This window comes from Pinus tabuliformis, chromosome 1_1 (genome assembly GCF_031772625.1).
Source record: "Pinus tabuliformis cultivar Carrire ecotype Pingquan chromosome 1_1, CPIR1, whole genome shotgun sequence".
Classification (NCBI taxonomy): Eukaryota; Viridiplantae; Streptophyta; class Pinopsida; order Pinales; family Pinaceae; genus Pinus; species Pinus tabuliformis.
This window is the reverse complement of record NC_142297.1, coordinates 842,019,681-842,308,038: the sequence shown is the minus strand read 5'-3', so window position 1 is coordinate 842,308,038 and position 288,358 is coordinate 842,019,681. Positions and strand designations below refer to the sequence as shown.

The window sequence follows — 288,358 nt, the reverse complement described above, 5'->3', positions numbered from 1 at the left end:
GGACAAATGGTCAATGACAAAATCCCTGTCAAGGAGGCCTACGAGCACATCACTTTGACCTATCTTCCCCTACCATTCACAGAATGCACCTTGCTCATTTGGAAATGGTGTGCTCCCTTGAAGCTAAAATGGTTCTCTTGGATCGCCATCCATAATAGAGTCTTAAATTAGGACAATCTTCTCAAGAGAGTCTTTTATGACCCTCGATGGTGCCCGCTTTGCAGGTTGGATTCGGAGAATGGCCCACACCTATTCTTACGCTATCATTTTGCCTCTAAAATGTGGGCGGAGGTATCAATTCGTTTTGGAATCCCTGCTATTAGTAATGTACCCTCCATCCATGATTGCATACTCCTTTGGAACTACAGAATGAAGGCCTACAAGACTGTCCCTCTCTATGTTCTATGGGGCATTTGGAGGGCTTGTAATGCCCTTATTTTTTAAGGAAAATATCTGGACATCAAACGAGGTACTATATGTATAGTGGCATTCTTCCAAGAGATTGCCCCGTGGCAACCAAAAATCCCTTGTCGATCTATCACTTATTCTAACGTGGAGAGAATTTATTCAATATGTTTCTTTGATGGGGCTTCCTCCGGTGGTGACTATGGATGTGGGGTTGTTCTTCAATGACATGGTTTTTTTTTAGATCTAGTTCCCTCCCCTATCTTTGGTTTTTTTTGTTTCCATTTTTGCATTGAACTGAATGGCTTTTTGTTGGTTTCCCCTATTTATGATTTCCTTTTTTGTTGTGGTCAGTGATGCATATCTGCTCTCTTTGGATTGATGATTTGACACTACAATAGATTATGTCATGAGACAGATGTTGGTGGAACATACTTACTCTTGTCTGCAATCTATCTCGTAAAGAATCGTGAATACATAAAACTTTCTCTTTATTGAATGGAAGTTCTGTTTTTTCATCTAAAAAAAGAGATCCTTTTGTGCTATAAATTATTTATTCTTGTAGAATTTTTTTATTCATGATGATTACCATAAAATATTTGAGGATTGTATTCAAAATGGTAGATTGATTCAATATCTCTAATACAACTATTTATTTGATTCCCTCAATGTTTAATGACATTAGAAACACTTTCGCGAACTTTTTAAAGTATGATGTAAATGATTCATTATGAATTGTTCATGTATGCAAACAATTGTATCAATATTGACTTTTGTAAAAGTCTTCCAAACTAAATGAAGTTGAAACATGAAAATTTTAAATAAATTTAATACTTGGATCATGAAAAACTATTTTTAATAATTAACACAATCATTATCATTAAATAGGTCAGAGCTTATAAGAAATATATCTTAATGTTATAAATATTCTAGAGAAAAAGAAAACGAATAGTGTTTTAAACATAAAAATTGACAACCATAAGATTTTTATTTTTAGAATGTTGAAAAAGAAAATATTGAATTTTCCCCTTTTAAAATTGAGAAAAACAATAAAAAAATAATGATAACATGACATAGACAATAGACACATTTATAAAAAAATAAATGTAGAAATATCCTCTTTATAAAATTTAGTCCTTAATAATATTCCCATATAAAAAATTAAAAGTTTTGAAATGTATAATTTTAATGAGTTTTTTTTAAATATATAATAAACTATATTTTATATATCTATATTTAAAAAAAAAAAACAAAAAAAATAACCAAACACATAAAAAGTTGTTTATTATTTTTTAATATTTAGATATTTATAAATTATTTTATTATATTATAAAAAAATTATTTTTAATATTATTATAATTTTTTTTAAATAGAAAATAAATTATATGTATAAAAAAAATTAAATACTATTATTATTATTATTATTTAATATAAATTAAATTAATTCTCTTATAAACCTAGAAAATAAAATAAGGTAGTTTAAAAAAAACCATAATTCCGATTGTGTAGCTAAAGGAAGTGAGTTTCGTTGGATTATAAAGTGAAAACAAGAACGGCCTCAATCTCTGTCCACATGAAAGCACATGCATATCTTATGTCTACAGCTCCGCGATTAAGGCAGAAGGACATTACCGCTGTAATACACTTTAAGCGATTGAATCCTCTGCACTCACGGTAGAATTCTACGAAAAGACTACGTATTCACGTTTTCCCATTATTGATGTGAAAAGGGAAGGAACCCATTATTCGTGTTTGCCCATTATTGATGTGAGGCTATACTTTAAAGACCCTGCTTTGGCGTTAGAAATATAAAATGCTTAGTCTAATCAGGTAGAGGAGTTGTTTGGAAAGCTATGGAAATTTGGGTCATGTAAAGAAAATTTGGCAAGGATTTTTGTAAATCCAAGTTATAGTTGTTAAACTTCAAAATTTTAGGTGTTTTAGACTTTTTTGATAGTGCTAAATCCATTTCCACCATCAACAACAAGATTCAAACGCTGCTTGTACAAGATTTTTTAAATTCTTTTTACCGGATTCCGACCATTTTCTAAAGTTGATGTTACCATTATGTTGATTACAATGTAACTAACAAAAATAGGATTGCCATGATTAACTCTCTTCAACTATGGGCAATTATCAATCTTGGATAATTATGTTTAATTATAGCTATCTAACTTGAACCATAGTAAACTATGGCTTGTTAATTTGCCTCATGCATGCGGGTTGTCTACTAGCACAAAAAAATGTGGTTGATATATGTAGATTAGCAATTATCAATATTTTTGCACTTTTATATGTCAATCCATCTAGACCAATCACATTTATTAATACAGAGAAGAAAGTAATAAGGAAACAACCACACAATTTTAAAACACTACTTTTAAGGTCAAAGAAAACTAGAAAAATCAATTCATAAAAGCAACAAAAATATACTGGCATGTTGCACAATATTAAAATGGTGAAATGGTTTTTTTCACGACATTGTTTCTAGTTAATTTTAACGTAAATCTGGCAAATATTTTTAAAGATTTGAGTTTAAGTGGTTTAATATATAGCATTTGAGTGCCAGGTGGTTTTTTCAGGGTGTTGAATGCATTTAAAATGTATTTTAAGGAACAAAAAATCACATTCTTGCTTGAAATTGTGTGCCGAGATTCCAGTGAAAAAGGTTATTTCATCTATAAGTTAGATTAGGGCGTTTTTAAATACCCTCTGGAATTTTCAATACCACGTATCCAATGACACATGTTTATATGATATTTTGTTAAATTTAATAATTTGACATAAAATAATTAAAAGAGAATAACAAAAATAGATCCCTGTTGAGATTTAAAACGTTGACAGAGTATGATAATTACTATGCGTACTCTGAAACTTAACTCAAAAAGGAATAACAAATTTAGAGATAAATTTCAAACCTTGATTTGTGACTACTATGAAAAATATTTCAACCTATTTCTTAGGAGATAAATCTCCACCGTCAATTTAATAATTACTAATAATTAAATTTTAATTCTAAAAAACCTATTTTAAAATAAACACTTCTCTCAACATAAATGGAATATCTTAACAATTTAAAAATATATATTTATATATTAAAAATAAATTTAAACATCTCACAGATTTTTAAAACTATAAAACTTATTTCAATATTAAAAATATTTTTATATCTAAAAAATTTAAAAATTAATTTATACGTGATAAATTAAATTTAAACAACCCAAAATAATAATTTAGAGAAAACATATTGCACCCAATTTAAAAAAAGAAAAAGAAAAGAGAAGAGAATAAAAAACGACACCCAACTAAAACCCCATTTAACCCTTCTCGAGTAATCTCTGAAAGATGATTTTGACTATCCTTTTTCCGTCAATCAAAACGCTAATTCCAACCATCCATTTTTTCCGTCTATCCTCTCTCAATCTTGACATCGTCTCCATTAACACCACATTGGCTACTTGCATGATAATCGACAGATCGTTGCGTTGACAGTGAACTATAAAGCATTTAATGCTATTCGTTGCGTTGACAATGACCTATAAAGCATTTAATGCTATAAGATGCTCTTTTCAAATTCTGATCAAATTTTAAATCACCGTGGTACATGGCAAGAGCTAACCAGCCATACATTGGGTATTAAATGCCCCTATGGAGGCTAGCCCATCTATGTATGTCGAGCGGGTCATGGGGGAGCATCCATCTCCATGGATTGTAACTCCGGCGGCCACCTTTGCGTTTCCGGCAACGAACGCGGGACCCACCAACCGCGAGCCCGCCCCGTCTTGCCTTTGACAACAGCGACCTCGCGCCAAAACGCTATTGACTCCCGTTCGAAAATACTCTGCCTCTGCAACCCGCCTAGACGAAACGCAAGAGCTCTGTTCAACCGCCGATTGCTTCCCCTCGCAGGCTGGTTCCCGGGCTCCTGGTACATTGCATACGAATATGTTCAGAAAAATTTCATTAATATTATTTGTGAAGCCGAAAGTTAACCAGATGAAGCATAAATGATTAACCTAGTTGTGAGATTCCTGATTTCAGTTAACTTTTAGTTTCTGTCAATGGAGAATATTTGAAGAATGGAGAATACGATAAGTCCTTTCTTGTTAATATATTGCATACGAATATGTTCAGCAAAATTTCATTAATATTATTTGTGAAGCCGAAAGTTAACCAGATGAAGCATAAATGATTAACCTAGTTGTGAGATTCCTGATTTCAGTTAACTTTTAGTTTCTGTCAATGGAGAATATTTGAAGAATGGAGAATACGATAAGTCCTTTCTTGTTAATATATTGCATACGAATATGTTCAGCAAAATTTCATTAATATTATTTGTGAAGCCGAAAGTTAACCAGATGAAGCATAAATGATTAACCTAGTTGTGAGATTCCTGATTTCAGTTAACTTTTAGTTTCTGTCAATGGAGAATATTTGAAGAATGGAGAATACGATAAGTCCTTTCTTGTTAATGTATGTCGTTATATAGCCCTGCTTCTCATTCGTAGAGTTGCATCGAATCAATTAGATACACAGATTTTGTTTATCTCTTTCATCCTCGGTTTACGTTAACAGCGTAATCCCTGCGGTTTGTTGGCGGTATTTTGTTGCGGATATTCCACAATTTTGGATTTCTGAGAGGACGACCAGGTATACGTTTATTTTTCATGTATAACAATTCAGATAATTGTTAATTTGATAAATATGTACAGAATGGTTGTCGTGCGATCAATATTGATTATATATAAAGAGCCCTAAGACCCTGTTTTATGATGTTATTGCATCTTATAACTTCTTCGGTAGTTTCTTTCTTATCGGTTTCGGCCCAATTCATGAATTGAAAGAAGTTAAAAAGGGGCTTCGACATGAAAGAACTAGATGAGCGAAGGAGGCAACCATTGGTGTTAGCTCTTGCCATGAGGAACTCTATTATTTGTAATGGATCGTCATTGTGGTAGATTCATCAGAAATCAAGACTCTTATTCAGCTGACTTGGTTTACACCATTATTCTTTGGAGTTTAATCAGAAGAGACTACTTGTGTAAGAGCTGGATGGAAAGCCTCACCCCATTCTAGTGGAAGAAGAGTTAGAGATTAATGTCCTGGGTTAGTGATAGACAAAATACTATTTTCATTGAGAAGGTCTCCGCTCCCATTGTCCTAATGCTCAGATATATGCCTTCTTTGCATAGACAGAAGATTAAAACGTGGATTAGTTTCTAGTTCCACCTATTGTTTAGTCCTAGGCTATTCCACCTCTGCTCAGCCCAGAGCCACATTTTTCAAAGAAGAAAGGTGACCTTGGTCTATTCAGAGTGAAGAAATTGTCTCCAGTCAATATTATTCATGATGCAAGTTGTCTTTCTTCCATTGATCATATATATAGAAGTAAAGTGAGTTTCAGCCATGCAATCAAAACTTTTTGGATAACAATTTTCTGACCATCAATATAAACGTTTTCTGTTTTTTAGATGATGTATCTTATATTTCACTACTGAACAAATATATATCAAGAAATATACAAGTTGTCCCACCTTGTGTAGGCAAAAATAGCCAGCTTAACCACTTTGGCTACAATTTTGAAAGATTCTACATCTTTCCCAAAAATGCCAAGCCCAGCTGTAATCTTAACTGCCAGCCCTTGAATGCAATGCCAGTTAAAGAGTAATCTCCCCTAGGATATTCAATCATAAGCTTCTAAAAAAATAACATGCATATCATATGGACACTTTGTTATGTAATTGTTTTGGACTTCATCTGAGCATAACAAAGTGGAACACACTGATTAAAGTTGTATAACAGTTTTTTCTTTGCAACAGATTTTGCATGTTATTATGTTTCTTTCAGCAATGTATTGATTATACCAAGATGAAGCATTTGAAAGTCTATAATACTGTTTTGTGCATGGGTAGGAAATATTGAAGGGGAGATAGGGAATTATGCTGTAAATGTGTTTATATCTGGTGGGGTCTTCAGTGTAAATTCTACACACTACAAAAAATTGCATTTCAAGTGGTGTTCAATATTCATAGTATGAACTGTTGCTCATATGTTTAGTCAATATTCGTGTTCCCTCATTTGGATAGGGATTTGAAGAATGAGGAAGTGGGAATTGATCAATGAGTTGGAGGTTGAGGACCCAGAAGGGATGATAGAGTTTTCAGCGGAAGATTTGACATGGACAGAAGTAGCAGGAGACCAAGTCGCGATTATTCCATATTGTCGACTTGAGGATTTTATAAGGGGAGAGCAAATGAGGGAAAGTGCACCTACTCAATTTGTTGCTAAAATTCGAAAAATTAAAGATGTGAAGGATATCAAGAGGACAAATTCTTCAACATATCTAGAATATGTTGTGTGAGTCTCTCTCTTTCTCTCTCTCTATCTATATATATATATATATATATATATATATATATATATATATATATAATTTTGATTTTAAGTTCACTATGTCAAACATGCATAAATATTTTATTTAATTTTTGGTGAATTCTTGATCACAGATATAGGTGTGCCTATGGTCCAAATCATGTACAATCCAGCAATGTGGCTGAACCTGGATCCACAACTAAGAAACGTCTTCCACGTCACAGCATCAAAGTTGGTTGTCAGTGTCACTTTATTATGCGACAACTTGCTCTTAGACTAAATGATGTCGTTCTAATATATACAGCATGCAAACATATTGATGACAAAAATGTGGTTTGTCATGGAAATGAGGCAAATGACATGCCTAAGAAATTCAATTTTGCGCCGCATTTAACAGAGCATATACGAACTATTGTTGAAGATTTGGTTCGTGATGGTTTTAATGCTACGATGATCTGGGAAAAATTTATCTTTGATTTAAGGTATGGATCTGGTGAGTTTTTCACAGGGGCACCTCGAGATTCTTTCATGACAAGAAAGGATGTGTCAAACATGTACAATAATATCAAGAGGCTAGAGTATGTGAAGCATGAAAGTGATCCAATGAGTGTGGATTGTTGGGTTAGTGAGTGCCCAGAGAGCTTTTTCTTCTACCAACAACAAGATGTTGTTAAAAACATTCTTTTCATTATAGGCATACAAACTAAGTGGATGCTTTCAATGATGGTGAGATACTCACACAACAACATGTTATCAATGGACTCCACTTTTAGCACTAACAAATATGGGGTAAACATATTTACCAAAACTTCATTTATTCTACTTTATTTCAATGTCGTCCTCTTATATGCTTATAATCTTGTTTTCTTATTGTAATGCAGTATCAACTGTACACCATAATGGCTTTTGATGATCATCACAATGGGATTCCAGTGGCATGGGTAATATCATCACGGAATGGTAGTCCTGATATTTATAAATGGATGTCGCAATTATTTGCAAATGGGAAAAAGGAAAACCCAGATTGGCATGTCCGAGCTGTCATCACAGATGATGCAGCAGCGGAAATCGAGGCATTAAGGTGAACCAGTTTTTTCTTTTTAGAAGAGATAAAAAGCAATAATGTTCAAGGATATTTTCTTATAATGTTATATTATTTCAGGACTTGCACAAACTGTACACTATTATTGTGTGTATGGCATGTCCGTAGAGCCTGGTTGAAAAATGTTGGAACGAAAGTCAGGGGAAAGGAAAATAAAGTCCGTATCTTTCGTGCTCTGGGATTAATCATGCATTCGTGTGAAGATGATGCATCTGTGCAACATGAAATTCAAAGTTTCTTTGATGAATTCAAAGAAGAAACTGTGTTTTTGGATTATTTTGCAACCAACTGGTTAAACAACAACAAGCTATGTAAGCTTCCTAAGGTTGCATTTTATCAATTTATTTTGTAATTGACCATTTTCTATTGTTTTTTTGCATCTAATATATGTTTTTTTTCCAGATATGTGGGCAAAAGCATATAGGGACTTCCCACATTCCAACCAGGATACTAATAATGCTATCGAATCTTATCACCGGTATCTAAAGCAAAGGTATCTCTGTGAGAAGAATAATGCGTCCCATAGAAGGGTGGATTGGCTGTTGCACCTATTATTAAAAAAGGTTGAGTTGTATTACATTCACATGCAACGTCTAAAAAATGCTGGTTTTGTCCGAGCTTCAAAAATTGAGCAACAAATAAATTTAAGTGCAAAGCAAAGAATATCCCAGATGAAGATTGTATGGCTAATGGAAACAAGGAAAGTGAGTATTTGGTTCGTAGCAAAACTACGGCAACTCGTGATACATGGTATCATGTCATCTATAAAGGGCTGAACCTAAACTTTTGTAATTGCAAATGGGCCCTAAATGGCAATATTTGTAAGCATATTCTAAAAGTTGAGATGGTAGTGACTAGCAAGGTTTCAAGGGGCAATGAATTGCCTAATGTCTATAGGTCTATTACAGAAAGACCTGGATATTTACTTGATTTAAATGAATCGTTTGTAATGAGCCCAGAAATTGAAATGAACCTTCCAGCTTCTCCTTCCACTGATTCAACCATTGTAAAGCAAGATAGCGCCCTAACAATCGATGAGGAAATTAAACTTGTGATGTCATCAACTCATAAGAGATTGAGGGGTTTATTACAAATAACACCCACATCTTTGGAGCAGGCATATGCACTAAATCAATTGGTAAAAAATGTAATCCAAGAGTACAATAATAAGAAATTTGATGTTGTAACTCCATCCAAGGTCACTACCAAGACGCGACATAGTTTCTTGAGCCCAACAAAAAAAGGGGGGCAAAGTGTTCTTGCGTTGAAATCAAGAAAATATGGACCACAGTTTCTAAAGGTTGGACGGTGTCGTGGAAGGAAAAGAAGCATGAATGAACAATTGGAGATTTCTTCTACAAAAGAAATCAATCTGGACCACACATCTAGAAGGGTACAAGGTTCTATTTTGCAAAATACTGGTATGGAAATATTAATTGATGTACCATTTAATGTGAAATTCAAAATATCATTATCTTCTTTGCCTTCAATGCGATTGCATAACAACGTGTTTTTTTCTTTTTTGTTACAGCTGAAGAATCCACATCTCATAATACTTCAAGTTGCCAAGTTCGTTTATTTCATGAGAATAATGTGGATCCAAATATGGGGGGTTCATTGATTCATTTTCCATTTGATTCACCACGTCCACCTCTCCCGTTTGATCATCGAACCCCCTGGTTGTTTCCACCAATGGCACCAAATTCATTCATTGGGCAGCCTACTTCAACCCATAACATTTTGGTTCCACACCCTAGGGTGATGCCCCCTATTGTACAACCAGTCGAATTGTATCGCCGCTTGCACTCTATACAGAAAATAGCGGGTGAAGAGAACAATCAAAGTGCCAGCAATCAATGGCAAGATGACAAATATTCGAGCTAATGAGTATTCATGGATATAATATGGGCATAACCCTATAAAGGGATCTCCTAATCCAAGAACATGTTGTGAGCATGACGGGTTGAAAATGTTTTTGGATATGTACAACATTATCTAATTTCAATTTTGTATGGTTATTGTATTGAGCTATTGAAATCTTTTTGTTGAACTCAAAGCATATAAAATCTCAGTGTAAATGTTGGCTGAACTCTAACAAACTCCAGGAAAAGGTTATTTGCCTTTTTGCTACTATAAGCTTGATACATCCTTTTTGGATAACAGTATAGTGTATTGTACATAAAGGGAGAATTGGAACTCTTATATATCAGGCTGGCTCATTATTGTAGATGTTATTTTGGCATGTTGCTTCAATACAAAATGAATTTCAATGAAAATTGGTGAAAATTATTGACATGCTCAAAGTCAGTCCTTTGGTGTCTGGAAATGATTGAAAATTGTGGAGTTCGAACAGCAGCTTGCCCTCAAACTTCACAAGAGGTTTCTTTGTGCTAGTCTGGGAGGATTTACCCCAAAAGCTTTGTTCTTGAAGCAGTTTTTGGTTAAACTGATAGTTTGTGACTGATTTTGGGAAAACCTGGTTTGGGTGTTTCAGTGGGATCAGATTAGTATTTATTTGATCAGATTTGAGCAATATTAGCTTTTTCTTCTGCACTCATAATTTTTGTCAGGTTTAGTGAAAATGATGATCCTTGGTTGACGTGGATGCGTATTTTAGCTCTTTAACAGACTTTGAACAGGTATGGAAGTAGCTTTGTTCTTGACTAGTGCAATCGATTTTATTAGCTGTGAAGCCTCTTTTCCCCAGTGTTACCATTAGTTTCTGTTCAGCAGGAAATTTTCTCGGCTCATGGGAAAATCTATTTTCTGGTAAAATGATTTTCGATCACATGTTCTACTTTATAGCCTGCATATTTGCGTTGCTGGAGCAGTGGTTCAGTGGGAAACCAGTTGGAGTTTTACCTCTACCGGCCCAGGTTTGATTCCAACTTTTTCGGTGTTTGCGCTACCTCTCATGTAGTTGGAATACCCAGAGCAACACGACGCAGGATATTTACCCCAGTCTAGCCAAAAATTGGAGACTCAGGGGTTCCTGTCTAAAAAAATGACCTTTGATCAGCTTTCCAAGGGCGTCACAGGAGATTAACCCCAATCTGGCCAAAAAAATGGGGAGTAGGGAGTCCCTGTGTAAAACAATTACCTTTGATCAACTCTCTAAACTAGACATTCTTTTGCCAATTTCTGGTGTAACTTGTAAGGACCAAAATGGTGATGATTGCTTTTAGTTAGCTTTTGTAAGCCTTTACTGGTCAGCTTTTACAGGTTTTCTGAAAGCAATAATCCCTGCTCACTTGCTAGATTGATGTTCCACTTCAACCGTAGTTTCTGTTATGTTTACGTTAGATAGTCACTGTTCAGCTTTTGGAGATTATTTTAGTTTATTGGAAGTAACTGATTTTCTTTTATTAGAAGGATTAAGAAAAAAGAATCCTTATTGGGGTTTTGAGATGGACTGCATTTTGGTTTTGTAGCATTTTCTGTTAGGTTTAGATAAGAGGGGCTGGAAGGTTGTACTCTGCATCTAGAAATTTCTGTTGTTTGAGTGTGTCATGGGATCTCTGTTATTTGCTGTTACCTTTCAGAAAAATGCTTCGTTAAAGAATTTGCATCATTATGTTTGGGTTTATCTTTTGGGAATTCGTGCTTTTAATCATTAATAGCATGTCTTAGCTTTATAAAATATATTCAATTCTAACTGAAAAAAAGTATTGACAATGCAGAAAATGGGGCTTCAGAGGATGATGACACTGGGAACATTCCTGAATCATTTTACACTAATGGGGGCCTGAAACTGAGAGTGGTTTGGACCATCAGCTCCCTTATTGTAGCCTTTGAAAGGCATTATCTTCTTCAAAATATCATATCTGAGCATCCCACCTTGGAAAATATTATTCTTACTGATTCAGATCAGCAAGGAGTTCTATGCATGAACAGAAGTCAATTGCAAGAATTTTGTGATAAACCTCTTGCAGCCTCTGCTTCATCTAACAGAACCCAAGTTCCTGCACTAAACATGAAGCTTTGGTATGCCCCATGTCTGGAGCTCCCATGTGGAATGGTGTTGAAGGGTGCGACACTGGTCTCAATTCGCCCTTGTGAGTACCCAATATGCAAGGAAACTGATGGATTTTTGGCTGGAGCTTTCGAAGGACCATTCAAGACTGCAGCTAGCCTGCTTTCAAAGCGGAGGACATATCTTCTGGAAATGAATTCATTCTAGGCCTCTGAAGTTTGAACATAGGCAGTTAGCTCAACTGTTACAGGATTCTCTATGATTTATCCCTAGTTTCTATACATTCAAGAAGTCTGTGAATGGAATATCAGTTGATATCAGAGTAATTTGATCCCGCCTTTGAATTTGGTGCTTCCATAAATTGTCCAAATGGGTAAAAGTTGGGCAACCATTCTGATTATCAATGAGTTGGAGTGGGGATGTTGTTACCACTTTCCCTTGCTCGACAATTTGTCCAGATCCACTACAATCTTTTCAAAAGTTCATCAGAGTACTTTTCAGCCCTGCATTTCCTCTTCGTGTCAGTGATATGCCAGTGTAAGAATTCTTGATGACCATTTGATTTGTTGTGAGGATGACAAGAGTCAGGAAATTGTTATTTGTATAGAGACCACCATTTCTAATTTCTGATAAGTTTTATCACATGAAGGCTATGTACAAGTTGGGTTGAAAAATTCCAACATCTCTCATTGCCATGCAAGGATAAAATTATACAGGATAAGTGAAAGAATATGTCCTCAGCAAGCATAGCCATAGTTTACCTTTAATGTTTTGGAGTATTGGAGGACTACTGTTCACTGAGAATCCCTATCTCAATAAGTACCTTCTCTTCATCTCAAAAAGGACTTGTAAATTTCAATAAAAATCTGTAGTTGTAAAGCATAATAAAAAGTTGTCCACTGATTTCAGGTTGTGGGAGCTAAGTTGTTGCTATTCAGCGGTGCCAAGCAATAAATAAATACAAAATACTAACTACAAATTGATAAAACAAATTTGTAGATATCTCTTGTTCTGCTTGTTAGTTTTGTTAGCAGTTTCAATAAAGTTGATCACGTGGAGATCTGTTGCTCTACTTCTTTGTTTCGTATGGGTTTTCTCAATGTTTTACAACAGCACAAACAAATTACAAATATTGATGCAGTACTTAATAGAGTGAGAGCTCTCCTTTGCCATCATGACTCAAACTCAAATCAGATACATCCATATTCATAGCTCCCTTTATGAGCTTATTGTATTTGCACCGAGTATAAATGACTATTCTCAATATAAGGTACTGGTCTTGACATCTTCTCAGACAAGGTCCCAAAAGGGCTTATCTGGGCTCAGATTATGTCCTGGTCTTAACTGAGAAAACTAGCTCTGCTAATTTAAAAGTCCCAAACTTATCTTCCTTTCTCTTGAGGGGAATAACGAAAACCATTATGATGATTGTGAGAGGAGGTCTGCTTCATTTAGCCATGAAGGGCTTTTACGTTCTCCAAGGGTGGGCATCTTGGTCTTGATATCTTCTCAGACAAGGTCCCAAAAGGGGTTATCTGTGCTCACATTATGTCCTGGTCTTAACTGAGAAAACTAGCTCTGCTCATTTAAGGTCCCAAACTTATCTTCCTTTCTCTTGAGAGGAACAATGAAAACCATTATGATCATTGTGAGAGGAGGTCTGCTCCATTTAGCCATGAAGGGCTTTTAGCTCTCCAAGGGTGGGCAAGTGATCACATTTGGATACAAATCCAAATCTCTGTAATTTATATTTAAGTAATTTTATTATTACAAATACGAAAAGGATATATTTTTAATCTCTCTTTCCAGTTATTGAGGTTTAAGACAAAGGTATCAAATCTAACTTTGTGCTTATGCGCATTCTTAACATGGTTGTGATTATGTTGCTTTGGTAGGTAGACATGATTCGGATATGGTTTACAATGGTTGTTTTGGTAGGTACATATGATTAGGTTCTTGGTCAGTATTGGCTATGAAAGAGTGAATATGGGATTGGCTATGAAGTTTCTCCATGCTGTCATCATTCTTAAAGAGAATCAGAACTATGCTTTCATCATTGATGGTTCTATGTTTGTGTCTGTGAGAGAGTTCTTGAACCTCAATATCCAAGTGGGAAAAAAATTAATATATGAGTAACATTGTGTCCATAATGTTTTCTAAAGAGCACGCTTTCATCATTCTTACACAATGATGATTTATGTTTTCATCATAGATGGTTCTATGTTCGTGTCTGTGAGAATATTTATTATCCAAAAGATAGAGAACCCATCACTTGACACTCTAATGAAAAGCAAAGCCTATTACTTGTCACTGTAAATTGGTTCTTGCACGATTGAGTTGATCTTTGGTTGTGTTCTTACCAAGTGTGGTAAGTTACATTCTGAGTGGATCCTAAGTATGATATCATTGAAAACATGAATTCCAGTAAAATATATTTAAGGGTATATATACCATCCAAAAAGATGTAAAACTTACAATACAATGCAATTGAATATATATATATATATATATCACAGAGTGGGTTTATATATTTGTGTGAGAGGCACAATTTTGTTGTGAAGAAATTTGCACTTTTTGGAGTCACTATATGGCGGGGATACATTAATTAAATATCTGTTAATGCATTACATTATGTCACTATATGTGTAACTCGGTTTATAAAAACCTCAACTTTAAAAACTATGTACTTTTCTTGATCCCCGTTTTAGATATATTATTTCACTTGGTCAAATGTAAAGTGATATTCATTTTAAACTTTGAAGTTTTAAGAGAGCTTTGAAGTCATTGTAACGTTTCTTTGTAAAAGACTCTGCTTTACTTACTAGTTTGGATGTGAAAGATGCATGTACATGAGGGTAACGGAATGCTGTAAAGGTTACCTAAATTGCCATTGAGCAGGTAGTGGTGTACAAGTACTTGAGCTCTGAACAGTTTAGGGTTGTTGCTAGTTTTGGGTTGTTACAAGTGGGAACATTGTTTAGTTTTGGCATGCTATTGAAGGGTTCTTGCCATATTGTGTGGATATTGAATGGAGCATTGTTCTAAATGTTTGATAACCTACTCTGTTCCATCAGGATTCTTGTAGTTGTTGTGTATATGTTAATAAGCATGGTATTTTGTTACATCTTTCTTCGTTACACTTTGATGAATATGGATGGTGATGATGTACTTCCCTGTTACGGTTTATGGCATGCTTTTTATGGTCGCACATCACCGTTGATTCTGGTGTAAAGTCAATAGTGAGTGTTCTTGATTAGATGATTAGCTATGGCCATTAGCTGAGTTAGACCTGTGGTAACGAGATGGCCAATATTATGGGGCATTACGCTTTAAATTTGTAGTTGTTATTGTTGGTGTCATTCTTGCAAATTCCAAAGCCTTAGTTTTTGGTTCCGGTGCTGGAAACATGGGACACTAGACTCTAGAGCATTTCTTGTGCTTGTAAGAAAGGTGTCCTAGTTGGAAGATTAGTGTGGGTGTGATGAACAAGCGACATGTCAAGAAAAACAAATGTCAAGAAAATGGGGGATTAAGCTTTTTGAAGCAAAATTTATCATTATGATTTTGACAAAGTTTACGGACTCCATATTTTTAATCTTTTAGGCAATTTTGAAAGATGAGTGTTTCTTCACTTGTGTTCTTTATTTATTAACTTTATTTATTAAGATTATGGCATCTTCAAAGGCATCATGGGCATGTAGGGCTTCAATGATATATGCGTACATTGCATCATTCTAGGGCAAACCATGTACCTAAGAAAATTAACTTCATACTAGGTTAGAGTTTGTCATTATTATGCATCAATGTTCCTAGGAGGGTTTCATGGTATGGAATTCTTCATCTCACATTAGATTACGCATCAACTATTTTTGGCCTGTCATCATATAGATATGGATATAGCTAGGGTTTGCATCAGAAATGACTTATACTTCTTAAATGTTGTGAAAAGCAACAAACCAGATGTAAATAACCTTCTTTTGTTACTTTCATTTATTCCCATGGCATCCATCCAGGTGGAAATCAACACTATTAAAGAGGTAGCATCTGAAACTTGAAATTAAAATTAAATTCATATGAAGCTACAATAATATTCGCTGAACCACTAGTAGGTTAAGAATAATTAGTTCACCTCAAATATAATGTACATAATTGGACACATGAATTCAGTTATAACATGATTGGACATCTAAGGTGAATGATATTACAAAACCAAAAAAAAGTACATTAACGAGTACTTTACTGAAAGAACCACGGTATGAGAATCCCAAGAAAAATGACAACCATGGTGTATACACATAGTCGAGACCTATATTGATGCTGATCAATGTTTGCCAGTGGAATGAACGATGATCCTGAATCATCTTTGGCACCTGCATCTACACTTGAGATTGCTCCAACCATTAGATCAGTAGAGATTTTATGGATCTCCGCAAGGTGCTTTATCGAAAAAGAATTAAATCGAGCACTCCAGATTTTTGCCTCTCTGTAGAGGGGCTTCAAATTGTCTGCGCGAACATTGTAGATGCCTTCCATGTGATTACAGATTAAATCTGAGTTTGTCAGCATTGTTATGTTATTCACCCCATTGTGTTTTGCCTCTTTTAAACCTGCAACAAGTGTAATCTAGTATGCTTCGTTATTGGTTGTCTTTCCCTGCACTTCCCATATTCTATAAATCACATGATTTTTTGCCCCATTGTGAAGGACAATTTTTAAATATGCTGGACCCGGATTGGGGCGGCATGATACTTCAATGCACAGTGTCCACTTTTCCACCATTTCGTGGGCTTAGAAGCACTGCATAGTGACAACAACAAAATAGATTCATGTTAGAATACTTTAACATGACAAAATATCCTGATTGAAATTGATTATTTTTATGCTACCTCAAGTCTGAATGCACATCCTTGAAAAATAACAGAAAATCAAATATCAGTGATAAGACTTTGGGCATATAGAACAAACTTTAACTCGAATGTGTTTAATTTTATATATGGATGGAGAAATCCTATGGGGTAGGAACTTGTCACTTTGTATGTTGGGATGAATGCATGTTAAATGTAGAAATGCCAGTATTCTTCACATAATGTAAAAGCAAGGAAGGTTTCTTAATGACCAAAGCCTGCATATATCAAAATATTTAAGATTCAAAAGATGCAGTTTGCAAACTCTTAATGATGTAAACTTTCAACAGCCAACCAGCCAGATGCATGACATGAACAAAATAATCATGAAGTTACATTTTAGCCCTGAGTAACATTTGAGAATAGTCATTTATACTCGGTGCAAATACAATAAGCTCATAAAGGGAGCTATGAATATGGATGTATCTGATTTGAGTTTGAGTCATGATGGCAAAGGAGAGCTCTCACTCTATTAAGTACCGCATCAATATTTGTAATTTGTTTGTGTTGTTGTAAAACGTTGAGAAAACCCATACGAAACAGAGACGTAGAGCAACAGATCTCCACGTGATCAACTTTATTGAAACTGCTAACAAAAATAACAAGCAGAACAAGAGCCATCTGGTCTTTAGAAGTTTGGATTTTTGAGGAATTTCTGAAGGCGGGAGGTTTCGATCGTTGGTCCGGAATGGCCACTGCAGCGGTTTTTCTCTGCGAAGGAAACGGAGTCACCGAATGGGTGAGTGCTGGAGGCGACGCGGCAGGGATGACCATAGCCCCTGGCCTGCGCAGGTTTTGCTTTCAACGCGTGTTGACGGAGATCCTGAAACCCCTCCGATCAACATGCAAGGAGGTGATTTTTCGGCCCTTTGCCAGGGAAGATCCCGACGTCTGTGCCATAGCAGGTACGATGGAGGGAACGAACAAATCAAAGGTAGATCGGAAGGATAAGATCCGGAAGATGAACGAGGACAGAAACCGGAAGACAAATTTGGTCATTTGGCTCAGAATCCATTTCAGGGGTGGGAAATCGCTGGGGTTTGGGCCGTTTTTTGCAGGTATAGCCGGTTGGGTTTTCTCCAGGCCAATCGCTCCATTGTTGTACCTTGAACGCAAAGAGGGGGGACTGCATGTAGCAGATCCAACCCATCTCTCAAATTTCCACAGATCCAGGCCGGATCTAACAGATTGGGGCAAGTTTCAAGGTTATACGGAACCCAGTCAACAGATCTGCGAGAATAAGCATCGAATGATCAGAAGGCACGCTTTTCTCGTCTTTCAAAAGGCAGATCGACCCAATAAGAGGCAAGAACTGGAAGAGCGCACACAGTCAGACCATCAGGCAACCAGCATTGACACTGTTTCAGGCAGAGCTCAGCCAGACCGCAGACAACAGGTAACTAAAAATAGTTTTCAGATTTTCATTAAAACCCCTGAGAAGAAATCTTTTTTAATATGGGTAAGTGGAGATAGCTCTGTTTCGCTGTTAAAGCAGCAAATTTGTGCTTTGACTGGCTATCCTGGCCAGATCCAACACCTAGTCAGTGGAAGGTGGTCACTCCAGGACCACAGATCTCTGGGGAGCTACAAGATCAGCCCAGGAGAAACCATTGCCTTGAATCTCAGGCTGAGAGGAGGGGCACCAACTCAGGGACAGCCAGGCTGTTCAGGAGGGGAAAAGGGGAAAACAGTACCCCCGCAAAAACCCAAGGGTGCTCCTTCATATAAAAACATTCTTCAAGGCAATAGAGAGTCAGGACCCCTCCCAGATCAAGGTGGATCGACACCTCGGCCATACATAGTAGAACAGCTAGGGCAAACTCCAGCCCTTAATCTTGATTCCACAGGGATGGATGACTATGTTAAGTCATATGAATCGCAGGCCCTAATATGCCGTTTCAACAGTTTTTGGCCTACACCAAAGAACCTTTTTCTCTGGATCTTCAGAAATTGGACCATGGAATGCGATATACACTTATGCTCTAAAGGCTTCTTCATAGTCAGATTTGCATCCATGGAAGCCAGAGATTCAATCATGAATGCTGGGCCTTGGTTCTGGGGAACGGCGGGGCTGTTTATAACCCCATGGTTCACAGACTTCGACCCAAACAAAATGACAGTCACCAAAGTGCCGGTATGGGTTCGTCTTTACAACCTCCCCCTACACTTCTGGAGCGAACAAGTCTTGGAAGGAATTGGGAACAGCATCGGGAAATACATCAAAACAGATATGGAAAGGATTGATGAAAGGATTTTCACTTACGCACGAATCTGTGTGGAAGTGGATTTAAGTAAAGGGTTGCCTGACAATATAAGGCTGATATACAAACAACAGAATTGGCTGCAAGCACTAGACTATGAAAATACAGCCTTCAGGTGTAGGCTCTGCAGACAAACAGGACACCTGCAAAGCACATGTCCAGAAGCCAAAAAAGTAAACAGCAAAAAAAAGCAGAAAGGGAAGCAGAAGAAAGGCTGGTTCTTTTCCCCTCCGGCCTCAGATAATGAAGAATCAGAAGCTGAAGAGGAAGACACTACCACAGAGAAAGCCGAGGCGTCCGAGGAAACGGGGAACCAGAAGGAGACCACAATAGATACCAAGGCTTCACAGTCTCACCCATATCAGGCAGAGAAGTCAAATGATGACCAGAACATGGGAGGGATAAAGCGGCATCACCAATCAGACACATCAGACTCAGACAAGGAACTAGGCACGCAGAATGCAGAAACACAGTTAGTCATTGCCACGATCGAGCCCACTCAAGGAGCATGGCGCAAGGTCGAAAAGAAAAAAGGAAGAAAAACCTGAAGCGTGAGCTTTGCTCACAATTGTAATTCAGCTTTTTCTTTCTTTCTCTCCTCCTCTCATATTTTTTCTCTCTATCTCTCTCTCCACTCTTCTCATCATTTTTGCACGTTAGCCTGTAACGTTGCGAAGGGTGCCATGTCACTCGAGCCCATTGGGCAGCTTATGGAATGCATCATGCATCTGCAATTGTAACTTTTCATTTTTTAATAAAAGGTTACAGCTTTTTTCTTCGGAAAAAAAAAAAAAAAAAAATACAAGCAGAACAAGAGCTATATACAAATTTGTTTTATCAATTTGTAGTTAGTATTTTGTATTTATTTATTGCTTGGCACCGCTGAATAGCAGCAACTTAGCTCCCACAACCTGAAATCAGTGGACAGCTTTTTATTATGCTTTACAACTACAGATTTTTATTGAAATTTACAAGTCCTTTTTGAGATGAAGAGAAGGTACTTATTGAAATAGGGATTCTCAGTGAACAGTAGTCCTCCAATACTCCAAAACATTGAAGGTAAACTATGGCTATGCTTGCTGAGGACATATTCTTTCACTTGTCCTGTATAATTTTATCCTTGCATGGCAATGAGAGATGTTGGAATTTTTCAACCCAACTTGTACATAGCCTTCATGTGATAAAACTTATCAGAAATTAGAAATGGTGGTCTCTATACAAATAACAATTTCCTGACTCTTGTCATCCTCACAACAAATCAAATGGTCATCAAGAATTCTTACACTGGCATATCAGTGACACAAAGAGGAAATGCAGGGCTGAAAAGTACTCTGATGAACTTTTGAAAAGATTGTAGTGGATCTGGACAAATTGTCGAGCAAGGGAAAGTGGTAACAGCATCCCCACTCCAGCTCATTGATAATCAGAATGGTTGCCCAACTTTTACCCATTTGGACAATTTATGGAAGCACCAAATTCAAAGGCGGGATCAAATTACTCTGATAACTTCATGATTATTGTGTTCACTAATGTAAGTATAAGTTACATTACACAAGTAGTCTCTTCTGATTAAACTCCAAAGAATAATGGTGTAAACCAAGTCAGCTGAACAAGAGTCTTGATTTCTGATGAATCTACCACAATGACGATCCATTACAAATAATAGAGTTCCTCATGGCAAGAGCTAACACCAATGGCTGCCTCCTCCGCTCATCTAGTTCTTTCATGTCGAAGCCCCTTTTTAACTTCTTTCAATTCATGAATTGGGCCGAAACCGATAAGAAAGAAACTACCGAAGAAGTTATAAGATGCAATAACATCATAAAACAGGGTCTTAGGGCTCTTTATGTATAATCAATATTGATCGCACGACAACCATTCTGTACATATTTATCAAATTAACAATCATCTGAATTGTTATACATGAAAAATAAACGTATACCTGGTCGTCCTCTCAGAAATCCAAAATTGTGGAATATCCGCAACAAAATACCGCCAACAAACCACAGGGATTACGCTGTTAACGTAAACCGAGGATGAAAGAGATAAACAAAATCTGTGTATCTAATTGATTCGATGCAACGCTACGAATGAGAAGCAGGGCTATATAACGACATACATTAACAAGAAAGGACTTATCGTATTCTCCATTCTTCAAATATTCTCCATTGACAGAAACTAAAAGTTAACTGAAATCAGGAATCTCACAACTAGGTTAATCATTTATGCTTCATCTGGTTAACTTTCGGCTTCACAAATAATATTAATGAAATTTTGCTGAACATATTCGTATGCAATATATTAACAAGAAAGGACTTATCGTATTCTCCATTCTTCAAATATTCTCCATTGACAGAAACTAAAAGTTAACTGAAATCAGGAATCTCACAACTAGGTTAATCATTTATGCTTCATCTGGTTAAATTTCGCCTTCACAAATAATATTAATGAAATTTTGCTGAACATATTCGTATGCAATGTACCTGGAATGTACCAGGAGCCCGGGAACCAGCCTGCGAGGGGAAGCAATCGGCGGTTGAACAGAGCTCTTGCGTTTCGTCCAGGCGGGTTGCAGAGGCAGAGTATTTTTGAACGGGAGTCAATAGCATTTTGGCGCGAGGTCGCTGTTGTCAAAGGCAAGACGGGGCGGGCTCGCGGTTGGTGGGTCCCGCGTTCGTTGCCGAAAATGAAAAGGTGGCCGCCGGAGTTACAATCCATGGAGATGGATGCGCCCCCATGACCCGCTCGACATACATAGATGGGCCAGCCTCCATAGGGGCATTTAATACCCAATGTATGGCTGGTTAGCTCTTGTCGTGGTACATCGTCTTTCATTTTCCCCAAACTAGTGTTAAAGGGACACACTATTCAGTTTAAAGTGATGCAGAGTAATTAATATGCATAGTAATTACGTCGAAAGTTGTTTTTTCTGTGGGGTTGGGGGTAAACAATGTTCATGCCACCCAATCCTCTCTCTATTGAGTTAAAAATTGACAGATCGACGTCTCTCGCCACCCTCTGTCGAGTTAAAAATTGCCACATGCACAGCCTATGTTAGCTCATGGAAAATATGGTCGTCACACACAACAATCCTGACAGATGTTATGGGTTTAGTGCCTCCTTGAGATGTTGATGGCCCTCAATGGCCTCTCTCGAAGAGTTTCACCAAATTTTGTCAGCTAAATTCAAGCAAACAATGGCACTGGACAACGACAACTCATTGCCCGAGATATTAATGGATAGAGACAGGAGTACCAGTGGGCATCATTGGGGTCAGAGTTCAAACAGTGACGAGATTTGTGAAATCCACATGTTGTCGTTGGACGATGTGCTGGACCTTTGCAAGATAGTGAAGCGCATGGTTGCCAAGATAGTGAAGCCCATGGTTTCCAATGGGTGCAGGAGTGAGTGCGTTCAAATCTACAGAAGATCAGGAAGTCTGGAATCACAGGATGTTTCAACAAAATCGGTGTCAAACAATTTAGTACGAGCGAGGTGCAGAAAAAAAGTCAAGTGAATTATCGAAACCATTTATTACCAAGAATCGTGTGGGAACATGAGGACACATGTATCTACTAACTTCTTTCAGCTCAGGGAATCAGCCTCAGAAATAATAATGGCATTCATGAATGCAATCTAGGTAGAGAATTCAAAAAACCTTCCAGATTTATCCATTCTATGGTTGGTAATGGAGGATATAAAAAGCTTGTTAAAAAATACTTCAAGTGAAACGACTAAACTAGTAAGTTTGAATTATGTACCAACATCTATTATGTTCATTTTTTTTTGTAAACTCTCCCATCAAAGAGAAGTTAAAAAGGAACATGAAAGTTCACCTCCATAGGGTGTATGACTATGTGGATAGGGAATTTCTCTCAATGATCCTGTATAAAATTGGTTTTTTGCACAGGCACGTGAAGTGGATAATGTCTTGCTTAACATCAACGTCTATGGTTTTTCTCATCAACGGGGTGCCAACTCATTTCTTCAAAATTTATAGGGGGCTCTGCCAAGGATGTGCACTATCTCTGCTTCTTTTCATTCTGATCATGGATGCCTTCAACAGGGGAGTTAAGGCAAGGTTTGAGGAAACATTGATATATGGATGCAAAATCTCCAGAGGATGAAAAATTTCTCATCTAATGCTTGTTTATGACGTACTGTGTGCTCGTGAAACAATACTCTCTGAGTGGGTCGCTTTTCATAGGATCTTCATGGATTTCGGTAAATCTTCTGGGCTCTACATAAACAAAGACAAAATTGAACTGATAGATGTGGTGGTGGATGACCTAGAAGTACTTGAAATAGTGTCCCTATTTGGAATAAAAATACGCTCTATGATAGATGGTTTTAAATACCTGGGATGTTTTCTAAAGCTCAGCAAGTACTTATTGAATGATTGGGAATGGCTTCTTTCTAAAAAAAAGCAAAACTATCTTGTTGGGACCAAAGATGGTTGACATTGGGTGGAAGAGTCATTATGATAAAGGTTGTCTTGACTAGCATCTCGATCTACTGGATGCATCTCTTTCATCTTCCCCAATCTTTCATTAACAAGATAGACTCAATGGTGGTTAAGTTTGTTTGGTCTGGTTTTTGGTGCAGTAAAGAAGATCTGCCTAATTGGATTAAAGTCCATTGCCAAGTCGATTGTATGTGGAGGCTGAGGCATTATTGACACACGATCCTTTAACCTAGCCCTTTTCGTAGCAAATTTGTGGAGGTTATTTTGTGAGCAAGGGCTTTGATAGAGCATATGAAATACAAATACTCTATTCAATGCATAATCAAGGAATGGATTGTTGAGGGGGCACATTCAGCTGGCCGACATTCCAAGATTTGGGGCAGTATTAGAGTTGTCCTTTCGTGCATAAGCAGTAACCTTCGATGTGTGGTTGGAAATGGACAAAGGATCCACATTGGTTTGGATGCCATCAAGGGTTTCAGTGGATGCCACTCTCTTCCAATACAAATAATCAACTCTCTCTCCTATATGGCGATGAACACCCTTGCTGGCTCGTGGGAGAGATATAGACTTGTCTGTGTTGCTCAGGATTGGTCACATGCATGGCATATTGGTTTATAGGAGGACATGATAGCTGAGTGGGAAGACTATCGCAGTAGTCTATGCATGGTCAATATCCACTTACCACAGAGTCTGGATAAGCTAGTGTGGGGGCGGGGGGGGGCGCAAATGGTCAATGACAGAATCCCTGTCAAGGAGGCTTATGACCACATCACTTCGACGTCTCTTCCCCTACCATTCACAGAATGCACCTTGCTCATTTGGAAATGGAATGCTCCCTTGAAGCTAAAATGCTTCTCTTGGCTTGCCATCCATAATAGAGTTTTAAACTAGGACAATCTTCTCAAGAGAGTCTTTTCTAACCCTCGATGGTGCCCATTTTGCTGGTTGGATTCAGAGAATGGCTCACACATATTCCTGCGTTATCATTTTGCCTCTAAAATGTGGGTGGAGGTATCAATTCATTTTGGAATCCTTGCTATTAGTAATGTACCCTCCATCCATGATTGCATACTCCTTTGGAACTACATAATGAAGGCCTACAAGACTGTCCCTCTCTATGTTCTATGGGGCATCTCGAGGGCTTGTAATGCCCTTATTTTTTAAGGAAAAGCTCTGGACATCAAACAAGGTACTATAGGTATAGTGGCATTCTTCCAAGAGATTGTCCCTTGGCAACCAAAAATCCCTCATCGATCTATCTCTTATTTTGATGTGGAGGGAATTTATCCAATATGTTTCTTTGATGGGGCTTCCTCCGGTGGTGACTATGGATGTGGGGTTGTTCTTCATTTCGACCTAGATGTTCACTTCCATTTCTCCTAGTATGGTGGTGGACGACACAACTGTAGCGCTGAGCTATTAGCTCTTTGGGGCGCCCTACAATGTGCTTCCTGGCTTGGCATTGACAAAATCTTAATCATTGGAAACTCCTTATCTATGATTAACTGGGTGAAAGGAATATCGTCTCTTGATGTCCCTGATCTCTACAACTGGTTGCTATAGATTAGGAATTTCCTACCTCTCATCTCAGAAATCAACTTCAGGCATGTCTATCGGGAACAAAATTTGGAGGCAGATTCTCTTTCCACTCTCGACCTCTCCATTTGCCCTGGGATCATGTTCTTTGAACTCTTTTCTGGTGGTCGGAGTAATGACATGGTTTTTTTTAGATCTAGTTGCCTCCCCTATCTTTGGTTTTTTTTGTTTCCATTTTTGCATTGAACTGAATGGCTTTTTGTTGGTTTCCCCTGTTTATGATTTATTTTTTTGTTGTGGTCAATGATGCATCTCTGCTCTCTTTGGATTGATGATTTGACACTACAAGATTATGTCATGAGACAGGTGCTGGTGGAACATACTTACTCTTGTCTGCAATCTATCTTGTAAAGAATCCTGAATACGTAAAACTTTCTCTTTATTGAATGGAAGTTTTGTTTTTTCTTCTTCAAAAAAAGGACCTTTTTGTGCTATAAATTATTTATTCTTGTATAATTTTTTATTCATGATGATTACCGTAAAATATTTGAGGATTGTATTCAAAATGGTAGATTGATTCAAGATCTCTAATACAACTCTTTCTTTTGATTCCCTCAATGTTTAATGACATTAGAAACACTTTGGCGAACTTTTTAAAGTATGATGTAAATGATTCATTATGAATTGTTCATGTATGCAAACAATTGTAACAATATTGACTTTTGTAAAAGTATTTCAAATTAAAGGAAGTTGAAAAATGAAAATTTTTAATAAATTTAATACTTAGATAAAACTATTTTTAATAATCAACACAATCATTATCATTAAATAGGTCAACACTTATAAGAAATATATCTTAATGTTATAAATATTCTAGAGAAAAAGAAAATGAATAGCCTTTTAAACATAAAAATTGACAACCATAAGATTTTAATTTTTGGAACGTTGAAAAAGAAAATATTAGATTTTCCCCTTTTAAAATTGAGAAAAACAATAAAGAAATAATAATGACATGACATAGGCAATAGACGCATTTGTAAAGAAATAAATGTGGAAATATCCTCTTTATAAAATTTAGTCCTAAATAATGTTCCCACATAAAAAATTAAAAGTTCATATAATTATGAAATGTCTAATTTTAATAAAAAAAATTAAATATATAATAAACTATATTTTATAAATCTATATTTATATTAATAAAAAGGAAAATAATAAAACCAAAAAAAACTTAAAATAATAACCGATCAAATAAAAAGTTGTTTAATATTTTTTTAATATTTAGATATTTATAAATTATTTAATAATATTTTATATATATTTATAAAAATAATTATTATTAATATTTTTTAATATTATTATTAATTTTTTAAATAAAAATAAATTATAGGTATAAACAAAAATAAAATATTTTTTAAATATTATTATTGTTAATATTTTTTTAAATAAAAATTAAATTAGTTAATTTAAAAATAAAATAAAATAAATTCAGATTGTGTAGCTAAAAGAAAGTGAGTTTCATTAAATTATAAAGTAAAAACAAGAACCTCAATCTCCGTCCACGTGAAGACACATACATATCTTATGCCTAGAGCTCCACGATAAAGGCGGAAGGACAATACCGCTGTAATACACTTGAATCCTTCTACACTCACGGTAGAATTCTACGAAAAGACCACGTATTCGCGTTTTCTCATTATTGATGTGAAAAGGGAAGGAACCAATCATTCTCGTTTTCCCATAAAGACGGCTTTGGCGTTGAAATATAAAATGGGTAGTTTAAGGAGGCGGAGGAGTTGTTTGGAAAGTTATGGAAATTTCGATTATATTTATAGAAAATTTGACAAAGATTTTTGTAAATCTAAATTATAATTGTTAAATTTCAAAATTTAGATGTTTTAGACGTTTTTGATGGTGTTGAATCCGTTTTTATCATCAAAAACATGATTCAAACACTGCCTCTACAAGATTTTTTGAAAATTTTTAATCAGATTCAACCACTTTTGGCCATCCAAACAATTCCTTTAATTACCTCGTTAAACGACTTCAATATAAAAAAATCCAAGACCCCACGTGACCGTGTTTTCATGTTATTTATGTGAAAAGGGAACGAACATTAACAACATCGCCCCCCACTTTTTTGCGAAAAGACTGTTTCTCGTTAATAATATAATAGGGGAAGCAACCAAACAACTTCAGACCGCCACTTTCCAGGTCAAGCATGCCTCCACATGGAAAATAAAGAAAATCTCGAAAATCAACTATTAAATGAATAAAAGTTGATGTTACCATTATGTTGATTACAATGTAACTAACAAAAAATAATGTTGCATTTTGATGAATAAAAATAGGATTGCAATGCACAACCCATGATAAATTCAATCACATTAGTTTCAGTTCAACTTTGGTTAATTATAGTGAATCTTAATTATTCTTTTCGACTTCAATTAATTTGATCAATTCAGTCAACTATTAAGAACTCTGTGTAGCCATGGTCAATTTTTGACAACTATTTTTAATTATAGTTATCTAACTTGAACCATAGTAAATTATGGATTGCTAGTTTGTCCCATGTATGCAAATTGTCTACTAACACAAAAAAATGTGGTTGATATATGCCCCCCATATTTACATGGCTGTACATTCATGTTTTGGTTAATATAATATAACTATATAGTTTTTTGGTGCTGAAAAAAAAATAATAATAATAATAATAATTAATTAAAAAATTGTAAATTAGCAATTACCAATATTTTTGGCCTTTTATATGTCAATCCACCTATACCAATCACATTTATTAATACGGATAAGAAAGTAATAAGGGAAACAACCACACAATTTTAAAACACCACTTTTAAGGTCAAAGAAAACTAGAAAAATCAATTCATGGAAGAAACAAAAATATACGGCATATTGCACAATATTAAAATGGTGAAATGATTTTTTTGGCGACATTTTTTCTAGTTAATTTTAAAGTAAATCTCGCAAATATTTTTAAAGATTTGAGTTTAAGCGGATTAATATATAGCATAGCATTTGAGTGCCAGGTGGTTTTTTCAGGGTGTTGAATGCATTTAAAATGTATTTTAAGCAACAAAAAATCACATTTTTGCTTGAAATTGTATGTTGAGATTCCAGTGAAAAAGGTTATTTCATCTATAAGTTAGATTAGGCTGTTTTTAAATACCATCTGAAATTTTCAATACCACGTATCCAATAACACATGTTTATATGATATTTTGTTAAATTTAATAATTTGACATAAAATAATTAAAAGAAAATAACAAAAATGGATCCCTATTGGGATTTGAAACGTTGACACAATATGATTATTACTATGGGTACTCTGAAACTTAACTCAAAAGGAAATAACAAATTTAGAAATAAATTTCAAACCTTAATCTGTGACTACTATGAAAAATATTTCAACATATTTCATGAGAGATAAATCTCCACCGTCAATTTAATAATTACTAATAATTAAATTCAAATTTTAAAAATCTATTTTAAAAGAAACACTTCTCTCAACATAAATAGAATATCTTAAAAATTTAAAAATATATATTTATATAATAAAAATAAATTTAAACATCTCACAGATTTTTAAAATTATAAAATTTATTTCAATATTAAAAATAATTTTTATATTTAAAAAAATTTAAAATTAGTTTATACGTGATAAACTAAATTTAAACCGCTCAAAATTATAATTTAGAGAAAACATATTACACCAAATTATTAAAAAAAAAAAACTAAATAAAAAAAATGAAACGACACCCAACTAAAACCCCATTTAACGCTTCTCGAGTAATGTCTGAAAGATGATTTTGACTATCCGTTTTCCGTCAATCCAAACGGTAATTCCAACCATCCATTTTTTCCGTCTATCCTCTCAAGCTTGACATCGTCTCCATTAACACCACACAGGCTACCTGCATGATACGGACAAATCGTTGCGTTGACAATGAACTATAACGCATTTAATGCTATTCGTTGCGTTGACAGTTGAACTATAAAGCATTTAATGCTATTCGTTCCGTTGACAGTGACCTATAAAGCATTTAATGCTAAAAGATGCTCCTTTTTCAAATTCCGATCAAATTTTAGATCACCGTGGTCCATCGTCTTTTTCTCTGTGGGGTTGGGTGGGTAAACAATGTTCATGCCACCCAATCCTCTCTATTTTCATCTCTCTATCGAGTTAAAAATGGACAGATCGACGTCTCTCTCGCCTCTGTCTGTCGAGTTAAAAATTGCCACATGTACAGCCTATGTTAGCTCATGGAAAATATGGTCGTCACACACAACAATCCTGACAGATGTTATGGGTTTAGTGCCTCCTTGAGATGTCGATGGCCCTCGATGGCCTCTCTGGAAGAGTTTCACCAAATTTTGTCAGCTAAATTCAAGTAAACAATGGCACTGGACAACGACAACTCATTGCCCGAGATGTTAATGGATAGAGACAGGAGTATCAGTGGGCATCATTGGGTCAGAATTCAAACACTGACGACATTTGTGAAATCGACATGTTGTCGTTGGACGATGTGTTGGACTTTTGCCAGATAGTGAAGTGTATGGTTTGGTTTTCTTTGAATAATAGTGATGAGTCAGTTCGGATAACAACTAAAGATGGTTGTCACTACTAGTTTGACCACTGAGTTATGATATATTTACCCAAGTGTAAATATATATGATCAATATTACACTTTTAAATAAATATAAATTTAAATTTAAAATATATAATAAAATTTAAAATGAATATTTTGAAATATACCTTTTTTTATTTTTGTGTTCAAAAGTACTCTATAGTCCAGTGTATTCTATAGTTAGTATGGGAAGAGATATGATAGTAACCATAAAATAAAGCATTAAATAAAAAAATAATAAGCATCAAACATAGTACTATCTCAACAAATTGTTCATCAAATCATTGGACCAAAAACCCTTTAATATTTCATAACATACAATTAAGGAGTTGTCCTTAGTGTCACTTTTTGGACTTTCCGGTGCTCGAGTGTAAAAATTTGAGGTGAAATCTTGATTTGTGTTATTTAAACTAGTTTTTGATTGTATATATGGATTCAACACCCTGGAAAACCCCTAGGGCACTTCAATTGTACAGGATTACCCATCAAGCTTGTGATTTCAATAAATTCCTACCGTATTTCAGAGAAATTTGATCCGAAAAAAGCCCACCTTAAAAACTTCCAAAAAATCGCACTAAAGACAACTCCTATAATTAATAAAATGTGAAAGCTTAATATATTTAAATAATAAACATATAATTAAAAATAACAATATTTTCATATGTAGAAATGTGAAACACATATAAAATATAAATAATACTATAAATTGAATCCATTCTATGATATAAATTAAAATAATGATTCATATTGATCTCCTTTATATTTAAATTTAATTAATAAATATATAAAATCTCTATATATATATATATATATATATATTTGAACATTTAAAAATAAAAATATTTTTTTATAGAGATTTGAAATTTATATTATATATATATATATATATATTTTTAAGAATTAATATAGATTTACTTTAATTTTGGATTAAAAAAATTGATATTTATATATATATAGGAAACTTTTATCATTTTTCTATTAAATCAATTTGGTTTGAACGCCATAACCTTTTATATCTTTGAAAAAACTTCTTCCACAACATTCAAAAGATTCCAAAAAAAATTACATTTTATTTCGTCTTGTGTGTAACATACTTTAAGACTAAGCTAGTGTTGGAATCACAAACTGGAAAATGAATTCAACTATATATTAAGAATGATGCAAAATGTGCACGTATAAATACAACAACTAAATCGTTGGATTCAATTTCTAGGTTTCTTGGACATGCATTAATTGTCCACCAGAACCCTAATGGATAAGGTGGCTAACAGTCCACCCCTTGCTCATTTGGAAATGGGATGCTCCCTTGAAGCTAAAATGCTTCTCTTGGGTCGCCATCCATAATAGAGTCTTAAACTAGGACAATCTTATCAAGAGAGTCTTTTCTAACCCTCGATGGTGCCCACTTTGCAGGTTGGATTCATAGAATGGCCCACACCTATTCCTGTGCTATCATTTTGCCTCTAAAATGTGGTTGGACGTATCAATTCGTTTTGGAATCCCTGCTATTAGTAATGTACCCTCCAACCATGATTGCATATTCCTTTGGAACTACATAATGAAGGCCTACAATACTATCCCTCTCTATGTTCTATGGGGCATCTGGAGGGCTTGTAATGCCCTTATTTTTTAAGGCAAAGCTCTGGACATCAAACGAGGTACTACATGTATAGTGGCATTTTTCCAAGAGATCTATCTCTTATTCTGTTGTGGAGAGAATTTATCTTATATGTTTCTTTGATGGGGCTTCCTCCGGTGGTGACTATGGATGTGGGGTTGTTCTTCAATTTGACCTAGAAGTTCACTTCCATTTCTCCTGGTATGGTGGTAGAGGACATAACTGTAGGGCTGAGCTATTAGCTCTTTGGGGCGCCCTGCTATGTGCTTTCTGGCTTGGCATTGACAAAATCTTAATCATTGGAAACTCCTTATTTATGATTAACTGGGTGAAAGGAATATCGTCTCTTGATGTCCCTGATCTCTACAACTGGTTGCTACAGATTAGGAATTTCTTGCCTCTCATCCCGGAAATCAACTTCAGGCATGTCTATCAGGAACAAAATTTGGAGGCATATTCTCTTTCCACTCTCAGCCTCTCCATCTGCCCTAGGATCATATTCTTTGAACTCTTTTCCTGTGGTCAGAGCAATGACATGGTTTTTTTTTAGATCTAGATCCCTCCCCTATCTTTGGTTTTTTTTGTTTCCATTTTTGCATTGAACTGAATGGATTTTTGTTGGTTTCCCCTGTTTATGATTTCCTTTTTTGTTGTAGTCAATGATGCATCTCTGCTCTCTTTGGATTGATGATTTGACACTACAAGATTATGTCATGAGACAGGTGTTGGTGGAACATACTTACTCTTGTTTGTAATCTATGTTGTAAAGAATCGTGAATGCATAGAACTTTCTCTTTATTGAATGGAAGTTTTGTTTTTTCTTCTTAAAAAAGAGATCCTTTTGTGCTATAAATTATCTACTCTTGTAGAATTTTTTATTCATGATTATTACCATAAAATATTTGAGGATTGTATTCAAAATGGTAGATTGATTCAAGATCTCTAATCTAGCTCTTTCTTTTGATTCCCTCAATGTTTAATGACATTAGAAACACTTTGGCAAAGTATGATGTAAATGATTCATTATGAAGTGTTCATGTATGCAAACAATTGTATCAATATTGACTTTTGTAAAAGTCTTCCAAATTAAATGAAGTTGAAACATGAAAATTTTAAATAGATTTAATACGGATCAGAAAAACTATTTTTAATAATTATCACAAATATTATCATTAAATAGGTCAGCACTTATAAGAAATATATCTTAATGTTATAAATATTCTAGAGAAAAAGAAAATGAATAGTCTTTTAAACATAAAAATTGACGACCATAAGATTTTTATTTTTGGAATGTTGAAAAAGAAAATATTGGATTTTCCCCTTTTAAAATGGAGTAGTCTACCTAGGCGGTAGAATGGCCCGTTTTCCGTCATCGGTCGGAAAATCGTCCGGCTCCGGCCACCGGGAATGTCTCCGCCCTCCGCCACCCTCCCCTATCTTTGCCACCCTCCTTCTCCGCTTCTCCGCCACCCTCCCCTGGCAATCCTGACATTCCCTGCCCCGACCTGACAAAAAATCAGATTCGGATCGCAGGGAATGGGGCCTAACATCCCCTGACAGACTACTCCGATCGGGGACGAGCTATTGCAGCCGCGGTGTATTGTTCCGGGGAGCTCCTTATTCCGGTTCCAATTCGAATTGTCACCCGCGCGCTGCAATGCATAATCATAACCCTGTTGCAATTGTATGAAAGACCCTGACCAAGATTGCAATGCATAATCGCTGAGTTGGAGAATCAGCGATATACCTTAACTGAATTGAACAACCAGACCTTAGCCGGTCAATTCTTCTGGTCATAAATTCTACAACAGCTAAAGTCTAGTTTCTGCATTTGCTGCACTATTTTGGCTTTGTTTCGACTGAGTTCAGACAGTCTCAGAATCCTCTGGTTCTTTGTGTTGAAATGGAAGGAAAAGAAGAAGATGTTAAGCTCGGGGCGAACAAGTATTCCGAGAGGCAGCCGCTGGGGACTGCGGCACAGACGAGGGAAATGGATTACAAGGAGTCGGATCCCGCGCCATTGTTCGAACCCGGGGAGTTGGCGTCATGGTCCTTCTGGAGGGCAGGTATTGCAGAGTTCATGGCGACTTTCTTGTTTCTTTACATCACGATCCTCACGGTCATGGGTGTCAAGAGGGCCGACAATGTTTGCACTGGATCTGTTGGAATTCAGGGGATTGCATGGGCCTTTGGGGGAATGATCTTCTATCTCGTCTATTGCACAGCCGGTATTTCAGGTGGTCACATTAACCCAGCAGTGACCTTTGGGCTGTTCTTGGCCAAAAAGTTGTCTCTGCCCCGGGCTGTGTTCTACATGATATGTCAGTGCTTGGGAGCCATCTGTGGCGCTGGTGTTGTGAAGGGCTTCATGGAAGGCGAGTACCAAGCGGACGGTGGAGGTGCTAACTCTGTGGCTCATGGCTACACCAAGGGAGATGGCTTGGGTGCTGAGATTGTGGGAACCTTCGTTCTGGTCTACACCGTTTTCTCTGCTACTGATGCCAAATGAAGCGCCCGGGATTCTCACGTTCCTCTGCTAGCACCACTTCCAATAGGGTTTGCAGTTTTTCTGGTTCACCTTGCCACAATTCCCATCACTGGAACTGGCATCAACCCTGCCCAAAGCTTGGGAGCTGCCATCATCTACAACAAGTCTCATGTTTGGGATGACCATTGGATTTTCTGGGTCGGTCCATTCTTGGGCGCTGGCTTGGAAGCTATTTACCACCAGATGATCATTCGTGCCATTCCCTTCAAAACTCGCTCCTAGAAACAGCCCAGCATATTGGAGAGGGGGCTTAAACTTTAAGGCTGAGAGGTCTGTTAACGCATGTGTATTGTCGTCTGATAAATAACAGCACATACAGTTTTCCATTGAAGTTAGTAGGAGCCATATTGTACCAGTCCTAAACCAAATAAGGTAACATCCTCTCAACAAACCTTGAGATAATGGTGTAGAATAGGCCCACTGTTAAGAAAAGTCAAAGATTGAAAACCTATCAACAGATCAACCGACTCATTTAGCACATGTCTAGCACACAATATCAAGGAGACGCCATCTCTTGTCTATAGCACACAATATCAAGGGGACAACATCTCTTATATATAAACTTAAAGTACCAATATCAGTGATCTCTTCGGCATCATTTATAATATCAAACTTGGTCCAAAAGCAACAGGTTCAGAAAATGATCAACTTTACAGAGAAATAAATCTACTAGCTTTAAGGAATGAAATCCTAACAATAAACTAAAAATAAAACAATCACTGGCATGTTACAGGAAATCTGGAAATGATGAAATGGAATGCTTCAAATCTGAATTAGATCCACAGTTGATTGCTGACCCAATGCCTTGAAATCTGATATATACTCCACAGTTGTTGATTATTCTCCATAAAATCTGAGACATGAAGTTGTTCCCTGAAAATCCGTCAGATATCCTTTAAACAACGCAAATTTTGCCACCTATCTGTTGTCACACAACACCTTTTTCTTTTACCAGGAGGAGTATTCTCCCTTGAGGAAGAGTAACTCAAATTAAATCTCGAGCATTTTGCTTGTCTTGAGCATCAGGTGGTTTTGAAACATGAACTACAAAATGAGTGCCCAAAGGAGCAGATTCAAAATACATAGAGGCGCCACTGGTTTGTGTGTCTAGCTTTCGACTGCTCCCCTCTGGCTCACATAGCTTTGCTTTTCACTTAATACATTCCAAAACACTGTTGGTTCATCCGCAGACTTTATCAAATCCTTTGACAGTCTATTACCCACTACAACACTGTTTGTTCCTCTACAGACTTTATCAAATCCTTTGACATTTATCTCATGTCCCCTTAAGTTCTTTTGAGCAATAGTTAGATCCAAGATTTGTTTATACCGTGTTTGTAACAGCTCTGATTAATTGAAGACATCATGTTGGGTTTATTCAAGTGGTTTAATTGCTAAAAATTCCCTTGTAGGATATTCTCTGTAACTGAAACTTTTAGATTTAATATTCATAAATCAGCAAGATTCGATTCACAACTCCCTTATTGATTTTCTCTTTCCTACCCTCTTTTCTCACTCACAAGGACAAGGCCCCGGTCAATCACATAAATAGATACCCTTGACTGCTGATTTCGAAGATTCATTTGCAGATTTCAAGAATATGTTCACTTCCATTCCTGCCCTTCCATACTGTATACACTGTCAATTGTTTTCTTAACCCATCCCCAAAACCTAATCTGGCTTTGAATGCTCTTCTTAGTTGCTTGGTATGTCTCGTTAACCTTTAAAGGATTTATACTCACTGCAGACTACTTTTATTTACAAATCGGTTTTTGTTAAGTTGTCACCAGATTTCAGATCATTGAATGATTGCCCACAAGGATACTTCTGCAACCGTATATACATAGAGCTCGGTATCTTTGAATTTTGCTTTGGTTATGCATGCTGGAATTGTGATTTTTCCTACAGACTCTATATCAGTTCATTGCCACGCATGGTATCACTGAAATATACTCCAATTCGATTTTCTGAGTGTATTAAACCCCAGTGATGTTCAACCATAGCTCCATCCTTTTTACCCCTTATCAAGTAACATGAATAGTTTCTTGAACTCGAGATAGATTTACAGACATCTTAAAACATCTACTAGATCAGTGTAACGTTATGATTAAAGCATGGATCACAGTGCATCATATATACCTTTTATTTATCCCCAAGACTATGATATGATATGACTGAGAAAATAGAATAGAAACTATTTGCTTTTGATTATTAGAACTTACAGCCAAATTTTTCTTCCCTAAAATTGTTTTTTGTCATTTGTTTGTAGCATAAGTTATAAAGCCACTAATGCCCTAAACTCTGCATATACAGTGCTTGTATACTCTGCATATACAGTGCCTGCATATACAGTACTTGTATACATCAGTTCCTCATTTTCCGAAGAAGTTAGATAAAAATGTCATAGTGCACAATGAAGCAGTGTCAAGTTAGTGGTTCAAGTCATTAATTGACAAGAGGATGGATCATCTACAGCACAAATGACAGGAGGAAGGCATCAAAAGCATGGACAACACCATGATTTCTTATGTAAAGGAGACAAATGTGTTGGTTGGTATGGACATATTTTTTATTTGTGTACTTTATAAAACTACAAACTTGTATTTATGTAAGCATTGAAGGTTATAGAGTATGGACAGGATGCATAATGTATTGGTTGGTATGGATGTAAGGGTTTATTTGTTTACAAGGAGAAAAAAGAAATTGTAGCCTCTAGAAGTGATTCATTATGTCCATCTAAACAAAGATATGATATGCAGATCCATGATGGAAAGATAATAAATTCACACAAGCACCAATGTATCAAACATTGACACTTGAATATGCAATACCAAGCTTTCAAGTGGTATCAAACCTGGGCATGGGCAAGTTTGTAATCTTCTTCAAAAGTACCAAATCAGGCTTCAAAATTCCAAATAAGGGGTTTGATTTGTGTCTTGTTTGCTTCATGTTTTTAGAACTCATGGAAAAGTTGGTTGTGCAGTTGGTAACAGAGTTCATAATTGAAGCATTAGAATAAATAAGAATGCACGTTTCAGGTTGACTTGGTTCAAAAGCAACAAGTTCAGAAAACTGCACGTCAAGATGCTATGAACCCAAGAGCTTCTTTCTTAAATATGAACACCGTAAATAAAATTAGATTTGTTTTGATCATATAACAGATCTAACATTTGAGAATATATTTGAAGAACAATTTAGATTGATGTCCAAAACACTAATTCATTCCCAAATTGTGGTGTGTATACAACATTGTTACAGCTTAGTCTGCAGTATTAGACCAATTACGTGAGAAAATACAGAAACATTGCAATAAAAAGAACCAACAATTCAATTTGTCGAACAATTACAGATTCATGTGAATTAACTCGACATTCCATGTCAAAGTTCAAAATTTCATGAAACTTCAGGAGAGTAGTGGCATATAATTGAACTTTTACTTTTGCATGATGAGGGCTCAAACATTCCTCGGTGCTCATCAGGCACCCATATTTTTAATATTGCACTGATGAAGGCTCAAACTTTCCTCCAATTTTGCAAGCACCCATGTTCTCAATGTACCTAGAGCCTTCTGAAACAACCCAACATTCCATGTCAAAACACAAAGTTTCATGAACTTTAAGAGAACAGATTATGTCCATGAACAGATTATGAAAAAGGTATTTTTATAACAACATAACAATGGGAAAACATAAATGTACTTATCATATGATAAAGGGCCACCTGACGACGCCCTTAATCTCGTTAACTGAGTTTCTTTGAATAAACAACTGTTAGTTTATTTTATCAGTTTACATGGAATGTTAAATTAAACAAAGCCATAGTAGCTTTAAACAAGTGCATTTTTCATTATTCATATACATTCTTTGGAAAACACCACTTTGAAATCAATCTTTGTTTGTGTTAGATATGGATAATGACCTAGATGAAGAAATTCCCTTAATGACCTAGATGAAGCATATCTATGCCCTCTTAATTCTGACGTCATGGAATCTAGCTATATCTGAGCTCAGATAAATTTATTAGTCGTACAAGAAGACTTCATTAATAAATCTAGGGACTTCAAGTTCTGATGTGTAGTGATTTCACATCTGCTTAATAGGGAACTATTTCAACAGCTCTTTGAAGTTTACAGAGATTTGGTGTCTTTATCAATCAATAATACTTGATAGCCCAATTGGGTTTGATACATGTATGCTTTATGATTATTATTGCCAGGTCTGAAGGCTTAAGTTATGAAATCATTCATTTTAACTGTCATCCGAGTTGGAATCTAAACATGAGTGGAGAGGTTCACTGCCCTACTCAGATTTTGTGGCAATTCCTGTTACTTTATGCTCATCCTTCAATAGTACCTATTCTGCAGATGAGCTACTTTCACACATATATTATAGCTGTTATCAATCAAATTGTGCACCCTGTTTAAGTTAAGACAAGACAATCAGTTAATCACTTTGAAGTTTGGAGATATCAGAAAATGTGATTTCTATAAAACACTCACAACAATAAATAGGATACCCTTCATGGGGTTCATATTAAAAATTGCATCCTGAAAATTTCACTTAGCATCTCTAGTCAAGTTAATAAATCATGTCAACCACATAAAAACAAGGTGGCCAGTAATCCCTTGATAATTCGTGAAGGTCTAAATGTTCTAAGTCCATCAGATTGTAATTACATTAAAGCATTTAGCCATTATCAATGAAAAGGCTAATGGGGTTGTGGTTCAGCGGTGAAGAATGTGGCATGCCAGACCACACACCAAGGTTCAACGGCAAAGACAGCGACATGTCACAATGACTTTTTGGATGTGCTAACGTGAATCTTGATACTTTGAAGATTCAAGAACTATTGAGTCAAGAACTAATTGTTATTCTTGCGCAAAGCCATTAAGTACCATGTGGATCAACTAAAATAGGAGTAAATGACGAGTTAATGGCAAATAAGGGCATTGGTTGCATCTCATTTTTTAGAATCACTAGAGGTAAGTACGTAATTGACTAGATGAGGGCTAGTTGCTAGCAGCAATGCCATAGGTAGTGTTCATCCACGGCCTTCTAGTAGCCAGCAAGCAGAATGCCAGTTATCGACAACATTGGTTGCCTTAGCCTCATTAGCTGCTAGAAGCAGAGTACTAATAGCCATCAAGGTGTGGGGGGATCTGTAAGAATGCTATTGACATTAAATAGAATCTCTTTATGATTTGAGTTCAATTTTGAGCTCATAAGCCAAGGGCTCAAATGTAGCTCCATTCTTATCAAGCACCGACATTCTCACCTTGGCTTTGGAGGTCAGTACTAGCCATTTATGAATTTGTCATCGCAGTTCACTCGCTCAAGCTTTTGCTCATAGTAGTCCTAAATGACCTGGGGTCATTCTCTAAATCAATTGACTTGGCAAAGACCATAATAGGAAACATTATTGGTGGATATGATTCCACTGAAGACATGTTGATTCATAATGAAAAGGAGTAGTGATGAATAAAACCCACGATAGCCTGACCTAATCCCTCTTATATCCCTTACTCCATACCGAAACCAGAGACCAATTACAAGCTCTCTGATGACTACGTTAACGCCAGGTGATAACCTCCCACATGTAACAATGGCAGCATGGACTTCATCAGGGCTAAAACGTATCTCAGACCGAGGCCCTGCTCTGTGATATAGTACTTGTGTTTCCCTTGACATTGTCTGGATATCCACAACAATGTCCTCCATTACCATATCGTTCTCAGTCACAAAAAACCCTTCAATGGGGCGAAAATACTGGTTATGCATAAGAGGATTTCCAAAAGTGGGTACCTCCTGTAAATATTCTCTCAAGTGGGGAGTACCCTGAATCCTCTTCTGCGCATGACATTTGATGACAGCCCCTGCTGTTGATGGCTCCCTTACTTTTCTTTTGCATTGCAGATATCAGGAAAGAATGCAATGAAGACAGAAACAGAAGATTTTATAAAATTCAAATATGATGATAACGATGAAAACTATTAAATCACTCACAGATGGTAAGGAATGAACACACTATATCATTCAGGCACGATAATAACAATAACAATGTATGTTATATAAATGAAAAGAAACCAGAGAAGATGGTATTCCTAACTGAAGTCACGCTTGCTGTTCGTTAAACTCGTTTTAGAAACCAGAATTAGCTGTTCCAGAAACTAGACTTTTTTTTCAACCACACTGGCTATAACTTCCATTAAAAAAGAAGATAAAGACGAAATTTACAGACAGACCCACTGAGTGCAACAACCAAAGTGTCCATTATTTTACAGTGAGAGGAATAATACACTCCACTGAAGCCCACGAGAGCAGAATCTTCCAGTGGCTTCCGCTGGCCTAAATCACACTTAAACATAATATATGGATATCATCCATCCTGTAAAACCATTTATCAGACGATAGTACACATGCGTTAACAGACCTCTCAGCCTTAAGTTTAAGCCCCCTCTCCAATATGTTGGGCTAGGCTGGGCTGTTTCTAGGAGCGAGTTTTGAAGGGAATGGCACGAATGATCATCTGGTGGTAAATAGCTGCCAAGCCAGCGCCAAGAATGGACCGACCCAGAAAATCCAATGGTCATCCCAAACATGAGACTTGTTGTAGATGATGGAAGCTCCCAAGCTTCGGGCAGGGTTGATGCCAGTTCCAGTGATGGGAATTGTGGCAAGGTGAACCAGAAAAACTGCAAACCCTATTGGAAGTGGTGCTAGCAGAGGAACGTGAGAATCTCGAGCGCTTCGTTTGGCATCGGTAGCAGAGAAAACGGTGTAGACCAGAACGAAGGTTCCCACAATCTCAGCACCCAAGCCATCTCCCTTGGTGTAGCCATGAGCCACAGAGTTAGCACCTCCACCGTCCGCTTGGTACTCGCCTTCCATGAAGCCCTTCACAACACCAGCGCCACAGATGGCTCCCAAGCACTGACATATCATGTAGAACACAGCCCGGGGCAGAGACAGCTTTCTGGCCAAGAACAGCCCAAAGGTCACTACTGGGTTAATGTGACCACCTGAAATACCGGCTGTGCAATAGACGAGATAGAAGATCATTCCTCCAAAGGCCCATGCAATCCCCTGAATTCCAACAGATCCAGTGCAAACATTGTCGACCCTCTTGACACCCATGACCGTGAGGATCGTGATGTAAAGAAACAAGAAAGTTGCCATGAACTCTACAATACCCGCCCTCCAGAAGGACCATGACACCAACTCCCCGGGTTCGAACAGTGGCGCGAGATCCGGCTCCTTGTAATCCTTTTCCCTCGTCTGTGCCGCAGTCCCCAGCGGCTGCCTCTCGGAATACTTGTTCGCCCCGAGCTTAACGTCTTCTTCTTTTCCTTCCATTTCAACACAAAGAACCAGAGGATTCTGAGACTGTCTGAACTCAGTCGAAACAAAGCCAAAATAGTGCAGCAAATGCAGAAACTAGACTATAGCTGTTGTAGAATTTATGACCAGAAGAATTGACCGGCTAAGGTCTGGTTGTTCAATTCAGTTAAGGTATATCGCTGATTCTCCGGGTCAGCGATTATGCATTGCAATCTTGGTCAGGGTCTTTCATACAATTGCAACAGGGTTATGATTATGCATTGCAGCGCGCGGGTGACAATTCGAATTGGAACCGGAATAAGGAGCTCCCCGGAACAATACACCGCGGCTGCAATAGCTCGTCCCTGATCGGAGTAGTCTGTCAGGGGATGTTAGGCCCCATTCCCTGCGATCCGAATTCGATTTTTTGTCAGGCCGGGGGCAAGGAATGTCAGGATTGCCAGGGTAGGGTGGCGGAGAAGCGGAGAAGGAGGGTGGCGGAGATAGGGGAGGGTGGCGGAGGGCGGAGACATTCCCGGTGGCCAGAGCCGGACAATTTTCCGGCCGGTGACGGAAAAAAGGCCATTCTACCGCCTAGGTAGACTACTCCTTTTAAAATTGAGAAAGACAATAAAGAAATAATAATGACAATGACATAGACAATAGACACATTTGTAAAGAAATAAATGTGGAATATCCTCTTTATAAAATTTAGTCCTAAATAATGTTCCCACGTAAAAAATAAAAATAAAAGTTTTGAAATGTATAATTTTAATAAGTTATTTTTAAGTATATAATAAACTATATTTTATATATCTATATTTATAGTAATAAAAGGCAAAATAATAAAAACAGAAAAACTTAAAATAATAACCAATCAAATAAAAAGTTGTTTAATATTTATAAATTATTAAATAATGTTTTATATATATTTATAAAAAAAATATTATTAATATTTTTATAATATTATTATTAATTTTTTTAAATAAAAAAATAAATTAGATGTATAAAAAAAAACAAAATATTTTTTTAAATACTATTGTTATTAATATTTTTTTAAATAAAAATTAAATTAGTTTTCTTATGAACCAAAAAATAAAATAAATTAGTTTAGAAAAAATCATAATTCCCATTATGTAGCTAAGGGGAGTGAGTTTCATTAAATTATAAAGTGAAAACAAGAACCGCCGCAATCTCTGTCCACGTGAAGGCACATGCATATCATATGCCTAGAGCTCCACGATAAAGGCGGAAGGACAATACCGCTGTAATACACCTTAAGCAATTGAATCCTTCTACACTCACGGTAGAATTCTACGAAAAGACCACGTATTCACGTATGTGAAAAGGGAAGGAACCCATTATTCGCGTTTTCCCATTATTGATGTGAAGGCGATACTTTGATGCGTAAAGACCCTGTTTTGGCGTTGAAATATAAAATGTGTAGTTTAACGAGGGGAGGAGTTGTTTGGAGAGTTATGGAAATTTTGGTTATATTTAGAAAAAAAAATGGGAAGGATTTTTGCAAATCCAAGCTATAGTGGTTAAATTTCAAAAATGTTAAGTGTTTTAGACATTTTTGATGGTGCTGAATTTATTTTCACCATCAAAAACATGATTCAAACACTGCCTTCACAAGATTTTTTGAAATTTTTTTACCCAAATTCTAACCACTTTTAATTATCCGAATAATTCCTCCGTCCTCATTAGCAATTACCAATATTTTTGGACTTTTATATGTCAATCTATTTATACCAATCACGTTCATTAATACGAATAAGAAAGTAATAAGGGAAACAACCACACAATTTTAAAACACTACTTTTATGGTCAAAGAAAACTAGAAAAATCAATTCATGGAAGAAACAAAAATACATTGGCATGTTGCATGATATTAAAATGGTGAAATGGTTTTTTCCACGACATTTTTTCTAGTTAATTTTAATGTAAATCTGGCAAATATTTTTAAAAATTTGAGTTTAAGTGGTTTAATATATAGCATTTGAGTGCCACCTGACTTCTTCAGGGTGTTGAATGCATTTAAAATGTATTTTAAGCAACAAAAAATCACATTCTTGCTCAAAATTGTGTGCCGAGATTCCAGTGAAAAAAGTTATTTCGTCTATAAGTTAGATTAGGCCGTTTTTAAATACCATCTGGAATTTTCAATACCATGTATCCAATGACACATGTTTATATGATATTTTCTTAAATTTAATAATTTGACATAAAATAATTAAAATGTTTATATGATAGTTTCTTAATTTTAATAATTTGACATAAAATAATTAAAAGAGAATAACAAAAATGGATCCGTGTTGGGCTTTGAAACGTTGACAGAATATCATTATTATTGTGGTACTTTCAAACTCAACTCAAAAAAGAATAACAAATTTAGAAATAAATTTCAAACCTTGATTTGTGACTACTATGAAAAATATTTCAACATATTTCATGGGAGATAAATCTCCATAATCAAATTAATAATTACTAATAATTAAATTCAAATTCCAAAAAACCTATTTTAAATAACAATTTAAAAATATATATTTACATATGAAAAATAAATTTAAACATCTCACAGATTTTTAAAATTATAAAATTTATTTCAATATTAAAAATAATTTTTATATTTAAAAATTAATTTATACGTGATAAATTAAATTTAAACAACTCAGAATTATAATTTAGAGAAAACACATTGCACCAAATTATTAAAAAAAAAAAAAAACTAAATAAAAAAGAATTAAACGACACCCAACTAAAACCCCATTTAACCCTTCTCGAGCAATGTCTGAAAGATGATTTTGACTATCCGTTTTCCGTCAATCCAAACGCTAATTCCAACCATCCATTTTTTCCGTCTATCGTCTCAAGCTTGACATCGTCTCCATTAACACCACACAGGCTACCTGCATGATATGTACAGATCGTTGCGTTGACAATATAAAGCATTTAATGCTATTCGTTGCGTTGACAGTGAACTATGAAGCATTTAATGCTATTCGTTGCGTTGACAGTGACCTAGAAAGCATTTAATGCTATAAGATGCTCCTTTTCAAATTCCGATCAAATTTTAAACCACCGTGGTCCATGGTCTTTCATTTTCCCCAAACTAGTGTTAAAAATACACACTTTTCAGTTTAAAGTGATGCAGAGTAATTAATATGCATCTGCCAATAGAGTAATTACGTGGAAAGTTGTTTTCTCTATGGGGTTGGGTGGGTAAACAATGTTCATGCCACCCAATCCTCTCTCTACTAAAAATCGACAGATCGACGTGTCTCTCGCCTCTATCTGTCGAGTTAAAAATTGCCACATGTACAGCCTATGTTAGCTCATGGAAAATATGGTCGTCACACACAACAATCCTGACAGATGTTATGGGTTTAGTGCCTCCTTGAGATGTCGATGGCCCTCAATGGCCTCTCTCGAAGAGTTTCACCCAATTTTGTCAGCTAAATTCAAGCAAACAATGGCACTGGACAACGACAACTCATTGCCCGAGATGTTAATGGATAGAGACAGGAGTATCAGTGGGCATCATTGGGGTCAGAATTCAAACACTGACGACATTTGTGAAATGAGATCGACATGTTGTCGTTGGACGATGTGTTGGACTTTTGCAAGATAGTGAAGTGTACGGTTTGGTTTTCTTTGGTTTTCTTTGAATAATAGTGATGAGTCAGTTTGGATAACAACTAAAGATGGTTGTCACTACTAGTTTGACCACTGAGTTATGATATATTTACCCAAGTGTAAATATATATGATCAATATTACACTTTTAAATAAATATAAATTTAAATTTAAAATAAATAAAATATATAATAAAATTTAAAATGAATATTTTGAAATATACCTTTTTTTATTTTTGTGTTCAAAAGTACTCTATAGTCCAGAGTATTCTATAGTTAGTATGGGAAGAGATATGATAGTAACCATAAAATAAAGCATTAAATCAAAAAATAATAAGCATCAAACATAATGTTATCTCAACAAATTGTTCATCAAATCATTGGACCAAAAACACTTTAATATTTCATAACATATAATTAAGGAGTTGTCCTTAGTGTCACTTTTTGGACTTTCCGGTGCTGGAATCTGGTGTAAAAATTTGAGGTGAAATCTTGATTTGTGTTATTTAAACTAGTTTTTGATTGTATATATGGATTCAACACCCTAGAAAACCCCTAGGGCAGGATTACCCATCAAACTTGTGATTTCAATAAATTCCTACCGTATTTCAGAGAAATTTGATCCGAAAAAACCCCACCTTAAAAACTTCCAAAAAATCGCACTAAAGACAACTCCTATAATTAATAAACATGTGAAGGCTTAATATATTTAAATAATAAACATATAATTAAAAATAACAATATTTTCATATGTGGAAATGTGAAACACATATAAAATATAAATACTACTATAAATTGAATCCATTTTATGATATAAATTAAAATAATGATTCATATTGATCTCCTTTATATTTAAATTTAATTAATAAATATATAAAATCTTATATATATATATATATATATGAACATTTTAAAAAAATAAAATATTTTTTTTTATAGAGATTTGAAATTTATATTAATATAAATATATTTTTAAGAATTAATATAGATTTACTTTAATTTTGGATTAAAAAAATTGATATCTATATATATATATAGGAAACGTTTATCGTTTTTCTATTAAATCAATTTGGTTTGAACGCCATAACCTTTTACATCTTTGAAAAAACTTCTTCCACAACATTCAAAAGATTCCAAAAAAAATTACATTTTATTTCGTCTTGTGTGTAACATACTTTAAGACTAAGCTAGTGTTGGAATCACAAACTGGAAAATGAATTCAACTATATATTAAGAATGATGCAAATTGTGCATGTATAAATACAACAACGAAACCGTTGGATTCAATTTCTAGGTTTCTTGGACATGCATTAATTGTCCATCAGAACCCTAATGGATAAGGTGGCTAACAATCCACCCCTTGCTCATTTGGAAATGGGATGCTCCCTTGAAGCTAAAATGCTTCTCTTGGGTCACCATCCATAATAGAGTCTTAAACTAGGACAATCTTATCAAGAGAGTCTTTTCTAACCCTCGATGGTACCCACTTTGCAGGTTGGATTCATAGAATGACCCACACCTATTCCTGTGCTATCATTTTGCCTCTAAAACGTGGGTGGAGGTATCAATTCGTTTTGGAATCCCTGCTATTAGTAATGTACCCTCCAACCATGATTGCATATTCCTCTGGAACTACATAATGAAGGCCTACAATACTATCCCTCTCTATGTTCTATGGGGCATCTGGAGGGCTTGTAATGCCCTTATTTTTTAAGGCAAAGCTCTAGACATCAAACGAGGTACTACATGTATAGTGGCATTTTTCCAAGAGATCTATCTCTTATTCTGATGTGGAGAGAATTTATCCTATATGTTTCTTTGATGGGGCTTCCTCCGGTGGTGACTATGGATGTGGGGTTGTTCTTCAATTTGACCTAGAAGTTCACTTCCATTTCTCCTGGTATGGTGGTAGAGGACATAACTGTAGGGCTGAGCTATCAGCTCTTTGGGGCGCCCTGCTATGTGCTTTCTGGCTTGGCATTGACAAAATCTTAATCATTGGAAACTCCTTATCTATGATTAACTGGGTGAAAGGAATAACGTCTCTTGATGTCCCTGATCTCTACAACTGGTTGCTACAGATTAGGAATTTCTTGCCTCTCATCCCGGAAATCAACTTCAGGCATGTCTATCAGGAACAAAATTTGGAGGCATATTCTCTTTCCACTCTCGACCTCTCCATCTGCCCTAGGATCATATTCTTTGAACTCTTTTCTGGTGGTCAGAGCAATGACATGGTTTTTTTTTAGATCTAGTTCCCTCCCCTATCTTTGGTTTTTTTTGTTTCCATTTTTGCATTGAACTGAATGGATTTTTGTTGGTTTCCCCTGTTTATGATTTCCTTTTTTGTTGTAGTCAATGATGCATCTCTGCTCTCTTTGGATTGATGATTTGACACTACAAGATTATGTCATGAGACAGGTGTTGGTGGAACATACTTACTCTTGTTTGTAATCTATGTTGTAAAGAATCGTGAATGCATAGAACTTTCTCTTTATTGAATGGAAGTTTTGTTTTTTCTTCTTAAAAAAGAGATACTTTTGTGCTATAAATTATTTACTCTTGTAGAATTTTTTATTCATGATTATTACCATAAAATATTTGAGGATTGTATTCAAAATGGTAGATTGATTCAAGATCTCTAATCCAGCTCTTTCTTTTGATTCCATCAATGTTTAATGACATTAGAAACAGTTTGGCAAAGTATGATGTAAATGATTCATTATGAAGTGTTCATGTATGCAAACAATTGTATCAATATTGACTTTTGTAAAAGTCTTCCAAAATAAATGAAGTTGAAACATGAGAATTTTAAATAGATTTAATACTTGGATCGGAAAAACTATTTTTAATAATTATCACAATCATTATCATTAAATAGGTCAGCACTTATAAGAAATATATCTTAATGTTATAAATATTCTAGAGAAAAAGAAAATGAATAGTCTTTTAAACATAAGAATTGACGACCATAAGATTTTTATTTTTGGAATGTTGAAAAAGAAAATATTGTATTTTCCCCTTTTAAAATGGAGTAGTCTACCTAGGCGGTAGAATGGCCTGTTTTCCGTCATCGGCCGGAAAATCGTCCGGCTCCGGCCACCGGGAATGTCTCCGCCCTGCGCCACCCTCCCTTATCTTCGCCACCCTCCTTCTCCGCTTCTCCACCACCCTCCCCTGGCAATCCTGACATTCCCTGCCCCCGGCCTGACAAAAAATCGGATTCAGATCGCAGGGAATGGGGCCTGACATCCCCTGACAGACTACTCCGATTGGGGACGAGCTATTGCAGCCGCGGTGTATTGTTCCGGGGAGCTCCTTATTCTGGTTCCAATTCGAATTGTCACCTGCGCGCTGCAATGCATAATCATAACCCTCTTGCAATTGTATGAAAGACCCTGACCAAGATTGCAATGCATAATCGTTGACCCGGAGAATCAGCGATATACCTTAACTGAATTGAACAACCAGACCTTAGCCGGTCAATTCTTCTGGTCATAAATTCTACAACAGCTAAAGTCTAGTTTCTGCATTTGCTGCACTATTTTGGCTTTGTTTCGACTGAGTTCAGACAGTCTCAGAATCCTCTAGTTCTTTGTGTTGAAATGGAAGGAAAAGAAGAAGATGTTAAGCTCGGGGTGAACAAGTATTCCGAGAGGCAGCCGCTGGGGACTGTGGCACAGACGAGGGAAAAGGATTACAAGGAGCCGGATCCCGCGCCACTGTTCGAACCCAGGAAGTTGGCGTCATGGTCCTTCTGGAGGGCGGGTATTGCAGAGTTCATGGCGACTTTCTTGTTTCTTTACATCACGATCCTCACAGTCATGGGTGTCAAGAGGGCCGACAATGTTTGCACTGGATCTGTTGGAATTCAGGGGATTGCATGGGCCTTTGGGGGAATGATCTTCTATCTCGTCTATTGCACAGCCGGTATTTCAGGTGGTCACATTAACCCAGCAGTGACCTTTGGGCTGTTCTTGGCCAGAAAGTTGTCTCTGCCCCGGGCTGTGTTCTACATGATATGTCAGTGCTTGGGAGCCATCTATGGTGCTGGTGTTGTGAAGGGCTTCATGGAAGGCGAGTACCAAGCGGACGGTGGAGGTGCTAACTCTGTGGCTCATGGCTACACCAAGGGAGATGGCTTGGGTGTTGAGATTGTGGGAACCTTCGTTCTGGTCTACACCGTTTTCTCTGCTACCAATGCCAAACGAAGCGCCCGGGATTCTCACGTTCCTCTGCTAGCACCACTTCCAATAGGGTTTGCAGTTTTTCTGGTTCACCTTGCCACAATTCCCATCACTGGAACTGGCATCAACCCTGCCCGAATCTTGGGAGCTGCCATCATCTATAACAAGTCTCATGTTTGGGATAACCATTGGATTTTCTGGGTCGGTCCATTCTTGGGCGCTGGCTTGGCAGCTATTTACCACCAGATGATCATTCGTGCCATTCCCTTCAAAACTCGCTCCTAGAAACAGCCCAGCCTAGCCCAGCATATTGGAGAGGGAGCTTAAACTTTAAGGTTGAGAGGTCTGTTAACGCATGTGTATTTTCGTCTGATAAATAACAGCACATACAGTTTTCCATTGAAGTTAGTAGGAGCCATATTGTACCAATCCTAAACCAAATAAGGTAACATCCTCTCAACAAACCTTGAGATAATGGTGTAGAATAGGCCCACTGTTAAGAAAAGACAAAGACTAAAAACCTATCAACAGATCAACCGACTCATTTAGCACATGTCTAGCACACAATATCAAGGAGACGCCATCTCTTGTCTATAGCTCACAATATCAAGGGGACAACATCTCTTATATATAAACTTAAAGTACCAATATCAGTGATCTCTTCAGCATCATTTATAATATCAAACTTGGTTCAAAAGCAACAGGTTCAGAAAATGATCAACTTTACAGAGAAATAAATCTACTAGCTTTAAGGAATGAAATCCTAACAATAAACTAAAAATAAAACAATCTCTGGCATGTTACAGGAAATCTGGAAATGATGAAATGGAATGCTTCAAATCTGGATTAGATCCACAGTTGATTGTTGACCCAATGCCTTGAAATCTGATATATACTCCACAGTTGCTGATTATTCTCCATAAAATCTGAGACATGAAGCTGTTCCCTGAAAATCTGTCAGATATCCTTTAAACAACGCAAATTTTGCCACCTATCTGTTGTCACACAACACCTTTTTCTTTTACCAGGAGGAGTATTCTCCCTTGAGGAAGAGTAACTCAAATTAAATCTCGAGCATTTTGCTTGTCTTCAACATCAGGTGGTTTTGAAACATGAACTACAAAATGAGTGCCCAAAGGAGCAAATTCAAAATACATAGAGGCGCCACTGGTTAGTGTGTCTAGCTTTCGACTGCTCCCCTCTGGCTCACATAGCTTTGCTTTTCACTTAATACATTCCAAAACACTGTTGGTTCCTCCGCAGATTTTATCAAATCCTTTGACAGTCTATTACCCACTACAACATTGTTTGTTCCTCTACAGACTTTATCAAATCCTTTGACATTTATCTCATGTCCCCTTAAGTTCTTTTGAGCAATAGTTAGATCCAAGATTTGTTCATACCGTGTTTGTAACAGCTCTGATTAATTGAAGACATGTTGTTGGGTTTATTCAAGTGGTTTAATTGCTAAAAATTCCCTTGTAGGATATTCTCTGTAACTGAAACTTTTAGATTTAATATTCATAAATCAGCAAGATTCGATTCACAACTCCCTTATTGATTTTCTCTTTCCTACCCTCTTTTCACACTCACAAGGACAAGGCCCCGGTCAATCACATAAATAGATACCCTTGACTGCTGATTTCGAAGATTCATTTGCAGATTTCAAGAATCTGTTCACTTCCATTCCTGCCCTTCCATACTTTATACACTGTCAATTGTTTGCTTAACCCATCCCCACAACCTAATCTGGCTTTGAATTCTCTTCTTAGTTGCTTGGTATGTCTCGTTAACCTTTAAAGGATTTATACTCACTGCAGACTACTTTTATTTACAAATCGTTTTTTGTTAAGTTGTCACCAGATTTCAGATCATTGAATGATTGCCCACAAGGATACTTCTGCAACCGTATATACATAGAGCTCGGTATCTTCGAAGTTTGCTTTGGTTATGCATGCTGGAATTGTGATTTTTCCTACAGACTCTATATCAGTTCATTGCCACGCATGGTATCACTGAAATATACTCCAATTCGATTTTCTGAGTGTATTAAACCCCAATGATGTTCAACCATAGCTGCATCCTTTTTACCTCTTATCAAGTAACGTGAATAGTTTCTTGAACTTGAGATAGATTTACAGACATCTTAAAACATCTACTAGATCAGTGTAACATTATGATTAAAGCATGGATCATAGTGCATCATATATACCTTTTATTTATCCCCAAGACTATGATATGATATGACTGAGAAAATAGAATAGAAACTATTTGCTTTTGATTATTAGAACTTACAGCCAAATTTTTCTTCCCTAAAATTGTTTTTTGTCATTTGTTTGTAGCATAAGTTATAAAGCCACTAATGCCCTAAACTCTGCATATACAATGCTTGTATACTCTGCATATACAGTGCTTGTATACATCAGTTCCTCATTTTCCGAAGAAGTTAGATAAAAATGTCATAGTGCACAATGAAGCAGTGTCAAGTTAGTGGTTCAAGTCATTAATTGACAAGAGGATGGATCATCTACAGCACAAATGACAGGAGGAAGGCATCAAAAGCATGGACAACACCATGATTTCTTATGTTAAGGAGACAAATGTGTTGGTTGGTATGGACATATTTTTTATTTTTGTACTTTATAAAACTACAAACTTGTATTTATGTAAGCATTGAAGGTTATAGAGTATGGACAGGATGCATAATGTATTGGTTGGTATGGATGTAAGGGTTTATTTGTTTACAAGGAGAAAAAAGAAACTGTAGCCTCTAGAAGTGATTCATTATGTCCATCTAAACAAAGATATGATATGCATATCCATGATGGAAAGATAATAAATTCACACAAGCATCCAATGTATCAAACATTAACACTTGAATATGCAATACCAAGCTTTCAAGTGGTATCAGACGTGGGCATGGGCAAGTTTGTAATCTTCTTCAAAAGTACCAAATCAGGCTTCAAAATTCCAAATAAGGGGTTTGATTTGTGTCTTGTTTGCTTCATGTTTTTAGAACTCATGGAAAAGTTGGTTGTGCAGTTGGTAACAGAGTTCATAATTGAAGCATTAGAATAAATAAGAATGCACATTTCAGGTTGACTTGGTTCAAAAGCAACAGGGTCAGAAAACTGCACGTAAAGATGCTATGAACCCAAGAGCTTCTTTCTTAAATATGAACACCGTAAATAAAATTAGATTTGTTTTGATCATATAACAGATCTAACATTTGAGAATATATTTGAAGAACAATTTAGATTGATGTCCAAAACACTAATTCATTCCCAAATTGTGGTGTGTATACAACATTATTACAACTTAGTCTGCAGTATTAGACCAATTACGTGAGAAAATACAGAAACATTGCAATAAAAAGAACCAACAATTCAATTTGTCGAACAATTACAGATTCATGTGAATTAACTCGACATTCCATGTCAAAGTTCAAAATTTCATGAAACTTCAGGAGAGTAGTGGCATATAATTGAACTTTTACTTTTGCATTGATGAGGGCTCAAACATTCCTCGGTGCTCATCAGGCACCCATATTTTTAATATTGCACTGATGAAGGCTCAAACTTTCCTCCAATTTTGCAAGCACCCATGTTCTCAATGTACCTAGAGCCTTCTGAAACAACCCAACATTCCATGTCAAAACACAAAGTTTCATGAACTTCAAGAGAACAGATTATGTCCATGAACAGATTATGAAAAAGGTATTTTTATAACAACATAACAATGGGAAAACATAAATATACTTATCATATGATAAAGGGCCACCTGACGACGCCCTTAATCTCGTTAACTGAGTTTCTTTGAATAAACAACTGTTAGTTTATTTTATCAGTTTACATGGAATGTTAAATTAAACAAAGCCATAGTAGCTTTAAACAAGTGCATTTTTCATTATTCATATACATTCTTGGAAAGCACCACTTTGAAATCAATCTTTGCTTGTGTTAGATATGGATAATGACCTAGATGAAGCAATTCCCTTAATGACCTAGATGAAGCGTATCTATGCCCTCTTAATTCTGACATCATGGAATCTAGCTATATCTGAGCTCAAATAAATTTATTAGTCGTACAAGAAGACTTCATTAATAAATCTAGGGACTTCAAGTTCTGATGTGTAGTGATTTCACATCTGCTTAATAGGGAACTATTTCAACAGCTCTTTGAAGTTTACAGAGATTTGGTGTCTTTATCAATCAATAATACTTGATAGCCCAATTGGGTTTGATACATGTATGCTTTATGATTATTATTGCCAGGTCTGAAGGCTTAAGTTATGAAATCATTCATTTTAATTATCATCCGAGTTGGAATCTAAACATGAGTGGAGAGGTTCACTGCCCTACTCAGATTTTGTGGCAATTCCTGTTACTTTATGCTCATCCTTCAATAGTACCTATTCTGCAGATGAGCTACTTTCACACATATATTATAGCTGTTATCAATCAAATTGTGCACCCTGTTTAAGTTAAGACAAGACAATCAGTTAATCACTTTGAAGTTTGGAGATATCAGAAAATGTGATTTCTATAAAACACTCACAACAATAAATAGGATACCCTTCATGGGGTTCATATTAAAAATTGCATCCTGAAAATTTCACTTAGCATCTCCAGTCAAGTTAATAAATCATGTCAACCACATAAAAACAGGTTGGCCGGTAATCCCTTGATAATCCATGAAGGTCTAAAGGTTCTAGGTCCATCATATTGTAATTACATTAAAGCATTTAGCCATTATCTATGAAAAGGCTAATGGGGTTGTGGTTCAGCGGTGAAGAATGTGGCATGCCAGACCACACACCAAGGTTCAACGGCAAAGACAACGACATGTCACAATGACTTTTTGGATGTGCTAACGTGAATCTTGATACTTTGAAGATTCAAGAACTATTGAGTCAAGAACTAATTGTTATTTTTGTGCAAAGCCATTAAGTACCATGTGGATCAACTAAAATAGGAGTAAATGACGAGTTAATGGTAAATAAGGGCATTGGTTGCATCTCATTTTTTAGAATCACTAGAGGTAAGTACGTAATTGACTAGATGAGGGCTAGTTGCTAGCAGCAATGCCATAGGTAGTGTTCATCCACGGCCTTCTAGTAGCCAGCAAGAAGAATGCCAGTTATCGACAACATTGGTTGCCTTAGCCTCATTAGCAGCTAGAAGCAAAGTACTAATAGCCATCAAGGTGTGGGGGGATCTGTAAGAATGCTATTGACATTAAATAGAATCTCTTTATGATTTGAGTTCAATTTTGAGCTCATAAGCCAAGGGCTCAAATGTAGCTCCATTCTTATCAAGCACTGACATTCTCACCTTGGCTTTGGAGGTCAGTACTAGCCATTTATGAATTTGTCATCGCAGTTCACTCGCTCAAGCTTTTGCTCATAGTAGTCCTAAATGACCTGGGGTCATTCTCTAAATCAATTGACTTGGCAAAGACCGTAATAGGAAACATTATTGGTGGATATGATTCCACTGAAGACATGTTGATTCATAATGAAAAGGAGTAGTGATGAATAAAACCCACGATAGCCTGACCTAATCCCTCTTATATCCCTTACTCCATACCGAAACCAGAGACCAATTACAAGCTCTCTGATGACTGCGTTAAGGCCAGGTGATAACCTCTCACATGTAACAATGGCAGCAAGGACTTCATCGGGGCTAAAACGTATCTCAGACCGAGGCCCTGCTCTGTGATATAGTACTTGTGTTTCCCTTGACATTGTCTGGATATCCACAACAATGTCCTCCATTACCATATCGTTCTCAGTCACAAAATACCCTTCAATGGGGCGAAAATACTGGTTATGCATAAGAGGATTTCCAAAAGTGGGTACATCCTGTAAATATTCTCTCAAGTGGGGAGTACCCTGCATCCTCTTATGCGCATGACATTTGATGACAACCCCTGCTGTTGATGGCTCCCTTACTTTTCTTTTGCATTGCAGATATCAGGAAAGAATGCAATGAAGACAGAAACAGAAGATTTTATAAAATTCAAAGATGATGATAACGATGAAAACTATTAAATCACTCACAGATGGTAAGGAATGAACACACTATATCATTCAGGCACGATAATAACAATAACAATGTATGTTATATAAATGAAAAGAAACCAGAGAAGATGGTATTCCTAACTGAAGTCACGCCTGCTGTTCGTTAAACTCGTTTCAGAAACCAGAATTAGCTGTTCCAGAAACTAGACTTTTTTTTCAACCACACTAGCTATAACTTCCATTAAAAAAGAAGATAAAGACGAAATTTACAGACAGGCCCACTGAGTGCAACAACCAAAGTGTCCATTATTTTACAGTGAGAGGAATAATACACTCCAGTGAAGCCCACGAGAGCAGAATCTGCTAGTGGCTTCCGCTGGCCTAAATCACACTTAAAACATAATATATGGATATCATCCATCCTGTAAAACCATTTATCAGACGACAATACACATGCGTTAACAGACCTCTCAGCCTTAAATTTTAAACCCCCTCTCCAATATGCTGGGCTAGGCTGGGCTGTTTCTAGGAGCGAGTTTTGAAGGGAATGGCACGAATGATCATCTGGTGGTAAATAGCTGCCAAGCCAGCACCCAAGAATGGACCGACCCAGAAAATCCAATGGTCATCCCAAACATGAGACTTGTTGTAGATGATGGCAGCTCCCAAGCTTCGGGCAGGGTTGATGCCAGTTCCAGTGATGGGAATTGTGGCAAGGTGAACCAGAAAAACTGCAAACCCTATTGGAAGTGGTGCTAGCAGAGGAACGTGAGAATCCCGGGCGCTTCGTTTGGCATTGGTAGCAGAGAAAACGGTGTAGACCAGAACGAAGGTTCCCACAATCTCAGCACCCAAGCCATCTCCCTTGGTGTAGCCATGAGCCACTGAGTTAGCACCTCCACCGTCCGCTTGGTACTCGCCTTCCATGAAGCCCTTCACAACACCAGCGCCACAGATGGCTCCCAAGCACTGACATATCATGTAGAACACAGCCCGGGGCAGAGACAGCTTTCTGGCCAAGAACAGCCCAAAGGTCACTGTTGGGTTAATGTGACCACCTGAAATACCGGCTGTGCAATAGAAGAGACAGAATATCATTCCCCCAAAGGCCCATGCAATCCCCTGAATTCCAACAAATCCAGTGCAAACATTGTCGACCCTCTTGACACCCATGACCGTGAGGATCGTGATGTAAAGAAACAAGAAAGTCGCCATGAACTCTGCAATACCCGCCCTCTAGAAGGACCATGACGCCAACTCCCCGGGTTCGAACAGTGGCGCGGGATCCGGCTCCTTGCAATCCTTTTCCCTCGTCTGTGCCGCAGTCCCCAGCGGCTGCCTCTCGGAATACTTATTCGCCCCGAGCTTAACGTCTTCTTCTTTTCCTTCCATTTCAACACAAAGAACCAGAGGATTCTGAGACTGTCTAAACTCAGTCGAAACAAAGCCAAAATAGTGCAGCAAATGCAGAAATTATACTTTAGCTGTTGTAGAATTTATGACCAGAAGAATTGACCGGCTAAGGTCTGGTTCTTCAATTCAGTTAAGGTATATCTCTGATTCGTCGGGTCAGCGATTATGCATTGCAATCTTGGTCAGGGTCTTTCATACAATTGCAACAGGGTTATGATTATGCATTGCAGCGCGCGGGTGACAATTCGAATTGGAACCGGAATAAGGAGCTCCCCGGAACAATACACCGCGGCTGCAATAGCTCGTCCCTGATCGGAGTAGTCTGTCAGGGGATGTCAGGCCCCATTCCCTGCGATCCGAATCCGATTTTTTGTCAGGCCGGGGGCAGGGAATGTCAGGATTGCCAGGGGAGGGTGGCGGAGAAGCGGAGAAGGAGGGTGGCGGAGATAGGGGAGGGTGGCGGAGGGCGGAGACATTCCCGGTGGCCAGAGCCGGACAATTTTCCGGCCGGTGACGGAAAACGGGCCATTCTATGGAGGATTTCCAAAAGTGGGTACATCCTGTAAATATTCTCTCAAGTGGGGAGTACCCTGAATCCTCTTCTGCGCATGACATTTGATGACAGCCCCTGCTGTTGATGGCTCCCTTACTTTTCTTTTGCATTGCAGATATCAAGAAAGAATGCAATGAAGACAGAAACAGAAGATTTTGTAAAATTCAAAGATGATGATAACGATGAAAACTATTAAATCACTCACAGATGGTAAGGAATGAACACACTATATCATTCAGGCACGATAATAACAATAACAATGTATGTTATATAAATGAAAAGAAACCAGAGAAGATGGTATTCCTAACTGAAGTCACGCATGCTGTTCGTTAAACTCGTTTCAGAAACCAGAATTAGCTGTTCCAGAAACTAGACTTTTTTTTCAACCACACTGGCTATAACTTCCATTAAAAAAGAAGATAAAGACGAAATTTACAGACAGACCCACTGAGTGCAACAACCAAAGTGTCCATTATTTTACAGTGAGAGGAATAATACACTCCACTGAAGCCCACGAGAGCAGAATCTGCCAGTGGCTTCCGCTGGCCTAAATCACACTTAAAACATAATATATGGATATCATCCATCCTGTAAAACCATTTATCAGACGACAATACACATGCGTTAACAGACCTCTCAGCCTTAAAGTTTAAGCCCCCTCTCCAATATGCTGGGCTAGGCTGGGCTGTTTCTAGGAGCGAGTTTTGAAGGGAATGGCACGAATGATCATCTGGTGGTAAATAGCTGCCAAGCCAGCGCCCAAGAATGGACCGACCCAGAAAATACAATGGTCATCCCAAACATGAGACTTGTTGTAGATGATGGCAACTCCCAAGCTTCGGGCAGGGTTGATGCCAGTTCCAGTGATGGGAATTGTGGCAAGGTGAACCAGAAAAACTGCAAACCCTATTGGAAATGGTGCTAGCAGAGGAACGTGAGAATCCCGGGCGCTTCGTTTGGCATCGGTAGCAGAGAAAACGGTTTAGACCAGAACGAAGGTTCCCACAATCTCAGCACCCAAGCCATCTCCCTTGGTGTAGCCATGAGCCACAGAGTTAGCACCTCCACCGTCCGCTTGGTACTCGCCTTCCATGAAGCCCTTCACAACACCAGCGCCACAGATGGCTCCCAAGCACTGACATATCATGTAGAACACAGCCCGGGGCAGAGACACCTTTCTGGCCAAGAACAGCCCAAAGGTCACTACTGGGTTAATGTGACCACCTGAAATACCGGCTGTGCAATAGACGAGATAGAAGATCATTCCTCCAAAGGCCCATGCAATCCCCTGAATTCCAACAGATCCAGTGCAAACATTGTCGACCCTCTTGACACCCATGACCGTGAGGATCGTGATGTAAAGAAACAAGAAAGTCGCCATGAACTCTACAATACCCGCCCTCCAGAAGGACCATGACGCCAACTCCCCGGGTTCGAACAGTGGCGCGGGATCCAGCTCCTTGTAATCCTTTTCCCTCGTCTGTGCCGCATTCCCCAGCGGCTGCCTCTCGGAATACTTGTTCGCCCCGAGCTTAACGTCTTCTTCTTTTCCTTCCATTTCAACACAAAGAACCAGAGGATTCTGAGACTGTCTGAACTCAGTCAAAACAAAGCCAAAATAGCGCAACAAATGCAGAAACTAGACTATAGCTATTGTAGAATTTATGACCAGAAGAATTGACCGGCTAAGGTCTGGTTGTTCAATTCAGTTAAGGTATATCGCTGATTCTCTGGGTCAGCAATTATGCATTGCAATCTTGGTCAGGGTCTTTCATACAATTGCAACAGGGTTATGATTATGCATTGCAGCGCGCGGGTGACAATTCGAATTGCAACCGGAATAAGGAGCTCCCCGGAACAATACACCGCGGCTGCAATAGCTCGTCCCTGATCGGAGTAGTCTGTCAAGGGATGTCAGGCCCCATTCCCTGCGATCCGAATCCGATTTTTTGTCAGGTCGGGGGCAGGGAATGTCAGGATTGCCAGGGGAGGGTGGCGGAGAAGCGGAGAAGGAGGGTGGCGGAGATAGGGGAGGGTGGCGGAGGGCGGAGACATTCCCGGTGGCCAGAGCCGGACAATTTTCCGACCGGTGACGGAAAACGGGCCATTCTACCGCCTAGGTAGACTACTCCTTTTAAAATTGAGAAAGACAATAAAGAAATAATAATGACAATGACATAGACAATAGACACATTTGTAAAGAAATAAATGTGGAATATCCTCTTTATAAAATTTAGTCCTAAATAATGTTCCCACGTAAAAAATAAAAATAAAAGTTTTGAAATGTATAATTTTAATAAGTTATTTTTAAGTATATAATAAACTATATTTTATATATCTATATTTATAGTAATAAAAAGCAAAATAATAAAAACAGAAAAACTTAAAATAATAACTAATCAAATAAAAACTCGTTTAATATTTATAAATTATTAAATAATGTTTTATATATATTTATAAAAAAAATATTATTAATATTTTTGTAATATTATTATTAATTTTTTTAAATAAAAAATAAATTATATGTATAAAAAAAACAAAATATTTTTTCTATGGTTATTAATATTTTTTTAAATAAAAATTAAATTAGTTTTATAAATAAAAAATAAAATAAATTAGTTTAGAAAAAATCATAATTCCCATTATGTAGCTAAGGGGAGTGAGTTTCATTAAATTATAAAGTGAAAACAAGAACCGCCGCAATCTCTGTCCACGTGAAGGCAGATGCATATCATATGCCTAGAGCTCCACGATAAAGGCGGAAGGACAATACCGCTGTAATACACCTTAAGCAATTGAATCCTTCTACACTCACGGTAGAATTCTACGAAAAGACCACGTATTCACGTATGTGAAAAGGGAAGGAACCCATTATTCGCGTTTTCCCATTATTGATGTGAAGGCCATACTTTGATGCGTAAAGAACCCTGCTTTGGCGTTGAAATATAAAATGTGTGGTTTAACAAGGGGAGGAGTTATTAGAAAAAAATTGGGAAGGATTTTTGTAAATCCAAGCTATAGTTGTTAAATTTCAAAAATGTGAGGTGTTTTAGACATTTTTGATGGTGCTGAATTTATTTTCACCATCAAAAACATGATTCAAACACTGCCTCTACAAGATTTTTTGAAAATTTTTTACCCAAATTCTAACCACTTTTAATTATCCAAACAATTCCTCAGTCCTCATTAGCAATTACCAATATTTTTGGACTTTTATATGTCAATCTATTTATACCAATCACATTTATTAATACGAATAAGAAAGTAATAAGGGAAACAACCAAACAATTTTAAAACACTACTTTTAAGGTCAAAGAAAACTAGAAAAATCAATTCATGAAAGAAACAAAAATACACAGGCATGTTGCACAATATTAAAATGGTGAAATGGTTTTTTTCAAGGCATTTTTTCTAGTTAATTTTAACTTAAATCTGGCAAATATTTTTAAAGATTTGAGTTTAAGTGGTTTAATATATAGCATTTGAGTGCCAGGTGTTTTTTTCAGGGTGTTGAATGCATTTAAAATGTATTTTAAGCAACAAAAAATCACATTCTTGCTCGAAATTGTGTGCCGAGATTCCAGTGAAAAAATTATTTCATCTATAAGTTAGATTAGGCCGTTTTTAAATACCATCTGTAATTTTCAATACCACGTATCCAATGGCACATGTTTATATGATATTTTCTTAAATTTAATAATTTGACATAAAATAATTAAAAGAGAATAACAAAAATGGATCCCTGTTGGGCTTTGAAACGTTGACGAAATATGATTATTATTGTGGTACTTTCAAACTCAACTCAAAAAAGATTAACAAATTTAGAAATAAATTTCAAACCTTGATTTGTGAACATATTTAATGGGAGATAAATCTCCATAATCAAATTAATAATTACTAATAATTAAATTCAGATTGTAAAAAACTATTTTAAATAACAATTTAAAAATATATATTTATATATTAAAAATAAATTTAAACATTTCACACATTTTTAAAATTATAAAATTTATTTCAATATTAAAAATAATTTTTATATTTAAAAATTTTAAAAATTAATTTATACGTGATAAATTAAATTTAAACAACTCAGAATTATAATTTAGAGAAAACACATTGCACCAAATTATTAAAAAAAAAAAAAAAAAAAAAAAAACTAAATAAAAAGAATTAAACGACACCCAACTAAGACCCCATTTAACCCTTCTCGAGCAATGTCTGAAAGATGATTTTGACTATCCGTTTTCCGTCAATCCAAACGCTAATTCCAACCATCCATTTTTTCCGTCTATCCTCTCAAGCTTGACATCGTCTCCATTAACACCACACAGGCTACTTGCATGATATGGACAGATCGTTGCGTTGACAATGAACTCTAAAGCATTTAATGCTATTCGTTGCGTTGACAGTGAACTATAAAGCATTTAATGCTATTCTTTCCGTTGACAGTGACCTATAAAGCATTTAATGCTAAAAGATGCTCCTTTTTCAAATTCCGATCAAATTTTAGATCACCGTGGTCCATCGTCTTTTTCTCTGTGGGGTTGGGTGGGTAAACAATGTTCATGCCACCCAATCCTCTCTCTATTAAAAATTGACAGATCGACGTGTCTCTCGCCTCTATCTGTCGAGTTAAAAATTGCCACATGTACAGCCTATGTTAGCTCATGGAAAATATGGTCGTCACACACAACAATCCTGACAGATGTTATGGGTTTAGTGCCTCCTTGAGATGTCGATGGCCCTCAATGGCCTCTCTGGAAGAGTTTCACCAAATTTTGTCAGCTAAATTCAAGCAAACAATGGCACTGGACAACGACAACTCACTGCCCGAGATGTTAATGGATAGAGACAGGAGTATCAGTGGGCATCATTGGGGTCAGAGTTCAAACACTAACGACATTTGTGAAATCGACATGTTGTCGTTGGACGATGTGCTGGACCTTTGCAAGATAGTGAAGCGCAGGCACGCCTAACCAGCCATCCCCAGGGTATTTAATGCCTGGGATATGTACGCTGGTTAACGCGATAACACAGTAGCGAGGACTCAGGAGTTTCGGCATTATTTTGGCTTTTGCGTGTTATCGGGCTAAGCTGCGTGCATATTCTCAGGCATTAAATACCCTAAGGATGGCTGGTTAAGCGTTGCCGTGAAGCGCATGGTTGCCAAGATAGTGAAGCGCATGGTTGCCAATGGGTGCAGGAGTGAGTGCGTTCAAATCTACGGAAGGTCAGGAAGTCTGGAATCACAGGTTGTTTCAACAAAATCGGTGTCAAACAATTTAGTACGAGCGAGGTGCAGCAAAAAAGTCAAGCGAATTATCGAAACCATTTATTACCAAGAATTGTGTGGGAACATGAGGACACATGTATCTACGAACTTCTTTCAGCTCGGGGAATCAGCGTCAGAAATAATAATGGCATTCATGAATGCAATATAGGTAGAGAATTCAAAAAACCTTCCCGATTCATCCATTTACGGTGGATATATACAGTCCCTGCTTAATACAACCGGATAACATAAGATTTTTTTGTGCCATAAAAATGAACCTAACTTTATACAGCCAACTGCCCATTCAAGATGGAACCAACCAACTTTTACAGTGGAATTTAGAATATGGGAACAAATTTGAACTTTTGAATTACTCTGCAGCTTTTTAAGCACAAAAGAATTTGCCCTTGGGATTTTCTTTTTACCGTTGACTAATTTTAACCACAAAATAATTTGGGTTGGGATTTTTTTTTCATGTGTTTGGATGGACATACAAATTTCAAACCATAAAATTATCTGCAACGACTTTTTTGGTTTTGTTGTTGTTTTGAAGTATATGATTGATTAAAATAGATACTTGGGATTTTCCTTTTCACCGTTGACTAATTTTAGCCACAAAATAATTTATGTTGGGATTTTTTTTCGTCTGTTTGCATTGAGATAACAATCTTAAATCATAAAAATATCTGCAGATAAATTTGTTGGTTTGTTTTTTTTTTCTTCAAACATTTGAGTGATTTAGATAGATCTAGATGTGAATGCCATATATTTTATTTGACAATAATAATATGAATTCGATAATATGTTATTTGCAAAACTGAATTGGGATTTTGATTGAAATAAATGTGTATAGTGATAATATACATTTAATGACAATAATAATATGAATTCGATAATATGTTATTTGCAAAACTGAATTGGGATTTTGATTAAAATAAATGTGTATAGTGATAATATACATTTTATTAATCATGATGTAATCATATACACACAATAATATATATGTATGTGTTAAACTTAAATTTGGATAGAGATGATAATAATTATTTATTTTAATTATAAAAAATAAATCAAATAATTATAAAATTATAATATATATTTATTAAATTAACATATTATATATAAAGTATAATAGCATTGGAGTATATGTGATTAATTGGCTTTGGAGTATGCTCTAAAATTGTTTTTGCTTGACTAAGAGTTCTTTTTTCTTGGATACAAGGAAACACGTTAACGAGTAAGACTTATTTGGAAGGAGTGAAAGTCTACCCCCTTATGGACCACGAGAGTGGGTTATTCCAGGGAGCTTGGTTTTCCTTGAATAATAGTGATGAGTCAGTCTACATTCGTGGATAACAACTAGAGATTGTTGTCCCCGCTGGTTTGACCACTGAGTTATGATATGTTTTCCCAAGTGTAAACAAAAAAAAGTATATCTCATCAATAATACACTTTTAAATAAATATAAATATAAATTTAAAATAAATAAAATATATAATAAAATTTAAAATGAATATTTTGAAATATACCTTTTTTTATTTTTGTGTTCAAAAGTACTCTATAGTCCAGGGTATTCTATAGTTAGTATGGGAAGAGATATGATAGTAACCATAAAATAAAGCATTAAATCAAAAAATAATAAGCATCAAACATAATGCTATCTCAACAAATTGTTCATCAAATCATTGGACCAAAAACCATTTAATATTTCATAACATATAATTAAGGAGTTGTCCTTTAGTGCGACTTTTTGGACTTTCCAGTGCCGGTGTAAAAATTTGAGGTGAAATCTTGATTTGTGTTATTTAAACTAGTTTTTGATTGTACCCCTAGGACACTTCAATTGTACAGGATTACCCATCAGGCTTGTGATTTCAATAAATTCCTGCCGTATTTTAGAGAAATTTAATCAGAAAAAACCCACCTTAAAAACTTCCAAAAAATCGCACTAAAAACAACTCCTATAATTAATAAACATATGAAAGCTTAATATATTTAAATAATAAACATATAATTAAAAATAACAATATTTTCATATGTGGAAATGTGAAACACATATAAAATATAAATAATACTATAAATTGAATCCATTTTATGATATAAATTAAAATAATGATTCATATTCATATCCTTTATATTTAAATTTAATATATATATATATATAATTAAAAATATTTTTATATAGAGATTTGAAATTTTTATTAATATAAATATATTTTTAAGAATTAATATAGATTACTTCCTCCACAACTTTCAAAAGATTCCAAAAAAAATTACATTTTATTTCTTCTTGTGTGTAACATTCTTTAAGACTAAGCTAGTGTTGGAATCACAAATTGGAAAATGAATTCAATTGTATATTAAGAATGATGCAAATTGTGCATGTATAGATACAACAATGAAACCGTTAGAGATAATTTCTAGGTTTCTTGGACATGCATTAATTGTCCACCAGAACCCTAATGGATTCGGTGGCTAACAATCCACCCCTTAATCCAAAGGGGTGTATACAAGAGTCGAAGAAGAGAGCTAAAATGCAAAAATACACGATAACCAATAGCTGAATATGCTCTCTAAAATGATGGCTTTTAAGAGAAAACCATAAACAAATCAAAAGGTGAGAGAACTCGAGGTCTCATCCAGTGGTGAATTAAGGTTGACCACCAACTTTGGAACTATTAAAGCATTTCCTGGAACAATTCCTAATCTAGCTAGAAGTTGAATTCTTATGCTAGTGGAAGTTCTCCCTAACACAAATTGTAGCAGAAACCAAAATCTTTTGTGGGTGGTGGTTTCAGAAAGGCCACCAACCAAACCAACCAAAGACATGCTCATTGGACATTTCTCCATCTCTAGCTACAACTCTGAATTTGGCTACGGCAATCTCTGGTTGTACACTCAGACAATAGGCTCAGGATGTGGCTCAAGCTCACTTGACAAATCTTCAAAAGATGAATCTTCGAAGTTGCTAAATGACCATCAATTCCCCCCTTGTCAGATACAAGATGAGAAGACGATGAAGTCTTCATTCCAAGATTAGCCAATACTCGAGAACAAATAATGTGGTATGACTGATATATCTTCTTATTTATTGAAGACCATTCCCAAGAAGTGATCCATCCAAGGGAATTTTTGTTCTTAAAGGAGTTTTGTTTCTAGAACATCTATCTAAATGATGAGTGTGCTTATCACAATGCTCACAAAGATGAAGATCAAAGCATTGATCTTTCATATGGCCAAGCAAGCAAAGATAGAACATCCTTAAGAAATCCAGCATTGCAAAACTGGATGGCTTGGAATATTTTGGAATATGAAAGGACACATCCTTGTCATATCTGAGATTAGTTCTATTCTTGTTGTTCACAAATTCTTCCCAAGTTCTAATGAAGGTATTGGGAAGTGTAGGCTGAACCATCACATTTACATGAAAATTTTCTCTTGAAATAGTTCCATTATTCTAATTAATTGGTGATTGTTGATGGGAGTCAAGCTCAAACATGGAGTTGTTCTGAACAAGAACTAGTTCAGAATCATGACCCTTTTGTTGTAGTTCTTCTCATTGTAGCTAAGACTCAAGCTCCAAAAACTCTGTCTTGTCTTGAACATTTTGTGAACATGTTTGAATGCTAGAGAGAGTGTCCTTGCTGATTTGGACATTGTTATGAACAATAAACAACATTAGAGTGCTTAATAACTCTAACAAATCATTGAGCCACATCATTTTATCCAACTTCCTATCAGAAAAAAAAACTTTCAATGAACTTTGAAAAGAGTGTCAGATTCAACAGAAAATGCACCCAGCTAAAATGGAATTTAAGAAATAAATATAAATGACACCTAAATGTCAGATAAAAGAGGACTCTCAATCTTGTTTTAGATTGTAATCAAATTTGGCAAATAAAACCTTCATATATGGTACCTTCTTCAAACCAATTAAGTCAAAATTTTCTTTAAGAAAAAAGTCAAGGGAAGAGACTAGAGTGTCCTTCACAAGTAATTGATTCCCTAGGTTACTAGTATATCTTACTTGGAGCTCTTAGAGGAACACAAAAAAAAACTTTGACATGTGGAAGTTGTCCTAAAGGAGGATGACCACTTTTCTCAGTATATGGAATCCTTGAAAAGAGTATAATGTGAAAACCGAAATAAAATTCTCTTACCATCATGTAAATGTAATTTCGTTGGCTCTTAAATGTTGATGCAAGGTTCATAAAGCAAAGGGTTGTCAGTTGCCAATCTCGAGCTTCTGGGAAGAAACCTTAAGCTTCTACTCCCAACTATAAACACTTATTATTATTATTGATCTATCCTAACGTCGCCAAGGCCATAGAGGCTATGTGGTTGGTCACTTGTGGTAGTACTTCAAACTTATCAAGACTAGAAAGAGCCTTTTTACTTCTATATATAGTTGGTCGCTCTAGTTAGAAAAAGGAGCACAAAGCCTCTGCCCACACAACCTTGGTAATGCAATCTTTCATTTGATTTGTCTATTAATATTTCATTTGTCTACGAATTGGAAAATGAATTCCACTGTATGTTAAGAATGATGCAAATTGTACATGTATAAATACAACAAAGAAACCTTTGGATTTAATTTCTAGGTTTCTTGGACATGCATTAATTGTCCACCAGAACCCTAATAGATTAGGTGGCTAACAATCCCCCCCTTAATTGAAGGGGTGTATACAAGAGTCCAAGAAGAGAGCTAAAATGCAAAAATACATGATAACCAATAGTTGAATATGCTCTCTACAATGGTGGTTTTTAAGAGAAAACCATAAACAACTCAAAAGGTGAGAGAACTCGAGGTCTCATCCAGTGGTGATTTAAAGTTGACCACCAACTTTGGAATTTTTAAAGCATTTCCTGGAACAGTTCCTAATCTAGCTAGAAGTTGAAGTCTTATGCTAGTGGAAGTTCTCCCTAACACAAATTGTAGTAGAAACCAAAATCTTCTACGGGTGGTGGTTTCAGAAAGGCCACCAACCAAACCAACCAAAGACATGCTCATTGGGCATTGCTCTGTCTCTGGCTACAACTCTGAATTTGGCTACGGAAATCTCTTGTTGTACACTCAGACAACAGGCTCAGGATGTGGCTCAAGCTCACTTGACAAATCTTTAAAAGATGAATCTTCGAAGTTGCTAAATGGCCATCAATTCCCCCCTTGTCAGATACAAGATGAGAAGACGATGAAGTCTTCATTCCAAGGTTAGTGAATACTCGAGAACAAATAATGTGGCATGACTGATATATCTTCTTGTTTGTTGAAGACCATTCCCAAGAAGCGATCCATCCAAGGGAATTTTCGTTCTTAAAGGAGTTTTGTTTCTAGAATATCTATCTAAATGATGAGTGTGCTTATCACAATGCTCACAAGGATGAATATCAAAGCATTGATCTTTCATATGGCCAAGTAAGCGAAGATAGAACATCCTTAAGAAATCCAACATTGCAAAACTGGACGGCTTGGAATATTCTGGAATATGAAAGGACACATCCTTGTCATATCTGAGACTAGTTCTATTCTTCTTGTTCACAACTTCTTCCCAAGTTCTAATGAAGGTATTGGGAAGTGTAGGCTGAACCATCACATCTACATGCAAATTTGCTCCTAAAATAGTTCCATTATTCTGATTAATTTGTGATTGTTGATGGGAGTCAAGCTCAAACATGGAGTTGTTCTGAACAAGAATGCCAAGGCAGGAATGTTGTGCAGATGGGCTTGCTGATGTGACATGGAGACTTATTACTTGTGAGCCGATGGAGAGGTTGTGCACTTTGGTACAACAAGACCATGGACTTGGATGGATTTGTGAGCTGATTATGGAACATTCCTACTACATGGAGATGTTGGTTGGAGATGGCTCATGAAGCTCATGATGACATGAGATTGTTGTGACTTTTAGGGACTTCATACATGGTGGACTTAGAGGATTTGATGCATTGAGGAACTGAGGTCAGATGACTTTGATGCAGTATGGGATGCATACTTTCAAAGTACATGTATGGGCATGGCTTGGAAGAGTGACTTAATGTGGAGGATCGTTATGAGACACTTTGAGGTGATGGAGTTACAATGATGATGATGATGCTTTGGTGATACACTTGAGCATGGGTTGAGCCGAGATTCAACTACTTTATACACATGGGAGCTGATTTGATCGAGGATCATGGACAACACATGGATAGGTGAGACAAGTGCATACTTGTTTCTACGGAGACTTGAGGATGGCACATTACAGATGATGAAGAGGCTTCATGGACCTGAATGGGGCACATCGAGAGTTGGTTTAAGGAGATGGTCTCTTCACATGGAGGAGAGACACATATAGACAACATGTTGCAGATGAGATGGATGGAGTTTCCATGGACCTGAGCATGGATTATGGAGATACATACTTTGGTATAGTGAGCTTGGTGGCAGTTTGTCACTAGGCCGAGACATGGTGGAGACAGTTGTTCTACATATGTTGCAGTGATGTTTGCCTTATGTGGAGGAGTCAACATCATGGATGATGGTATGTTGTCGAGGACGACAACGATTTCAGGTGGAGGAGAATGTAAGGCCTCCGGGTGATTGTGCGACGGGCACCAGGCACGAGCGCACGATGGGCGCGCGACAACCAGGTTTGCGACGAGCTGCGGTAGGAGTGCGACACAATTGCGACAAAACTTGCGACGTTATGGAGCACACGAAAATTGGCTAAGTATCATCACGCCTTGAACGCATATGTTATGAGGGCGTGCGAAGAGTTTATATGCGTGGAACGATGGGCAACAACACATACCCAAGCCGACATGTTAAAGTAAACTTGGGGGCGTTCATAATAGAAATTAGAAGGTCGGCCAAGGAACTACGCATAAGGAGATATGCGTATAAATAAAAGGTGGCTGCACCTCATTTACACCAAGTATCTTCGCACAAGGATTGTACACTCATACGCACAAGAGGTAAACTGCGCAGGGGTAAAGGAAGACTACGCATATCTCATGCGTAGTACTTCTAAGGTGCAGTTTTGGACTGTTAAGTACCGGTTTGGGTGAGGCAAGCATGCTAAGGTGGAAACTATATGCAAACATTGTGTGCAGGACTTGATAAAGAGAGATAGGTGGCTCGGGTGTGCACTCCTCTTTGTGCAAGGGTGCACATGGTTGTAAAAGGCTATTCTATGCCTTGATTGTAAAATATTCTAAGTATAGACTTGGAGTTTTGGCAAGTATACTTGCTGGTTGTATTATTGAAGAAACTGATATTCTTAATAAATTGTTGGGCAGACTTTTCGGGAGTTGCCCCTCCCTTTATACTCGTTGCAATTGTTGTTCTCGGTTTAATTGCATATGGATAATGAATGAGTATGGGCTTCATTAAGTATAAAGGATAAATAAGTTTACTTGGTTGCGAAACACAAACTAAGTATGTTAATGTTGGAGTAGGCGTAGTCCACGAATGTTAGTATTGTTAAAAAGAAAGCGTTCGGTGGTGCCGCACCTCGCTACAAGCGGTTGGAAGACTACCGCAGGTGTAGGGGCGTGACACCTTGGGTGCCCTTGTCTTCACATTAGCTACGGATACATCGAACATCGACCATCGACCATTCCGTTATTGGATGGGAACAAAACCTTGAAAATCCCAAACGCACAGATGCTTGATATGCTGATATAAAATGGGTTTTGATAGTTATTAGTGGCAATGTTAGACTGGCATAAAAGCAACGATCAGAATGGTAAAACTGACATCCAGAGAAAGGCCACAAAACAGGTGGCTATAGGGAAGGTCACAAAACTAGTGACTCAAGGTATTTGGCAAGCCAGATAAACCACTACTATGATACCACCGTTTGATTCACAATTTGGAAAATGAATTCAGCTATTTATTAAGAATGATGTAAATTGTACATGTATAAATACAATAACAAAACCATTAAATTTAGTTTCTAGGTTGCTTGGACATGCATTAACTATCCACTAGAACCCTGGCAAATTAAGGAGTTGGAATCTTTTATAAAACTTCTGAAAAACTCTTAAGATCGATACATGTTTACATAACATATTCTAAACTATAGAAAAGATCTAGCCTACAACATTTACTCCATTAGCAAAATTCACGTCATTTTTAGTATTTTCAGGCCCTGTCTAAGTATGGGAAGAGATAGAGCCTCCATTTTCCTCATCAACTGCCCCTTCCTATAGATCTAGTGTCTCGGGCTGCTGCACCACTTAATCCTCGGACTCTTCAAAATTCGTCAGATGAAATATCCAAATATCCCATCCTAAAGCAAGCAACATGTCCATTGCCACCTGCAACCTCTCCAACTTGGTTTCCAACCAATTGAGCTTATGAGAAAGTAGGGCGAAATGAGCGCACGAATCAGTCAACACCATTAGTCAAGACCATTTCTCCATGCCTTCGAGATCAAATTCATGATGAAATCCATAGATACCATCAACTGGGCCATGTGAAAGGAGGCTTCCTGATTCCCATTGCTAGATCCATTAAGGGATTCACGCCATAATCTATTTCTCCTACAAAGCGAAATGAACACCAGACCTATATCCTTGAGTTGTCAAACTGACCCATCATATTTTTAAGTATTTTAATAAAATTAAAAATAGGAATATGACCATATAAAGATATATGCAATTTGTATAAATATAAATATATTATTAAAAATAATATATATTTATTTTAATATTGGATGTACAGGAGGATTACCTGTGCTTGCAATAATTCAATTGGCAATGGTCGCGGAAATGAAGTAAGTCTCACCGAACTGGAAGTCTTGGGTTCAAATCTTGTGCTATCCCTGGATCGGGGTGACGTACTAGAGGATTACACCCTGGTCATTGAGTGGTCACTACGGGGTGATGTACTAGAGGATTACACCGTGGTCAGTGAGTGGTCGCTACGGGGTGACGTACTAGAGGATTACACCCTGGTCAATGAGTGGTCACGTACTAGAGGATTACACCCTGGTCAGTCAGTGAGTGGTCACGTACTAGAGGATTACACCCTGGTCAGTGAGTGGTCGCTACGTCCATGGAAAAATCTGGGCTAATCGCACCTCGCCCTACTTGCAATACATAACCCCAAGGGCTTCGGGGAGAATCGACCCTGTGACCTCCCGATGGCCAGGCACTGATTTTGACCAACTGAGCTAACCCTTGAGGCTATATATATATATATATATATATAACAAACATTTTATTAAAAATAAGAATATTTTTATATATAAATATGTGAAATTTATAGAAATATAAATATATTATTAAAAATTAATATAGATTTATTTTAATTTTTATGTACAATAGAATTGCATTTTAAACAAGTGTAATATAGTGTTGTTGCTTAGTACCTGCCTCTTATGCATTAAAATTTAGTTTTAAAATACATATTTACTAAATCTTAAAATAGTTTAATTTCAAGATACACAAATCATTTGAAGTATCAAAGTTTAAAATTTAGAAAAATGGAAAATAATGGTCATTATGTTTTTTGTAAATGTAAAGATGTATGTTAAAATACATAATTGAAATTTATTAATTGGTTAATAATAAGTGGATGAATGAATCAAAGTGTGAGATTGTAAATTGGAACTTGATTAGACATCATGTTTTAGAAGTATATCAATCTATATCTATTTTAACTATGAGTTTAATAAAAAAATTAAGGGATTACATCTTTAAGATGTAAATTTATTTTTTATATAAAAATTGAAGAAAGATTTGTGTTATGAGAGATTTGATTCCTCTCAACCCTTAATACATATGAAGTTAAAATAAATATATTCTCATATATATATATATATATATATATATATATATATATATATATATATATATATATATAGATAATACATATATTTTGGACATGTTTTATAATTTTTTTTAATTTAATTTTAAATGTATAATATGGATTACAATTAATTAATTATATAATGTTTGTGGTATGCTTTTATATCTTTATTAATTATACATTATGAAATGTCATGATTATCCTAGAAGACCAAGTTGAATTAAGGAAGAGGTCCAAAACGTAAAAGAGGCAAAAAATGAAGGCAAATGAACGATCATTAGAAGTAGAAAATCTATTATTAGAGATAGAGTCCAAAATAAAAGTGATAAATAGGAATTAAGAACACTTTGGATCCTCTTCTGGAACTGTCGTGGTTTTCCATGGTGCAAAGGTCCTATGTTAAGTTGGATCCTGAGTGATACTAATCTTATTCTCTTAGTCAAAACCTGGGAGCATGATGAATGTAGGGTTCCCCACATTGATGGATTCATTCTTTGGTCTACCTGGAACAAGAGATCCTCGCGTCGAGGGGTGGGTGGTATAGCCTGTTATATAAAAAATAACATTGCTTCCCACATGCGGCTTCATAAGGTTGACCCCCTTAATCAATACGTTTGGATCGAAATCTCTGACTCTAATACCAATAGAATTTTCCTTGCAACTTGTTACTTTGCTCCCATTAACTCTACCTCCTATAAGAAGAACAACCTAGATAAGAATTGTCCCTTCATTAAATTAGAATGTGATATCCATAGCCTAAGGAATGAAGGAAACATCCTCGTGCTTAGGGACTTTAATGCTCAAACTACCACTAACCAAGCCACTCTATTAAGTAATAATTCTAACCCTAACCCCTTATGGCTTGGTGAGGATTATGTTCTAGCTAGTAAATTCCAAAGAAACTCTGAAGACACTACCGAGAACCTTTTCGACACTGATCTAATTAAGCTTTGCAGTTCCCAAGACTTGATTATTTGTAATGGGATCAATAAGTGGCCTTCCTATGGTCGGATGACTTGTATTCATGGGCACGACAACAGGGTTGTGGACTATGCGATATATGATACCCATGTTCTCCACTGTATAGTTAATTTTGATTTGTTAAACGACCATGTGCATGACTCTGACCATATACCTCTCTCCTTAACCCTTAATCTTGATATGTACACCAACCACATGCATAAGAATGACGAGAGTCAAAGACACATGTGTTTTGACAAAAGTAAAATAGATCTCTTCTTAAAATTTTTAACAAAGGAATTAGGTTCCTTAACATATAATGACAACATTGATAACATCTACCACAATTTTACTACTATCCTCTCCACTACCATTAACAACTTCTCTAAGGAGGTATCATATAATAAGAACAATAGGACTTCCAACCCCTAGTATGACAATGATTGTAAATATGCCAGGAAAGTGATTAGAGATGCTCCCAAAGAAACTATTAAGGATGAGAAAATCAAGGTGTACAAAGATCTTATCAAAAGGAAAAAAAAGGACTATATAAACAAGAGGCAAGATCTTCTCCTTCACCTCTCTAAAGTTGAGCTTAGAAATTTTTGGAGGAGCATTCTTGTTTGTAAATCGAAAGAGAACAATTTGATCCCTTTAAAGGAATTTGATGTCTATATTAGGGACCTCTATGACTACCTAAACACCATGGGAAACATCAGAAACACTCTTATAGAGGGAGATACCTTTTCTTTGGAAGATGTCGAGTCTGTGATTAAGAAGCTCGATAGTGGGAAAGCTAGGAATATTGAAGGATACCAAGCTGCAATTCTCAAAACTGGAATGTCCATTCTCACCCTGCACTTACAAAGTCTTCTCAGCTTGGCGGTTAAACATGGCTTCCCCAAGTTGTGGACACAAAGCCTTATCATGCCTATCTCTAAAAGTGGGGATAAAAACATTCCCTCTAACGATAGGACTATCATGATTAGCCACATTTTAGCCAAGTTGTACGAGCTCATTATGGAAAAGAAGATTAGTGCTTGGTTTGAAACCCATGGTAAAAGAGAGGCTGGGAAAGCTAGTTTTAGAAGAAACTACTCTACGATTAACCACGTTGTCACACTTAGGACCATTTCCAAGGATTTTCGTAACAATAAAACTGATCTCTGTTGTTGTTTTGTTGACTTTAGAAAATATTTCAACACTGTTCCTCGAGAGAAGTTATGGCAAAGGCTCGATGAAATAAGGGTTACTCTTGAGTTAGGGTCACTATTATTAGATTATACAAGAATGTTATTGGCAAGCTTAAGATCACCAAAGGTTAGTCTACTGAAATAAAATGCAACATTGGTGTTAAGCAAGGGTGTCCCCTATCCCCTACCCTTTTTGGAATTTACATTGACAAGCTTGAGGAATGCTTAGAAGCTGCTGGTTGTGAAGGACCCAAGCTTGCTGGTATAGTCATTACTCTTCTCCTTTATGTTGATGATATTGTTCTTCTTGCCAGGAGTCCCAATGATCTCGACAAGCAACTTAAAACCCTCCATGATTATTGTATCAAGATGGGTATGACTATTAATACTGACAAGACTAAAGTTATGATTATTAAATCCAAAAAGATCACTTATGACAATTTCATCTATGATAACAATTACTTAGAGAATGTTTCTTCTTACAAATATTTAGGTATTGACATTCACCATCATCTCAACTGGAACTATAACATTGAGAAAAGGATTTTAGGAGGTTGGAAAACTTACTATGAGATTGAAAACAATTGTAAGAAAATTAATCTTTGGGTTTGGAGTAAAAAAGTTCCTCTTCGAGACTCTCGTCACCACTATTATTTTGTATGGGTGTGAGGTGTGGGGTTTTAGTCTATCTAGAGATTCTTGGAGAAAGATTGAAATGATCCAAAAGCAATTCATAACCTACAACCTCAAGATTAAAGGTAATACTCCTTACCCTATTCTCTTGATTGAAGCTAGTTTCCCCCACATTGAATGCGCGATTATGTTTAGGTATCTGATGTATAAGAAGAAGTTGTACAACATGGAAGCCAAGAGGCTCCCAAAAATTGCTTCTAACTCTAGTCAAAACCACCTTCGGCTCAAGCGAGGGTGGCATAAGGATGCCAAGTCCTGGCTCGACCATTGGGAGATAAGGGAGGAGATCCTCTTGGGGAATAAGGATAATATTAAAAACATCATTACTTCCAAATTTAAGGATAAGTTGTGGAGTGATAAGGAGTTAGAGGGGAAAAGAAAGTTAAGATACTATAAGGAGGTAATCAACCCCACACTTGCTAACCAGAATTACCTTTTTGTCTTAACCAATGCTAAGAAGCGAATGAATATTGCAAGGATTAGAACTAATTCTCATGAGCTCCAGAGTGAAACTGGGCATTGGTCTATTCCCAAGATTCCTTGGGACGAAAGAATATGCCTCCTTTGCGATACTAAGAGAGTCGAAGATGAAAAACATTTTCTCTTGGATTGTCCGACCCTTACTCACATCCATTCTCATTTCCATAACATTTGCCCCACTACCAACCTCCTTGACTTGTTCAGTCAAGAAAACTATAGTGACCTCGAAACACTTCTTTCCCTCCTTTTTGATCATAGAAATAAAATCTTAAATAATCTCAATTAACCACTTCTTTCTTAAGGTCCAATAGACCATATTGGTCTTAGTGGATGTTAATCATCATCATCGTTAATAATATGAATTATTGTTGTTTAAATATTTTAATGTGACAAATATATTATTAATTTTTCATAGAAAATATTATTTATAATTTTATTAATAAAAAATGTTTCAATATCACAAATATAATTTTTTATTTTTTTATTCATCCAATATTATAATTTATTTTTTATTTTTTTTATTTAAAATGTAATTATAATATTTCTTCCATATTAACTTATATCAATATTTTTTGAATTTTAAAAATAAATAAATACATATTACCTTATAATAATAATTTTTGAATTAAAATAAATTAAAAAAGAAACGCATTATAATCTAAATAAATAAAATAAAAATTTACAAATTAATAATCATATATTAAAAAACACGTGAAAAAAATACAATTTAAAATAAAAGTTATAAGAAACCAGTCATTTATATTAATTAAAATAAAGAAGATATATACATTTAAAAAATAAAAATGAAAAAATAATAATAAAGTGGGTATTATATTGAGCTACATAAAATTTAATGGTATACATAATTAATGGTTACTATATTTGACTATTATATTAGCCTCACCAACTACATTTAATGGTATACATAATTAATGGTTACTATATTTGACTATTATATTAGTCTCACCTAATATAATTGATTTGAATTCAAAATATATTAGCCTCACCTATATAAAGATTTGATGGTACACAATTTAATGGTTACCATATTTGACTATTATATTAGCCTCACTTACTACTATAATTGATTTGAATTCAAAATATATTAGTCTCACCTATATAAAGATTTGATGGTACACATAACTAATATGTAAAACTTGGTAATAATTGGTTTTTTTTTGCATTTTTTAAATAATTTTAATTTCTACAATTCTATATAAAATCACATAAAAATATTCATGTACATTCTCGATCAAAATAAAATTTTAATTTTAAATTTTAATTATTTCTAAATATTCAATTTAATATTTAAATTTTAAATTACTTTAATAAATAAAATAAAAAAAATTCAAAAATTTAATAACTAATTAAATTCAACTAGCAATCAATTTCAATTATAAAAATGTTAATTGCATTTCAATAACAATTCAAAAATTTAACAACTAATTAAATTCAACTAGCAATCAATTTCAAATATAAAAATGTTAATTGTATTTCAATATATAAATAGTATTTTAATATTTAGTAGATCTTAATTAAAGTAAATTTATACTAATATAATAAATTAATATTTAATACCTTTAATTTAATTTATATTAATTTAATATGTAATACCTTTAATTTAATTTATACTAATTTAATAAATTAATATATAATACCAAAATTATGATTTGATATTATTTTAATTAATAGGAAAGAGAATTTGTTATATATATATTGTTTTATTTTAAATGATAAAAAATATATTAATATACAAAAAGATTATTAATTATTTATTTAGGATATAAATAAAAAGATTATTAATTATTTATTTAGGATATATGGTTAATTAGAATACAATATTTTTTTATATTTTTTTTCAGGGTGGGAAAACGTATTATAATTTAGTTGTCAAACCAGCAGTGAGGACAATCATCTCTCGTTATTATACTCCTCGAATGCACGCTGACTCATCACTCTTGTTAACCAGCAGTGAGGACAATCATCTCTCGTTATTATACTCCTCTAATGCACGCTGACTCATCACTCTTGTTCAAGGAAAACTACGCCACCTGAAATTCCGCTGGTGGTCCGTAAGGGAGTAGGCTTTCACTCTTACTAGATGCCTCTTCACTCCTACCAGATGCCTTGGGTCTTGAGCGATTAAACCAATTTCCTTATGTCCGAAAAGACGAACTCTTAACCAAACAAAAATAATATTAAGACATACTCCAAAGCCACAACATTTTTATATATAGTTAATTTATTATATATATATATATATATAATTTTAATGTAGTAAAGATATTTTATTTTCTATCTATTATTATGATGTAACATTGTTTTAATGGGAAAAACTCCATAAATAGTTGGGACCAGGCCTGGAATTTGACGTCCTGTGGGACGTATTTTTGGTTGAAGAACGTATTTGACAGGAGCTGAAAAAATTTCCACGTCAAATCCGACGTGTGATACACCCCTGCAAACCGTCAAAACGACGTCTATTTCAACAAGTGAAACGTAAAAATTTATAATACCTTATTTGGCTGGGACTGGAAGCCCGCAGTAGTACACAACGCAGTTTAAACTTAAAAGCATTTAAATGCTTCACCGTCCCACTGCCTACTACCTAGTACTTACCATTAATTATCCAGCTACAATCCGCCGCTCAAATTTAATCTGACGAGACTTGTAGTTGCAATTTTCAAATTGTAATCTACTGCTTACAAGTTACGATTTACCTATTCACCCTACGGCTTACGGTTTACCTATTCACCTTGGCTAATTTGGAGAATTGTTGCAGCGTCGCAGAAAAGGTGTCTTCGAGTTCTGCACATTCAACAACTTTTGCACATTCGGCTCTGGTGCAGTGGTGCTCCTCTCTTGCGGAATCTTAGCCAACCCCTTGCAAGTATAAATAGTATATAAATAATCTATATACATGTCTGGAATGTATGCCAATGCTTTTGTTGCAGCCACTCATTGTACAACGTTTTGGGATTGACAGTGCTGAGTTTATATATACTTTTTGATTATTGAAGTTTTTGGTATTGAGTTGGGTTATTCTCTGACCCACATTCTGCATTTTGGCTTTTGCTCAGTGTTAGAATTGCTGACCAAGGATGTGTTTGTCTATGTGGGTGTTTTTTAGGTTTGGTAATGTTATTAACTTAACTACATCCAGCACCTGTTGTTCTGTAAAAAATTGTGTCTGCACATGTTCATTGCAAATTTACAGAATTCATGTATGGTGACTCACTCACGGTCACCTCCGGGTCGGCGCCGTGTTCTTTCCGCGACTTTGAAGAGTTGCCCTGTGTTCAATTCTGCAATAGTTTGCGAGTGGATTATCCAGTCTAAACACGCAGAAGCTCGCAGAAACTATCTTTACTAAGCGTGTTACTGTAAAAACGCAAGCATTATAGCCAATTAGCTTTTTATGCATGTTTATATTGTGATGCATTGTACATGGAGCCTTAAGTTTGCCTTTTTCAAAAAAAATCAGTTTGGGTGTTTTTGTTGGGGTATAGTTCAACAGTAAGTTTGGGATTTAGAACTAATGGCTAAGTTGAATTTTTCATCGTTAGCCTGTAAAAAGCTTTTCTTTTGTTGGGTTTGACTGTTCGGGATTCTTACTAATAGTTGTTGGGCTTATTGTCCACTCGAGGGTTTAACTGACATGAAGTAGCTAGGCTGATATGGCAAGTGGGACTGCAAAAGAGTTGGAATGCTCCTTTACTTGGGTTCCAAAATCATGGGTAGGAATTACCAAGCCAACTACAATAGGTCAATTAGTTCTTGCAGCTTTGTCGACTGTGCAATCCTAAGCTGGAATCTCCTAGGTTCATTTGCTACTGGATTTTGATTGTGGTTTTCATCGTAACCTGCTTACTGGGATTTGAACTCGTGTCTCTTCGTTGCAAATGCTGCTAAATTACAGCCCCTGCTCTCACGAATACATTCATCCCCAGGCTGTGAGTGTCAGTTGGATGGCTTTTGCAGCTCTTGATGTTTATTTTTAGGGGAAATTTTATGTTCGTTGGTATCTTATACTTGTCTAGTGCTAATGATAGTAACCTCCTGGAACTATTGGTTCTGGAAAGCTGGTCTTATAGGGTTGACCCCAATGACCATTCTCAGTCAGATAAGGTCCTGAAAGTTCTTACTAGCTTCAGTTTAGTTATTGCTTTTGTTTATACTTAGTGCTGGAGTCTCTGTTTGGTGTGTTGCATATTTGGGATGCAAATTTTAGCACGCTGAAGTTCATTTTCAGGTATATATACGTTCTGCTTATTTATTCTACAATGTTGTCAATTGTTATATTCACTTTGTTGTTGTGTATTAGTCCAATAACATTTGCCGTGTACTGTTATATCTCTACTTTCCTGCCCTGCATTATTCTTGTTTGCATGTTATACACTTGCTGCATATTTTATTTTTAACTGGTAAGGCATAAAACACTGTGCTTTTCATATACCTACATCATCACTATGTCTTAGGAGGGTCCGCAACTACAAACCGAAAAATAATTTATAGACTGGTGAATCGCAGCGTCGCAGAAAAGGTGTCTTCGAGTTCTGCACATTTGGCGACTTCTGAACATTCGGTTCTGGTGCAGTGGTGCTCCTCTCTTGCAAATTGACCATGTCTGAGTGGAATCTATGAGCAAACTTGGATGCTCAACAACTCAACTCTCCACTTCAAGTTTCACAGGTAACATTCCAATACTTAAAATACAACCAAATTCATATTCCAATACTTTTCTCCTATAAAATAATTTGGTACTTTCGACATACTATTGTTTGATTTCTTCATAACTCAACTGCCTGGTGGGTTAATATTGCAATTTCTATTGGTTTCGTGTCAAAATTTCCTATAATTTTACAATTTCCCAAACAATCTTTCCATGCAAGTTTACAATTTTACAATTTCCCAAACAATTTTTCCATGTAAATTTACAATACTTTTTGGAATCAAACCTCCGTTTAACTCTATGCATTTAATCATTTCGGATGGTGGGTTTAGTTGAACCCAAGACTTCCCTGGTCACTGGCATGGTATTCTGTGATCAGTGCTTGTTGGGTACACTGTCTGCTCTTAGCCAACCCCTTGCGAGTCGGATGCAAAGCATCAAGAATGAGATAGAGAAACAATCAGGGTCTAATTCATACCATTTTAACAAGATCCTCATCTTCTATTATTGGAATCGAACACTGTCCAAACGCCCAAAAGCATAAAAGTGACAGGGCATCAGCCTTCTGCAACATGGGTATGTTATAGACACGGGTACTATTTGAAGTCGGAATAGTGTAATCCTATCTTGTTGTGATAATTGTCTTGTATCCCTCTGCTTCAAACAACAACTATTCCACATTTGATCTTGACCAAACATTGTCCAAAACCACCAAAGTTTTTGGATGTCCTTTTAAACGAATATTATTATTCAGTTGGTTGTGTGCATCCTCTATGCTCTAAAAATCAGGCCTTCTGCCGCTAATTATCTTATCCCACAGAGTCTCTAAAAGGCCCTTTACATTTAGAGAATGTGCAACAGTAATGAAAATTATATTGTTCTGAAAGAAATCTAAAAAACACAGAAAGAAAACGCACTAGAAACGAAAGTGAAGCAATTAAATGGGAGTTTGGAGTGAAAATTCAAAAGGGGATTTGCTCTAACCTTTGACTTGGGGATCGTTGCAAAGGGCTAACGCAAGAGTGGTTTTGCCACTTCCTCCCATACCTTTTACCCCAACTACATTAACCCCATTCTGAAATATTAGGCTTTGCTTGACATCATTCACAAGATTATTCAATCCAACTATGAAATTCGGCATATCTGGGACTTGGGAGTTGGAGCTGCTGGTGGGTTCTTTAGAAATTGTAGTATCATAGGACTCATCAATGGAGGTCTTGAATAACTGGCTTGTACTCATTTGATGAAGCATGAAGGAATTGGAAATGGCATCCTTAGTCATCTTGGCATTAACACTGTCGATTATATGCCGACCCATTTCTTCCATACGCTTCAATTGTTCCTCACAGGCCTTGGAATCCACGTTTAGCTTGTGGACATCGAGTATGCTTTCTAGGGCTTGGGTGAGCAAAAAATCATTGACATTCTTTTCTACTTGTAGGATTTTCTTTCCATATTGATATCTTCTATATAAATTAAAATTGTTGATTCCCTCTAATTTCTTCACAAGGTGAAGGCCATCTTGCAGCTTGTCTTGAATGTCCTTCAACGGCGGGCCTCTGTGAGATGAGGGTTCTGATTCAGAAGAAATCCTAGAGATTTCATCAATGGTAGGCTTGAGGCCTAAAAGCTTTTGCCCAAGTTCCTTGCTCGAAGATTTGCTGGAAATGATGCTATTCATGACGGTTCTAGTTACTATGAACAACTCGCTACTGCAATTCTGATATTCGATTGAGAAATGGAGCCGACTATTTAATCCAAACAAGTTAGACACATTATACAGAAACTTATCCAGAATGAGTCAGCATAGAAACAACAACACAGAAAAATCCGCCGCATATTTATCAAAACAATGTATTTTTATGGGCAAGTGTGCCGCATATTTATCAAAATAGTGTATTTTTATGGACAATTGGTATTCATTGCTGTCGGTTTAGGTGCTCCAACGGCCAATGCATGCAGCATTTGACGTTGTCGGTTTTGGGCCTTCCAATCAACGTGATCTGTTCACAGCTTCAACTAAAACTAATATATTTTTATCCATCATATTTTACAGAAACCAACAAATCACAAGTATCATTATTTTCATGTGATTTAACGTTTTTTTAATAAATGTTTTTATTGGTAATGGTGTTATACAATATTTATATTTCTTTAGGTAATAAATAAATATGCATTATTAGAAAGTATTAATTTGTTTGATTTAATGAATTTTAGTTTTCATATATATATTTTATACAGGTGGTCACAAACCTACAAATGTCTCAAAAGAGAAAGATACAAGTTACAATTGGGGAAATGTATGGATGGACAAAAGGGAAAACTTCTAAGACTCAATGGAATTCAGAAACACTTAAAGAAACCCATAATGCTCATGTGGAACAACAATTGCATGAAATTTTTGGAAGTTCTTCTGAACATGATGTAGATGAAGAAACAAATGAAGTTGAAGAAGAGGTTGGTGATAATTTAGAAATGAAAGTGCAAACAAAAAGACAGTTTCGCATGGAATGGTTAGATAAGTTTGTTTGGTTGAATTATGTGAGGTTTGATGATAAAATAACTATGAAGTGTAACTATTGTGAGAAGTATAGGATGAATGGACCATGGGGTTTAGGGAATGGTTGCACCACATCACAACATGATGCTCTTGTTACTCATGAAAAATCACGGGTGCATAAAGATGCTAAGGAAAGATGGATTAATGCATTAGAGGGAAAGATGAAACCAATTCTAGATCATATTAGACAAGTGAGAGATGCCAATAAGGAAAGAGTGATTTCTACAATGAAAATATCATATTTCATTTGTCAAGAAGATTTATCTCTATCAAAGTATGAGAAGCTTTGCAAATTTCCAATGGATGCAAAAACTCCAAATATGCCAAAGTCTCAAGAGTACTCTTCATACACAAATCGTAAGTCTGCAAATGATTTTATATATTGCATATCAAAACATCTTGAACAAATTCAAATAAAAAATATGTTGGAAAGTCCTTTCTTCTCATTGATGGTTGATGAAAGCACTGATCTAACCTTAGAGCAATACCTTGTTATATATGCAACATATTTAGACTCAAAGGGTCTCGGGCCACCTATCTCGCAGTTTATGAAGCTCAAAGATGTAGTAGATGGAAAAGGAAAAACAATATATGATAGTGTCAATCAATTAATAGATGTTAGAGGCCTTCAATATAAAGATTTGATAGTTGTTTCTACAGATGGAGCTTCAGCAATGATTGGACATGAAAATGGCTTTGTTTCATTTTTGAAGAAGAACAATCCAAACCTTATTATAATTCATTCTGTGGCTCATCGTGAATCTTTAGCAGCAGCAGATGCTTCTAAGAAATTACCTGAGTTATTATTTGTTGAAAAAATTGCAAACAAAGTGTATTCATGGGTTCAAAACTCTCCAAAGAGAAATAACGAACTTAATGATTTGCTCAGAGTCATGCAAATTGATGTTCTTGATGTTCTACAAATACATTAAGTGAGATGGTTATCCAGGGGGGAAGTTATTATAAGGCTTGTGAAGCTTATGCCAACAATTTTAACTTTGTGGAAAAATGAAAAAAAAACTTCATCTTGGTATGATAAGACGAGAATATATTCTATCCAGTTTTGTTTACATATGCTCGCTGATGTGCTAGGGGAATTGAACAAGTTGAATTGACTTTTCAAGAAGAAAATGTAGACATTACAACTACTGGGTTGGCTCTTGAAGTAACTATAAGCACATTATCTAGATGGTTTTTGAGAAAAGAGACATTTGCAGAAGGCACAACTTATCTTTCAAAGTTTTTAAATGATTCTTAAAATGGATACATTGATATTAAAGATAAAGGGAAAGTTGTAGATAGACATGAGTTACGATACATCTCTATCTCAGCCATGGATATTGAATCCAATGAAGCAAAGAAACAATCTATGAAACATTGTATTGAAGGTACACAAGAGAGTTGTCAGCAACTCACTGAAGGTTATATAGAGACTCTCATAGACTCTTTGAATGAAAGATTTCCAGACCTTCATCTTTTTAATGCAGCGAAATTGTTCAGCCCTTGTTATTATTCAGAATAGCGTCGTAGTCGTGAGAAAAATTCAGAGCGTTCGTTTTTAAAGCTTTTTCAACATTTGCAACATACCATATCAAGTGATGTTGGATTTGTAGCTTTATTTGATGTTAAAGCTTGTAAAAGAGAGTTGCACCCTTTTGTTGATTCATTAAATCTGGCTTGTGAGGGGTTTTCTATGAAAGAAGCATGGAAAGTTTTTCGTAACACAAAACAATGGCACAAAACTTATCCTAATATGATGAAATTATGGCACGCTGTCCTCACTATTCCTGCAATTACAATGGATTGTGAAAGAGGATTTTCTAAGCAAAACATCATCAAGGACATTAGAAAATCGAGGCTTGGGTTGGATACACTAGATGCTCTAATGAGAGTATCTTTGAATGGATTTGAATCATCTAATGTTGATTGGTATGCAGTATATGAGATATGGACAGATACAAAGTCAAGAAGGATTCTTGAGCTTTCAAAATTCTTCTAGTTTATGTTTAATAGAGGATCTATGTATTAAGATATTCCTATTGATAAGTTTTTTTATAGTTTCTCCAGAAAGTTTGACTTTTAATGAAGTATAATCACTGTTTATTATTGCATAACTTTTCTGTATTTTCTCTAGATGATTTATTTATAGTCTTACTAGATAATTTATTTATAGTCCATGCATTGTAAGTTTTGCATAGATTTTATTGTTTAAATGGTCCCACCATAAATCTGAGTTATAAATGTGATAGACTTATCAGCCTCCAATTTGATAACTTATGGAAAGAGCTAACCAGCCATATATTGGGTATTTAATGCCCTCAGAGCAGCACGTGACTTAACGCGATAACACGGGAACGGGCAAATTCGGCATTAAATAATATTTGCCCGCTTATCGGACTAAGTTGCGTGCTGCTCTAAGGGCATTAAATACCCAATATATTGCTGATTAGCTCCAGCCATAACTTATGGTGTGTTGTGAAATAAATTTACAAAAATTGTTAAAATAGAGTTTTCAGTCACACTCACATATTTAATTAAAACCTAAAACGAAAAGTGAAAAAAGTGCAAAAACGTTACGATAATCGTCAGTTTTGTCAGTTCCCTGACATTACCACACTTAATATATACGGCTTGAACGCCGCCCTGTGAGCATTATTAAACTGATAGTGTTCAGGATTAGAACACTCGTACGTATATCGTTGATGAGGTCTCGATTTTAGAGGAAACACAGGCCTGGAACTGGATACGAAATTTCAGACAATCCAACAGATTTGAAATGGAGAAATCCGGATATGGGAAAGATGGAATATACAGGTCCCCCAGGCCGCCACTGGATTTTCCAGAGGATGAGAATACCAACATGGTCTCTTTCATGTTCAGAAATTTGGAATCCTATTCTCAGAGATTAGCTCTGGCAGATGCAGATTCCGGGGAGAAACTGAGTTTCAGGGAATTCAAAGACAAGGTAAGCATGGTGGGTAGTGGATTAAACCAGTTGGGTATTAGAAAGGGAGACGTGGTGCTGTTACTTTCTCCTAATTCCATTTATGTACCTGTTTGTTTCTTTGGGATTGTTTCAATTGGGGCTGTGGCAACTACTGTGAATCCATTGTATACTGCCATGGAAGTGGCTAAACAAGTCAGGGATTCAAAACCCAAGCTCATCATTACTGTCACAGAGCTCTGGGATAAAGTTGAGGGTCTGAATTTACCTGCAGTGGTCATTGGGGAGAATCTATGTCACCAGAAATTGCCCAACTCACTCATAATTTCATTTTCTGAGGTCTTAACCATGGGTGCCCAGAAGAACCCACCCGATGTCATTATCAAGCAGACAGACACAGCTGCACTGCTGTTTTCTTCTGGGACTACTGGGGCCAGCAAAGGGGTGGTTTTAACCCATAGGAATTTCATTGCAACTGCTTTGATGGTGACCAGTGACCAGGAAAGGAAGGGTGAGAGGCATACAGTCTTATGTGTCCTTCCCATGTTTCATGTCTTTGGGCTGGCTGTGATAACAAATGCGCAGCTTCAGAGAGGAAATACTGTGGTTTCAGTGGGGAAATTTACTTTGGAGAGGATGCTGAAGGCCATTGAAGAGTACAAGGTGACCTATTTACCTGTAGTGCCACCCATTGCGATTGCCATTGCAAAAGAGAAGATGGTGGCACGATATGATCTGTCTTCTCTGAAGGAGGTTGTCAGTGGAGCAGCGCCCCTGGGAAAGGATATCATGGAGGAGTGCGCCAAAATAATCCCACATGCTGCAATACTCCAGGTACATATCTAGATCCATCTTTTCCCAATTTAAGCAATATTTACTAACCTTCAATGTAGTCATTAGGATTCCATCCATCTTTTTCCAATTTAAATATTGGTTTACTAATCTTCAATGTAATTATGGGGATTCCATCTATCAATTATTAGTGGGATGACATCTATCAATTTCAATGTAATTATTTTGATTCTATCTATCAATTATTATTGGGATTACATCTAAATTATTGATATAAATATTATTGGGATTGCATCTATCAATTTTTATGGTAAACATTTTTTTTCAATGTAATTATTGAGATTTCATCTATCAATTTTTATGGTAAACATTTTTTTTCAATTTCTATAGTAAACATTTTTTTCCAGATTCTATTTTGTGAGCATCTTACTCTTACTCTGTGAATTACTAGACTGTAAATTGTTTGCTATGTCTATCCTATAAACAATGTGTATGACTATTTAGATGTGGAGTTGCTTTACATTGGCAGAGATTTCCCCTCACAAAATCTGGGCTGGGCTGTTAAGCATGTGTGTTTCTTATTATACTTAAAAAAATCTCATCCTTCTTGTTAAAAAATACAAGTTGAAAGAAGAAATTAATGCACTATTGCAATTCGCGAAATTATCCCTCCCCACAATCCAAAGGTATTTCCACCCGTCAAACCCAACTCCTCCCTACACGTATTTTAATATTGTACCCACCTTCCGTCACCCTCTACCCCTTCCTTTCCTCGTCGTTCTGACCTCATTTTTGTTCCTTCCTCACTATTTTGTCATACCTCGTATTAAAGAATGATAGAGTCGGAGGTGGGAAAGCGAGAAGGGATCAGACAATAAGGAAGAGAGGGAAGCATAAGATAGAAAAGAGAGGCAAGGTGAGGCCATAGGTAGAAGAACTAGAGGTGGGATGGGAGGGCATGGAGGCAGGGGTGGGGATACCTCAAGAGTTTGGGAAGGAGTTATTTTAAGAATTTTTTTTTTACCCCATGGGCATGGAGGGAGGGACGGTGATACTTCTAGAGTTTGGGAAGGAGTTATTTTAAGAATTTTTTTTTTACCCCATGGGCATGGAGGGAGGGAGGGTGATACTTCTAGAGTTTGGGAGGAGTTATTTTAAGGAATTATTATATATATATATATATATATATTTAGGTGGAGAGGTTTTTTTTAATCTTATAAATTATGTTTTCTAAAATTTGAAATGTATATTTAAAATTTTTTTATTTTTTTAATCTTGTGAAGGGTGGTTGTAAATTGCATCTAGTTTGTATGGATGAAATTATTCGAGGGCAGAAATTTAGTGTTTAGAGCTTACTGGATCTAAAGGTTTTTGGGCGGGCTTTACTAATCCAGAGTTTATGGAGAGCCCTTAATGGTAAGGGTATCTGGCAGGACATCATCAGAGAAAAGTATTTGAAGGACATATCAACATTGGAGTGGTTTCAAATGCAGGGATGCGACTATAAGGAAACTATCATACATCTTGAATGATTTCTTAAAAATTAGGAATTAGCTTTTTGACAACTTGCAGGGGTTGTTTGGTAATGGGGGTAAGATCTTAGCAAGGATTGACTCTATTCAAGGTATGTGGGGTAACCATATCCTTCCTATGCAGGTTTTAGAAGCCTTGCATGCAAATGGAAATTTCTTCTTGGCATAAACATATGAGGATTTTGATAAAACACTCCCATACATGTCATGGAAAGAGGCAGAGGAGGTTGGTCTTGTTGGGTCCAACGCTTATAGGTGGAATCAATACATTTCAAATTTAAAGATGGCAAACATTTTTATGAGGGGTCGTGAAGATGTCCTTTGCCGGAATGGATCCTTACGTGATGGTAATGTTGTGGTTGCATTGTGCAGAAATATATAAATACATTTGTTGTACTATTCATGGCTTTGTAAATCAATGTCGGTACAAGGGAGTGTGGTGTTGGAACATTCCCTTCAAGATTATTATTTTTGGTTGGTTAGCATGAAGAATCACATCCTTACTTGGGACAATATTTGTAAAAGAGGTATCTATGGTCCAGGTTGGTGTATTTTCTGTAGAGACTCACAGGAGAGTGCCCTTCATTTATTTTTGCAGTGTCCTTTTGTTGTTGCAGCGTGGATTCAAATTTTGGATGGTTTACAACTATCTTCAGTTTGAGTCTTCTTTTCTTTAGAGGCATGTTATAAATGGTGGTTTAGTAAGTGGGGGAAGTATAAAACAATACCTTTGTTCATTTCCTGGGAATTATGGTGAGTAAGGAATGCTATGATTTTTGATGGGTGCCCTATAAACATTGTTTGGATTTGCAATAACATATGGGCTCGAATAGATGAGGGAGTCCGGCGAAAAAAAATAGTTAAGATCCCCAGGATGCTTAAGAACTTCCATCAGATGGAGTATCTAGCAAGATATTTTGATGGTGCTTTGCAACACGAGCGATGTGGCTGCGGGGCTGTGATTTTATTCAACTCAAATTTGCATATTTAGATATTCTGGTTTGGGGGAACGGGCACTAATATAAGAGCAGAGGATCTTGCTCTATGTGTTTTGTTATACTTGGCCAAAAAACTCAATATGGATGGGATCTTTGTTTATGGCGATTCGAGGGTCATTATTGAATGGGCAATGGGAAGAGAAAATGTATTTTCCCCCAATCTGGGAAGTTGGATGCTATGCATTGAGTCTATAAAGAAATCACTTGCAAACATATCTTATCATCATGTGTACATGGAATCAATTATCGTGGAAAATGGGATGTCAAAGAAAGGATTGGATGTTGATCCAGGAGCTTTTTACTTCAGTGTTAGATACAATGAGGAGGAACTAGTAGAAGGATCGACACCTATATGTTGATTTTTTTCTTCAGGCAAGGATTGATTTTTTTTCATTTTCGACATTTTGTTTCCTAGTGAATGGATGGTCTCTATATTTTAGTTGGTATAGGAACTCTTTCTGATTTCGCTGGGTTTTCAGTTAGCAATAGTTTACTATACCTGTTGCAATATCCATTTATATGTTGATATTTTGTGGATGGATTTTTGTTGGACATGATGGACATCTTGATCTACATGTATTGTACTTTTCTTTAATTGAGTTTCTAACGTTTTAATCTTTCCTGAAAAGATTATGTTTTCTAAAATTTATAATGTATATTTAAAAATAAAATAAAATTTATGCTTAGGTTGGAGGCTTTTTTCTTTTTTGATTTTTTTTTTCACATTTTAATGATTATTTCTTTTTTTTTTTGATGATTTTGTTTGCAACAATGTTGGTTTGTAATGTTTCTATCTAAAATTGTATTGGTTGTCAAGCCAAATAAATTGTAAGTTTAAAACTAGAAAATAACTAGCAACACCACTTTCGGATTTGAGGATCAAATTGAGATTTTTGTGCATAACTATATCAATTGTCAAGGGCATGGTTTCAATTGAGTTGTAATTTTAACCCCAAAAAGAATACAAGTTCCATTAGGAGTGTCAATTTATGATTCAAGGGTTGATTTTAAAGTTTCTGTAGAAGACTATATCAATTGTGAAGGCCATGGTTTCAAATAAATTATAATGTTAATCTCCCTTCAAAATAGGGTGCTATTAGTAACACTACTTTTTGATAAGAGATTAAAAACAACCTCTAAATACGACCTGTAAAAAAAAAGAGAACCATGAAGGGTTCTAATGATGTAGCTAACTCCATTGATTTGATAAACTCATTTATCCAAACCGATTATTCTTAATGGCCTCCTAGGCACACCATATGCTTTTAGCTATAAATGTCCCTAAATGATGATGAGGTTAGGGGTGATCAAAAGGTTCTATTCAAGTTATTCCAAATCTTGTGCTCGTAACCAACCTCGAGGTGATACACTTTCTTAGGAGGCTCTTGCAAGTTTCCCTATATCTAATAACACATTTAGCACACAATTCTTGAGCTTGAGTTCAAGCATAAGGACTTCACCTTGTTCACCAATATCTTACCATGTTCATTTATAAATGAGTTTTTAAATTGGGAAAATAGAGTAAATACATTGTAAGTATTGGGTGGGCAAGGTGAGGGGATGGGGGGTAGGGCATGGGTGGGCGTAATTATAGGTATTGAGGGGTATAAAAAGGGGTATTAGGTAAAAGTAGGGGATATCTATTAAAATTAGTGGTATTTTTATTATAAAGATTCAACAAAAAACTTCTAGGAGGTTTTTATCAATATCTAGTGAGATTAAGGGTATTCTTTAATATGCTATGAACGCATGTGTTATGGCATAGGTTAATTAAGTGGACATCCTATGAGTTCAACTAGCAATAATACCCATTCCACCCTTATTCATACAAAATAAGCTCCCATTGACTCTATCCATAGCATCTACTAGAGTTTTCTCACAAAAGTTCTTGATTTTTTTTTAATTGGTAACAACCCTTGGTTTAAGGGACTCGAAGTCAAAAGTGGTAAACATGAATAGCACCTAGTAATTTTATATATATCTAAAACTTGGAAGCAAGATACATAAGTTTGAAAATCCATTTATCAATCTTCTTGGCAACATTATGCAATATTGTGCAACTCCTTGAGAGAGGTGTGGAATGTAAAGTAAGTCCGCTAAATTTAAAGATTTGACTTGAATCCAAGCTCATTCTTGAAACATAGCCACTCAAGTGAATCTCTTCATCTAAGATAGAAGCGCTAAGTCTTTTCCATCTACAACTTTGGGGCCAAAGCATCACAATAGATCTACAAACAATCCTAGTGATGTTCAGGGTCTCTTTCTATTCAAATATGGTTAAAAAGAAATCATATTCAAAGTTCCCATTTATAAGTTGGTCGTTTTTAGTGTCAAGAAGTAGGATGCCTTTGATAAGGCCCTATGCCATCTGATTTTATAACAACTAACCAAGAGCTTCAAACATCGTAACATATGGAGAAAGTGTCAAAGGTTAATCTTGCTAGATTGATCTAAAGAGACCAATTCTTCAAATTTGGATTGATTTATGAAAATGAATGTAGTAAATTTTGAGAAGAAGCTTTAGAAGATTTCAACACCCAAAGTTTTCAAAATATTAAAATCATGAACAACCACTCAACCTAATCAAATGCATTTACATAACCAGATTTAATAAAGATTCTAGTCCTTAGCTTATAGCCCATTCCATGCCATCCTAAATTATAGGTACTTATCCATAATAAAACAACTTCTAAGGAAGTCTACTTAGGCCTAATAATTTTCAATTAAAAATATTTAATGTCAGGATGCTTGCTTGATAGGTAGAATCTATATCACGAAGAGAGAACTTTATTTTCCCTTTACTGGGTTGGTTTGTTTGGTAAATATTTGAAAAGAATAAATGATCAAATATTTTGTATCTTAATGAATTAATGAATTAGATGTGTTGGTTTGTTTGGTAAATATTTGAAAAAAATAAATGATAAAATATTTTTATATCTTAATGAATTAGATGTGATGACTGAACAGGGTTATGCCCTAACTGAATCTTGTGGCATTATAACATTGGGAATTCTCAAAGAAAGAAATAGTCACTTTGGATCGGCAGGACTATTAGCCCCATGCATTGAAGCAAAAGTTGTAAGTCTAGAAACAGGGAGTCCTCTTCCCCCTAATCAACAAGGAGAGTTGTGGTTTCGTGGGCGTAATATTATGCCAGGTAAATGCATTCAAACTTAAATTTACATTGCTTTTATTTCATGGATACAGTGATGGTTCTTGCTTTTCACGTTTCTTATAATTTATAAAACACTTTCTCTCTTTATGTTCTTCTTTATTATTATTTTATGTATTCAACTTTGATACATAGTTCCAATAAGAAATGGTTGGAAGAAATATTGAACTTTTCTTTATCATCAATATGATATGTTGTACATGATAAATTTGTTTAAAAATATTTGTAGTTATGATTATGATTTTATACTATTTTTTTTTAATAAAAAAAATTCAAAAAATATTATTTATTTTTTATTAAGCCGAGAGGCTTATTTTACAACTCAGTATGAGGGATGTGTAAGTTTGTTCCTCAGTCTGTGCTTTTAAAAAAAAAAAAAAAAAATAAATATTTTCTAAATAGAAAAATAATGTCGATTATAATTTAAAAAAAAATGAATATGTTGTAAAGTAATTAGAAGTAAAAAAATGTGTGAATTAGATGTTTTTGTTTTTTTTTAACAGAAATAGTTGAGTTTTATTTATAAGAAGAGGTTGGGCATGGGCCAAACAACCTCTATTATAGTCAATTGAGATATTTTTGGCTTTTTAGAATCCTCATATTCTGGCTTTTATATCAGAGATTCGCTGTTGCTTTTGATTCTTTTGGAATGGTTGAGTGTTCCTTGCTTTGCTCTTGGTTTCTAAATATCGTGTCTTACATTTCTGCTTTTCTTTGATGATTTGAAACTTTCCTGACTTACCCAACTCATTTCCAACAACTCGAATCTGTGTCCTCTAACTTTCTATTCGATCACGTTCGCTGTGGCAAGGCCCGATGCAAGATCGCATTGTGTTATTGGGTCAGCGGTGACTGCATTGAGCAACGTTTTGTGTTGTTGGAGTAGCGCTGAATTTCCAGCAGTGATGATCATGTGGGCTTAGTAGTAATACACTGTTTAATGTCAACGATTCATGCCTTTAACCTGTGACTGTCACGTGAACTGAGCAGGCCATTGCAAAGTTATTTTTGGATTGATGGAGCAACGTTGAGATTGACCTGCGGTGCTTACCTTTCCCATCAGTGATTGTCAGCCTGTGCCAGAGCCTTGGTTCTGCGTATTTCTTTTACATTCAATTGCAGATTTGGTGGATGCTATGATCTCTAAGATTTTCAATTTCATGGAGACAGGACTTATGCATAGGGATTCAGGCCCACTACCTTGTCTAACCTGTCCTTGCTCAACTCTCCTTTTTTGTTAAGGAATTGGGTGCCTTTCAGCTTCTTCATCGTTCTTTGCCAGCATACCTTGAGCTAGAAGACATCATTTGTTAGCCATTATATCAACTTCCTTGTTCAGAGTTCGTAGGACATGGTAGAATGAACAGGAAATGAACTTGTGAGTCATCTTTCTTATTCTTTCAAGGGTCTTGTTTAGAGCAGCGCTATTGAGTTGGTCGCCTGTATTAAGGATTTTAATCAGGATTTCGGAGTCCCCGAAGATTTGAAGGTTTTCCCCTTTGTTCCTTTGAACCAGCTGACACACTTTGAGCAGTTCGAGAATCTCAGCTTGGTTGTTAGTGCTCTGTCCTAGGCCCCAACTGAAGCTGTCCTTTTTGTGCCTGTCTGTGGAGCAAATTGTTCCCCCTGCCCCTGATATCCCCGAGTTTCCTTTGGAGGCTCCGTCAAAGAATATTGTGACTTTGCCCTGATTTTTCCACCACTTTTTAAAGTCCTCCTCAAAGATTCGAAGCCACCACTCTGGATTGTGGCTAGGCAGGGAGATTCTTTTTTATGCTGGCCCGTCTCAAGGTTTCACCTAGCCAGCTGAGCTCTTTAGGGAGAAGGGAATTGTTAGGCTTATGAAGTCTATTTTCAAAAGTTTCCAGCAATAGAGCTTTGGCCTTGGCAATCACTGTGTTGGTGGATTGAAGTCTGTTGTTGAAGATGGCTTCATTCCTTGCCAACCAGATTCCCCAAGAGATATATTTTGGGATTGCATTCTAGATTTTAGTCCATGTTGATTTGCTTTTCAGAGAGTGTGAATCAGAGGTTTAAATCTTATACTTTTCAAAAATATTTCAACAAGAGATTTAAATAAACTATTTAAATATTTATGTTAACTAATTTATGTTGATATCAACTTCATATATATCTCTCTATATATAGAAAATAATATGTTTTTATGGTTAAAAGTTTTATTTGGTCCTATATATATATATATTATTTAGTATTCAAAATTACAATTTAAACAATAAAAAATAACATATTACATTTTACACTAAAAAAATTAAACGTAAAGAAATTTAATCCTCTCTACTCATTAAATTTATACTTGAAATAATCTATATTACTAATATAAAATATAAAAATTATTTTTTTTAAACATTATTATTATAATAATTATTTTTCAAATCTTATTCATATTTGTCATCTACCCTTCTTTCACTAAAACACATTTCCACTTAAACAAGACTCTTCAAGACGTTGGATGCATTTGTCATCTACCTTTCTTTCACTAAAACACATTTCCACTAAACAAGACTCTTTAATTATGTTCATGAATATGATAACATGTTTTGCTTACGAATTATGTTCATCGCATGATGTTTTGCTTAAGGAACATGTTGTTATGGGCACTAATTTATAAGTGTTTTAAAGGATCAAAAGTATTAAAAACCATCTTTTAAATTTCAAAATGATTTTGTTTAAGAAAAAATAATATATATGTGAATGATGATTTATGGTTTAATTTTAATATATTGTTTTATAGGTAGAAGTTAAGAATTAGGGTATAGATTTGATGGTAACTTTTATGTGAATTTTTTTTATGATGAGTTGTCGTTTTTTTTGTTTGTTGTTTAATGAAGTAATTTTTTAATGATATTTTTTTAAAATTGTTTTTAATATTTGAAAATTACTTTTATTTATGTATTATGTGTTTTGTGGTGAATATATATATTTTTATGTGAGTTTTTATTAAGAAATTTATAATTTTAGATTGATCATAAAATATGATTTAATTATAAGAGTGGAAGGGGTTATTTTTCACCTTGATGATCAAATGGAGATTAAATTTTCATGGGATTTAGGCATAGTCATAGATAATCAAGCAAAATATTTAGCTCTATGTCAAGGACTTGAGTTAGCAATAACAAAGTAAATTTGAAAGATTACTGTTATTAGAGATTCAATGGCGATGATTAGGAAAGTGAGAAAGGCATGGGTGGTCACCACCATGAAAATTTTGTCTCCCCTCCAGCACAATCCTTCAAATTCATCAAATTTGAAGAGAGAGAATTTTTCCACGTGTACTAGCATATGAATTAGCTAGATGACTTGGAGGTAAATCACAGAGCCAATTTAGACCAAGGCCTAAGGTATATGGGAAATGGTGTTACGATCCACGTTTTGTTGCCATGAATCCATGCCATATGGGAAACATAAAAAACCACGCTGTTGTGGGTAGATCATGGGGTCCGTTGAAGAAGAGGGCGCGACACACTCTTGACCCTGAACTACGAGAAAATGAGAATGAGGCTGAGGCGCAGAGGAAGCCATTAGAGGACAGAGCACTAACTCCCCAGAACTATAGTTTCCTTTCATATTATCATGGATTATAGATTTGTATTGCTCTTAGGAGTTTTTTCCAAGTTTAAAGCATTAGACTTCTTAGAATAATAGTAAAGAGTTTAATGAGGGATACAAACTTTGAATTTTGGTCTTTCTTGGCATGTAAAGCACTTGAACTGTGAAGAATTTGCAAGGGTTCTGGGCTAGAAACTAGATTTTGATTTAATATAGACTCTCATCCATTTCTTAAGAAAAGAAGAAGATAAAACATATTCAATCATGTTCATTCTTATTGTCACATGCAATTATGTATAGTCATTATTTATGTGATTTCAAAAATTATACATATCATGTTGAATCATTCTAAAAAAATTCTCAAATAATTTGGTCAAATTCATTAACTATAATGTATTTTGAAGATAAATAATAGTCATGAGTTAAAGACTTAATAAACATAAAATGAACTTTGAACCCACTTTTAAATAAGAATTTTTAAAATTTGTAACATTTCAAACCATAATAATATATGAGACATGTATTTTGAAGAAATTCATAATCATTTTATAAGTAAAAACTCTATAACATAAATGTATTAAACATATCATAATTATGATAATCATACATTTTGAGATTTTCCTATCAACCATGAAATATATTCATTTTCTAATTAAACTAATAAATCAATCCATTTCATAACAATTGAAATACTTCTAAAAATCAAATATAAATAATGTAAAAGCACATGATGTAAGTTTTTAACCTAAGTAAAGATCACGTTTTTAACCTATGTAAAGATCCATTGTATGTGAGCCTTCAACTATTTTAGAATTTCAATATTATATATATATGAGATATATATTTTGCGTTGATTTTAAATTCTCATTTTACAATTTTAGTATTGTGGTTACCATATACTTTAATGTTTATCCTAAGAGTCTGGCAGCTAATAACATTAGAATTACTTGAAAACATTTATAATTACTTTTACATTTAAAGTTATAAATATGGGCTATATACCGATAAGTTTTGAACGAACTCATTAAATTGACTTGTTTAAAATTTAAAGCAACGCGCAGCGCAGATTTAAGAATTATATCAGGAAAATACCCATCCCCTTAGGTTGAATAATCTGCGACACGCAGAAGTGCGGCAGAACCCACAGTATTGAGGTTAGATTTTGAAAGGCGAACAATGAAAAAGCGCTTTGCCGTCGACAATGAAAATGTTTACTCTCTTGTATCTTCCAAGCCTGTTTGGAGTCCTCGCAGGGAGACCGATTTATTCCCTTCCATGCCGCAAACAAATTGCCTGCTGGTTGGTATGTTGTGTCTTCTGAGGACGTTTCCAGTCATTACTTTAGATTACTGCCTGCAGATGTTCAATTGCAGGTTGTCATCCAGCAGGGGATTCTGTTATTTCTCCTCGAGATGGCGGACTCAACAATCAAATTTTCAGCTCCGGCGATGTGCCTCTTTATGGACCTGAGTATTCTGTGTTTTGGGGGTTATCGAATCCTGGTTCCACGTTGCCTGAAGTTGTTGCAGTTGCGTCAGGGGTTGGGACTGTGGGCACTGCGGGGTCAGCTCAGCCTTCCGTTGCTTGTCACGCGTTTGGTGGGTAGTGTTTTCCCGGTGTTCAAGCTTCTAGCGCGGTGTCTGCTTTGGTTGGTTTTCACAGTCACATTTTTAACCCGCCCTACGCAGTTGTTGGTTCTGAAAACTTAGGATTACTCTGCCTGCGTCGATTCTAGTTTAGTGCCCTGAATGCCGCTGCAAATGTTCAAGCCCTGCAAGGGTTGTCTGGCGCAAATTCCCTCAATCTTATGCCCAATCTTATCGCTGTGTCTAGTTCTGTTGTGTTAAATGCATAATACTTGGGTGTTGAAGTAAAAGTTGAAAATATTCTTCATAAACACAAATGCAGAGGAATATGGAGAATTATTGGTAGATACGAAGACTCATCGGGACTTCGAAAGATGAAACACCTTGAAAAATAAAACAAGGTCCCCTATACCATTGGTATCAGATCTAGTCTATCTAATTTCATGATTCCCCCTTTGCATGCAGAAATGCTCCTCGTTGAGATATGTCTATTTGCCGTTACCTGCCTATTTCCAGAATCTCTACTAAGCCCTAGCCCTCGGCACTTCTCCGCTTGAGATTCATGCGGCACACCTTTGTCTGCATTCCTACCAGTGGCAGTATGTTGGCAGCATGTTGCCGTTAGGTTGGTATTGATGTGAACCAGCGTTGAACAATGCAGCAATAAATTTTCAATTTGATTTTGTTTTGATTAAATTGTGAAAATTTGAATTTCTACATTAACAGACATTTTGGATGATGTTAACTTGTGTAACATGGCTCGTACCCAATTTACTAAGTTTGAATTAAAGGAATTATCTAATATTCCAAGTGGTAAATTTACAGTGATAACAACACATGCAACACAAAATTTTTACACCAATCATTAGAAAAACAGAAATGCTCCCAAATACGCTAAAAGGGCCAATTTTATTATACTGGTGCTCCCTGTACACACTGTCACTTCCTTTCTCTTTTTTATCAATGTCATCTGAATGATTCATGGAATATAAATATCATTGAACAAGGTCTCATGGATGGAAGAAATTTTCAAATAGGCAAATTTTATATTTTAATTTACATTACGAACTGGAGGTGTGATTATAGACTGAATGTGCATGCCAAACTCTGATTCATAGCAGGAGGATAAGCTTAACAAAAGATAAAACATTTTGGAGTACACTTGCACATACTGATAGGCATCTGAATCATAAGATACTGGCATTTTTGTATATTCCAACCTAAAGCTAATTAATGGCATTTTGAGTAGTTCGAAATTAAAGATTTCGTATGTTAATGGAAAAATAATGATTCCCTGATTGTATTAATATTGTTAAAGGCATAGTTCCAAAGAAGCCCGTTCATATTTTGTTATCATCCGAAGTTGTCCCTTGGAAAACTTCTTCAGCGAAATCAAATGACCACTTAGGAATAGTATGACTGCACTAATACTCTTCTTGCTTCAAAAATAGTGCACACTAGTTTCAGGGTGGTATCCGCGGAAAAGATTAGAACATGAAACTAAGTGTTTTTTGTTTTTTCACAGTAGGGGTATATTTTTCATTAGAAAGTGTTGTGCCTGAACTCTACAGCTGTCTGATATAAAACTTGAAATGGAAGGCCAAGCCATAAATTTAAAAAACTGATTAGATGGATTGGAGAAAGACCATAACTATCTGCCCTAAACAGGCTTATTATTATTTATATGATGGCAGGAGTACTGCGTCACAAGCTGTAGAAGTAAAAATACGGAACAACAAAACATTTAAGTTAAGAGAAATAGAAAAGCGGTGGGTGACAGGATGTTCTGTTAAACCACCCTGTGGTGAAATGCTCACCAGTTCAAAACCCTGTGAGTACAAATTTAATCATATGGACGAGTTGGTGTGGTCCATGCTGAATGCCATTTTCGTCTCTGGAGTGATCTTGATAACTTAAATGCTTTTAGGTCACAATTTCTCAAACCACAAGTTAAACTCACAAGTTTGCTGGCAAACTCATAAATCCACACCGAAAAAGGATAAAAAAGAAAAAGAAAAAGTCAGTGATAATTGGGCCCAGGTTTTATTTCATCTGTGTTGGATACCCCAAATGCCAAACGATTTTTCAACATTAGCAATTTAGCATTCCCTTCTTTTCATTATCTACAGGGATAACCTTGCCTACTTTTAGATCCAGGTCTGGAAACGAAGGATGCCAAAGTCCCTAGTTAACCACCGAGGCAATGGAATGATCAATGTCAGAGGGAATCCCCAAGAGACTTGAACCTGCTGACACAGGTACTGAATTTACTTCCAAAAGGAGCCCAAGATGGGCCATCAACGGACCAACCTGCTTCCAAAGAACCTGTACCTGCAAACTAAGTTCCAATTTCTTTCCTTTATAAACAATCATGAAGGCGTTTACCACCCTTTCCCAATCGCGGGCTTAATGCTGTTTCGTTTTGCATTAATTCTACAACTATCTCAACCTTGTTTTCCTTAAAAGTTTGTTGGGCAAATTCATCCTTCCGATGGTTCCATCTTATGGTCCAATTTATTACACGACACTGTGTCTCTGCGGTTTCCTTTTCACATTGCTTGAAACAGCAATGTAGCTCTTCCATTTCACACAGGACGCAACAACATATACGACAATGATAATGAACCATTTTGACACACCTTCAATAACGCAAACAAAGAATTGACTAGAGTGAAGGGTCACAGCCAACCCACTAACCACTTCATGTAGCAGCAAACAAGAGAAACCAGCATACAAACCTACAACAGACCTAATATCAAGCCAAGCGTGCAAAATACTTGAGAAGAAATAACAAAATTCAAGGATAGAAGAGGAGAGGAAGTTACTAGTTTTATACAAATCATCGCATGCGCCAGAGGCAGCAGAAGCTAAACCCCCTGTATGAGGCTTGAAGCAGCATCCTTCACCCTCTGGGTGCTGTTGCTGTTCTGGGGCCAACTTTCGACAGTTAGACTGGATACACTAGGAGGAGCATCATATCCTCCCGTTTCCAAGAATTTTTGTGCCTTAACCCACATTCAGCTGGCAGAACCACTATCCATGCCACATCATGGCAGAGGCTTGCGAATGGTGGCAAGGATCTGCAAAGTTAGACCATAACATTCTCCCATCCAATCGTATAGATGCATGTTGTGCCAAGCGTGGTATGGATAAGGTCTCATGTACTTGGTATAATTACTATGAGGCGGTGGGCATTCGGAAGCCCCTTCATTTACCAATCTAACATCTTCAGCCAATTGAATCCTGAAGTTGGCTGGTTTGCCCGCTAAAATATTTTGTCCATGCAAGACATGGAAATACTCAATCCTCTCAAAACCCCGTGATTATTGCTGAATCCACTGAACCAGACGACAGAGGTGTAATCTCCTTGGAAGACGATCAAGATAGAGAGACCTAATAAGAATTGTGTAGTCCCCTACTACTGTAACTTTGTAAATGCCCAAGAACAGAGCTAGTGTTTCCGCCCCATTTGCACATGTCGTTCTAACTTGAAATTCAGAGTTTAGACGATTGACCGGTGCCAAATTCAATGGGTGATTAAGACAGCGAAAAGAAGAAATCTAGCAAGGTAATACGGGATGGAGTTTTGCTAGCTAAAAGCCTTAAACATTCAGATCATAAGCAAAGAGAGCCAATATGGAACTCTCAACAGCAAAGGGACTTCACAAATTAGGCGAATATGCTTTCATTAATCAGAGATGCTCGTGCATAATTCTGGTGAAAATCAAGAGAAGCTTTTGCGAAGGAACCGCAGGGAAAGTAGAACAGAATCACTACTCAAGGCCTTGTCAACTTTAGAAACTACCAAGTTGCTACTACAGATTCAGACACTTGGATAAGAAGACATGAAAGTTCAGATGCCGAAGAACTATGAATAATGGCACTGATGGTTTGTTCTTCTTCTCGCTTCCTTTCTTATAACTAAAATTTGATCTATTTTCTGATATAAAACACTAATCTGATATGATTGCCATGCTAAACCATCTTTTCAAACCCTAAAATCATGCAAAAAATAGTCCAAGGAAAGCATTCAATCCTGGGTGGTCTGATCATCACTGATCATGAGATAAACCTCCAAGATAAAAGTGCCCAAAGCTGAGACAGAATGTTGCCAAATCAAGCACACAACCTTCTAAAAATTGCGCCTTCCATTGAGCAGGGAATGACACAAAAGAAGTACTCCAATAGCTGACATAAATCTCCAAGAAAGCATCTTCAAAAAGCAGATCCAAATCTGGAAAAGGATAGTGCCCATTTATCCATTTATGGCTTGAAATGAAAAACTAAAACCATCTATAACAGTGCCTTACTCCAGGTGAAGATTAGTCTTCATAACTGCTGAAAATATCTTTCACAAAAGCAACTAGCTAAGGCCCATAATAACACCACACATGAAACAAGAACATCTCCAAGACAAAGTGCCAGAACCTGCCAAGAATATCCTCCCCAAAAGACCGAAATAAAATCCTCAAAATCTGAATATAGTGACTGCTAACTTAGGTGCATAAACGCCTTAATCATCACATGAGAAGGCTCCAAGAAAATGCATAAGGCAGGAAATAACACCACACATGAAACAAGAACATCTCCAAGACAAAGTGCCAGAACCTGCCATGAATATCCTCCCCAAAAGACCGAAATAAAATCCTCAAAATCTGAATATAGCAACTGCTAACTTAGGTGCATAAATGCCTTAATCATCACATGAGAAGGCTCCAAGAAAATGCGTAAGGCAGGAAAATAATAATCCTTCTCAAGAAGTGACGATCAAATCTTCACAAAGTCACCTTAGTGGTCTCATTAAAGTCACCGAGAAAAACTCTTCTTCTAAAGATAGCACACGAAAAGCACTGGAAGGAGACCACATGAAGGTGCCTTAGATAGCCCAAATATATCACAACAAATGCAATGAATGTAACACCCTCCTCTCTTATTTACCCCAGTTAACCGGTCTGCTGGGGTAAACATGTGACAAGAGGCTACTTGTTAATTTTTCATAGGGCGACATTGTTCTTTGCTTTGATAATTGCATTTCTTCATTAATACATTAAGTTCACCCCATATCATCATTACATTATTCAGATCTACACCATTATTCATCATCATATGCAATTATATAGAAAGAACAAAATCATCATCATCATCAATGTAGCAGAACATAAAGGAACAATAGAAGAAAAGCATGCATACACATAGAGAGACCAGGATTGGTCTGAGAGCAGGGCAAAACCCACTATGGGGAAAACCCTTGCAAATCTTCTTCTTCTTCTTAGATTGTCATCAAATGATTCAGCAAAAGAGAGTACATTGATCCATAACTTCATCTATGCAACAAAACAGGTATGATATCCATGAAACAAATCTAACCATGCTTGAAATCAAAACCCTCATTCTGATGGTTGTAATATGTTGTCATTGACTGTAGTCAAACGCTGGATATTGCTAAACACTGCTATCATTGAGGGGAATATTTAGAATACAGAAATCTCATCCATGAGTCTCGAATGCAGGGAGGAGGAACCATGCGAGCGTCTATAGCAAATCTGGACGCTCTCTGCATAACTGGATGACTGCCTCTGGAACATATCTAGACGCTCTTAGGTGAACTGGATGAGGGCGTCCAGGGTTAAACATACCCAAATCTGCCTCAAGCCCTGAACGCTCTCATAAGTTTGTTGTGTTAGCATATATGGTAGTCAGATGCTCTCAGGAGTCAGGACCACTCTGTGCGAGCGTCCGGGGACTAATACAACCCAATCTATCTTTGAAACCCTGGATGCTCCCATATCTCACTGTGCCAACATCCAAGGCTCCCTGGACGTTGTTAGGACCACTGTGTGCCAGCGTCCAAGGACTAAAATACCCAGTTCTGTGCCAACGTCCAAGGTCTAAAATACCTAGTTTTGTGCTAGCGTTCGAGATCCAGAAAACCCTAGATCAGTGTGAGCTTTGCTCTTGATATTTCAGACCTTTGTGTGAATTTTCCTTCGATAGGCATGTGCGAACCAAGACAATAAGAGAAGAGAAGATGGCTTGATCAATGTGTCCAAATGAGCTTGAGCTCTCTTCTATTTATAGGCTTTCATGAGGGTCCACTTGGGGTTGAGGCCGACCTAAGCAGTTACACATGTGGTTAGGGCCAACCCATTCCATAATACATGTGCGAATAAAATAATTCAAAACTCAACTTTCGCTTGTCCAAATAAGGTGATCTTTAGGTCGATTTTGGTCCTCTCGAAAAGTGGAATCTAATGCAATCATCATCTCAGTCATATGAGCTGTCCAAGGTAGAATTTGACCACGGTTGCAAAAATTAACACTCCCTCTCAACTAGGGAGAAGTCCACCTATCAATATCTGTCCATCGATCAATATGCCATTTTGGAATCTTCAAGTATCATCACGTATCATCCCTAATCATCTCTGTCATGTAGTCATCATGCCATGACTACCTCAAGTATCTCATCATCACAAATCATCAATGTACATCTCAATCTATCCCTTGCTTATTCCTGCTTATCTCTTGATTGTTCCTGCTTGTATGTTGAACATTCTCGAATCTAGAAGAAGAAGAATTTGTTATTGGAGGGGAGCTTAAGGTACCATCCTCAATCCATCAGGTTGCTACCTAGAATCTGTTTCAGTGGGCTACTACCCGAAATATCATCATCAATTGTCATCGGAGAGCATATCATCAAGGAGCACATCTCAACCTGGAATCACATCGGGGAACACATATCGACTCAAAATCTCATTGGGGAGCTATACATCTACAACCCCATATCTAGCAATAGGATATCAAAACACACAGGGGAGCACATCTCGACCCTGGGATCACATCAGGGAGCTCAATCTCAACCTGAAATTTCATAGGGTTATCTCAACCCATCCTATTGCCTACTGATATTCCCATTGATGACCCTGAATAGTCATGTGGTAGAACACCTGCATCATAATCGACTTGGGTTGTACACCCCAAGTACACTCTCAACTCGTTGGCTAAACGAGGAGTGGTATTCCTAACAAGCCCAGCTTGTGGGTATGATGCCAACTGGGGTATACTCTCCAAAGACCAATCAAGGGAGCAACATTCTCCGACCCTATGAAGATAGGGGAGCAACATCTTCAACCCTATGGGTAACTATTGTTGCACAAAGTGTCTAGGCATCGCGACAACGCTCAGAGTAAGGGCTGTCACTCTCGATCCTTAATCACTCCGTTTAGACTCTCTCGTAAGCAAGTCAAGCAAGGTAGTCCCTATGCAAATGGATGAGGATAGCCTGTGAAAACAGGCTCGAGGAGATTTTAATGATGGAAAACTTGACAAAAGTAAACGAATCTCGATTAATTCAGATGAATAGATTAAACGCTAATGTAACCAACACACGACCACAAGATAGGAACAATTATAGACCAGTGCCTTTATGCTCAATTAACCGTAGATTAAGTAAGAATACAAGTTATCTAAAACAATTTTCCAATATGTGACGCACAGTGACAATTATGAATAATTAAATGTAAGATGCCCAAAACTTTATCACACAAGATATTCTAGATTTAAGATGATTTTCGTTAACTACCCAAATCTAGATCCAATTAACCTTCTCCAACAGCCAATATATTTAAAACATTTATCTCATCTTGACCATAGAGAAATATGCATTTAATAACACTTCAAATTCAAATCTTAATTATTCCTTAGGCGATGACTAAAGAAGTAAAACAAATCAACGGGTTAAAAAATCGACAATTTTAATGGGCCATAGCCCACATTAAAATTTTTAATGTTTAAGCGAAAACCCCTTAATTTATTTCATTTTAAATCCTTAGTCACAAACACTAACACCGTAAAAACCTAATTTGGATCATATGACAATACAATATATTAAAAAAAAGAGGAAAGATCGAAATGCTGCTTTGTATTTGGGTTTGCAGGTGAGGTCCGCAGAAGGAAAACTCGACGGAAGGAGCAAGGAGTAGGGACGACGTCAAGGAAATACACAGGTCCGAGGGATACATCAATGGCTGTGTTGGACAGGCCATGATGGATGAGCTTGGGCAATGAATAGGTAGCGCGCAGGTGAGAGAAAGGTGCTGCGTGCTTGAAGAGGTTCGATGGGCTCGAGTGAATGGAGCCAAGGGCTCTTTCTTTGCTTTTGCAGGTGGACGGACAACGGGTAGATAGAAATAAGACAGCAGAAGAACGCTGGGAGAAGGGACTGCGATGAAGGCAGTGAGCTCACGCAGGCAGCCACAATGGATGAAAGTTGGAAAGGACGTGGAGAGCGTTAGGGAGAAAAGGACTGCGGATCATGGAGGAGACTTCAACCCTCTGACAGCGTGGAGAGGCGGAGTTGGCAGATTACGCGGGAGGAGGAACAAGAGCAGAGATTTGGTAGCAAGAAAGGTTGTGGATAGGAGCAGAAACGAGGGTTTGAAGGCCAAGGGAGAAACACGAATCTGCAGGGTTTGATGGCAGCGAAGGAGGAGCTGCGGATCTGGACAGAAAACGCAGGAACAAACCCAAGTTTTTCTATTAAAAAAAAAAAAAATATTCGAAATTTTCTGCTTAGGAAACCCCAGGCAGCAGAGAAATTGCAGCCCAAGAATCGAAGAGAAATTTTCAGATTGAGATCTTATACCTCTGCTTAAGATTTACCAGTAAAACCCTAGCAAAATTATCCAGATCAAAACAATTTTATGGAATCCACTTGCTTCAGATTTGTTAATGAAACCCTTACGAAATTTCCAGATTTGAAAATAAATAAATTTAAACCCCTGGACTGCAAAATCTGGATATGATCCCTGCGAAAAATGATGTTGATGAACCTCAGAGATCAAGATCTTATCCTCCAGGGCCTAGATCTAGACTCTATACAATTTTCTCCTTCAGATTTGTTGCTGCAAGACAACAAGAAACACCCAAACGATATATAGAATGACCTAAAAGACTAAAACCCAGAAAACCCAAGTCAGAAAACTGAAAATAATTTTACAGATCTACGTACATAGATGGCAGATCTATCAGATCTAGGGAATGTGAGTCCGGCTCTGCTCCAAGATCTGATGATCTGAGGCTCTCAATAGCCAGATCTATTGATTTAGCACAAAAAAAATAAAATTAAATCTCTTGAATTTTAAAGGAGGTACTAAGCTCAAAACCCTTCATGCATCACCCATAAAAAATATCTTATGATAAGTCCGAGATCAAATCAAGCTAGGCTCTTCAGAGAACATGGATCGGGAGTTGGCTGGTTCAACCGAAAACTTCCCCAAACGCTCGATGATATAATAATCAAGACTTTCCTGCACAACTCAATTCAACCATCAACATAGAGCGAGAAAACGATAATAAAATTCAGATAAATGGAGATACCTGCTATTATATTCAAAACTTAAATTATCATTAAAACCCCAGCGACTAAGCAAGATACTTGTACTGAAATCGCTCTTCAGAAAGCTATCATTAATGGCTAAAAAGAAATTACGCATAAAAACAATACATCTTACAACATTTCCATGAAGAGTAACACCGACGAAATTTAACCCCAAAGTTTTTCTTTATTGCTCATAAAAAGATTACAAGAGAGCTGTTCGCTTAGTACATGATCCAGAGATCATATTAACTGACTGACAAATGACCTCCCATTTAAAGATAAATCCTCCAACGGCTAGTTCGAGTGATCCTTGTGAAAGCAATCTCGGCCGTTGATGAGGATTAAAATTTCTTTTAATCTCATCAGTCGAAATTTTAAATTATTGAGGAAATTTGAAATTTTCAGTTAAATGCATTTTAATTTAATTCAAAAATTAAAATTTTGAATTAATTCCCTCAAAATTTTGACTCTGACTTAACCTAGGGACCAAAGGCTTAAAATTTAGCAAAATAATTAATTTACCTTAGTCCCTAGACCTCTTAAACTTTAATTTTTTAAGGACCAACAAATATTGCCTTTGGAGAATTTAAATTCACCTAGGACCTAGAATTAATCAAATTTATGGCTTAGGGTTTTAATTAATTTTGGCCAGAAAATTTAATTAATTAACCTATGAGGGGATAAACTATTTTTCTAACCCTCAAGGCACTTTACATCATGATTTTTTACATCTCAAGGGGGAAAACCCATTTGCAAAAGTCCCTCACAGACTACCCAGTTTTGCGACACAAAATATAATCTAACAGATGAAGCAATTTGTAATAAAATAACCTAACTAAATAGTTAGGATTATTCCCAAATCAATTTTACATAGACTCGACCTAGAACACTAGGACTCCCCTAAGATCCTAGTGACAAAATCCATTCCGGCTTTGGGGTAACGCTGAAGGAAAACTCTGCCAACCATCTGAGAATGGATCGGTGAGACAAAAAACCTCCCGGAATGTAGATCGTCACCAAAAAAGTAGTTTTACCTAGGTAATTACATACACGACACAGATCTGCTGAGATTATTTACATTATACACATGCAGACTGGGCTTACATTATAAGATGATGATCAAGCTGATGATGATAGTTGGATGGCACGGACACATTGATTAGGCACTATCCCCTTTTTTGAAAAACAAGGGGGGGTACTGCTATGGGTCGTTGACACGTAGTGGTCAACATCTAGCTTTACTTGGGGACACGTTGTTGCATTGGAGGAATGTGAGAATCCAGAATCTGCATCCACGGAACACACAACATAACATAAGTAGCGTCCATCCAAAAATCATCATGTAATGTTAAGCACATGAAAGATATAAGCTTTTCATTTATTAACTAATCTAATACATGAAAAACACAAATCTAACTACAAAATGAAATATTGAAATAACAGGGCATAAGGTTAGAAATACAATACAAAGATGCCCCATGACATCAGATGCGTTCAATATAGTGCATACTGAGTGTTTGCATGCTTTTAGGCAAATCTGTTGACTGTTTCTCGGATGTGCCATGTCCAATCTTGCATATGGTAGCACTTTTTCCTATCCGAAAATCAAGCTGCTCGTGGCCATCTGATGCATCAAATCGCTTTCTCATTCTCTTTCTCTTGCGCTTTTTCTTTGTGGCAGGCTGTATCACTGATAATGTGGAACATTCTGCTTCAAAACTCTCAGATGAAGTATGTAAGATATGCATGCCATGTCTCTCTTCATTCTGCATTTGCTCTGTCAAGAATGATGGATCAGTCTCACAGGTGTCATGAGTTATAATTTGATCTTCTATGATTGGTGGATTAACCATGTGAGCATCAACTTGATTCTTATCAATTTCAATTTTATTTGAGTCACCTTCAATTAACCACTTTTCAATGGAACAAATGACCTCCTCATAATAAGATGGAGCTTGCTGCAGCAGATAAGGAGGCTTCTGATCTATTGATGTCTCTTTGTTTCTTTCATCCTCTGACCGATGCTGAAATTTTTGTACCTGTATTGTTATGGCATCCATCTGGTTAGAGCGTTCAACCTTCATAGCACTGACTTCCTTGGCATGGTTTTCCTCCATGGTCAATAACTTATTCTGAAGACATATCTGACCGGCTTCCACATCTTTTATTACTTTTTCATTTTTTGCTTTCATGTCCATGAAATAGTTTTGCATATAGTTTATCTCTTTCTTATGATTTGCTTGCATGGTAGCTAACTGATTATTATAATCAAATCTCGTGATGGTCATTTCTCCATCCATAGTTAATAACTTGCTTTGCATAGAATTAATTTCTCTACCATGATTAGCTTTCATGGTTTCCATTTCCTTCTGCATGTCGGTCCTCATATACTCCATATTTTGAGCACGCTTTTCTACTATGGTGGTTACTTGATCGGAGTGTTTAATTTTCATGATTTCCATCTCCTCATCATGTTTTTCCAGTTGAGTGTATAAAGTTCTCATATCCTTGATGTAATCAGTTACAAATTTTTCTTGATTAAGCTCCACATTTTTTACCAGCTGCGCTTGACTGAACTGCATGTCTTTAACCAACTGCTTTAGTTCTTCTATAATTTGCTTATCATTTTCCCTTTCATTGTCAACATTGATTTCACAACTTGTCCCCATTTTTCCACTGTCATGGATTTGACATGCAACGATACAAGTGGATGGCACATTCTAATATGGAGAATTGTCTTGAAATCTTGCATTGACAACTGGATCCTTCACAAGATCATTTCCATTTTGTTGCATAATTTTAGGGGCACAAGGTGAACTACCTTGATAACCATATCTATCTGTAAAAGCATTGACGATGTTTTGTAAAGAAGCAAAAGAATCTTCGGGCAATTATTAAACCAATTCAAAGCATCACCCTCTAAAGAAAAGGCAAATAGACACATTTTGACATCTTCATGATCATACTGGGGAGAACTACAATATTTGAGTATTGTATGAGTAAACTTGCATAGATGCTTTCTAACAGCGCCTGAATCACCACTCGAGAACAAAGACAATTTACGAATGGCCACTTCCGGAATATCATGGAGAAAATTAGTGAAATGACACGGGGCAAACAAGTCATCCATGATGAATTGCCTGAAGGAATAATGAAGGGACCAAATGGATGATAGAGAGAGACCCCTGCTCAAGAAAATCAAGAGATCCACAAGAAGCGAGCTTCTAGTTAGAAATTATTGTAAGAAATGAAAGAAGTGGAGTCACCACTTGAACATTAATCTAACTCTAGGATCCAAAAGGCAAAAAACAACCGGATATAGGGGAGGGCTTCTTGTCTGAGAAATAATAAATGGAAGAAGTGTAGTCGACACCCAAATAAGAAACGAACCGAAATGTCTAGGTGCTAAAGGTGCATATGAAACGATTAATGAGATGACGAAAGATGAGGCGATGAAAAGATCAAATGATGCCAAAAAATGTTGTGCCGCTTGACTGGCTAATGAATGGCGGAAAATATGAGATGATTAAAACGATGTCAAGGAAACCAAGGACAAAAAAACTCTGTCCCCGGCAACGACGCCAAAAAATGTTGGCGTTGTTGGCTAAAAATGAATAGATGAGAAATGAGAAGGATGATGAGGAAATGTCGTTGAAATGCCGAGAATAAAATGTGCTCAGCAACGGTGCCAAAAAATGTTGTTGCACAAAGTGTCTAGGCACCGCGACAATGCTCAGAGTAAGGGCTGTCACTCTCGATCCTTACTCACTCCGTTTAGACTCTCTCCCAGGCAAGTCAAGGGGGGTAGTCCCTAGGCAAATGGATGAGGATAGCTTGTGAAAAAAAGACTCTAGGAGATTTTAATGATGGACAACTTGACGAAAGTAAATGAATCTCGATTACCTCAACCATTGTGCTATGAAAGAGGAGGCCAATACAAAATAATTTTTCCGAATACCAACATAGCATTGATATCAGGGAAAATCAATAATTGTCAAATTAGATCATTAGACATCAGGTCAAGTCCAAATTTTCTATCGTAGAGAGATCTATAGTCAAAGCACATCTCAATCATCAATTCAAAGTTATTGTCAAGCATCATGACAAAAAACTGTTCATCTATATCAATCAACCAAATCATGCCAACCTCTTGTAGCACAAACATAGTGACATATCTATATGTATGTCCTGGTCACCTGCAAACACAAGTTCAGTCTGCATGTTCATGTTATGGAGAACATTCAAGCTTTTCCTGTGCTGTTATTTGCAACACATTTGTGGTACTGACATCTTCCAGGTGACCATCCGATTACATGCACAATACTTCATTTTTATGTGATCAACATTTTAACCCATCAACTTTAGAAATCAGATTATAGTGGCAGGATATGTCAAAAACATCTTGATTCAGAGTTCAGACAGCTTCAGATGATGGTCAACTGTGTCAAACCCCTGGACGCTCTCTTTAGGTTATCATGGGAGTGTCTTTAACTGCTTGGATGTTGTCTAGGCCTTAACATGCATGTGTCCAGGGACGAGATCTCCTGGTTTTGTGACTGTGTCCGGAGTAGAAACCCTAATTTCTGTACAATCTTCAAGTTTGAGACGCTGTTGCAGATCAATAATGTCAAATGCACATCAATCATATTTCAATAGTACAAAATGCAAATAGTAGTTTGAGAAGAGATTCTCCCTCCGACTAGAAATCTATGTCATCAACTTGTTTCTCTTAGAGTCATGCAACAACAAATATGCTAGATCATAAACATATATCTATCATGGCTATCTGCATCATGACAACAATCTTTCATCAAAGGGCAGCAGATAGATGCAACATCATATCTCAAAGAGTATGAAGTCAATAGCTCTTTCTATCAAGTCACTTCATCAAGTTAAGGCAACCATAGTTACTCATCTCATCAAGACATGTCCATAGTTAGTAAGAGATCTAGATATCAATCTTACACTTATACTTCTGACATCAAGGTTACCATGCTCTTCATTATCAATAAGATCAAGTAAGGTCATTTGTCAAAACAATGAGAGTGTCAAGCTCTCTTTCCATATGCTTTCATCATGCTTATAGCAAGCATTACCAGTAGACTCATGTATAGGAGTCAATGAGCTATCCTTCTATGAGAAATCCATCATGACAAGTGCATGACAAGTATCAAAAGTATCATCTACTAGAGCCAAGGTGCTAGCCTTCCTTATAGGATCAGATGTCCAACAGATGGATGTTATCCAAACACCAAGTGTATCAAATTGACATTGGATAGCCTCATAGAATTCAAGAAGATCAAAATGTTCAACACCAGGTGCATCATTTCATCATAAGAAACATAGATCCAAGTTTCTTTCATATGCATGTATGAGCCATCAAAGAAAGTGACATTCTCATCATACCTTAGGGCTTACCTAGCCATCATTGTTATTGCTGAAATACAACATACCAAGCATACCTTGTGGTATTCAAATACCTGTGCACCTTTTCATAGGCAACCAGTAGTGCTTGTCACCTTTTCATCAAGTACCTTTTTACCTCTTTCCAAATCTAGCTTTTCTTTTTTGCATCTCAAATGATCCTCAAGCAGGATCTGCTCATCACATCTGATCAAGAAGGTTAGAATCATCCATATACTCAAATACATATGATGGAAGTATAAGCAATAAACATAATCATTAGATTCATAGGTCTAAACAAAAGTAAGAGGCATCATAAGTCAAGAAATACTTATTTCAACGAGAGGTGATCCTCTCCCTCTTGAACCAATCTTCAAGAGCCATCAATGTCCATAGTCCATATACCAATGTTGCCTTTAGTTATCCAACCAGACCCGCTAGGGATTATCCCATCTAAGGCTTCATCAAGTCTTTGTCAAGTGCTTGAACATCTTCACATTGAACAGCTAGGTTTCATATCTCATATTGTTTCCATAAACTAGGGTTTTCTCTCTAACCCTATCCTCATAGAATCCATCAAACCCTAGTAATCAAGTTGCCTAGGGTTTTCTTCAAACCCTAGAATTCTTTTAGGTATCCACCCTCCTCTTCTTGCTTCCATCTAAGGTGTCATCATCAGGGTGATCTCCATGGCTTTTCTTCAACTCAGCTCTGATACCATGTTAATTTTTCATAGGGCCACATTGTTCTTTGCTTTTGATAATTGCATTTCTTCATTAATACATTAAGTTCACCCCATATCATCATTACATTATTCAGATCTACACCATTTTTTTCCACTGGAAAAATCGTAATCTTTCATTAACTTTGAAAAATTACATATTGTAGATGCATTGTGCATATGCTGTAAGTTCTTCTGCCACATGTGGGCACAGTTATATGTCTATTATGTCTGTTCAAAAGCAAAAATCATCATGCAGGATGTTCCTTGTTGATCTGTTATATATACATATTGCCACGCAGGGCTTCTGGTATGTAATACTATCATCTATGTACAAAATGTTCAAAAAATATCATTTTTCAGATCTGTATTTCATGGGCTGGCTGCCCTGTGATAGTGTGAATCTATGTATGGACGATGGTAGTAGTGGTATGCATTTGTTCCTCGATGCTCCTGAATCATCCACTCTCCTCTGGGAAGTGCCGTGGCCTCCTTGGATAGTTGGTCGGCACTGCTGTTGTGTTCCCTGTAGATATGATTACAAGTGATGTCAATAAATTGTGCCTTCAGTATATTAATATCATCCAAGATGTTGCTGAGAGTGTGTGTGTGGCAAACAGTAATATTGTTGAACCAATCAATGACAATCTTCGAATCTCCATATATATGAATGTGCATGCAGTTGTGCCCCAATGCAAAATGCAAAAGATGACGGAGGGTGATAATCTCAGCGAAATTATTTGTGCCAGTTCCCAGCCCTAGTTTTACTTTGAAGAAGTGATGTTCATTAATGTATAATAGAAAACCTCCCCCACAACCCTGCTGTTGGGCAGCGCCATCGAAGAATGCCCATGGAGTGCTATATTCTATATGCGGAGGGTCACGCGGTCTTCTAGTTCTAGGCTGCGGTGGCTCAGGCAGCTCATTATAGGCCGATATGATGAGAGCGGTTAGATGCGGCCAGTTCACAGGTTTTTCTTCGAAGATCGCCCGATTTCGAGCCAGCCAGAGGTACCAGCTAATAATGATAGGCAGGCTTTGTAGCTTGGAGTTTTTGTGATTATAAAACCAAGTTTCCCAGGTTCGAATTATATCATCTCCTTCCCATTTGCCTGTGTATTGAATAGAGGATGATACAGATTGCCACAAGGACGTTAATGAAGAGCAGTTTATAAACAAATGGATGCTCGATTCGGAGGTACGTTTGCACAGGGTGCACCAGGTCAGTCCATAGACTGCACGACGCATGAGATATTCCCCTGTGGGTACTACTCCCTTTAGGATACACCAAAAGAATAGTTTCTGCCTGGGGGGAGCGGTGAGCTTCCATATTGATTTCCACCAAAATGAAATTGTGTCCGGAACCTTGTGCGATATCAGAGTGAGATAGCCTGTCTTAGGTGTGTAAACTCCGTTCTCAGAATGATACCAGATGAGCTCATCCGGCCCTTGTTTGATCCTGATATGCGATTCTGATAATGCATTGATATATGCAGACCATTCCTGGTGCCAGAGAGGTGGGATATTGATCTGCAATGCGGATTTCCAACGTTGATCTAATATGGAAGAGTTTTGTGGATCAGCAATGTCAGCCAGAACTTTAATCTCTTGTGAGTGTAGATGCCGGATGAGAGCTTCAGGTAGAATATGCCTACCGCCACTACCATTCCATGGGTCCATACCAATACGAGCCAATGATCCGTCATTGATTTTCCATACCAGATTATCCCTGATAAGAGGCATAGAGTTTAGAAGTGCTTTCCATACAGGTGATATACCAGTTTTAGGCCAGGTTGGTAGTCGGATCCATTCCAAGATGTGGAGAGGCCAGATATATTTGTGATATGTTATGCTGGTCCAAAGATTGTTGCCAGTGAGTAAGGTCCACCCCATTTTTGCCGCAAGGGCTTGAGCGAAAGTAGGGAGGTCTTTTAGTCCCCATCCACCCCATTTTTTGGGAGTGGCGATCTTCTTCCATCCAACCCATGCATATATGCGCTTATCCTGATTCCCATTCCACAGGTACCTATTGCAAGTTTGCTGTAATCTAGCCAGGATGCTTCGCGAAATCCAGGCTAGTGCCATCCAAAAAACCGGGGTAGCCTCTAGGACAGCTTTTACCTATACAAGTCTACCTGCTCTAGAGAGATATCGATGGCTCCAGATATTGAGGCGTTTCTCCAATTTTGTGACTAGCTAGACCCAGTTAGTGATCTTTGAGCTGATAGGCTTGATCCAGAAACCCAAATATTTGAGGCCATGGTCTAAGGGATGGATGCTATAAGGAAACAGATGGCGGGCCAGATGGGACTCTTGGATAGAAGTTCTGGAAAGAATAATGGAAGATTTAGTATGGTTGGCAAGCATCCCTGTAGCAGAAGAGAAAAGAGTGATAATGTTCGAGAAGGAGCGGGAATCTCTGATGCTGCCATCAAGGAAGATCATGACGTCGTCCACAAAAAGAAGGTGGGTGAGAAAGCAATCATCGGATATCTTGAGGCCACTAAAATCCCCATTTCTCTTAGCAGAATCGATAAGTCGGCTCAGGCCATCCATGACAATCAGGAAAAGAAGGGGAGACAGAGGACAGCCCTGTCTAAGACCACGTTCAGAGTGAAAAAACTGGGATGCAGACCCATTTATCAGTACACTGAAAGTGGGAGTGGTGATACAGGCCATGATCCAAGTGATGAAGTTATTTGGGAAACCCAGATGGATGAGAAGCATCTTGAGGTAGAGCCAACTGACTCGGTCAAAAGCCTTGGCTAAATCAATCTTTAAGATAATGGCTTTGTGGTGCTTGGTCCAGATAGTGTGAAGGGCTTCTTGAGCCGCTCCAATGGCTTCATGAATCTGACGGTGTTCCAGGAATGCAAATTGATGTGGGGCAATATGACGAGACAGAATAGGACGGATGCGATTAGCTATGATTTTGGAGATGATCTTGTAGAGCACATTGCAAAGGGAGATGGGGCGATAATCGTCAAAGGAGGAAGGGGTATCAGATTTGGGGATCAGAGCTATGAAAGTTGTGTTGATGGCATTGTACAGTGACCCAGATACCCTGCACTCCTCCACTACCCTCAGTAAATCATTGCTGATCAGCTCATAGAAGGTAATGTAAAACTCGATGGTCCACCCGTCCGGCCCCGGGCTTCGATCCTTCTTGAACCACTTTATGGTGTTTTCAAGTTCCTCAGGTGTCACTGGATCAAAAAGATTCTCCGCCTCATCCTCATTTACAAACCTGGGGAAGTGACCAGCGATGTTGATGATATCTGCAATAGTTGAACCCGGGGGTTGCTTGTAGAGGTTTTTGAAGTGGGTTGATCCCAGATGAGAGAGCTTAGAGAAGGTATCTGCTACACCACCATCTGGCAGAGGGAGGCTCCAAATAGTATTTTTTACCTTCTTGCCTTTTGCATAATTGTGAAAGAAACGGGTATTGTCATCACCAGCTTTTAGCCAGGCGGCTCTACTGCGGAGTCGAATGGATTCTTCTCGCTCCCTTAAAATTTTTTGCTTCTAATTTTCAAGTTCCACCAGATGGGATTTGTCTTCAGCTGTAACATACCCCAGGCCTCTTTCATTTGAGAGAGAGGATAGTTCAGATTCAATGTGTAGTAGTGCTGTGTTCTCCTTCTGGTATTTTTCTCTGGCCCATTCGATAGAAAGATGTTTGAGCTGTGATAGGTTGGTGCAGAAACCTTTTGCCAACGAATCTGATCTATCAATTGGGTTGTGGATCCAAAACTCCTTAACCAACTTGATGTATGAGGGATCTTGTAACCAGCCATGGTTGAACTTGAAGGGGGCTTTTGGTTTTTTGTTTGGCCCCGATATCTCCAGGTAAATAGGATAGTGATCAGATATTCCTCCAGAACCGACCCATTGTTTATAATGATGGAGCTGTTGAATCAGAGTACCTTTCATTATGAATCTATCTAATCTGCGAGCCAGAGCAGCTTCTCCAATTCTTCTGTTCCTCCAGGTGGGGAGCGGTTTATTCATGGGAACATCGATCAGGTTATGACGCTCCAGGAGGTCGGTCATAAATCCGGTGATCGAGTCAATCTGTGCCATAGATCCCCAAGATTCGCTATATCCCAGAGAAAAATTTAGGTCACCCCCAAGAATGGTATTCTCAGCTGAGAGGATAGATAAACTCAGTAAGTGATTCCAGAATGATTCTCTTTGTTGACAGGGTCCATATATGTTGATTACCCTGAGATTGATACCCAGGTCAGCCGAGAAGAGGTCTAATCCCAAGAATCCAGGTCCCCCCCAAGTACCATGAGCCCTGATGGATGCTGGGTTAAATCCAATCGCAAGGCCCCCCGATCTACCAGTGGAGTCCATCGCCGTAAATTGCCATCCCGGGATGATGGTGGATAAAGAGGCAGATATGGAGTTGGCCGGGCCAAGGGTTTCCTGGAGGAGGATAATGTCAACTGGAGCTGATTCAATCAGCTTGTGCAGGGCTAGTTTCTTGGAGGCACTAGCCAAGCCTCGGCAATTGAAGGAAAGGCACTTCATGGGGGAGGATTGCCAGGGGTGTTCACTGCTCTAAGAACCCCAACGATGGTGGATTGTCGCCCAGAGGCAACCTCAGCTTCCGCCCTCCTGATAGCTTTTGACAGATGAGATTTTCTCCCTCGGGTAGACAAGGGGGTCAACCCAGATGATGCAATACCCAATCCGGCGATTTTCAGATGAGAACCAAGTGTGTGGGCACGAGGACGCAGGTTGTAGTTGTGTTTTGACCCCCGGGATGATGAGGGTGAGGATGATGGCGAGGGGTGCTTATGTAATGAGGGTGCGGAAGGAGCAAAGACCGGGGAGGAGGGCAAAGTGCAGAATGCAGCAGACATAGCTGGAGAATGCAAAGAGGAAACAGGAGAGTAAATAGACAAAGGAGGGAAGAGTGATGTACCCGGTGCGGAGGCAGATGCTGTGGCTGCCCGAGATCTGGTAACCGGCGGAGATATAGTGCTGTGAGCTGCTCCAGGTGCCTGATGAGGAATGTTGATGGGGGTGCCCGATGCCGGAGTACGCTGAGAGACCGGAGATATAGTCCTCGAGGGCATGTTTGATGGCACAGGGGATTCTTCTTGTTTCTTGTTGAGAGGGCAATCCTTGAAAATATGCCCCACCCTATGGCAGCGACGACATCTGAATGGCACCCCTTCGTAGTCCAGAATCTGAACCCGTGTGTATCTGCCCCAGTGAAGAGTAATCTTTTCCTCCAAGCCTTCGCGTGTGTCCAGATGTACTAGGATGTGAGCAAGCGTTCTGTTCCTAGACTCCACGAAGGTGCGATCATGGTCGAGATATGATCCCAGGGTGTTCCCGATGCGAATGAAGACTTCTTCACTCCAGTACTGGAGGGGAAGCCCAGGCAGGCGAACCCACAGCGGCCCAGCCCCTATCTGTTCTCGCTCCGGATCGAAGAGGGGGCTCCATCTTTTTAGCAGCACCGGCGCCATCTCAATGTGCCAATACCTAGCTAATACCATGTCCGTATAATTCTCCTTAGCGAAGTGTAGGGCGAACCAACCTCTGGGGAGGACTTGCACCTCAGGAAGATCTTTAAGGACCCCTCCCCAAATCTCCTTCACCCAAAGGGTGAGCCGGGTCGCCGAATATGCACGCCCTCGAACATGCCCTACGAGAATGGTGTTCGCCATTCTGGCTGCCTCCCCAATAGCCGATGTATCTCCGAACCGAATAGATATGTCCCTGGAGGTTGCTTTGACACACTTGGTTCTTTTCTTTCCCGAACGCGGAGCTGAAGGGTGATCCACTAATGGATCCGGGGAGCATTCCAGGGGAGTCGCTTTTGATGAGCTGACCCTGACTACAGGGGTCTCAAAACATCCCGAGGGCGAGAGGAGGGAAGCAGAAGGCCTGGCCGCCGACGAAGAGGGGAGTCCAGAAGATGATGCAGCCAGGAACGAAGTGGACGGAGGATGCGGGTCAAAAGATGGCGACGGGGGGATGACAGTCGACAGGAAACGGAGAGTCCCTGACGACAGAGGAGGGAGATCTAAGCAAGGGGCTTGTGAAGGGAGGATCCATCAAGCTGTCGAGTGGGGTGGGGATCCGGGAGAGTTACCACCGGAGAGGGATGCGGCGACGGAAGCGGTGAATGGCTAGGGCCAGCCTCAGACGAAATGAAACTAGGGCGTCCAAAAATTACCTGTGAAGGAAGCGAGTCTTCAGAATAGTCTACCTCCTCTTCCGTTTCCATAACATCACCGACAGTATCCGAGGTCATCTTGAAAACGACAGTTGGGCCTGAATAACCGGGCCGGGTAACAGGCAGATCAGGTGCGCGGTTAAGCTTCAGGTGGTAGAGGGAGGTCTGTCTGAAACCCTAGCCGAAACCCTCGCGGTCAGCTGCAGTGCGTGCCATACCTCCAGTCTATATTCAGATCTACACCATTATTCATCAACATGTACAATTACATATAGAAAGAACAACATATCATCATCATCAATGCAGTGGAACATAAAGGAACAATAGAAGAAAGGCATGCACACACGTAGAGACACGAAGATTGGTCCGAGACTAAGGAAAAACCCACTATGGGGAAAACCCTTGCAAATCTTCTTCTTCTTAGATCATCATCAAATGATTCAACAAAAGAGGGTACAATGATCCATAACTTCATCTATGCAAAAAACAATTATGATATCCATGAAACAGATCTAACCATTCTTGAAATCAAAACCCTCATTCTGATGGTTGTAATTTGTTGTCACTAACTATAGTCCACTGTTGGATACTGTTGAACATCGCTGTCACTGAGTGAAATCTTCAGAATACATAAATTTTATCCATGAGTCCTGGACGCAGGGAGGAGGAGCTGTGCGAGCGTATATAGCAAATCTGGACAATCTCTGCATAAATGGATGATTGTGTTCGAAACAGATCAGGACACTCCCAGGTGAATTGGATGAGGGCGTCTGGGGTCAAACATACCCAGATCTGCCTCAAGCCTTGGATGCTCTCATAAGGCTGCTACGTGAGTGCCTATGGCAGCTCGGACGCTCTCAAGACCACTGTGCGAGCGTCTGGGAACTAATACAACCTGATCTATCTCTGAAAACTTGGACACTCCCATCACTCACTGTGCCAATGTCCAAGGCTCCTTGGACGCTGTCAGAACCACTGTGTGCCAATGTCAAGGGGCTAAAATACCCAGTTCTGTGCCAACGTCCGAGATCCAGAAAACCCTAGATCAGTGCGAGCTTCGCCCTTGAGATTTCAGACCCTTGTGTGAACTTTCCTCGGACAGGCCTGTATGAACTAAGACAATAAGAGAAGAGAAGATGGCTTAAACAATGTGTCCAAATGACCTTGAGGTCTCTTCTATTTGTAGGCTTTCATGAGGGTCCACTTGTAGTTGAGGCCGACCTAAGCAGTTACACATGTGGTTAGGGCCGACCCATTCCATAATACATGTATGAATAAAATAATTCAAAACTCAACTTTTACTTGTCCAAATAAGGTGATATTTAGGTCGATTTTTGTCCTCTCGTAAAGAGGAATCTAATGCAATCATCATCTCGATCATTTGAGCTGTCCAAGGTGGAATTTGACCATAGCTACAAAAATTAAGTCTACTATGATGTGATTCATCTCCCCATGTACAGTTAAGGAAGTGGAACCAACAAAACACAACCAATCTGACCCTCCACACATGCTACACAACCTTCAGGATGAAACCAACCCTTCTAGGTGACCAACCCCTGAGACAACTTGACATTTGACTGATATGGACCCTCAATCGCTCCCATGACAAGCCATGCATGCGACTGAGGCCTTCCAGTCGCTCCCACAAAAAGGCATGCTAACGACTGTGGACTTTTGAGCCAGTTTTAAGCCAGCGACCCTGGATTTTGTGCCACTGTTTCAGGGACAAGACATAGGCCACTGCCCAGAACTTCGTGAAACTTTCAAAAATGAGGAATAACAACAGAATAAGGCTACTAATGCAATCATTGGTACAAGTACTTGATCTGAACCCAACTAGCCATGACAGACATTTCATCAAACATGTCACAAATATGTTATCTACAGGTCATAACAACAAATCTGAGCATAGGGGTCTCATACTTATTTTCGATTCGTAAAGAAGCATTGTTTCTCTATCACAATAACCATATTATCATCTATTAGGTCTTATATTCATTGTTCATTCATTTGCAAATCAAAACATGATGAGAGCCATACATCAAGTTTGTCATAAAACACACTCATAACCAACATATAACTAACAGGGATATAACAACTTTAAGAATCACACATGAACCAATACATTTACACATGAAATACCAAGAAGAAAGAGCTCTTATTAATGAATGCATAAGCCAACCAGGTCTGGGACTTTCACGAAGACCCGACCATAGATTGGCTGAACCAAATATTTCTTTCAACCAATCACCCCCATGCCATATTCCAAGCATGAATGTGGGATCTCATAAAACAATTCAATCAAAACCAATCCAGGGCTTCTAGAGGCCAAACCACCGCAACCCTCAACCAGTGATTCCACCTCATGGTCGGACATTACTAACCATCCCTAGATTGGTCTCTACCCAAGTTGTCGAGGGCTCCAAAGCGTTTGCTCCAACCAGGGCGTCCAGGACTAGTAACTCAACCCACAGCTGCTATTGGGCTTCTAGAGCCTTTGTCCAACCAGGCTTTCCAGGACTAGTAACTCAACCCAAGCTGTTACAGGGATTCTAGAGTGTTTGTCCAACCAAGGGTTCTAGGACTAGTAACTCAACCCAAGTTGTTACAGGGATTCTAGAGTGTTTGTCCAACCAAGGCTTCCAAGAACTAATAACTCAACCCACAGCCAAAGGAACATGAGAACCAACTAGAAAACAAAGACAAAACCCACAACACCATGGCTATCTAGGAAATGGAAAGGCTATGCAAATCCACTGTCAATCCTCCATGCCAATGACAGATCATGACCAAGAAACCACATGCATGTGCCATGCATGCCAAAACTAGCAAGGAAATCATACATGCAATTCGGTAATTGCAAGAAAAACCCGTTGTAGTTGTTGATCCTGATGTCCTCTTGCGCTTTTCTGCTTTTCCTTTGCCTTCTTGATTCAAATCCCAAGCATGCCACATTCCTCCAATAGTGCTCCAAGAAAACTCTAAGCGTCCCAGAGTATGAGAGAGAGAATAAAGAAAGGGCTCCAAAACTGAACTGACAAAAAGCTACAAAACCGATCTTCAGAAGCCTTTTTATTAATGAGGCCTCTATTTTCTTCTATTTTCCATTATTTTCCTTCATTTTCCTCCTCACATGCAACTTGTGACCTTTCACCTCCTTTTTCTCTTAATTTCCATTGTTTTGATAAATAAAATGCCAATTAATGCCACTTTTCCATTCCAAAGCCTTTGCTATTGCCTTTGCCAATTTCCATAGCCATTAATTAATCACAAGTGATCCCCATCACTTATTTTTTTCCCAACATTCATCTTGGAATACATGTCCCATGACCTTGGTTATTATTTTTCCTTTATGAACTTTATTACATGGATTTTTGACCAAGGCTGTTACAAAACCCTCCCCCTTGTGGGGACACCATCTTCAGTGTTCAATAACACCTACAACCAACAAGACTGCTGAAAGCAAAAAATACTGCTCATGGAGCTTTATAACTTAGCTTGTTGCAGTATTTAAAATGATCAACCTGCTGAAAAGCAAATCAACATGACAAACATAACAACATGACAACCATAATTAGTAATTACATGACACCCATACTGCTTCTTGGGGCTTTATAACACAACTCATGGCAATGTTTACATCCATATACATATATATACATATACCGAAACACCACACCAAAACATATACCAAAAACATTCGTTCAACTAGATAATAAAGAAGGATACATAGCTCGCATCTGATCAACCACTCCCATGTAGCTTCATTGGGCTCAAAGTGCTTCCATTGCACTTTAACTTGCACGATTGCTTGATTTTGGAGCATGAGCATATTTTTTTGCAATATACACTGAGGTTCCGGTTGGAATACTCCATCTGGCTCCACCTACAATACAAACCAATCAAGCACATGATCAACATCTTTAACATATTTCTTAAGAAATGACACATGGAAAACATCATGGAATTTCATTGTCGGAGGCAGTGCAAGTCGATAGACTACTGGTCTGATCTTTTCAAGAATCTTGAAAGGTCTACAAAACTGAGGTGCCAGCGTGGCACATGATTCGATCCTCAAGGAGCTCTTCTTGAGCTTGATGCGCAAGTACACGTTCCCCAACCTGAAGCTCCTTAAGCATCTTGTTCTGATTTGCATAACAATTTTGTTTGTCTTGTGCTTCCTATAGATTTTTCTTAATTACCTACATTTCTTGTTCCATCTCTACCAACATGTCCGGTCCTATCAACACACTGTTAACTAGATCACTCCAATTGATGGGAGTATTACAACTCTGCCCAAGTGCCTCAAACAGACTCATCCGTAGATACTCTTGATACCCATTGCTGAAAGCAAACTCAACCAGTGGAAGTTACTCTTCCCACCTCTGCTGCTGATGCATCACATACATCCTCAACATGTCCTCCAATATCCTGTTGACCCTCTTTGTCTGCCCATATTTCTGCTGATGATAAGTTGTATTGAAGGCCAACTCTGTACCAAACTGACAAATAACTCTTTCCAGAATCTAAAAGTGAACTTGGCATCCCTGTTTGACACAATCTTCTTTGGAACACCATGCAACCTCACTACATCTTCGATGAAGACTTGTTCTACATCATTAGTTGAATATGTAGACTTCACTGGAATGAAGTGCACTACCTTTGTCAACTAGTCAACCACAACCATAATATAATAATGTTGTCTAGATGTTCTTGGAAAACTTGTAATGAAGTCCATGGAAATGACCTCCCATTTCCACTCTGGAATCAGAATTAGCTGTAGTAGACTACTTGGATGCTTAGCTTTTACCTGTTGACAATCCGAGCACCTAGCCACAAACTCTGCCTCTTCTTTCTTCAAGTTCGGCCAATAGTAGAACTTCTTCACCGCTGTCATTGTCTTTTGATATCCTGGGTGACCTGAATATGGCTTATCATGAAATTCACTCATGATAAGCTTCTTGAGCTCACTATCGTCTGGCACATATATCCTGTCCCTAAATCTGACCAAGCCATTTGTTGTGAGACGGTAGTCCACATCCTGATTACCTGTACCTTGCTATAACCTGTGCGTAAGCTCCCTATACCTGTCATCCTGTTGACCTTCCTGCAAGATTCGATCTCTAGTAAATCTGTCCCATAAGAGCTCATAGCTGCTATATGATTCACCTGTATCCTCCCGCTAAGAGCATCTGCAATCCTGTTCTCTTTACCCTTAATGTACTTGATCTCAAAGTTGAACTCACTAATCGTGGCCAACCATATAGCTTGCCTGGCATTTAGATTCAATTGGTCATAGATACATCAATTCACTGTGATCACTGATCAAGATGAACCGCCCGCCAAGAAGATAGTGTCTCCACATCTTCAGAGCATGGATGATCGCTGCTAGCTCAAGATCATGTGTCGGATAATTTTGCTCGTGCTCATTTAGATTCCTTGATTCATAGCTTACTCCCTGTTCTTCCTGCATAACGACTCTGCCAAGCCTTCTCTTGCAAGAATCTGTACATACCACAAAATATTTGTTTGGAATTGCAATCTTTAGAACTAGAGCATTTGTCCACAACTACTTCAATTGCTCAAAACTAGTCACACATTCCTCTGTCCATTCAAATTTCTGACATTTCCTTTGCAACGATGTAATATGATAAACAATCTGAGAGAAATCCTTAATGAACCTCCTATAATAACCTGCTAACCCCATAAAGGACCTTACCTCATCCACATTTCTAGGAGCTGCCCATTCCATGATAGCTTTTATCTTCTCTGGATCCATTGCTATGCCTTCCTTGGAAACCACATGTCCCAAGTAATGTACCTCTATTTGAAAGAAAATGCATTTGCTAAGCTTGACATACAACTAATGCTTTCCTAGCAATCTCAATACTGCTGATAAGTGTTCAACATGTTCTTCCTCATTCTTGGAATATACTAGTATGTCATCAATCAATACAATAACAAACTTGTCCAGATAAGGACGTAATACACTATTCATCAAGCACATAAAAGTAGCTGGAGCATTAGTTAGACCAAAAGGAACCACAACAAACTCATAATGCCCATACCTGGCCCAGAAAGTAGTCTTGTAGATGTCCTATTCTTTAATGCGTACCTGATGGTATCCTGATCTTAGATCAATCTTCCAGAACACAGTTGTTCCCTTCAACTAGTCAAATGAGTCATTAATCCTTGGCAACGGATACCTATTCTTGATGGTCACTTTGTTCAACTGCCTGTAATCAATGCATAACCTAAGAGTACCATCCTTCTTCTTCATAAACAACACTGGTGCACCCCAAGGTGACACACTTGGCCTAATGTATCCCTTGTCAAGTATTTCTTTCAACTACAACTTCAACTCTACTAACTCTGGTGTGCTCATCCTGTATGGTGCCTTCGATGTTGGTGTTGCTCTTGGTACCAACTCAATGGAAAAATCCACTTCTCTATGAGGTGACAACTTTGAAATCTTTGCCAGAAACACATCTTGAAACTGCTATAAAATCAGGTACCTGCTTAAGACATCTGCATCCTCAACTTCCTTACCTTTGTCATTGGAAATATACACTGCAAATAACACACCCTTTTCTGTGACTACGCTTGTCCTGCATAATTGTTACCATTCTAACTGATGTTGCCTTCTTCTTACCTTGCAAGATTCTTTGTTCCCCATTTTCATCCAGGAACTCAATAGTCTTGTCATAACAATCCACCTTGGTCTTATGAAGATACAACCAGTCCATACCCAACAACATACTGTATGATACCAATGGAAGCATTCAAATTTGTTGAAGTGGGCATACCATTCAACTCAAATGCACAAGCTCTTACCCAGTGATGAAGTTTTTTCTTTGTACCTGTAGCCAACTGCACTAACCAAGATTCTGCATGCACTTCTTTATTCAAATCACACTTATCCACTAGGTCAAGATTAACATAACTATAATTAGATCCAGGGTCAATCAAAATAGAAACAACTTGATCACAAAGCTTACCGTCCATCTCGATAATAGACGCCTGGTGATCTGCCTGCCTGTTATCCAACGCTGCATAAATCCGAGGAACACTCTGTCCAACATCCCCCACTGTTTGTGCTTCCTGGGCACTGTAAATCTGCGGTCTACCACCCTGATGTTGTGGACAATCTTTCCAATGATGATCCTTGCCACAAATCTAGCATTGTAAAGCCTTCCATCCTGCACCCTTGTTCTGTTGCTTAGACTGAAATTTTGGTCCTTTCTCAGATGCACTAAACTTCTTATGCATTGTTGCATTCTCTTTGTCACCTATGTATTGAGGCCTTGTTCGCTTCTTATCCCATTTTCCTTTATTCTTTGCATTACCGCTCCAATCTTGCGTAGTCTCAGATCTGCGCTTTGATTGCTCATAACGACGCTTTAGCTTCGGGATGGTCGCCTCCAATGATCTAGGCTCATCAAACTCAATCCTGTCTTTGAATGCTACCGACAACCCACTGATGAATCTCTGAATTTTCACTTTCTCCTCCTTCAGGTAAGGCACATACCTCAATAACTTCAAAAATCTGCTAGTGTACTCCTCATCAGTCATGGATCCCATCTTCAACTCATAGAATTCCTTTGCTCTGTCATCATAGTACCTTTCCGATAGATACTTTTTCCTGAATAGTCTCTCGAACTCACTCCAAGGAAAATCCTCTTTATGAATACCTCTGATATTCTTTACATCTTCCCACCAGACATCTGCTTTACCTTTAAGACTGAATGTAGCTATTTTGGCCTTCATGTTTGCTGAGTAATCATGCAATCAAAAAAACTTATTCATCCCAACCAACCATGCTTCTACATCTTTTGACTTCTTCATTTCCCCATCAAATGTAGGTGGCTTTGCTTTCTTGAACTTATCCAACAAAAATCCCCTGCCATTCCCCCTGTAAGGATGATAATGATGATGACCGTGATACCTGTCTGAACTAGAATTAGAGTAAATCCCATGTCCATTGCCTCGCATATCAGGTGTATCCAAGAATCTGCCATCCCTGATTGTGTCATCTTTATCCGACCTGTATCTACCATGTGACCTGCTACCATATGCCGCATTAGTCCTATCCTCCTACCCATGGCTGATCCGAAGTGGTCCCTGTCTCTGCAAGTCCGACAAACTCTGAAGGATAACTGCATGAACTCCTGTGCCTGAATGATCCTATCATTATCTGCTTTGCAACTCCTTATTTCTGCCTTAAAACTTTTCATTGGGTTTGCTATGTCAGAAGAGTGCCCAACACCATGCTTCTCATTTGATCCATAGGGAGAGTCTCGTGAATTGTAGTCTACCATTCTGCTAGTCATCTTTGATCTTCTCTTCCTGCAAGGTATATCATGTCAGCTAAACCAAATCATAAACAAACCAACGTACCTCAGTATAGTTCGAGGATGATATCTCGTTTGCAAGACCAACCAAATTAGCATAATATATGTGTAATCATAATCAAAACAGTATATGAACATCATTTCAACCATTACCCATTATCAATGCATGACCATATCAACCATATACCATGACCATCACCATGCATATGCAACAAACACATAGACCACAAGCATAAATAACACGTATGCAACTGACATGTACGCATGATCAAGACACCACCCATCTAGTCCAAGGGGTGAACCATGCTCTGATACCACTCTGTAACACCCTCCTCCCACATTTACCCAAGTTAATCGGTCCGCTGGGGTAAACATGTGATGAGAGGCTACTATGATGTGATTCAAATCCCCATGTATAGTTAAGGAAGTGGAACCGACAAAACACAACCAATCTAACCCTCCACACATGCTACAGAACCTTCAGGAGCCAACCAACCCTTCCAGGTGACTAACCCCTGAGACAACTTGACATTTGACTAATTTGGACCCTCGGTTGTGTTGATTTCTGGTAGCATCGAATGTGCTCTAGCCTCAAGATTTTGCAGGGAGGCATGCATGGCACTAGACCCTGAGACGCATGCATTCCACAATACCCATAAATTGTTTTGGGAAATTCCGCCAGGAGGAGGTTTAATTAAAATTATTAATTATTTTTAATGGATGCCTAAATCTAAACTTGAGAAATAAAAATAATTAAAGTGTATTAATTAAATTGAGTATGAATCTTCTATAAAAAGATGAGGATCAAGTCAAGATGAACTAAGTCATTGATTAGAATCTAATCTGGGCTGTTGATTGATCAACGAGAAGATTATAAGAAGAGGCTTGATGGGCATTTGGAAAGACACATCGAGTGAGACCAAGAGATCGATTTCTCAAGAGAGCAACGCAGCAGTCGCTGGAGAAGTCATCGAGGAGATTACTTGCAGTGAGGGGCACAGATAGTTTTCTGGTTGGAGAGATTCCTGATTCGGGGATACATTGTAGAGGAGGCAGAGAGAGAATCAGAAGAGATAGCGTAGAGCCACGTTGGGCAGTGTAAAACCATGCTGAGGCAGCGTAGAGCCCTTGAGGAGATTCGCAAATTTGTTGAGGAGTAGATTAGATCCAGTGCCAGGAACCGGGGCGTGAGACCGAAGGGCCAGAGGAACAAGCATCCATCCAGTAGATTGATCAGACAGAAAGAGTGACGCAGTCCCTATCAGTTGTGATGCAGAGAAGCATAGTGACTGCGCAGAGGCAGATTGGGGCTAACCATTCAGTGGCGGATCAGTGTCGAATTGCTAGTGATAGTGTGAGGTATTTCTCACTAATTTCTCTGCCAGTTAAATTCCCTGTATCGGATAGCCAGGAAGGCATCCAACGATTGCATTCAGAAACTACTGCATAATAATTAAAACCCTCAATTGCTGCACTAGACATTGGGTTTTTTCAGGGATGTTGTCCAAAAACAAAGGTTTCGATTGTGTGTGTGTTGTTTCCTTCTTTCTCAGTACTTGTTTCCGTAGTAATTTATGTTGTGAACGCTGTAGTAGATTTTATTTCAATGTTCACTGTGTAACACTATAACTAACTTGATTTAGAAATTAACAAGTATGAGAAATTTAATCAGCTGTTGTAGTAGTGAATCGGGTAATTGATTTCTCACATGATATTAGAGCATAGCTGAAGCAGGAAAGGAAAGTCGGAAGAGCCCAATGCTGAGCTGAAGAGGGAGATCGAAGAGCTGCATAGGCAACAGATCGAATCCCCAGAAGGATTGCGCAGTCCAGTGCCAGGAGGGCAAGATTCTCAAGGAAAAATCTCTCTCTGAGTGAGTCAACAAGGAGAAAGATTTTCCATATCGAGATTTGTTAGCGGTAATGGGAGCATTGCAGCAGCAACTTCAGCGCAGAGCAGTTTTCAGGTGGGACGCAGTTTTTCTGCAGCAGTTGCTGGGGCAGAAAAGGGTTGGGAAAAGAAGGCGACACATATTGAGGGAATTTCTTCCTCAGAGAACTTCTAGCGAAGAAGTTCGAATTTTTCCAAGTAGAGCAACAGTAGTTGTGTGTGGGCTTTCACACTCCATAAGGGAGTGCGAATAGCTGGCAAGCAGTTGCGCAGAGGAGAAGAGGAAGCAGTTCAACTTTTCTTGGAGAGATGGCAACAACGAATTTGAGAGATCAAGATCAGTTGGACGAAGCCTCCAACTATGTGATTTGGAAGGCTAGTATCTCCTGCCTTCTAGATGAGCATGATTTCAAGATGTATGTCAATAGTGTAGTAGCTGTGCCCACCAACGTAGATCCATTCAAGAAGTACAAGGCTGAGATGGAGAAGACTAAGAGGATCATTCTCGATAGGGTTCGAGATCATGTAGTATCCCATATAGCCGACAAGGATACTGCACGACAGATGTGGGAAGCCTTAGCCACGCTATATGAAGGATCTTCCGAGCAGTGGAAGATGTACTTAGAAGAGAAGTTGAGATGCACAAGGATGCAAAAAGGGGAGTGAATAGACCCCTTCCTGAAGTTGCTTTAGGAAGTTTGGGATCAGCAGCTGGCTTCAGTAGGGTCAGGGTCCCAACCTACAAAGTTTTTTCAATTAGCAATGAATAGCGTTTCTGAAGATTGGCAAGTGTGTGTCTAGAGCATCCTGGGCAGAGAACACCTGTCAAATTGGGAAGGTGTATGGGCTGATCTACAATAGGAGGAGATGAGGCATGATTTGGTGAAGGTCATAATCAGTGGTAGTAGAAACAATGGGATGAAGGTCATGAAGGAAGAGGAGGATGTGGCCCTTGCATCAAAGGGGCAGCAGGAACAACGTAGGAGGAAAAAGGACGTTTCAAAGATCAAGTGCTTCAAGTGTTGTGAAATGGGTCAAATTGGGAAGGTGTATGGGCTGATCTACAATAGGAGGAGATGAGGCATGATTTGGTGAAGGTCATAATCAGTGGTAGTAGAAACAATGGGATGAAGGTCATGAAGGAAGAGGAGGATGTGGCCCTTGCATCAAAGGGGCAGCAGGAACAACATAGGAGGAAAAAGGACGTTTCAAAGATCAAGTGCTTCAAGTGTTGTGAAATGGGTCACTACAACACTCAATGTCCTCTCAGAAAGAGGGACAAGGAGGAGATGTAGGATCAGCAAGCTGCATCCGTTGATATTGACAAGCTTTCCTCTAGGCTGGAGGAGGAGTTTTCCATGATTGCGGAGATGCCTCCAGGTCGGAGGTGGGGTGATCTAGAGTTGTAGCCTGAGAGAGCTACAAGATGGGCAAGAACCTTGAGGAATCCACCTCTTGGATCATGACCTTGCTACGGGAGTCCATAGTCACGATGGACCAATGTCAAGTGGTGGAGTCAGGCACCAGAGTGATAGATGTAGTAGCTAGTAGCAATAAGACACTGAGCAGCGCAGAGCAGAGTTGACAGTACTGCAGTTGGCACAAAGCAGAGTCAGCAACAACGTAGAGGCTCCAGTGATAGCGCAGATTCTAACAACAGTCATAACTTGGATGACGGATGCATCATACTGAACACAATTAGTTCAATATTTTGGATGTTTTTCCGTTAAATTTGGTAGCAACAACAGAGTTGTAGTGCAGATGTAGTGGTTGACAACAGTGTCAGTAGCAGCACAGATGCAGTGCAAATCAGAGTTGCGTAGTAGTTGGTGGGCAGTGAGGCCATACTAATGTTGCACGAAGCGGGGACGAAACGGGGACGAAATGGGGACGTTTTTTGGAAGCGGGGATGCGGAAGCGTCATTTTCCAAAAATCTAGGAAGCGAAGCGTCTGCTATATATATATAAATTTTATATTTTTTTTGCATTTATACTCAAAACAAACATCCCAAATACCAAATTAGTTGTAGAAGACATGAAAACATGCATATTTTTGCATAAATCAAGATAGATATAGCATCCATTGTACATTAATGATTAATTATTCGAGCATCAACCATTTAGATGCATCAACCATCTAGAATCTAGATTCTTCTGCTCTTGTCTAGCCTTCGCCTCTACCTTGATTGTCTAGGGATATTAGTCAACATTGCCCAATTTTGAACAAACTACCTAATTCAAGACTTAAAATATGGTAGAAAAAGCTTAACATGCTTGATCGATGATTTTGATTTGATTGAAAGGTAATTTTTTGCTAAGGGCGTGACAAAGGAATTCAACAATTAACACCACCAACACTAGGGTACATATAGGGCTTGGTGCTCTTGATTAAATGCTAATCGCATACCTTCATACTTGATATAATCTAATGAAATGCCACGATCCCATTGATCCTGAATTCCTAAAAACTGTTAAATCTGCTGAATTTTGAATAGGATACGAAATTCTATTTTCTCCATATGAAGTCCAATGAGGCTGGAACCACTCTTAAACATCTTGAGTCATTTCATGGTAATGTTAAAAATTTAAGTAAAAGGATGAAAATGAAAAATAAAGGAGAATGTCACTTTTACTTTAAGAATTTAACATTACCATGAGGGAGCATCTGCTATATTTATATTTTTTTAATATTTTTTTTTGCCTTCATTCCTCACCCTAACCCAAGGTGGACCCACCCCCAATATGCAAACTCACCTAAAATTAAAAAAAAAAAGTTTAATTTTCTAAACAGCGCGGCGCTTTTTTCGGAAGCGTGTACGGAACCGTACTATTCGCCCTCTGAAGCGCCGTACGCTTCTAGAATTTCCAGGAAGCATCCAAAACAGGCAGAACCGCGCTTCCGAATTTTGGAATCGCACTTCCGGGGACGCTTCCTGTACGAATACATACGGGACGCGCTTTGGGCATTAGATCTGGGGGGGGGGGCGTTTCCTACAACATTGGGCCAGACATTAGTAGCGCAAGAGGAGATGATGCAGAAACAGAGTGATGCTTCAGTTGGTTGCAACACTAGAGCACATTCCTCGCTAAGAGGGTGTGTTTATTTTTGGTAGCATCGAGTGTGCTCTAACCTCAACATTTTGCAGGGAGGCTAGAACACATGCATTCTACAATACCCAGAAATCGTTTTGGGAAAGTCCACCCAGAGGAGGTTCAATTAAAATTATTAATTATTTTTAATGGACGCTTAAGTATAAACTTAGGAAATTAAAATAATTAAAGTGTATTAATTAAACTGGGTGTGAATCTTCTAGAGAAAGATGAGGATCAAGTCAAGATGATCTGAGCTATTAATTAGAATCTAATCTGGGCCATTAATTGATCAACGAGAAGATTATATGAAAAGGCTTGATGGGCATTTGGAAAGACACATCGCGTGAGATCAAGAGATCGATTTCTCAAGAGAGCAATGCAACGGTTGTCGAAGAAGTCATCGAGGAGATTTCTTGTGAGGGGCATGGATAGTTTTCCGGTTGGAGAGTTTCCTGATCCAGGGATTCATTGCAGAGGAGGCAGAGGGAGATCTAGAAGAGGCAGCGCATAGCCACGCTGAGCAGCGTAAAGCCACGCTGAGGCAGTGCAAAGCCCTTGAGGAGATACGCAAATTTGCTGAGGAGCTGATCAGATCCAGTGCCAGGAACCGGGGTGTGAGACCGGAGGGCTAGAGGATCGAGCATACATCCAGCAGATCGATCAGTCAGAAGGAGTGACACAGTCCCTATCAGTTGTGATGCAGAGGCAGCTTGGGGCTAGCCATTCAATGGCTAGATCAGTGTCGAATCGCCAGTGATAGTGTGAGGTATTTCTCACTAATTTCTTTGCCATTCTCTATATCAAATAGCCAGTAAGGCATCCAAAGATTGTATTCAAAAGCTACTGCATAATAATTAAAACCCTCAGCTGGTGTACCAGTTTTCCCACATTGGGTTTTTCCAAAGACATTATCCAAAAACAACGGTTTCAATTGTGTGTTTTATTTTCTTCTTGCTCAGTACTTGTTTCCGCAGTATTTTATGTTGTGAAGGCTATAGTAGATTTTATTTCGATGTTTACTGTGTAACACTGTAAATAATTTGATTTAGAATTAACAAGTAGGATAAATTTAATCAATTGTTGTTGTAGGGAATCGGTAACTGATTTCTCACATGGTATCAAAGCACAGGTGAAGCAGGAAAGAAGAGTCGAAAGAGCCTAATGCTGAGCTGAAGAGGGAGATCGAAGAGTTGTGTAGGCAATAGATCAAATCCCTAGAAGGATTGCCTAGTCCAATGCTAGGAAGAAAAGATTCTCAAGGAAAAATCTCTCTCTGAGTGAGTCGATGAGAGAGATTTTCCAGATCAAGATTTGTTAGCAGTAGAGGGAGCATCGCAGTAGCAACTTCAACGTAGAGCAGTCTTCAGGTGTGACGCAGTTTTTCTGTAGCAGTTGCTGGGGCAGAAAAGCGTCGGAAAAAGAAGGCGGCAGATATCGAGGGAATTTCTTCCTCTGAGAACTCCTAGCCAAGAAGTTAGAATTTTTCCAAGCACAACAATAGTAGTTGTGTGTGGGATTTCTCACTCCAGAAGGGAGTGCGAATACTGCACAGAGGAGAAGAGGAAACAGTTCGACTTTTCTTGGAGAGATGGCAACAACTGAATTGAGAGATCAAGATTGGTTGTATGGAGCCTCCAACTATGTGATCTGGAAGGCTTGGATCTCCTGCCTTCTAGATGAGCATGATCTCAAGATGTATGTCAATAGTGTGGTAGCTGTGCCCACTAATGCAGATCCATTCAAGAAGTAGAAGGCTAAGATGGCGAAGACTATGAGGATCATTCTCGACAGGGTTCGAGATCATGTAGTATCCCATATAGCTGACAAGGATACTGCCCAACAGATGTGGGAAGCCTTAGCCACACTGTTAATTTTAGGTATGCTCTATGCTGAGAGAAATTTACTTCAATTTTTCATTTAGCTCAATATCAATTCTAGATTAGCAATCACATCAGCATGATAGTAAAGTGTAGATAGAACATTAAACATAAACATCAGAAAATAAGCCAAGACAAGAGGACACAAGATGTGACGCCAGCCAGGGACAAACCCCAATGTGGGGAAACCCTTGATCAATTCTTCTTATATTCTTCAATAGTTCAGCAGAGAGAGATAGTACATATACATTAGAAGTCAACATTTTGACTTGTCAAAATAAGAGCAGTCATCTTCTCTAATAAGAAGATGACACATGAAGTAGCAGATCTGAACTCAGGTGGAGGCATATTGCTTCAACTAATTCTCCAAGGTGATTCCATCACCATGCTGCACCCATCACTGTGCTGCATCCAACCAAGCTGCATCCAACACCATGCTGCATCCATCCAAGCTGCATCCAACACCATTCTGCATCCATCACTGTGCTGCATCCATCCACGCTGCATCTAACACCATGCTGCACCCATCACTGTGTTGCATCCATCCAAGCTGCATCCAACACCATGCTGTACCCATCACTGTGCTGAATGGCTGATCTGAACAAACTCCAAACAATCCTAAGACAACAGCCCCAAGGTAGACTTAGCTATGGTGCTATAGCTTGAGGCCTAGCACATAGAAACCCTGAAGAGAGTGTCTTCAAAACATCACCAATGCATATGATACTATTTCCTCTCATTGCACACAAACCATGAAGGAGCACAGATACACACACACACATACATACATACATACATACATATATATATAGATATATATATATCGAGACCTGTTGTGATATCATTGATATACATATTAATATAGCAAGGAGGCAGATCCATATACTGTGAGATGAAGCTCTATACATAGAAATGCTAAGATTGATATCACAGAAATTGTGACATGTCAAGAATGAATCTAACCCAGAATTCATATTAATATAGTGCCTCTTTTTTGCTCCGTCCATCCAAGGACTATCTTGACTACGTCTTTAATTTACAGGTATGCTGAGAATGATACAAACAAAAATCTCCTTGTGTCCTTTTGTCATGCGTTGATCACCATGAGACTAACCTGGGTACCCATCCGAGGTAGCAGTCAAACCCTGAATAGAAACCTCTCTGTGGTGCGAATCTGGGTCTTCCTTTTGCTGTGTTTGAGGGTCTCTTGTAACAATGAGTAGACCTCTTCTTAGGATAGCCGATTGAGGACCCTTTGGACAACGTATAAGAGCTAACTTTTCGACTGCGGTTAGGGCTTGTATTAACAGCAGTTAAGGCACATAAAAACCCTCCTTAAACTGCAGGCTAGTTTCTTCAAAGATTGCGGATAGAAGACTGTGTCTAGGGCCAGGATGTTGAAGTTTCTAAGTTTACTTAGTTTAGAAACCCTTCATGCACTTTTTCTGATTTATTCCTACTTACTTGTTATTTTTCTTTAACAAGTTATTTGCAAAGTAAATACTGAAAATAAACCCCAGTGCATGCTCAACATATTACAGATCAACAACTAAAAGAAACAAGAACAAACACACCATATGACACCATTATTTTTGGACCAATGTCCCTGGAAAAACCCAATGCCAGAAAACTGGTGCAACTATCTGAGGGCTTTCTTATTAAGCAATATTAGAGTACAATTTGGGTGCCGAAACTTGCCTACCCAACAGAGAATTTCCGTAGCATCTATACCTCACAGTTTGAGAGAAATCTCTTGGCTGAAACCCCGGAAAACCCTTCTAGCAGCTCCTCAGCACAAAACTGCTCTACAACCCCAGCATCTGCCCAAACTGGATTGTGTCAGCCCCTCTCTGTCTCACGCTGGCCCTACGTCAGCCTTTATAGGCTTGTGTTAGCCCCAGGAGGCCCTGCGTCAGCGTTGGGAGCCTCTGCGTCAGCTGCGCTAGCCCCTCTGGTGCTCTACACAGCACTTGGCCACCTCTGCGTGGCCCTGCGTGAGCTCTTGCTGGCTCTGTGTCACCCTCCTTGACTGTTGCGCTGCGCTCCTGGCACAATCACTGCCTTCTCTGTTCTTTATACTCAATGCCCCTCAACTGCTCTCCCGATAACTGATTCTATCTCTCTTAGCAAACCCCACTCTAGAGAATAGAATGACTGATCACTCTGGTGTGTTCTCCAAGTGACCCTCAAGCCTCTTCTTATACTTTTCCTGTTGACATATCAACGGCTGAGATTAAGTCCCTAATCAATGGCTAAGATTAGATCTGGCTCGATCCATGTCTTTTGGACCATTCTAACATAGATTCATATTAGTACACATTAATATTTTATTTTCCCTAAGTTTAGACTTAGGGACTCCATTAAAAATATTAATTATTTTAATAACTCCTGATCTATTTAGAATCTGCCCAAACCCTTTCAAGGTATTGGAGATCTCATGTGCCCCAACCTCTCCACCAAATTTCGTGGTTAGAGCACATCCGATGCTACCCCAAATCAACACTCCCTCTTAGCGAGGACTGTGCTCTAGCAATACCCTTTACTGAGTATTACTCTGATCATCCGACATCGGTACCTGTGCTGATGCTAGGCCTTCCTGCCCACCATCCATTGCACTGCTGCCTCCTGTACTGTTGCCCATGGTTCTGTCACTTCCACTGTTGCATCTGTACGAAAACTCCCTCTGCATTCGTGTTGTTGCTGGTCCTTCCTCCCAGCACTACAACTCCCTCTACATCTATGCTGTTGCTGGTCCTTCCTCCCAATACTTCATTTGCATTGCACCTCCCCTCATCATGTTGCATCGTGCTGCCCACTGTTGCACTGCAACTCAGTTACTGAGAAGTAAGTAACTGATCTCTCAACTGACCTCCCTGTTGGGCTAGACACCCACTGATGCTGAAGCTCCCTCTATCACTGACAAGTACTCCCTCTCTGATCTCTACGCTGTTGCAACAACTCCCTGCATCTCACACCATTGTACACCTCTCTATGCCTTCCTGCACTGGTGCAACACTCCTGTGCCTCTCGCACTGTTGCAGCCTACTAGCTCTGCGCTGTCTCGAGACTCCTGCACTATAGCTCCCTCTGCCGCTTCATCTGCATCTGTCTCTACCCACTTAGTGAGTCTTGCTACTCGTCAGGGCTCCCGGAGCAAGGTCTAATCCAAGAGGCTAGGTACCTCAAGGATCCTGCCCTTCATCGCCTGTAGTCTGCTTGACTACAGCTCGATGTCTCCCCACTTTCGCTCAAGTGGTGCATGTGCACTCATGGCACAGTCATCGTCTATCAAAACTTCCTTCTCTGCTTGTGCTGGCGCTGCCTTAGTCTCGGAAGACTCTCCCTTGCTCTTCTTCCTTGGGCACTGGGTCGCATAATGACCCATCTCCCCACAGTGGAAGTGCTTGATCTTGGAGAGATCTCTTCTTTTGCTTCTTCTGCTTTCCCTTAGATGCTAGGGCCACATCCTCCTCCTCCTCCTTGACCTTGATTCCTTTGCCGTTGCTACTTGTCTTCGACTGCCGTCTGATCTCTTCTTGGTGAAGAGTTATCCACATATCATCCCAAGGTAGGAGAGTCCCTCTGCCCAGGATACTCTGGACAAACACTTCCCAATCTTCTGAGACAACATTCAGGGTTGTCCTCACCATAAGCTCCTGATCTGGTGTCGCTCCTACAGCAGTCAATTGGTCTCGGATCTCATTCAGTCCTTCGAGGAAGGTGTCAATCGATTGACCCTTCTTCATCTGATACGACCTCATCTGGTTCTCAAGCAGCATTCTTCTCTACATAGAAGTATGCTGGTACAGGTTCTTGAGAGCCTCCCACATCTCAACTGCTGTTTCCTTCTCGGCTATATGTGGTACCACATAATCCTTGACCCCATCAAGGATAATGCACTTGGCCCTCGCCATTGCCTCTTCGTACTTGTCCTCATCATTGGGGTCGACTGGGATAGTTATAACCTTCAAGGCGCAAGTTCTTGACACAATTCTTGTCAAGCATTGATAAGATTCTGGTCTTCCAGACTATGAATTCCGATGCTTCGTCCAGTCTATCCTGATCTCTTACCTCGTGAAGTGCCATGACACTCCTCTACTTCCCTCCTGGAAGTTCTCTGTTCGACTCCTCTGAGTCTCTACTTCCCGTCTAGAAGTTCTCTTCTGGACTCCCTCTGAGTCTTGATTTCCCTCCTGGAAATCCTTCTACTGCTTGTCAAGATGCCCCCTACTCTGATCGTCTTGTGCAATTGCACTTCTGATCCAGGTTCCTCGGCTAGAAACCATCGGTAACAACTCCTTTGGCCCTGCTCTGTCAGGTACTGTTTTGACTACAATACCTCACCAGCTCCACTCTGTAATATTTCTACAGCCTTCTAGATTCCAGCAACTGCCTCTCTGTGAACTATGTCAGCCCCTCTCTGCCTCACGCTGACTCTGCATCAGCCCTATGGTCCTCTACGTCAGCAACACTGGCCTCTCTGAGGCTCTGCGCAACTCCTGGCTTCTTCTGCGTGGCTCTAGCTAGCTCTGCATCACACTTCTTGGCCTCTGCGCTGCTAGAAACAACTTTTGTCACTTCGGGACAGCTGTTTTCTGTTGCTATTGCTCTACTTGGCTGATGTCTCTTAGTCCTCCTGTGATTTGCAATCACGCTCTGATACCATGTTGAAGTTTCTAAGTTCACTTTGTTTAGAAACCCTTCATGCACTTTTTCTGATTTATTCCTACCTACTTGTTATTTTTCTTTAACAAGTTATTTACAAAGTGAATACTGAAAATAAACACCAGTGCATGCTCAACATATTACAAATCAACAACTAAAAGAAACAAGAACAAACACACCAGATGACACCATTATTTTTGGACCAATGTCCCCGTAAAAACCCAATGCGGGGAAAACGGTGCTGCTATCTGAGGGTTTTCTCATTAAGCAATATCAGAGTACAATCTGGGTGCCGAAACTGGCCTACCCAACAGAGAAGTTCCTTAGCAGCTATACCTCATGTGTGAGAGAAATCTGCTGGCTGAAACCCCAGAAAACCCTTTCGGCAGCTCCTCAGCACAAAACTGCTCTACAACCCTAGTGTCTGCCCAAACTGGATTGTGTCAGCCTCTCTTTGTCTCACGCTAGCCTTGCGCCAGCCTTTCTAGGCCTGCGTCAGCTCCAGGAGGCCCTGTGTCAGCTCTAGGAGCCTCTGCGTCAACTGCGCTGGCCTCTCTGGTGCTCTGCGCAGCACTTGGCTCCCTCTGCGTGGCCCTGTGTGAGCTCTTGCTGGCTCTGTGTCACCCTCCTTGGCTGCTGCGTTGCTGTCCTGGCACAATCTCTACCTTCTCTGTTTCTCTGTACTCAATGCCCCTCAGCTACTTTCTCGATCACTTATTCTATCTCTCTTAGCAAACCCTGCTCTAGAGAATAGAATGACTAATCACTCTGGTGTGTTCTCCAAGTGACCCTCAAGCATCTTGTTATACTTTTCCTGTTGACATATCAACGGCCGAGATTAAGTCCCTAATCAACGGCTAAGATTAGATCTGGTTTGATCCATGCCTTTTGGACCATTCTAACAGAGATTCATATTAATACACATTAATATTTTATTTTCCCTACGTTTAGACTTAGGGACTCCATTAAAAATATTAATTATTTTAATATCTCCTGATTTGTTTAGAATCTGCCCAAACCCTTTCAGGATATTGGAGATCTCATGTGCCCCAACCTCTCCACCAAATTTTGTGGCTAGAGCACATCCGATGCTACCCCAAATCAACACAGGATAGTGGCCAGATTTCAGTGGCTAAGACACTTCCTTTCTGTGGCTAGGGTAAGGATATATCCTCCATGACAGCGTTAGGATCTCTCCATGATAATCTAGCATGCTTTATTGACTATGCCTCAATCTCAACAGTTAGGGCATCCCTCATTTAGGACAACGTTTAGGCTTCTACTTAACTGTAAGTAGGGCTTCCTCATCTCAGCGTTTAGGGCTATTGCAACCAACATATAAGTCCTTGTTTTACTGCGTTCTAGTCCCTCGTTTGACTATGTCCTAGTCCCTTTCAGAATTGCGGTTTAGGGCATGGTAGATCTCTTCTTAGGACAGCGTATCCTCTTGGGGACTTCCCCTTCCACTAAAACCCAAAACAGTGGAGAGGAAGAGATCACAAGAGGTGAGTCTAAAATGACTTGCAAGGCACCTCTATTTATACTAAAACGTGGAGGACAAGTGGGGGTAATTTGGTTGTTGGCTAACCTTGACGAAATGTCCCATAACACAAATAAATTCATATCTCCATGAATAAATGTCGGAATCGGATGATCTTTACATCAATCCTACACCTCTCGACGAGAGGAATCCAAGAAAAATATCAGCTGCCATAAATAAGTAGACCCACATGGAGTTTGGCCCTAGTTTCCAATTTTAACATATACGAAGGATCTTCCGAGTAGCGGAAGATGTGCTTGGAAGAGAAGTTGAGATGCACAAGGATGCAGAAAGGGGAGCGAATAGACCTCTTCCTTAAGAGGCTTCAGGAAGTCTGAGATCAACTGGCTTCAGTAGGGTCACGACCCCAACCTACAGTGTTTGTTCAATTAGCGTTGAATAACGTTTCTAAAGATTGGCAAGTGTGTGTGTAGAGAACACCTACCAGATTGGGAATGTGTATGGGCTGATCTATAGCAGGAGGAGATGAGGCATGATTTGGTCAAGGCCACAATCAGTGGCACTAGCAGCAATGGGATGAAGGTCGTGAAGGAAGAGGAGGACGTGGCCTTTGCATCAAAGGGGCAACAAGAGTAGTGCATGAGGAAAAAGGATGTTTCAAACATCAAGTGCTTCATGTCTGGTGAGATGGGCCATTACAACACTCAATGTCCTCTCAGAAAGAGGGACAAGGAGGAGAAGCAGGATCAACAAGCTGCATGCGCTAATATTGACAGGCTTTCCTCTAGGCTGGAGGAAGAGTTTGCCATGATTTCCGAGATGCCTCCAGGTCGAAGGTGGGGTGATCTAGAGTTGTAGCCTTAGAGTGCTACAGGATGGGAAAGAACCTTGAGGAATCCACCTCTTGGATCAAGAACTTGCTACGGGAGCGCATAGTCAGCAGTAGTAGGATGGGCCAGTGTTAGGTGGTGGAGTCAGGTGCCAGAGTGACAGATGTTGTAGCTAGTAGCGGTCAGATACTGAGCAACGCAGAGCAAATTTGGCAGTAGTGTAGTTGGCACAAAGCAGAGTCAGCAACAATGCAGAGGCTTCAATGACAGTGCAAAGTCTAGCAGCAGTCATAACTTGGACGACAGATGCATCACATATTGAACACAGTTAGTTCAATATTTTGGATGTTTTTCTGTTGCAGATGTTGTAGTGGCAGCAACAACAAAGTTGCAGTGTAGATGCAGTAGTTAACAATAGTTTAACAGAGTCAGCAACAGCACGGATGCAATGCAAATCATAGTTGCGCAGTAGTTGGTGGGTAGTGAGGCCAGACATTAATAGCACAATAGGAGATGATGCAGAAACAAAGTGATGCTTCAGTTGGTTGCAGCACTAGAGCACATTCCTCGCTAAGAGGGAGTGTTGATTTTTGGTAGCATCGGATGTGCTCTAGCCTCAAGATTTTGCAGGGAGGCTAGGACACATGCATTCCACAATACCCAGAAATCGTTTTGGGAAATTCCACCCAGAGGAGGTTTAATTAAAATTATTAATTATTTTTAATGGATGCCTAAGTCTAAACTTAGGAAATTAAAATAATTAAAGTGTATTAATTAAACTAGGTGTGAATCTTCTAGAGAAAGACAAGGATCAAGTCAAGATGATCTGAGCCATTGATTAGAATCTAATCTGGGTCGTTGATTGATCAACGAGAAGATTATAAGAAGAGGCTTGATGGGCATTTGGAAAGACACATCGAGTGAGATCAAGAGATTGATTTCTCAAGAGAGCAGCACAACAGTTGCAGGAGAAGTCATCGAGGAGATTTCTTGCAGTGAGGGGCAGGGATAGTTTTCTGGTTGGAGAGTTTCCTGATTCAGGGATACATTGCAGAGGAGGCAAAGAGAGATCCAGAAGAGGCAGCGTATTGGGCAGCGTAAAACCACTCCGAGGCAGCGCAAAGCCCTTGAGGAGATTTGCAAATTTGTTGAGGAGTAGATCAGATCCAGTGCCAGGAACTAGGGTGTGAGACCGGAGGGCCAGAGGATCGAGCATCTAGCTAGTAGATCGATCAACCAGAAGGAGTGACGCGGTCCCTATCAGTTGTGATGCAGAGTAGCGCAGTTGTTAGGGTCCAACCCTAACCCCCTTATTTATGTAATAGGGTCGAGTCATAGTTATAGTTAGTTAAAGAGTCAATAAAGCCCATATTAATAATTGTAAGTGGTTGACCCGCATTTAAAGAAAGGGACCACAGTTAGTTGCAAACGGGCCATGGTATTAGATAGATGGTATTAAGAGAACCATGGTACTGACCCATGGTATTGCATGTATGAATCCTATATAAAGGATAGAGACTCCCCATTGAGGAGTGTTGTGTCTTATTTTGTAATCGAGCCCTGCTCTATTGGAGGTTGCCCCCTTGAAGAGGCAAGTGAACATTGCTTTTATCTCTGAATAATAAAATACATGCTATTATTTCTCGTTTTGTTCTGTGTTCTGGGTTGTGTTTCTTCATATATTTGGTATTCAAGCATCTTCTCGCGGGTAAAGAGCATAACAAGTGGTAGTAGAGTGCTTTCCAGGGCCGTTGGTATCTCCATTCTTATAAAAAAAAAAATTGGCTAGAGACATGTTCCGACGTCTTTAAACCATGGGATCTGTTGTTGAGTGCATAAACCTGCGGATTTGGGGAGGCATGCACGCAGGAAATACAAGAGGTGGTCACGCTTGTTGGACTCCATTGTAACCCTTGTGGGTACCCCTTCGAGTAGTAGCGCATTAGACAGTACCGCGCACGGACTGTCTTCCACGTACCCTTTGAGTATATCGGAAGCCCCCTAGGCTCACCTGAAACCTCGCAGTAGATAAACCGTTGGCCGTCTTGTTGCTACAGTGCACCGAGAACAACACTCTGGGAGATTACTCGCGCATATGATAGGGTAGTCGGGTAGTACGGCTAAGGGTATGGTTGATCCTCCTTAGTTAGTGCCCTGAAATATTACGCTGAGTACTACTATTGGACCCTTATGTATATTGTGATCTGTAGCACCTGACACTCCTTGAGACCATAGTTCCCTCGTCTCTCTGAAGATCGCCCATTATCTTCTTTGCCAGATCAAATCTAGTAGTTGGGGTTCTGTCACCACTGCAACAATTAGATCAACCAGTTCAGGGTCTACCGCCATAGTACCATTCAGATCTAGCAGCTGGGGTTCTATCGCCGCCGTAGTCCAACTCACATTCAGCAGTTGAGGGTTTCGCAAACAGATCTGACCATTTGTGCAGGGAGGCTTGTGGCTCCTATACCTTGGGGCGATTCTCGCAGGACATTGGGCAGGATTAACTTTTCTGGAAATTGGCCACTGTAGTATTGATAAGCGGGGAGTAAAACTCCTCTTAGAGTAAAAAAAAATTGAGGCCCTCCCGGAGCGCTTATAAGAGACATAGCCCATAAGAATCAAGACGACGAGCTAAGCAAGGTGGTACCATTCACTTGTCAGCTTCAATTTTCGAGTGGTCCCAAATTTTTTCAAAGTGACAAGTGACCCGGATCTGTGTATGGTAGAAACCAGAGCTCAAGCCATGGCCAATGAGAAGATCGAGAACATTGAAAAAAATTTGGCTTCTTTAATGGACCAGATAAAGACATTAACAGACACAGTCACAAAGGGCAAGTCGGCATTACAATTGGAGGCATATGGTTTTAATGAAGACCTTGAAGGAGAATCTAGCCATCATCTTCACTTCCATGGAAATCACCAACATTCCCACCCTCAACAACCCAAATTAGACATGTACAAATTTGATGGCTCTAATCCGGCAATATGGGTAGCACAAATGGACCAATATTTCACTCTGAATAACATTGTAGATGATGACACTAAACTACATTTGGGAGGCCTTTACTTGGACCAAGAAAGATGGCAATGGTGGCAGTGGCATCAGAAATGCTATCTAAGGAAAATTACTTGGCAGGTGTTCATAAAATCCATTTGTGACCGCTTTGACCATGAATCTAATTTTTTGGGTCGTCTTACTAAGCTCAGATAGACAGGCACAGTAAACGACTATATTACAGCCTTTGAGACATTGGCCTTCTGCACAGCAAGTCTGGGAGATGAATTCTACTTGGAATGTTTTATAAGTGGTCTCAAAGAAGCTATCCAAGCCCACATCTGGATGCACCACCCATCCACATGGATGGAAGCTTGCACAAAGGCTATCGAAGTGGAACGTGCTTTAGCGGCCCAGTCGCCTCGTCCACATTTCATAGCCAAGGGACACTCCACCTAGGCCCAGGGCACTACCCAAACACTTAAGGTTCAAAAGGTGTCCCCCGTAAGAATGGCTGAAAGAAGAAAGCAAGGATTGTGTTACTACTGTGATGACAAATACTCTCCGGGGCATAAATGCAAGGAACCCAAATTCTTTCAAATTGATGCTACTGATCATAGTTCATCTGAGGAAGCCCCACCCTTTGAGGGATCAGAGGAGGAAGATGAGGAAAACCAACAGGACAATGAGCTCCCAGCTACACCAGAAGAACCAGTGATCTCGCTCCATGCTTTGGCAGGAATTTCTTCTCCCCAAACTCTCAAAATCAAAGGTTTTATTAAACATCGCCCTGTAGTAGTATTAACTGATAGTGGCAGCATGCATAACTTTATCCATCAGCAAGTCACTGAAGCTGTTCATTGTTTTGTCAGAGCAGTCTCTAATTTCCAGGTCTAGATTGTTGATGGGGGGACAATGAAATGTGAAGGTCGCTGTGAAAATATCAAACTTCAGATGGGAGATTACCACCTAAAGACCCACATGTTTGCCATCAACATGGGTGGTTGTGACATTGTCTTGGGTGCTGAATGGCTCCGCACACTAGGTCCAATCACAATGGATTTCCAGGAATTATATATGAGCTTTAAGCAGAATGACCACATGCATACCCTCCACGGACTCTAGGCAGGTACTCCTATCATCAGCTCGCATCAAATGGAAAAGTTGTTGAAAAAGGGCCATCATGGAGTTATCACCCAATTTAATGCCATCTAGGCCATAGAGCCCACTACTCTCCATATTCATCCTGAGATGCAACAGGTCTTAAACAACCACCCATAGGTCTTTGACAAACCTAACGAGCTTCCACCCTCTAGAGGGGAACATGATCATAGCATCACTTTGGTCCCAGGGGCACAACCACCGAATGTGCGCCCATATAGATACCCTTTTGCCCAAAAGAATGAAATTGAAAAAATCATCAAGGAACTCCTGGAAGCCAGTGTCATTCGTCCTAGCATCAGTCCTTATTCATCACCTGTTGTCATGGTACTCAAGAAAGATGGGGAATGGTGCATGTGTCCAAACTTCAGGGCCCTCAACAAGCTCACGATCAAAGATAAATTCCCTATCCCGGTTGTTGATGATTTGCTGGATGAACTAAATGGTGCTCAATTCTTTACCAAGCTAGATCTTCGCTCGGGCTATCACCAAATACGCATGAAAGAAGTAGACATTCCCAAGACTACTTTCCAAACTCATGAAGGCCATTATGAATTCCTAGTCATGCCATTTGGTCTTTGTAACGCCCCATCCACTTTTCAGAGCGTCATCAATCACCTGCTCAAACCATATCTTAGAAAATTTGTCCTCATTTTCTTTGATGACATTCTCATCTACAGCCTCATCTGGGAAAAACATATTCAACATGTAGACCCGCTCTTGCAACTGCTCCTGAAGCATAAAGTATTTGTCAAATATTCCAAGTGCTCTTTTGGCATGGAAGAAGTCGAGTATTTGGGCCACATTGTGGGGCGTGAAGGTGTCAGGGTGGATCCCAAAAAGATCCAGGGAATGTAGGATTTGCCCCAACCAAAGACCTTGAAGAGTTTGAGAGGATTCTTGGGTCTCACCAGCTACTATCGCAAATTTTCCCGCAATTATGGTTGCATTTCTAGATCCCTCACTCACCTACTCAAGAAAAATCCATTCCTCTGGACTGATGAAGCACAACAGGCGTTTATGGCTCTCAAACAGGCCATGTGTTCCACTCCCGTATTGGCACTACCTGACTTCACCAAATCTTTTGTGATTGAATGTGATGCTTCAGGTACGGGTATTGGGGCTGTCTTAATGCAGGAAGATCGACCCTTGGCTTTCACCAGCCAACAACTAAGTGGGAAAAATATGGGACAATATACCTATGAGGAGATGATGGCCCTCTTACATGCAGTGGATACCTGGCGACCATACTTATTGGGGTGGCGTTTCCAAATCTGCACAGACGATCAAAGCCTCAAATATTTTTTGGATCAACGGCTATCCTTGCCACAGAAAAATAAATGGCTAGCCAAAATGTTGGGATATGATTATGAGATAATTTACAAGAAAGGGCACGAAAATGTCGTAGCAAATGCTTTATCACGCCAATTCGAGGAGGACAACACCCTGCTAGCAATCTCTCTTCCAATTCTAGATTGGATTGAAGAAGCCTGGAAGGAGTGGTTTTCACATCATTTGCTCTCCCAACTCATTAATAACTTGCGAGCAGATCCTAATTCCACAGGGGGCTACTCTTGGAAGGATGAGATTATTCGCTACAAGGATAGAGTAGTGATATCACCGACATCCACCCTCAAAACACGCATTTTGGTAGAGTTGCACTCATCTCCTACTCCAAGCCATGCAGGCTTTCAGAAGACTTATGCTCGCACTCGTCGTTCCTTCTTTGGGATAGGCATGAAAACTAACATTCTTACTTTTGTAGCTGAATGTGATGTGTGTCAATGCCACAAAGGAGAAGCAGTCAAGTCCCCAAGCACTCTACAAACATTGCCCATCCTTGCCTCAATCTGGATGGATGTTTCTTGGATTTTACCGAAGTCAAGCAACAAGTCAGTCATCATGGTGGTTGTCGACAGACTTTCTAAGTATGCTCATTTTTGTGCCCTACCGCACCCATTTACCCCACTTTGGTGGCTCAATCTTTCATGGACCAGATCTTCAAACTGCATGGCATGCCCACTTCCATTGTGTCTAATCGTGACCCGATCTTCACCAGTAACTTTTGGCAGGAACTTTTCAAGCTACAAGGCACCCAAATCCAACTAAGTACTTCCTATCATCCCCAAACTGATGGTCAAACTGAAGCAGTCAACAAATGTCTGGAGACCTACCTCAGGTGCTTCACTTTAGAAAAGCAACATTAATGGGTACAGTGGTTACCTCTAGCTGAATGGTGGTATAATACTAACTATCATGCCGCCACCAAGATGACTCCATATGAAGCAGTTTATGGTCAACTCCCCCCTTCACCTACTTCTTATATCCCTAGATGCTTTAAGGTGCAAGCAGTGGATCAACTCTTACAGAACCATGCAACCATGCTAGCCTGTCTCAAAGATAATCTCCATCAAGCTCAGAATCACATGAAGCAACAGGCAGACCAACATCATTCGAAGCACACATTTCAAGAAGGGGATCAGGTATTCTTGAGGTTGCAACCATACAAGCAAACATCACTCAAAGATAAGGGCCATAAGAAATTATCTCCAAAATTCTATGGACCGTATCCAATTCTTCAGCGCATTGGAGAAGTAGCCTACAAGCTAGCCTTGCCACCCATTGTAGAAATCCATCCCGTCTTCCATGTATCATGCCTCAAGAAAGTGGTGGGGAAAAATTGTAGGATTCAAACTAGTCTACCTGAATTGGATGAAGGTTCAATCTGGCTCCAACCTGAATAGGTCCTCGACACACGAGAATGACATCTGCACGGTCGCACGATCAAGGAAGTCCTCGTCAAGTGGAAAGACACCTCTCCAAAAGATGCGACTTGGGAACCAACCATTATTCTTCAGCAGTTTCCGTAGCTTCAGCCTTGAGGGCAAGGCTGTTTTTATGGGGGAGGGCATGTTAGGGTCCAACCCTAACCCCCTTATTTATGTAACAGGGTCGAGTCATAGTTATAGTTAGTTAAAGAGTCAATAAAGCCCATATTAATAATTATAAGTGGTTGACTCACATTTAAAGAAAGGGACCACTGTTAGTTGCAAACGAGCCATGGTATTAGATAGATGGTATTAAGAGAAACATGGTACTAACCCATGGTATTGCATGTATGAATCCTATATAAAGGATAGAGACTCCCCATTGAGGAGCGTCGTGTCTTATTTTGTAATTGAGCCCTGCTCTATTGGAGGTTGCCCCCTTGAAGAGGCAAGTGAACATTGCTTTCATCTCTGAATAATAAAATACATGTTGTTATTTCTCATTTTGTTCTGTGTTCTGGGTTGTGTTTCTTCGTATATTTGGTATTCTAGCATCTTCTCGCAGGTCAAGAGCATAACAACAGTGATTGCGCAGAGGTTGCTTGGGGCTAGCCATTAAGTGGTTGGATCAATGTCGAATCGCCAGTGATAGTATGAGGTATTTCTCACTAATTTCTTTGCCAGTTAGATTCTCTTTATTGGGTAGCCAGTAAGGCATCCAAAGATTGTATTTAGAAACTACTGCATCATAACTAAAACCCTCAGCTGATGCACTGGTTTTCGCACATTGGGTTTTTCCAGGGACATTGTCCAAAAACAACGATGTCAATTGTGTGTGTGCTATTTCCTTCTTGCTCGGTACTTGTTTTCATAGTATTTTATGTTGTGAAGACTGCAGTAGATTTTATTTTGATGTTTACTGTGTAACATTGTAAATAACTTGATTTAGAAATTAACAAGTAGGAGAAATTTAATCAGTGGTTGCAGTAGGGAATCGGGTAACTGATTTCTCACAAGCTGCTCCCATGACAAGCCATGCATGCGATTGAGGCCTTCCAGTCGCTCCCATAACAAGGCATGCCAACGACTGTGGACTTTTTAGCCAGTTCTGAGCTAGTGACCCCGGATTCTGTGCCTCTTTATCAGGTCCAGGACTTAGGCTATTGCCTAGAACTTCGTGAAACTTTCAGAAATGGTAAATAACAATGGAATAATGCTACTAATGCAATCTGGTACAAGTAATTGATCTGATCCCTACTAGCCATGGCAGGCATTTCGTCAAACATGTCACAAATATGTAATTTACAGGTCATAATAACATGTCTGAGCATAAGGGTCTCATAATTATCTAAGATTCGTAAAGAAGCATTGTTGCTCTATCACAATAGCTACATTATCATCTATTAGATCATATATTCATTGTCCTTCATTTACAAAACAAAACATGATGAGAGCCATATATAAAGTCTATCATAAAACACATTCATAACCGACATATAACCAACGTAAATAATAAAGATATAACATGCATAAGAATCACATATGAACTAGTACATTTACGCATGAAATACCAAGAAGAAAGATCTCTTATTAATGAATGCATAAGCCAACTAGATTCGGGACTTCCACGAACCGCCTGACCATAGATTGGATGAACCAAATCTTTATTTCAGCCAATCACCCCCGTGCCATATTCCAAGCATGAATGTGGGATCTCATAAAACAGCTCAATCAAAACCAAACCAGGGCTTCCAGAGGCTAAACCAGCTTAACCCTCAACCAGTGATTCCACCTCACGGTCAGACATCACTAACCATCACCAGATTGGTCTCTACCCAAGCTGTCTAGGGATCCAGAGCGTTTGTTCCAACTAGGGATTCCAGGACTAGTAACCCAAGCCATAGCTTCTGTCAGGCTTCCAAAGCGTTTGTCCAACTAAGGCTTCCAGGACTAGTAACTCAACCCACCAAGGGATTCCAAATCGTTTGTCCAACCAAGGCCTCCAAGACTAGTAACTCAACCCAAGTTGTTATAGGGCTTCCAGAGCGTTTGTCCAACTAAGGCTTCCAGAAACTGATAACTCAAACCACATCCAAAGGAACATGAGCACCAACCAGAAAACAAAGATAAAACCACAACACTATGGCTATCCAGGAAATGGCAAGGCTAAGCAAATCCATTTACAATCTAGGCAATCCTCCATGCCAATGATAGATCATGACCAAGAAACCACATGCATGCCAAAACTAGCAAGGAAATCATACATGCAATTCGGTACCTACAAGCAAAACCCACTGTGGCTACTGATCCCGCTGTCCTCTTCTACTTTCCTTCTTTTCCTTTGCCTTCTTGCTCCAAATCCCAAGTATGCCACACTCCTCCAAGAAAACTTTAAGTGTCCCATAGTATGAGAGAGAGAATAGAGAGAGAGCTCCAAAATTGAACTGACAAAAAACTACACACTGATCCTCAAAAGATTTTTTATTAATGGGGTCTTTATTTTCTTCAATTTTCCATTATTTTCCTTCATTTTCCTCCTCACATGCAACCCGTGACCTTTCACTTCCCCTCTCTCCTAATTTTCTTTATTTTCATAAATAAAATGTCAATTAATGCCACTTTGCCTTTCCAAAGCCTTTGCCATTGCCTTTGCCAATTTTCATAGCCATTAATTAATCATAAGTGATCCCCATCACCTATGTTTTTACCCGACATTCAACTGTTACATGGATTTTTGACTAGGGCTGTCACAATGAAACTCCTTCCAAGTAAGGCACACTAGTAAGCCAGTAATAGATCTGTAAAATCAACCAATAACCTCCCAAGGAAGGCGCTTTATCCTCATTCCAAAATAAATTTTAGTATAGCATCAACAAAACTCCACAATAATCAATGAAAGCATGTTCAAATAATCTAGGAAAATAACCTAGTTTGGGCTCAAAGTAGGTCAAGATAAAATGCCTAATTAAGTTGCACCTGTCTTGCTTAAAAGAAAGCATGAAGTCACAGGTAAGGGTTCCCAATAAAGTGTTTACTTGGGGTAGCTTCGAATGTTCTCTAAGCCTCAAATTTTGTAGGGAGGCTTGGGCACATGCATTCCAAAGAACCCAGAAAGCGCTTTGGGGAATTCCAACCAAAAGTGATTTTATTAAAATAATTAATATTTTTAATGGGGTTCCTAAGTCTAAACTTAGGGAAATTAAAATATTAATGGATATTAATCTAATCAAGGGTGAAAATTCTAGAAAAAGACACGGATCAAGAAAAACGATTTGAGCCTTTGATTATGATTTAATCTAGGTCGTTTGTTTTCCAATAGGAAGATATAAGAAGGGGCTTGAGGGTCATTTGGAAAAGACACAGAGAGATTGAGAAAATCGATTTTATTAAGTGAGAAGTTCTCAGGAGGAAAAATCAATTGAGGAGATCTCTTGCAGTTGAGGGGCAGGGATAACAGCTTCCAGAGAGAGAGAGTCTCAGTTGGAGATACATCAACAGAGAGAGGCAATGAGTTATCTAGTAGCCTTGACGCAAGGCTAGAAGGGCTACGCAGAAGCAGTGTAGAGGGAGAGAGAGAAAGTCGAAAGTCAGAGTAGAGGGTCAGTTTCAGCAGTCGGAAGTCACGGTGTGAGACGGGGAGGTTGAGAGCAATGACTCTAGGCTACTGATCGATTCTCCAGTTGGGTGATGCAGTGCCTGAGAGGGTTGACGCTGGGACAACGTAGAGGCAGCAAAGCCTGCCAGGGGCATCTCATCCAACAGCTGGAACAACCGAGACTTTTTCTCAGTGATTGTGTGAGGTAAACTCACAAAGCTTATACTGGTATTTCTCTCTGTAACTGAATAACCCTGTGAGGTATTCCGTGATGTATTCGGAATTTGCTACTGCTTAATAATAATAAACCCTCAGAGCTGCTACACTGGTTTTCCCACATTGGGTTTTTCTGGGTACTATTGTCCAAAAATAATTGTTTCCTATGTGTTTCTATTTTCCTTGCTCAATTTCTATGTTTCATAATCATATTTAATTTGGTGTAGGATGCTTCATTAATTTACTTCAATGTTTCAAGAAGAAATCTGAAATAAGCTTGTAATGTAATTTACAATCTAGGTGAAGTAGATTCAGTTGGTTGCAGTAGGATTCCTAAGATTGTTAGATCTAGGAATTTTCACATGGTATCAGAGCAGTTGATGTGAAACAGGGAAGAGCAGATCTAGCACTGAAGCAAGGGCCAACTTGCTGCAGCAAGCAGCAGTTCGAATCCTCTAAGGGATTGCGCAGTTCTAGCTAGGAGGGCTATATTTTTGTGGGTGTCTCTCTTTGAGTGAGCTGACAGAGAGGTAAGACTTCCAGATCGAAAACTTGCCAAGGCAGAGGGAGCTACACAGAGCTAGAGGGATGCAATTTTTTGCAAGCAGAGTGCTGGGCAGAAAAGCCATCAGAAGGAAGAAACAAATTGCATAGTGAGGGAATACTGTCTCAGTGATTTCTTATCGAGGAAATCATTATTTCTCATTTGCTGAGTAGCAGAGGAGCATCAGCTTACTAGCTCCATCACGGAGTGTGTAAGTTAGCCTATGAGCTACGCAGTAGGGAGAAAGAGGGAGTTGTTCAACCATTTTTTTGGAGGATATGGCAACCAGTGTCTTGAGGGATCAAGACATGTTGGACGAGGCTTCCAACTACGCCATCTGGAAGGCTAGAATGTCTTTCCTTCTACATGAGCATGCCCTCAAGAGGTATGTCGATAGCGTGATAGCTAAACCTGCGGATGCAGATCCACTGAAGAAGTACGAGGCCGAGATGGCAAAGGCCAAGAGGATCATCCTGGATGGAGTCAAGGATCGCATGGTGTGCCACGTTGCTAGCAAAGGAACTGCTAAGGAGATGTGGGATGCCTTGGCCACGTTGTATCAGGGATCTTCTGAGCAGCAGAAGATGTACTTGCAACAAAAGTTGAGATTTGCACAGATGTAGAAGGGAGAACATGTGGATCCATTCCTCGCGAAATTGAAGGAGACATGTGATGAGTTGTCAGCTACAGGGCATACACCTCAGGATTCGAAGTTAGTGATACTGGCTCTAAATTCTGTCTCGGATGATTGACAAGTCTTTGTCCAGAGTATCCTGGGTAGAGCAACATTGCCAAATTGTGACGAGATGTGGGCAGCTTTGAAACAAGAAGAGCTGAGGAGAGACCTACTCAAGGTCAAACTCGACGGGAGCAACAACAGCAGTGGGTCAAAGCCCAAAGTAGAGGAGGAGGATAACGCAACCATTGCATCGATGGGACAATAGGGGCAATAGAGATGTAAGAAAGACGTCTCCAAGGTGAAATGTTTCAGATGTGGCGAGAAGGGCCACTATGCATCCTAATGTCCTTTGAAGAAAAAGGACAAGGATGAGAAGCATGATCCTAAGGTTGTAGCTGCGAAGATCGAGGAGGATGAGTTTGCCATGAAAACCAAGATACCTCCAGGAGGGAGGTGGGATGATTTAGAGCTGTAGTTTGAAAGAGCTACAGATGGGCAAGATCCTTGAGGAGCCCACCTCTTGGATCATCACCTTGCTACGGGAGTCCATGATCAGTAGTAGCGGGATGGACGAGTTTTCAGTTGGTGCCATGGAGTGTTGATTCGACAGATGCAGTGGTTAGTAGCGCCAAAATATGAGTAGTGCACAACAGAGAGGTAGAAGTGTGAGGAGGCACAGTGCAGAGTTTCAGCAGTGCATTGGATTCAGAAGAGAGCATGGGACTAGCAACAGTCAGTATTTCAGCATCGAGGTGTATCCACTGGATACTTGTCTAGTTTTGGGTGTTTTCAGTTGCTTCTCTCAACAACTGAGTTGCAGTACGAATGTAGTGTTAGCAGTGGCAGTGCTATCAGCATAGCAAATGCAACATTTGAGAGGGAGCTGTAGTACAGATGTAGCATTGGCAGTGGCAGTGTCAAAGGCAGCAGTACAGTAGTAGTAGCAGCGCAGTAGTTGGTGGACAACATGTCAGACATCAACAGCGCAGAGGACGATGCTTCAGAGTCAGAGCAGTATGTAGTAGCAGCGTATTGCTAGAGTGCATTCCTTGCTAAGAGGGAGTGTTGATTTGGGGTAGTGTCGGATGTGCTCTATGCCTCACATTTTGCAGAGAGGCTTGGGCACATGCATTCCAAAGAACCCAGAAAGCGTTTTGGGAAATTCCACCCAGAAGTGATTTTATTAAAATAATTAATATTTTTAAGGGGGTTCCTAAGTCTAAACTTAGGAAAATTAAAATATTAATGGGTATTAATCTAATCAAGGGTGAAACTTTTAGAAAAGACACGGATCAAACCAAAACGATTTGAGCCTTTGACTGTGATTTAATCTAGGTCTTTGGTTGTCCAACAGGAAGATATAAGAAGGGGCTTGAGGGTCATTTGGAAAAGACACAAAGAGATTGAGAAATCGATTTTCTAAAGTGAGAAGTTCTCATGAGGAAAAATCGATTGAGGAGATCTCTTGTAGTTGAGGGGCAGGGATAACAAATTCTGAAGAGAGAGATTCTTAGCCGAAGATAGATCAACAGAGAGAGGCAGTGAGTGATCTAGTAGCTTTGATGCAGAGGCTGACGCAGGGCTAGAAGAGCCACGCAGAAGCAGCGCAGAGGGAGAGAGAGAAAGTTGAAAGTTAGAGCAAAGGGTCAGTTTTAGCAGTCGGAAGTCAGGGTGTGAGATTGGGAGGCCGAGAGCAGTGACTTTGGACTATTGATCGATTCCCTAGTTGGGTGACGCAGTGCTTGAGAGGGTTGACGCTGGGACAATGTAGAGGCAGTGCATAGATAGCGTAGAGCCTGCCAGGGGCACCTCATCCAACAGCTGGAACAACCGAGACTTTTTCTCAGTGATTGTGAGGTAAACTCACAAAACTTCTGCTAGTATTTCTCTCTGTAACTGAATAACCCTGTGAGGTATTTAGTGATGTATTCAAAATTTGCTACTGCTTAATAATAATAAACCCTCAGAGTCACTGCACTGGTTTTCCCGCATTGGGTTTTTCCGGGGACTATTGTCCAAAATTAATTGTCCTATGTGTTTCTATTTTCCTTGCTCAATTTCTATTTTTTAGAATCATATTTAATTTGGTATAGGCTGGTTCAGTAATTTACTTCAATGTTTCAAGAAGGAATCTGAAATAAACTTGTAATGTAATTTACAATCTAGGTAAAGTAGATTCAGTTGGTTGCAGTAGGATTCCTGAGATTGTTAGATCTAGGATTTTTCACATAAAGCGCTTCAGATCAGCTCAAAACAATAGCATGAAGGCACAAGAAAGAGGTTTAGGAAAGGTGCTTCAACTTAGCTCAACACTTCATGATAGCATTGTTGCCGCTCAAACTTGCAGGGGGTCCTAGAGGGGCACTTGCTAGGTCAATTATGCTTTTACTTTTCTTTTCAGCTACATCAACATCCGGGGCATCATTCAAGCCCAACCCAAGGTGTGGGCAAGGGGAAGAGGAAGGCTAACCCTATGTGGACCCAGGTGGGAGAAATGATGAATAGGGTTATAAATTATAATGAGTGGAAGGGGAGTAATATATATGGATGAGGGCGTGGGACCACGCAACCAAAATCAGGGTTCCTCACGTAGTACAATCCCTAAAGCCCGAAGGTCAAAAAGAGATCCCACTGGACTAGGGTCCAAGGTTAACAACCAAAAGAGGTCCAGGGGACAAAAGCACAAACCTAGCCCACGCTTTCTGCCGGATCTCCCCATTAATGCATGCTCAGAAGTGTCCATGATAAGCAAACTACAATATTCAATTACCAAATGACAAGGCATACCTTCAAGTTCGGGAGGCCCACCTTCAAATATACAATCATGGCAGATGGGTGAGGGACCACATGGCTGGCTCAGGAGGCGGAGAAATGGCACAACAAGCTAGTTGGTGACTACAAGGGGCTGCCGGCTGCCAGCTGAGGACCATCTTGGAGAAAAAATTTCTGTTAGGGATTTCACCCACAATTTGGTGGGTAACAAGCATCAACAAAAGTCTCACATATAGCACCCAGCTTGATGTGGAAATCCATGGCATGAAAATCTCAGATCAGGGTCCAAAAGAAGTTGCTGCAGATCTGTCAATCTCCATCAAACAACCCAACAGCTGATACCAATTGTGCAAATCTGCTATTCCTCCACTGCAATACTGCTGGCTGAAAATTGCCATGGAGAACAAGGTTTATACTAGTGGCTTCAAAATCCTTCAAATTTGCAACATATATCTCTGTTATGAATCCAGGTAAAAGCCATGTGTCACATACTGGTCTGAAATTTAGGTTGATTGCTGATCAAAGTTCAAACAACCATGTAGTCATCACTAAGAATGGCTAAATAGTAAAAGCCAATGTCACCTCACTTGCATATCAAACGGACTCCTGAAAGTCACTGTGCTTGCATGTCAAGTGAACTTGAACTTTGGTACTGAACAAATTTCTCACTTGTGACAACACCTCAACACTGAAGTTTGCAGATGCAGAAACCTTCAAAGTTAAGAAATCTCCATGCAGAGTTTTATTTCTCAAGATTGCATTCAAAATTGGAAGGCAATTTCCAAACTCAGAAGTGAGAGAATTTTATTTAATAGGAACTCCGTTTTCAAGTATTGTTTCAGGACCTTGCAACATATCAAAATATTGTACCACTCACTACCTTTCTGCTAAATGCAAAAGTCCGATATTGGAAACTGCAATGTTCTAGCATGACTGATTTATATGTGGATGCTCTTTTATGTCATTTTGCAGTTTGGATTTTATATTTTTCTAAAACAAATTGTCTTTAAGTTTTAGCACTCTTCTGAGTTGTTCAATTCTTTGGTGGCTTACTTCGGATTTTTGAATTTGTATGGTTATCTTTTATTATTTCATCTGTATGGCATTCAAAATCAGCGTGAGATAAACATGTAAACACGTGGCCTTATTCTTTTTTAAGCATGGCCCATTGAATTATTTTTAGTCTCATGGATAGGTTGAATGAGCTTTTCTGTGATATGCTCCAATATGTGTTTTTATATATATATTGTTGGAAAAACTGCTTATAATAACTTAAAGTCTTAATGCTGTCTTTCAGTTAAGTAGCCATACTTCTGAGTTTCTGTGCCATAAAAATCACCCTGGATTTGCACTTGTCCTAATGTGTACCCACTTAGAGAGATTTGAGCCTCGGTCCTGATGTCAATACCAGTTCAATCACCTGGCATTGCCACTAGAGCATACAGCCGTGGGCAATGATGTATATTTTCTTCTGTCTTTTCTTCCACTGCAAACTCGTTAACCCATATTTATTCTTTCTTGGGCTTAAAAAAGTTAAACTGTCAACATAGACAATAATAAGATAGGCTTGAACCACATTAATGAGCACTAATAAACTTCTATGTCATTTAGAAATATTCAAATAACATTTTTCTTTAGAGTACAATTTGAGTGGGTCTAATGGTTAAGAATATGTGTTTCCTCTTAACAAGTCATAGGTTCAAATCTAGGGGGAGGTAGCGTATGTACAACTCTGTAAACTGTAGCAGTCAGATCACTATGTAAGGAAGGTCCCTTGTTCCACAAATAAGGAGGTCTCATACACAAATTTGATATCTGGCTTAACTGTAACCTTAAAATTAGATTATTATTGTCATTAGTAATATGTGATGTTTATCCAAATGATAGTTTTATTCCATTGATATTTCTTTACTATGTTACACTGTTTTTTGGGATGGGAAAAAACCTCCTATCCTCAGGATGACTAGAGCACACCCCAAAACTTTTCAAGGCATGGTTGATTGGGGGTGGTAATTATAAATAATAATAATAATAAAATAATAAATATTGAAAATTTGGAATTCATCATAAATGTTTGTAGTTTCCTCAAGCTTGTAAGCATAACAAACTCTACTATATAGTATTATGCATAGCCCTTACACTTGCCAATTCTAAAAATGTTGGACAATTTAAAAAAAAACTGTGTGACATTCCATTATTGGCGGCTAGGCATGAACAAAATGTAGTTTAATGGTAGGAAACTTAAATGTAACTGCTTGCAATTCGCAATAAGGTCCTTGAAGGGTCTATGAGACAAAGGACTATCTCTATAGCAGCTTTTCTTCCTTGTATTTCTTGTTAATGATGATTATGTTAAACATAAAAGACATTCCCTTTTCAATAGGTTTTGCATATTTTAACAGCTGTGTTGAAAACCACTATAAAACACTTTGGTTCTGTAAAGAAATTAGATTCATATTTCAGATTAAGAAGATGATTGAATAGGAATTTATTCAAACATTTAGTATCCAATCCACGTAATTACGATCTAATTGTTTTCACAATGCTTGACATTGGGATAGTGGAAGCACTGGACTTGAATGAATTCTGTGAAACCACGTACAATTTATAAAATCTTATATCAATGGTTGCAAACATTGGCATCAAGATAAAATTGGCAAGGGTCCGGAAAACCAAAATATTGTAAAAATTGGGAAAATATCGTTAAAAATTGGTAAACATTGACAAAATTAATATACCACCAAAATATGAACTATAAATCTATTATAGAGGGAGGAGCGGCGCAAAATAGGGTTACAGAGGCACGCGTAGGTCGCTCCAGATGGAGCGCAGCAGAGGAGGGAGCTCCACTCCCTCCTACAAGGAAGTAACTGCCGGTAGAGGCAAGGCATCAGTGGGTAAAGTCAGAGACTCTGAAAAAGAAGGGGAAAAAAATAATGAGAAGGAGTCAGATGGGGCCAGGTCCAAGGAAAATAGTAGCTCAACGGACAAAGAGGAAGAAGATAAAAGCCAGGGAACAAGGGACAAAAACCAAAAGGGACAGTGCAGACCTAAAACGGAGACTATTCCGAGAGTTGTGTTGAATGATCCTGCTCTGCAGGAGCACAGGGACCGCATGGGGACGTACGCCATAATCTGCAAGTTCATGGGAATTTGGCCCTCTGAAAAGGCATTACAGACATGGATCAAATACCACTGGAAACCCAAAGGCAGTATTGAACTCCATCTGGGGTCGAAGGGGTTTTTTACTGTGGTATTTACTAACATTGAAGATAAGGATAGAATATTCGAAGGAGGACCCTACTTCTTTGCAGCAGCAGGCCTCTATATGAGGCCATGGAAAATGAACTTCATTCCAGAAAGGGAGACATTCACCTCGGTTCCTGTATGGGTAAGGCTCTATTCCCTACCTCTCGATTATTGGCAACATGGGTCGCTGGCTGCCATCGGCAATAAGCTAGGGCGCTTTGTGAAAGCTTCGGAAGCCACTAGAAGGGGAAAATATACCTCCTATGCTAGGATTTGTGTAGAAATGGATCTATCAGGCGCTCTCCCAGACGAATTAATCCTGGAAGTTTATGATGAGGAATGGGTCCAAATGGTGGATTATGAGCACATCCCATTCAGATGTCGTAGATGCCACGAACATGGGCACCTGATTAGAGACTGCCCTCTCAGTTCAGAAGACAATAAAGGAGAACCTAGAACCGTGAAGGATACTGAAACCTTTCAAAAAGTGGTTAACAAAGGAAAAGGGGGCAAAAAAGGATCAAGGCAACAGCGCAGCGATGGGCAGAAGAACAGCACGAACAGGTTTCAAATTCTGGAAGAAAAGGAAGAAACAACAAGTGAAGACCAAGCAATGGAGAACGTACCTAAGGAAAAAGAGATGGAGGAAAACTATAATATAACACAAGAGACAAGTAACAGGAAAGAAACCATGAATAGTGAGGCTGAAGCAGAAATGGACATGGAAATGACCCAAAGTGAAACAGATCTGGAAGAGCATGAATTACAAGAAATTCTAGAAAAGGAACATCTAGATCTGGAAGGGTTCTTGATGCAGGGAACCACAGGAGGGTTGGATTCACTACCCCGAGAGGACTTCAACAGAATACAACAGTTGTTTTTATGGAAGACTCAAGCAGGAGAGTTAGAAATAGGAACAATCACTGACAAACTGGAAAACAAAGGAGTGAAAACAATGAAACCATCCCTGGGAATACCTCCAAGAAACATGGGTAAGAAGAGAGGCCGGAAAAAGCAGAAGGAACTGCTGATGGAGTGCGGAAAGCTAATGATAGATTCGGGTAAGATGAAAGACCTAACCAGTTACTCCTTTACAAGTCTTTAATAATGAAATTTACATCTTGGAATATCAGAGGTCTAGGTAGTAGAAGAAAACAAAGATTGCTTAGTCATAGAATGAAACAAGATATGCCAGATATGATTTTCATACAGGAAACCAAATGTTCCATTCAGAAAATAAGACTCATCCACAGTAAATGGCTCATTAAATACGAGTTTCTAGAGGTGAAAGCGGAAAACACAGCGGGGGGTATTCTTACTCTTTGGAATCCCCAAAGTATTAGCATCATGGATGCTGAGGCATCAAGAAATTATCTATCAGTGGTCATACAACCTGTCGGGGTTTCGGAAACCTTTCTGGCCACAAATGTTTATGGTCCTCAAAAACTAGAGGATAAACTCAAATTATTGGAAGCCCTTAGTGATCTTAGAAGCAGATAGAATGGAATGCCTTGGATCTTGGGTGGAGATTTTAACATGATCAAATCTCTCTCAGAAAAAAAAGGAGGTACCAGAGTGCTCAATAAAGACTCCTTAGCGTTTCAATCATTTTCAGACAATATGAATTTGGTAGAGTCAGATTCAAGCAAAGGCCTTTTTACATGGAACAATAAAAGAGGGGGAGAGGCGCTGGTAGCGTCTAAGTTAGACAGGTTCATGATATCGGAGGAGTTAATGGTGCTAAATAATGAACTCACAGCAAGAGTGCTTCCTTTTGGAGGTTCAGACCATTGGCCAGTTCAGCTAGAAATCAAGGGTATTGATGCTCCCAGGAACAGACCCTTCAGATTTGAAAACATCTGGCTCTCCCACCCGGATTTCATCAGTAACATTGAAAAATGGTGGGCAGAAGACTTGCAAACACAAGGATCTAGGATGTACATTCTCCATAAAAGATTAAGACACATTAAGTTTAGACTAAAGGAATGGAACTGGAAGGATTTTGGTAACATTTTTGAGGAAAAGCAATTAGTGGAAATTAAAATCCAAGAACTCAACAAGGCTCTGATTAATGATGGTTTTGACAAAGCCAAAAGTGAGCAGGCTGATAAATACCATCTAGTTTGGGAAAACTTATGCAAACAAGAGGAAGTATTTTGGAGACAGAAATCCAGAATTCAATGGCTCAAGGAAGGAGAACAGAACACCAGATTTTTTCATAGATCCACCATGGCCAACAGAGCTCACAACAGAATCTCCATGATTAAAAATGAGAGAGGGGAAATTCAAACCACGCACAAAAATATTGAAGCCGTGCTGGTCCAACATTTCAGGAACATCACTAGGGAAAACACTCTAGATAGGGATCAGCCCATAAGGGGAATCACAAGGCATATCCCCAAACTGGTGTCCAGAGAGGATAATTTTAACCTCAATAAACCAGTTGAGGAGGAGGAGGTCAGTGAGGTTCTCAAAGAAATGCAGAATGGAAAAGCACCAGGTCCCGATGGTTTCAATGTTGATTTTTTTAAAGCATGTTGGCACATTGTTAAAGAGGACATTGTGAATGTTGTCGAGGATTCCAGGAGAAGTAAGACTATCCTGAAAGCTCTCAACACCTCCTTTCTTTCCCTCATTCCCAAACAGGACAACGCTCAAACCGCAGACAAGTACAGACCTATCGCCTTATGTAATGTGGTCTACAAGATAATATCCAAAGTAGTGGCTAATAGACTCAAACCTCTCCTACCCTCGCTAGTGTCTGAGGAACAGTCAGGTTATGTGGAGGGAAGACAGATTCTAGATAACATTATTCAAGCACATGAGGTGGTGCACACGCTTACCAGCAAAAAACAGGCAGGGATGTTAATGCAACTGGACATTGCCAAAGCATATGACAAAGTGAATTGGAACTATATCAAAAGGGTTCTCCACGCCTTTGGGTTCGACCATAACTGGGTCAGATGGGTTATGGCGTTGGTGTCCTCCTCCAGCTTCTCCATTCTGGTCAATGGATCCCCCTCAGAAATCTTCTGTCCCTCTAGAGGCCTCAGGCAAGGAGACCCTCTTTCTCCCTTCCTCTTTATTCTCATGATGGAAGGGCTCGGGCGATCCATTAAGCAAGCCAAAGATATGGGTAAGATTAGGGGTCTTCAAATTTCCGAGAACGGTTCTGTGCTGACGCATCAACAATTTGTGGATGACACCTTACTGCAAGGTGTTCCTACTGTCAAAGAAGCTTTGGCCTACAAACAAATTCTGAAAGATTTTTCCCTAGCGTCAGGTATGGAAGTCAATCTCTCTAAATCAAAAATCTTCTTCTTTAGCACTAACATTGCCATTCAAAGAAACATCTCAAGAATTCTTGGATTCCAACGTGACTCCCTCCCCTCTAAATATTTAGGAATTCCTCTTACTGCCAGACCCATGCATAAGAGTATTTGGGAACCGGTCCTTAATAAGATGCGGGATAAAGTAAAAAATTGGACCTTTCGGGCCTTGAACCTGGCCGGACGGTTAGTTCTGACTAAGGCTGTTCTCCAAGCCATCCCTGTTTATATGTTATCAGCTCTCCCAGCCCCAAAAGGTGTCTTAGAGCAAATCAGAGACATTCAGAGAGACTTCCTGTGGGGAAAGGAGGAAACTAGAATGAAATGGGCCTTGGTTTCCTGGGATAAGGTTTGCAAGCCCAAAAGTCAGGGGGGCCTTGGCCTGGATGATCAAGAGACTCTTTGTAAAGCTCTAGGAGCCAAAATCTGGTGGAGATGGGTGCAGGAGCCAAAAGCACAGTGGGCCAGGATATGGAAAGAGAAATATGCCAGCTTGTGGCACAACAATGACCTCATAAGGATGTCTGGAATTATAAAAGGATCCTACATATGGAATAGAGCCTGGGAGAATAGAAGTCTCGTTCAAAACAATAGTTTCTGGGAAATTAGAGTAGGAGATCTTGCTCTTTTTTGGGAGGACAAATGGCAACAGGAACCAACATTGTTAACGAAGAATTTTGTTTGCCTCAAGCAGGAAACAGATGCCCAAGGATTAATAAGAGTTCAGAACTTTTGGGATCTCACGCATACCTCTGAAAAATGGAGAAAATGGAGAAACATTGAATGTGGAGAAGATAACCCCCTAAAGATAAAAGCAACAGCTCTTGGGGATTTGCTCAAGCAAAGGATGATCTTAAAAACAGAAGGGCAGGATCAGTTAAGATGGGGTAACAACAAGCGAGGAACCTTTAATCTCAAGGAAGCTAAGGGTTTTCTTCTTGGGCTGAATTACAGTGTTCCAGACAAGACCTGGAAGCTTCTCTGGAAGCAGCAAGGATGGATGAAGATCAAGGTTTTCATGTGGTTGGTTCATCACAAGAAAATATTGACTTGGGAAAATATTAGAAAAAGGGGAATTATGGGACCCTCCAGATGTCAGCTCTGTGAGGAACAGGAGGAGACTATGGAACATATTCTCAACAGTTGCTCTTATACCTCTTGGCTGTGGGAGTCACTCACTTCAATTTTCCAGTAGTCTGATAGAGACAGAGGAAGTATCACAAATACCCTAAATCACTGGAGAAAAAATTTCAAGGATAACGAAGCCCTCAATTTGGCCTGGGCCTTCACACCCGGCTTTATCATCTGGAACGTATGGAAAGAAAGAAATAAGAGAATTTTCAAGAATGGTAAGTCCTCAGCTCAACTCCTTCTTGACCTTATCTTGAAACAAATCAGAGAAACAGTCAGATCTTCAGTAAGCAATATCCCCTCGAACCCCCCCACGGAAGAAGAGCAAAAAATTCTCAGGCAACTTGGAATGCTAGAGGTAACTCCTCAAGATAGAAACAAAAAGGATAAAACTAGGGTTATGGAGAAGGACTACTGGCAACCCCCTCCGAAAGGCTTTCTAAAATTCAACATTGATGGTGCCTCTAAAGGCAATCCGGGAAATGCGGGATATGGAGGAGTTTTAAGGAATGACGAGGGCAATATTATATTTATCTTCCACTACCATTTAGGTAGAGCTACCAATAACATGGCGGAAGTGATGGCACTGGAACAGAGTCTAGAGTCTCTTGCTCAGAAACATCTCTCGAATGTAATTGTGGAAGCAGACTCTGAGATTACCATCAATGCAGCAAAAAGAATCAGCAGTGGCTCCAAGCCGGAGAGAGTCTCGCAACATTGGAAACTTATCCAGGTTTATCAAAGAATACAGATGCATCTAAGGGGCCTTCGAACCATCAGTTTCAACCACGTTCGACGTGAGGCCAACAAACTGGCTGATTTACTGGCCAATCAAGGTGTGAACAGTGCTGAAGGTGGAATGGCCAAGAAGTGGCAAGAAATTCCTCCAAGCCGTGCAAAGGCTATATGGGAAGAACAAGCTAAGGAGGACAGGGAGGTCGCCCGATATCGTGCCGGGTGGAATCCTACGATTGGATGACAATGGGGTTTTCCTTCTCAATCCAGCAGGTAGATCTGGAGAAGCAGATAGTCAGGTTTGATCTCATCTCCTCTTGGCGCTTCTCGACCAGATCTCCCTGGTTTTTGGTGGCCCCCTGGTGGATTTATTTCCTTTTTGATTTCGGGATCAGTCTCAGGTTCGAGAGAACGCCTCTAAACTTTCCGAGGTTCTAGGTTCAGGAGTGGGAGATTTTCAGAAGCAAGAAGAACCCTGGTTTATTGGACAGCCGGTTTGTTATAAACTTGAGGGCCAGTACAGGAAACCACCTCATAGGCGGTTTTATGTTGATCGCACCGCTTTTCTGTGGAGAGCGGTTTCAAAGAATTCGCAGCGATTCCAGTCACGCATCAACACGTGGCAGCGGAAGTGTTACGAATACCACCTCTCCCCGCACATTAACGCCTGTTCAAGTTGGCCAGTGCGATATCACTCTCACCCGTAGATTTTGGCTGACAGCGATCAACGGTTGGATCTGTTCGTGCATCTTGGTGGGGTAGTGTCGCTTATCTCTGGGGTTCTTTGAGTTATGTGATCTCCCCTCAGCCGTAGATCTTCCTTCTGCTTTTGGACGGCCCAGATTGCCTATTCCTTTCCGAGTATGGGGCAGCGGGTTATTCACGGGTTTTTACTTGCGTTTGAGTTTTTTGTTGTAAGGTTGAAGGTTTTGCCCTTAAGGTCTGGGGCTTTCTTTCTTCTCTCCGTCCATGGCGTCGAGTAGAAGTTTGTAAAAATGTACTCTATGTTTTGCTCATTGAAATAGAAGGATTCACACTTGCTTTAGCAAAAAAAAAAAAATATTATACCACCAAAATATTGGTAAAAATCCACAAACATCAGCTAGGCCAAAAATCGTGATTTCACGATTTTTCCACGATAAAATCAGGATGTTTGCAACACTGGCTGAGATGACCCAAAAACTGAGAAGAACAAGAGCTCTTTGGAATGTTGCATTTCCTCTTGTCTTGACATGGAGTCTTTGCTTGTTGTCATGTTGTTGTTGAAAATGTAATATTTAAATTTTAAATTACCAAAAACCCAAATCAAAACCCATCATAGAAAACTCAAGTTTTGAGTTGTAACTTGGAAAATAGATTTAGATTTAGTGCAGTACAAAACAATTGGATGGGAAACAAATATCATATTGTCAAATTAATTTCCATGTTTGTTAAATCTAAAGAAATATGCCCAGAATATTCTTGAAATCTGCCCAGAACATTCCTGAAATATGTTTTGAACATTCTTGAAATCTTCCTGGAATGTCTTGGGGATGGCCAGCAAATCCCCAAGTCCCCATTGAAATCCCCAATAGTTTAGAGACATTTCCTAAGGGTCCATACATACTTGAAAGTTGAAACACAGAAATGGCAGGTACACGTATGTTTTTATGGGGGAGGGGTCCCCAGCATAAGCATTTTAACTTCTTAAAAATTACAATGTGAAATTACAATACTCTTGATGCGAAATTATACTACACCTGATGCTAAATTACAATACTTATGGTTGTATCTCTTGCTAAACATTTCATACTTAATCATGCTTAGGTGGCAGTCATTCATCCTATAGTACAATAAAACAGCTCATACAGTGTGGTTTTGATGGAAATCATGGGCATTGTGATGAAATATGTAAAACTGTAATTTAACCATGTTGGCTGCAATTCAAGAATGTTATCTAGGCTGAATTACTCTTCCTAAAAGTTTGTATTTATCCAGTATAATGTTTTTAATATTCTGACTTTGTGAAAGCATCAAATTTGAAAATATCTGAGTTAAATTATGTAACTTACAGGATACCTTAACAATCCCAGTGCAACTAAAAGTACACTTGATGAGGAAGGTTGGCTGCATACTGGAGATATGGGCTACTTTGATGGGGATGGAAACTTATTTATTGTGGATCGTATCAAGGAATTAATAAAAGTGAAAGGGTTCCAGGTAATCCATCATATCTTTAAGCGTAAAAGATGAAAAATATTACAATCTGTAAAATAAAATATACTTGATATTCATCTTGGATGTATTATCTAGTTTTGTATTTAATATGTTTTCTAGTGTAACAGCCTAATATGTCCAAGAAATTATTTTCTTCGTGTTACCTCCCCAAACTTGAACTTAATGACAAAAGTCCTATTCCACGAGGTGCAACCTGATGGGGAATTATAAGGACAGTCATCACTGTCACCTGAGCAACCTATCCTCTCACTTTTGGTTGGCTCTTCTCTAATTTAAGGGGAGTATCCTTATAACTATTAGGATTACTAAGGCTATAATAATGAGGCTTGTTACCACTCAAACCAGCAGGGTACCTAAAGGGTTTCCTAAAAGGGCAACTGCTACGTTAAGGGCAACGGTGGAGGCTTAGCCCACTGTTATCATAGCTAAGTCTCCCTGCTCTTTACGGACTTTCACCGATGGGAGGAGTCCCGGTAGTGTAGGGATCACTTGTAAAGTATATATCAATGGATAGGTGAGAAGTAGCCCTAAAAACCCTTTCCCAAGGATGGAGTGAAGAATTGAACTTGCTATTTAAGCAAGGGACTTGGTCCATCGGGGGTAAGGGGTGAGGATTGGAGGGTTGAGGGAGAAAGGATAGGCTTATAAACAAGGTTCTCAATCCCTATAATCCTTGGGAACTTTGGATTCCCAAATGGTCCTTGACAAATAGTCTTTATTGAGAAGTGGGACCACACGGGGCCAGGTAGACCCAACCCAGGTTCGGGGATGGAATGCAACAACCAATGATGTTCGTATCTTGGACAAGGTGAGGGGAAAGGACCAAACAAGAATATTTACTTCAAAAGGTTGAGTTGATCCTATTGAGGTCTAGCCTTGGGGATCCCTAGGCAAAATTCAATCTTAGAACTAGGGCTTGTGATTCTCGGAGATTACACTATTATAATTGCCTCAAATTTGGAGGAGAGGGGGGGGGACCCACCAACGTAGTAGCCTATAGGAGATCGAAGTTTTTCCTTGGGTCAATTCTCGGGAAATTGATGTCCAAGGTGACCTAATGGGGCTAGACTTAGTGAAAAAGATGAAAATGGTAAAAGAGGTTAAAATTTTTAACCCTTTTAAGGGACCAGTGCCTAATTCACGTGGGGATATGGATTCAAGGATGGTGATGAGTAAGAACTTGATTTCTTGATCAAGGAGGCCTAGAAAGATAGCTTCATCCGATGTTGAGAGAAAGAAAAGAAAAGTGACCTTCAAGCATTTATACTTCAAAGCAAACGATGCAAGATTATCGAGACAAATAATCTCTAGGACATTTCATTCATATAACATTGGCCCATACATTAAATTAGCTAAAACATGCTTAATTCTGCATTTTGATTATGCGGCAACTAGCCCTAATTTTAGTAGTATGCAACAACAAGAATAATAACATCAAAATTCACTTACAATGTTATAGAGTATATCCGACCAATGTTTTTTTCACATGACAAAGCTACAAGACAAGATAAATAGCCCAAATCCATATGTCAAAATTCATCCATCTCTAGAAAATATCCTCCAAGGTAAAAATGCGAAGTTCTCTATGATTAGAGTGTTCCCAAATCAAGTGATGATCCAAATGAATATATCTAACATCAATATATAGGCTCCTAGGAAGTTTGAATTAGCCTATGGGCCTACATTAGCCCCTAATGATAAAATAATGACAAGCCCACCAAACTAGTTCACAAGTGTAAAAATAAGCCTCACAAGGTGCCAAATAATAATATGTACATGTCGTAAGGCCCTCCAAAGGCTCAATAATATCTTGAAGTGCCATATTGAGGAATAAATTCCTCGGAATATGATGGACAAGGGGGTGGCCCCTTGTTCTCCAAGTAGTAGACCTGTGGTGCTCCCAGTGGGTCTGAGGGCACATAAATGACCCCATGGGTTTCCATATGAATTGGATATGCCTGTATATCCTCTACAAGGGTCCAAGTGGTGGAATGAATGTTGCCATGACATCGTACAAGTCTTGGGAGACCTGTTAAGAGTGTGGGACTCTTGTGGGGGCCTGCTGGGCATAATGTGCCAAGCATATCACCATCATCCCAAAAGTGGATTTCTAGTAGTATCTGAGCATCCATGAAGATCCGTGGAGTGTTGCCTACTACTTTGGAGGCCCATGGCTCTCTGTGCACACCCTACATGTGCCAATGCAGACCTTTGGGGTTAGGATCCCATATAGGGAAACCAAAGCCAAACGGAAACCACCTGCAATCCTTCATAAGATCCAATGCACCCCCTAGGCTTCCAGTACAACTAGCCATTAAAATAATAGGGTAAAAGAGCTTACAAATAATGGCATGCCCTTTTGTAGTGGCTTTGGCATGTGCTAGTGTCTCCAAGCTCCAAAGGGGGTTTTAGTCAAGTACCTTATTAGATGGTTTCAACCCTTAAAGGGGATAGTATGTCTAAGGTACATCACTCTAATGTGGGTGGCAAGTGACGAATAAGTGAGATGGAATAGGCAATGAGAGGGGCAGTCCTGGGCCACATATTGGGGCATACGGGTAGCTAGATAAGGGGAAGCCCACACCTGGGTATGTAATGTATAGGAGGGAGAAATCGTGGTACATGAGGTGTCCCAACCTTGATTTTTCCACCCTTCTTTATATACCTTTTGCCTTTTATGAATTTTCTTTAATTAACTACTTAGGGCTCAAAGGACAAGAGCATGATGTGTAAGATATAGTAGTGATTAACTCCTTTAGGTAGGGAGGCTCATTGCCCTCCAGGGGTTGGGACAATCATGGGTTCCTGAATCATAGAGGAGGCTCATCTAGGGCCTATGGAACCAAGATGATGGCCATGGATTGGGGTAGAGCTCACGTAATGGATTTTGCCCACGTGCTAATTATTTTTGTGCCGACCATCTTTTGCATTTTGTGGTACAATTTCCTGTTAAATGTGGCCAATAATGCTTTTCACTTTTTCTTTTAATTGCTCAACCTCTGGGGCATCATTTTAGGCCTGAACCAAGGTGGGGGCAAGGGGATAGGGAGGCTGGTCCTATGTGGGCCCAAAATGGAAATGTGGACCCAGGCAGGAGAAAATATGTATGGGGGTATAGTGAGTGGAAAGGGAGTAATATGTGCGGGTAAGGGAGCGGGACCACGCACCCAAAGTCGGGTTTTCTCAAGTAGTACCACCCTAGAACCAAATGGTCAATAAAGGAGATTCCATGGGACTAAGATCCAAGGGTAACAACCAAAAGAGATCAAGGGGACAAGAGCACAAACTAAGCCCACTCTTTCCGCCAAATCCCCCCATCAATCCACACCCAAAAGTATCCATGATAAGTAAACCCAATACTCAATTACCAAATGACCAGACATACCTTTAGATTCGGGAAGCCCACCTTCAAACATACGATCAATACAGGTGGGTGAGGGACCACATGGCTAGCTCAAGTGGTAGAGAAATGGAACAACGAGCTAATAGAAGGCATCAAGGGGTTGCTGGCTGTTGGCTCATCATGGAGAATTTATTTTCCTGGGGATATTGCCCACAGAGTGGTGGGTAATATCTGGCTCCAACTGGGATGTGATCTCTCAAAGAAGTGGGGGAGGCTGCTCGAACGGGATGTCACGAAACTCCAACAATCTCTTGGTCACCGTAGACCTATTATTTGCACATGTCAAAGATCAGAGCCATGGGGCAACATGTTTTTCACGGTGTTTGATGATCACCCATGCTTAATGTTAGCCCATAAACCAATACAATGTGTGATTTTTTTTTACTTTTTTATTTTATATATATGCAATCTAATTTATCATGAAAAACATCATATGTGGTTAGTTCTAATAAGAAAATCAACTTGCAATGCATCCTACCCTAACATGCATATAGTAATGTTGATACTAAGTGTAATCATAAAGCTAGTGCAACCAACATATCATCACATCAATATACATGTGCTTTCCAGTATGATTTGTCATGTAGCAACCTCCAAATTGAATGTGGACATAGTCACATGGCGGATGAAGTGGGTGAGAGGCGGGAAAATATGATCTCCATTGGAGGTAGAGGGAGGTCCTAGGAAAAAGAAAACTGGTTATTCTAGAGGTGTAGGGCACCCCTTCTAGGTACAAAATGGAGGAATGAATGATTACTCGCGAGAACTCCTTATCACAATCACTAGTAATATCATGTGTTGAGGTTGTGATGAGAAGGGAACGAAGGGTGAGAGAAAGAAGGAGTGCAACAAATAGGTCTCTCAATGTGACAGTCCTAGTGGAGAGGGGAGCTCGTAGAGTGATCATAATCCTAAGGATGGGTCAAAGGGGATAAAGTATATTCAATGGAGAGTTCCTCCTTGACACCATATTCAGAAAGGGGAAAAGGGGCATTGTCATTGGAGGTCATACCAAAAGAGACGAGGGAATTACTTGAGGGAGATTCGAGGTGATGAACAAGAGGGGAAACAAAGGGGAGGGCGAAGTGATATTCGACAGGATTTCCTTCCCCACAATTTAAAGGCTCAAGTGATTTGAATACATAATCATGAGGTGGGTAGATGGGAGCCTCATTGCTTTCCTTATTATAAGCATCAAGGATTGGGCTTTCGTTAAAAGTAGAGTCAATCATTTCCAACTGTCCTTCTTCATGCAAGGGAAAATAATAATTCTCCTTCCAAAAGGTATCGATGGATATGTGATCGTAAGTATTGTTCGGGATAAAGGAAAAACCAATCTCAATCTCATCTTCCCTGTCAGTATCATAAATTGGACCACAATCGAATTGGGGCCCAACAATTTTCCACTTCTCCTTTTTAATGAGGAAATAATCTCCAATGTCATTTTCCAAGGAGCTTGTAGGATCACCTTCCTCAAGGTTTTCAAGAGGACATTCATCATGAGTGATATCCTTGAGAAAGGTAAATTCATTCTCGACATTACTTTCCATAACTTCATTCTCCTCAACAGATATACTCTCAAAGTCATCCTGTCCATCCTGCAGCCCCAATGAGGATTCATCTTCCTGCTCATCCCCGAGATCCTCAAGGTCATCTTCCTGCTCATCACCAAGAACCTCAAGGTCATCTTCCTCTTGGTTGGTTGACAGGTGAGACTTCTCTTCTTCTCTCTTCTCTTGAAGAACAATGACTAAGGTATTTGTTACATGATTTTGGTAGTATGTTTCCAGGAGGAGAGCGTTAGTAGGGTTCTCCTTATATTCACATTTAATCTTATGAAGCTTCACTTCTTCATCATATAAGCAGGAGAAAACTTCACTGGAATATATTCCCTTACTACCTCCCTGCATGACCTACTATATTCATCCATTCTTTCTTGCGTGATTTGGAGGCTCTTGGGATCCACCTCTTCGTCATCCCCAGTGGGGGTATTCGTTTTTATATTAAAGAGGTTATCCAAAATATTCACAACACAAGTTATGTGAGCAAAGTCAAGGAGACGACTAGGATCCTTTTCGTAAGCACACCTCACTAAGTCAAGCTATACTTCTTGCGACCAATAAAACTTGACCATGAATTCCATATCCATGCTCTCCAACATATTTTTAAAAGTTCCTGCATGTTCGACAACTTTCTTTTGCATCTCTTGAATCTCTTGGTTATTGAGCTTTTCAAATATAGGACCAAGAGAAATCTCCATCTTCTATGATTTTGCATATTGAGATTATAATGGAGTCTCCAGGGTGAATTGAGGTGCCTTGATAGATGCTTGCTTCACCCTACAAGCATTAACTTTAATGCTCAATGAAGAAGTAGGGCGTCGTTCTTCCAGTGGAGTCACCAATAATGATATGTCAATATGTCGTATGGGGAACAAAACAAGTCTCATGTCCCCGACAATGGTACCAGTAATGTTACCACTCAAACCAACAGGGGACCTAAAGCGATTCCTAAGAGGGCAACTGCTAGGTTAAGGGCAACAGTGGAGGCTTAACCCACTATCACCACAGTTGAGTCTCCCTGCTCTTTACAGACTTTCACTAATGGGAGGAGTCCTGGTAGTGTAGGGATCACTTGTAAAGTATATATCAATGGATAGGTGAGAAGGTTCCCTGAAAACCCTTTCCCAAGGATGGAGTGAACAATGGAAATTGCTTGCTCTTTAAGCAAGGGACTTGGTCCACCAGGGGTAAGGGGTGAGGATTGGAGTGTTGAGGGAGAAAGGATAGGCTTATAAAAAAGTTTATCAATCCATATAATCCTTGGGAAACTTGGATTCCCAAATGGTCCTTCACAAATAGTTGTTATTGAGAAGTGGGACCACACGGGGCCAAGTATACCCAACCCAGGTTTGGGTATAGAATGTAGCAACCAATGATGTTCCTATCATGGACAAGGTGAGGGGATGGGACCAAACAAGAATATTTACTTGAAAAAGTTGAATTGATCCTAATGAGGTCTAGCCTTGGGGATGCCTAGGCTAAATTCAATCCTACAGCTAGGGCTTGGGATTCTCGGAGATTCCATTGTTAGAATTGCCTCAAATTTGGAGGGGAGGGAGGGGACCCACCAATGCAGTAACCTATAGGAGATCGAAGTTTTTCCTTGGGTCAATTCTCAAGAAATTGATGCCCTAGGTGACCTAATGGGGCTAGACTTGGGGAAAAAGGTGAAAATGGTAAAAAGAGGGTTAAAATGATCACCCATTCAAGGGACCAGTGCCTAATTCACTTGGGGATATGGAGTCAAGGATGGTGATGAGTAAGAACTTGGTTTCTTGATCAAGGAGTCCTAGAAACTCAACTTCATCCGATGTTGAGAGAAAGAAATAAAAGTGACCTTCAAGCATTTATACTTAAAAGCAAATGATGCAAGCTTATCGAGACAAATAATCTCTAGGACATTTCATTCATATAACATTGGCCCATACATTAAATTAGCTAAAACATGTTCAATTCCACATTTTGATTATGCAGCAACGAGCCTTAATTTTAGTAGTATGTAGCAACAAGAATAATAACATCAAAATTCACTTACGATGTTATACAGTATATCCAACCAACATTGTTTTCACAAGACAAAGCTCCAAGACAAGATAAATAGCCCAAATCCATACGTCAAAATTCATCCTTGTTTAGAAAATATCCTCCAAGGAAAAAATGCGAAGTTCTCTATAATTAGAGGGATCCCAAATCAAGTGATGATCCAAATGAATGTATTTAACATCAATATATAGCCTCCTACGGAGTTCGAATTAGCCTATGGGCCTACATTAGCCCCTAATAATAAAATAATGTGCAAATAAAACCCCTATTGGTGACAAGCCTGGCAAACTAGCTCACAAGTGTAAAAATAAGCTTCACAAGGGGCCAAATAATAATATGTACATGTCGTAAGGCCCTCCAAAGGCTCAATAATATCCTGAAGGGCATATTGTGGAATAAATTCCTCGGAATATGATGTACAAGGGGGTGGCTCCATGTTCGCCAAGTAGTAGACTTGTGGTGCTCCTAGTGGGTTTGAGGGCACATAAATGACTCCATGGGTCTCCATATGAATTAGAGATGCCTGTAGATCCTTTGCAAGGGTCCAAGTGGTGGAATGAATGTTGCCATGACATCGTACAAGTCCTGGGACACCTGTCAAGAGTGTGCAGCTCTTGTGCGGGGTCTATTGGGCATAATGTGCCAAGCATATCACCATTATCCCAAAAGTGGATCGCTAGTAGTCTTTGAGCATCCATGAAGATCTGTGGAGTGTTGTCTGTTGTTGTGGAGGCCCGTGGCTCTCTATGCACATCCTACATGTGCCAATGTAGACCTCTGGGGGTCAGGATCCCATATAGGGAAACCAAACCTAAATGGAAACCATTTGCAATCTTGCATAAGATCCAATGCGTCCCCTAGGCTTCGAGTACAACCCACTATTAAAATAATCGGATAAAAGAGCTTACAAATCATGGATAAAAAAGTGGGCACTTCATAATGGCATGCCCTTCTTCAGTGGGCTTTGGCATGTGCTAGTGTCTCCAAGCTCCAAAGGGGGTTAGCCAAGTACCTTATTAGCTGGTTTCAACCCTTAAAGGGTATAGTATGTCCAAGGCACATCCCTCTAATGGGGGTGGCAAGTGACAAATAAGTGAGATGGAATAGGTAATGAGATGGGTAGTCTTGGGCCACATAGTGGGGCATAGGGGTAGCTAGATAAGGGGAAGCCCACACCTGGGTATGTAATGTATAAGAGGGAGCAATTGTGGTACATGAGTTGCCCCGACCTTGATTTTTACACCCTTCTTTATATTCCTTTTGTCTTTTATGAATTTTCTTTAATTAACTTCTCGGGGCTCAAAGGACAAGAGCATGATGTGTAAGATATAACGACGATTGCCCCCTTTAGGTAGAGCGGTTCATTGCCCTCTAGGGGTTGGGACAAGCATGGGTTCTTGAATGATAGAGGAGGCTCATCTAGGGCCTACGGAGATGGCCATGGATTGGGGTAGAGATCATGTAATGGCTTTTGTCCATGTGCTAATTATTTTTGTCCCGACCAACATTTTGCATTTTGTGGTACAATTTCCTGTTAAATGTGGCTAATTATGCTTTTCACTTTTTCTTTTAATTGCTTCAACCTCTGGGGCATCATTCTAGGCCTGAACCAAGGTGGGGGCAATGGGATAGGGAGGCTGGCCCTATGTGGGCCCAAAATGGAAATGTGGACCCAGGGAGGAGAAAAGATGTATGGGGGTATAGTGAGTGGAAAGGGAAATATGTGCGGTTAAGGGAGCGGGACCACGCACCAAAGTCGAGGGTTCCCAAGTAGTGCCACCCTAGAACCAAATGGTCAATAAAGGAGATACCACAAGACTAAGATCCAAGGGTAACAACCAAAAGAGATCAAGGGGACAAGAGCACAAACTAAGCCCACTCTTCCCGCCAAATCCACCCATCAATCCACACCCAGAAGTATCCATGATAAGTAAACCCAATGCTCAATTACCAAATGATCAGACATACCTTTAGATTAGGGAGGCCCACCTTCAAACATACGATCAATATAGGTGGGTGAGGGACCACATGGCTGGCTTAGGTGGCAAAGAAATGGCACAACGAGCTAGTAGGAGGCATCAAGGGGCTGATGGCTGAGGCTCATCAAGGAGAATTTTTTTTCCTGGGGATATCACCCACAGAGTGGTGGGTAACATCTGGCTCCAACTTTTGTCTCCAACTGGGACGTGATCTCTCAAAGAAGTGGACGAGGCTGCTCGACTGGGAGGTCACGAGAACTTTAACAATCTCGTGGTCACCGCAGACCTGTTATCTGCACATGTCAAAGATCAGAGCCATGGGGCAACATGTTTTTCACAGTGTCTATTGATCAGAAAATGCTTAATGTTAGCCCATAAACAAATATAATGTGCTATTTTTTTTATATATATGCAATCTAATCTATCATGAGAAACATCATATCCAGTTAGTTCTAATGAGAAAATCAGCATGCAATGCATCCTACTCTAACATGCATATAGTAATGTTGATACTAAGTGTAATCATAAAGCCAATGCAACCAACATATCATCACATCAATATACATATGCTTGTTAGTATGATTTCTCATGTAGTAACCCCGAAATTGAATGTGGACGTAGTCACATGGCGGATGAAGTGGGTGGGAGGCGGGAAAATATGATCTCCATTCGAGGTAGAGGGAGGTCCTAGGAAAAAGAAAACTTGTCATTCTAGATGTGTAGGGCTCCCCTTCTAGGTACAAAATGGAGGAATGAATGATTACTCTCGAGAACTCCTCATCACAATCACTACTTGTAATATCATTCTTTGAGGTTGTGACATGGTTGTGATGAGAGGGGAACAAAGGGTGAGAGAAAGAAGGAGTGCAACAGCTAGGTCTCTCAATGTGACGGTCACAGTGGTGAGGGGAGGTCGTGGAGTGATCATAATCCTGAGGATGGGTCAAAGGGGATAAAGTATATTCAATGAAGTGTTCCTCTTTGACACTGTATTTAGAGAGGGGAAAAGGGACATTGTCACTGGAGGTCATATTGAAAGAGACGAAGGAATTACTTGAGGGAGACTCGAGGTGATGAACAAGAGGGGAAGGCAAAGGGGAGGGCGAAGTGTCATATTCGATGGGATTTCCTTCCCCACAATTTAAAGGCTCAAGTGATTTGAAATTTGAATACATAATCAAGAGGTGGGTAGGTGGGAGCCTCATTGCTTTCCTTATTATAAGCATCAAAGATTGCGCTTTCGTTAAAAGGAGAATCAATCTTTTCCAACTATCCTTCTTCATGCAAGGGAAAATAATAATTCTCCTTCCAAAAGGTATCGATGGATATGTGATCACAAGTATTGTTCGGGATAAAGGAAAAGCCAATCTCAATTTCACCTTCCCTGTCAGTATCATAAATTGGACCACATTGGAATTGGGGCCCAACAATTTTCCACTTCTATTTTTTAATGAGGAAATAATCTCCAATGTCACTTTCGAAGGAGCTTATGAGATTACCTTCCTCAAGGTTTTCAAAAGGAGATTCATCAGGAGTGATATCCTTGAGAAAGGTAAAGTCAGTCTCGGCCTTACTTCTGATAACTTCATTCTCCTCAACAGATGTACTCTTAAAGTCAACATGTCCATCCCACAGCCCCAACGAGGACTCGTCTTCCTGCTCATCACCGAGATCCTCAAAGTCATCTTCCTCTTGGTTGGTTGAAAAGCAGGACCTCTCTTCTTCTCATTTCTCTTGAAGAAAAATGGCTAAGGTATTTGTTACATGATTTTGGTAGTATGCGTCCAAGAGGAGAGCATTAGTAGGGTTCTCCTTATATTCACATTTCATCTTATGAAGCTTCACTTCTTCATCATATAAGCAAGAGAAAACTTCATTAGAATTATATTCCCTTACTACCTCCTTGCATGACCTACTATATTCATCCATTCTTTCTTGCGTGATTTGGAGGCTCTTGGGATCCATCTATTCGTCATCCCTAATGGGGGTATTCCTTTTTATATTAATGAGGTTATCCAAAATATTCTCGGCACAAGTTATGTGAGTAAGGTCAAGGAGACAACTCGGATCCTTTCGTAAGCACACCTTACTATGTCAAGTTGTACTTCTTTCGAACTATAAAACCTAAGCATGAACTCCATATCCATGCTCTCCAACATATTTTGAAAAGTTCCTGCATGTTCGACAACTTTATTTTGCAGCTCTTGAATCTCTTGGTTATTGAGATTTTCAAATATAGGACCAAGAGAAATCTCCATCTTCTATGATTTTGCATATTAAGATTATAATGGAGTCGCCATGGTGAATTGAGGTGCCTTGATAGATGCTTGCTTCACCCTACAAGCATTAACTTTAATGCTCAATGAAGAACTAGGGCTTCATTCTTCCAGTGGAGTCGCCAATAATGATATGTCAATATGTTGTATGGGGAACAAAACACACGTCTCATGTCCTCGGCAACGGCGGCAGAAAAGTTACCACTCAAACCAGCAGGGGACCTAAAGGGGTTCCTAAGAGGGCAACTGCTAGGTTAAGGGCAACGGTGGAGGCTTAGCCCATTGTCACCATAGCTAAGTCTCCCTGCTCTTTACGGACTTTCACCGATGGGAGGAGTCCCGGTAGTGTATGGATCACTTGTAAAGTATATATCAATGGATAGGTGAGAAGTAACCTTGAAAACCCTTTCCCAAGGATGGAGTAAAGAATCGAACTTACTTGCCCTTTAAGCAAGGGACTTGGTCCATTAGGGGTAAGGGGTGAGGATTGGAGGGTTGAGGGAGAAAGGATAGGCTTAGAAACAAGGTTCTCAATCCCTATAATCCTTGGGAAACTTGGATTCCCAAATGGTCCTTGACAAATAGTCTTTATTGAGAAGTGGGACCACACGAGGCCAGGTGGACCTAGCCCGAGTTCGGGGATGGAATGCAAGAACCAATGATGTTCCTATCCTAGATGAGGTGAAGGGAAAGGACCGAACAAGAATATTTACTTCAAAAGTTTGAATTGATCCTATTGAGTTCTAGCCTTGGGGATGCCTAGGCAAAATTCAATCCGAGAGCTAGGGCTTGGGATTCTCGGAGATTGCACTATTAGAATTGCCTCAAATTTTGAGAGGGAGGGGACCCACCAATGCAGTAGCCTATAGGAGATCGAAGTTTTTCCTTGGGTCAATTCTCGGGAAATTGATGCCCTAGGTGACCTAATGGGGCTAGACTTAGGGAAAAAGGGGAAAATGGTAAAAGAGGTTAAAATGATCACCCCTTTAAGGGACCAGTGCCTAATTCACTTGGGGATATGGATTCAAGGATGGTGATGAGTAAGAACTTGGTTTCTTGATCAAGGAGGCCCAAAAAGTCAACTCGATCTGATCTTGAGAGAAACAAACAAAAAGTGACCTTCAAGCAATTATACTTCAAAGCAAACGATGCAAGCTTATCGAGAGAAATAATCTCTAGGACATTTCATTCATATAACATTGGCCCATACATTAAATTAGCTAAAACATGCTCAATTCCACATTTCGATTATGCAACAACTAGCCCTAATTTTAGTAGTATGCAACAACAAGAATAATAACATCAAAATTCACTTACAATGTTATAAATTATACCCAACCAACATTTCGTTCACAAGACAAAGCTCCAAGACAAGATAAATAACCCAAACCCATACGTCAAAATTCATCCATCTTTAGAAAATATCCTTGAAGGAAAAAATGCGAAGTTCTCTATGATTAGAGAGATCCCAAATCAAGTGATGATTCAAATGAATTTATCTAACATCAATATATAGCCTCCTAAGGAGTTTGAATTAGCCTATGTGCCTACTTTAGCCCCTAATGATAAAATAATGTGCAAATAAGCCTCACAATCTTGCCAAACTTGCTCACAAGTGTAAAAATAAGCCTCACAAGGGATTTAGAGGAGAGGTAGCGTAATACCCAGGAGGGGTGACGCAGAAAATACCCAGAGCGACATAGTTCTGCGCAAAGGCCACACAGAGGGTGACGTAGAGCCTCCAGAGTAGAAGGATTAGTCACTAATTCTCCAGTGACAGGGTGAGATCATTACACTAGTCTTTTTTTTAGTGTTCTCTTTGTATTGGATTGCTAGTTGAGCATCCTAGAATTGTACTAAGATTTTCTCCCGCATAATAATAAAACCCTCAAAGCTGCTGCACCAGTTTTCCCGCATTGGGTTTTTTCGGGGACTTTTGTCCAAAAATAACTCTGTCCTATGCGTTTCTATTTTCCTTGCTTAGTTTCTATGTTTCAGAATCATATTTAATTTGGTGTAGGCTGCTTCAGTAATTTATTTCAGTGTTTCAAGAAGAAATATGAAATAAGCTTGTAATGTAATTTACAATCTAGGAGAGGTAGATTCAGCTGGTTGCAGTAGGATTCCAGAGATTGTTAGATTTAGGAATTTTCATAGTTCTTAACCCAGAGAAGAAAGGAGAAAGGATCAAAGCAAGAATTTGCACTTAAGGTGTCAATTGATCTTATGAGGTCCTAGCCTAGGGAATACCAGTGCAAAGTTTGATCTCAAAGCTAGGGCTTGGGATATCTCACAACTCCATTGTTGGAATAGCTTCAAATTTGGAGGCCTTGAGGACACACCAGCATAGTAGAGGCTAGGAGATCAAACTTTTTCTATGGCTATTTTATTTTGAAAATGATGCCCTAGGTGACCCAACTTGGCTAGACCTAGAAGAGAAAGGGAAAGGTGGAGAAAAATGTTCTTTGAGTGATCACCTATTGGTGGACCAGTGCCTAATCCCTTGGGGAGAATGGAGTCTAGGAGAATGATAAGAAAGGAACTCGTATTTTAGTCAAGGAGGCCTCAAGGACTACTTTTCTTGGCCTTTAGGGCAAGAAGAAGAGACCTCAAAGCTTTTATACTTCGCTTGGCAAAAGAGAAGAGATGGCTTATCAAGATAAATTCACCAGTGGAATTATCCCTCGGAGATTTCATTCACATACATGGCGCAAACATTGAGAGATGCTATATAGAAACAATAATTCCACAATTTTGCAATTATGCAATGCAACAATTAGCCCTAGTATAGCGAGAATCCCATTTAATGCATATGACGAAAGTAAAACAAGAATAACATTAAATATGTGTACTTACCTGTAATAGAACATATCCAACCATCAACAATTTGACAATAAAGAAGCTCCAAGATAAAATACTCCAATCCAAACAACAAAATTCATCCATGCTCCAATTCATCATCCCATAAAAAGTGTGAAATTCTCTAAAGAGAAGAATGATCCAATCCAAAGTGATGATCCAAATGAATTCATGCCTCTCCTATTGATACCCTCATTAGGAGTTCAAATTACCTAATTTGAACCTACATTAGCCCATCAATTAAATAATATGCAAATAATTATCTATTGGTGAAAAGCCCACCAAACTAGCTATAAGTCTCATAAGAGGTCGAATGATCAATAATGCATGTCGTTGGGCTCTCTAAGAGCCCTGATGAAATCCATAAGTTCCAAAATGATGAATTGGACTTCCAAAAGTAATGGACAAGGGGTTGGCCCCTTGTTCTCCACATAATAAACCTGTGGTGCTCCCAATCGCTGTAAGGGCACACAAGTGACCTCATGGGTCTCCAAGTAAGTCGAAGATGCCTATAGACCATTTGTAAGGGCTCAGATGATGGTGTGGGTAATGCCATGTCATTCTACAAGTCATGGGTCAGCTTCCAAGTGCATGGTATATCTGTGGGGTTGGCTGGGCAATGGTGAACCAGGTGCATCTTCCTCGTCCAAAGATGAATCTCTAGCTATCTCTAAACATCTCTTGGGATCCATGGAGTGTTGTCAACACACACCCTACATGTGCCAATGTAGCTCTCTGGAGGGTTAGGACACCGTATAGGGAGACCAAACCCAAGATGGAGACCACCTACAATTCTGCATAAGATCCAATGCGTTCCCTAGCCTTCTAGTACAACAAGTTATCAAAGAAATTAAGTTAAAGATCTTACAAACCATGGACCACAGGTGGGGACTTCATAATGCCCTGCCCTTCCATAATGGGCCTTGGCATGTGTTAATGTCTCCAAACTCCAAATGGGGTTAACCAAGTATCCCATTAGGTGGTTCTGTTTTTAAAGGGGATAATAAGTCCAAGGTACATCCTTTAAAAGGTGGTGGCATGTGATAAAGAGGTGAATGGAGTAGGGAATGAGAAGGGGCAGCCCTGGGCCATATGTTGGGTCACACGGGCAGTTAGTCGAAGGAAAGCCCCCACTTGGGTATATAATGTATAAGAGGGACCAATCGTGGTACATGAGGTGCTCCGACCTTGATTTTTCCACCCTTCTTTATATGACTTTTGCCTTTTTATGATTTTTCTTCAATTAACTACTCGAGGCTCAAGGGGTAAGAGCATGATGTGTGAGATATAGCAGTGGATACCCCCTTTTAAAGGTAGGGCGGTTCATTGCTCACCGGGGGTTGGGACAATCATGGGTTCCTATATGATGAAGGAGGCTCATAGACCTTGTAGGAACTAGGGTGATGGACATGATCATGGGGTAGAGCTCATGCATCGGCTTTTGCCCACATGCTAAATGTGTTTGTCCCAGCCATATTTTGCATTTTGTGGTACATTTCCCTGTTGAATGTGGCCAATTATGTTTTTACTTTTCTTTTCAACTGCATCAACCTCCGGGGCATCATTCTAGGCCTAACCCAAGGTGTGGGCAAGGGGAAGGGGAGAGCTAGCCCTATGTGGAGCCAAGTGGGAGAAATGATGAATGGGGTAATAATGAGTGGACAAGGGGTAATACATGCGGATGAGGGAGCGGGACCACGCAACCAAAATTAAGGTTTCTCGTGAAATACCATCCCTAAAGCCAAATGGTCAGTAAAAGAGATCCCACGGGACTAGAATACAAGGCTAATATCCAAAAAAGGGTCTAGGGGACAAGAGCAAAGACCTAGCCCATTCTTTCTGTTGAATCCCCCCATTAATTCATGCCCATAAGTGTCCATGATAAGCAAACTACAATACTCAATTACCAAATGACAAGGCATACCTTTAGGTTCGAGAAGCCCACTTTCAAACATACGATCATGGCAGATGGGTGAGGGACCACATGGTTGGCTCAGGCGGTGGAGAAATGGCACAACGAGCTAATTGGTGTAAGGGGCTGCTAGCTACTGGATGAGGATCATCTTGTAGAAAAAAAATTCTCCTAGGGATATCACCCATCATATGGTGGGTAACAGGGCCTGCAAATCTTTCTCCTTTTTCATCCTGTTTTTCTTCTTCTAATAGTTTTTTTCGTTCTTCTTCCTTTTGCTTTTGCAAAACTTCTTGTTGTTGTTTCTTCTTAGCCTCTTCTTCTTTTCTCCTTTTCATCTCTACCTTTCTTTTCTGCATATCTTATCTTCTCTTCCTTTCTTGTTCTTCTTTTTGTTTCCTTTCTTCCTCCTTCTTGCATTCCTCTTCCTATTTCTGCTTTGCTTCCTACCTTTGCTCTTCTTCCTTCCGCTTCCTCCATGCTTCTTCTAATTCCTTTCTTCTTTTCTCCACTTCAATTGCACCCTTTGTATTTGGATCAACTTTGAATTTCCTAATCATCTGCTCTTTAGGATTGTGTATGATCTTCCTCTTTGGCACGACAATACTAACTAGAGTAAGCACTTCATGTTGGTCCCATTCTTGAACAATATCTTGTATATGAGCTATGTTAGAAGGGCTTGCCTCATCACCTGGTCTAGTTTCTTTGGAAGCATTGTACCAATTCTTAATCTTTTCCTCTCCTTCTCGATAGTTAGAAACATATGGCCAGGAAAAATACAACTTAGCATAGTGTTGTTTGCATACCTCCCTGGGGTCGTATCGATGAAAACTCATTTCACCAAATTTGAGGTGGCTAAGTTTTGTAACTTTTGCTTCTGTTGCCTTTAGACTTTTTAGCTCATACGACCCCACTTGCAGTGGAAGAAGAGGCCAAGGTGACTTCTTATTCTTCTTCAATTGTTGTGACAGTCTTGAGCAAAGCTGATATCCAATCTCCTGCATGACCACCTTGTCAGCCACATACTTTGACAAAAGGTGTGGTGGCTTTTGGGATCCGAAGATTCTGATATAAGTGCCTTGTGAAGAAGCGAACCAATCTACAACTTCAATAAAAACTTCTTTGGCTTGATCGGTCATGCAAGGAGCCTTAAATTTGAATATCATCTGGGAGCACAACAAATAAGTGCTCAACTAATTTGTCATAAGCTCCCCTATAATTGATTTTTGAAAGTAGCTTCCAATAGATGTTGATAGAGAATTGTTTTCGAGTCCACTTCCACTCTAGACCCAGAAACTCGTTTCTAGCGCAAATTCCATCGAACAGATATGAAAACTTAAAGAACCAACGTTTCCTACTTCGCATATCGTTTTTTTGCCTTTGACGCATTTATTTGCAGTTGTTAGGCTAAGATATTTGACCAGTTGAAGATTTTTCCTTCTATAACCCCAGGACAAAGCACGTAAATCCAACCTTCTTCACAAAACTCGGTGCTTTCCCGCCCATACAATCTACAACACATGGCCATGAGATACTGGCAAACTTTCTTTAATGATTTTGACCTATAGATTCCCTCAAGATTTTGGCAAAATTTAACTAGTTCCTACCATTATGATATGATCACATCCTTTGTATCCAAATGAGCCCAAATTGCATAGTACTAAGAATTCAAATATTCTTCAGCCTTCGGCAGTTTGTAGTATGAAAGAAGATCATGTGGCTGAAATGTCCCGAGCTCTTGCAGCTGACACTGCTGAGAATCTTATTCTTGGAGTCTAGACCCTGCAGTATCCATCCTATTGCTTTTGCACATGATAGCACCGAATATCTGCAAGCAACCCTGTGGAACCTGGATATCTTGATATTAATGTAAATCTCTCTGTCTTCTAAATCCTCTAGGAACTCTTTCTTATTGAAAGCATCTTTTATGATCTGCCATGTTACAATAGTAGACTTATCGATGAAACACTTGATATCTGCCATGATAGGTACTATTGGTTTAGAACTCCTCACAACACCTTCAACACTGCTTTCAGTGGACTCCGTAGTTGGTTCTTGTCTTGTGACAAGACACATTGTGCCAATGGAGGATGAGAGACTAATAATCTCTTGACCAACAACACTTGGAAGTGGAGATGCACTCATGGCAACACAAAGTCAGTTCCTCAAAATATGGCTTATTCTATTAAGCTATCAAACACAAAGGCAGTCACTGTGAGGGGGATTGTGCAAGCTCTGAGCGCAAGAGAGTAAACTTGAGGCAAGGTGACCTAACTGGTCACTGGAAGTGCACACTGCGCAATGGCAAGGAGGAGAGACTGTGCATGATGGATCGACAAGAGGCAAGGGTTGAATATATGGTCCTTAAGACTGCGCAATGCAAAATCGCTGAGAGAGAGGGCTTTCTAATTGCGTAGTTCACATCAATAGTGGACAAGAGGTTGGATGGGAGTGCACAGTGCGCAATTGAAGCTAGGCTCTTCATAGTTCGTAATCACAGTGGGCAAGGATGACACTACTGTTGACTAGAAGTGCACAATGCACAGTTGAAGAGAGACAAGTCTTGGGAAGTGCGCATGTCGAATCAGTATAGAGCAAGGCTTGAGATTTGTTGTCTGGAAGAGAGCAATGCGCAGTTGAAGTGATGGAGATGCAGCTTAGCTCGAAATTCAACTAAGTATTGAACAACAAGCAGCAAAGAGGATTGTGAGAAGAATAACATGTATAAATACATTTACCCGCAATGATTACTGGAATGCGAAAGGACTTGGAATATGAAGTGACACTAGAAACAAAGCACATATGAGAGAAACGATATATGCAAAAGCTAAATATAGCAAAAGCGACGCTTGCAATGGAAAAAGTAGGCAAAAACGACACTTACGAAAGCGAATACAACAAAAGTGAATAAAAGTGATAGTTGCGAAACTTACCCGGAATAGTGGCGCACATGTAACCAAAAGCTCCTTGTGCTCAAGAAATGTATAGAGCTCCAAAGATGAGTGTGAGAATGAGCTCTAGACTAGTCTCTTATATAGGTGAGCACTCATAGATCTAGGGTTAGGGCTTCCACATGCATGTTGGAAATCTAGGAGCTAAGGATTAGTTAGCTACCACTTGTGACAGTGCCAACTTTGGAAAGTGTGTCCACACTGTCATCAAGTGATGTGCATTAGCTAACCACAGGGAATGCGTAGTGTCTATCATCAAGAAGTGCGCAGTTGACTGTCTTTGAGAACTACGCAGTTCATTGTCACAAGGAGTAGCACAGTTGCTACCATAAGGGATTGCATAATTGCTACCACAAGGGATTGCACAGTCACTATTGTCAAGGCATGCGCAATCACTGCAATAGCCTGTCTTTACCAAGTGTGCACTGTTTGTCCTTAGGAAGTACGTAGTTACTTGTGACAAGGAGTGATTGTCATCATGAAGTGTGCAATAATTGCTTGAGAGGAGTGCACAACCGAGGCCATGACAAGTTCGACATGTGAAGGCAAGTAGTTGTGACACTTGAGTTTCCTAGAAGAAGACTTGACACTTAGAAAAGTAAGACCAAGGATGATTATACACCTTGAAACGACAGTTCACATGAACAAAAGGAGGCTCCAAAATTTGAATATAAGCAAAGTTTTGGAAGGGGTTGTAGCAGCTACAACAACCCTACAACTAGAAACATCTAGAAGAAGTTAGGAAAGTGCTAGTTGTTTGTAAAAGATTCCTAGTGTTTACTAAATACCACTAGTGGTTTTAGGGCAAAGGGTTGGGTCTAAAGAGCCTATATATAGGCCTCATTTTGATGTAATGGAAGGAAAATTTTTATGTATTGAAACTCTACCAAAATTTTGTTGGAAAAGTGTTGGGATATGTTGAAGCTATTGTAAGGAAGGAATTCTGAAGTACATTTTGGGCTATCAGTGATCTTCTTTTCACATGTAATTCTATAAACCCTCTTGTAATTTGAATTTTGCATGATATAAATACAAATGCAGAAGTTATTCATGGAAAATCTTGTTGGTATACTTGATGCTTGTATGGAATTTGACTGTAATTGTGTGAATTAAAGGAAACCCAGAATCTATTAGGTTGTTTTCTTTTCTGTGAATTTTATCAAGGTCACATGCAGTATCCTTGTTTATTTTGATGAATTTTCACATGGGCTGAAAGTAAAAGGCATAAATTCAAATTATTGTGTTTTCTACAGTTGAATTCTTAATTGCTCAACTGTTTTCTTTGATGTCAGTAATCTAGGAATGGATTCTTAATTGCCCACCTTAGTTTGGTGATATCTGTTCTCCATACTTTCATTTTTCTCATTGAACCTTTATGTCAAACCCAAAATATATGGATGCTAAGACCTAAAAATCTGTGGAAAACATACCCAAATATTTGTATAATAAACTCTTGGTAATTTCATACATAATTTTTAGCAGAAACAAAACCCTTAAAACCAAAAATTAAAAATAAGATTTAGATGTTCCCAGGCTCTGCACTATAGCGCAACACAATGTGACTCTAGGTCACCAACATTTCGAATAGAACCGAACTCAGATGGAGCCCACCAGTTGGAGGTCGGATGAGTTGGCGCAACGGAGGTAGAGACCGGGCTCGACCAAGTGGCCTAGGGTCGAGCTGGTTGGGACTCGGTAGGTTGGACACTCGGTGAGGTCGAAGGTTGGTGGTTCAGGACTTGGAGGTGTGCATGTCGGGCTTCCTTGCGGAGAAGGCCGACCCTAACTTTCTTGTTATAATAGGAAAAAGGTGTCTCGATTAGCCATGGAGCTAGTACGATGGGCTCTGTTACCCACCAAAAGTGGGTACCCCTTGGAGAGATTTTCTCCTATACATCTTCTTTCAGCTGGCAACTAGCAACCCTTGAGAGCCACCCATAGTTAAAGTGATGTGCCACTTCATCTCTGCTTCCTGCATCAGTTGGATGTTTCCTCGCCCATATTTTGAGAGCATATGTTAGAAGGTGGGCAATCTGACCCAAAAGGTATGTTTTTTGTTGTGCAATAGGGTGCTTATGCTTGTTTTTCATTTGAACATCTTGGGCATGGATTATTGGGTGACTTGGAAGAAGGAAGGGCTTTGACCATGGTTTTTTTCCCTCACCTTAAATTGGGGGTTAATCCTCGATCCTAGTCCCATGGGATCTCCCCTATTGGCCTATGGCTTTAGGAAGGACACTGCTTGGGAAACCTCGATTTTGGTAGCATGGTCTCATTTTCTCGCTTCACATTTCTCACTCCCCTCCACACATTATAAGCCCTATTTCATCATTTTCTTTCTCTGGGTCCATAAGGCACTGGAACACCCCCTCCCCTTTTCCACATATCTAGTTCAGGGCTGGAAATGTTGCCCCAGAGGTTGATGCAACTAAAAAGTTAGAAGCATATCATGGTAGCAAGCAAGAAACAAAAGCAAAATAATATAATAAAATGCAAAAGGTGGCTAGGACATTTAATATGATACGTGGGAAAAAGCCAAACATGAGTTCTACCCCTTACCGTGGCCATCAACCTGGTTCATAGGGTCCATGAGTGCCCCTACATCATTAAGGAACCCATGCATGTCCCAACCTTGGTGGGTAATGAACTGCCCCACCTTAAGGGGGTAATAACTTCTTTACATCATTCATAACATTCTCTCATTACCTGGAGCTTTGAGCAGTAATAGAAAGAAAACTCAAGAAAAGGCATAAGGAAAATAGAGAGGGGTGGAAAAATAATGGCTGGGATAACTCATGTATCCGCAATTGCTCCCTCCTCACATCTGTATGCCCAATATGTGGACATCCCTCATCATTGCTCTCCTTGTGCCCATAGCATTTGGACTTGAGACACCAGTGTGCCCATCCATTTCATTATCATTCACATGCCACCTATTAATTGAATGACATAACAAGGACCTATCTTTCCCCTTGGGGGCTGGGAACACCTAATAGGGTCGCCTATCAACCACTCCTACCTAGGGAGGTAACACTATTATGAGATTAAAGCCCCAAATTTGGAAGAGAAGCCCCATATGAAGTCTCAATTTGCCCTTGATTAACAAGCTCAATTTGGTTAGATGCACTAATGAATTATTGTACTTGTTGGTGAGGATGTAGCACTGGACATTATGTGTGATTGCCAGGTGGTTTCATCATGGGATGGGTAACTTAACTAGGGCCTAAGTCCACTAGAGGAGCATATGACACCCTTCAGGTGAAGCATTTAGAGCCATGGGACTCATGTTACTTGTTGAGCGTCGTTATTCCATTCCATGGGCACCTACGACACCACAATAGTTTGCACTTTGCCCCATATTATTCGCAAGATGATGCACTTGGACTAGCATGCCCCAACTGGGTTAGTAGCATACACATGGTTTAGTAGTTGATCCGAGGCCCAAATGAGGATTGTCTCACCCTTTGAGACCTAGGAGGACTAGCACCATTCTCCAAGCCCTCGACGATGGACCAAATTCAGGGTATTCTATCACCAGGAGACCCATGAGACCCATTTTGTGCCCCAAATGCAAAATTGGGGCCCACATGATGATTTGCATGGATGTCTAGGGGCCAACCCCTTGTAGATGACTTTTGGAGACCTATTGACTCACTTTGGCATAGAGAGAGTCTAATGCATGCCTCCAAGAGGATAACACATGGATGATGTCATCAATTTGACCCTCTTGTGGGTTTATCTTTATGTTTTCACATTGGCTACGTGATTGGTTGTAACCACAATTAGTTTTTCTCTGCATTTGAAAAATAAGAGGGGCTTCTAGGCTAAAATCGCACTTGATAGAACATGTATAAATAGAAAAGACCTCATTTGAGTCTCTCATCATCATCACACTCGGAATTCAATTTCTTGAGAAGAACTCACTTGTTTCCTTTGGCTATTGGACATCTTTTGGATGCGTTTCTATATTTGAAAGCTATTTTTGATTGTCTTTGGAGCTACTATGCGTAATGGATGTATATACTACATGTTGCCTTGTAAGTGATTGCTTTTGAAGATTTTCTATCTTGAAATTGTCTAATGTATGGAATTGTTGCTTCTAGGTTATGCTATTTTGTGCCCCAATTTTTGAAAATTAATTTTGAAAGGCTATCTAGTTGAGTAATGCATATGTACAACATGTAATGAATGTTCCTAGTGGAGGAAATCTTTAATCTCTCCGTCAAACTCCATTTTCTTTCAATGTGGGTAAATGCTAAAAGTTGATACCTAGGGCATCAATTTTTAGCCTCCTTAGAAAGGATCTAGCTTATCTATTTCATCCTTGACTCCATATGCCTAAAGGACAAGACATTAGTCCATGTCACTGGCGATCAACCCTAAATTTTCTCCATATTTTTCTCCCTTGAAGTCGGTCCTTTTAAAGCTAGGGCAAAAATCTAAGGCTTGCAATGCAATTTTGGGAAGGATATTTTTTCAGAATTCGAGAGCCTAAACATCAAGCTTAGGGTTTAGGCTACCTATGCTCCAAGTTTGGTGGGCATCCACTTGAGTTTCATCGATAACATTTCTTGCCATAGGTGTTGCTCCAAGAGGGAAACCCTACGTTCTTCTCCCTCAAATTGAGGACTTCCTTGAAGGCTATATGAGATTAGTACTTGTTGAAGTATATTATAAAAAACCTTTTCTCTCAAGCCATGATCTTATGAATACCTATCACCATCGAAAGACCTAAAAACCCTAGGTTTTGTGTCCTCTTTTCTAGGGCTTTGCTTAGAGAGCGATTTGCTTCTTTGAAGCCTTGTACCTCTATTGAGCCTTTCTTTCGAATGAGCTCTAGCTTGATCACTTCGTGCCCTATACCTAGCCTATCTATTCTAAGTGATCTCCTTCCTACCAGCGCTCCTCCCATCGGTGTAAGTCCGTAAAGAGTAGGGGACCTTGGATGTGGTGACAGTGGGCCATTATCCCGTTGTTAGCACTAGTATAGATTTTTTTCCTATAGGCTTTCACTTCGCTAGATTTTGTGGTAACATTTTTGGCATTGTTGTGAGGGAAGAAGTGAGCCCACCTTTATGAAATATTCACATTCTTCCCTAATGACAATATAGATTGTTATTTGGTGACTACATTGGAAGAACGAAGCCCTTGTTCTTCATTGAACCTCAAAGTCAATGCCTGTAGGGTGAAAGCAAGCATCTCTCAAGGCAATTTGAATTCACCTTGGCAACTCTACTCTTGATTGTTATGCAAAATTCAAAAGAATGGCTCCTTGGAGGTTGTGTGAAATATTCCTTGATATCCCAAAATTCAATGGTAATCCATTATTCGTACTTGATGATATAGCCAAATTCGTCTCATATGTTTCGAGAGAGGGCATCACTCACCAAGGTACTCTGGTCAAACTATTAATCTCTTGGAATGTGTTAAATCAATGATCTCTGTGACCCTACCAGCACCAATTATTTGAAGTTTTGATCAATGTTACTTGGGAGCGGGAGCAGAAGCGGGGAGCAGATGCAGGGAGGGACATTTTCAAAAGCTCCTGGTTTGAGTGAATTTTTTTATAATATGTATTTTTATATATTTTAATGCATATATGTCAACAAAAGCATGTAGAATGATGAATTAGATATAAAAAACATAAAAACATAGATTGAACCATATAACATCAATCATCTAGAAGTTATAATCTTCATCAACCACGTCCACAAGTTAGAACATACAACATATCAAGTCTCATGATTCATCAATCTTAAAGTTTCAAGATTTCAAAATTCAATACATAACATTTATCATCATTGATCACCAAAATTATATAAAAATTCTAACATGAAATGAAATGAAACAACTTTCAACTTTCATGAAGCATCATATTCATAATTCATCACCAATGAGTTATAATTGCCAACTTCAAACTTCAAACTTAAATTGTCATATATTGTTTACAAAAAAGGTCATAGTAAATATGGAAGAGTCAACAATTATAAAAACTACTAGAAAGTTACTAGAAAAGACAGGTAAATCTATTATCTATTGCTAATGCTTGGGCCTATTGCCGCCACAAGAAATGCCTGCCTTTTTAGTCTTGTTGGAAAATCAAGATCTTTGTCATTAATATCACCCTCTAAGCATTAATATCCAGAGGTATCTTTGTCATTACCTCTGGATCTGTAGAGGGATCTTTGTCATTAATATCACCCTCTAAGCATTAACATAAGATAGAAAAAACATAGCATGTCAAGTCAATATTTTGTTTAAGTGATGGGTATATTTTTATTAGGGTCATGATAGAGGAGTTCGAAAACCAATGCCACTAACATCAAGGTACATAGAGGGATTGGTGCTCTTGATTTAATACGAGTTCCATAGCTAGTACATGACAAAATCCAATGGAAACATTGCATACCCCCTGTTGTACTTGTTTCTCGTAGGTAGTCTTGGCTGCAAAAACTACGCCAAGAAACCAACTCGACCAGTCTTTAGGTTCAAGCTGGCCCTTGAACCAGAGGGGGCTCCCTCAATAGTTACAAGGCCTTGTTTAACATTGTTCATTGTCACTGGACAACAACCTATGAAGCACAATGGCCAGATTTATGATTTAATTTTGGGTGGTTGCTGATGATTGCACAATCTCTGTTCATGAATAAATCCCTCTCTTGTAGAGTCCTTGGTCAAAGTGTCAGCATCCAGTTTGACAGAATAACTTGACTTTTACAGAATTTGATAGAAGAATATGAAAGAATTCATGATAATTAAGCAGTCATATTGAATACTTAATCAACCAGACAATGGATGCGTGTAGAAGATTTCTATAGCCAAATAGAACACATTCAAGAGATGATAAAAGGAAACAATTAAAAGATGTAGAGGAGCTATCTCGGACAAACTGTCCAATAAACTAATATCTTTAAATGATTATAACTTTGCAGGGGATTTCAGAGAGATTGAAACTCAATCTCTTCTTACCTGGATCTCCTATGTTACATTAAACATGTGTAGAAATAAGGAATGAAAGCACTAGAAAAACATACAGGAAGCACAATTTTTGTCAAGAACTGGAGCTAGAATATCCCAATTAGGATTTATGTAATAAAATATTTACAAAATGACAGGGTTTTGGCATCAAAAGCCAACCCATTTACATTACAATTGAAACAATATATAGAATAAATCTCTCCTAAACTGTTACAATATTTCTAGAATAAAATCCTGAACAATAACTAAAAAATAAAATAATATCTCTAATTTATCTGCTGGAAATTTTGAGCTGTTTGCAATTCTTCTGCCTTGAATTCTTGAGCTGCTTAAACTGTTTGCTGGGAAAGTGCACTTTGATCCCAGCTTGTTGATCCTCTGCTAATAGGTGTCTTTTGAATGTTGATATCTTTTCCTCTAAATTTGAATAGGTATGGTCGCTGATCTTTCTCCTCCTTCAAATGCTAAAATCATGTCTATAATCTATTTGACTGATTTTTTTGTTAAGTGTCTTTTGAATCTCCAATGCTTGAATTGACTAATGATTCTGTCACTTTTTGACAATGCTTCACCAATGTCATAAAATATTTTGGAAGAAAATATTTTAATAAATGTTTTCCAGATATTTTGTAAATGAATTTTATAAATTAAATTTTAAAATATTTCTTTGAATGATTTTATAAACCATCATTTCATTTTGAAATCCATGTCTTGTTTTCTAAATCCATGTCTTGTTTCCCTGAATTAATATATTGATGAATAAATGGATTCATAAACATATTTATAAACACCATTCACTGATTTTCTCCCCATGGATTTTTAAAAACCATGTCTTGTTTGCCATGGTTGGTAAAGTATTTTTTTTACTTTGCCTTTTACCCCTATAAAATATTTGCATAAGTATTTATCCAAATCTTATGTTCCCGTACATTTTTCCTTCATAATTTTCTTTACTCTTTATCTCTGTAAAATTGTTGTTGGTTTTGCTCCCATCGTTTTGATTTTAAAAATAATTAAAATTATTTTCAATTTCAAAGCTATGTGCATAATTTATATAAAGTTTTTGAAACTCAAAACTTTTTTAAATATTCCTTTGTGCTGACATACAGGAAAATAAATGAACAATAAGTGACTTTTCCCTCTGGCTCAATTCCTTTTGTCAAATTTCATTTTTACTGAGCCTCCTTTTACTTTCACCTGTAACCTCATTTCACCCCTGTAAGTCTCCTTTTACCTCAATCTTGTTTACCTCAGTCTCATTTTTACTTAGCCTCACATCACTTCTTTTCTGGGGGGTCGGTTAAAAGTCGAAAAGGCTAGCCTGTTGGGTTGTGTTATATTCTTTCCATGTAGTTAACAAGGGGTTTGAGGGGCACCCGTAACCCCACTTTATGGGGTCCGGGGTAGTGCCCCGGAAAATTTTGGTTTTGGACCCTATGTTAGGTTGGGCGGACCCACCTATGGTTTTGTGCATGATTTTCGCACATGTTTTTTGTACACGATGGTTTTCAGTCCATGGTATTGGACGCAATGGTTTTCAGTCTATGGTATTGGATGCTTTGGCATGTATAAATATGTATTATAACATTGAAAGGAACATATGAAAAATCAAGCTGGTAGTCCCGGTTTTGGGATCCAGGGGAAAATCTCTGTGTATATGTGTTTTATGTGTTCTGCTCTCGCATTATTTATTTTTTGTGTTTTAGAATTCGTATGCAGGTAATTTCTGTACGGGGTTGAAACCTACATTTGGAATCAAAGCAGTTTTGGCTTCAAGGGGACGCCTTTGTTGCTGAGGGGTTTCGCTCAGGCTTGTGGTAGATCCTTTTCAGTGGAAGATCTGCGAGATCGATTCTGGTGGTGAAAGAAGATAGCGAGCAGTGGAAAGATAGAAATCGAGAAATTTAATGGCCAGAGTTTTGAGTTGTGGAAACTCAAAATGGAGGATCTGTTGGTGGATAAAGATCAGTGGATCGTGGTAGATCTAGGTACTAAACCAACGGGAGTGTTCGATGAAGAATGGAAGAAGTTGGATTGGAAGGCAAAGAGCATAATACAATTGTGTGTCCCAGATTCAGTATTGCTGAATGTATCAGGGGAAGCTACAGCGAAGGCTTTGTGGGACAAGTTAGGGACTTTGTACCAATCTAAGTCTCTTGTGAATAAATTGTTCCTGCGGAAAAAATGTATAACCTGAGGATGAAAGATGGAGACTCGGTGACAGAGCATCTAAACTCATTTAATACTGTGGTAAGTCAGTTAGCATTTGTTGAAATTAAAATTTTAGATGAAGATAAGTGCATTAGTTTGTTGTGTTCTCTACTAGATTCGTGGGATAGTCTGGTTATTGCAATAGGTAGCAATGCAACTGCCTTGCAGTTTGATGAAATAGTCTCAGCGTTGCTGACGGAGGAGATGAGACGGAAAAATATGGAGAGCCAGAATGGTGATGCCTTGTTTGTACATGACGGTTCTAGAACAGAAACAAAAATAAGTCATTGAGTGGGAGATCTAAATCTAGAGGGAGATCTAAGTCTCCAGGAAAACCTGTAAAGGTGGTGTGCTAGAAATGTGGAAAGGAAGGCCACTTCAAAAGGGACTGCAAATCTAAAGCTCCTGACAAAGGAAAGGGATCTGATGAGGCTCCTTCTGCAGAGGCGAAAACCACCTCAAATGAAGGTGGGGATGTGTACTTGGCTTCTTCAAGTACACATGTTATGCTCTTAACCTGCAAGACGATACCAGAATACAGAATATGCGAAGAAATATACCCAGAACATAGAATAGTGAGAAACAACAGCAAGTATTTTATTATTTAGAAAGCAATGTTCACTTGCCTCTTTGAGGGGGCAACCTCCAATAGAGCAGAGCTCGATTACAAAATAAGGCATGATGCTCCTCGCAGTGAGTCTCTATCCTTATATATGACTCATACATGCAATACCATGGATCAATACCATGGTTCTTATTAATACCATTTATCTAATACCATGGCCCATTTGCAACTAACTGTGGTCCCGTCATTAATTGCGGGTTAACCACTTACAATTATTAATATGGGCTTTATTGACTCCTTACTTAACTATAACTATGACTCGATCCTACTACATAAATAAGGGGGTTAGGGTGGGACCCTAACATGCCATCCCCCTTAAGAATAGCCTTGTCCTCAAGGTTGAAGCTGCGGAAACTGCTGAAGAATAGTGGCTGGTTCCCAGGTTGCATCTTCCAGAGAGGTGTCTTTCAACTTGACGAGGACTTCCCTGATCATGCGGCCACGCAGGTGCCATTCTCGTGTGTCTAGGACCTGTTCAGGTTGGAGCCCGATTGACCCTTCTTCATCCAATTCAGGTAGACTAGTTTGAATTCTGCAATTGTTCCCAATCACTTTCTTAAGGCATGAGACATGGAAAACTGGATGGATTTTTGTAGTGGGTGGCAAAGCTAGCTTGTAGGCCACTTCTCCAATGCGCTGAAGTACTTGATATGGTCCTTAGAGTTTTGGAGATAGTTTATGACAACCCTTGTCTTTGAGTGAAGTTTGCTTATATGGTTGCAGCCTCAAAAATACCTGATCCCCTTCTTGAAATTGGCGCTCTGAGCGATGCTGATCTACTTGTTGCTTCATGCGGTTTTGAGCTTGATGAAGATTCTCTCTAAGATGGGCGAGCATGGTTGTGCGGTTTTGTAGGAGTTGATCCACGGCTTGTACCTTGGAGCACCCCTTGATATAAGAAGTAGGGGAAGGAGGGAGTTGACCATAAACTGCCTCATAGGGAGTCACTTTGGTGGTGGCATGATAGTTGGTGTTATACCACCATTCAGCTAGAGGCAACCACTGTACCCATAGATGTTGCTTTTCTGAAGTGAAACACCTAAGGTAGGTTTCCAGACATTTGTTGACGGCTTCAGTTTGACCATCTGTTTGTGGATGATAGGAAGTACTGAGTTTTAGTTGTGTGCCTTGTAGCCTGAAGAGTTCCTTCCAAAAATTACTGGTGAAGATCAGGTCACGATCAGACACAATAGAAGTGGGCATGCCATGCAATTTGAAGATCTGATCCATGAAAGATTGAGCGACCAAAGTCGGTGTAAATGGGTGGGGTAGGGCGCAGAAATGAGCATACTTAGAAAGTCGGTCCACAACCACCATGATGACTGACTTGTTTCCTGACTTTGGAAGACCTGTAATGAAATCCATAGAAACCTCCGTCCATATAGATGCCAGGATGGGCAACGGTTGTAATGTGCCTGGTGCTTTGATTGTCTCCCCTTTGTGGCGTTGACAGACATCGCATTCCGCTACAAAAGTAAGGATGTCCTTTTTCATGCCTGTCCAAAAAAATGATCTTCTAGTGCGAGCATATGTCTTCTGAAAGCCTGAATGTCCTGCAATGGGGGATGAGTGCAATTCTGCCAAAATGCGGCTTTTGAGGGTGGATGTTGGTGATATTACGACTTTGTCCTTGTAGCGAAGAATCTCATCCTGCCACGAGTAGCCCTTGGTGGAATTTGGATCCGCCTGTAATTGAGTAATGAGTTGGGAGAGCCAGGGATGTGAAAACCATTCCCTGCAAGCCTCTTCAATCCATTCTGGAATGGGAAGGGAAATTGCGAGCAGGGTACTTTCCTCCCCAAATTGGCGAGATAAGGCATCTACCACATTGTTTTTGTGCCCTTTCTTGTAAATGATCTCATAATCATATCCCAGCATTTTGGCGAGCCATTTATTTTGTTGTGGGGAGGATAGGCGTTGCTCCAAAAAATATTTAAGACTGTGATGGTCTGTGCGGATTTGGAAACGTCGCCCCAGTAAGTAAGGTCGCCAGGTATCTACTGCATGTAAGATGGCCATCATTTCCTTCTCATAGGTAGATTGTCCCAGATTCCTCCCACTTAGTTGTTGGCTTGTGAAGGCCAAGGGTCGACCTTCCTGCATTAAGACCGCCCCAATACCCATACCCGAAGCATCACATTCAATGACAAAAGATTTGGTGAAATCCGGTAGTGCTAAGACTGGAGTGGAACACATGGCATATTTGAGAGCTGTAAATGCCTGTTGTACATCATCATTCCAGAAGAATGAATTTTTCTTGAGGAGTTGAGTGAGGGGCTTCGCCATGTGACCATAATTGCGGACAAATTTGCGATAATAGCCTGTGAGACCCAAAAATCCTCTCAGGCTCTTCAAGGTCTTAGGTTGAGGCCCATCCTGCATTGCCTGGATCTTTTTGGGGTCCACCTTGACACCTTCACACCCCACAATGTGGCCCAAATACTCACTTCCATGCCAAAAGAACATTTGGACATCTTAACAAATAATTGATGCTTGCGGAGTAGTTGCAAGAGTAGATCTACATGCTGAAAATGTGCGGCCCAAGTGAAACTATAGATGAGGATGTCATCGAAGAAGACAAGGACAAATTTCCTGAGATATGGTTTGAGAAGGTGGTTCATAAGGCTCTGAAAAGTAGATGGGGCATTACAAAGACCGAATGGCATGACCAGGAACTCATAATGGCCTTCATGAGTTCTGAAAGCAGTCTTTGGAATGTCATCTTCCTTCATGCGAATTTGGTGGTAGCCTGAGCGAAGATCCAACTTAGTGAAGAATTGAGCCCCATTGAGTTCATCCAGCAAATCATCAACTACCGGGATGGGAAATTTATCTTTGACTGTCAACTTATTGAGGGCCCTGAAGTCTGGACACATCCGCCATTCCCCATCTTTCTTGAGCACCATGACCACCGGTGATGAATAAGGACTAATGCTGGGACGAATGACACCTGCTTCCAAAAGTTCCTTGATTATCTTTTCTATTTCATTCTTTTGGGTGAACGGATATCTGTATGGGCGCACATTTGGTGGTTGGGCCCTTGGAACCAAGGTGATGCTATGATCATGTTCCCCTCGCGAGGGTGGAAGCTCATGAGGCTTGTCAAAGACTCGCAGATGGTTATTTAAAATCTGTTGCATCTCAGGATGAATCAGCAGAGAATTGGGTTCAACAGCCTGGATGGCATTAAATTGAGCTATAACTCCATGATGGCCCTTTTTTAGCAATTTTTCCATCCTATGTGAGCTGATGATAGAGGGAGCTCCTGCCTGGAGTCCACGGAGGGTATGTGTGGAGTTGTTCTGCTTAAAGCTCATATATAACTCCTAGAAATCCATTGTGATTGGCCCAAGAGTGCGAAGCCATTCAGCATCGAGGACAATGTCGCACCCTCCCATGTGTATGGCAAACATGTGGGTCTTCAACTGATAATCCCCCATTTGAAGTTTGACATTTTCACAACGGCCTTCACATTTCATTGTTCCCCCATCCGCAATTTGGACTTGGAAGTTAGAAACTGCTCGTACAAAACAATGCACTGCTTCCGCGACTTTTTGATGGATGAAATTATGTGTACTTCCACTATCAATCAAGACTACTACTAGGCGATGTTTAATAAAACCTCTGATTTTGAGAGTTTGAGGTGAAGAAATCCCTGCCAAAGCATGCAGCGAAATAACTGGTTCATCAGGGACATTGTCCTTCTGGTTGTCCTCTTCTACCTCCTCCGGTTCCTCAAGTGGTGGGGCTTCCTCCGATGAGCTGTAATCAGTGGCATCAATTTGAAAAAATTTAGGCTCCTTGCATTTATGACCTGGGGAGTATTTTTCATCACAGTAGTAACATAATCCCTGTTTTCTTCTTTCGGCCATTTCTGCAGGTGACACCTTTTGAACCTTAAGTGTTTGAGTCGTGCTGTGAGCCTGTGGGGGGCGACCCTTGGCAGTGAAATTTGGGCGAATGGACTGGGCTGCTAACGCACGTTCCACGTTACGAGCTACCTTGCAAGCCTCCGACCATGTGGGAGGGTGGTGTAGTCGGACGTTGGCTTGTATGGCCTCTTTAAGACTGCTGATAAAACATTCTGTGTAGAACGCATCTGAGAGATCCCTAGTGCAGAAAGCTAAGGCTTCAAAGGCTGTAACATATTCATCCACTGTGCCAGTCTGTCGGAGCTTAGTGAGACGACCCAAAAAAGAAGATTCCTGGTCAAAGCGCTCTGTAAGAGCTTTTTTGAAGGTGGCCCAAGTCAGAAAACTTCCATTGCAACGTTGATGCCATTCCCACCATTGCCATCTTGCATTGTCCAAGTACATGCTCCCCACCATAAGTTGAGTCTCATTATCTAAGATGTTATTCAGATTGAAATACTGCTCCATTTGTGCTATCCATGTGGTCGGGTGAGAACCATCAAATTTATGCATATCCAACTTGGGAGGTCGCGGACGGGATTGTTGGTGGGTGCCCCAGAGGTGAAGAGAGCGGCTAGACTCACCCTCACTGTGTCCATTGCCAATATACGCCTCCTCGCGGGCTTCCTCCTTGCCCTTAAAGAGTGTGTCAGTTAGTCTGTCAAGCTGAGCTTGGATGGTTTGCAAGGATTGTTCAAGTTTGTCGATCTTCTCATTGGCCATAGCTTGCGCTCTAGTTTCTACCATGCACCGATCCGATGTTCTTGAAATTTGGGACCGCCCGAATTTTTTTCACTAACAATTGAATGGTACCACCTTGCTCAGCTCGTTGTCCTGATTCTTATGGGCTAGATCACCAATAAGCGCACCGGGGGGTCTCAAACTTTTTTTTAATTTTATTTTAAATTTTTATTTTTATTTCTTCTGAAAACTCCTAATGGAGTTTTACTCCTTGCTTAGGAATACTGCAGTAGCCGAATCCCCAAAATGTCAATGTTGCCAAAAGTCCTGCGAAAATCACGCCCCGATATAGGAACCCCACACAACTACTCAGATCTGGTGGATCTGAGAGATCTGAATGGCTGATCGGATAGCTCTGAGCGGCGGCACCGATTGCTGCTGCAGATCTGATGGATCAGAAAGGCTGGTCTACTAACTCGGAACTGCGGGACTGATGTCTGCTGCTGCTGCAACCCCACTTGCGAGATCTGATCTGGAAGAGATTATGCGTGATCCCAAGATAGAAAAGGGAACTATGGTCTCGAGGAGTTTCAGGTGCTACAGATCGCAATATACATAAGGGTCTGACAGTAGTACTTGGCCCAATGTTTCAGGGCTCTAACTAAGGAGGATCAACCGTACCCTTAGCCATACAACCCGACTACCCTATCGTACGGGCGAGTAATCTCTCCGAGTGCTGTTCTCGGTGTACTGTAGCAGCAAGATGACCGACGGTTTATCTATGGAGAGGTTTCAAAGGAGCTAGGGGGCTTCCGATATACCCAGAGGGTACTTGGAAGACAGTCCGTGCGCGGTTTTGTCTAATGCGCTACTACTCGAAGGGGTACCCACAGGGGTTACAAGGGAGTCCAACAAGCGTGACCACCTCTTGTATTTCCTGCGTGCATGCCTCCCAAATCCGCAGGTTTATGCGCTCAACGACAGATCCCGTGGTTTAAAGACGCCGGAACACGTCTCTAGCCAAAAAAAAATTGCTAAGAAATGGAGATCCCACCGGCCCTGGAAAGAGCTCTGATACCACTTGTTATGCTCTTAACTTGCAAGACGATACTAGAATACAGAATATGCGAAGAAATATACCCAGAACATAGAATAGTGAGAAACAACAGCAAGTATTTTATTATTTAGAAAGCAATGTTCACTTGCCTCTTTGAGGGGGCAACCTCCAATAGAGCAGAGCTCGATTACAAAAAAAGGCACGATGCTCCTCGCAGGGAGTCTCTATCCTTATATATGACTCATACATGCAATACCATGGATCAATACCATGGTTCTTATTAATACCACCTATCTAATACCATGGCCCATTTGCAACTGACTGTGGTCCCGTCATTAATTACGGGTTAACCACTTACAATTATTAATATGGGCTTTATTGACTCCTTACTTAACTATAACTATGACTCGATCCTAACTATAACTATGACTCGATCCTATTACATAAATAAGGGGGTTAGGGTGGGACTCTAACAACACATGTAGATCATGAGGCATGGTTGATTGACTCAGGTGCATCCTTTCACTTCACTCCCCATAGAGAGTAGTTCTGTAAGTATGAAAAATATGATGGTGGTGATGTCTTCTTGGGGGATGATAGGAAGGCTAGAATCATTGGTTGCGGAAAAGTAAAGTTGAAGTCGCAAGGTGGAAGGGTTAGAATGCTTCTAGGTGATCTACATATTCCTGCATTAGCCAGAAATTGATTTTTGTAAGCAAGCTGGATGATGTAGGTGTAAAAACAGTGTTCGAGAAAAATACCTGCAAAATGGTTCGGGGAGCACTGGTATTGATGCAGGGAGCTCGGATTGGAACTCTGTACAAGCTACAAGGTAGCACTATTGTTGATGGGTGCAACAGTTATGGTTCCTGAAAGTGGAGCAGAAAATCTAGTGGTCTTTGGAGAAAAGACCATGTTGTGGCATCAAAGGCTTGGACATATTGGAGAAAAGGGCCTTCGAATACTTCCTGGGAAAGGTATGGTACAAGGTATGAGTAATAGCTCTCTGGATTTTGATTTCTGTGAAAATTGTGTATACAGGAAAAAAAATCGGGTGAGTTTCCCCTCTGGTGGTAAGAGGGCGAAACATATATTAGAGCTTGTGCACAGTGATGTGTTTGGACCTGTGAAGGTTCCATCACTGGGTAATTTTGTGTACTATGTATCATTTATAGATGACTTCTCAAGGAATATATGGATATATTTCCTTAAGAAGAAATCTGAAGTCTTTGATAGGTTTAAATAATTTAAGGCTTTAGTCGAAAACCAGACAGAGAAGAAGATAAAGGTGTTGAGGACAGATAATGGTGGAGAGTTTTGCAGTAAGGAATTTGAAGAATTCTGCAAGAAGTGTGGTATAGCACGACAGAAGACTACTCCATATACACCTCAACAAAATGGAGTTGCAGAAAGAATGAACAAGACGTTGATGGAAAAGGCAAGAAGCATGCTCAGTGGTGCCAGGTTAGGACATGAATTCTGGGCAGAGGCAGTGGATACTGCATGTTACCTGGTCAACAGGTCACCTTCATCAACATTGGAGGATAAGACTCCACAAGAGGTATGGATTGGTAAGAAACCCTCTCTTTCACATCTGAGGGTATTTGGATATGTACATGTTCCAAAGGAGAAAAGAACAAAGTTGGATAGTAAATCTGAAAAGTGCATCTTTATTGGGTATAAGGATAGTTTAAAGGGCTATAAGCTTTGGAACCCAGTAACAAGGAAGGTTGTATATAGCCGAGATGTGGTGTTCATAGAGGTGAAAGATGTTATTAAACATGAAGTCCAACCAAAGGAACCTGAGAAGATAGAGTTTGAGCTAAAGGAGGAAGAATCAGACTCTACAGCAGAGGAGGAATCAGAAGATGAAGAGCCACAAACTCCGCTGTGAGAAGATCAGTTCAAGAAAGAAGGCAGCTAGAAAGGTATAGTCCATCTGCTTTCTGTTCAAATTTTTCTTTGTTTGTTATTGATGATGATCCCAAAACTGTGAAGGAAGCAGTGGATTCAGAGGATGAAAAACTCTGGAAAGAGGCCATGGTTGATGAAATGGCATCTTTGCACAAAAATGAGGCTTGGGATCTGGTGGAGTTGCCGGCTGGAAGGAAACCCATTGGCAGCAAATGGGTGTTCAAGAAGAAGACAAATGCAAAAGGAAAGGTGGAGAAATACAAAGCTCGGTTGGTAGCAAAAGGTTATTCCCAGGTGCAGGGAATTGATTTTGGTGATATTTTTTCTCCTGTTGCCAAGGTAACTTCTATTAGATTACTTTTATCTGTTGCTGCTGCTTTTGATTTTGGGGTAGAACAGATGGATGTGAAGACAACATTCTTCACGGGGATCTGGAAGAGGGGATCTACATGAAGCAACCTGAAGGCTTTGCGGTGAAGGGTAAGAAAGAACTAGTATGCAAGTTAAAGAAGTCTCTGTATGGGTTAAAACAGTCACCAAGGATGTGGTATCAGAAATTTGATACATTTATACGGGGACTTGGCTTCACCAAAAGTAAAGCAGATCACTATGTGTATTTTAAATTAATTGGTGACCGTGTTATTTATCTGGTCTTGTATGTGGATGATATGTTGTTGGTTGGAAATGACAAAGAAGTTATCCAAGATTTGAAGACCCAATTGTCCTCCAAATTCGACATGAAAGATCTTGGTGCTGCAAACTATATTTTGGGCATGGAAATTAAAAGAGATTGGGCAAAGATGAAGCTCTGGTTAAACCAGAGGAAGTATGTCGAGACAATATTGTAGAGTTTTAATATGCAGGATAGTAAAACGGTGAAGGTTCCTATTCCTGTAGGTGTGAGGTTATCTGCTGAACAGTGTCCCAAGACACAAGAAGAGGAAGAGGACATGTCCTGTGTTCCATATGCAAATGCAGTTGGTAGCCTGATGTATGCAATGGTCTGTACCAGACCAGACATTGCACATGCAGTGGGAGTATTGAGCAGGTTTATGTCAAAACCAGGGAAGGAGCACTGGACAACAGTGAAGCGGGTTTTCAGGTATTTGCGTGGCACTAGTGATTATGGTTTGTGCTACCAAGGAAGACTAGGATTGGACAGAGTGTTTGATATTCATGGCTTTGTTGATGCAGACTGGGCTGGAGATCTGGATCAGAGAAGATCTACAAGTGGGTATGTGTTTAACCTATTTGGAGGTGCAGTTAGTTGGATGAGTAAGAAACAATCTGTAGTGGCACTATCAAATACAGAGGCAAAATACATGGCAGCCACTCATGCAAGCAAGGAAGCAGTTTGGTTGCAGAGATTGTGTTCAAGTATGGGGTTAGTACAGGAAGCTATAAGGATAGACTGTGACAGCCAAAGTGCAATTTTCTTAGCAAAGAACCCCGCATATCATTCAAAGACAAAGCACATTGATGTTCAGTATCACTTTGTGAGGGATATGATAGAAGACAAAAAGGTGTTGCTAGTAAAGGTGGACACTTTGAAGAATATTGCAGATGCATTGACAAAATCTGTGAGCTTTGAAAAGTTCTCTTGGTGTAGAGAGACAATGGGCATTTCAAGGCTGGAAAAATGACTAAGCTCTCTTGTGGCCCCCTGTGGAAAGAAAACAACAAGTGGGAGAATGTTGGGTTGTGTTATATTCTTTTCACGCAGTTAACAGGGGGTTTGAGGGGCACCCGTAACCCCACTTTATGGGGTCCAGGGTAGCACCTCGGAAAATTTTGGTTTTGGACCCTATGTTAGGTTGGGCGGAACCACCTATGGTTTTGTGCATGATTTTCGCACATGTTTTTTGGACGCGATGGTTTTCGGTCCATGGTATTGGACGAATGGTTTTCGGTTCATGGTATTGGATGCTTCGCCATGTATAAAAATGTATTATAACATTGAAAGGAACATATGAAAAATCAAGCTGGTAGTCCCTGTTTTGGGATCCAGGGGAAAATCTCTATGTATATGTGTTTTATGTGTTCTACTCTCGCATTATTTATTTTCTGTGTTTTAGAATTCGTATGCAGGTAATTTCTGTACTGGTTGAAACCTACATAACCCCCCCCCGAAATCCATCAATAATCATTGATTTAACTTTGCACATATCTCGAGACATGAAAGATTAGGGAAATTTAATGTATGAAGTGCGGGGTGGGGTCTCAAATTAATTTTGACTTTTTCAATCTGACTTGTGACTTAACGCTTGATGGACTTTGACTTGGTTTGACACTTCGTAATAGTTTGATAACTTGGAGGATTGGCATGCACCCCTTTTTTTATTTTTCAAATTACAATAATAATTCAATACTAAAAATAAATAATTTTATAAAAATTAATATTTCTATAAAATTAAACTCATTTATAATATAAAAAATATTATTAAAATTAAACCAAGAATTTATCTATGCATCCTTTAGTCATGAGACTATGTACCCTTTTGCTAGAAAACAAACTCGCAGATTTTAAAAAAAATTGTAGCTTTCTTTGGTGTAAGAAATAGCTACAACATTGCCTCCAACTGGGGACTACTTCCCCCCTATGGGAGGCAGAGAACTAGTAGACCAATTGATTTTGTTGAGCATGGAGTCATACCATAAAACCATCAACCATTCATCTGCAATCATGTAAAACTATAACCATTCCCCATGAATCAATCCTGTCATTTGAATATCCTGCAACTACACACTAAAACATGTGATTATGAATTTCAACCATGCTGAAATCTGAAAATTGTAAATTGTTGGAGTGAAACAACTAACACTGCAAGTGGAAATAAGCACAACAGTGCCTAATTCATTTGGATATGGAGTTAATTAGTGAATCAATAATAAATTTACTCCTTTCAATCCCCTGCAAGTCATTGCACTCAACCAAACCCAACTTCATATTGCAAACTTGGAACACAAATTGAAACAACTGCTGATCTACTGCATTAATCCATAAACTAAAACTCACTGATCTACTGCATTAATCTATAAACTAAAAACTCACCGATCAATGCACACTGAAACCAAACTGAAAAATGTTGAAGAAGATTTAAAGTAAACTCATCTATTGTATACTAACATTGCTCAAATCACCCCATTCATAAACTGCAAACTCACTGATCTACTACACACACTTCTACTTTATTGAGCTAAAACTTAACACTGTTAAGTGTAATCTACTTTCCAATGTAACCAAGTGAGGAGTGGATTTATTGACAGACCACGTTGCCAACAGTTGAAAATCTGAAAAATATGTACAATATGAAACATAAACTCCATAAGGAACTGATACTTACAACTGAACTTTAAAAGCTACATCCTCTGTGGACATATTAGATTTATGATCATCGCTGAGAGGAAAAAACATATACTGCTGATTGCAACTATCAATGAGCCTTGCACAAACACAGTAGTAAAGGCAGTTGACATATCAAAACAATGGAGTTGCCATATGACAAACTGTAGTCGCCAGGTGAAAGCAATGCAGCCAATAAAAATGCCTACTCCTTGTTCACCAACAAGGAATAAATCTAATCTTTATTGTTCTTCGGGGTAAGATCTCTTCGTTACTTCGCTCCCCGACAACAGTGGCAAATGTTGTGCTTGTTTCTCGTAAGCAGTTTTTGGCTGCAAAAACTTCACCGAGAAACCAACTCGACCAGTCTTTAGGTTCAAGCTAGCCTTTGAACATGAGGGGGCTCCCTCAATAGTTTCGAGGCCTTGTTTAGCATTGTTCACTGTTACTGGACAACAACCTAAGAAGAACAATGGCTAGATTTATGATTTAATTTTGGATGGTTGCTGATGATTACACAATCTTTGTTCATGAATAAATCCCTCTCTTGCAAAGTCCTTGGTCAAAGTGTTAGCATCCAGTTTGATAGAATAACTTGACTTTTACAGAATTTGATAGAAGAATATGAAAGAGTTCATGATAATTAAGCAATCATACTAAATACTTAATCAACCAGATAATGGATGCATGTAGAAGATTTCTATAGCTAAACATAACACATTTAAGAGATGACAGAAGGCAACAATTAAAATATGTAGAGGAGCTATCTCGGACATATTGTCCAATAAATTAATCTTTTTAAATGATTATAACTTTGCAGGGGATTTCAGAGAGATTGAAACACAATCTCTTCTTACCCGGATTTCCTATGTTACTTTAAACATGTGTAGAAATAAGGTATGAAAGCACTAGAAAAACATACAGGAGACTCAATTTCTGTCAAGAACTGGAGCTAGAATACTTCAATTAGCATTTCTCTAATAAAAGCTTTACAAAGTGACAAGGTTTTGGCATCAAAAGCCAACCCCTTTACATTACAATTGAAACAGTATATAGAATAAATCTCTCCTAAAATGTTACGATATTTTTGAAATAAAATCTTGAACAATAACTAAAACATAAAATAATATCTCTAATTTATTTGCTGGAAATTTTGAGCTGTTTGCAATTCTTCTACTTGAACTCTTGAGATGCTTAAATTGTCTGCTGCAAAAGTGCACTTTGATCCCAACTTGTTGATCTTTTGCTGATAGGTGCCTTTTGAATGCTGATATCTTTGCCTCTAAATCTGAATAGGAATGATTGCTGATCTTCCTCCTCCTTCAAATGCTAAAATCATGTCTATAATCTGTTTGACTGATCTTTTTGCTAAGTGTCCTTTGAATCTCCAATGCTTGAATTGACTAATGATTTTATGTCACTTTTTGACAATGCTTCACCAATGTCATAAAATATTTTGGAAGAAAATATTTTAATAAATGTTTTTCAAATATTACATGAATTTTATAAATAAAATTTCAAAATATAACTTTGAATGATTTTAGATACCATCATTTCATTCTGAAATCGATGTCTTGTTTTCTAAATCCATGTCTTCTTTCCATGAATTAATATATTGATGAATAAATGGATTCATAAACATATTTATAAAAACCATTCACTGATTTCCTCTCCATGGATTTTTAAAAACCATGTCTTGTTTCCCATGGTTGGTAAAGTATTTTTTTTTTTACTTTGCCTTTTACCCGTGTAAAATATTTGGATAAGTATTTATCCAAATCTTATGTTCTCGTACATTCTTCATAATTTCCTTTCCTCATCTCTGTAAAACTGTTGTTGGTTTTGCTCCCGTGGTTTTGATTTTAAAAAATATTAAAATTATTTTCAATTTCAAAGCTATGTGCATAATTTAAATAATGTTTTTGAAAGTCAAAACTTTGTTAAATATTTCTTTGTGCCAACATACAGGAAAATAAATGAACAATAAGTGACTCTTCCCTCTGGCTCAATACCTTTTATCAAATTTCATTTTTACTGAGCCTCTTTTTACTTTCACCTGTAAATTTTTACCTCAGTTTTCTTTACCTCAGTCTCATTTTTACTTAGCCTCACATCCGTAAAGTCATTTCATAAATATATCACCCAAGCTTTAGAGAAATCCAAGGTCCAACTCCAGAGAAATTCGATTAATCAAACGGAACCAATAACCTTCCCGCCATATATCATAAGATTGAAATTATCGTTAATAATTGAGGCATGGAAAATTAGGGAAATTTAATGTATGAAGTGTGGGGTGGGGTCTCAAATTAATTTTGACTTTTTCGATCTGACTTGTGACTTGACGCTCGATGGACTTTGATTTGATCTGACTTTGACTTGACGCTCGTAGTTTGATAACGTGGAGGATGGGCATGCACCCCTTTTTTTTCTTTTTTATAATTATAATAATAATTTTATATTAAAAATAGATAATTTTATAAAAAATAATATTTCTATAAAATTAAACTCATTTATAATATATAAAATATTATTAAAACTAAACCAAGAATTTATCTATGCATCCTTTAGTCATGAGACTATGTACCCTTTTGCCAGAAAACAAACTCGCAGATTTAAAAAAAAAATTGTAGCTTTCTTTGGTGTAAGAAATAGCTACAACACCCCCCAATCCTGAAATCCTGAAAAACTGATATCTCTACTAGATTTTGAATGAAGTCTAAAATTCTACTTTCACCATATGAAATCCAATGAGGTTAGAACCACTCTCAAACATTCAGAGTCATTTCATGGTAATGTTAAAAATTTAAATAAAAGGATAAAAATGAAGATTAAGGAGAATGTCACTTTTACTTTAAGAACTTAACATTACCATGAATCACATATCAATACTAGGGCCATAGGCTTGATCATTAGGCTGCCCCACTCAAAATTTATTGTTTCTTTGAAAAAAATTGCATTTGGAATGTTTTTGCAAAAAAGGCTAGGGAGTGAATTTTTTTTAGGGAGTGCACTCCGGGAGTGGGTTCAAGGGGGGTGAGAGCCGCTCCCCCACAACCCTGGTTTTGATTACAATTTTTTTTCGTTATTGGAGGACACAATTTGTGATAAATGAAGATGCATGCAACATCTTGACCATTAAACATTTTTTTTTTCATCTTTCTGAAAACACAAAGAACCCATCAACGTTCCTAGAGCTAGATATACCAAAGGAGATTGGGATGATCCTGAGGAAGCCATAAATATAGAAGATCATCAAGTAGATGAAGGATATATGGAAGAATTTTGGACTGCAGATTGGGGAATTGACTATGGTAGCAAAGAAGATGAAGTCCATGTGAAGCCCATGATCCATGTTGCAGAACATGATAAAGGTGTTTTTATAGCACACAAAGTGATTTGGGATGACATACTTTCTGAAGATCTTGAAAGTGGGGACCCCATTAATTTCCCAGAGGTTGACATTTGTGAATTCTTGCATATAAACGAGGGGAAGTGGGATGGAAGCAACCATCATTTTTGAGGATGATCCAACCTATGACACTGACAATGAAAATGGATTTGTGGGAAGTGAAGTTGAGGTTGGCCCTACCTTTATCAAGGATGTTATTTCTAATGTTGTACCGTTGGAAGACCTTGAAAAAGGTTCTCCCACTAACTCCTTGAATGTTGACATAAGTGATTACTTATGGATTAAAGAAGGAAAGTGAGAGATCAGTGGCCATCATTTTGGTAAGGACCCTATCTATGATACTGATGATGAAACTAAGAGAGACCTTGCATCACCTTGCCTTCCTTATAATCATGAAGTTATATCTTCAGACCCTCCTATCATTCCCCATTGCACGAGCATTGAAGATGATAAACCTATTTTGTTCTCTCCTTTTAAATGCAATCCTTGTAATGAAAAACCTAGTTATTGGGATCCTCAGTTCCATTCATCCCCTCATTTTCCCCCTTGTGCCCCTAAGGCCACTGTGAAGCATGACACCACTAAGGAGGCTCTTGAAAGGGAGTTGATGAAATTGATCATTCAATCCTTCATTCTTTGTTTGTAAAGGATTCAAATGCGCAAGTTCGATCCATTCCCTTCATCCATGACTCTCTTCCATGATGTATGGTTTTCTTATTTTCCCACCTCCCACCCTTGTTATCTTGCATATGATTATGCTTATGTTTGCTCTCAAATTTATATCATAACTATTGATAGGAATAGGAAATATGATGTTGATTTGATAATATGTTGGTTACATTGGTTGTATGACTATAATTAGCACTTGCATAATATAGCATGCATAGTAGTGTAGGTGCATTTCATATTATGTTTACATAGCTAACATCACCATATCATGTTCTCATATTAGATTAGATTGCATTGTAGTTTAGATTTGCATCTTAGTATAATTTGGCTTTCCTATATGATTTATTATTTTGATGAAAAACATGGGCAATACAAGTACGCCCAATGCACATGCTTCCAATAGTTGTTTTGTGGTGTCCAGGACATATTTCTACTTCCCAGGAGATTGTTGGAGTTCTCATGACCTCCTCGCTCGAGTACATTGATCATGCGCCCTAGGGTGAGCTCATATCCCAGTTGGAGCCAGATGTTACCCACCAAAAGTGGGTATCCCCAGGAGATATTTTCTCCTATGCATCTTCTTCCAACCGGTAGCCAGCAACCCCTGAGAGCCACCCATAGCCGATGTGATGTGCCACTTCATCTCCGCTCCCTGCATAAGTTTTATGTTCGAATCCTCGCCCATTTGTCGATAGCATATGTTAGAAGGTGGGAAATCTGACCCAAAAGGTTTGTTTTTCATTGTGCTATTGGGTGCTTATGCTTGTTTTTCATTTGGGCATCTTAGGCATGGATTATTGGGTGACTTGGAAGAAGAAAGGGCTTTGATCATGGTTTTGTTCTCTCATCTTAAATTTGGGGTTAATCCTCAATCCTAGTCACGTGGGATCTCCCCTATTGGCCTATGGCTTTGGGAAGGGCACTACATGGGAAACCTCGATTTTGTTAGCGTGGCCCCGTTTTCGCATTCCACATTTCTTACTCCCTCCACACATTACAAGCCCTATTTCATCATTTTCCTTCTCTGGGTCCACATGACCATTGGGCCCACAAGGAAATGGCACACCCTCTCCCTTTGTCCACATATCTGGGTTAGGCTTGGAAACGTTGCCCCGAAGGTTGATGCAACTAAAAGAAAGTTAAAAGCATATCATGGAAGCAAGCAAGAAACAAAAGAAAAAGAATATTATAAAATGTGGCTAAAAGAAAGTTAAAACCATATCATGGAAGCAAGCAAGAAACAAAACAAAAAGAATATTATAAAATGCAAAAGATGGCCATGACACTTAATATAGGACATGGGCAAAAGCCAAACATGAGCTCTACCCCTTATCATGGCCATCACCCTAGTTACTAGGGCCGATGAGTGCCCCCGCATCATTAAGTAACCCATGCATCTCTTAACCCTTGGTGGGTGATGAACTGCCCCACCTTAAGGAGGTAATAACTGTTTTATGTCATTCACAACATGCTCTCATTTCCTGGAGCTTCAAGCAGTAATAGAAAGAAAAATCAAGAAAAGGCAAAAGGGAAATGAAGAGGGATGGAAAAACAAAGGTTGGGTTCAACTCATGTATCCACGATTTCTCCATCCTCACATCTGTATGACCAATATGTGGACACCCCTCATTATTCTATCCTTGTACCCATGGCATTTGTACTTGAGACCCTGGTGTCCCCATCCATTTTATCATCATTCACATGCCATGTATTAATTGAAGGATGTACCAGGGACCTATCTTTCCCCTTGGGGGCTGTGAACACCTAATAGGGTCGCTTATTAACCACCCTTGCCTTGGGAAGTAACACTATTATGAGATTAAAGTCCCAAATTTGGAAGAGAAGCCCCATATGAAGTCTCAATTTTCCGTTGATTAACAAGCTCAGTTCACTTAGATGCACTAATGAATCATTGTACTTGATGGTGAGGATGCACCACTAGACCTTATGTGTTATTAGTAGGTGGTTTCATCATGGTCTGGGCAACTTAATTGGGGCCTACGTCCACTAGAGAAGCATATGACACCCTTCAAGTGAAGCGTTGAGATCCATGGGACTCATGTCACTTGCAGAGCATCGTTATTCCATTCCATGGGAACCTACGACACCACAAAAGTCTGCACTTTGCCCCATATTATTCGTGAGATGATGCACTTCGACTAGCATGCCTTAGCCAACTTAACAATGTACACATGGTTTTGTAGCTGATCTAAGGCCCAGATGAGGATTGTCTCACCTTTTGAGACATGGGAGGGCTAGCACCATTCTCCAAGCCCTCAATGATGGAGCAGATTCAGGATATTCTATCACCATGAGAACCATGAGACCAATTTTATGCCCCAAACACAAAACTAGGGCCCACATGATGATTTGCATGGAAGTCTAGGGGCCAACCCCTTGTAGATGGCTTTTGGAGCCCTGTGGAGTCACTTTGGCACAGAGAGAGGCCAATGCATCCCTCCAAGAGGTTAATGCACAGATGACATCATCAATTCGACCCTCTTGTGGGTTTATCTTTATGTTTTTACATTGGCTATGTGGTTGGCTTGTAACCACAATTAGTTTTTCCCTCCATTTGACAACTAAGAGGGGCTTCTAGGCTAAAATTAGACTTGATAGAACATGTATAAATAGAAGAGACCTCATTTGAGTCTCTCATCATCATCACACTTGGAATTGGACTTCTTGAGAAGAACTCACACTTGTTTCTTTTGGCTATTGGAGATCTTTTGGATGCATTTCGATATTTGGAAGCTATTTTTGATTGTCTTTGGAGCTACTTCTTTGGATAATGGATGGATATACTACATGTTGTCTTGTAATTGATTATTGTTGGAAATTTTCTATCTTGAAATTATCTAATGTATAGAATTGCTGCTTCTAGGTTATGCTATTTTCTATCCTAATTGTTGAAATCTAATTTTGGAAGGTTATCTAGTTGAGTATTGCATATGTTATTCATTGTGCAACATGTAATGAATGTTTCTATTGGAAGAAATCTTTAATCTCTCCATCATACTCCATTTTCTTTTGAAGTGGGTAAATGCTAAAAGTTGATACCTAGATCATCAATTTTTAGCCTCGTTAGAAAGGATCTAGCTTATCTATTTCATCCTTGACTCCATATGCCTAAAGGACAAGGCAATAGTCCAATTCGTTGGTTATCAACCGTAATTTTTCTCCATATTTTTCTCCCCTAAAATCGTTCCTTTCAAGGATAGGGTGAAATCTAGGGCTTGCAGTGAAATTTCAGGGAGGATATTTTTTGAGAATTCGAAAGCCTAAAAATCAAGCTTAGGGTCTAGGCTACCTATGCTCTAAGTTTGGTGGGCATCCACTCAAGTTCCATCCTTAAAATATCTTGCCCTAGGTGTTGTCCAAGAGAGAAATGCTAGGTTCTTCTCCCTCAAATTGAGGACTTCCTTGAAGGTTGTATGAGCTTAGTGCTTGTTGAAGTATGTCATAAGAAGCCTTTTCTCCTAGGCCATGAGCTTGTGAATACCTATCACCATAAAAAAAGCTCAAAACCCTAGGTCTTGTGTCCGCTTTTCTAGGTATTTTCTTAGAGAGCGATTTGCTTCTTTGAAGCCTTCTACCTCTATTGAGCCTCTCTTTCGAATGAGCTCTATCTTGATCACTTTGTGTCCTATACCTAGCCTATTTATTCTAAGTGATCTCCTTCCTACTGGGACTTCTTCGTCAGTGTTGTTGAGTTTCTATTGCAATTAGAGTTAGCACAATAATTTTGAAATTCTAATAATTGCTTTTGATGTCGATCTTCTTTTAACTTATTCCAATATATCATTCAACAATTATACTTAAGAAATTCAACAATAAATAATAGTAGAACAATAGAGATCACAATTCACAAAAGGAAGACAAGATTTACCTTGGGAAAACCCAATACGAAGAAAAACCCAACAACCTTTTTCAATAGAAAAACTCTTCTTGTTCAATGGGAGACACACCTAGACCTATGGTGAAACCTGGTCTTCTCCTCCATGTCAAGTCACCCTGACTGATCCCGCACTTCGCTCTTGATCTTGCACTTCCAAAATTTCAAACTTCCTATAATAACCAGTGGCCCCAAAATTTTGGCCTTGCTGCAGTTGCCCCAATAACCCAAAAAAGTTCAGCCCCCTGCAACAGGATCCCAAGAAAAATGTGAACCAGAGAGAGAGAGAGATTACTTCACACGTGTGAGTTGCTAGAGAGAGAGAGAGAGGAGAGAGAAAACTCAACCTTCTTTTTCTTCATTCTTTGTCCTTCTTGTCCTTCGCTCACTTACCCAAAAAATGACTTGTGAGAGAATGCAAATTACCCAAATGAGGAGGTTGAGTTTGTCTTTATATATTGGTTTGCCTAGGGTGAATGGATGCATCTCTTTGCCAAGGTCGACTTGACTTGGAGGGAAGCCTAATTATCACTTTTGGAGCCAAAATTTTCATTTTAAAAATTCAAATTTACATCTTTTAAAAGTCGCAATGGGACTTTGACTCAAAATAAAATTTCCTTTGACTCAAGCATTTATAAATATGCTTTTGCAATGATAAATATAATTACATCAAGTGACCAAATGTACATTATGAAGACCGACCATAGTTATAAATTTAACACTCCCTCTTAATTAGGGAGGTATTCATAATCATTGTCATAGATGTTATCAAATTGAACAAATTTCTCTAAAGAAATGGTTATCCATCATTACCAACATCATCATCTATCATCAACATTTGCTAGTGGTCATCTATCATCAAACCCATGACAATGTCATCAACATATCAAGAATCCCTCCTCCAGAGTGATCACTCCTCGAATCCCATGGCCACTACCTAGGCCAAAAATGCTACGACCCTAAACTAGAAAGCACTCACTCACCTTTCCTGGTGAGCGCTTTGGGCCACTCAACCCCTTCCTGGTTGGTGTTCGGATCTAAATGTTGAGCAAGACCTCACTCCACCCTACCTGGTGTGTGATCAAGTTCCAAGACCTTACTCCACCATTTCTAGTGTGTGATTAGGTTCCAGGACCTCACTCCACCCTTTCCAATGTGTGACTAGGTTCCAGATGCTGAAGGACCTCACTCCACCATGCTTGGTGTGTGATCAGGGTCCTATAAGAGACACTCACTCAACACTGCTTGTTGAGCCCTCTTGGTCTCTTGGACCCATTCTCCCTTTCGAGAGAATGTCCATCTGTGCTGCAGACAAATCAACACTCCCTCTCAATGAGAGGGGTGATCTCCACAAGCCCCAACTTATGTTTGAATACACAAACTGTTGAAAAATGTAACTAGGTTCGGTCTTCATAATGACATGTGTAATCATGATTTTATGTAATTGATGTAAAGAAGAAAATACAATTATTTTGTAATGCTTGAGTCATGGGTTTCATGCTCAAGGAATTTTATTTTATAGTTAAGGCTCCCATAGTGATCCTTTAGGGTTGGTTATCATGTCATAAAGTCTAATGAGTAAATGCCAAAGATTGAAGACCCATTTGGGCATATTATACATTGTAAAAAGAGAATTTGTTTGAGTCATTAACCCTCCAAGACCATGTCACAATCTCTCCTTGAAGTTGGCCTACAAAAAGGTATAAGGATGATTCTAGAAAGGCATGTTGGCCTAGGCACAAGGTCAAGTCGGTCTATATCACATGGGCAATCCACTATATATAGAGCATCTCGGCATCACTTGAGAAAGAATTGTTCAAGCATCAAAGACGAGAGAAGAAGCACGAAAATCACAAGGAGAGTAGCCTCATAATTAGCAATAAGAAAGAGAGGAAGAACAAAGATCTTTGGCATTGTTCTTGGGTTAGTCTCCTCGCATGTGTGATAAAAACTAGGGTTTTTGTAGTAGGGTTACATCAGCCCTTATAAAAGTCAAGTAAAAGGTCACCAAACCATCATTATTGCTAGCCGAGATTACAAGGAGAAGGTTTGAAGCCAAGTGAAGGAGAAACACATCATAAAGGTCCATAATTCAACTTGTTGACCACTACGTGTCAATGACCCATAGCAGTACACCCCTTTTTTTCACAAAAGGGATAACGCCTGATCGATGTGTCCATGCCGTCCAGCTATCATCATCAACCTGATCATCATGTTATAATGTAAACCCATTCTGCATGTATATGATGTAAATAATCTCAACAAATTCGTGTCATGTATGTAATTGCCTAGGTAAACCTACATTTTTGGTGACGATCTACATTCTGGGAGGTTTTTTGTCTCACCGATCCATTCTCGGATGATCGACAGAGTTTTCCTTCAGTCTTACACTAAAGCTAGAATGGATTTTGTCATTGGGATCTTAGGCGAGTCCTATTGTTCTAGATCGAGTCTATGTAAAAGTGATTTGAGAATAATCCTAACTATTTGGTTAAGTTATTTTACTACAAATTGTTTGGTTTGCTGGATTATATTTGTGTCGCAGAAATGGGTAGTCTGTGAGGGTCTATTACAAATGGGTTTTCCCCCTTATGATATAAAATATAAAAAATATGAAAATCATGATGTAAAGTCTTGAGAGTTGGAAAAATTAATTTATCTCCTCATAGGTTAATTAATTAAATTTTCTGGAAAAAGTAAATAAAATCCTAAGCCAGAAATTTAATTAATTATAGGTCTTAGGTAAATTTAAATTCTCCAAAGGCAAAATTTGTCGGTCTTTAAAAATTAAATTGTAAGAGGTCCAAATACTAAGGAAAATTAATTATTTTGACAAATTTTAAGCCTTTGATCCCTGGGGTTAAGTCAAAGTCAAAATTTGGAGGAAATTAATTCAAAATTTTAATTTTTGAATTAATTAAAATGCATTTAATTGAAAAATTCGAATTTCCTCAAATATTTAAATATTTCGACAGATGAGATTAAAAGAAATTTTAATCTTCATCAGCGGTCGAGATTGCTTTGACGAAGATCACTCGAACTAGCCGTTGGAGGATTTATCTTTAAATAGGAAGTCATTGGTCAGTCCATTCATTTGACCTTTGAGTCGTGTGCTTAACAAGAAGCTCTTGTGTAATATTTTTTCAAATAATAAAGAAAGACTTTGGGGTTAATTTTTGTCGGTGTTACTCTTCATGGAAATACTGTAAGATGTGTCGTTTTCATGTGTAAATTTTTTTTGGCCATTGATGATAGCTTCCGAAGAGTGATTTGAGTACGGGTATCTTGCTCAATCATTGGGGTTTAAGTGATAATTTAAATTTTGAATGTAATAGCAAGTATTTCTAATTATCTAAATTTTATTATCATTTTCTCACTCGATTTTAATGGTTGGATTGAGTTTTGCAGGAAAATCTTTCTTTGTAGATCCTCGGGTGTTGGGGAAAGTTTTCAGTTGGACAAGCCAACTCCCGATCGTGTTTTCTGAAGAGCTCAGTAAAATTAATCTCGGGCTTATCATAAGATTTTTTTTGGTGATGCACGAAGGGTTTCAAGTTAGCACCCCTTTAAAATTTAAAAATTTTAATTTTTATGTGGGAAATTGATAGATCTGGTTGTTGAGAGCCTTAGAGTATCAGATCTGGGAGCGGAGTTGGACTCATATTCCTCAGATCTGATAGATCTACCATTTTTGTACATAGATCTGTAAATTATAATCATTTTTCTAACTTGGGTTTTCTGGGTTTTAGTTTTATCATTTTATATATCGTTTGGGTGTTTTGTTGTTGTTGTGTAGCTATAGACCTAAGGAGAAAATTTTTGCAGAATCAAGATCTGGACCCTGGAGGGTAAGATTTGGATCTTTGGGGTTCATCAACATCATTTTGTAGGAATATTATTTAAATTAATTTTGCAGTCTAAGGGTTTAAAGAGTTTTAAATCTGGAAAATTTTATGAGGGTTCCAAAATTCTTAGATCTGGAAATTTTCATGAGGGTTTCAGGGTTAGATTTGAAGCAAGTGGATTCAAAATTTAATCAAGAATTTTTGGAAATATCTTAAGGGGTTTTCTGGCTACCATTTGTCTGATTTTTTCGATCTGCTGCTTGGGTTTTTGGGTTTGCTGCAAAATTCAAAATTTTTGTTTAGAAATCCCTCTTCTATTCCATCATTGTCCGCTGCAAATCGACTCTCTCTCCATCGACCTGCACACTAAACAAAGCTGCCTTCGAAACCACCGTCGTTGCTCCTCAAACAGGCAGCTATAACCCCTCCCTCGATTCTGCCGATCAATGCCCGTCTCAAACGCTACTCCTTCTCTGTCTGCAGCTTTCCTTACCTCCACGTTTCATTCCTTTGCTTCCCACGTCTATTCTGCTGCTTTAGTGCATATCCAACAGCTCCTCCCTCGCTGCTCCATCCCTGTCGACCCTCCATCCTATGCTGCAACTCTCTCATTGTTGTCGTTGCCCTCAAATCCCTCATCCCCTGCCATCTGTGAACAAGCCATTACCCGCTGCTCCTTCCTTCACCCTATAAACCCTCTCCTTGCTCTTCTGCTATCTCCCTCAATGCCGTCGAGGTATTCGAGCTTGCCGCTGTCAGCTGCACTCCTACATCCACCTTTTCTCACCTGCACACAACAACAAAAACACTTTCATTTTTTTTTTTGGGTTCCATTTGTTTATATTTTCTTTAATGTTCACAGTTAGGGTTTAGGTTAGTGCTTTTTTATCCGATTTTTTTTTTTTGAAGCTTTAATTAGATTCATTTTTTTTTTATTATTCGATCTTTGTTTTGACTTTTTATTTTTAAAATGTTTTATTTGTTTTTTATTTTTTCACCTTTTTATTTTTCATTTAAAAAACATTAAAAAAAATCAAAAAATAAAAAAAAAATCATTTTTTGTGACTTGAAATTATTTAAAAAATTTTAAATCTAAAAGGGGATTCTCGCTTTCACATTAATTTTTTTATTTTATTTTTATTTTTATTTTTATTTATTTATTTATTATTATTATTTTTTATGTGGCCTATGGCCCATTTAAAATTTTAATTTATTAAAGTCCTTTTGATTTCATTATTTTTGGTCACATTAAAGTTTAATTATTTCATCTACCACATTAAATTAATTTCCTAAGGAACAATTGAATTGATTACATAAATTTCCTTGGTGTCATTCTGTGGTAATATTTATTTATTGTCAAGTGCAAGTAATGTTTCAAAAATTATATTGGCAATAGGAGAAAGTTAATTAATTCTAGATCTGGGTCATTAATGAAAATCATTTTAAATCTTGAATCTCTTGCATGATAGAGTTTTTGGCATTTACATTTAATCGTTCATGATTGTCACAATTCATCACATTTGTAAATTGTTCTGGATAAATTGTTTTTCCTTAATCTATGGTTAATCGAATACAAAGGAATTGGTCTATAATCATTTCTATCTTGTGGTTGTGTCTTGTGTTTAATCTATTCATCTCAGTTGACCAAGATTTGTCCTAAATTCATTTGGTTTTCCATCTTCGAGTCTCCTAGAGCTTGTGTTTCACAAGCTATTATCATTTATTCACCTTACGGACTACCCCCCTTGACTTGTCTAGTTGAGAGTCTAAACAGAGTGAGCAAGAATTAGGGTGACGACCCTTACTTTGAGTGTTGTCGCGGTACTTAGACACTTTGTGCAATGACACAACCCACATGTGTGATTTTGTAGATGTTTCAGGCAGTGGAAAGTCACGGATCTGTGGAGGAAGGCCGAAGTACTAGAGTAGCCGAAATTTGCATTGCTAGAAAGTAGTTTGACTTGGGCAAGAAGAAGAAGCAATGAAGAAGGGTCTTATGACTTGTTCTTGGAGAGGTTGTTGTGTCAAGGGTCTTGGCCTTGGTTTTGGTATTCGTCAATTGAAGTTTTCTATAAGAAGAATCTGTTTGGGTTTTCCTGTCAAGTTGGAAATGTTTTGGCCCTCGTTGATCGCCTACATCTTGTGTCTCTTGTCTCATTATTGTTTATGGTTTGGTCATTATTTGATGAAAAAGATCACTTTAATAATATAAGTCAAAGAAGAACCTAATCTAAAGAAGTAAAAAGTATTCACAAGTAGTTATCATCAAAGAGAAATCACTTAATTCCTATGCCCTTGATTTCTCAACATGGTATTAGAGATAAGGTGAAAAATCAAGGAAGGGCATTTCATCAAGGGACACTCAAGCATTCAAGGAACAAATCTCGAGCAAGGCATCAAAGCATATCTAAAAGATCATCTCATCCTAAAAGAGTTCTGAAGTCAAGATCTACAAGGAAGTATCAAAACCCTAAATCAGAGAAGAAGTCTTGGGATCCTCGCTCAAGTCATCATAAACAAAAGAAACCACAAAGACCCTACCTCTACTCAAGATTGAAGAAGTTCTACAAATCAAAAGTCTACTCATCCAAGAGAAGCAAGTTCAAGCATGTTGTCATCTTCATCAAAAGTTTTAAGGTGATCACCCTCTCTTTGGAGCCAAGGATCACTCTTGAAGAAAACTATCTTCATTAAGGAGAAGTTTTCTATTATCTATATCATCATTAAATTCAAGGAAGCAGCAAGTGGAAGAAGCATCTTCACAAGTATATTTATGTCTACATCTAAATCTGTCAAAATGTCTTTTTGCAAGGAAAACAACAAGTTGTTTGGGGCTTCAAACAAGTTTTAAGGTGATCTCCCTCTCTTTGGAGCCAAGGATCACTCTTGAAGAAAACTATCTTCATCAAGGAGAAGTTTTCTATTATTTTATCTTCATCAAATTCAATGAAGTAGCAAGTGGAAGAAGCATCTTCACAAGTATATTTATGTCTACATCTGAATCTGTCAAAATGCCTTTTTGCAAGGAAAACAACAAGTTGTTTGGGGCTTCAAACTTTCTTGCATGGAAGAAGAGGACAGATCTAAATCTCATTGAGAATGAGGTCATGGAACATGTTAAGGGCTCAATCACCAAACCTCCAAAAGAAGATGCTCAAGCACTTGCAAGGTTCATGAAAGGGGAAGTAAGGGCTCAAAGGATTCTCATAGAATCCATCAAGGATCCCCTCATTCCATATGTATCTAAACTTGAAACTTCAAAAGAAATATATGACAAATTGGTAGAGTTGTTTTTCGTAAGCACTGCAGGAAAAGTTATCTCATTAAGACAAGAACTCTACAAGCTAAGGATATCAAAAGAATAAGGGATAGCCTCATACTTTATGAGGATATCTGAAATAAGTGATCAACTTCAAGATTTGGGAAAAATTATGTCTGACAAATAGATGACCACCGTAGTACTAAATGCATTGCCAGAGGAATGGGGTAACTTTACATCAAGCATTTATGGGAAGAAGGAAGCTACTCCATCCAAGGATCTATGGTCACTATGCAATATTGAAGAAACCAAGCTAAAGGAAAAAACTAATGTAGTATCAAATGAGCAAAATCAAGCATATGCTACAATGACAAAAAGAAAAGGAAAATTTGGAATGTTTGGTCCTCAGAAAAAGAAGAAGAATATGGCCAATGTTCGATGCTATGGGTGTCAAGAATATGGGCATTAGAAGAGAGATTGTCCTAAGCTCAAGAAGGACAATAACAAAAGAGGAAGAAAAGAAGCCCATATCATTGAAGAAGTGGATGAAACTAAAAAGTAAATCCAAGAAAGAGGAAGTAAAATATCTCTACTATGATTGAGATAGTCTTTCTCACCTAGTTCTTTTCAAGTTTCTGTTTTTTCAATTTTTTTGTTATAAGATATGGCCATCATGAGTCACTGATGAGCATGATAGGATGCATCATGGCATCATAGAAGCATTGGAAGCAAAATCTTGTGAAATCATCATGGAGAAGCATGAAAAATAGAAATCTATGACAGTCACCTATGGAAGGATATAGCTCTTGGAAACCTCATTAGAAGCATAAATGGTACTTATGAGAAAAGGAAAAAGTCATCTAGTACAAAGCACATCATACATCAATTGAAAGGAAAACATTTGCTGAACGAGGATACTCTAGATCCTCTATTGGAATATTCATTGGAAGGTTCACCGGTTAATAGAAAGCAAGTGTTTCATCAAGAATTCCAACTTGTGGGAATTCATGGGATGGTGGAATGATGTCAAAAGAAGTGAAGCAGATCAAGGAATTGAAGTTCTTTCAAACAACAAAGCTGCTGAAGAAGTCTAGATGACCTAAAGGAAAATGACGCATGCATGATTTTATTTTATAAAATTAGAGTCATGTCATATGGTTGCAGGTAACATAGATAAATGCTCTATCTCGAGAGCATGATCAAAAGAAAGGATCTCCTCCTTTGAAAGGATGCAGGAAGGCATGGGTCACACATTGACTAGATGAAATCAACATAATATGTCCTCATATGAAATATGAGGTGGTTGACAAAAATTGTAGGAACTCTGATTGGAAGTTCCTAGAAAGGAAATGTGTGAAGAAAGAAAGGAAGAGATCATAAAATTTGCAACTATGGAGAAGGAAATCAACATCCAAGAACTGGAAGACTTGACTATGATATCTCCATGAAAGATATGAAGACCCTGATGAAGTCTGAAAAAAAGAGATCCTTGACAATATATATCTTTTGGAGATGAGTCAATATGTATGCAGGATGTTGATAGATGTCATGATGAAAGACCATCACAAAGGTAATTTTGATTTAATATTCATTTCTTATTTTTGAATAATATTTGGATGGGCTTATGTAGGGCTGCCAAGGGAAGAGTTGTGGATGTCTTCCACAACTGATGCCCATGTAGCAGGATGAAAGATCCTTAAGGAAACATGGCATGAAGGAAGACCAGATATGGACTAATGGATCACTTTCCAATGAAAGGAATGATGACATGACTGACTTATGGATGAAAATGATGGATGGTCTATGCCATACGAAGAAGTCCGGAAAGATGTAGACTCTATGACAAAGAAGAATTCATGACATCAAAGGAAGGAGTTCTACAAGCAGCAATTATCCCATGATCTCCAATTGAGGAGCTGCTGGAGTCAAGTCCCTAGTTAAGAGGTAGCTTGGGTACATTCCTTCAGTGGAATCCGTATGTTCTCCCTAAGCTAAGAGGGAGATATAGACACATCATTCTTGTCTTCACTTGGGAAGACAAAATGGAGGATTGGGTAAACATCTGGCATCCGATACTCCTTGAGGATGAGTTAGGGCATCCAAGATAAGGGTAGTCGTAGAGGACCAATATTCTTTGAGGACTGGGAATCCAAGATAAGAATAGGCTTGGTAGAACACACACTTAGAACCCGGGTAGGGTATATTCCGAGAGAGACAATGATGAGGGTGTTTATACATCATTTGTCTTGCCAACATTGAGCTCTAACCTTGTGGAGAGATAGAGTTATTAGTCATGGCCTTGCTATGTGACAATGCTAGATGATATGATGCTATGCAGATGGGTTACCAATCTGACTCTTCTTATGAAAATTCTTTAGATTGGGAATGTCCAAGTACCTTGTGTAGATTATGAATACCTCCCTAGTTAAGAGGGAGTGTTGAAAAATGTAACTAGGTTCGGTCTTCATAATGACATGTGTAATCATGATTTTATGTAATTGATGTAAAGAAGAAAATAAAATTATTTTGTAATGCTTGAGTCATGGGTTTCATGCTCAAGGAATTTTATTTTATAGTTAAGGCTCCCATTGTGAGCCTTTAGGGTTGGTCATCATGTCATAAAGTCTAATGAGTCAATGTCAAAGATTGAAGACCCATTTGGGCATATTATACATTGTAAAAAGAGAATTTGTTTGAGTCATTAACCCTCCAAGACCATGTCACAAGATCTCCTTGAAGTTGGCCTACAAAAAGGTATAATGATGATTCTAGGAAGGCATGTCAGCCTAGGCACAAGGTCAAGTTGGCCTATATCACATGGGCAATCCACTATATATAGAAAATTTCGGCATCACTTGAGGAAGAATTTGGTCAAGCATCAAAGACGAGAAGAAGCATGAAAATCACAAGGAGAGCAGCCTCATAACCAGTGAGAAGAAAGAGAGGAAGAACAAAGATCTCTAGCACTGTTCCTGGGTTAGTCTCCTCGCATGTGTGACAAAAGCTAGGGTTTCTGCAATAGTTTTACATCAACCTTTACAATAGTCAAGTAAAATGTCACCAAACCATCATTATTGCTAGCCAAGATTACAAGGAGAAGCCCTCAAGCCAAGCGAAGGAGAAACACATCATAAAGGTCCATAATTCAGCCCACGCATGTGATTTTGCAGAAGTTTCAGGCAATCGAAAGTTGCAGATCTATGGGGGAAGGCCGAAGTACTAGAGTAGTTGAAATTTGCATTGTTAGAAGGTAGTTTGACTTGTGTTGACTTGGGCAAGAAGAATAAGCATTGAAGAAGGATCTTGTGACTTGGCCTTCGAGAGGTTGTTGTGTCAAGGGTCTTGGTCTTAGTTTTGGTATTTGTCAATTGAATTTTTCTATAAGAAGAAGAATTCTTTTGGGTTTTCCTCTCAAGTTGGAGAAGTTTTGGCCTTGGATGATTGCCTACATTTGTGTCTCTTGTCTCATTATTGTTTATGGTTTGGTAGTTGTTTGATGAAAAAGATCACTAGAATAATATAAGTCAAAGAAGAACCTAATCTAAAGAAGTAAAAAGTATTCACAAGCAATTATCGTCAAAGAGAAATCACCGAATTCCCATGCCCTTGATTTCTCAACACAAACATGTCTCTTGGCAACAACTTCGTTAGAACATCAGTTGTTTGCTCATTTTTGGAGATGTACTTGAGCCTTATTTCTCTCCTTTGCACCATGTCACGGATGTAGTGGTATTTGAGCTCAATATGCTTCGACCTGTCATGGAACACGAGATTCTCTAAAAGCTTCACACAACTTTGATTACCGCAGTGTATCACTGTCACTTCCAACTCTTGGCTGAACAATCCTGCAAACAACTGCCAAAGCCATACTGCTTCGGTGCAAGCCTCATTGGTTGCGATGTACTCTGCTTTAATAGTGTTGAGTGTAATCGACCTCTGCTTCTTGCTCATCCATGATATCATAGTGGATCCTAAATTGAAGCATGCTCCCGAGGTACTCACCTTGTCGTCAGCACTTCCTGCCAATCAACGTATGTATATCCTTGAAGTTGTACATCCTTTTTTGCAACATACCTCAAGCCATAGTTCACTATACCACACAAATATCTCAAGATGTGCTTTGCTGCAATCCAAATCTTGTGTCTCAGTTCTACCTGGAACTGGCTCATGGTGTTCGCAGCAAAGCAAATTTTCGACATGGTGTTAAATAAATACATTCACATACCTATCAGTCGCTGATGCATAGATGGATCTACCAATTTGGAGCTGGAGCCTCTTAACTTCTTCAAGTTAGTCACCTTGGGAGTCACCATGGATTTGCAATCCATCATACCGAATCTTTGAAGGATTTCTGCTACATACTTTCCTTGACCAAGGAAGACTTCACCAAGTTTCTGCCATATTTCTAATCCCAAGTAATAGTGCATTAACCCAAGATCCTTTATGTCAAACTAAGAAGCTAACTGCTTCTTGCACTAAATAATAAGAGGCTTGGTACCTGCCAGAAGCAAGTCATCAACATATAATAATAAGATCACAGGTGCATTCCTTACAACCTTAAAGTAAAGGTTTGGATCAATTTCACTCTTGGTAAATCCCAGTCTCGTCAGATAGTTGTCAATATGAGTATACTGAAAATACTCGATTGTCTCATATGCAAATGCAAAACTTAAAACTATGTGAAATGCAGGGATTTAGTCAATTTTAGTTAAATGAGGGCCTAAAATAATTTTTGAAATATGTCTTAAATGTTGTTTAGCTTAAGGCTCAGAGAGGTAGTGATCTAAATGTGAAAGCAGGTACTTGTACCAGCACTGCAAAATGTAAAATCTGCACAAATAATTACTGAAATGTACAATGGATTGAAACGTAAAATGCTGGAAATAAAAAACTTTTAAATTCAAAAATTATTTTGTATGAAGTACTCAATCAAGGTTATTAGATGCATAAGTAAAAATAGATTAGTCCTACTTGCATAAGCATGTAAAAAACTAATGAACTTCAAAAATTAGACTAATGTTTTAAACTCAATCACATTAATGGAATACCAATCTATTAATCTACTCTTAAACTAAATGTTAAAGCCAACAATATATTCTAAAACAACAGTCCTATAATCATGCAATATTCAGAAATTTCTATGTATAACAACATAAAATTTTAAATGACAAACTGATAACTACATTTCAGAATATTTTTGAATTTAATTCTTTTTGATCTATTGATGTATTTTTTCTAAATAAACTCAGAAATAAACTACTGAACAGTAGTAAAACAATTTTCAAAATTTTGTTTGCAGAAGTTACTAAATCTAACTTCTATTTCTGCAATTATACAACAATAAAAATATAAATTAAATATGTTGCTAAACTCCAGCTAATTGCAAATTTATGTCAATATTAACCTTGTTTTCAAAATGGAATGAGGAAAGGTTAGAGAGTGTGCACCAGTCAGCCTTTAGGGACTTGAAGGCACTTGGAGATATGCTGCTTGAATCACTAGAGGTCCTCCAATTCCAAATGTCAAGTTTCATAAAATATTTTGGAAAAAAAAAACTATGTTTAAAAAAATCTATTAAATTTTTTTAAAGGGTTTTTTTTGAAAAATTTTAGGAACAAATTTTTTGGTGAGGAGTGGAGGCGTGAGGGTGGAATGATGGAGCTGAAGGGAGGCCAAGAGGAGGGGAAGAGGGAAGCCGAAAGTGGCGGTCGTAAGCCTGGAGGGATAAGGAGGAGGGGCTGCTGTGAAGGAGGGAGGAGGGACGAGAGAGAGATCAACAAGCAAACCGAGAAGGGAGAGGGATAAGAGGGACGAAGAAATAAGGGAGCAAGCCACAAGGCAAGAGAGGGAGTAAGCCAAGGATGAGGGGGCCGTGAAGCTGGAGGGAAAAGGAGGATGGGTTGCGAGGAGATGAAGGAGAAGAGGAGGGAGGTGAGGATGCCGAGAAGAGGAGGGGAAGGCCGAGAGCAAGGAGGGAGGCCGTAAGGAGAGAAGGGAGGCTGAAAATGAAAGGGGGAGCCGAGAAAGAGGTTGGAGCTGGCCAGCGCAGGGCCTCAAGGCCCTTAACAAATTTGCCCACGATCCTTCCGAAATGTCTACTCAACCTGCAAACAAAAAGGAGATGCCCTCTGAGGCTTGAAACTCTCTTCGGAATCCACAAAAATCATCTGCAATCTTCAGAGGCCTTTCTTGCAGAAAAACAGATAAAAACCCAAAGCATGTATATGCAAAAATATGAAATACCCAGAATCTCAATGAATTAGAAATTTGCTATTTACAAATCTACAATAATATTCTACAGATTTAGAAGGTCTGTAGATCAAAGCCCTCTATTAGCTAGATTTAAACAAAATTTTCACAATATTTGGAAATAAATTTGAAATTTTAAAGAGGCACAAGGCCAAGAAAAACTATGCAAGTAAAATATTCTATAAAATGACTTCAGAAATTAAAAAGACAATGGGCTCTTTTAGATTCTACAAATTGAGATTTAGTTGGTTCAGCTGAGGACTTCCCCAAACGCCCAAATCTTGGATGATAACTTCTGCACACTTAGATCTGATTATTAGATTAGTAGATATTTAAAAATGATCATAAAATCATCAAGAAACAGAGATACCTGCTACTTCTATCAAATCAAAATGATATTCTAAACACCCAAAAATCTGTGTAAGATACTTGTACACAGATCAATCCTCAAAGACTATTAACCAGCAAATGCAAATAAAAGCATCAAACTATTAAGAACAATATTACCACATAAATCTAAAAGAGGAACACCACGATTTGAAACGCCAAATTATTTGCTTTTATTAACTAGAAAAAAGTTACAAGAACTTTCTTAGAGAAAGTACACGATTGAAAAATCAGATCCAAATAATGGAGAGAGGCCTCTCATTTATAGAAAAATTCTCCAATGGCTAGTTGGCTTGATCCCCGTCAAATCAATCTCAGCCGTTGATGAAGATCAAATGATCTTTTAATCATCACCGTTGAAATACAGTTACTTTTTGAGGAAATTCAAATTTCATTTTTAATTTCCTTTTAATTAACTCAAAAATGATTATTTTGAGTTAATTGCCAGAAAAAGTTGACTTTGACTTAACTACTATGGCCCAAGGGTCCAAAATATCTTCAAATTTTCAATATTCCTTTGGTTGGGGACCTCCAAAAATTAACAACTTTAAAACCCACGGATTTTAAATGTTGGAGAATTTAATTTTTCCTAGGACCTAAATTAATTAAATTTCTAGCTTTAGCATTTTAATTTATTTTAGCCAAAAAATTTAATTAATTGGCTCATGAGGGGATTATTAATTTTTCCGACCCTCCAATATTTTAGCCATGGTGTCCAACTATAAGGGACCATGCACTAAATATTTTTTAACATGAAATATTACATTTCTAACCCATGAAAGGGGAACACCCGTTCATTATAGACCCTCAATAATTACCCATTTCTGCGACACAAAATATGATCTAGTAGAATAAGTGACTTGCAATAAAATAATCTAACCAAATAGTTAGAATTATTCCCAAATCACTTTTACAGAGACTCGATAAATAACACTAAGATTCATTTAAAATCCTGACGACAAAATCCACCCTAGCTTTGGGGGGAGGCTGGAAAGAGAAACTCTGCCGATCATCCGTGTTTAGAAACACACGTGAATCTGTGAGACTACAAACCTCCTAGGATAGAAATCAGCATTAGAAAAATAAATTTACCTAGGTTGTTACGTACATTTGTCTTACTAGGATCATTTACATTAGAAAATGCATAATGGGTTTAGAAAACTACAGTGTACATATAACTGAGAATGATGAATTTGTGGATCATTTGAGTGCTCATACATGATGGAAATCTATGCGTGAAAAAATGTACAACTATGGGGTGGTTGACATGGAGTGATCAACATCTGGCTCTACTGGGAGACATGTTGTTTCATCGAAGGAATGTGAGAATCCAAAATCTACACCCAAAGAAAACACATAATGAAATAAGTAGCGTCCATCCAAATATAATCCAAAATGATCATATAACATTATATAAAATAGAAGCTCTGTAACAATTCTACAAACATGAAATTTAAACTTAATCTAAGAACATAAATAAAATGCTAAAATGACAAGGTGTAGGGTTAGAAATACAATACAAAGGATGCCCCATGGCATCAGATGTGATCTTTGAAAAGTAGCTTGAGCATTTGGCCATTTGCAGGTAAGTCAAGTTGTTCACCATCCATTCTGCTCAAGTGGAATGAATTTGGACCAGTAATGCCTCATATGATGTAAGGTCCCAGCCACAAACTGTCAAATTTCTTATGCTTTCCTGGATTTTCATTTTTCGATCTCATAATAAAACCATATCTCCAACCCGCAAAGATCTAGATCGAGAAGATTTGTCAAAGATTTTCTTAATGTTAGATTGGTTCTTGCATATACTATCAAAAACTTTCATGCGTGTTTCATCCAATTCCCCAATTTGATCAATCATGTTTTGGACAACATCTTTATCACTAGCAAAATGTTGAAGGAGTTGGTAAGCTGGTAATTTAAGATGGACAGGTAGTGTCACATTCATGCCATAGACATGTTCAAAGGGACTTTTACCAGTAGCTTTCTTTTTAGTTATCCTATCTGCCCATAAAGCATACTTGATTTTGTTATCCTAGGATTGCTTGTTATCTCCTACTATCTTCTTGATAATGGTTATAAGATTTTTGTTACTTGATTCAGCTAGGCCATTACCCTAAGGATAGTAGTTAGACGAATGAGATAACACAATGCCATACTTAAAACAAAAAGATGAAAACTCCATAGAACTAAAGGCCTTGGCATTATCGGTGGTGATTTTAGGTAGGACACCAAATCTAGTAATAATATGATTTTCAGTAAGATCCATTATGACCTTTCCAGTGGCATTTTTAGAAGGAATGACTTCAACCCATTTAGCAAAATAATCGGTAGCCGTCAAGATCCATGAGTATCCATGGTTGGAATTTTCGTGGAATTTCCCGATGAAATCCAGACCCCAATGCTGAAAAGGTGCCTCAACAACAATAGGTTGTAGGGGCAGGCAACTAGCTTCTATTTCCCAGTGAACATTTGGCAAGCTTGGCAACTTCTAACAAATTTATGAACATAAAAAAAAATAAAGGCCAATAGTAACCAACTCTAAGGATTTTGTGGGCGATGATTCTAGCACCGTAATGACAACCACAAAATCTTGAATGAAACTCGGAAATCAACTTTTTAGACTCTATCTCATCAACACATTTAAGTACAATGCCCTCATGATTTCTCAATCCAAGGCCATCCTTCATGAGGCAATACTTAGTGGATTTTAATCTAAGAGCCCTTCTACTATGAGCAACTAAATGGTTAGGAGTCAGGACATGTAAGATTTAACAAATAATAAATAACATCCTTGTACCATTCATGCTCTCCCAATCTTTGTAGCTCAGGCAAAGATGAATCGTTAAGACAAATCAAACCAAGAGTTTTTTCGTTTCCCTCGGTCATCATTTCAGTGAAACCTTGACCTTTGACTAACTTGGTGGGTCTAATCTCTAAATCATATTCTTGAATCTTAGTAACCCACCTAGCACGAGTCCCTAAGCAATCGATTTGAGTTAATATATCTTTAATAGTAGAGTGTGGGACAAAAGAAATGATCTTGGAATAACCCACATAAGTCCTGAAATGCTTAAGAGATTTAACTAAGGCATAGGCTTGCTTTTCCATGGGAGTATAATTTAATTCAGAATTCTGAAGCGCTCTACTCATGAAAGCTATAGGTTGTTTGTGATCGTCTTTATTCTTTTGTAATAGGACACCAACAATGGCATCTTCAGAAACAAAAGAGAAAATCATGAAGTCCTTTGAATAATCAGGACTAACTAAGATAGGAGCTTTAGCAATAACACCTTTGATCTCTTGAAATCCTTTTTTCCATTGTCTTTCCATAAGGATTTAACATTTTTTTTTAGAAGACTTTGAATAAGCTTAGCTATTTCTGTGTAGTTTGGAATAAATCTTCTAAGGAAATTGATTTTCCCAAGAAAAGATTGAAGGGATTTGAGATTATGAGGGAGAGGAATCTTTTGGATTGCCTCAACTCTCTCGGGGTCAATCTTGATCCCATCCTTGGAAATGATGTGACCAAGCAACTGCCCTTCTGTTACTCCAAAACTAGACTTAGCAGGATTCAAAGAAATTCCAAATTCTCTACATTTATTAAAAACTTGCCTAAGATGACCTATATGACTGATACAATTCTTATAAAAAACCATAAGATCGTCCTGATAAATTTCAATAATTTTACCGATTAAGCCCTTGAAGGCATAGCTCATAGCGCTTTTAAAGGTAGCCCTAATGTTAGTTAACTCAAAAGGCATTCGAATGTATTCAAATGTACCCCATGGTGTGGTGAAAGTAGTTTTGTGTCGATCTTCTTTCTTAACCCAAACTTGATTATACCCTGAGAAACCATCTAGCAGGGACATCATTCCAAAACTCGTTATCCCTTGCAACATGGTCTCCATTGGCAAAGGATAATTATCCTTCTTACATGATAGATTAAGGTTTCTGAAATCGACACAAAGTCTGATTGTTCCATTCTTCTTTCTAACAATCACCAGATTGGAACACCATGATGAATGCCTAGTCTGAGCAATGATTCTAGCTGTGAGCATTTTTGCAAGCTCCTTTTGGACTAAGGGGGCCAACCTAGGGTTTATCTGCCTAAGCTTTTGATGAAAGGGCTTAGCATTCTCATCCTTTAAAGGGATAATATGCTCCATGACATCTTCCTTATAACCCTTTAGCTCATCATAAGAAAATGCTAAGACATCTCGATATTCATGAAGTAAATCGATTATCTTTTTTCTTTCTTCCTTACTAGTACCCTTACCAATTTTAACAATTTTATGGTCACTAGGGGTACCTATATTTACTTCAATAAATTTGCCAAGATCCATCTTATTCTCTTCTCCTTTCTTTGTGGCATCATGCCGATCAAAGTGTTGCTCTAAGGCAACAACATTCCTGGGAGTAGGATTTATAATATCTTCACAGTCATTAGATCCATCCTCCCTATATCTTACCTGGAAATTCTCAAACTCATCCAAGTTATTTAAAAAACGATACACTTTCTATTCATTGTCAAAAACTTGCCAATGCTCTAAGTTATCTGGAACGAAAGGTATGAAAATAATTTCCATTTTAATCTTATCCTTCACTAATTCATCAGACAACTACAAGGTAGATGCAGCTACAACAAGCTCATCAGCCAAACTATTTTTCTCTCTTGGGATAGCTTCGAGGTCAAGAATATCAAAGTATTCCAAAATATTCCAGACTGCATTCCGATAGTTTCTCAATCTTTGTTTCTTACAGGTAAATTAATTTTTAACTTGCATGATAACCAAATCAGAGTCTACCCTAATATGAAGCAATTTAACTCCTAAGTCCTTTGCCAACTCAAGGCCCAACAACAAGGCTTCATACTCAGCCATGTTGTTGGTTGCTCCAAATTCTAATCTATAGGCAAATTTGAAAACATGCCCCAGTGGAGACTTTAAAACAATCTCGACACATCTACCATGCCTAGATGATGCACTAGTGAATTGCATATACCAAACTTGACTCTTCAGATCACTTATCTTTTCATCAACCTTAACTTCTGAGAGGATTATGGAATTAGACAAAATAGCGTAATTCCCCAAGTCAGTCTTGTCAGTGATCACCTCATTATGGGGTCTCTTAGGATCTTCCACATGGAATCTCCTTTCTAGTTCCCTATTTAGTCTAATGAATCTGGAACCTCTAGGAGAAGGAATCATAGCATATGACCAATTCATTTGGATACTTCCTCCTAGATTAGAGGCCCATTTCCTAGACAATAGCATACCCCAAGCATCAGGAACATCACTACAACTATGTCCATCACGATCATAATGTCAAGGTAGACAGATAAATGGACTTGTAAATCCTTTATTAACCCATGAATTGCGATTTTCTTAGAATCCATGGCACATATGTTGTAGTAAGGCCTGGAAATCCTTAAATTTAGTTGTTCCATGACCCTCTTGGTCATAACACAAGCTGAAGCACCCAAATCTAACATGCAATTGTACAACCTGTAACCATTAACCATCAAGGTAATGAAAAAAGGTTGATGCTCATTATTGCCAGAATCCATACTTTGCAAACACACAGAAGCATCTTGGTAGACAGTCTCAGGAGCCTTGTCTTGAGTAACATTAATACGAGGATTCTCAATGGCATTTAACAACTTAGCCCTTTGGGAAGGGATTTTCAAAACTTCGGTGACAAGAACCCAGATTTTGGAATTGTTCAACCATCCACCCAAGTCAATATTCATTTCAGAGGAGGGGCTAAAATTTCGAAGGGGAGCATGATTATCACTTTGATCTTTATCCCTTCTTTGATAAGTTAGCCCCTTATCTCTCGCAATTTCTAAGATTTGATCTGGAGAGGGCCTTTCACCAAATAATTTAACTAGCATATCATTGTCATGGTCAAAATTATTGATACTATAGGAAGATGCGAAAGGTTTGACATCATGACTATGCTCCTTAACCCCTTCCCAATTTTCATTTGATAGGTGATATTCCCTACCAACGACATTAATCTGGTTACTTGCCCCAAAGATCCCATTATCCACAATTCTCTTAATAGTGGGGCAAGTAGCTTCTTCATGTAAGGCATCACAAGCCCTACAATATGGAGGAGCATCCTCAACAAGATTGGCAGATTCAAGGGGATTTGGCGGTCGATGTTCATTTGATTGCCCTTTCCTCTGCCAAGCATTATTATTTTTGTTATTATTTCTAGGTTGGGAACTTTGAGCTTGCGACCTTTCCATTTGGACCAACCTAGATTGCAGAGTACCTATCTCTTTAGCATGGTTAGAGATTAATTTTGCTTGGTTAAGCTCCATGCTTTCCAACTTTTGAAGTAACTTCTGCATAGGATCATCCTCAGATTCCTTAACTTCTTTACCCTTAGGCTCTTTTAGCTTTGTGGAAGATCTATCAAAGCTTGGAATCTCAAATTTTCCAGATGCCTTCTTATCCTTCTCAAGCTCTTTGGCTAAAGTTTGACACTCCTTATAATCAGGAATTTTAGCACATCTTAATTCATAAGAGGTGTCAGTGTTAAAGGCATCAATGTAGAAGTCCCAGAGAGATTTATTAGGAGGTTTATAATCTTGAGGTAATTCCTTAATGATACCATTAAACCTTCTGTTAAATTCCTCAATGGTTTCATTCTCTTTTTTCTTTATGATACTTAAGGCTTTAACCAGGTGCATTTCTTCCCTCTTATCCCCAAACTTATCCTTAAAGGCATTAGTAAGAGCTTGTAATGAATTGAAGGAATGATTAGGTCTTTCAGTGAACCATTCTAAAGCATCCTCTTCCAAAGAGAGCACAAAGAGCTTCATCCTCACATCCTCATGAGCAACATTAGCACCACCCCATTTGTTAATGAAATGCCTAAAGCGATTAAGATGATATTTAACGGTTACCACATTATTGCTTTGGAAAGCAAGCAATTTATCCATACCTGTAGTAGGAAGATCATGCAGGTAACCCTGAATGTTAGCGAAATTGCAAGGAAGATACAAGTCATCCATGATGTCTTGCTGAATGGGATTTGAAAAAAGCGAATGGATATTAGAGAGAGCTTCTTGTCCAAGATTATCAAGGTGTGCACGGGAAGAGAGCTTGTTTAATCGAACTCTAAAAACCTTTTCAGGATCTGGAGTGGGATTAATCAGGGTATTTGGATTCCTTCTAGTGCAAACCCTTGTAGGAAATGAATAAAGTGGAGTTGCCACTTGGACAAGAATCTAACTCAAACACCTGAGATGAAAGATGAAGGATAGAAGATGAAAGATGAGAATTGTCGTAAAGCCAAGGTCCAATAAATTGGTCCCCGACAACGGTGCCAAAAACTTTTGTTGCACAGAATGTCTAGGCACCGCGACAATGGCTCAAATCAGGGGCTGTCACAATGATCCCCAATCACTCCATTTGAGTTGTTTCCCAATAGCAGACTAAGGGGGGTAGACCATATGGAAATGGAAAAAGTAAAGATTAGTTGGGAAACAACCAACCTGGGAGACACAACTAAGCAACCAATACTTGTTTTAGATTGCGCAAGATTGTAAGGATCAAAATGATTTGCAGAAAGTGATACCAATGCCTTGTGGAGTCAACTATATTGCGAAGAAAATAAGGTTAAAGTAAAGGATGGGAAACTGTTGTTGAAAAGACTTGACTGTCTCATTTGCAAATGCAAAACTTAAAACTATGTGAAATGCAAGGACTTGGTTCATTTTAGTTAAATGAGGGCCTAAAATTATTTCTGAAAAATGTCTTAAATGTTGTTTAACTTAAGGCTCAAAGAGGTAGTGATCTAAATGTGAAAGCGAGTATTTGTACCAACACTGCAAAATGTAAAATATGCACAAATAATCACTGAAATGCACAATGGGCTGAAACATAAAATGCTGGAAATAAAACACTTTTAAATTCAAAAATTCATTTGTATGAAGTACTCAATTGAGATCATTAGATGCATAAGTAAAACTAGATTAGTCTTACTTGCATAAGCATGTAAAAAACAAATGAACTTCAGAAATTAGACTAAATGTTTTAAACTCAGATCACATTAATGGAATACCAATCTAGTAATCTACACTTAAATCAAATGTTAAAGCCAACAATATATTCTAAAACAACAGCCATCTAGTCATGTAATATTCAGAAATTTCTATGTATAACAACATAAAATTTTAAATGACAAACTGATATTTACAGTTCAACAAATTTCTGAATTTAATTCTTTCTAATCTATTGATATATTTTCTCTAAAAAAACTCAGAAATAAGCTACTGCAAAAGTTACTAAAGCTAACTTCTATTTCTGCAATTATATAGCAGTAAAAATGTAAATTAAATCTGCTACTAAACTCCAACTAATTGCAATTTTATGCCAGTATTAACCTTCTTTTCAAAATGGAATGAGGAAAGGTTAGAGAGTGTGCATCATTCAACCCTTGGGGGCTTGAAGCCACTTGGAGGTTTGCTGCTCGAATCACTCGAGGTCCTCTAATTCCAAATGCCAAGTTTCAGGAATATATATATATATATATATATATAATAATTTATTAATTTTTTTTGTTTAAAAAAATTTATTAATTTTTTTTATAGTGATTTTTTAGAAAAAAAAAATTGTGAGGAGGGGAGGCTTGAGGGTGGAATGATGGTGCTGAAGGGAGGCCGAGAGGAGGGGGGAGAGGGAGGCCGAAAGTGGATGTCGTAAGGCTGGAGGGATAAGGAGGACGGGTTGTAGTGAAGGAGGGACAAGGGAGAGAGGGACAGGCAAGCTGAGAAGGGAGAGGGAGAAGAGGGACAGAGGGTAAGGGAGCAGGTCGTAAGGTAGGAGAGGGAGCAGGTCGAGGATGAGGGGGCCATGAAGCAAGAGAGATAAGGAGGATGGGTTGTGAGGAGATGAGGGAGAAGAGGAGGGAGGTGAGGATGCCGAGAAGGGGAGGGGAAGGCCAAGAGCAAGGAGGAAGGCTGTAAGGAGAGATGGCAGGCCGAGAAAGAGGAGGGAGGCCAAAAATGAGAGGGGGGCCGAGAAAGAGGTTGGAGCTGGACAATGCAAGGCCTCAAGGCCCTAAAGAAATATGCCCACAATCCTTTCAAAATCTCTCCTCAACCTGCAAACAAAAAGGAGATGCCCTCCAGGGCTTGATCTCTCTCTGGAATCCACAAAATTCACCTGCAATCTTCAGAAGTCTTTCCTACAAAAACAACAGATAAAAATCCAAAGCATGTATATGCAAAAATATGAAATACCTAGAATCCCAATGAATTAGAAATTTGCATTTACAAATCTACAATAATATTTTACAGATCTAGCAGTTTTGTAGATCAAAGCCTTCTATTAGTCAGATTTAAACAAATTTTTCACAATATTTAAAAATAAATTTGAAATTTTAAAGAGGCACAAGCCCAAGAAAAACCCTGCAAGTAAAATATTCTATAAAATGACTTTAGAAATTAAAAAGACAGTGGGCTCTTTTAGATTCTGCAAACTGAGAGTTAGTTGGTTCAGTTGAGGACTTCCCCAAACACCCAAATCCTGAATGATAACTTCTGCACACTTAGATTTGATTGTTAGATTAATAGAGATTTAAAAATGATCATAAAATCATCAAGAAATAGAGATACCTGCTACTTCTATCAAATCAAAATGATATTCTAAAAACCTAGAAATCTGTGCAAGATACCTGTACACAGATCAATCCTCAAAGGCTATTAACCAGCAAATGCAAATAAAAGCAACAAAGTATTAAGAACAATATTACCACATAAATCTGAAAGAGGAACACCATGATTTGAAACACCAAAATCTTTGCTTTTTATTAACCATAAAAAAAGTTACAAGAGCTTTCTTAGAGAAAGTACACGATTTAAAAATCAGATCCAAATAATGGAGAGAGGCCTCTCATTTATAGAAAAATTCTCCAACAACTAGTTGGCTTGATCCCCGTCAAATCAATCTCAACCATTGATGAAGATCAAATGATCTTTTAATCATCATCGTTGAAATAAAGTTACTTTTTGAGGAAATTCGAATTTCTTTTTTTTTTTTCCCGTGGAAAAAGTCGTAATTTTCATTAATAATAGAAAATTACATTTTGTAGTTGCTGAGCATATGCAGTATGTAAGGCATTGCCAGTCCAATATAAGTTAACGGTAGTATAAATGCTCCATGCAGGGAGCAAACTGATCAAAAAGCAAAAAAATTATGGTCTCTACGCAGAGAGAGTATAGTTCAACTTAGTTCTGTAATTAAGTGACATGTAGAAAAAACATAAATATTTACATGTAATCAAAAACTTCCTGACTCATATTGAGCCATCCAGTTATGCTTCTAGATCTATGAACGGTCTATGATAGTGCTGATAGGTAACACCATCCTTCTCCTCATAAATCATCCAAGTACCATCATCCCTGTGCGCTGCCTCCTTGGATAGGTGATCGGCAGCTGTGTTGCGCTCCCTGAAAATGTGATGGCAAACAAAAGTGTCAAAAGTCAAGATGAGCCTGTGAATATCATCCAAGATATGCCTCAATGTGTATGCATTGCAATTAGATTTTTTATTTATCTAGTTGCATACTAATTTTGAATCCCCGAAGAGTTGGAGGTTCGTGCACTGTTTGTTCAGGGCAAAATGGATGAGGAATTTGGCTGTTATGAGCTCAGCGTAATTATTAGTGCCTCTACCCAGACCCATTTGTATTTTAAAGGTATGGGTTTCTGATAAATGTAATATGGCTCCCCCCCCACAGCCTATATCCTGGGCCGATCCGTCGAAATAAGCCCATGGTATAGAAGTATTTATGATTTCCGGACTGATGTTCTTGTTGTGCTGTTGGGTGGTCTCTTCTGGGATGGAGTGATAATTGGCTATTATTCTAGACAGAATAGAGGGCCAGTGAGGAGCCTTCTGATGAAATATGGTACAGTTCCTGGCTATCCATATAGCCCAACATGTAAGTAATGGCAGATTTCTCTCCTTTCCTGTGGTGGCCTTCCACCAGTTGTTCCATGCATCTTTTATATTTTCACCATGCCACCGACATAAAATGGGAAGCGATGTGTGTAGACTGTTCCATAGCTCTTGGGTGATAGGGCAGTCCAGAAAGAGGTGATCATTGTCTTCACTGCAGTTTCTACAGAGGTGGCACCAAAATGGTCCTAGATAAGATCGCTTCATCAAATTTGCACCAGTCGGGGTTTTGTTGTGCAGAATAGACCACATTAGCAGCCTAGTTCTAGGAGCCGCTTTGAGCTTCCACATCAGGTTCCACCAAGGCTCAGTAGCTTGGGGTTTATAAGGTTCCATCAATACCAGATATCCTTCCTTGGGTGAATATGAGCCATGTTTGGCAAATGCCCATATTAGTTCGTCGTCCCCTTCTGTAATCCTGATATGGGCCTCTGTTAATGCAGTTATGTAGTCGCGCCAGTCCTGTTGCCAGTGTAGAGGGATATTTAGAAGGTTCCTTGATTTCCAGGCCTATTGTGTCATGGTAGAACGGGCATTGTCGGCTATATGGCAGATGTGGGTGATGCCCTGATCAACAAGGAGTGTTTTCAACTCCGCAGGTATCCTATGAGCATTGCCACAACCAACCCAGGGGTCTTCCCCTATGCGAACAAGTGATCCAGATCGGATTCTCCAAGTCAGTCCATTCTGAATAAGACTCATAGCATTTGTTACAGCCTTCCAAATGATGGATATATTTGAGGTATTCCTTTGTGCTTGTCTAATCCAGTCTAGAGTATTGGTAGGGGCAATATATTTGGAGACTGCTACCTTCGTCCATAGGCTACAATTGTTGAGCAATTTCCATCCTAGCTTTGCTGCCAATGCTTTGGAGAAGACATCTAGTCTCTTGATCCCCCATCCTCCCCACTGTTTGGGCAGGGCAAGGGTCTCCCATCTGGCCCATGCAAATATTCTCCTAGGTTGATTCCCCTTCCATAAGAATCGACAACAAATGTTTTGTAATCTGGCCAATATTCCTCTAGGAATCCAAGCCAACGTCATCCAGTATATGGGCGTTGCTTCCAGAACAGCCTTGATCAGGATCAATCTGCCTGCTCTTGACAAATATTTATGGTACTAGACATTGAGGCGTTTTTCTACCTTGGTGATTAGCTAGGTCCAATCAACTATTTTATATCCATGAGGCTTTAGTCGATAGCCGAGGTACCTCAGACCTTCTTCCAGGGGAAGGAGAGTAAAAGAGAATCTCCTGAGCGCATATTGTATTTCGTGTTGAGAGCATCTTGTAGCTGTAATAGTGGACTTTGCTTCGTTCAACACCATTCTCGTGGCTTTTTGAAATATTCCAAAAGCATTGTGCAGAGATGTTAAGTCACCAATGCCTCTGTTGAGGAAGATAAGTACGTCATCGACAAAGAGCAGGTGTGTCAGAATGCAGGTATCAGTGATCTTAATTCCTGTAATCCGCCCTTGCCTGTGGTCTTCTCCAATAATTCTGCTAAGACCCTCCATTATGAGGAGAAATAGGAGAGGGGATAGAGGGCATCCCTGCCTGAGCCCTCATTCCACATGAAAAAAGGGGGATGCCAAACCATTGATAAGTACACTATATGTGACGTTGGTTATACAACTCATGATCCATTTAATGAAGGTATAGGGGAATCCCAAGTGTGTTAGCAAAATTCGGATATAGAGCCAACTAACTCTGTCGAATGCTTTTGATAAGTCTACCTTCATTATCATACCTTTCAATTTTTTGAGCTGAACAGTGTGGAGTAGTTCCTGAGCTGTGCCGACCGCCTCGTGAATCTGTCTGTTCTGTAGAAAGGAAAATTGTTCTGGGGAGATGTGCGAGGACAGGATTGGCCTTAGATGGTTAGCAATGATCTTAGCATTGATTTTGTAGATACAGTTACACAAAGATATAGGCCTGAAATCATCAAAGGTAGAGGGTTTATCAGCTTTGGGGATGAGAGCTATGAAAGTGGAGTTGAGGCCTTTCGACATCCTCCCGCGCCTTCGACAGTCTTCTATGATCCTTAACAGGTCTGCCCCTATGATGTCAAAAAAAGCAATGTAAAATTCCACTATCCAGCCATCCGGCCCCAGGCTCTTGTCCTTCTTGAGCCATTTTAAGGTTCCTTCAAGCTCATCTAGAGTGACTTCTCTTGTAAGTTCCAGATCTGCCTCCTGATCTACAAATCTGGGGAAGAGCTGGGCAGTGCGCATCACTTCAGCCAGGGTGGCGATAAGGGGAGCCTTATAAATGTCCTTAAAATGTGAGTTAGCCAGTGTTGCCAGCTCTCGAAAGGTTTGTATAGCTTGTCCATGCTCATTTTTTAACTCCCATATTGTATTGATCGCCTTCCTCCCATTGGCATATTTGTGGTAGAATTTGGTATTGTCGTCCCCATCCTTAAGCCAAATTGCCCGACTCCGTAGCCTCCAGCTCTCTTCTCTATCCTTCAGGATTTGTGTTCTCTTATGCATCAGTGAGGTGATTTTATCTTTTTGTTCTTGGGAGGAAATTATCCCTCCTATTCTCCTCGAAAGTGTAGATTTCCTCCTCAGCTGTCCTAAGCAATTGGTCTTCCAGTTTTCTTTTCCTGTGAGCCCAGGCTTTGGATAGGGATTTCAACTCCTTCAGATTGTGGACAAAGTCGTCCACAATGTTCCCACCAGTTCCTGGTGGGTGAGCCTTCTAGTAGTCGGCCACCATCCTCATATAATCAACATCCCTCAGCCATGTGGAGTTAAATTTGAATGGAGCCTTTGGCTTATCAATGGCATCCTGCATTTCCAGATAGATAGGTTTGTGATCAGATAGGCCCCCAGATCCAACCCATTGTTTGATACAGGTGCCTCTATTAACCAGAGGTTCTTTGATTAGGAATCTATCAAGCCTTCTGGCAAGGCTAGCCTCACCAGTTCTATTATTCCTCCATAAAGCTGGATCTTGGCAGAGGGAATGTCAATATGGTTGTGGTCCTCTAGAAGATTCTCAAAAAATGTTGATAGCATGTCCACCTGTGCTTGATGGCCCCAAGACTCTGCATACCCTATGGAAAAATTCAGATCCCCCCCAGGATTATGTTGTCTTGCTGGAGAATTAATGAGTTTAGCAATTTCCTCCAGTATTCAGCCCTATCGTGACAAGGGCCATATACATTGATGATTTTGTAGTCAACTTCAAGGGTGGATGAGTATATATCAGCTCCCAGGAAACCATATCCCCCCCATACACTATTCAACTTAATAGAACGGTTGTTAATGCCCAGAGCTACCCCTCCAGATCTTCCCGTGGCATCTAGCGAATGAAATGACCATCCTGGTAACCATGATTTGAGTAAGGGAGTAATGGTGCTGGCAGGGCCAAGGGTTTCTTGGAGAAAAAGGATATCTACAGCTTCCGAGGCAATCAGTCGTCTCATGGCTAATTTTTTCCCAGGGCTAGCCAACCCTTGGTAGTTAAAGGAGAGCATCTTCATGGAGGGGGGAGGTCAAGGGTTTGCTCTGCTCTAAGAACCCAATCTATGGTTTTTTGTTTACCAGTGGCGATCTCCTCCCCTGCCAGATGTTTAGCTTTGGATAGTGAGGAGGGGCGCCCCCGAGGTGGTTTAGGTAGCAAGGGGGTTGAGTCAATACCAAATCCTATAGCGTCAAGACCTTGTGAGCGAAATCTCGAGCGTAGGGGGTATCGAGGTTTAGTGCTAATAGGATGATCGGGAAGAGGATGCGAAGGGGCCTCCGAGATGGATGGTTGGGAGGTAGTGTAAACAGGGGGAGGGGTCATGATAGGATAGTGCTGATAGATAGAGGGCATCTGGATGGAGCTGGGGGGATGATGAGGGTCAAAAGCTTGTACAGTACAATGGGAAGCATCCGAAGTATAAGCAGAGGCTTTAGCATGAGAGTGTGTGGAAGAATTACTTGGAGATTCAGATGAAATAAAAGCAGTGGAGAGTATAGGAGTTGACATACCCGTGGAAAATGCATCCCCTATAGCCGCCCGAGCTCTCGTCAGAGGTGGAGAGGGTGGCCGAAGTGGAGCTTTCCCATGCTTCTTCTTTGTCTCTTTCTCATGTACCTTGCCTGCTTCTGTTGTTGCTTGTTGTGGCTGCTCTTCTGCTTCCATTGCAGACTGCGACTGGATCTGAGGGTTTGATGTACCCGGTTCTTTTTCATTTGACCTTTGACCCGCCTTGTTATTCAGGGGATAATCCATATATATGTGGCCCACCTTATGGCATCTTCGACATCTATAAGGTATGCCTTCATAGTCTAGAAGCTGTTTCCGAGAGTCTGTCCTCCATTGAATGGTGATGTGTTCCTTTAAACCCCCTCTAGTATCCATATGCACCAATATCCTGGCATAGGCCATCTTGCCTGTGGATTGGTAAGACTTGTCATACTCCATATACGTGCCTAGAGAATTCCCAATGCGGTGGAAGATGTCTTCGGACCAAAACTGTAACGGGAGCCCCGACAGTCTAATCCATATTGGGCCGACCCCTATCTGCTCTGTTTCCGGGTCAAAAAGTGGTGTCCATCTCTTCAGAAGGATAGGCGCATGCTCAAAGTGCCAGAATGAAGATAAAACCCAGTTCGTGTGATCAGGCCTGGCGAACCTTAACACAAACCAGCCTCTCACAAAGGTCTGCATAGTAGGTATGTCGGCCAAGTGATGTCCCCAAACCTCGGAGGCCCATAACTTTAAACGGGCCGCAGAGTAGTTCTGACCTCGGATTCTTCCAACCAATGCTCTGTCTGTGAAATCCATTGTTTCCCCTAACTGTTTATCCTCCTTGAGCCTGAGAATGATGTCTTCAGCTTTAGATCTAAAGCATCTAGATTTCTTGCGAGGCCGCATTTCAGCTACTGTATCCCCTCGGCGATCAGAGTTATCCCCAGAGACAGGTGTATCCTCAGGAGGAGGGGGAGGGTCAGAAGGAAGGGTGTCTGATAAAGGAGGGATGTTCGAAAAACTACTGGATGGGGGGCAGATGAATGCAGCATGATCAGGGGTTCAGAGACGGCAACAATGGATGAGTTGGGTAAAGAAATGTTAAAGCTGGAGGATGATGGATGGAGGGTAGGGCAGCACAAATATCCACAGGGTTAGGGTTAAGGCAACGCGAGGCAAACCCTAGTGAGGATGGTGACGGCGGAGGGGTGGAAAGGGCCGGCCAGGTTGGGGGGTTGTCTGGCAGTATGACCGAAGGATCCGAAGGGCCTGAGAATAGAGGTAAACTGACGATGGTTTTTGTCAACATACAGCTAAACAGGGTCATGCCGTCCTCAGTAACATGCAGGGTTGACCAAATGGAGCCTCCCACCAGCAGTTCTTCCGAGTAGTCAACGAGATCGAGGTCCATAGCTATCGGGGAACACAGATCGCAAGCTGCCCGAGGGTAACCGTTGAGGGAGCAGCGAGTAGAGCGGGTGATAGTGAAAACGGAGGCCTAAACACCGGGCGTAGGAGCAGTAGGGTTACGGGCACAGTAACTTCGGTAAAACATTGTTACGGTAGCAAAGACGGAGGGTAAGAATAGGCGTCCATCACTGTCGAGCGGCCTACGTGTTTCTGTTGTTCGCTGCCAGCTGCAGTGTCTCGTACTGCAATCACAAGACCCTACCCATATTCGCCCGCGTGTCGAGGAAATTCGAATTTCATTTTTAATTTCCTTTTAATTAACTCAAAAATGATTATTTTCAGTTAATTGCCACAAAAAGATGACTTTGAATTAACTACTATGGCCCAAGGGTCCAAAATATCTTGAAATTTTCAATATTCCCTTGGTTGGAGACCTCTAAAAATTAAAAACTTTAAAACCCACGAATTTTAAATGTTGGAGAATTTAATTTTTCCTAGGACCTAAATTAATTAAATTTCTGGCTTTAGCATTTTAATTTATTTTAGCCAGAAATTTTAATTAATTGACTCATGAGGGGATTATTAATTTTTCCAACCCTCTAATATTTAGCCATGGTGTCTAACTATGAGGGACCATGCACTAAATATTTTTTTACATGAAATATTACATTTCTAACCCATGAAGGGGGAACACCCGTTTGTTATAGACCCTCAATAATTACCCATTTCTGCGACACAAAATATGATCTAGTAGACTAAGTGACTTGTAATAAAATAATCTAACCAAATAGTTAGAATTATTTCCAAATCATTTTTACAGAGACTTGATAAATAACACTAGAACTCATTTAAAATCCTGACGACAAAATCCACCCTAGCTTTGGGGTGAGGCTGGAGGGAAAAACTCTGCCGATCATCCGTGTTTAGAAACACACATGAATCGATGAGACTAAAAACCTCCTAGGATAGAAATCATCATCAGAAAAATAAATTTACCTAGGTTGTTACATACATTTGTCTTACTAGAATCATTTACATTAAAAAATGCAGAATGGGTTTACAAAACTCCAGTGTACATATAGCTGATAATAATGAATTTGTGGATCATTTGAGTGCTCAGACATGATGGAAATCCATGCACGAAAAAATGTACAACTATGGGGCAATTGACATGGAATGGTCAACACATGCCATTGAGAAAAGCAACCTTTACATCCATTTGGTGTAGTTTCCATCCCATATAAGCAATAAGTGAGATGATGGATCTAATGGAGGTGTACCTGGCAACTGGAGAAAAGGTCTCATCATAGTCTTCTCCCTATTTCTGGGAGAGTCATCTAGCCATGAATTGCGCCTTGTATTTGTCAATACTCCCATTTGCAACATGATTAATCGTGTATATCCCCTTGGAAGTCACTATTGACTTCTCTTCAAGCCTTCGCACGATTTCCCAAACATCATTCTTCATGATTGATTGGTATTCTTCATTCATTGCCTCCTTCCAAACTTGCTGACTCGCTGTTTCTTCATATGTGGAAGGTTCTTCATCGATGAGTTTTGTCATGAGAGCTCCATAGTTTGAGAACCTCTTAGGTTTCTTCACCTCTCTAGATGTGCCATTAGGAGCTGCATGTCCTTCTGCCTCTTCCAATTTGGATTTAAGCCATGCTGGTCTCTTCTTGATCTCTGGAACTATAACTATTTCTATTGGATCTCGAGGCTCTTCTAGCCTTCCAGTATATTCTATATAAATTGAATGCTCTTCTCCTGATGCCTTGGGCTTCCGCTTTACTTCTTCAAAGGAATCTACCGAGACTTCCTTAGATCTTCAATATGCCACTTTCTCATCAAAGGTGACATCTCGACTGTCCTGAATCTATTGCTGCTCTGGAATGTATACTCTGTAGGCCTTTGAAGATTCACTATATCCAGCAAATATGTCTTTCTTTTCTGAAAGTTGAAGGTTGTTGCTCTTATCCTTAGGAACATGAAGATATACAGGACAACCAAAGATCCTCATGTGATCAACCTCTCGTTTCCTTTTAAAGAAGGCTTCTTCAAGAGTCATACCTTCTAGAACTCTATGAGGACTTCTATTTTGAATGTACACAGCTGTTTGTGATGCATCTCCCCATAAGAATAATGGCAAGTCCAAATCATGCATCATGGCCTTGACAAATTCTTTAATTGACTCGTTCTTCCATTCTACTACACCATTCTATTATGGATTATAGGGTACAATTTGCTCCCTCTTAGTCCCAACCTGCTTGCAGAAAGAAACAAGCTTCTTTGAGGTGTATTCTCCTCCATTGTCAGATCTTGGTGTTTTGATCTTTTTACCTATCAAGTTTTCCACTTCAGCTTTGAATTCCGGGAAATCATTGAATACTTCATCTTTTGTCTTCAAGAGATATATCCATGCCTTATGGGAGAAGTCATCAATAAATGTCACATACTACAATGAACCACCAAGTATTTTTCCAGGCATCAGACCACATACATCCGAATGAATAAAGTCCAAGGCTTCCTTACATTTGTTGTCACTGTTTGGAAATGGCTTCTTGATGTTCTTCCCAAGCGCACAACCATTGCATACACCATCATTCTTGATTTGCAGTTCAGGAACCCCTAACACTTTTTGACTCAATTCAGGTAATGCTCTAAAATGAAGAATTCCATACCTTCTGTGCCATGGCTCACTTGGATTTATCTCATTACGTACTAGTGCTTGATCTGGTTGACTTACAAGTCTATATAGTCTTCCATTACAAATCCCAATAACCCTAGCATCATCTATACTAGATCCGTTTGACCAAACAAGTTCTTTACCATCCACAAAAACAATCCTATCTCCTTTATCTTCTAAACAAGAAACAAAGACAAGATTCTTTTTCAAACTTGGTACATAAAGGACATTACTGAGATACACGTTGCTACCAGATTCCAGCTCTATGGATGCCTTTCCAACTCCTTTGACTGCATAGTTGTTATTGTCTCCCAATTCAACCCTCAGAGATAACTTCTTTTCTGCCATGCTTGAACGGTTCCCATGCTCTCCGATCATGTTCCTTGATGCTCCACTATCTACCAGCCACATGGCATCATCATCTACAAGGGAGCATATCAAAGCGGTTTAATAGAAGAAATCATTTTCACTTTTGATTTTCTTTTGTTTTTCATCTTCCTCAACTTCTGGTGCGAAAGCATGTTGTTTCCCTTTTCTTTTCTTTTCTTGTTAGCCATATTAGGACAATCTCTCTTGAAATGTCCATATTTTTTACAACCATAACATTGTATCTTTGATAACTCTTTATTCTTCTTAGAGGAAGAAGATCCTTTTCCTTCCTTTTTGTGTTGAGGTCCAAATTTCTTCTTTCCCTTGTTCTTGAAGCGAGCTCCAAGGGCTTGAACTTTTTCATCTTGATGATCTCTAGTCATCAATATTTTCTTCTTCTTGGGCACATGATGTCTATAATTGTTCAAATAAAAGAGCTTCTTTCTAGCTGCTTATGCCTACTGCAAATGCACCATGATTTAGGGAGACCACTGAGAGTTGTAGTCACAAGTTCTTGATCGGGAATTTATTCTCCAATAGATTGAATGTGATCTCTTATTTGCGAAATCCTCACGAAATATGAAGCCACAGTGTCGTCATTAGTCATCCTTGTATTTGAGAGCTCATTCTTCAAACTCATGGATTGACCAACATTCTTGATAGTGGAGAGATTTATTAGGGCATTGTGCATCTCCTTGGAGGTATCATGCTTTGCAATGTAGGGGTTGAGATGATCTCTAATGGAGTTTACTATTAGATCATGGTAGTGATGTCATCCTTCTTGAACTTCTTTTTTCCAGCTGCATCAGTTGGTTCAGTAGTCTTTCCTGTCATAATATCCAACACTTTGTTCTTGGCAAGAATAAGTTCTATTCCGACTTTCCAAGCTCTGAAGTTTGATGCTCCCTCTAACTTGTTTTCTGATTTCATGAAGGAAGCCATAGATGCCAATGTACAAAAAGGATTTTAATAAAATGCTCTCTCTAGGCTTTCTGCAAAGGTGATCCCAATGTTCCTTTCTTCCTTTTAAACCAAAGCTTTGATACCATGTTGAATTTCTAGTGCAATTAAGGTTTGCACAATATTTCTGAAATTCTAATAATTACTTTTGATGTAGATCTTCTTTTAACTTATTCCAATATATCATTCAACAATTATACTTCAGAAATTCAACAATAAAGAACAGTAGAACAATAGAGATCACAATGCACAAAAGAGAGACAAGATTTACCCTGAGAAAACCCACTACGGGGAAAAACCCAACAACCGTTTTCAATAGAGAAATTCTTCTTGTTCAATGAGAGACACACCTATACCTATGGTCAAACTTGGTCTTCTCCTCTAAGTCAAGTCACCCAAACTGATCCTACACTTTGCTCTTGATCCTGCACTTCCAAAATTTCGGCCTTTCTATTTGGCCCTGCAACAGTTGCCCCAATAACCTAGAAAATTTCAGCCCTCTGAAAAGTTTCCCTAGAAAAATGCGAATCACAAAGAGAGAGATTAATTTACACATGCTAGTTTCTAGAGAGAGAGAGGAGAGAGAAAACTCAACCTTTTTCTTCCTTCTTCATCCTTATTTTCCTTCGCTCACTTGCCCAGAAACTGTCTTGTGAGAGGAATGCGAATTGCCCAAATGAGGAGGTCGAGTTTGCCTTTATATAGTGGTTTGTCTAGGGTGAATGGGTGTGTCTCTTGGCCAAGGCTGACTTGACTTGGAGGGAAGATGACATGTCACTTTGGAGCCAAAATTTTCATTTCAAAAATTCTAATTTACATCTTGTAAAAGTGGCAATGGGACTTTGGCTCAAAACCGATTTTCCTTTGACTCAAGCATTTATGCTTTTACAATGATAAATATAATTACATCAAGTGACCAAATGTACATTATGAAGACCGACCATAGTTACAAATTCAACAAGGGTAAGTTTGTAAAGGGTAGGGGACCTTGGTTGTGGTGATAGTGGGCCATTGTCTCGTTGTTAGCACTAGTTTAGCTTTTTGTCCTATAGGCTTTCCCTCTCTAGGGCCTACTAGATTTTGTGGTAATAGGGCCCAATGCCCAAGTGATGTGGCTAGGCCCCAGTTGCGTGGAGATGACAGGGTAAGTTGAGGACGAAGATGGACCCTTGTGTTGAGGTGGGGCCACCACGTAGGCACCACGTGGAAACTCCTTGGAAAAGCCATATCATTTGATTCGTAAGTTGGATTGACGTAAAATTTATATCATTGGAAAGCTCTAGACAAGATGGATGTGATGATGGTGTTTGTTTTGGATTTAAAGAAGGTTGGAATTTGAGATATTTTGTGACTACATTTCCATAACGAGACCTTGGAGATCGAGTTAGTTTGATGTAATGCCTTCCACTTCCCGAGATTAGTCTAAGGGAGTGGGAGGGTGTGTTACAACTTTGTAGTTCTATTTCTCTATCTATCCACTCTATTAAAAGCCTAACAAACTGTCCTACATTCTGTCTCCTTCCTTTTCAAAATCATAACTCTTGCATGCTCATTTCCTTAGTTTTTGGGTATTGAAAATTGTCTCTCTATACGCATGTTCATAGCCTTTGTTAGGTGTCCTTTTGCCCCTTATACAACTTCGAAAGCCTTTTTCTTAGACTCTCTCCTCATGGTCGGTTCTTCTCACGCGATGATTTTTCATATTTATTGTTATTTCTTGTAGTTGCAAGTTGGAATTGGGGCACTCAAATTGAGGTTTCCATAGAGCAATCTGCAGACTTTACCTTCGAGCTAGGCATGAGTCAAGTTTACTAGGAATTTTAACCCCCAACTGACACTAATGATTCTTTTTCAAAGCCTAGTTCTAGTGGAGGTCAATATGATTATCAGTCTAGAAGTTGGTAGAGGTATTTTGGTGTTTCTCTTGGCTAACAATGTGACCTCACTACTCTTTGCAAGCCATTTTTGAAGAATTTTCTTGCCTTAAATAGAGGCATTTCAATTGCAACTTTTTAGCACTTGATCGATGCCAGGATTGATCTGGTCTATGCTATTCAATTTTTTGTGGTGTGTTTTCATGCTATGGGAATCTAGGTTTTGGGTAAATCCCCTATATTCTTTTTATATTGCTAGGGTTATTAGTAATTCGGTGGGTTTTTTGGTTTTGTAAGGTATATATGGGTTTATTTCCATGGCGACCTTTTCCAAGCTTATATATGAGACTGCTAAACTTTCTCATGAAGTGCAATTGACAAATTAGTTGTTTCAGTATGAAAGAGTTTCGGTGGGAGAAGGTAGAGTAGATCCTCCTTGTAGAAGGAGGTGGTGTATGTGAAAAGGAGGAAGAAGAGGCCATCACCATTAGCATTACTATTCCTAGATCTGCCAATCATTACCCTTGATTTTTTTGGTGAAAATGCATTCCCTCATCTCCATTGTTGGCATGGTGCTGATTGGCAAGGAGACCAACTCATAATGGGTTAGAAGGATGAAAATCAGATTGATATTTAACAATTTATGGGATGGGATCTATGATGGAGAGGCTAAAGAAGAAGTTGAAGGAGATGTGCAGCAGAAGCCTAGTGGAAGTATCAAGCCTACATCAGCTAAGGAGCTTGCCATTTGGAAGAACAAAGACAAGAAAACTTATGTTTTAATTTTTGTGATAGTAAGTGAAGAGATGAGACACCATATACTTCGCATTAATGATTCATATGGAGCCTTAAAGAAGTTAAAGGACTTATATGACTCATTCATAACTGTTACTTGTACAACTCTTAGTGAAGCTAATCAGCGTAGAGTTGGAGGTTGATGACCCCGTGAGTTTAGTTTTTGAGATAAAAGCCATCATGCATGCCATATATTCCAGTGGAGTAAAGATAGACATTCCTCTCACAACTTTCATCAATGCCCTTTATTCTACAGTGTCACTGTCGTGAATTCCTACAATCTAGTGGCTAAATGAACTCTATCACATTTTACTCTTTGGTGGAAAAAGTTGTAGAATGAAAAATAAATTTTGGAGGAAAGAAGATAGCTAAGCCCACTGGAGAAACTGTCTTCCTTGCTCGGAAATGTAAGAATCAATTAAATGACTCTTCTAAAGGAGGCGTGGTAGAAATGGACACGAGGCAAAGACATGCATAATCCCTTGGAGAAGATCATGTTACCACGCAAACTAGGAAGGGTCCTAAAGGGAATCCTAAAGGGGCAACTGCTAGGACAAGGGCAACAATGGAGACTTAGCCCACTATCACCTCAACTAAGGCTCCCTACTCTTTATGGACTTTCATCGATGGGAGGAAACTGGGTATGAGGACTCACTTACAAAGAATATATCAATACAATGGATAAGAAGTGATTTCAATCACCATTTCCAAGGAGAAACTCAAAATTAGGGCTTGCTTGCTTTGTAAGCAAGGTGTAGGGTTTTTCTAGGAAAGGTTGATGAGCATTTGAGGGTTAGGCTTAGGGAGTATGTCATGCAATGGAGCTTCCTATTCCTCAAAATCCTTATGAAACTTGGATTCCTAAATGATCCTTGAAAATTTAGCTTTGATAGGAAATGGGACCACACGGGACCAAATGGACCCCAGGTTAGGGCAAGGGGGAAGGGTTTAGCAACCAATGATGAGCTTGACCTAATCAAGGAAAAGGAGGGGATCAAAGATTTTTTTTTCAATGAAAGGTGGCACAATGATCCCTATGAGGTAACTAGTTTAAGGAAAACGAAGGGCAAGAATTGATCTTTGAGCTAGGGCTTGCGATATCTCGAGATCCCACCATCAAAATCTCATGTAATTTGGAGGGCTTATTGAGGACACACCAACACAGTTCTAGACCAAAAATTGAAGTATTTGGATGGGTACATTGTGAGATATTCGATGCCCTAGGATATTCGATGCCCTAGGTGACCTATTGGGCTAGACCTAGAAAGAAGAAGAGAAGGTGAAGAAAAATAAGTTTTAGGGTGATCACCTATGGTAGACCAATGCCTAATCCTTTGGGGAAATTGGAGTCAAGAATGATTATGAATTCATATTTGATTTTCTTGGTCAAGGAGGCCTTAAAGGCAGCTTCACTTAGCACTAGGGCAAAAGAGGGCAGCTTCAAAGACTTTGTACTTCGTTTTGCAAAATAGATGTCTTATCAAGTTAAATTTCAACCATGAAATATCCCTAGGAACATTCATTCATCATACATGGCCCATACATGAAGCATCACTATCTAGAAACAAAATTTCCAGAACTTCGCAATAATAGATGCAACAAATTAGCGCTAGAATAGCGAAATCCCAGTAACAATGTAGGTGACAAAAATAGAGCAAAGAATAGCATTAAAATTGCACTTACATGTATTAAAGTATATCCAACCATCAAACATTTGCCAAAAAAGAAGCTCCAAGACAAGAGAAAATGATCCAAACATCAAAATTCATTCCATGCTCCGAAATGTCGTCCACCAAGAAGGATAGCGAAGTTCTCTAAAGAGATACAAGTCCAACCAAGTGATGATGCTAAAATGAATTCACATCACTTGTATTTATACACTTCTAATGAGTTTGATTTATCTAATTAAGCCTACATTAGCCCGTACAATAAAATAATGTGCAAAATAACTAAGTTTTGGTGACAAGCCCACCAAACTAGCTCATAAACAAAAGAATAAGCCTCTCAAGAGGTTGAATAATGAATAGTGCATGTTGTTGGGCAGTGGAAGAGGCCTAATGGAGTCCATATGTGCCATAATGTGTAGTTGAACTCCCAAAAGTAGTGGACAAGGGGTTGGCCCTTATAATAACTTGTGGTGCTCCAAATGACATGTGTGGGCGCACAAGTGTTCTCATGGGTCTTCAAAAAAATCGAAGATGCCTGTAGATCAATTGTAAGGGCTAGGATGATGGTGTAGGTGACGCCACATCATCATGCAAGCCCTGAATCATCTGCCAAGTGTATGGTACAACTCTGGGGCCATCTGGGCATGATGGATCAAGTGCATCTTCCTCGTCCAATAAGTGAACCATGATCAATCTCTGAATGGTTGTGGGGATCCATGGAGTGTTGTCTGTTGTTGTGGAGGCACATGGCTCTCTACAAACACCCTACATTTTCCAATGTAGCCCTCTGGGGTCAGGACCCCGTATAGGGAGACCAGACCCAAATGGAAACACTTGCAATCTTGCATAAGATCCAATGCGTCCCCGTGCCTCCCTGCACACCGAGTCATTAAAGAAATCAAGTAAAAGAGTTTATAAACCATGGATGAAAAGTTAGCACTTCATAATGGCATTCCCTTCCATTGTGGGCTTTGGCATATGCTAATGTCTCCCAACTCCAAATAGTGTTAACCAGGCATCCTATTAGGTGGTTTCTACCTCTAAAGGGGATGGTATGTCCGTGTTACATCCTTAAAATGGTGGTGGCATGTGGCATAATGATGGAATGGAGTAGGGAATGAAAGGGGGAAACTTGGATCACATGCCATGGTACAAGGGTAGCTAACAAAAGGGAAGCCCATACTTGGGTATATAATGTGTAAGAGGGAGCAATCGTGGTGCATGAGTTACCCCCAACCTGGATTTTTCCACCTTTCCTTCTTCATATGCCTTTTGCCTTTTTATGATTTTCTTTGGTTAACTGCTCGGGGCTCTAGGTAATGAGAGCATGATGTGTAAAGTATAACAGTTGATTGTTAGGTCATTTTACTAAGTAAACTAATGCAGGTGTTTTACTTGTCAATCCAGGTTTGTAGACTTGGAAGCAGGTCAAAAGTATATGGATTTCAGGTAAAGTCAATTTCAGAAAGCAAGGCTCAAAGGTTAAAGGAAATGCATGTTACAAATAAGTTCTAGGTTTAAAGAAACTAAAAAGTCTCCGATTCAAGATGTAGTAAGCAAAAGAAGAGTCTCCTAACTTAGGAGGTCCTAGTTGTCCTTCCCCACGGTACTGTCCTCAATAAGAGAAACTAAAGAGCAACAGTTTGTGATGTGTAGAAAGTAAAAGAAGAGGCTCCTAGCTTAGGAGATCCTGGTTGTCCTTCCTCACAATTCTACTCCAACAACATTACCATTGCATCAAATCATAAACTGGAATTCAAGAAACAATTCAAGAAATGCAAAAGGATGATTTTTAGTTGTGATTCATAATTTAATAGAAAGAGAATTTAACTTAAATCCTTGGTTGTCCTTTCGTATGAAAATTAGATTTTAAACCAAAATCATCCAGAAATCATACAAAAATCATAACACACTTATGTAACTGAATCATAAAACTGAAATAAGAAATATTGAATCAAAATTATGCTAATTTATACAAAATTTAACCAAAGTGTACTTAGCTTGGTATGGGGGGCCTCCAACCTTGCCTTGTACACCTGAAGAACTCTTCAGCTACAGCTAACTTAATAAAACACTCACAGCATGAACAACAAATAGAATAGTAGAAATGATTCTTCAAATTATCTCAAAAGTCTCCAATAGTCTCAATACAAAATTACACACTTTGAATGGTCCATAAATTGTGTTTAAATAGGCAAATCATAAACAAACTTTGCTATAATGGCTCTAACAACCTTATCAATCCTAATCCATCCATATAGGTCGAATTCATCAAGTCTGACTCACAAAATTAGGATAAATCCCACAAAATAATAAATCTGCCCCTCTTTACTAGGGATTTCTGAATGACAGGGCAAGTTTGACCAACATTAACTGGGCTTGTTTTTGCTTAGTTTGACTGAACCAATAGGTGTTTCTTCATCCATGGTTCCCAAGATTTCCAAAGACGTGCTCAATTCTCGCCCAAGTGTCCTGCACATATGACTTTAATGGAGCTATTATGAGAATTTTTAATGCAGTCCAAATTTACTCTTAAAACCCAATTTTTACAAAAATTTCCAAAAATTAAAAAACTTAATTTAGTTAACTGAATATGCAAAATAGGACTAAAATGAGGCATATGTAGGTGAAATAGGATATGGTGGTGAATAGATGAATTTAGGATAGGCAAAAATGATCAAAATTGAGAGCTAGCATGGATACCCCCTTATAAGGTGCAGTAGTTCATCACCCACCGGGGGTTGGGACAATCATGGGTTCTTGAATGATAAGGAGGATCATCAAGGGCCATGTAGGAACTAGGGTGATGGTTATGGAATGGGGTAGAGCTCATGTCATGGATTTTGTCTACGTGCTAAATGCCTTTGTCCCGACCATCTTTTGCATTTTGTGGTACAATTTCCTGTTGAATGTGGCCAATTATGCTTTTTCTTTTTCTTTTAGCTGCATCAACTTCTGGGCATCATTCTAGGCCCGACCCAAGGTGTGGGGTGAGGGGAGGGGGTGGATGACCTTATGTGGACCCAGTGAAGGAATGTGGACCCAGGTGGGAGGAGAGATGATTGGGGGTGTAATAGTGGAAGGGGAGTAATATATGTGAATCGGTGAGCGGGACCACGCAACCAAAATTAGGGTTTTCCATGTAGTACCATCCCTAAAACCAATAGCTTAGTAAAAGAGATCCCACGAGACTAGGGTGCAAGGTTAACATCTCAAAAGAGACCTAGGGGACAAGAGCACAGACCTAGACCACTCTTTCCGCCAAATCTCCCCATTAATCCATGCCCAAAGTTTCTATGATAAATAAACTAGAATACTCAATTACCAAATAATAAGACATACCTTTAGGTTTGGAAGGCCCACCTTCAAACATACGATCATGACAGATGGGTGAGGGACCAGATGGTTAGCTCAGGTGGTAAATGACACATCGAGTTGGTGGCTGTGAAGGGCTACTAGCTGTAGGCTGAGGACCATCATGGAGAAAATTTCTCTCGTAGGGATATCACCCACAAAATGGTGGGTAATAGATCAAATATAGGCAAGGTTAGAAATAAGATAAAGACAAAGCATCAGACTTGGCGAAAGATAAAGCATCTGAGTTTGCAAATTACATTGTTGCCCATTGTAATTTTGGAATGTCGGAGTCAGAGTTGTAGCCAAATCCTTGGTCCATCAACATGATTCAATCTGTGGTCATCATTTTATGGTCATCTTTAAACTGTCATTTAGTAGAAGATAGCAACTTTTCTAGCCATCAGGGTTGTGGTCATTCCAAAACCATTAGATTTAGAAAGCACATTCAATCATTGTAGTTGTACTTCACCTCTCCACGTAATCCTCACAAACACCTCTTCAAATTAAGGGTGGGAATGATAGACACCTAATCTTTAAGGATTTGGTATTGTAAATATGTTATAAATATCTAAAATAGGAGAAATGTGGAGCTAGAATAGAAAGAGACATTGGACCTTTGAAACAAAAAACAAGGCTTTGTATATATCGATGTTTTTAGTTAATGAAAATAAATGAAGTTTGGAGTTATTCCTCTGTTTGATGTTTAATAAGACTATATTTCTCCAAAAAAAATAAAATACCCCAATGCACATTTTTCTATTTATAATTAATTGTTAACTAAGTGACTTAGCTTTTCTCTTATTGACTATCATTTTATACAATGCTTTTGGTAGTTTTGCCTAGTGAATTAAGCATTCATTTCTGCTATATCTTTCTCCTACAAGTAGAAAGCCACTTACACTTTCAGTTTAAAAAACTCACCCTGGCACTCCTAATGGCATAAGTTTTGGGAGGTCATATCTTGTCAATTTTATATAAGAAAACTTGTAAGGTACTCTTCTCACATTGATGTACTCTTCATTCCTTAGCTTGTTACATATATCAATGCTGCTACTTGCTGTAGGTCTCTATAAACTTATGGAATAACGTCTTTGGAATACAAGAACCCATCATTCTTGTGCTTGAAGACCAATTATAACCTTTTTCCAGAAAGCATTACACGAATGAGTCTTTTTATTTTTCATTTAACCTTTGTTTTAACTTATGGTAGTTTATATATATATATATATATATATATATATATATAAATAATTGGGAACTTATGATGTCTATGGTAGCACTTGAGTTCTCTCCAAGTAATTTTAGTTGTATGATTTGTTCCACGCTTTTGATGTATGTAAACTCATTTGGTTTTCTGGAAGGAACGTGAAGCTAATGATCACATTTGACTGTTTTGTCATTAGGTTGCCCCTGCTGAGTTGGAGGCATTATTGCTGACACATCCACAAATTGTAGATGCTGGAGTTATTCCGTATGTGAAATTTTACGTTTCTAGAGATGTCTTTATGTTTATTGTTATTTGAGTCACACTGGGACATGTAGGAGGAAAAAATGGCATGAAAAATTATAAATTACTTGATAATGTGAGTTCCTTTTGCAGCATTCCTGATCCAAACGCTGGGGAGGTTCCAGTAGCATACGTTGTGCCTACCCCTGGAAGCTCTTTGACAGAGAAAGCTGTCATGGATTATGTAGCCAAGCAGGTAATAAGAATATAAGATGTGAATGAATGATCAAATGGCATTTATTTTCATATTTATATTTCAATATGTATGTTTTCTCAGTGACATGCGTTAAGCCTTTGTTTTGCTAAAATTGCTTATACAAATCTGCTATGCAGTTTTACCAAAACAATTGTGACTAGAAAATTTTGATTTACTACTAATCAGATAAGGGTCTAACATAATTCGACTTTTTTGATTTTTTTTATTTTGTAGGTAGCGCCATTTAAAAGGTTGCGTAGGATAAATTTTGTGGACACTATACCCAAGTCTTCTTCAGGGAAGATTCTTCGACGAGAGTTGGTCGTAAAAGTTAAATCGAAGTCGTAAATGTTAAAAAAAAATTATATTTGATCATCCTAAAAATAATGTAAAATTATCTTCTGAGACATATGCATATATATCTCTTATTTCGTAAGTTTTAAATAATATTATTTATATTATTTTAATTTTAAAATTATTGTGTTAGATATCAAATTGTTGTATAAATTGGTATATGAGAGACATTTTTGATTTATGTTGTCATTTATGCCAACAAAAAGAATTAACATAAAAAGAATTAAATGTTAAGTACATTACTAGTTATCGTAAAATTTGCCCTCGACCTTTGTACTTTTACGGAGTATTATTAGAATAAATGATTGGTTTTTTTTTTTTAATATATAATGAAGAGATTTAGTACCAAATAAATATTCTTTACAATGATGATGATGAAGAATGTCCATTAAGACCATAATTGATTTATCAAACTTTTAAAAAATGTAAGAGATTAATTAGATTCCTTTAAGGTCCTATTTTTGTGCTAAAAAGACATTAAGAGAAGCAATCCAAGATTATCATAGTTTTGATGACTTAGGAGGTCAGGAATAATGGAGTTGTGGAAAGTAAGAACATGACTACTATGGAAGTGGTGAAGGCGATGATTCATGATTAGGATCTGGCCATGTTTTTATTGGCAAAGGCAGCAAACTCAGTTGTTTATGTTCATAACCAGACTCTTGAACAAATATTGGAGGACAAGGCTCTTAAAGAGGCATTCACAGGAGTGAAGGCAAAGGTTAGTCATATGAGGATATCTGGTTTTCCAGTACATGTTCACGTGCCTAAGGAGAAGAGGAAAAGGCTAGAATCTTCTAGGAAGAAAGGTACTTTTGTGGGATATAATGAGACTTTGAAGGCCTACAAGATCTATATTCCAGGATAAAGTCAAGTTGAGGTTAGTTTGGATGTTGTTTTTGATGAGGAGGTAGCCTTCAGGAAGTCTAGAGAGTTGCAAATGGAGATTGATAATGAGGAGCAATATACTTTGAAGGATGCAACTACAGGTCTTTCTATTCTAATTGTTCATCCTTCTATTAATTAGGAGGAACCAACAGAACCAACGGATCCACGGAAAGATGTTTCAGGAACTAGGAAGAGGCCATCATGGCTTTGTGACACTTTGTAGGATGCAGAGGAGCATGCATCTCCCCATGGTACTTTGAGGGAGAGAAAACAATCATAGAGGTACTTGAATTATATGGTATTGATGAGCCACATTATTTATTTCACGCCTTTCAATTATGAGGAGACAACATGCCAACAAGTTTGGAAGGATGCCATGTTGGAGGAGTATCAATCCATCATGAAGAATGATGTGTGGGAGATAGTTCCGAGACTAGAGGCAAAGTTAGTGGTGAGTTCCAAGTGGATCTATAAAATCAAACATGCAACAGATGGCAACATCGATCAATACAAAGCAAGGTTTGTGGCAAGAGGGTTCTCCCAGAAAGAGGGAGTGGAATATGATGAGGCATTTGCTCTAGTCACCATGTACATTTCTACTAGAACTATTATTTCTCTAGCTTCTGTTATGGGTTGGAAGATACATCAGATGGATGTAAATACAACGTTTGGTGTGATTAAAGAGGAAATGTACATAGATAAACCTCAAGGCTTTTAGGTACGTGGTGTTGAGAAATATAGGGCATCAAGTATTAGGTGATTTCTATTCTTAGATAACTTCTTGTGAATTCTTTTTACTTCTTAGATTAGGATCTTCTCTTACTTATGTTATTATAATGTTCTTTTTCATCAAACAATTTCCAATGCATAAACATAAAGAGACAAGAGATACAGAATGTAGGCTATGAGACAGGGCCAAAACCTCTCTTGCTTGAGAGGAAAACAAAGACACATTCTTCTTCTTATAGAGACTTCAATTGACGAATACCAAGACCAAGACCCTTGACCTATTTGCCACTCCAAGACCAAGTCACAAACCTTTCTTGATAAAATCCTTCTTGAAACAAACTTACAACTCTGTCCTTCTTCTATGGTCAACACAAGTCAAATTGTCTGCACTTCTGCAATTTCGGTCTTATCCACAGATCTGCAATTCTCGGTCTATCTATACCCTTGCAATTCTCACGTGTGAGCTGTTTTGAGATATCTTCCTTCTTCACTTGACTAGGAGACTTCTCTTGTGACCTCAGCTAGGATGTATCCTAATATAAAGACTCCTTTCTTGGCTCCTTCGCTAATTGAGAAACCCTATTGCAGGATCCTTAACACATGACACATGTGCTAAGAAAGTTACCCAAAAACAGTTCTAAAAATAGATTGAATTCTACTGCTTTGTTCTATGCTTGATGAGAGGTTGCTATCTCCCTTTCTCGCACTTCTATCAACCACATACCATGACTGAAAGCTTCACCAAAATCTTCCTTATGAAATGAGGTCGAGCTGCCTATAAATAGTTGTTTCCCATCATAATGAGTCGACATGAGTATATGTGAGGTGACATGTCATTTGAAGAGTTTACATTATTCCTTTTTGAAGCTGACTTGAAGGAGAGGTGTCGTGCTTGTCTTGGAGGGCTTTCATACTTATTTAGTGATTCATACAAAATGTAACATGCCCAAGCAGGGTCCTTTATACATGACATGGACTCAAATTGACTTTTTATGACTAGATAACAACTCCTAAAGGCTCACAATGGGAGCCATCACTAAAAATAAAATTCCTTGCTCATGAAACCCATGAGACATGTATTAGAATAATAATTTTATTTTTCTTCTTTTCATCAATTACATATAATCACAATTACACACGTCATGGAGACCAAACCTAGTTACACTTTTCAACACTCCCTCTTAACTAGGGAGGTATTCATAATGGTACTTGGTCATTCTCAATCTAAAGAATTCTCATAAGAAGAATCAGATTGGTAACCCATTTGTTTAGCATCATATCAACCAACATTGTCACATAACAAGGCCTTGAATAACAATTCTCTCTCTCCACGAGATCTGAGCACAATTCTGGCGAGACCAATGATGTATAGACACCCTCGTCATTGTCTCTCTCGGAATATACCCCACCAGGGTTCTCAGGGTGTGTTCCACCAGGACTATTCTTATCTTGGATTCCCAGTCCTCAAAGAATATCAATCCTCTACAACTAATTTTTATCTTGGATGCCCTAATACATCCTCAAAGAGCATTGAATGTGAGATTTTTACCCAATGCTCCATTTTGTCTTCCCAAGTGAAGAAAAGAATGATGTGTCTATATTTCCCTCTTAATGAGGGAGGACATGTCTATTCCAATAAAGGAATGTACTCATTCCTATGAAAGGAATATACCTAAGCTCCCTCTTGGCTTAAGAATTTCCAAGTTTCTTCCAAGTAAGAAACTTGTTTCCATGCTCCCTCTTAATTAGGGACCTACAACAGCTCCTTAGGTGGAGATGATGGGATAACTAAATATGTCATGAACTTCTTTTCGTTATCTAGGAGTATTTGTGTTTGGGACTTCTACATAGGGCATTGACCATCCATCACTTTCATTCATGAGTCAAGCATGTCATCATTGGAAAGTGATCCATCAATCCATATATGGCCTTCCTTCATGCCATGTTTACTTAAGGATCTTTCATCCTACTACATGTGCATCAGTGGTGGAAGACATCCATAGATCTTCCCTCGACAACCCTACATAAACCCATCTAGATATTTGTTCAAAAATAAAGGAATGAACATTAAAAACAACATTACCTTTGTGATGGTCTTTGATCATGACATCTTTTAGTTTGCATCAACATCCTGCATACATATCGACACATCTCCCAAAGATATATATGTTAAGGGTCTCTTTCTTTTTCAGACTCCATTAGAGTCTTCATATCTTCCATGGAGATATCCTAGTCAAATCATGATGGTCTATCAGATGTTGATTGCCTTGACCATGGTTACATATTCCACGATCTCTTCCTTTCTTCACACATTTCATTCCCAAGAGCTTCTAATCAGAGTTCCTCAATTGTAGTCAGCCACCTCATACTTCATATGAGGACATATTATGTTGATTTCATCTAGTGAATGTGTGACCCATGCATCCTTGCATCCCTTTGAGGGAGGAGATACTTTCTTTTGATCATGCTCTTAAGATAGAGCATTGGTTTATGATATCTACAACCATATGACATGACTTCCGCAATATCAAATGTAAGCACACATATTTCATTTTTCCTTTGGGTCATCCAAACTTCCTACAACAACTTCCTTTGATTGAAAGAACTTCAATCCCTTGATCTGCTTCACTTTTATGTCACCATACCATCATCTCGTGAATTCCACAAGTTTGGAATTCTTTATGAAACACTTGCTTCCCCTCATGATCGGTGAACCTTTCAATGAAGATTCCATCAGAGAATCTTGAGGATCTTAAGTATCCCCATCGATATATGTTTCCTTTTTACAGATGTATGATGAAACTTGAACTAGATGACTTTGCCACTTATGTTTCCAATGATTCCCAAGAGCTATATCCTTGACTTCTTGTTGACGGTGTTGGACCCGCCAACATGTAATGGGATCTCCCCAGTAAGAATTCCCAACTAGACCTCAGACCGTTTGGTGTAGGAGTCCTAGCAGTGGGTCGTGTAGTATCACCTTGACCGCGGTTTCGCACAGAGGCAAGTAAGATGTCCCTATTGGTAGTAAGGTTGTGACAGCTTTAGCTAGCTAAGGAAGGTGCATGAGAGGTTCAAACACACGGGGGTTGAGATGAGTGCGCCCCTTGGAAACCTGTGATAGCATGAAGTTAAGAAGGGAACACACGAGCAAAGATGCATCACAACATGGAAGGAAAGTTAGCTAGCAATCCAAAGTGATGGTTAAACCAACAACACGTTTCAGAAATATTCATACATACATACACATAAAAGTCCATACATGCATGCGTAAGCAAACAAATACATATATCATTTAGAGTAAACTAGATAGCATAGAATACAATACAACATATGCATGAAACGTGCTGGCTCTGTTATATTAAGAAGTGTAAGTTCCAGTCATACAATACATCCATGTCTAACCACTAGTTCCAACAACGAAACGTTACAACCACAACTGCCTGCTCCTCCAAAGAGATATACTAGCTCTGTGCAATGGAGAAGCCAAGGCTCGTTACAATATTGTCCAAGCTCTCTCTAAGATAGTCCTATCAGAAGCTTGGTTGACAAAAATCCTTTACAATAAGTTATGAGGTACTATTTATAGCAAAGGGTGGGGTGACCCTTGACATTCCCCTTTGTGACAGTTCATCTACCCTCACGACTCTTCATCTACTCTATGACTGTTACATCCAACTATTGACACTTGAACTTCCACTTAACAAGATGTTACATTACAATGCTCATGTGCCCATGTGAGACACAACGACTTGAGCAAGCCATGCAAGACATCACTGGCACTCGGTCTGTTGTGGTGAGACCAACTCTTTCACATGCTTGCGATGGTGAAGGTGGTGAGCTGATGCCAAGATTGGTCGTCCGTGACGGCGTGCATGTGCTCCATGGTGACATCTTGCTGAAGCGAACTCTTGCCTCTGTTGCATCGGGTGCATTGGAATGGCTCCTCCATCCAACTCGTTTGCTAGCATGCACATGGTCTTCTTGGGTGCAGACAAACCGATAACACATTGATGCATAGTGTCCGTGCTGATCTTCCAGAGTGTGCTGGTGGTCATGCGCATCAATTGTCAACAACATGTTCAGCTCTAGTTGGACTTGCTTCTTGTCTTTGCCTCGGTGAGTGTGCCAAATGGGTTTAGATCGCATGTGTGCACACAATGACATGCATGCTGCTGAATTCCATTGCATGCAATCAACAATACCACTCACCATGTCTGCTCTGTGCCAACGGCTGGGATGAATCTATAACTTGTACGAGTGCAGTTTCATCCGTCTGTGTATGTTGCGCCCCCTGTTGTTCCTGTTCCTGCTGCAACTTATTCTCTCATATGTGCAGCTCATGTTCTTCCTTGAGTTGCTGCTTGAGCACATGCAACTCCTTTTCTGCTTCGTTCTCTGCCTTCGCATGATCTTCATGTCGCACCGTCACCTCATAGCCTAAGTCTCCAAAGTTGCTTTCCCCACAAGTAGATCTGCTTGAGCTTGTAACTTTGTTCCGCCTCGGTGTTTTCAACATCCTTCCTCTTGCGTTCGTTGCATCCGGTACACTGCCTTCAGCTGTTGTTCATGGTGTTGCTCGCTGTGATGCCGCTGTTGTCATATCTTGATGTCCTTGTCTACGAACAACTTGATGTCTTCGTGGGTAGGCAAGTTCATAGACACTTGATCGGTTGCATCCCCAAGTGTGGTATGAACGGTGTCTTTGACTCCACTTTCCTAGAAACCATTGTACCTGTGCTGTTGAGAGGCAGATGAACACCTGTGATACCTAGAGACATGGCAACACTCATGGCAAACAATCTGTCAGTCGAAAACCAAAATGAACTTGAGAACTGACTTGCAACATACCTGTGTGACTGATCATGAAGGTTGTGCAATTTCCATCAGGAGTTTGGAAGACTGACTGCCAAGATTGTGCAAGGCACAGTCCGGGCTATCAGAAGGTTGACTGAATGCTGGAACTACACAATGCACAGTCTAGCCTGGCTGCTGACTGCTGGAATTGTGCAATGCGCAATCTCGGCTAGCAATTGTTGGAGGCTCAGTGACAGCATTGCATAATTTTCTGGGCTAATAGTCATTGTCCCTTAGAATTTCTCAATACAAGACTGGAGGACAATCACTGGGCATAAATGCACATTTCCTGAGAGGAAGATAGAGCCATCCCCTTCAGGATTACACAACGCTGTCTTAGTGAGGCAGAGTCCGGGCCAAGGCTGCCCAGACCCGCCGACGGGCAACTGAAAGCGAATGTGAATGTGAATGCATGGCGATACTGAGTGTAAGCATAAGTGAATGATTGTGCATGCAAACGGTGAATGACAGACTCAAAAAATGGAACAACATGCATGTGGGTGGAGCGAGTCGTCGAATCAACGACCGTTCATGAAAAACAGTTTCATGCATGCGATAGCCGTAAGATCTTAACGAAAACTGAAACGTTGCTAGTACAAGCTAGTATGCATGTAAACGACAACAAACACTCATTGAAATCAAGCAGACAATGTTCATATGAAGTGAAACACAAAAAGCGCCAGAAATGCAACACAAGACATGGAAGGCAGGCTTACCCCAAAATCGCTGAACTGAATGTGCCGACGAATCCTAGATGCGATGTGGGATGTCAAAGCTGCAAGGTTGATGTGAGGAATGATCTCTGCAGCGTTCGGTTCATGAGTTTTGATAAAATCGAGGATGTGATGCGCATGCCACAAATCTAGGAAGAATGACACTTGGTGGGAGGTTTCCAAAATGATCTTTGCATGCAACCTCTAGCTGCTAAAAGTAGATCCCTGAATCAAGGGATGTATTTGCATGCTGCCTTGGGAGAAGAAACCCATGTATGCAAATTGGTTTTGCTCGGTCCCAGAGGGAACTAGTCAACTCAATTGCACATGCAAGAGGCTGCTCAATTACTGGGAGAAAATGTGCATTTCTGGAAGGGAGTTGAGCTGGCTGCTCATGAGATTTGTGCAATTTCTAGGTAGAGCAGTGAACTGCTACCCAGGATTGCGCAATTCCTGGGTTGAGCAGCCCTGCTGGTAGGAATTGCGCAATTTTCTAGATGAATCCTCGCTGAAAAATTTGCGCAATTTTCTAGATGAATCATGACTGGTAGATTTGCACAATTCTGGAGCCTAGTAGGTTGCCAGAAAAAATTGCGCAATTTATGGAGGGATGGCTGGTTGCTCTCCAGAATTGCACAATTTCTTGAGGGAGCTGCTCAGCCTGCAACTCGACCAAGTTCGAAGGAACAACCAATGAGGGGAATGCATTAAGCTTTGATGGACAAACTGTCATTCTGCAAGAAATCATTGAAGCTTGTGTACTTAACAAGACAAGACCAACCGCTGTGAAAGGTTGGTAGGGAGGCTCCAAAATGAAGCTAAGGCAAAATTTTGGAGGGTGATTGTAGCTGCTACAACACTTACATAAATTCTAACCATCTTTCATTCTTCTCTATGATGACGTCTCGAGGTATTGTTTTCAATGCTTCTATATGTTGAAGAAAACTGTAACTAGGTTCAGTATTTGTAATGTAATTTTGATCTTTGTACTTATCAAGAAAAATAAATATTATTTTTGTAAATTATTCGAATGAGTTTCTTGCTCATTCCATAGGTCTAGGAAAGTCAAAGAATCAAAGTCATGTTAAAGATATATTCTTGAGCATGAATATGGGTCAACCTAGTGTCAAGTAGCCCTCCAAGATAAGCACACTCCTCTAAAGGAGAAGACTGCCAGCAAAACACTGAAGAGATCAGTTAAGTCGGCCTCAAAGTATATACAAATGACATGTCGACTCAATAAAAGAGACACATCAGTTCACATTGACATGTCGACTTATTATGGAGGCATAACACCTATAAATAGGCGGCTAGAGTCACCACAAAAACATAGAATTTCGGATAAGTATCTCTGCAACTTCGGAGGTACAGGAACTCAGATTTCGGATGGGTACAAGACTGTCTATCTTCGCATAAGGCTCAAACTTCGGATGGCATCACTGTAGCTTCAGATGAGTGCTACAGAAATAGTAACATTCTCGACATAAGTATGATGATAAGGGTTTTGGTGCAAGAGGGGAACACTCTGTCTCATCATTCTAGATAGTATCATCTTGGCATAGCAGTGATGACAAGAATCTCAGAGATTCCACATCAGTCTACACAGTCTCGACATAATTTGGAAAAAAAAGTCCTATTATAACACTCTCTGTAGTCATGATCATAAGTATAGATATGATCTCATTGGAGACTCTACCACAAGGTTATGATCAAAATGAAGGAGCAACATTCATGACCTCGGTGGGCCTAGGTGCAAACCTTAAGAAGGTCTCGGTGGTATAGTTAAGACCTCGATAAAAGTGCAAAGATGTTGCAGCAACAATGAAGATCTTGATGATGACCTTAATGGTACAACAATGATGATTATCTCAATAGTGACAAAGAATAGGATTGGTGTCTTGGTCTTGGAGTGGCATAGTAAGTCAAGGGTCATGGTCTTCATGTTCGTAAATTGGAATCTCTATAAGAAAAATTATGTGCGGGTTTTCCTCTCAAAGAGGGAGAGGTTTTGGCCCTAGCAGAATACCAACATCTTGTGTTCTTGTCTCTTTGGTTTTGGTAGCTATTTGATGAAATAAGAAACACACACTCTAATAATGTCAAAGAGAAGATTCCGTTAATAAGAAATTTAAGAATGCCTCACAAATTGTTATCAACTCAAGAAGAATCTCATTAACTACATGTGCCCTAGATTCTTCAACATGGTATCAGAGGTAAGTTGCTAAAGTCTAAGGAAGGGCAAAAAAGAGACATTCAAGGATCAAGTTTGCATCTAAGTGAATCAAAAGATGAGATTGAAAAGATGTGCAGTGATGCATCTCATCTTCATATCAAGGAACAGTCTCGGATATCATAGTCTTGTTGGTAATCACAGGTTTAGGTTCATACTACAAAACTCATATCAATGTCACAAATACTGAAAGCAACCATGATATTACAAAACCATAGATCGATCATCCTCTGCAATCTTGGGTTTGCAATTCTCAGGTGTACTTCACAGTCTCGGTACTTCCAATGATGAATGACTCGATGTAACAACAAATGATACTTCACAATAATGCTACATGATCTCAATACACAGGGATGCTTTATATCTCGGGCTCATGGTGATATTCTATACTACTACATGATTTAGGAATGCCACTATTGCAAGAACAATAATAGTCTCAGATCTCCTCAAGAAGAATTCAAATCAGTGACATTATAATCTCACTTTGTGGTGTCAAGATCACAGAACCTCCTCAATACAAATATCTCACACAGTTCAATTTCTATTACTTACAATATATCTTCGTTTTGCAACATGCAATCCTGGTGACATCACAGTATGCGGGGTGTTGCATACTACCTCAGTAAGTGTTTGGTCAATTTAGTGTCCTAAATTGCTCTACATAAATTATCAATCCGGGTATCGTAAACTGATGAAGTGTAGTGCACTGTTTGTGCTAGATAATCATTCTTACTTCGTTGTTTTTGTGTTTTATGTTGTTTTGGGGGGTTTTTGGTTTTTTAATTTCTAATGATTTACAATGTAATTATCAGAACTTAAATCTAACTTTCGTAAAGACTGCTCAAAATCTAAAAAATGAAAACAGAGCTTAAGAAAGAAATGAAAACAGAGCTAAGAAAGACTTGGAAGCAAAGCTAAGCAAGAAATGAAAACAAAGTTTCTATTCCTGTTTTACCATTATTTCCAAATCATGAATTAAAACTAAAAGTGAAATTTGCAACTGATGTCTAACTAATTACAGAAATAAAACTAAATGAAATACTTAGTTACTCTGCCTCTCAATTTTGGGAGAAAGTCTCCTTGGGATGACATTTGAGGAATTCTATACTTCATTAATCTAAGAGAAAACAAATATAGAGACACAACAATAACTCATTGCATAAATGAAATGTTCAACCACTTAGTTAAGGATAAATTATCAACTTGAAGGGTTTTTTATAAACATTCATTAACACCATGAGTCAGTAAACTAAAAATAAAATGGCAAAGACAGTAAATGGTACTGATCATTCTAATTGAGAATTTAAACTAGCAAAACAGTGAATGAAGTAAACTAGATTACATCATTGAGTTTCATCTTCTAAACTACTGATAAAGAAAACTAAAAAGAGATCAAGAAAATGGAAGCTACTCTAAATTATGAACACTATTAAAAAGAAAATGATGAAAATTGCATTGTAGACATTGTTAGTAAGAAAATGATTATAAACATTGTGAAAGAAAATGATGAATTTACAGTTAACAATAAGAAGAAAAATAAAATGAAATGAAACCTTCTTCAGCACAGGGGCCCTCTGTAACTGATTAGGCTACGATTTCTCAATCAACTCCAAGGAAACTCCTTCAGATTTCCATAAAACATGCGGTCTTCATATTAAAAACAGGGACACAAAATGCCCAGAAATTACAAAGTCTAGAACTTTGATTTCTCAATAAAACTATTACTATTACTGCTAACTTCTTCGATCCTTTACACAGGTATTTATAAGAAAAATCATATAACTGTTTGTGGAGAAAAACATGCTACAGTCAAACACGTAGAAGACAGATATGCAGAATTTCTTCCTCGGCTGCTGGAGACATAAATCCAAGACATGGTGGCTGTTGGAGTCCGTAGGTACAGGTAGTTGTTTCGGATAATGCTTCACATCACCATGAAACGTGTTAGTTAACCACGAAACAGAGTCTTGTTACCTTCGGTCTCTCTGCGTTTGACTTATCCATTGACCGTAGTCTTATGCCATCTTCTTTGTTGACCTGGGCTAAATGAATAGGACAGGGTCCATGTCACGATGATTTCCAAGCTGCCCATGTAGTTAGTTTCTCCCTCTGACACCTGGAACTTGTTAGAGCATGAAGGTAGTTGTGGAACAACCAATTAGCTGCAAAATAGGCTGCGTTCCGTAGCTAATATACAAAAATTTATTCAAACAACAAAACATAAAAGCATAACATGTAAATCACTAAATGTCCTCCTCAATACAGTATATAGTGGTCATTGGTGGAAAAACAAAGAAAAGGAATGAGAAACGTTGATCGGGAAAGAGTAATTTTGAGGCTCAATAGTAAGTCACAGTGTGGAGATAATTTTGTTCAACAAAACTAGGATAAATCTACTTGGGCGAAAGAGGTGTTAGCTCCTCTATTCTGGGCAAGCAGTGCTAAGTCTCAATGCCATAAAGAGATGATCAGTATCTACACACTGCTGCTAATACTCCACAGTCTATTTATGTGTCAGCGATACAGTACTATATATCAATAATCATAAAGCCTTGATAAGGAGTCAAAGTGCCTTAGAAGTTAAGATGATGAAGCAGTTTCAAACATCATAATAACATATAGTCTGGAGCAGTTTTTGTCATGCTTGGTGTTGGACAGTGCAAGGAGTCTTGGTACGAAGTTTTCAATAATGCTCTAGCAAGAATCTCATTTAAAGAAGCATCAAGGTAAGGATTTCCTCTTCATGTTCCAAGTAAGTATCTTTCATGGTTAGGATCTATCTTTGATTTAAATGACTTCGTTGTACAAATCGATATGTTGGTCCTTGTATAAGGAGGATAGTCTCAGTGTTTGTAGATAGGTGATGTAATTGAAATAGGTCTCCTTTGAATTCATGAGAAGAAACTTTTAAAGTCCTCTCACATAGATAATATTGGAGACTTAAAAGAAGCTGGAAGAAGAAAAGATGGTCCTTAAAGGAAAATATCAAATAGAGGAGAAAAAGAAAATTCATGCCACTGGTTAGGATGGATGGATCTGAATGGATTCCATGATAAGAGGGAGTAGAATTCTTTAAGTTAGCCTCTCTCTATAAAGTCTCTTTCTGGGCTCCTAGATCCTGCATAGAATATTACTACAATATGTTATAGGATGTGGGGTAACATTATGGAAGTATTAGAAACAAGATCTCGTGACATTATCACGAGGGTGACTATGATCATGAGGATAAGTAAGATACCTTTGTGAACAACTTAGGGTTTCTATGAAAGAAGGCAAGTTGTAGGCGACAACTTTGTAGAACTCAAACATTTGAAGAATGCTCATCATGCAACAAAAGGGAGACATCTGTTGGATAGGGATGTTTAAGATCCTCAAGATTCTCTAATGGAATCTTCACTAGAAGATTCACTGATCCAGGGATGAAGCAAGTGTTTCAATAGAAACTCCAACCTGTGGAGTTCATGAATAATGATATGATGACATAAGAGTAGTTCAAGGGGTTGAAGATCTTTCAATCAAGAAAGCTGCTGAAAGAAGCCTGGACAACCTAGAGGTACAATGAGGTATGTATATTTGTATTTAAGTTTTATAATGTCATGTCGTATGGTTGCAGATCAATAATTCTATCTTAAGAAGCATGATCGAAGGAAAATGATCTCCTCCTCTGAAAGGATGCAGAAAGACCTAAGTCACACTAGATGAAATCAAAATAATATGTCCTCATATGAAATATGAGGTTGTTGACTACAATTACATAACTCTAATTATAAAACTCCAAAAGGCACTTGTGAATGGAATGTGTAAAGAAGGAAGAGATCGTGAGATATGCAACCCTGATGAAGGCAATCAAAATCCAAAGATATCAAGAAGACCTGACTAGAAAATCTCTTGGAAATATATGAAGACTCTGATGGAAAAGATGTGGACCCTTGACAATGGATATCTTTGGGAGATGTGTCAACATGAATGCAGTATGATGACACCTACATAAAGATGTCATGATGAAGAACCACCTAGTAAGGTACACTTTGATTTAATGATATATTTGATTTCTTGAATAATATCTGGATAAGTTCATGAAGGGCTACTTACAAGTACAACTAACATTCATGTGACGAATGGAAGAAGCATGATGAGAAAGAAGTAGTCATATGACGAAGGTTCCAGATATGAAGAAGACCACTTTCCATGAATAAAAGAATGACATTATGAACTAAGGAGGAAAGTGATTGATGGTTGTTGCCCTACAAGAAAGAAGCTCTACTAACTTTCATGACATCAAGGAGTGATCAAGAAGCCAAAGGACCCATGAAGAAGTTGCTGATGTATAGAAGAGTCCCTAGCTAAGAGGGAGCTCTGACAAGTCCCTGATCAAGAGGGAGCTTGGATTAGGTCACCCCTAATTAAAAAGGAGTGACAATTATTTTTTTCTATCTCATGTTTCATGCACTAGACCAGAACTAACAACCTTAAGTCTAGGTGAAGGCCATGAATGGAAATGTAGATACATGATGGACACAACATTCTTGTCTTCACCTGGGAAGAAATAATGGAGGATTTGGTAATCATCTGGTATCTGATGCTCTTTGAGGATGTGTAGGGCATCCAAGATAAGAGTAGGCAAGAGGACTGATATCCTTGGATGGCTGGGAACCCAAGATAAGAATAATCCTAGATGGTCGTACTCACTGAACACATGAGTGGGTATGTACCTTGAGAGACAATGATAAAGGTGTGTATAAATCATTGGTCTCACCAACATTTTGCTCTGATCTTGTGAGAGATAGAGATGTTAGTCAAGGCCTTGCTATAAAAAATGTTGGTTACTATGATGCTATAACATATGCATTACTGATCCGATTCTTCTTCTGAGAAATTCTTCAGATTGAGAATGAACAAGTACCATTGTAAATACCTCCCTAGTTAAGAGGGAGTGTTGAAGAAAAGTGTAACTAGGTTCGGTATTTGTAAATGTAATTTTGATCTTTGTACTTATCAAGAAAGAGAAATATTATTTTTGTAAATTATTGGAATGAGTTTCTTGCTCATTCCATAGGTCTATGAAAGTCAAAGAATCAAAGTCATGTTAAAGAGCTATTCTTGAGCATGAATATGGGTCAACCTAGTGTCAAGTAGCCCTCCAAGACAAGCACCATCCTCCAAAGAAGACGACTGCCGGAAAAATGATGAAGAGATTAGTTAAGTTAGCCTCAAAGTATATACAAATGACACGTCGACTCAATAAAAGAGACACATCAGTTCACATTGACATGTCGACTTATTATGGAGGCATAACACCTATAAATAGGTGGCTAGAGTCACCACAGAAACATAGAATTCCGGATAAGTATCTCTGCAACTTCGGAGGTACACGAAATCAGATTTTGGATGGGTACATGACTGTCTATCTTCGCATAAGGTTCAAACTTTAGATAGCATCACTATAGCTTCAGATGAGTGTTACATAAATAGTAACATTCTATGATGATAAGGGTTTTGTGCAAGAAAGGAAAACTCTGTCTCATCATTTTAGACAATATCATCTTGGCATGGCAGCGATGACAAGAATCTCAAGGATTCCACATCAATCTACACAGTCTCGGCATAATTCAGAAACGAAAGTCCTATAGTAACACTCTCTGCAGTCATGATCATAAGCATTGGTATGATCCCAATGGAGACTCTATCACAAGGTTATGATCACAACGAAGGAGTAGTAGTGATGACCTCGGTGGGCCTAGGTGCAGACTTTAAGAATATTTCGGTGGTATAGTTATGACCTTGATGAAAGCGCAGAGATGTTGTAGCAACAATGAAGATCTTGATGATGACCTCAGTGGTGCAACAATGATGATTATCTCAACAGTGACAAAGAAGACGATTGGTGTCTTGGTTTGGGAGTAGCATAGTAAGTCAAGGGTCATGGTCTTGTTGTTCGTCAATTGGAATCTCTATAAGAAAAATTATGTGCGGGTTTTCCTCTCTAAGAGGGAGAGGGTTTGGCCCTAGCAGAATGCCAACATATTGTGTTCTTCTCTTTTTGTTTTTGGTAGTTATTTGATGAAATAAGAAACACACACTCTAATAATGTCAAAGAGAAGATTGTGCGAATAAGAAAATTAAAAATGCCTCACAAATAGTTATCAAGTCAAGAAGAATCTCATTAACTACATGTGCCCTAGATTCTTCAACATGGTATAGGAGTTAAGGTGCTAAATTCCAAGGAAGGGCAGAAAAGAGACATTCAAGGATCAAGTTTGCATCTAAGCGAATCAAAAGATGAGTTTGAAAATATGTACACTGTTGCATCTCATCTTCATATCAAGGAACAGTCTCGGATATCATAGTCTTGTTGGCAATCACAGTTTCAGGTTCATACTACAAAACTCAAATCTATGTCACAAATGTTGAAAGCAACCATGATATTACAAAACTACAGATCGATCATCCTCCGCAATATTGGGTTTGCAATTCTCAGGTGCACTTCACAATCTCGGTGCTTCTAATGATGAATGACTCGATGTAACAACAAATGATACTTCACAATAATGCTACATGATCTCAATACACAGGGATGCTTTATGTCTCGGGCTCACAGTGATATTCTATACTATTACATGATTTAGGGATGCCACTACTGCAAGAACAATAATAGTCTCGGATCTCCTCAAGAAGAATTCAAATTGATGGCATTATAATCTCACTTTGTGTTGTCCAAATCACAAAACATCCTCAATACAAATATCTCACACAGTCCAATTTCTCATACTTACAATATATCTTGGTTTTGCAACATGCAGTCCTAGTGACATCACAGTATGCTGAGTGTTGCATACTACCTCGATAAAGTCAGTTTTGAGATAATGTTGCTAAGAAAAACTAGGATAAATCTACTTGGGCTAAAGAGGTGTTAGCTCCAATATTATGGGCAAGCAGTGCTAAGTCTCAGTGCCATAAAGAGATGATCAATATATACACACTGCTCCTAATACTCCATAGTCTATTTATGTGTTAGCAATATAGTACTATATATCAATAATCATAAAGCCTTGATAAGGAGTCAAAGTGCCTTAGAAGTTAAGATGATGAAGCAATTTTGAACATCATAATAATATGTAGTCTAGAGAAGTTTTTGTCATGCTTGGTGCTGTACAGTGCAAGGAGTCTTGGTACGAGGTTTTCAATAATGATCTAGCAAGAATATCATTCAAAGAAGCATCAAGGTAAGGATCTCCTCTTCCTATGCCAAGTAAGTATCTCTCATGGTTATGATCTATCTTTGATTTAATTGACTTTGTTGTACAAATCGATATGTTGGTCCTTGTATAAGGAGGATAGTCTCAGTCTTTATAGATATGTGATGTCATTGAAATATGTCTCCTTTGAATTCATGAGAAGAAATTTTTAAAGTCCTCTCACATAGATAATATTGGAGACTTAAAAGAAGCTGGAAGAAGAAAAGATGGTCCTTAAAGGACAATTTCAAATAAAGGAGAAAAAGAAAATTCATGATACTGGGTAGGATGGAAGGAGATGAATGGATTCCATGATAAGAGGGAGTAGAATTCTTTTAGTTAGCCTCTCTTTATAAATTCTCTTTTTGGGCTCCTAGATCCTGCATAGAATATGACTACAATATGTTATAGGATGTGGTGTAACATTATGGAAGTATTAGAAACAAGATCTCGTGACATCATCACGAGGGTGACTATGATCACGAGGATAAGTAAGATACCTCTGTGAACAACTTAGGGTTTCTATGAAAGAAGGCAAGTTGTAGGCAACAACTTTGTAGAACTCAAACATTTGAAGAATTCTCATCATGCAACAAAAGGGAGACATCTACTAGATAGGGATGTTTAAGATCCTCAAGATTCTCTGATGGAATCTTCACTAGAAGATTCACTGATCTAGGGATGAAGCAAGGGTTTCAATAGAAACTCCAACATGTGGAGTTCATGAATAATGATTTGATGACGTAAGAGAAGTTTAAGGGTTTGAATATCTTTCAATCAAGGAAGCTGCTGAAAGAAGCCTAGACAACCTAAAGGTAAAATGAGGTATTTATACTTGTATTTAAGTTTTATAATGTCGTGTCATATGGTTGCAGATCAATACTTCTATCTTGAGAAGCATACTCAAAGGAAAATGATCTCCTCCTCTGAAAGGATGCAGAAAGACATAAGTCACACTAGATGAAATCAACATAATATGTCCTCATATGAAATATGAGGTGGTTGACGAAAATTACATAACTCGGATTAAAAAAATAAAAAAGGCACCTGTGAATGGAATGTGTAAAGAAGGAAGATATTGTGAGATATGCAACCCTGGTGAAGGCAATCAACATCCAAAAATATCAAGAAGACTTGACTAGAAAATCTCTTGGAAATATATGAAGACTCTAATGGAAAAGATGTGGACCCTTGACAATGGATATATTTGGGAGATGTGTCAACATGAATGCAGGATGCTGATACCTACAAAAAGATGTCATGATGAAGAGCCACCTAGTAAGGTACAATTTGATTTAATGATATATTTGATTTCTTGAATAATATGTTGTTAAGTTCATGCAGGGCTACTTACAAGTACAACTAACATTCATGTGATGAATGGAAGAAGCATGATGAGAAAGAAGTAGTCATATAACGAAGGTTCTAGATATGAAGAAGACCACTTTCCATGAAGAAAGGAATGACATGACGAACTAAGGAGGAAAGTGCTTGGTGGTTGTTGCCCTACAAGAAAGAAGCTCAACTAAATTTCATGACATCAAGGAGAAAATTTGATCAAGAAGCTGAAGGACCCACGATGAAGTTGTTGATGTATAGAAGAGTCCCTAGCTAAGAGGGAGCTCTGATAGGTCCTTGATCAAGAGGGAGCTTGGATTAGATCACCCTTGATTAAAAAGGAGTGACAATTGTGTTTTTCTATCTCATGTATCATGCACTAGACTAGGACTAACAATCGTAAGTCTAGGTGAAGGCCATGAATGGAAATGTAGACACATGATGGACACACCATTCTTGTCTTCTCCTGGGAATAAATAATGAAGGACTGGGTAATGATCTAGCGTCTGATGCTCTTTGAAGATGTTTAGGGCATCCAAGATAAGACTAGGCAAGAGGACCGATATTCTTGGAGGGTTGGGAACCCAAGATAAGAATAGTCCTAGAAGGTCATACTCAGCGAACACCCAAGTGGGTATGTACCTTGAGAGACAATGATAAAGGTGTGTATAAATCATTGGTCTTGCCAACATTGTGTTTTGATCTTATGAGAGATATAGCTGTTAGTCAAGGCCTTGCTATAAACAATTTTGGTTACTATGATGCTATAACAAATGGGTTACTGATCCGATTCTTCTTATGAGAAATTCTTCAGATTGAGAATGACCAAGTACCATTGTAAATACCTTCCTAGTTAAGAGGGAGTGTTGAAGAAAAGTGTGACTAGGTTCAGTATTTGTAAATGTAATTTTGAACTTTGTACTTATCAAGAAAAATAAATATTATTTTTGTAAATTATTCAAATGAGTTTCTTGTTCATTACATAGGTCTAGGAAAGTCAAAGAATCAAAGTCATGTTAAAGAGCTCTTCTTTAACATGAATATGGGTCAACCTAGTGTCAAGTAGCCCTCCAAGTTAAGGACCATCCCCCAAAGAAGAAGATTGCCAGCAAAACAATGAAGAGATTAGTTAAGTCAGCCTCAAAGTATATGCATTGACATGTCGACTCACTAAAAGAGACACATCAGTTCACATTGACATGTCGACTTATTATGGAGGCATAAAACCTATAAATAGGCGACTAGGGTCACCACAGAAACATAGAATTTCAGATAAGTATTTCTGCAACTTTGGAGGTATAGGAACTCGAATTCCGGATGGTTACAAGACTGTCTATCTTCACATAAGGCTCAAACTTCAGATGGCATCACTGTAGCTTTAGATGAGTGCTACATAAATAGTAACATTCTTGGCAGAAGTATGATGATAAGGGTTTCAGTGTAAGAGGGGAACACTCTGTCTCATCATTCTAGACAATATCATCTTGGCATAGCAATGATGACAAGAATCTCAGAGATCCCACATCAGTCTACACAGTCTCGGCATAACTACACTTCTTTTCTAGAATTTGACAATATTCCACACTTCTGAATATCCTGAGATGACTCACCTCTTGCTTTTTCCCTGTGAAGAATCCTTCAACCATTTTCTTTCCCAATGCTCTGTGAGGAGTTCTGTTCTGGATAGACATTGTTGTGTTGCATGCCCATGCCCATAAAAATCTAGGCAAGTCTTGGTCATATAACATAGCCTTTACTGCCGCAACGATTTCTCTATTCTTCCACTCCGCTACTCCATTCTGCTATGGATTGTATGGAGTTGTTCTCACTCTTTTGATGCCCTCCTTTGCGCATAAACCTATGAAGTTCTTATCTGTATATTCTTCACCATTATCTGAATGCAATACCTCTATCTTTTTCCCTATCATGTTTTCTACGAGAGCCTTAAACTCTCTAAATCGATCAAAGACCTCATCCTTGGTCTTCAAGAAATAGATCCAAGTTTTTCTAGAGTGATCATCAATAAAGGTGACAAAGTACTTGCCATCGCTAAGATCTCTCATGGACATCGGGCCCCAAATATCTGAGTGTATCAATCCCAACACGCCTCTTTCTCTATTGTCACTTCTAGGAAAAGCTGCCTTAGCGTATTTCCCTAGTACGCATCATTTGCATACATCATCATGCTCAGTACTGAGGACTGGAACACCTGTAATAGTCTATCTGAGCATCCTCAATGCTCCATAGTGTAAGTGTCCCATTCGTCTATGCCAAAGTTCATTCAGTTCATTTTCACCATTATGACTACTGTCTATCAGTGCCATTGGAGCTTCGAGCTGCAATCTATACAATCTGTTGCTTCATGTTGGGATGCGGTCCCCTGGGTCAGTTTTGGGGTTAAAAACTCAAGTTTTTTTGTAAATTTTGATGAAAAGATGTATAGTCTTCTCAAATTGTGGATGCAGAGCGCGTAGGTAGCTAGGAGTCAAAAATGGTTTTTACCCTCGTTTATGTAAAGTTATGTCGGTTTTGAGATCCACCCATGGTCCGCGAACCATGGGATTGTATGTAAAAGGCTATAAATAGGTGTGTTTCAGAGATTTATGTTTATGTCTATGGGTACGAACGAATGGAGTCTTAGAGAGATAGCGCAGAGAAGTAAGTCTTAGAGGGGAAAAAGGCTCTACAACTGAGTGCACAGTGGCCTAGAGTAGTGTCCATAGCTGAGTGCGCAGACCCCTGCAGTTGAGTGCACAGGAAATTTTTGAGTCTGTAACTTGATACTGAAGATCAATAAAGAATATTGTTGAAGAAATTCATGTGTTTTATCTGTTTACCTCTGTTGTTTATGTTTGCGATATATGCTGTGATGAAATAATGTCTTTATGAAATAATGATGTATTGATGCGCGAATCTACTAGATAAGTCTTATTAACTGAATGCAATACATGTTAAGTATTTACACGAAGATCATAATACCTTCTGTTATGTTTATCAAGAACTTAAGTAGATTTGAGTAGATTCTAATCTAAGGATAATTTATGGTGCACGTAAGTAGGTAATTCATCTATTTAGGGTCTGCAAAAGCCGATCATCAACCTTCACAGAGGTCTAGGGGCCGTCCGAAGGGAGTTACAGTACCAAGCCCTAAGGGCTTATAGATCTACGTGGAGGTAGATCTAGGGCATAAAAAGACATCACACTGATCTCTGGATGCGGAAACTTGGTTCCAACATCCCCCCATACTGCTTCGGGTGAGACTTTAGCCTGCGCTACGCGGGTTGATGTCGAAAGGGCCAACGGTTTAGGGTTTTGTTTGGTGCAACTAACTCTGAACCTAGGTCAGTTGCCACTAAGCCAAAAAAAGGTTCCGTTGTTGGGACCGGGATCTGCATAAAGAGATGTGTGATGTCGCATCACTGGAATCCCACCAAGAAGGAAATTGAGAAATGGTTGGATAGGAAGATCCACGAATTCACAGCACAAGAGAACAGAAATCCGTGCTTATCAAAAGAGTAATGGTTGGATAGATATTTGTACATGAAAATACACGAAATTTTCTTCTGCACATTCTCGATCGAGCTATACGAGTGGATAGCTAAGTTGGCGGACCACCAAGGAAGGTGGAGGCTTGACGGTCCAATAGTGTGGACTCCAGAACTAGTGCGAAGTTTGGAAGCTTATGAAGATAAGATCACGTGCATTGTTGATCATTGGCTTGATTGAGTTATAGGACGATTTGTTATAGAATTCGTGGTTGATAACTCAGTCAGCTACAGCGAAGCAGAGCGACGCTTCTTCAAAGGACTGCGAGGTAAGTACCTAAGATATTTGAATACTTGGATTAAGATTCTGTTGTGTGAAAAACAAGTTATGCCATTGCCTTTATGTTTGGAGCTACGCGAAGTGGAAAACTCTTCAGAGATAGAGGGAAGATAGGTCCTAAATATAGCCTGTTGATTGGACCTCCTTCGAGTGATGACGAAGGAGTGGTACAAGCCTCACCACGGAGTGCGGTCCAGCTGATAAGACAAGGTTTTCCACATATATATCATCCATCCACTCCACCTCCACCTTCACCTCCACAGTATACACCATTGCCCACACCACCACCACCTCCTCTGCCATTCAATATGTCGAACTCAGTAAAGCTATTGATTTTCAAAGGTTTAGGGAGCGAAGATACATATCAGTTTTGGTTCGTCGCAAATGTTGTATGGACCGCGCAACAGATCATTGATGACATCATAAAGAAAGCACAGTTGGTTACCGCTTTGCAGGATCGTGCATTGACCTGTTACATTAAGTACTACACTGATAAACCTTTGGCATCATTAGAAGACACTAAGGTTGCTTTGAACAAAGAATTCAGTAAGCCTAAGTCTGACTCGCAATCAGTAGTTGGATTCAAGGAAATCACGATGAGGGCTGGTGAAATTCCCTGGGAGTTAGATCAAAGATTGAAGTGTGTGATCCGTGAAGCTAATATGCATCTCACAGATAGTCAACACCGCGAGTGGTTTATAGCCTCGCTCCTGCCTCACCTGAGGATTTCTTTAGCGTAGCAGAAGATAGGGACTCAGGCAGAAGCCTTGGAAATCGTGATGAGATTGCATGAAATGCCTATTCAGGACGCGTCTTTGGGAGTTCAACAAATTCACTCGCAGTTGCAGAACCTCTGCTTGGAATTGTAGAGCTTGAAAAAAGAAAAGGAGGCTAGGCCGGAGGTACGTGAGGAAGTCTGGTACCTCAAGTGTAAGAGCTAGGGGCATGATAAAGATCACTGCCCTGTCTTCGTGAATTATATAACAAGGGAGGACCAATGCCCTTGAGGCAGGAAGCTCCAGCAAGACCAAGTACGGGGCCCGCGCTATGGTGTGCTATTTGTCAGGTGGCTGGAAAACATGTAACAGATAATTGTCATTTGCTGCAAAAGTTCATTCAAACACCACAACAATTGTTCTGTGATTTCTGCAAATCGGTGGGCCACGATGAGCACCACTTCTATAGCTACGAATTGATGATGGAGAGAACAACCACGTATCGAATGTAGGCCGAAACTCAGCCTCTGGATTAGGGCGCTGGGGGAGTGCGCGGAGGATATTAGGGGCATAGACGAGGCCAAGGAGGAGGAGGACCTGGTAGAGGTCGTGGTTAGGTTATTTTCTATAACTATGGGACACCAGGGCACTATGTACGGGAGTGTCAGAATCAGACACGCTTGTCATGTCAATACTGTACTCAATTTGACGACACTATAGAAGAATGCCCCATGCTGATAGCTAAAATGCAGGAGAAGAAGGCGCAACCACAACATCCTATGCAGAACTTACAAATGATGAGAGCTGAGCCCCGCGAGGAAGACCCAAACGTAAATATAGTGCTGAGAAGCAGAGTAATGACTGGGGATGATAAGGGAAAACAACCTGAAGAAGATGGATGGGTCTGCTGAGCCCCGAAAAAGGAGATGGGTTTTGATCTAGAGCGCACAAAGGAAACATTTATGGAGGCCAAGAAAATCTTTGTTGAGGCATCTATGTCAGGACGTCAAAACAAAGTTCTAGAGACCAGTGCGCCTACAGAGGTTGATCCATCTGTACTTACCACATTCTTGGAGACTTGCATGAAACTTCTGCATGATAGCAAGGCTGTGAAAGGCTTACAGGAGTTGATAAAAAAGTGTGTTGGTAAGGAAAATGCTCCTAATGGACACCGCATAGTCAGAAAGATTGGAAAACATAAGGCAAGGACAAGGCGCGAGATGAGGCTCACCACACAAATAGGAGACTATGAGATGGACCAGGTTATTTTGAATCTGGGGTCTGATGCCAATGTTCTGCCTAAACGAACATGGGAGAGAATGGGGAGACCTCTACTGCAGTGGTCTCCGATTTAGATAAGGATGGCGAACGAGTAGAATATTATCCCTATGGGACGACTACATGGAGTCACCATAGATATCGAGGGTGCAAATGCGCTAGATGATTTTGAAGTAATAGATATCGTTGATGATAGTAATCCATATCCCACACTTCTCGGAATTTATTGGGCCATCGATATGAATGGAGTCATCAACTTAAAGAAAAGGAAAATGTCGTTTGAAAGAAAATTGCTTTGTGTTGTAGTACCATTGGACCTTGAAGAGGGACCATGCTATACTATACTGGTCCACAACTATGAAGGCAGTGATGATGACTTGGATAAGATCTACAAAATAACCGCGCATGACCAAGACTAGATTAATCCAATAATTGATGGATGGATTGCATGGGACTGCGAAAGTTCCTATACCTCGGATTCAGATGAAGAACTGGAGCATTGGTAGAATAGGCTACATGAAGTGTCCACGCTGCCCTGCAACATGATGACCAAATCGCTGTGTTGTGTGTCTTCGGAGGTAAGAAATTTACCCTATTATGATGGTTTGATTGATGTAGATAAATTTTTGGATGCCTTTGAAAGAGAAGTCCCTGAGGATCATTGCTTCCAAGTGCTAGATTTGGCGCTGCGTGCTACACTCGCATGGTGGTGGGGTACGCACAAGGACAACTTTGATGAATGACACGATTACAGGAGAATGATGAGGTTGCGATTTGGTTGTCCTAGAATGAGATTAGCTGAGAAATATGATGGGAGAAATGATCCACACAATCATTTGGAAAAATGGACTAAAGTATACAAGACAGAGCTGCAACCAAAGTGGGTGCACTTATTCTATCGTACTTTGGATATAATCCCTTTGAATTGGTACCTAGAAACAGAGCTCCACCATGGCACTGCGGAGTGGGATATATTAAGAGAGGGTTTCTTAATGACCTTCAGTTTTGAAGATGGGTTCGAAAGCATTGATGAAGCTCTGTAGGAGGTTAAGGCGGTGATCTTCAAAATTCTCTAGGATCCTTTGGAGTTGGTTCAACCAGATTGGAGCACCCAGCTGCACCATGCAATGTAATGCTATAATGTGATTACTGAGGGGGAGTATGAAGATCCAAGAAATATTAATATCCCATATGAAGATTCCCATCGCATCTACATTCAGGCGCGGAAGGACCCGCAATAGAAGTGGTTCGATTTATCATATTTGGTCATTGATGATTCCATCCAGGAAGTGATAAAGTGTTGGCCGGCAGATTGGCACACCTCGTTTGACTTGGATGTAGGTACCAAAAAATGTGCAGGGGGAGTTTAGTTGAGAAGAAATAGAAGGATGCAACAAAACAAGTGGTGCAAAATTTGTCCGCACAGTGAAAGAAGGAAGTCGACGAGAAGGCTCACATGGAAAAAGAGTGCACTGCAAACGAGAAGGCCAAGCAAGAACAATGCGACTTTGAGGGCAGTGGAAAATCTTCGTCACCCAAAACTAAGGAGGAAGAGCAATATGAACAAGGTGGAGGTGGAGATGAGGGGTAGAGCACCCCATTTCAGCTAAGGAAGCATAGAGAGCAGCAACAGGAGGGTTCCCGCAAAAAGTATAAATCAACTAAAACGCAGGTGGATCCCATCACCCTTACAGAGGGTGATCTCAATGAAATCAATGACAAAGTACATGATGCTACAACCGAACTGTTGCAGCAATTCGAGCAATAATACATGCAGTCGTTGGGGAATGTCTAGAAGGATTTGCATAAACTGTAGATCCAAACTAGCAGGATACAGGTGGGCGCAGGTCAAGTGAACGCCATACAAACGAGCTTGGGACCAGGGACAAGTCAGGTTGCAAAACGGGTAAGGACAGTGGACCTTTGAAAAGTTTCTCTACCAGAGGGTTCCTTGAGCACAGAATCAACCGATGACAAGATAATCATAAGTACCCTTAAGAACATTGGCCTAAATATTACAACACTCCCTAATGAATTTCTTCATGTGCTGTAAGCAGGAGTGACAATGGAATTGAGAGCTCGGGGGTAGCGTGCTCTCAGTCTAATCAGCGAGTACCGGGTGAACAATGAACAAATGTTTGCTGAGAAGACATAGGCCTTGAAAGAAAGGGATACTATCCAGGCACATATCTCCAAGCTGGCGACCACGGTTGTAGGGGTGTGCAAAATAGTGCCGAGTTGCACATACCCGAGGATGCACAACCAAAGGCCAAGATCCAAAAATTAGCTACAGGAATTTGTGAGGCAAAGGAAGAAGTTGCAAGAGTTCAATTTGAACTCAACATGAATATCGCAAAGCTGCAGCTCAAATCACAGCCGTCGACTCCGCTCGAAGTTAGGGAACAACGCGAAGCAGCAATCACAAAAGAAATGACCACGTTGGATGCCGCAATCGCTATCTACTCGGCCTTATTCGAGCAGACAATGGAATTGGTCAGGACTCTGCAGGAGGATCCAAACCTACAGATGCTCAGTACAGAGGTTCGCAAGCTCCAACGACAGTATGATGAGGTTAGGGTGACGACACACTCAGTTGCTCCAGTGCAACTCCTCGCCAAGCTGCAAGATGGGCAACATCTCTGCGCGCGGGTTGAAGCAGCTCAGGGAAAGGAAGCCATGATGAAGGCAAGGTTGGGACTTTGGTTAGATGAGGTTTACTAGGTTACCACCAACATTTAGGAGAAGCTAACAAGCTTGCAAACGACTCAACAAATGATGAAGCTAGCCATGGAAGGACCAGCTATGGAGCAGCTCGTCAAGAAAGTCAAGCAGGCAGCTACACAAAGTGCTGTCGAGGTCACAGTTGTGCAGGTAGAGCTGGGGGATCTTCACAGCAAGATCACCACGCCAGCTGAGTGACTCGAGGGTGAGTCATGACCTTTGTGTTGGGGGCCTGTTGGGATGGGGTCCCCTGGGTCAGTTTTGGGGTTAAAAACCCAAGTTTTGTTGTAAATTTTGATGAAAAGATGTAAAGTATCCACAAATTGTGGATGCAGAGTGCGTAGGTAGTTAGGAGTCAAAAATGGTTTTTACCCTCATTTATGTAAAGTTGAGTCGGTTTTTAGATCTACCCATGGTCTACGGACCATGGGATTGTATGTAAAAGGCTATAAATAGGTGTGTCTTAGAGATCTATGTTTATGTCTATGGGTACAAATGAATGGAGTCTTAGAGAGATAGCGCAGAGAAGTAAATCTTAGAGGGGTAAAAGGCCCTACAGCTAAGTGCATAGAGGCCTAGAGTAGTGTCCGTAGCTGAGTGCGTGGAATCCTGCACTTGAGTGTGTAGGAAAGTTTTGAGTCTTTAACCTGATACTAAAGATTAATAAAGAAGACTGTTGAAGAAATTCATGTCCTTTATCTATTTACCTCTGTTGTTTATGTTTGCGATATATACTATGATGAAATAATGATGTATTTATGCGTAAATATATTGGATAAGTCTTATTTGTTGGGTGTGGAGCCTGATTATCTTATGTATTCAAAGGTATCGCCGAATTGGACCCCAGTTCGAAATGGGGCGGCAATGCCGCCCATAAAATATTCCCTGTAGGGGGGGTCCTGCGGGGGGGGGGGGGGGGGCAGCTGCGACCTTTTGGGAGCCACCCCCCCTAGTGGGGGGTTTCGAGGGCAGCGCCCCCGAAGCTAAGAATAGATGTAAAATTGCGTTGTAAAAGTATAGTAATTTCTATTCAATCCGGGCCGTTCATTAGGCGGAGATCTGACGGTAGAAGTTATGTTTAATTTAGGGTTTTTTGCCCTAGAAGGCAACCCCTCACTATATATGAGGGAATTGAATTGTGTTTATGTATATCTGTATTTTGAGTGAGGAAGAGAGAGGAGATTGAGAGTGAAGAGGGAGTTACAACGGATCTACTGTAGGTTGTATCTCTTTAGTTTGCTGGATAATATAAAAAGAAGGACTGGTTGTTTCTCCGTGGATGTAGCCCAAACTGGGTGAACCACATATATCTGTGTCTCTCTTGTTTTATGCACTTTTTGTGTTTATATTTATGTAATATTTTATGTGTTCCATTGCTCTGTAATATATAATTTTCTAACAATTGGTATCAGAACCGAAGGTCTTTTTGGCTGATAAACTCGCCAGAGAGAAGGGTTCCTGGTTCGAGCAAGAGCAATGGTAGAAGATGGTGTGTTTAGGGTCGAAAAATTCAACGGCCAAAACTACCATCTGTGGAAGATGAAGATGGAAGATTATCTGTATCAGAGAGATCTGTACCTACCATTGAGTGGAAAGACAAAGAAGCTGATGAGTATGACAGACACTGAATGGAATATTCTCGACAGAAAGGCACTGGAACAATACGGCTGTGCCTAGCAGCGTCGGTAGTGTTTAATATTTCAAAGGAAACGACAACAGAGGGTTTAATGTCGACATTGGCTAAACTATATGAAAAACCCTCGGCCTCAAATAAGGTATTTCTTATGAAACGTTTATTTAATATGAAGATGTCAAAAGGTGGATCTGTTGCAGATCATTTAAATGATTTTAATACAATTACAGGTTAGTTAAGTTCTATAGGGGTAAATTTTGATGATGAAGTTAGGGCTCTGTTATTTCTATGCTCATTTCCAGAAATTTGGAATGGTTTAGTTATGGCCATTAGTAACTCTGTCTCTGGATCTAGTACTTTAAAGTTTGATGATGTTGTCGGTGCAATCCTTAGCGAGGAAATGCGACGGAAAAGCTCCAGTGAGACATCAGGTAATGCTTTGACTGCAAAAACTAGGGGAAGAAAAATGGAAAGAGGAAAGAGCTCAGAATATCACAGTAAGTCAAGAAAATCTAGATCCAAGTCCAGATCAGGGATAGTGTGTTGGAAATGCGGGAAGAAAGGACACCTGAAGAAAGACTGCAAGTCTCGAAAGGGAAAAGAAGGAGATGCGCAACAAGAAACTAATCATGAAGTGAATGTAACAGGTGATGTGTTGCAAAATGATTTGATTATTTCATTAGAAAATATTATTGATGCTTGGGTGGTAGATTCAGGGGCCTCATTCCATGCCACACCTGATAGGAAACATTTTCATGATTATGTTCAAGGAGATTTTGGACAGGTTCGATTGGATGATGATAAACCCTGTAAAATCGTTGGAATGGGTACAGTTTTCATAAAACAGTAGAATGGAAATCAATGGCTATTAAAGGAGGTAACGCATGTTCCAGATCTGAAGAAAAATCTGATTTCAATAGGGCAGTTGGGAGGTGAAGGTTGCATAAGTACTTTCACAGATAAAACCTGGAAGGTCACTAAAGGATCCCTGATAATAGCGAAAGGAGAAAAGGTTGGTACATTGTATTTATGCAATGGTATTTCTAATTATGTTAATGCTTTAACCTCTATAGGAGAAGATACAACATTGTGGCATCATAGGCTTGGGCACATGAGTGAGAAGGGGATGCAGATTCTTCACTCAAGAAATTTGTTGCCAGGTTTGAAACATGTTGATTTAAAATTCTGTGAGAATTGTGTTTATGGAAAACAGAAGAGAGTCAGATTCCTTAGAGTTGGGAAAGAAAAGAAGAACAAAAAATTAGAGCATGTGCATACAGATGTATGGGGACCTGCTCAGGTACCATCTCTTGGTGGATCTCGTTATTATGTTACTTTTATTGATGATGCAACCAGAAAAAATTGGATTTATTGTATTCGAAATAAATATGCTGTATTTGATACTTTCAAGAAATGAAAAGATTTGGTTGAAAATGAGACAAGAAAAAGGTTGAAGTGTCTTAGATCAGACAATGGAGGTGAATATTGCAGAAAAGAGTTTGATAGGTACTATTTAGAGAATGGAATTCACAGAGAGAAGACAGTTTCAGGAACACCACAAGAAAATGGTGTGTCAGAAAGGATGATCAGGACAATCATGGAGCGTGCAAGGTGCATGAGATTGCATGCAAGATTGCCTTTACAATTTTGGGCAGATGCTATAGATACTGCTGTTTATCTAATAAACAAAGGGCCTTCAAGTTCCTTAGATGGTGGTATTCCAGAGGAGGCATGAACAGGTAAAAAGGTAAACTACTCTTTTTTAAATACTTTTGGTTGTGAAGCCTTTGTCCACATTAATAAAGAAAATAGAACAAAGCTTGAGGCAAAATCAAAGAAATGTACCTTTATTGGATATGGTGTTAATGATTTTGGTTATCGCTTTTATGATTATGAAAAACACAAAATCATTAGAAGCAGAGATGTCATATTCAATGAAAAGGTTTTGTATAAGGATCAACTACAGGAAAAGAAACAGGAAAAAAAACAGAGAATACACAATGCTTGACGATATCACAGGAAAAGTGATGGCGCCTGAAAATCATAATAATCAATAGCTAGAACAACAACCAAAATAGCAACAAGCACTTCAAACACCTAAAAGTGGTGTTAGAAGATCTACCAGGATAAGTAGACCCTCTGAACAATACTCTCCTTCATTATATTATGTATTGTTA

At 38.9% G+C, this 288,358-nt stretch overlaps 2 protein-coding genes, 1 long non-coding RNA gene and 6 pseudogenes across 4 annotated transcripts; 4 read left to right on the top strand and 5 right to left on the bottom strand.

The window, feature by feature from the left end:
* Positions 1-6,502: 6,502 nt before the first annotated feature.
* On the top strand, positions 6,503-12,059 carry LOC149216806 (uncharacterized). The gene is made up of 7 exons (XM_089390068.1): positions 6,503-6,762; positions 6,912-7,398; positions 7,659-7,858; positions 7,988-8,190; positions 8,282-8,372; positions 10,685-10,755; positions 11,560-12,059. The coding sequence occupies exons 1-7, from the start codon at positions 6,503-6,505 to the stop codon at positions 12,057-12,059; spliced, it is 1,812 nt and encodes a 603-aa protein (XP_089246194.1).
* Positions 12,060-33,122: 21,063 nt separating this feature from the next.
* LOC149216805 (putative aquaporin PIP1-4 pseudogene) lies at positions 33,123-34,070 on the top strand (annotated as a pseudogene).
* A 5,980-nt stretch (positions 34,071-40,050) lies between these two features.
* LOC149216804 (putative aquaporin PIP1-4 pseudogene) lies at positions 40,051-41,259 on the bottom strand (annotated as a pseudogene).
* Positions 41,260-48,328: 7,069 nt separating this feature from the next.
* Positions 48,329-55,644, top strand: LOC149216802 (putative aquaporin PIP1-4 pseudogene; annotated as a pseudogene). The gene is made up of 2 exons (XR_016251156.1): positions 48,329-49,308; positions 55,509-55,644. The product of XR_016251156.1 is annotated as a putative aquaporin PIP1-4 pseudogene (transcript).
* LOC149216803 (ATP-dependent 6-phosphofructokinase 2 pseudogene) lies at positions 54,414-54,872 on the bottom strand (annotated as a pseudogene).
* On the bottom strand, positions 55,345-56,421 carry LOC149216801 (aquaporin PIP1-3 pseudogene; annotated as a pseudogene).
* Positions 56,422-57,413: 992 nt separating this feature from the next.
* On the bottom strand, positions 57,414-58,571 carry LOC149216800 (putative aquaporin PIP1-4 pseudogene; annotated as a pseudogene).
* A 22,309-nt stretch (positions 58,572-80,880) lies between these two features.
* Positions 80,881-81,149, bottom strand: LOC149216799 (uncharacterized). The gene is made up of 2 exons (XR_016250598.1): positions 81,012-81,149; positions 80,881-80,918 (listed from the first exon to the last, which is right to left on the bottom strand). It is a non-coding gene; the product is annotated as an uncharacterized LOC149216799 (long non-coding RNA).
* Positions 81,150-85,215: 4,066 nt separating this feature from the next.
* On the top strand, positions 85,216-258,051 carry LOC149216798 (putative CoA ligase CCL7). The gene is made up of 6 exons (XM_089392856.1): positions 85,216-86,365; positions 91,821-92,010; positions 166,315-166,460; positions 257,365-257,432; positions 257,562-257,664; positions 257,899-258,051. The coding sequence occupies exons 1-6, from the start codon at positions 85,364-85,366 to the stop codon at positions 258,010-258,012; spliced, it is 1,623 nt and encodes a 540-aa protein (XP_089248982.1). The 5' UTR covers positions 85,216-85,363; the 3' UTR covers positions 258,013-258,051.
* The last annotated feature ends 30,307 nt before the right edge of the window (positions 258,052-288,358 follow it).

Excerpts from the sequence above, each read along its gene's own strand:
- LOC149216798 (XM_089392856.1), top strand. The coding sequence starts at position 85,364 with ATGGAGAAATCCGGATATGGGAAAGATGGAATATACAGGTCCCCCAGG. Across the intron at positions 92,011-166,314 it reads TGGGCGTAATATTATGCCAG|GATACCTTAACAATCCCAGT; the intron begins GTAAATGCATTC and ends TGTAACTTACAG. Across the intron at positions 166,461-257,364 it reads TAAAAGTGAAAGGGTTCCAG|GTTGCCCCTGCTGAGTTGGA; the intron begins GTAATCCATCAT and ends TTTTGTCATTAG.
- LOC149216806 (XM_089390068.1), top strand. The coding sequence starts at position 6,503 with ATGAGGAAGTGGGAATTGATCAATGAGTTGGAGGTTGAGGACCCAGAA. Across the intron at positions 7,399-7,658 it reads CAATGAGTGTGGATTGTTGG|TATCAACTGTACACCATAAT; the intron begins GTTAGTGAGTGC and ends ATTGTAATGCAG. Across the intron at positions 8,191-8,281 it reads GTTAAACAACAACAAGCTAT|ATATGTGGGCAAAAGCATAT; the intron begins GTAAGCTTCCTA and ends TTTTTTTTCCAG.